We start from the raw sequence: 288358 nt of genomic DNA on the forward strand, positions 1-288358 counted from the left end.
GATTGGGAATATAACCTGTGGTGAGTAAAGCTCGCCACCGGACCTGAATCGTGACAAACGCAGCGAGCCCGCGAGTGGACCCGCTGCCTCACAGCTGGGATTCCGGCTGACGGGATGCCGCTGTCGGTATATTGACAGCCAGGCATCCTGTCTATGGGTCTCCCATATGTATTCCATTCTCAATTTACAAACAAATAAACAATAAACAATAACATTTTGTACGTACAGTACAGTATTGTTTTCTAAATCTTTAAGTTAAACTTGGTTCTATCAGAGTTTTCATGGATCCGACAACAATACCCAAATTAAATGTCAATCTGGTCCTTTCTAGTGATCCTTTGTGTGTTATACATGTCTGTATAACAGTATTCCTGCTCTGTTCATTCCACTGTCAGTCTAAAAATGTGCAGATGTCTGCTGTAAATGCAAGATGGAAACATTTAATTTCTGATACTAAACATCCTAGCGGTCATGTGCATCCTTTGTTATACTCAAAACTAATGCCATGTTGGACTATATTAAGAAAAACTTATTATGTATTTGTTGATTGAAAGGTAGAAGTGACAATTTTATAGTATTACATGTAGCAAACCCCTGTGACAGTAAGCGGAGTAATACATTGCTGTGTGTGTGTAATCTGTACGGAAGAAGGGCGGAGTAATACAGCAGTGGGTGATTTGTACTGTCAGTGAAAGAGGAGCAGGGTGACAAACGGAGTTGTGGTAATTACTGTCCCTGAAGAGGGAATAACCTATGAAAAGGGGGTATGAGCCCAGTTATGGGGAGGAGTAAGAGCCCCACACTATGACTATAGATGAGGATAGGCCTTATACACAAAAAGCCCCCAGTAGCTGGTAAAGAAATGTGTCTGCAGAGGCAATGAGGATATAACAAGTAAGAAGATGGAATCCCCATAAACTTCACACGTCAGATGCATCCGCACGCCACTCAAGCACACTTATCTTAGTAAATAAAGACACAACAACCGTAATTGGCGTGAAAGGGGTCAGCTTTTTATTTTGACTGAGAGGAAGGCCTATTAATACTAAAACTAAAAATGTAGACTTCCCTCTCTAACTAAGGTGGCGGGGAGAAGAACGGTTAAACATGATAAACAACTTAATAAGGGTGATCCACATTATATGACAAAATAGAGCAATAAACATATGTGTGTGAGGGGGCCTTCTGCCCCAGATGTTCCGGGATCGGCCTCCTGCCTCCATCCCGAGCAATAAAAACATATGTGTGAGGGGGCCTTCTGCCCCAGATGTTCCGGGATCGGCCTCCTGCCTCCATCCCAGACATCGGAAATCCAAAATCCAAGGCCAGGGGTCGACCTTCTGCCACTACCCCTGCCCACCAACAGTTGTAGGGACGGAGGTACGCTCCGCCCCTATGGGGTAAAAAATTGGGCCTCCGGCCCCGATATCCACACATGTTTATGGTCTATCATATGGGCCCACCAGGTACGGTGGTGCCCATCAATTAATACTAAGACTATAAAATACCTAAAAGTTCACCCGAACTTACTAACAATAAACTCCTTCAGTTACGCTAAAATAACCGTTCAGAAACCGGCCACCAAAAGCCGACACAAGTAACTCCATTGGAGCAACCAAGAAACCAACTCCCCAGGGCGGGAGGGTGGGTCACGGAAAACCAGGAAGAGACAGGGTGTCTTAGGTCTGAAGACTATATGTAAGTCAGACCAACCCCTATACCGAATCCAGCCAATCACAATCCAGGCAGGTTTTCTTCAGTTCCTCCCATAAAAATGTAACCCCTTCCGTGCCAGAGTGATGCATTAAGAAGCGTGCCGCATGCACATCCGGCGAGTTTATGCTGTCTCGGCCACATTCATGACCTACGCAGTCTTAAACTTCACACGTCAGATGCATCCGCACGCCACTCAAGCACACTTATCTTAGTAAATAAAGACACAACAACCGTAATTGGCGTGAAAGGGGTCAGCTTTTTATTTTGACTGAGAGGAAGGCCTATTAATACTAAAACTAAAAATGTAGACTTCCCTCTCTAACTAAGGTGGCGGGGAGAAGAACGGTTAAACATGATAAACAACTTAATAAGGGTGATCCACATTATATGACAAAATAGAGCAATAAACATATGTGTGTGAGGGGGCCTTCTGCCCCAGATGTTCCGGGATCGGCCTCCTGCCTCCATCCCGAGCAATAAAAACATATGTGTGAGGGGGCCTTCTGCCCCAGATGTTCCGGGATCGGCCTCCTGCCTCCATCCCAGACATCGGAAATCCAAAATCCAAGGCCAGGGGTCGACCTTCTGCCACTACCCCTGCCCACCAACAGTTGTAGGGACGGAGGTACGCTCCGCCCCTATGGGGTAAAAAATTGGGCCTCCGGCCCCGATATCCACACATGTTTATGGTCTATCATATGGGCCCACCAGGTACGGTGGTGCCCATCAATTAATACTAAGACTATAAAATACCTAAAAGTTCACCCGAACTTACTAACAATAAACTCCTTCAGTTACGCTAAAATAACCGTTCAGAAACCGGCCAACTGCCAGGTTACCAACCTGCCACCGCCACCTGAACTAAACTCAAACTTGAAGAAAAACAGAACATGAAGCTAAAAAGACCTCAAAACCCGGCGTACCAGATCATTGCCATCCACGGCCGACAAGCCATACAAAGTGCGGATCTAGCCGCCTGCCTGCAAAAGAAGGGTGTGACTAGTAATAAACGAAACGTAGTATGGGGAAAATGGGTAACCTAACCTGCGTACCTATCAGAGGGGGGGGGGGGGGGGGAGGGTTGGGGGTCGCCCAATTTGACTTGAGGCAAAAACAAAACTTCGTCAGCCGGCAAAAGCCGCAATTAAAACCAACGATAAAACAAAAATTCCTCAAGGCCCCCGCAGTCGCAAAGCGCAACTGCGACGAGCAGCTAATCCTCAAATGGGCGCACTGGGAGGACAAGGCCTGATATAGCGCCTGACTGCACCAGACCTCCCCCTACCAGTGCCCGGACGTTGACTTCGGACCCACCCGCCACAGCAGCAGCTGAAACAGTGCCGATGCGGAAAGAGTGAGCCCCATGGTCGTCCGGAGGTAGACCCAGGTATAAAATACAACGCTCCAAAACCGACCGAAATTGAAATGCGGTCAACAGGGAACCGTCAAAAGGACGAGCCACCTGGAAGGCATGGGAGGCCGTACGGGCGAATAAGACCGGGCCGCGATAACTGGACAAATGCCCCGCACACGAGCCCGACCCATTCGAACCCACAGCCCCCCGCCGACTACGTCAGTCTTGGAGCACTGAATCCCACACCATAAACCGTCGGGGCGCATGACGACGCGGGCCGCCAGCATGGGCGAGGCAGAAGTCAGAGAAACGGACACCAGCTCACCCACCCTGAGCGCACCGTGAAAGGTCACCGGAAAGGCCGTCATGAAGAGGCGAACCTTGTACCCCCAAGGAGCAAAGACGCCGTAGGGATCCCAAAATTCGCCTCAGCAAAGACCCAGTGAGCGGTCGGCGAGTGTCCGGCCGGGGCGAGATCGCCCAAGCCCATTCCCTCAACACCCTCCGAAGGAAAAAGGACTTAGTAAAGTCCTCCTCCCCCCAAAAGCTGCAGAAAGAAAGGTATGCTCGCAAGAACCTTAACCCAACATACGCCTGTGAAATCCCGTTGGTGTACAAAAAAACTCCAGATGTGAGTTGACAGGAAGTCGTGAGAGGTCGTACCACAATGGCCTCTCACCAGAAGGTAGCGACTCGATCGCTCCCAGACGGCCCGATAAGCCGCGAAGGTTGCAGGGGCCAACAACCTGTGGGCTAAATCCTCCAATCCGGTCAGATAACCTGCCACACATAAGGCAGACATGAGTCCCCATGGATTAGAGCTGCAGGAGCCAAGCGCCTAAAATGCTGGCCGTCGCCTGAGAAAGGGCATCAGCAATTCCGTTATGCATTCCCGGGCCAGGCTTGGCTCGCAACATCATATTGGTCACCAAGCACAGCAAGACTATCTGTGCAAGGAGCCGCAGGACAGGCAAGGGCGTGACTTCTGTCGGGTTATAGCAAAAACCACGCCCAAGCCGTCGCACCACAAGATAACCTGTTAGTTACGCAGGGCATGCAACCAGAATGGGAAAAATACTAGCATGTTTGTCGTGAGGTGCTCGCTAAACCAGGCATGCGGCCAAGGAGACGCATACCAGCAGCCAGCAAATTAAGCCCCTAAAACCAAAGGCATCGGAGACGTACGTGAAAAGAATCCAGGGACGCGCTGGACACGACCGCCTCTTGGCAAATACGGACGCCTGTGAAACGAACTAGAAATTCGTCCAAAATAGGTAACTCCCGGCGGATGTCGAGTGATAATTTTAGAAAATGAGGCGGGCGTCTAAATCCCAACTGTCCCCTGTCCCAAATGTCTACAGAAAAACATAATCATGAGGATAACCTTTCCAGCAAAATTAAACAGGCCCAATAATGATGGAGCCTGGGGCAGAGTAAGGTTGCCCGCAGAGGGACAATGGAAGGATACCACCGGGGAGACGCAACACCTTGTTCACGGGGAGCCTACAGAGACCACTAACCGTATCAATCTGAATCCCGAGGTAAACCATGGAGGCTAAATGAGCCTCTGCCTTCCCTGGAGCAAACGTAACACCGAAGTGTGCGAAAGGGGGGGTGCAAATGCCGGCGCGGCGATCGGAGGCCGTTGGGCCGATAAAAAAGAAAATCGTCCCAGTAGTGAGAAATTTACCGCTCGCCCATCGCCAGCTCCAGACACCAGTGGAGGAAAGAACTGATTCTGTGGAAGTATGCGCCAGAAAGAGAACCATCCCCAGGGAGTCATAGAGCGATGTAGTAGCCATCGACCAGTTCGAAGCCCCTAAATCGAAGGGCGAAAGGGTGTAGCGGGAGGAGTCGAAACCCTGACTCAATGTCCAATTGACACATCATTGCCCCTGGACCAAACGACCGAATGGTGTCTATGGCCGAGTAAAAAGATAGGTAAATGACCCTACACGGATAATAAGGGATAGCATCAGGAACCGATGACCCGAGAGGACAGGAAAGATGTTGGATGAGCCAAAATTTTCGTGCGGTCTTCTTGGGCACAATGCCTACGGGGAGCAAGACCTGGTACGGGGGAGGTTCCTGGAAAGGGCCTATCATCCTGGCCAACGACACTTCAGCCTCAACCTTCCGCCGGAGCACGTCCGGAAACTCCCGAGTGTAAGAAACTCCCGAGCGGGTACTGTCGCAGCCAGGGCATGAGCGCCCGAAATCTGAGTGGGGTGGGGGCCGTGGCCAGCGCCTGGGGACAGGTCTGCGTGCCGGAATTACCCCCGTGCCCTGTACTGGGGCAGTCCTTGATCCCGTGGCCTCCGCCACAGCTGAATGCAGTAGTGGCAAAAAACGACCCCGCCGCCCCAAGTCGCATTGGGCAGTATTGAAAGCGAAGCATATGCCATGCCTCGCGCGCAGAAAGCCGGCAGAATGAGAGGCAGGTCGTTGAGGCCATCGTCTCGCTATACCGCCTACCTAAGCGCCGGCGGAACCCTGTGTCAGCTCCGCGCAGAATTCCACCTACTTACCGAAGGTAAAGATCCGCCGGCCATGCTGTTTGCGCTGGAAGTCCTAATTGGAAACGTCGCCAAGCCGACCCTGTGTACTGATGGTACAGAACGTGTATAAGGAACTGATAGCGCACGAAGGTATGTGTTAGTCCGGCACGTAGCTAAGTAACATGACGCGTCGCTAAACATGCATATAACCCAATTTGGGTAGGAGCGCGAAGCGCCCTTGCTACCCGGCCGTTTACGTAGCTGAAAGCAAGGCTTCATGAGCATCGCTAGTAAGAGCAAAATATTGACGTATTGGCCCTTACGGATCCGGTACCGGACCCGGGGCCCGAGCCCATGCTGTACTGCCGAGTTAGCGCTGTGAAAGTTGCCCGGCTCCACCTTGCGAGCTGAAGAGGTTGAACACCGGCGCTCGCGCCATTTGCTACACCTGACCGTGCAAACCGAGGACGTGTAGGCAAGGAAGGAGTCCGTGACCCGACGCTTGCGCCTAATGTGCATGCTGGCAAAACCTACGCACATTGTTACCTTCGCTAGAGGAGCAGGACTGAGTACTTGATCCCAAGCCGCTACGGGGGTAACCGCGCTCCCCTCGGACCCGGCAGGGTCCAATGGAGACTCGCCTGCACGAGGGGGAACTCCATCCGATCCAGCAGGCTCCAGACGACTTGTAGATGCACCGACCGACCCATTCCCGATCCGACGACCACTGCTGGGGAGACAAAAAGACATTGTGCCCCTGCTCCCCCACTGGTCCCACAGCCGCCGGGAGCGGTGCTGGCGGGGCGACCATCGCACCAGAAGACAGGAGCGGGGTAAGAGTACGCGCAATGCCATACACCAAAGAAGCAGTGGGCCGCCCCCCGTCCTCCGGTTACGGGGGATAACAATGGAGCCACCGCCGACACGATAGCGGCACAAATGGCGGACAATACGGTGGCGTCCACCAAGGGTGCGGGCGCCGCGGCAGGCGCTCTAAGATCAAACCCGACACGCGAGTCGAGCGCCCCACGAGAGGTTTGCAAACCTCACGTCGGGAGCAAGGACCCGTATGAGCCCGTCCTTGCAGGTATCACGGCACCTACGTCCTGCTGCGATAAAACCCCGGCCGAACCGCCTGTGCCGAGACCTCCTCCTATCCCGAGCATTGGCCTCAGGATGGGAAACCGGAGAGTCATAACTGCTAGAGAGAGTAAGCTTCTTTTTAGGGTTAATTTTGTAGGGAGCCAATTAATCTCCCATTATATTACCGGATTGTGGGAGGAAACTGGAGTACCCAGAGGAAACCCACGCAAGTATAGGGAGAATATACAAACTCCACACATTTAGAGCCATGGTGGTAACGAACCCATGACCTCACAGCTTTGAGGCAGTAATACTAACCATTACACCATCCGTTGTGCAGGACTGTCGGACTGAGGGCCATCCACTGCAGTGTCGTAAGGAGATGTCCAAAATGCAGGGAGGGGCCAGATTGCTCACAACTCGCCTGCGCACGCCGCCCCCGGAAGGGGCGAGTGACCGGCAGCTGAGACCGGCAGAAGAGACACACGAGCCAAACCGGAAAGGGGGTTGGCGCCGCGGGTCCCAAACCATGGCAGGAGATGCCAGGTGGCCCGTACCATGCGGGCGGACGCGGCACGCCCCCACCTGACGGGCCCTGCAATGTTGACCATCGGCAACAGCCCATACGCAGCCGCAGAGCGAGCGTGTCGCCTCACCCTGTCGCGGGAGGGCACTGACCGGGAGGGGAACGTAGTTAGCAGCACCAGAGGGAGTAGGCCTCATCTGGGCCCCCCTGGTGATTGAATGAGTGCCGGCACGCACGTGCTGGCCAGACCCCTCACGTCCGGCGGCCCAGGGGATTAGTGTGCTGAGCCATGCAAGAAAATGAGGGCGCCGAGCCACATGAAGGGAGCGCTGTCTCCCCCTCCCGCCGCGCGCGACTCACGCGGCCGCTAGCTCCACGTGTGGCGGGTTCAGGGATGGGATTATTGAGCCACATGACAATAAATAGAGGCTGCCCCCCTGGCAGGAGGGAGCCACATGGAGGGAGAGCTGTCCCCTCCCGTCCCCCACCCGCGCGGCCGCCAGCTCCACGGGCGTCGGGTTCAGGGACGGGAGTATTGACCCACGCTAAAAATTCAATGTTTGCCCCCCCCCCCCCCCCCTGACAGGAGGGAGCCGCCGAGCCGAATGGAGAGAGCACCCCCCCGCGCGACTTGCACGGCCGCCAGCTCCACGTGCGGCGGGTTCAGGGACGGGAGAACACCTTCCTGTAAGTCCGCCTCAGATGCTCCCAGACCCCCCGCCGCTCCGTCCGCCGCCGCGGCCAGCGACGAGGACAGAGACGGAGAGCGCGGATGCAGGTGAGCACGGGCGGGCGTCCGAGCCCGGCCGCGTGCGCACAGAGTCAGCTGCAGCGGGTCTACCCCGGGCCTCACGGACCACAGCAGAGTCCGTGAGCCGGGCGGAGGAAGGCCGTGCTGCTCAAAGGTCAAGCAGTGCACCTTTTCGGCCCTTGTAAAAAGGAGAGTGGGGAGGGGAAAAGCCCCCTGTAGCACAAGGCAGGAAAGGTAGAAGATATAGGAGAAAGCAGGGAGAGAATAGAAGGAGGTGTAGGGAAAGATCAGAGAGAGGATAGTTAGGAAATAAAAGCATAATAAAATAATGAAGGAATAATAAAGCAGCTGTACTTGACTAGAGAGAGGATAGTTAGGAAATAAAAGGATAATAAAGTAATGAAGGAATAATAAAGCAGCTGTACTTATCAGTCTCACGGAAAACCAGGAAGAGACAGGGTGTCTTAGGTCTGAAGACTATATGTAAGTCAGACCAACCCCTATACCGAATCCAGCCAATCACAATCCAGGCAGGTTTTCTTCAGTTCCTCCCATAAAAATGTAACCCCTTCCGTGCCAGAGTGATGCATTAAGAAGCGTGCCGCATGCACATCCGGCGAGTTTATGCTGTCTCGGCCACATTCATGACCTACGCAGTCTTACTAGAGAAAAAGGTGGGGTGATACCCTAAGTTAGGGAGGGTTGAGACAGCAGAGCAGCCCCAATGCCAGGGGCAAGTGCTGCAGAGCAGGGGCAAATGCAGGATTTACTAGGGGGGGGTTTCCATATTCACATTGCAAACACATACATTGCACACTCGTACACACACATACACATTGCACACGCATACATAGCACAGCTTACTTATACTTTCTAGCTGTCCCCATACTCACACATACTGTACATAGTACACCATACACACTGCACACACACATATACATAACACACTATACATACACATACATAGTACACCACACAGACATACATATCACAACATACACATTGCACACGTAGCACGCTACACACATATATAGCACACCATACACATTGCACACACATATACATAGCACACTATACACATACATAGTACACCACACACACATACAGCCCACCACACACATACATAGTACACCACACACAAACATAACACACCATACACACATACACATTGGACACACTCATATACACAGCACACCACACATTGCACACAGAGCACACTATACATACATTGCACACCACACACTCATACACATGCACACGCATATAAATAGCACAGCATACACACATATGCTCACCATGCACATTGCACACACACATAGTACACCACATGCATATTGCACACACACATAGTACACCACATGCACATTGCACACACACACATAGTACACCACATGCACATTGCACACACACACATAGTACACCACATGCACATTGCACACACACATAGTACACCACATGCACATTGCGCACACACACACACACAGTACACCACATGCACATTGCACACACACATAGTACACCACATGCACATTTCACACACACACATAGTACACCACATGCACATTGCACACACACATAGTATGCCACATACACATTGCACACACAAAATAAATCTAGTAGGCATCATTTATTTAAAATCACACCCCACCCGCGCACGCCGAGACACACAGACAGGCCCGTCTTAACAGCAGTGTAGGCCCCTGGGCACAGCAATGCAGTGGGCCCCCTACCCATCCTCCAGCAGTAGGGGTGGGGGGTGCTATCAGCGGCAGCTTTTATGTCCTGCGAGCGGTAGTGGGTGTTCTATTTTCCGCTCAGCATGTAGGACCTGGAGCAGTAATTTCTGCTAATTACTCCTTTACTACACAGATGGGGCTAAACTGTAGAAGGGGCATTGGGTTGAATGAAGAAGCCCTGGTACATGACTTCCAGGGTGGTAGGGGATGTTTAATTCGTAGGGGAGGGGAGGATAGTGGAGTGGGCTTAATATTCATCATTTTCCAGTGGGGGGTGGGCAGCTTACTAGACTGCAGATATCTCAAGTTCCTGAAAATATATTTCTTAGCTTTGAATGGGATACAAAACTAGAGAGTCCCACCTTTCAGGAGGTGCTAGGGACTTGGGGATCAGAGTTCAGGAGCCAGAGCAATTCACCAACGAAAATATAAAACTGCATACCAGCCGTTTGGAGCTGGAGCAGGGACCAGCTGCTGGAAGGCTGATATCTCTGGCTCTGGGCATAGTAGAGACAAGCTGCCAGTGTCCACCACAAGTGGAGAGTCACAGCTTTTGGAAAATACCATCAGAAAAACTCTAAGTCAAATAACACCCGAGATATCTGGCTGGGAAAAGCAATTAACAGGCTGCTTTCAAATCGGATATCTCTGGTTCCCCAGGGCCGATTTTCAAAAATCTGGTACCCCTGGAAAGAGGGGACCCTCAGCTATCAGCCTAGGGCCCTTATACTCCTGGGGCCCTTGGGCAAGAGCCCATTGAGCCCATACGAAAAGACGGCCCTGCACACAGACCTGTCTGGCTCCGGCTCCCGGAAACACCAGCGGCATCGACTCCCTGCTGCAGGTCTAGAGGGGCTGCACGCTGACACTGCAGCTCCCTCTACAGTCAGCCAGCCTCAGTCCCTGTCGATGCGGAGAGCAGGCAGCTGCCACGTTACTGACAAAGCTGTTTGCGCTCCGCACCATCTCTCCCCGCGCCCCAAAAGAATGTTATAAAGAAACAGGTGAGCTGCACGATGGATCGACAGGCAGGTGGGGTTTTCCAGGTACTCAGAAACCCCCCCTGCGTGCGCGTATTATATACTATATATTGCTGTTTTCATTGTCATAACCCAAGTACTGTACAGGAGTGAAGAAAAACTTTAGCTATTTTACTTTTATCATTTTGCAGCTGAGTAATGTGTTGGAGGCAGGGATGTATTAAGAAGGAAGGGAGCCCAATGCACTTATTGTTTGGGCCCTCTCCTCTCTAGCCAGCGATACAAGGGAATAGGGACTAGACTGTAGCCCTGTGCCAGAGTCTACTGCATATGTACGTGAGCAAAGCACCGGGAAATGGGTACCACACAATTTTCCCAATAATCTGTGCAGTGCTGCTGATGTGGTATTCTGGAGAGGTAAGTATTAAAGAACATGGGTGTGCAGTATGGGCCTCCCTGGACTCACCACACACTCTGCAACTATTATAGATACTCCACCATAGGCGTGCGCACCACTTTTTTTTTAGGGGGTGTGCCATCGGAGAGGCGTGGCTAGCACCACCTACTGGGAGTATCTAGCACCACCTATCAGGGCGTGTCTAACAATGCCTACTGGCATTCCTTTCTATTCCATATACACCTTACTTATATGGTGGTTTCTCACAACGGGAATATAACCAAAGTCATCATCATACAACCAAGGCTCAACCAGACTCATTTCACCTCCTTACCTCTGCGTCTCCCAGCCACAGGATCATCTCTTTCATGCATCTCTCTGTCACACCGTCATCTCCCCCTGCATCTCTCAGCCACACCATCATCTCCCCCCTGCATAGTCTCTCGACCACGCCATCATCTCCAGCTGCGTTTTCTCTCAGCCACACTACCATCTCCTCCCTGCAACGTGTCTCAACCATGTCATCAACTCCCCCCAGCATATCTCAGCCACACCATCATCTCCCCCCTGCATCGTCTCTTAGTTACGCCATCATCTCCTCCCTGCATCATCTCTCAGCCATCCCATCATCTTCTCCCTGCATAGTCTCTCAGCCAAGCCATCCTTTCCTCCCTGCATCGTCTCTCAGCCATGTCATCTCCCATCTGCATCTCTCGCAATACCCCTCACTTTGTCTCTCAGCATGCCCACCCCTTCACTCTGTGCCTCTCAGCCTCACTCTGTCTCTCAGACTCTCAACCCACCACAGTCTCTGTCTGCCCCCTTCCATTCACACTGTGTCTTTGAGCCCCCACCTCCCTTCATTCTCCACTCCCTACACTGAATTATTAATAATTTATTATTAGTTATAATCATCACTATATTATATTCCCCCTGCCCCCCGTGCATGCTGCAGCAGTTTACGGCTCCCTTACACTGACAGGAATGTTGTATTCAGCTCATCCACCTCCTACACATCGGGTCACATCGTGCAGTACATTTAGGCGGAGCTGGGAGTCGGTAGTTAAAAGGCGGTGGTGTGGCACCCGTGATTAACCTGGGTGGTTACCAGCTGGGCATTAATGCAGTTCTTACCGATTACCATAGTGGGGACAGTAATTGGCCACTCATCGATCACTGCAGCAGGCGTATGTGAGGGAGGGATGGACATTAGGGGGTGCCTGTGTAATCCAGGCACCCCTGTGCGCACGCCTATGTACTCCACTGGCTTGAGGACTCTAGGAAACATTTAGTAAAGAGAACTTATGTTGGAACAGAAATGGCCTGGGGCACAGCTTATTGTGTTTGTACTGCACAACTATGGAGACAAAAAAACTCTATGCTGTCAAGACTACATGAGAGGGGGCAACACGGTCACTAATTGCTCACACTAATAAGCTAGCCTGGGTAAAAGAATGCATCAGCCACAATTTGGCCCCCAGGGCAAACACTAAACCCCCCTCCCCACCATATAAAAATACCTACACATACTGTCATTCAGGCAGAGGCGTTCAAAGCCAATGCGATCCAATTACACTGGCCAGGTAAAAATTGCAGTCATAAACCCCTCAGTACACTGCGTTGTGCCCATTCATTGTTACTCCATCTCTGCAGTACAGCCAGAGGATGGCCTGCACCCGGGTGTTACCCGCTAAGGGGTGACACCAAAGTGCTGACTGCTCTTCTGGGACAAAAGCCGGGTGCTGCACAGTGACATTACGTGCAGCACCCATCTCCTGTCACTGTAGGAGCAGTCACCGCACTAACACTGATCCCCGGGGACAACCCGCATCTCCGGGACCCACAGAGTGATGAAACGCGGGTAAGTGCGCAAGGCTAGTCCCTTACCCGCAAAGCCAGCCCCTTGCCCACAAGGCCACACCCCTTTTTATCAGACGCATGGCTTTGCCATGCACACTGTGTCCCCCGCACTGGGTGTTATCACCATTAGTAATGCCTCTGAGTACAGCAATCCTGCCATCCAGTGATGCTGCCATGGCTACACGGTATGTTATGCCTCTTGTGTGGTCCATGTCGGGCCACTACTACAAAATTTTACAGGGCCCTGGTCTCAGATCATACTTGCCTACCTGACCCTCTCCATGAGGGAGAAAATGTTCTGTTCCTGGACTTTCCTGGTAATGTATGATTGCCATCACCTGTGGTGAAACACCTTTCTTATCAATTAACTAGCTCACCACAGGTGATGGCAATCACACATTACCAGGAAAGTCAAGGAACAGATCATTTTCTCCCTCATGGAGAGTGTCAGGTAGGCAAACATGTCTCAGATGCAAGGAAGGCTGCAAGTACATACAATCAGACCTTTGAGGAGGGATCCCTTCCCCCTCAACACACCCCCACATCAGACCGCACCTCCATTAGGGCTGCTTCCATAAATTTCCTGGGCTGGTTTTACATCCCAATCCGCCCATTCCTCCGTTTGATATGATTTTTATTTTTTATACAAAATATAGATACAACATTGGAGTTCGGAGTGCCGGTCACCTTTCTCTATGCAAAATATAGGCTACGTTTTAAAATATGTGGACATATTTTTTTAATTCACTATATCTATTCCTAGGCTGCAATGTTACTCCAGTTATTTTCCTATTATACATTTATTATATAGACATATGTATTGAACGTGGGGCCTAATTCAGATATGTAAATTATGTTTATGCACATCTAGATGTTTTTAGATCTACGCATAAGCACACTGCACATGTGCAGCTCTGTATATCCTGACACCAGTGGTTGCCTTGATGGACACAGCCTTCCTATCTTCAGCAGCATGATTTCACCAGACATTTTGAGTATACCGAGGGGCTACTCAGATGCCTGATGGTCATGCAGTTGATCTCGGATGCAGCAGCAGAACCCTGAAGGAGGCAATGGGCATCTTTTAACTGAAGACTCCTGCGGCTTTTTAAAATTTTCTTCATACAAAGATGCAGCACCAGTGCAATTAGCGTCCACCTCTGTATCAGCAACTTGGTGTACAGTACATGTAACAGTAATGGGGAGTCTAGACAAAGAGTGGGTACGGGTATGAAGAAGGTCTATTTTCCCTTTGTGGGCAAAGGGCGTAAGTTCTCTTCTGCCCTTATAGCGTGTATGTTTTCTCCAATCTCTGTTTGACCCTCTTGGGCTCGTTTCACTTGCCACGCTTGGGGCACAGTGTCTCGCTTCACTCGCCACAGGTTACTATTCCAAATAATTGGTGACATGGACCCAGTGCATTATGGGAAAGGTCCTCTTCACGAAAGGAATATAGGCCCTCATTCCGAGTTGTTCGCTCGGTATTTTTCATCGCATCGCAATGAAAATCCGCTTAGTACGCATGCGCAATGTTCGCACTGCGACTGCGCCCAGTAACTTTGCTATGTAGAAAGTAATTTTACTCACGGCTTTTTCATCGCTCCGGCGATCGTAATGTGATTGACAGGAAATGGGTGTTACTGGGCGGAAACACAGCGTTTCAGGGGCGTGTGGCTGAAAACGCTACCGTTTCCGGAAAAAACGCAGGAGTGGCCGGAGAAACGGTGGGAGTGCCTGGGCGAACGCTGGGTGTGTTTGTGACGTCAACCAGGAACGACAAGCACTGAACTGATCGCACAGGCAGAGTAAGTCTGAAGCTACTCTGAAACTGCTAAGTAGTTAGTAATCGCAATATTGCGAATACATCGGTCGCAATTTTAAGAAGCTAAGATTCACTCCCAGTAGGCGGCGGCTTAGCGTGTGTAACTCTGCTAAATTCGCCTTGCGACCGATCAACTCGGAATGAGGGCCATAGTCCCACCATGGAGAAGGCATGTGCTCTTGAGAAAAGTTAGAGAAAACTAATTTTGTATGCCAGGGAAGAATCTTGAACATAAAATAGGCTCCAGCTAAAGAGAGGTATTGTGTACTAGGAAAATGGCAAATACTTGGGAAAGAGAAAGGAAAATATTTAAATTATGGTTGGCGACAAAAAGAGGGGTGAGTGTAGAGAAAAGAGGAAAGACAGTGGAGGGAATTGTGAAGGTTATATTTTGTGAGCTGATTGATGCAGGGCTGCTGCTCTCAGACTGCCTGTCACACTGTAGGAATGTTTAATGTTCTCATTATTGGATAGGCTGTTGTGTATATTTTTCTGTCAGCACCCTGGGCCCATCTTAGCTGCCAAAGCACTTCAAAGGACTGCAGGCCATTTATCATGGCCGTGTGCTGGCTGAGCAGAGTGCTGGTGATTTGTTATGACTTGAGAGAGGCCTGACAGACAGGCCCCGCTGCAAAAAGGATCCCTCTCTGTGTCATACTGCGAGAACATCACTGTCCCTTGAAATGACCTGCCTCTGTCATAGGAAGGGACAGCAGCCACCTGACACTCTGCCCTTAGCTATGAGGCAGCAGTTTGGGCTCAATGTCCTCAGCTCTAACAAATAAAACACATTGCGCTGGGTGGTGATAATGAACATCCAGCACAGTGCTATGATACCTGTCGACATTAATAATAAACAGAGAACAGGGTATAACTGAGTTTCATCACGTAACAGTAGAAAGGATCTCTGCCAAGACTTTCATATGTCACATTTTGCACCGATTTCTTTGTATAGTCCAGAGTACAAAAATGTGACATTGAGAAACATTTAAACCTTAATGTCACATTGGGCTTGAGTCAATTCAGCACAAATTGAATAGCGCCGGGAATTAGCACCCAGAGCTCTTCAATTCAGCACTCTGTCACGTCAGAGAAGGCCGGTTCTCGCGGACCAAACATGGTGTTTTGTTGCGAGAACCGGCATTCTCTGTCTAAAGTGCCTGCCGCGATGCTGCTTCTGCCACGCTAAGGGCAGAAAACATCATCGCACCAGAACTTTTGTCGGATTTCTGCTCAGGATGTGGGAAGAAATCCTCTCGTCGGGTGTCACATTGTGCTGAATTGAATAGCACCGGGAGCTAATTCCCGGCGATATTCCATCTGCACTGTATTAAATTGAGTCCATTGATTGCATTATAATGTACATTGGATACACATACACATATATATTGGACCTGATTCAGAGGTGCACGCAGTTGCATGTACAGCTGTGATTTTGTTCACAGTGTACTTGTGAGAATATGCTGATGACTCAGCCACTGTCTTGTGCACAGAGATGCCCACTGCCGACATCTCACATCTGCTACTCACATACATAAGTGGAAACATCCGTAAGGCCATGGGACCTCTGAGCAACCCTATACTGTCTCCAACAGAGCAACTTTCCCAAGATGCCAGGTACTGACTAGTCAAAGCCCAGCAAACGATCCTGATTGCCTGCGTTTTCTAGCCACCCCTGGTTACCACCCCCAAATGCTGATTACCTGACACTCACTTTGCTACTAAATCCTTTGTGTGGGCACATTCGCGAATTATTCGCTGCACATGCACAGTGGCAAAAAATCACTCGTCGACATTATTATTATTATTATTATTATTATTATTTTATTTTTGTTATCCTTTATTTATATGGAGCCACAAGGGATCCTTTTATATCTTTTTATTGAAGTATCAATAAATTGTGCAAAATGACAATAAACAGGAGTGACAATAAGTGCTAGCATAAATCCAGCAATAAAATAAGATACTGTATATCAAAAGATACTGTATTATACAGGATGCAATAAGAAAAACAGAAAACCTGGCAATATCGTATGGGACCCCCCCTTACCCCCAATAGAAAGATGAAATGATGGTTCATAGACCAAACCGAAGGTCAGTGTCCAGGCTGATAGGAGAATCGTCCATGTTTAGTGAAGTCTCGTCCCATGCCATTTCTTTAATTAAATGTAAAGCTGGTGGTCACTAGGACCCACCACTGCTCACTCTAGGGGGTGATTAAATTGTTCTGGCCACCCACCATATCTAACAGCTACTTTGTCATTCCGTCAACACCCTTTGTGACTGTCCATCCCAATAGACTATAAACATTTGGCAGGATTGCTAAATCTCCACATTAGTCTTTACATGTAGAGTCAAAGCCACAAACTTACCCAGTACAATAACACTACATACCTCCATACTTGCCTACCTGACCCTCTCCATGAGGGAGAAAATGCTCTGTTCCTGGACTTTCCTGGTAATGTATGATTGCCATCACCTGTGGTGAACTAGTTAATTGATAAGAAAGGTGTTTCACCACAGGTGATGGCAATCATACATTACCAGGAAAGTCCAGGAACAGAGCATTTTCTCCCTCATGGAGAGGGTCAGGTAGGCAAGTATGCATACCTCCCAACATGACCCTCTCCAGGAGGGACACAATGCTCTGCTCCTGGGCTTCCCTCTTAATTTATGATTGCCATCACATGTGCTGAAACACCTTTCTTGTCCATTAACCTGGTCAAAACAGGTGCAGACAATCATACATTAAGAGAAAAGTCCAGAAGCAGAGCATCAACTCTCCCCAAATATCTATTTGATGTAAGGGCGGGATGTACTAACCTCCGCCACCGCGTTAAGTGCCGTTTTCTTTGCGATCTCACTCACCGCTCCGCTGCCTGCCGCTTCCCCTTAGCTCCCCCGTCTGCTTTCCATTTCCTCTGTGAGATCGCAGAGAAAACGGCACTTAACGCGGCATAGGTTAGTACATCCCGCCCATTATCTATAAAATACTTAGATGAATTTGGCTTTGCTCTCTTCAATAAAAGTTTCACTAAGGCTGAGGTAAAAAAGAAAATGTCCTGAAACTCTGTATAGGGTACCTTATTCAGCATCAGTTGCAGTTTTGCTACTGCTTGCGATCGCATGCTGGGGGCGGTCCAGCATGCAATTGCAATCGCAACGCTAAATTAGGGATGCCCCCTGCCTGCTCAGCCTGGCTGCGAAGGCAGAGGCAGGGCGGCCATGTTTTCCATCGCAATGGCCGCGTGCCAAAAATGGCCCCTGCCCACCACTGATTTTGCTGCACTGCCCCCGCAATGCCGTGTCGCCACACTCCGCCCGATGTGTGAACGCCTCTGCTTGTCAATCAGGCAGAGGCGTTCGCATTAGTGAGATGCGATTGCAGCGCGGCTCCTGCGTGTGCACACTGTGCAAAAAATTGTCACTATACAATCACATTGCTGATGCGATTCATACTGAATAAGGCCCAGAGGCAGCAATGAATAAATAATGCAATTATCTTTCACACAAGAAGCACTGATAGGCACATTCCTCCGGATTCCTCTCCATTGGCTTCAACTACCACATGCACGGTATGCGCACAGGATCCAACACCAGAAGTGAACCTTCTAGGTCATACCTCCCAACATGACCCTCTCCAGGAGGGACACAATGCTCTGCTTCTGGATTTTTCTCTTAATTTATGATTGCCATTACCTGTGCTGAACAGGTTAGTGGATAAGAAAGTTGTTTCAGCACAGGTGATGGCAATCATACATTAAGAGGGAAGTCCAGGAGCAGAGCATTCTGTCCCTCCTGGAGAGGGTCATGTTGGGAGGTATGTTCTAGGTATTCGCGGGAGAGGGCTTTCTCGCAAGCTCTCTCCTGGCACCTGCATTTTGATTAAATATATGCAATGTTTTTACTGGTGAAATTATCTAATCACAGTCGCATGTAAAGTGATTATTAGGGGTTTAAGGGATCTATTATATTATATTATTATATTATATTATTATATGCCTTGGATGGCGATAAAGTCACCGGAGATAAAGTCCCAGCCAATCGGCTCCTAACTGCCTGTCAGGGCAGGTGGTGTTTGTGGATCCGTTGGACTCAGTCCAACCGAAGGAGCAGATGCCCCTGAGTGCTGGAAGCAAGAAGGACGAAGGTAATTCCTTTTCATATATTTATTGAAGACAAAAGATATGAATGAGACTGCAGGGAGCTGGGGCTAATTAGTTCAGGATTGGGAAACTGCTGGGAATGAAGTCACTGAATGATATGAGGCCGAGGTTGTACAACTGTGAAGAATGGCCCTCATTCCGAGTCGTTCGCTCTGTATTTTTCATCGCATCGCAGTGAAATTCCGCTTAGTACGCATGCGCAATATTCGCACTGCGACTGCGCCAAGTAATTTTACAATGGAGATAGTATTTTTACTCACGGCTTTTTCATCGCTCCGGCGATCGTAGTGTGATTGACAGGAAATGGGTGTTACTGGGCGGAAACAGGCCGTTTTATGGGCGTGCGGGAAAAAACGCTACCGTTTCCGGAAAAAATGCAGGAGTGGCCGGGGAAACGGGGGAGTGTCTGGGCGAACGCTGGGTGTGTTTGTGACGTCAAACCAGGAACGACAAGCACTGAACTGATCGCAGATGCCGAGTAAGTCTGAAGCTACTCTGAAACTGCTAAGTAGTTTGTAATCGCAATATTGCGAATACATCGTTCGCAATTTTAAGATGCTAAGATACACTCCCAGTAGGCGGCGGCTTAGCGTGAGCAACTCTGCTAAAATCGCCTTGCGAGCGATCAACTCGGAATGAGGGCCAATGTACGTAAGTTGATATAAGGACAAGACTGAAGAACTGTGAAGTCGAGTTGTAAACTGATGCGGCGGCAAGGCTGAAGAACTGTGAAGACTGATTGCTGGATGGTATGAAGACGAGGATGAAGAACTGTGAAGACTGGATGCTGGATGGTATGAAGATGTGGATGAAGAACTGTTAAAACTGGATGCTGGCTGATATGAAGACTTGGACGAAGAACTGTGAAAACTGGAGTCGGTGAACCACCACGGGGTTCCTGCGGAATCCGAAGGCACCGGTGGGAGAGCAGGCGACTGTGACTGCACACTGGGGCGCTGGCGGGCGTTGTGCAGCGGGAGTAGGCAGAGGACTCGGAGAGCCTGACAGGACCAATTAACAGGAGATGCACAGAACAAGCTGCGGGAGCACAGAGCTAAGGCACAGAGTAACTACAACAAAGCACTAGCACAGAATGCAAAAATCCCAGCCTACTTATAGGCAGCAGGGAATCAGGATTGGCTGTCACTCACCCATCACTCATTGGTGCTGCACTTTGGTCTCCAACATGACCGCCCCCATACTGCAGACACTCAGGGAAGCTGCGGCCACTAGGTCCTCCCTCCCAGGAAGCCGTCACTCCCGCCGCCGACCGTGCCGTACTCCCCCGCAGCCCAGAGCGCCGCAGACAGCCGCACGAGCATGGATGGACCCCAGGACTCACCGCCACAGCGGTAAGCGCCGTCGCCTGACACTGCCATGTCACAGGCTGGGTTAGAAAAATGTCAGTTAGGAGCTGATTGTCTGGTACTTTATCTCCATCCACTTTATCTCCATCCAAGTCTTAAATAGACCCATCAGTGTTGCAGTTTTTCATATGATTGGGTAACTGTATTTCCCATTCACTAGTGTATGTCCTTAAAGGAACAACATTTAACCCCAATTTTCCAGCCAGAAACACCCATATGACATTGTTCTTAGTGTTTAGTATCTATCCGTTTAAGCTAAATGTCTATAACAGATTCTCAGTCCTATAAAACTTCATTTTCCAAACCATTGGAAACTCACTGCCGACTCCCTGATGCTCCTTAATGTAGGTGGGTACACATGTAAACAACATCACTCATTTTGCCCTTCCTTAGCGACGTTGTTTACCATATAGACTAGTGTGTAGTCGATATGGTAAATCGACTGTCGATATGGTAAATCGCTGCTGAACGGCGAGCAATGCGTGGCCGTGCATGCAGCTCAATTTGGACTGTTGTCCAAAAACTGCCTGCACGGCCTGGCTGAGGCGTGACGTCACTGAGCGATATTGTTTTCATAGCGTTCAGTGTGTACGCATTGCCGACGGATTCCCCGGCAGGGAAGGGAACACGCTAGGCAACGTCGCTCATAGAGCACATAGTCTAGTGTGTACCCACCTTTACTGTCATGCTTTAAAAATACTGTTTCACCTTTTAAGTTGAATTACTGAAATAAATTAACTTTTGCACAATATTCTAATTTTCTGCGTTTCACCTATAAGTCACCCTTAAGTTCAATTGTGTGGTCAGGGACAAGATTTACTTCTGCTTGTCTACATATTTTATGACTAACCAGCACTGGTTTTGCCTATTACTTTGACCATAAATAATTTGAATTGGTTCTGGACCACCAATCCAATGCACCCCTGCAAGTGTCCCGAGTCACCCCAGGATGCCTATGGAACATAGTTTAAGAACCACTGGGTTAAAGCAATATGTATTTGCACTGCTGATAGCCACATATAGTAGTTTGAGAAGTAAACAATGCTTACTGAGGAAGTGTTTTTCAACCAGGTAACAATTTATTTATAAAAATGCATTTTAAAATACAGTGAAATAAAAAGAAAACATATACAGCCGTATCACACTAACACAATTATCAGACAATTAAAAAGATTCCACTTGACCCATAGTTATCAAAATATATTAGTTCTCAATGCATAACATTTTGCTCATAAATGAGATCTGGACATATTAAGCTGGTCCAAAGGTTACTAACGTGTTATCAATGTCTCCCGTCTATTAGATCAGTCCAGAGATTAGGACATTTGTTAGTATCTTCAAATTGATATCAGTATGGATTTAGATTATTTTTGGGGACATTATTGGGGAAATGTAACCATTCAGAAGAGTGACATATGCAGAAGGTGACCAATAATAATATATTCACACGTTACTGTTGCCACTTAGGTGTTAGAGGGCTTGATTCAAAGATTTACATAAATTTGATATGTATGTAAATTTCATATGTTTGAAGATCTGCTTATGCACAGAAGCTGCTGTTCACATGTGCAGATATGTTTCTGCAACGTCACAGTGCCCCAATAGTTGCAGCTTGATTGACATGCTGCTGTCATTGGGGGCAGCAATGAGGAGCGCCCCAGAAAATGGGGGCCCCCATTTTCTTGGGATGCCGTAGCCAGTGGCTGCTGGCACCACAGTGTGATTTTTAATTTAATTTCTTTAAATTTGTTTAAGTTGTCTTTGTTCTACTGCAAGAAACCCTTGTAAAATAGTTGTCTTTCAATTAGGTGGAGGTATAAACAGTACCCAGGCATTATTAAACTATAGTTTAAATCTAATATACACCATTGGTTGAAATTTGATATACACATCCCTTACATCTCAACATGACCCACTCCAGGAGGGACAATATGCTCTCTATCTGGACTGCCCTCTTAATTTATGATTGCCGTCATCTGTGTTGAAATACCTTTCTTCTCAATGAAAAAGCTCAACGAATCATATATTAAGAGGAAAGTCCAGATAGAGAGCATTTTATCCCTTCTGTAATGGGTCACGATAGGAGGTATGCGCAATCTAATATATCCCCCCCCTTCCACCATGGGCCCCAATCTTAAGAGCCCCCCCCCCCCTTCCCCAAGGCTTAATCCGGCCCTGGGATTTCCATAGGGTGGATGCACCCCAAAAATATTTCAGTAAACAGTGAATGGGAGCATGTAAGGAGTGTGAGTGAGAGACGCAGATCTTGTGCAGATTGGAGAGAGCGAGCTGGGAGATATTTTGAGATAAGTGAAGATATTTATGTTGGTGTAATTTGGTTAATAGCATTATGTGCAAAACTCAAGAGAGTTTTATGCATAGCTCGCGCAAGTCCCTCATCGTGTCAGCGGAGAACTCGCAATCCCTCATATAACTGTCTGGCGTGTGTTACGGTGATGTTTAGTTATGAGGCCATACCAGATGCAACTGGTACAGGCTCTTTGTGCAGGTGACAAAGGAAGGCGTGTAAAATTTAGTGATGCATTATTGCAGAACATGGGCAGCTTCTCACTGTGTTTGAGAACTGTAGAGCATGAGCGTGATTCCCTGAGAGTGAAAGGTTTGCGACCCTTTCCTTTCTGAGTGAAACACAGTTACAGGTCAAGCCTATCTCATAATGCTGCAGAACTGGCTCTTTCCACAATACAAATTCCATTTACATTTTTCAACAAGATGAAGCACTGCCACATTGGAGCCTGCATTTCAACATTTTCTAAATGACACACTACCTCAACGTTGGATAGGCCACACGGGACCCCAAAATTTGTCGCTACACTCTTTCCCACAAGATTCTCAGACATTACACCCTGCAACTTTTTCTTGTGGGGTTATGTCAAAGGCCGTGTTATTGTTCCACCATTAGCAGTCGACTAATCTGAATGACCTCAAAAACAAAATCATGGCAGTGGTGCCTTCAGTGGAAGAAGACACTCTGAGAGGCGTTTGGGATGAATTCAACTATTGTCTCAATGTTTTCCGTATAGCAGGTGGAGGGCACATGGAACTTTTATAAAATGGTTAGTAAAATCTGATAACTTATTAAACCGTTTGTAACATTTTGTGTAATTGTAACATGTTGCCATTGTGAAATACAGTATATTGCTTTGAAATTGGGTCCATCTGTTTGAAAGTAAACACCTTGTACTGTTATACAATGTAGTGACAGACACACCATGCAGAGCAGCAGCAGATGATTGTCTTGTGAGAAAGATCAGTAGCACAGTACCCACCGGGTAGGGGAGCGGGGTCTTCCCTCCTCAGCTGGTGCCATCTTCCCAGTAATATTCGGCAAGATGGTGCATATATATTCGAGAACTCAAACACAGTTTCATTTTGCAGCGCCATCTTCCCAAAGATGTCACTGGGAAGATTGTGCTGCTGCCTGCAGAGGAGGAACCTGCTTCCTGGAGCAAGGTGTGTATACAAAGGTGTGGAGGGGGGTCGAGAGGGGGTGGCAGACCTGGCCCCTGCCAGTCCCACCAACAAGCCCAGATGATAAGTACCTCCCTCCCTCCTCTCATCACCAGTGTGTAGGGGTAAAGCTCTGTTTCAGGGAAAATCAGTAAGGAAACTATTGCAATAATCAATGTGAGTTTATGATGAGTGCATGAATTAGAGTAGTTGCAGTGTCTTCTGTAAAATGAATGAGAGGAATAAATGACATTAGAAATATTCTGTTTTGGAAAGATTACCTTATATAACCAAGAGCTAGAGAGGTGGGCTAACACCAGAATGGATTAAGAAATTTTAGGAAATATGCAGTATATCCTCCCAAAACACCAGTTTTTGTGAGATAACAGTATATTTACAGTATCCCCTGAATGTATATAGAGAGGAAACCTATATGCTGTGAACCCCCTTTTTTCAATTACAATAGCAGCCTCTTTAGGTTTGAGCTTGACCCCAGTAGCGATTGCCATCTTTAGTTGTCTTTACCCGTTTTAGCCTCTGGGCTACTTACCGCAAAAGATATCAGGAGAGGGGTCCACATGCATGGTCTGCTGACTGCGCAAGTGCAGCAAAACAGCAAACGGTCATGAAAGTAATGTAATCCTTTCGTAGCCCCTGTCCCTGGATATGTTTCATGATACATACCGGCGATCTTTAATTTCTTATTTCTGCAAATTAGCAGCAATAAGAGATTCTAATTATCAGGTCTAAAATACAATAATAGTTATGCCCCAAAGAGAGTAGATCACGCAGGCTCTCCCACTAACCAGTGTATGTGCTGAGTAGACTGTGCCAGAGTCTACTGTGGATGTGCTGATTTCTGGGAACATGGCAACCAAATTATGATGTTTTGCTGCACAATAGCCACCAGAGGTTGGAGGTCTGTTGTACATTGGCCACAATAAACTAGCCACAAGAGATCAAAGGTTTTCTGTACACTAGCCACCAGAGTTTGGAGGCCTACTATACAATAGCTTCCACAGATTTGAGGTCACCGAACTGGGCCTTGTCATGTACACTTGTTACCAGAATATAATCTGCTTTATGTACTACGCACCACAGAAGACTGAATTATAGTCACCAGAATAAGGGTGGGACTGGTCAGGACAGGCGGGGAATCTCTTTATCAGGTTACAAGGGCGCTAAGACTTCTGGAGATGATCATGTATACTTGCCAATTTAGGTTTTCATATAAAAGTTCCTGAGAAACAATATTTACCCACACACACACTAATCCAGTTGCTACTTGGCAAGGAAGGACATGGAATGGGGATCGGAATGTGTAACCAGCGGACTGGATGCTGGCGGTCACAATGGCGATGCTGGCATACCGATGGTCACAATCCCGACAGGGGCGAGGTAAATATTCTGACTTCACCCCATAGCCCCCTAATCCTCCCTTACCACAGCCTAACCCTAACCTCCCCCCTTAGTGCCTAACCCTAACCTACTCCCTTAGTGCCTTAACTTAACCCCCCTTCCTAGCCTAACTCTAACCCTCCCCCTTAGTTCCTAACCTATACGGTGCCCCCTCCCCCCATGGGATTCCGGTGGTGGTATTCCGACTGCCAGGATACGGATAGTCGGTCTCTTGAACATATACCCATGGAAGGGCAGTAATTAGCATGGCAGTAATAGCAAGTGTGAATATATTGGGGGTAATTCAGGACTGATTGCTGTTGTGCAAATTCACAAGGCGGCCAATTATCAAACGACTGCGCATGCGTACGGATAATAATGTGCATGCGCAAGGCCAAACTGCGAAATAAATCAGCATCTTTTTTGATCGCTAGGCGAACGCAGGTTGATTGACAGGAAGCGGACGTTTGGGGGGTGGTAACTGGCTGTTTTCTGGGAGTGTCAGGGAAAAGCGCAAGCGTTTAGGGAGGGTGTGTGACGTCAGCTCCGACCTGATCAGCCTGTCCGAAAAAGGGGCGTGGCCTATGGAAAAGGGGCGTGGCTTCGCGGGAGGACTCGCGTTCGCGAGTCACGCCCCCCGATTTCGTCACTGAGGGGGCATGCCCAGCGCTCCGTGAGCCGCTGGCATGCCTCCTCTCCCCCTGTCTGCACTGAATAGACGCTGTGCGCATGCGCACAGCGTCTATTCACCGCTGCTCTGCTAAGCAGGGCAGCGAGAGACAGAGCCTCCCAACTGTCCCCCCCACCGCGGGACACTGCGACCCGCGGGTGGGACAGCGGGACAGTCCCCAAAAAACGGGACTGTCCCGCGAAAATCGGGACAGTTGGGAGGTATGCATATACTACACACATGCCTATCACCTCTGCATATACACACACAGTATACACACACACACACACACACAACACTGCTGCATAAACACACACATGTACACACTACACACACATACAGTACACACACCACCACATCGACACACATACAAAACACACTACACCCAGTACATATACAGTACACACACCACACATACAGTACAGTATAAACACTAATCCATACTACTCATCTAGAAGCCAATTTACAGAATAAGCCTTCATGCAGCAGCAGCAGCTCCTCGTGCAGTTTTTGGGGGTGGAGCTTGTGACTGTGAGTGACAGGCTCAGGACCCCAGAGGAGAGACTTGAGAGGAGGGGCAGCCACCACACTGCCTGCAGGCCAGGGCTCACTGACTGATCTCAGGTGAGCGTGTTGGAGCCGGAGGAGGCAGGGCATGGGAGAGAGGAGGCCGTTGGCAGTCTGTGACAGGAAAACGTTTTGTTTTTTTCCTGTCCAGACTGTCAGTTTGCTGTGGGCCTATTTTCAATGAAGGGCCTCGAGCTGCAGCTCCATCCGCCCCATTGTTAATCCAGCCCTGCATTTATTCGGTGAAGTAGGTACATATCTGGAAATTACATCTCGGCTGGCATTTTAAACAAGCGTTCTAGGCTTTTACAGTCACATTCTGTATGACATCAAATCAGATCGGAATTGGGATGCAAGTGAAGGTTTGGAGGTCAGTATTTGGCCCTCTGGATGTCTGTTTCCCATCACTGCACTAGGGTCACCAAAAATGCACTTAAATGAAATAGTCATGTTTAATAGTATACTACAGGTTTAGTAACATGGGGGTAGACGTACTATAATGGTACATATCATGCAGCTGTGGCTCTTGCTGCTTCTACTCATTATCGAGGCAAAGCAGGAAGGTACTATACATCGACGAGATGTAATGGGGCCTACACACGGTGCGATTCTCGCATGCAATTTGCACTTTTAAGTTCAAATTGCATCGTGTCTAGTTTAAATCGAACTGTGTTTAGTTTGCCTTGCGATGCGATGCGATGCGCGCTCCCGCCAAGTCCATATCGCAAGGGAAACTAGTATGTGCAGGCAGGTATTTTTAAATTAGAACACATCCCATATAGTTCAAATCGCATGCTGTGGAAGCATTCACATGCGATTTTAACTAAAGTACAGCATCCAAGTCACTCCACCGCCACTCCCCAAAACACAATGAGCTGAGTCTCCCTCCAGCGCCAAACAGCACTACAAGGAGGGCCAGCACGGGACTCAGACCGCCTATTCGGTGAGTTGCAGCTGCCAGTGGATGGAGTCGCCGTGCGTGTGCTGCCGGTGGGGGGGCACAGAGGAGCAAACACTGGGCCCCAGATGAATGCAGCGGTTATAGGTGTATCCAACTATTATATACTATTACTATATATCAGTATTACTATTGAGATTAAGACTAATGCGAATCCATCTATAACCGCTGTTTGTGTATCTGCTGATGACTTTTGCAGTGAGCGGTAGCGGACCTACCTTTGCTGCAGTTGTCACAGCATCAATCATTTAGCAATCATTTAGATCCTGTCACATGTGCTTTAAATTCACATACACCGCTGTGCTGTCATTGGGCTCTGCTGTCCCGGTGGGGCGGCATGGAGCACAAGCCTGCAGGTAGAGTCCCTCCGTCCAAGCCAGTAGCCACCACAAGAATATATGTTTTAAAACCAAATAAAAAAGTGTGTGTTTAACATATAAAATGCGATATCTTGTTTTATATGAAAAACAAGAGATCACATACATACATATATATATATATTTATATATATATATATATATAGATATGGATATATATATATATATATATTTCTCTAACGTCCTAAGTGGATGCTGGGGACTCCGTAAGGACCATGGGGAATAGCGGCTCCGCAGGAGACTGGGCACATCTAAAGAAAGCTTTAGGACTATCTGGTGTACACTGGCTCCTCCCCCTATGACCCTCCTCCAAGCCTCAGTTAGATCTCTGTGCCAGAACGAGAAGGGTGCACACTAGGGGCTCTCCTGAGCTTCTTAGTGAAAGTTTTAGTTTAGGTTTTTTATTTTCAGTGAGACCTGCTGGCAACAGGCTCACTGCATCGAGGGACTAAGGGGAGAAGAAGCGAACTCACCTGCGTGCAGAGTGGATTGGGCTTCTTAGGCTACTGGACATTAGCTCCAGAGGGACGATCACAGGCCCAGCCTGGATGGGTCCCAGAGCCGCGCCGCCGGCCCCCTTACAGAGCCAGAAGGCAGAAGAGGTCCGGAAAATCGGCGGCAGAAGACGTCCTGTCTTCAACAAGGTAGCGCACAGCACTGCAGCTGTGCGCCATTGCTCTCAGCACACTTCACACTCCGGTCACTGAGGGTGCAGGGCGCTGGGGGGGAGCGCCCTGAGACACAATAATAAACACCTTGGATGGCAAAAAAATGCATCACATATAGCTCCTGGGCTATATGGATGCATTTAACCCCTGCCAAAATACATAGAAAAACGGGAGATAAGGCCGCCGATAAGGGGGCGGAGCCTATCTCCTCAGCACACTGGCGCCATTTTCCCTCACAGCTCCGTTGGAGGGAAGCTCCCTGTCTCTCCCCTGCAGTCACTACACTACAGAAAGGGTTATAAAAGAGAGGGGGGGCACTAATTACGCGCAGTATTAAATATACAGCAGCTATAAGGGGAAAAACACTTATATAAGGTTATCCCTGTATATATATATAGCGCTCTGGTGTGTGCTGGCAAACTCTCCCTCTGTCTCCCCAAAGGGCTAGTGGGGCCCTGTCCTCTATCAGAGCATTCCCTGTGTGTGTGCTGTATGTCGGTACATTTGTGTCGACATGTATGAGGAGAAAAATGATGTGGAGACGGAGCAGATTGCCTGTAATAGTGATGTCACCCCCTAGGGGGTCGACACCTGAGTGGATGAACTGTTGGAAGGAATTACATGACAGTGTCAGCTCTGTATAAAAGACAGTGGTTGACATGAGACAGCCGGCTACTCAGCTTGTGCCTGTCCAGACGTCTCATAGGCCGTCAGGGGCTCTAAAGCGCCCGTTACCTCAGATGGCAGATATAGACGCCGACACGGATACTGACTCCAGTGTCGACGGTGAAGAGACAAATGTGACTTCCAGTAGGGCCTCACGTTACATGATTGAGGCAATGAAAAATGTTTTTACACATTTCTGATAATACGAGTACCACCAAAAAGGGGTATTATGTTCGGTGAGGAAAAACTACCTGTAGTTTTCCTGAATCTGAGAAATTAAATGAGGTGTGTGATGATGCGTGGTTTTCCCCCGATAACAACTGATAATTTCTAAAATGTTATTGGCATTATATCCTTTCCCGCCAGAGGTTAGGGTGCGTTGGGAAACACCCCCTAGGGTGTATAAAGCGCTCACACGCTTGTAAGGGCTCTACCCTCTCCTGAGATGGCCGCCCTTAAGGATCCTGCTGATAGAAAGCAGAAGGGTATCCTAAAATGTATTTACACACATACTGGTGTTATACTGCGACCAGCAATCGCCTCAGCCTGGATGTGCAGTGCTGGGTTGGCGTGGTCGGATTCCCTGACTGAAAATATTGATACCCTAGATAGGGACAGTATATTTTTGCCTATAGAGCATTTAAAAGATGCATTTCTATATATGCGTGATGCACAGCGGAATATTTGCCGACTGGCATGAAGTCTAAGTGCGTTGTCCATTTCTACCAGTAGAGGGTTATGGACACGTCAGTGGTCAGGTGATGCGTATTCCAAACGGCATTTGGAAGTATTGCCTTATTAAAGGGAGGAGTTATTTGGGGTCGGTCTTTCAGACCTGGTGGCCACGGCTCAGCTGGGAAATCCACGTTTGTACCCCAGGTCGCCTCTCAACATGAGAAGACGCCGTATTATCAGGCGCAGTCTTTTCGTGGACAAGCGGGCAAAAGATTCCTCATTTCTGCCCCGTGCAGAAGGAGAGGAAAAAGGCTGCAGATATCAGCCAGTTCCCAGGAACAGAAACCCTCTCCCGCCTCTGCCAAGCCCTCAGTATGACGCTGGGGCTTTACAAGCAGAATCAGGCACGGTGGGGGGCCCGTCTCAAAGAATTTCAGCGCGCAGTGGGCTCACTCGCAAGTAGACCCCTGGATCCTTCAGGTGATATCACAGGGGTACAAATTAGAATTCGAGACGTCTCCCCCTCGCCGTTTCCTAAAGTCGGCTTTACCGATGTCTCCTTCTGACAAGGAGACTGTTTTGGAAGCCATTCACAAGCTGTATTCCCAGCAGGTGATAACAAGGTACCCCTCCTGCAACAGGGAACGGGGTATTATTCCACACCGTGGTGGTACCGAAGCCGGACGGCTCGGTGAGACCGATTCTAAATCTAAAATCTTTGAACACTTACATACAGAGGTTCAAATTCAAGATTGAGTCACTCAGAGCAGTGATTGCGAACCTGGAAGAAGGGGACTACATGATGTCTCGGGACATCAAGGATGCTTACCTTCATGTCAAAATTTACCCTTCTCATCAAGGGTACCTCAGGTTTATGGTACAGAACTGTCACTATCAGTTCAGACGCTGCCGTATGGATGGTCCACGGCACCCCGGGTCTTTACCAAGGTAATGGCCGAAATGATGATATTCCTTCGAGGGAAGGGAATTTTAGTTATCCTTTACTTGGACGATTCCCTGATAAGGGTAAGATCCAGGGAACAGTTGGAGGTCGGTGTAGCACTATTTCAGGTAGTGTTGCGGTAGCACGATTGGATTCTCAATATTCCAAAATCGCAGCTGGTTCCGACGACTTGTCTTCTGTTCCTAGGGATGATCCTGGACACAGTCCAGAAAAAGGTTTTTCTCCCGGAGAAGAAAGCCAGGGAGTTATCCGAGCTAGTCAGGAACCTCCTAAAACCAAGCCAAGTCTCAGTGCATCAATGCACAAGGGTTCTGGGTAAAATTGTGGCTTCCTACGAAGCATTCCCATTCGGCAGATTCCACGCAAGAACTTTCCAGTGGGACCTGCTGGACAAATGGTCCGGGTCGCATCTTCAGATGCATCAGCGGATAACCCTGTCACAAAGGACAAGGGTGTCCCTCCTGTGGTGGTTGCAGAGTGCTCATCTTCTAGAGGGCCGCAGATTCGGCATTCAGGACTGGGTCCTGGTGACCACGGATGCCAGCCTGCAAGGCTGGGGAGCAGTCACACAGGGAAGGTATATCCAGGGCTTATGGTCAAGTCTGGAGACATCACTTCACATAAATATCCTGAAGCTAAGGGCCATTTACAATGCTCTAAGCTTAGCAAGACCTCTGCTTCAAGGTCAGCCGGTGTTGATCCAGTCGGACAACATCACGGCAGTCACCCACGTAAACAGACAGGGTGGCACAAGAAGCAGGAGGGCAATGGCAGAAGCTGCAAGGATTCTTCGCTGGGCGGAAAATCATGTGATAGCACTGTCAGCAGTATTCATTCCGGGAGTGGACAACTGGGAAGCAGACTTCCTCAGCACGACTTCCTCCCGTGAGAGTGGGGACTTCACCCAGAAGTCTTCCACATGATTATACACCGTTGGGAAAAACTCGACAGGTATTGCGCCAGGTCAAGGGACCCTCAGGCAATAGCTGTAGACGTTCTGGTAACACCGTGGGTGTACCAGTCAGTGTATGTGTTCCCTCCTCTGCCTCTCATACCCAAGGTACTGAGATTGATAAGATGGAGAGGAGTAAGCACTATATTCGTGGCTCCGGATTGGCCAAGAAGGACTTGGTAACCGGAACTTCAAGAGATGCTCACGGAGGATCCGTGGCCTCTACCTCTAAGAAGGGACCTGCTCCAGCAAGGACCCTGTCTGTTCCAAGACTTACCGCGGCTGCGTTTGACGGCATGGCGGTTGAACGCCGGATCCTGAAGGAAAAAAGGCATTCCGGATGAAGTCATCCCTATCCTGATCAAAGCCAGGAAGGATGTAACCGCAAAACATTATCACCGCATTTGGCGAAAATATGTTGCGTGGTGCGAGGCCAGTAAGGCCCGACGGAGGAAATTCAACTGGGTCGATTCCTACATTTCCTGCAAACAGGAGTGTCTATGGGCCTGAAATTGGGGTCCATTAAGGTTCAAATTTCGGCTCTGTCAATTTTCTTCCAAAAAGAACTAGCTTCAGTCCCTGAAGTTCAGACGTTTGTAAAAGGGGTACTGCATATACAGCCTCCTTTTGTGCCTCCAGTGGCACTTTGGGATCTCAATGTAGTTTTTGGGTTCCAAAAGTCACATTGGTTGAACCACTTAAATCTGTGGAGTTAAAATATCTCACATGGAAAGTGGTCATGCTGTTGGCCCTGGCCTGGGCCAGGCGCGTGTCAGAATTGGCGGCTTTATCCTGTAAAAGCCCTTATCTGATTTTCCATTCGGACAGGGCGGAATTGAGGACTCGTCCTCAGTTTCTCCCTAAGGTGGTTTCAGCGTTTCACCTGAACCAACCTATTGTGGTGCCTGCGGCTACTAGGGACTTGGAGGACTCCAAGTTGCTAGACGTTGTCAGGGCCCTGAAAATATATGTTTCCAGGACGGCTGGAGTCAGGAAAACTGACTCGCTGTTTATCCTGTATGCACCCAACAAGCTGGGTGCTCCTGCTTCTAAGCAGACTATTGCTCGTTGGATTTGTAGTACAATTCAGCTTGCACATTCTGTGGCAGGCCTGCCACAGCCAAAAATCTGTAAATGCCCACTCCACAAGGAAGGGGGCTCATCTTGGGCGGCTGCCCGAGGGGTCTCGGCTTTAAAACTTTGCCGAGCAGCTACTTGGTCAGGAGCAAATACGTTTGTAAAATTCTACAAAATTGATACCCTGGCTGAGGAGGACCTGGAGTTCTCTCATTTGGTGCTGCAGAGTCATCCGCACTCTCCCGCCCGTTTGGGAGCTTTGGTATAATCCCCATGGTCCTTACGGAGTCCCCAGCATCCACTTAGGACGTTAGAGAAAATAAGAATTTACTTACCGATAATTCTATTTCTCGTAGTCCGTAGTGGATGCTGGGCGCCCATCCCAAGTGCGGATTGTCTGCAATACTGGTACATAGTTATTGTTACCAAAAAATCGGGTTATTGCTGTAGTGAGCCATCTTTTCTAGAGGCTCCTCTGTTATCATGCTGTTAACTGGGTTCTGATCACAAGTTGTACAGTGTGATTGGTGTGGCTGGTATGAGTCTTACCCGGGATTCAAAATCCTTCCTTATTGTGTACGCTCGTCCGGGCACAGTATCCTAACTGAGGCTTGGAGGAGGGTCATAGGGGGAGGAGCCAGTGCACACCAGATAGTCCTAAAGCTTTCTTTAGATGTGCCCAGTCTCCTGCGGAGCCGCTATTCCCCATGGTCCTTACGGAGTCCCCAGCATCCACTACGGACTACGAGAAATAGAATTATCGGTAAGTAAATTCTTATTATATATATATATGCGATCTCTTGCTTTATATATATATATATATATATATATATAGATATGGAAGATCCCGGCACTCCTCTTGTGACCTGTTTGTAGTGCTGCGGTGCCCTCCCAGAGGCAGAGTCCTCAATGAATATGATAGAGAATAAGGGTGGCACTCAAGCAGGCTTAAGGCCCTGAGGACGGGGCTAGTCCCCGAAACATGTCGGATCAATAAAACTGATTTTCTACACATGCAACAGCCTGCTTGAGTGCCACCCTTATTCTCTATTATATATATATATATATATATATATATATGCGATCTCTTGCTTTATATATATATATATATATATATGTGGTCTCTTGCTTTATATATATACAGTATATATAATTATATATATATATATATATATATACACCACAATCGGCGGCACTACAGTAATAAGAAGCAGGAAACACAGGTATATTCAACATTTCAGTGGTTGAATCCATAATCATCTGTTATAAAAACTGACACTCCCCATTAAAGCCCTTCACCTCCCCACGTGTACCGGTGGTGGGTAGCTGAAGGGATTTAATGGTGAATGTCAGTTGTATTTTTTAATCCATATGATGATAGATTAAACCATCAATACGAATATACCTGTGTTTCATGCTTCTTATTACTGGAGTGTCGCCGATTGTGTTTTTTGCATGTGGGGGGACCCACATACAAAAAACACAATCGGCGACACTCCAGTAATATATATATATGGAGCGTGCTCCGTCACCTTAATTTGCTTGTCCCAAAGCCCCAAGATAAATCCCCACTGTAGTAATTTTCTTTTTCCATATGGAGACCGACCACAAATGCTGTCAGTAGTATATGAGGGTCATTGATGCTGTCTTTAGTATCTTGGGGTTACCATTGCTGTCTGTGGTATATGGGGGTCACCAATGCTGTTTGTAGTATATGGGGTCACCAGTGTTGTAATGGGGGCACCACCATCTATATTGCCTCCAGGCACCTGGTATGAACTTATGCTCCTGAGTGGCTGCGTCCTGCGCTGTTTTTCATAGGAGGAGTACATAGGCGCTCAGGATCAGGGGCGCTGCTACTCCCAGGCTGCCTAGATAATGAAGCGATAAAAGGCTTTTGGTGTTGCCTCCACCTCTCTACTGCTATAGCTGCTTGTCATATGTGATGTGTGTGTGTGTGTGTGTGTGTGTGTGTGTGTGTGTGTGTGTGTGTGTGTGTGTGTGTGTGTGTGTGTGTGTGTGTGTATATATATAATTATATATATATATATTTTTTTATATTTTTTTTAAGGTCTAAAAATAAAAATGTATCACTATTTTTGTTTATCAAAAAAGTAGACCCCCACAAACATTGTAAACCAGCCCACTATTTCATTTACATATTGCAGTGTAGTGAAAATCTGGTGTAGTTCAAATAGCACCGTGTGTAGAGTCCAACTTGCATACTACTAAATACAAATCGCATAGCACACATTGTAAAGGTCAAATCTCACCTAGCACAAATAGCACCGTGTGTGGGCATCTTAAGAACATCTTGTTTGCTGGAGTGGGGGAGTGAAAACTCCCCCCTCTGGCGGTCCCCAGTGGAGAGCATAGCGCATCAGCTTAGTGCTGATGCCCTGTGTCTGCCCCCAGCCAGCTCCAGTGTGCATGCATGAGATCTTGCTACTGTCGTGTGATCTCACATGCAGCCCGGACCCGCCAGCCACTGCAGCCAGGGACAGCGCTGTCTCTGGCTATCGTGTATGGGCAACAACACCTGCAGCTGACGAAATCGATAGCTACAGGTGTCGGAACCATCAGTGCAACTGACCGTTCATACATTGCCCCAGCACATCGCAGTGCCGATATAGACAGGAGCATCCCTGTCATTCAGCACCATTCGCCGCTGTCATACATGGGGGAGAGGTGGTATCACCCCACATCATTCAGTGTCTACCTAATAATGTATCTTTATGCTTCCACCCTAGTCTCCTACACCTCCTCCTCTGTCCCCTCCATCCCTCTGTTTCCTTCCCCCTCCTTTCCTGTTACCCCACTTTCATTTACCTCTGCCCCATGGTCCTGCTACCCAACAACTCAGCCCTGCTCCCTTTCTCCATTCCCTGTCACCTCCCCATACCCCCATCCACATCACAACGACCTCCCTCCCTGCCCACCTCCTGCAGTTTCCCCTCCCAGCTCTGGCACCCGCACCATCACTACTCTCTCATCATCCTTGCCCTCAAAGTTAATCTCACCTCATCGCTACAGCAAGCCTGATAATCTCATTCACATCTCTCCCACAAACTCATACCCCCTATCCTGTGCCCTCTGGAATGCCAGATCTGTTTGTAACAAACTGGTCCCCACTCATGACCTTTTCATTTCCAACTCCCTACACCTACGAGCCATTACTGAAACTTGGATTACGCCCTCTGACACTACTTCTCCTGCTGCTCCCTCTGCTGGGGGCCTCACATTCACACACACACCCCGACCTGGGGGTCGCCATGGGGGTGGTGTTGGGGTCCTTTTACCTTCTAGTTACTCCTACCAACTCATACCACCAGAACCATTCCTTACATTCTCTACATTTAGGTCCATGCCATACGCCTCTTCCAACCAGTCCATCTTAGAGTAGCTGTCATTTACCGCCCCCCTGGCACTGCTTCCAAATTCATAGACAACTTTGCTTCCTGGCTTCCTCACTTCCTCTCTTCTGACATTCCCTCCATTATCCTAGGCGATTTCAACATCCCTATTGACATCCCCACACAATCCCCTGCCTCTAAACTCCTTAACCTCACCTCTTCACTTGGTCTCTCCCAGTGGACCTCCTCACCCTCCCATGTGAATGGGAGCTCACTGGATCTGGTCTTCACTCACCGCTGTGATATTTCTGATTTTTCCAACTCCCCATTTCCCCTCTCTGACCACCACCTGCTCTCCTTTAACCTATCTCTCTCGACTTCCCCATCTCTACCTCCTAAGGCTACCATCACTAAGCGTAACATTGAAGCTATTGACACCACATTCCTTTCCTCCCTGTTTGATTCACTTCTCTCTCCTATTCTCTCTCTCTCATGCCCTGAACAAGCCAATTCCACTGTCAAAGTCGAAAAATATTGTAATGCATACATCATGTACTAAGCACTCACACATGCCCGCCGTGCGTGCACTTATCCCGCCGTGCGTGCGCATATCCGCAATTTGCGTATGATCGCTCACGCGATCCTGCGCGTGGTATGGGTATTTACGGCGGAGTTTGTGAGCGCATAGAGGGTTATCAGAACATTACATATTTAACCCAAATAGTGCACTTTGTACACATAGCTCCCCTACACCACATCAGCAAGTACCAACAGTTTAAATGATTCCAGGACTAAGGGATTCATCTTTGCATGATAGGAAGGGACAGACACAGGTTATAGGGTGATGTCTAGTATCCAGCTGTAGGGTATTTTAAGGGTAACATTCCGGTGTTGGTTAGAGAAAGATTGCATGTTCCTGCGTATAGTTATGTGCAGAAGTAGAATATAGATATAAACTGTATTTACTGTATATTATGTATGCGGCGGGAATCCAGAGGATACCACCCACAAGAGCAGTTGAGAAAGACATCGCCCACCTTTTCAAATCAACCTATGACCTCTCCTGTAATGTAAAGATGCATCTCTGTGTCCAATAGACAAAGGGATTACAGTGACCATTGTATTGTATATGGAAGTAGTGTATAAAAAGCCTGTTGCTGCCTGGCTGGTCAGAAGACTCTGAACGCTATCTACCTGATGAGCGGAGGACTGGTCCAGGTTGCCCAAGCGAACATTCTCACGTATGTACATTGACTGTAGCCATTATTCTGTTGTAGATTTATCTTGTTAGTCTTGTAGTGTATAACTTGTACTGTTATCCCCTTTCAAATAATCCACTGTGGTGTTAGAACCCAGCGGTTAACTACATTCCGGTGTTGTGTCCTCATTTCCCTGCTAGGGTTTAAAGTGTTTAACTGTATAAGGTTTAAGAGTGTATTGATAAGGTGTGTATGCATAGCGGGTACTTTATGCCGTCAGCGCTGCGTAAGGTTTAAAGTGTAACATCATTACAGTGCTTTGCGGCACATGGTTTAAAGTGTAAGAATAACATTGCATTACATTACGAATAAGGTTTAAAGTTTATTAAAAGTGTGTGCGCGTGCTGTGCGTACTCTGTACACCCAGCGCGGCGTGTGTACGCCAAGTACGTACAACGTACGGGACTCTGTTCGCAAATAGCGTACGAAGTGCGTAGCGTGTGTATTGAGTATAGCGGCCGTAGCGGCTCCATGGTAAGAGTGTGTTTAAAGGTATAGCTTTATGGTGTAAGATAATATCGACATTATCACCACATACAATGCATCCCTTACTTCTGCTCTTGACTCTGTTGCTCCACCAACCACTATTCACCCTCGCAAATTAACACCTCAACCCTGGCACACCAAATGCACCAGATATCTGCAAAAATGCTCACGTACTGCTGAGCGACACTGGAGGAAATCACGCTCTAAGGCAGACTTCCTCCATTTCAAACTTATGCTCTCATCCTTCAGTGCTGCCCTTTCTCTTGCTAAACAGTCATACTTCAAGAACCTCATCTCCTCCCAGTCTTCCAACCCCCGGCGCCTCTTTGCCACTCTCAACTCACTCCTCTGCCCACCTCCACCTCGTCTCCCTTCCTCACTCTTTGCTCTTGACTTTGCCACTTACTTCACATCCAAAATTGACTCCATACGTCAGGACATCACATCACACCAGACCATCAGTAACCAGCTTTCTCCCATCCCTTACCAACCCTCCCCATCCCTCGCACCTACTCTGACATCTTTCTCCCATGCATCTGGAGAGGAAGTCATGGCCCTCATTCGTTCCTGTCCCCTCACCACCTCCCCACTTGACCCTATCCCCTCCCGCCTCCTCCGTTACCTCTCTCCTTCTGCTTGTTTCCATCTTTTCCACCTTCTCAATCTGTCCCTCTCATCAGGCACTGTCCCCTCTGCCTTCAAGCATGCACTCATCTCTCCTATTCTTAAAAAACATACACTTGATCCAAACACTCTCTCCAACTACCGACCCATCTCTCTCCTCCCTTTTGCCTCCAAACTCCTTGAGCGTATTGTCTACAACCGCCTTACTTCCTTTCTTTCCTCACACTCACTGCTTGACCCATTCCAGTCTGGCTTCCGTCCTCTCCGCTCCACTGAAACTGCCCTTACAAAAGTATGCAATGACCTCCATGCTGCTAAATCTAAGGGACACTACTCTCTACTTATTCTACTTGATCTCTCTGCTGCTTTTGACACTGTGGACCATCCTCTCCTACTGCAAATTCTTCACTCTATTGGTCTGCGTGACACTGCCCTCTCTTGGCTGTCTTCCTACCTCTCTGACCGTTCATTCTCTGTCTCTTCTCATGACTCCACCTCCCCCTCACTTCCACTAACTGTAGGGGTACCCCAAGGTTCTGTCCTTGGTCCTCTTCTCTTCTCTTCTCTCTCTATACGTCCTCACTAGGTAAACTCATTAGTTCTTTTGGTTTCCAATATCATCTCTATGCTGATGACACCCAAATCTATCTTTCCTCTCCAGACCTCTCCCCTGCTCTCCTCACTCGTATCTCCAACTGTCTCTCTGCTACCTCTTCCTGGATGTCCCAGCGCTTTCTTAAACTTAACATGTCTAAGACCGAGCTGATCATCTTTCCTCCTTCCCGCATAACCTCACCTCCTACAATCTCATTATCTGTTGATGGCACTACTATCTCCTCTAGCCCCCAAGTGCGCTGTCTTGGAGTAATCCTTGACTCCTCCCTCTCCTTCAAACCACACATTCAGCACCTCTCACAAACCTGCCATTTTCATCTAAAAAATATTTCCAGGATCAGACCCTTTCTGACCCAGGATGCTACTAAGACTCTTATCCACTCACTGGTCATCTCCAGACTGGACTACTGTAATCTGCTCCTGACTGGCATTCCTGACAAATACCTCTCTCCACTCCAATCTATCATCAATGCTGCTGCCCGGCTCATCTTCCTCACCAAACGCACTACGTCCACCTCTCCTCTCTTACTAGACCTTCACTGGCTCCCCTTCCCTTTCAGAATCCATTTCAAGCTTCTCACACTCGCTTACAAAGCCCTCACCCACTCCTCTCCCATCTACATCTCTGACCTTATCTCCCTTTACACTCCCACCCGTCCTCTTCGTTCTGCTAATGCACGCCGACTCTCCTGCCGCCGGATTACTTCCTCCCATTCCTATCTCCAAGATTTTTCACGTGCTGCACCACTTCTTTGGAATTCCCTACCTCTCCCCCTCAGACTCTCCACCTCTCTACAAAACTTCAAACGATCTCTCAAGACCCACTTCTTCACCAAACCCAGCCAAATCTCATCCTAACCCTCTGTTCTACGCTCTCTATGTACCCCATCTGTGTCACCCCTGTCTGTCTACCCCTCCCCTTTAGAATGTAAGCTCTCACGAGCAGGGCCCTCTTCCCTCATGTGCTTATCCTTTCTTACTTTAATAATCTTCAACTGCACCACATCCAGCAGTCTTCTGCCACCTGATACTTATTCCAGTGTCATCTGCTGATGTAACTATGTTTATTTACCCTGTACTTGTCCTATACTGTCATCAACTGTAAGTTGCTGTTTTCCTGTTTGATTATTTGTTTATGTATTCTGTAATTGGGCGCTGCGGAACCCTTGTGGCGCCATATAAATAAAGGATAATAATAATAATAATAATAATAATAATAATATGCGCTTATGCCACTTTTCCCCTATATCAAAGCTTCTTATATCTACCCCATGGTGAACTTCACACATACAACCAATAAATTAACATAGTAACATAGTATCTAAGGTTGAAAAAAGACAATTGTCCATCGGGTTCAACCTATTTGTGGTCTCCTATGCACGATTATTTTGTATAAAATTTGACTGAAGTTGCTGACTGCCGTTCCGATTAACCCCTCTTTTTTATAATAACCATAGTGCGTGACTATGCCTCGTAACCCTGGATATCCTTATCCATTAGGAATTTATCTAACCCATTCTTAAAGGTGTTGACTGAGTTGACCATTACAACTCCCTCAGGCAGGGAATTCCAAACACGTATCGTCCTTACCGTAAAAAAGCCTTTACGCCGTATTGTGTGGAATCTCCTCTCCTCTAACCTGAGCGAGTGTCCACGAGTTCTCTGTGTTGATCTAACCAAAAACAGGTCCTGCGCAAGATCTGTATATTGTCCCCTTATATATTTGTAAATGTTGATCATGTCCCCTCTTAATCTCCTCTTTTCCAGTGTTAACATGCCTAGTCTTGCAAGCCTTTCCTCGTATTCCAGCGTCTCCATACCCTTAATTAGTTTGGTCGCCCGCCGTTGAACCTTTTTTAGCTCCAGGATATCCTTTTTGTAGTAAGGTGCCCAGAATTGTACACAGTATTCAAGGTGTGGCCTCACAAGTGATTTATATAACGGGAGTATAATACTCTCGTCCCTAGCATCAATTCCCCGTTTTATGCATGCTAATATCTTATTAGCCTTCTTTGCTGCAGTCCTACTTTGGGTACTACTGCTTAGTTTGCTATCTATGAGGACACCTAAGTCCTTTTCCAGTACAGAATCCCCTAATTTTACCCCATTTAGTAGGTAGGTGTTATTTTTGTTCTTGTTACCACAGTGCATTACCTTACACTTGTCTGTATTGAAGCGCATTCTCCATTTCGCTGCCCAAGCTTCTAATTTAACTAAGTCATTCTGAAGCGACTCAGCATCCCCCTCCGCATTTATAACTTTACACAATTTGGTATCATCTGCAAAAATTTACACCATGCTCTCTAGACCTTCTGTTAGGTCGTTAATGAAAATATTGAACAATAGCGGTCCTAATACTGAGCCTTGCGGCACACCACTTAGCACTTCAGTCCAAGTTGAAAAAGATCCATTAACCACAACGCGCTGCTCCCTATTATCTAACCAGTTTTTGACCCAAGTGCATATTGTGCTTCCTAGCCCTGATTCTTGTAGCTTGTAGATAAGTCTCATGTGTGGTACAGTATCGAACGCTTTGGCAAAATCTAAAAAGATTACATCCATCTCTTTACCCTGATCTAGGTTGGCGCTTACTGTTTCATAAAAGCCAAGTAAGTTGGTTTGACAGGATCTGTCCTTCATAAACCCATGTTGATTCCTTTTAATGACCTTATGGACTTCAAGGAACTTCTGAATACTATCTCTTAGAATACCTTCCAATACTTTCCCCACTATAGATGTAAGACTAACTGGTCTATAATTACCTGGTTCAGCTTTACTTCCCTTTTTGAATATAGGCACTACCTCCGCTATACGCCAGTCTTTGGGAACCATACCTGATATTACTGAATCCTTAAAGATCAAAAATAGCGGTTTTGCAAGTTCAGAATGAAGCTCCATTAGAACCCTTGGGTGAATACCATCGGGACCTGGTGACTTATTAATCTTTAAATGTTTTAATCGGTCACAGACTACTTCCTAGCTTAAATAAGTACCTATCAGTGGGATATTCTCATTATTGAGATTATATGTTAGTCCCTGAATTGGGTCCTCTCTAGTAAATACTGTTGAAAAAAACTAATTTAGTGTGTCCGCTATGTCATTATCATTTTTGCTTAAGACTCCCAACTTGTCTTTTAAAGGGCCTATACTCTCCTTCTTTAATCTCTTGCTATTAATGTATTTAAAGAATTTTTTGGGATTCGCTTTGCTTTCCTTTGCTACTAGTTTTTCAGTTTCTACTTTAGCCGCTCTTATTTCCTTTTTGCTAATTTTGTTACATTCCTTATAGAGCTGAAATGACTCTGCTTCCCCGTCAGATTTGTATTTTTTAAATGCTCGCCTTTTCTTGCCCATAAGTTCCTAAATCTTTTTGTTAAGCCACATCGGTTTATGATTTTTATTCCTTTTTTTGCTGCTCGTAGGAATAAATTTGAGTGTATTTTTAGCTAGCAGGAATTTTAGTACCTCCCATTTCTCCGTAGTATTTTTTCTTAAAAAAAACTTTCCCATTCAATATCCCTGAAAAATACCCTCATCTTTTCAAAATTTGCTTTGCTAAAGTTTAGAGTCCTAGTTGAGCCAGTATAGGGCTGTTTATGGAAACTGATATTGAATGTGACCATATTGTGGTCGCTGTTTCCTATGGGTTCCCCTACTATAATACCTGATACCAAATCCCCATTGTTTGTTAATACAAGGTCTAAGATTGCATTGTACCTAGTTGGTTCCTCAATTAGTTGAACTAAGTAGTTATCATTAAGTGTGTTTAAAAACATATTGCCCCTAGCAGTATCACATGAATCGTTTTTCCAGTTTATCTCTGGATAGTTAAAATCTCCCATCACTACTTTGTCTCCTACTCCTGCTGCTCTTTCAATTTGCTTTAGTAACAATTCCTCATCAGATGCATTGATACCAGGCGGCCTATAGCATACACCCAATACTAACTTTTTTATTCCTTTTTCCCCGCATGCAATTTCTACCCATAATGTCTCGACAGTGTCTACAGTCCCCTCCTGAATATCTTCCCATATATCAGGTTTTAAAAACGGCTTTACGTAAAGACACACCCCTCCACCCTTTTATTTAGTCTGTCTCTCCTAAACAGTGTATAGCCCTCTAGATTGACTGTCCAATCATGAGATTCGTCCCACCAAGTTTCAGTAATGCCTATAATATTATACTGTTTGCTTGCTGCAAGTATTTCTAGTTCACCCTTTTTACCAGTAATGCTTCTGGCGTTTACATACATACAACTAAGATAAGTATTTTCCCTTGCGTTAGGGACATCTTTCACCTTATAGCAATGATGACCTGTAATCGTCATTGGTTAGTGCTTTGGTAAAATCTCTTTTAGTACCTATGTTAGTAACCTTACCGCCTGCTCTTACCCTCCCCCCAACTTGTCCCCCATTTCGTTTACTACCGCCATCCCCACTATTCTCACTGCATGACCCGTAGTTTCTAGCTAAACCCTCCCCCCAGGCTTCTAGTTTAAAATAAACATAAATGTGTATATATTTAATATATATCATATATTATAAAAGGCTAATGCTGCTCCTCACCTCTATGGGAAGAATTCAAGCAATTCAATTGTTGCACCGTTCGGGCGCACACAGCTACTGATGCTGGCATTATTTTATGTTGTTCCATCATTTTGACATGCTGGTAACACACGTGTGTGTGTGTGTGTGTGTGTGTGTGTGTGTGTGTGTGTGTGTGTGTGTGTGTGTGTGTGTGTGTGTGTGTGTGTGTGTGTGTGTGTGTAGTGTCACGGGGCTTGGATTTTGAATATCCGGAGTTGTGGCTTGGGTTTCGGTGTCGGTAGCTTTCCACAGGATAAACCGGGCAGGCTGGATAAAAGTCTTTTTCATAGGACTTCTGAGAGGATTATGCTGGAGCTGAAAACTGAGGATTCAGTCAGTGAAGTGAAGAAGGATGGAGTTCTAGGAACTTGCAGAGAAACTGGAACAGAATGCTGTAGATTCAAGGCTGTGGAGCACAGATTGACACACACACACACACACACACACACACACACACACACACACATCTGTGTGAGAGACGTTGCACTGGCGATTTCTTACCCAGAAATCCCCAGATTTATACCTGCAGACTGTTTCCCATTGGTTTTACAAACCTTGCAGGTGACTGAGTGTTTTAGATTAGCTGATCCTTCCAAGGTGGCGACGCCCATCCTACACCTCTGCAGCTGGAAGCTGCACAAACGTTTGCTGCTGCCTCTGAGACCTCTCCTCCCAGATATGCCTGCAAGTCGAGCCCCTCGCCAGCAGCCCCGCACCCCCACTCGCCAGAGCGTCCGGACAGGTAAGTACCGCTGGTCCCGGAACCCGATCCGCCGGACCGTGACATATAGAGAGAGAGAGAAAAAGAGAGAGTGAGAGAGCGAGCGTCATCCCGGCCACCAGTATGCCATCAGCAGGGCGAGCGTTATTAAGCCCCTAGCGGGCACGGAGGCTCACTGCGCTCGCCACAGGTTATATCCTCCCTCTATGGGTGACGTGGACGGGAGGCAGTTATGTGACCAGTGGTCAGGAGACGCCGGAGTCCCGCAACCTTACAGTCCCAACAGTCGGCATGCCACCAAGCCCACAGCGAGCCCAAAGGGGCTTTATTCCACTCACAGCCCCCACACATACCCACCCACCCAACACCCCCCTTCCCCCCGCGGGGCATCTGCAAGCTGGGATTTTGACATCGATGACAGAGGGAGAATCATCTGTCTCGCCGGAAATTCCAGCGTCGGCATTGTGATCGCCTGGAACCCGCGCGGCGATTTCTTAACCGCTTCCCATATATACTTATAATATAATATATATACAGTACGTCTACATTCAGTTATTTATTAAGCAAGTATCATTAAGGGTGATGCCTTTAACTGTTCTGAATCTAAAATGCAGCATTGTTATCAGTACTGTTCAAGATCCAGTTCTTTTCTCTTGTCATCCCCAAAAGATAAACGACTGAATTTCTACAGGCAATAAGGAATCATAGCATTTTACTGGCTGCATCTCCTTTCTTGTTGACAAGGTGTAGAGTAAGGATCCGCCCTGTGTCCATCTCAGGTCCAGCACTCTGGTACAATGTATCCTAGCCTGGGAGAGACTGGCACTTTCCTTTCTCCTTAGGAGAGAGAGCAATATCTGCTGGCTTTGTTTCCTCTCCCAGGGCACTGACATGATTAATCGTCAGCTTGTGATCTAATTTTGGAACATGAAAACCAGCACATTTGTCTTGAAGATGAACGATGTGTCTTACTCTGCAGATGGAAATTTCGAGCAATGAAAAAGATTAAAGTGAAATTCCACTCCTTAGACCTAATCATGAGTTGTAGATTATTCTGTCGTTCTAACCAGATGGCAACCCTGATTCTACATCCCCATTCTTATATTAATGAATACTAGACTGTTATATTTGACTTAGGTAAGTGAAATGTCTATCAGCTGTTAATGGAGTGCCAGACACTATAACACATGTTGTGCTTCTATGAGGTCTTGCTGCATTTTTCATGTTCTAGACTAATGGGGAACATTGTAATGCCCCACAGCTTTCTATCATTGTCACTGTTTGATAAATATTTTCATGTGTAAAGGGGAAAAAAGCTAGAGTTAAAAAAAAAAACTTGTGTGTCCAGAGTTAATTTCCTCACGTTGATCGTAACCATAAGTCTCAGAGTGAATGAGTCCCCCTGAAGCAATCCGTACTAGGACTCAAGAACAGGCTGATTAACTTGCCAGTCAGAGAGGTCTGCACATGGCCATCCCTTCACAAAACCTAATTATAGGCCAGGAGATGATGTATGGTTAAGGTTATTTAAGGCTCATCTTCTGGTATAAGGCTCTGGTGAACGCACAATGTGAAAACATGCAAGATCTGCTCCACAAACATGCATCAGACCCATGGTTGCCAACATTTCTGGGGACACTTTGTTGCTAATTAAGTTCATCTAAGAACCTCATCTGTGGTACTATGTAGTCAAATATTGGTGCACTACAATTCCCATAATGACATGGTTATTGAATCTGATGCTTCTTTCCCCATTTTAAATGTTCCAGTTTAATAGCTACCAACGTGGAAAACACAGACAATGGGGTATATTTACTAAGGTCCCGATTTTGACCGAGATGCCGTTTTTTCTTCAAAGTGTCATCTCGGTAATTTACTAAACTCAAATCACGGCAGTGATGAGGGCATTCGTAATTTTTTGGAAGTCCAAGAAAAAAATTACGAATGAATACACCATCGGTCAAAACGCGGCTGTTTAACTATGAATCTCGGTAATTTACTAAGAAGTGCAAAGCAAAAAAAAAAAAAAAAACTGCCGTGAAAAATTACAACTCGTAAAAAAGTGCTAAAAAAAACAGACCTGCTTTTTTTCCCCGTGATTGGATAGGCATGCACGGATCCATGAGATCCGTGCATGTATATCAGTGGGAAGGGGTGGGAAAGTGGTTATTTTCTGGAAAAAAAAATGCGTGGGGTCCCCCCTCCTAAGCATAACCAGCCTCGGGCTCTTTGTGCCGACCCTGGTTGCAGAAATATGGGGGGAAAAATGACAGGGGTTCCCCCATATTTAAGCAACCAGCATCGGGCTCTGCGCCTGGTCCTGGTTCCAAAAATACGGGGGACAAAAAGAGTAGGGGTCCCCCGTATTTCTAAAACCAGCACCGGGCTCCACTAGCTGGACAGATAATGCCACAGCCGGGGGTCACTTTTATATAGTGCCCTGCGGCCGTGGCATCAAAAATCCAACTAGTCACCCCTGGCCGGGGTACCCTGGGGGAGTGGGGACCGAAAGTGACCTCACCGCTGAGCAGAAAGTTCCCACCATTGGTTACAATGGAGCGCATAGGCGCTACATTGTAACACTGCCGTGTGCCGCCTGTCAGTCAGTACAGGAGCACACAGCCGATCAGGAGGGTGCTACAACGTGGCGCTCCCTGATTGGCTGAAGAAACCCACTTAGACAGAAGTCACAGTGGGTTTCTGGCAGTCGGGGAAAGGGGACCCATGTGGAAACATGGGTCCCCTTTCAGTGCGTGGCTCGGGTGTCCGTTTTTTAATTTTATTCAAGTACGTGGATTACAAATGGATGCTACGAGGAGCCTGGGACCCTGGAGCTGGTGAGTATAATTTATTCAACAGGTACCCCTTGGATTCTACTGGAGAAGAGGACCGACCTGCGTGGGGCCATAGGTAAGTATGTTTGTATGTTTGTGTGGATGTATGTAATAAATCTTTACTTTCAAGGTGTGTGTGTCTTGTCTTTTTTTGGGTATTTTTTTAGTAGTAGTACTACAGGTACCAGCGGGCCCGTTTTTCCGCCGCATGCTGGTACTTGTGGTTCTCCAAGTACCAGCATGCGGGGGAGGCTTGCTGGGCCTTGTAGTACTGCTACTAAAAACAATATCTTTTCATTTTCACAAAAGGCTATCAGTCCCCCATCCGCAGCCAATTGGATGGGGGGACAGCCTCGGGCTTCACCCCTGGCCCTTGGGTGGCTGGGGGGGGGGGACCTCTTGATTGAAGGGGTCCCCACTCCCCCAGGGTACCCCGGCCAGGGGTGACTAGTTGGATTTTTGATGCCACGGCCGCAGGGCACTATATAAAAGTGACCCCCGGCTGTGGCATTATCTGTCCAGTTAGTGGAGCCCGGTGCTGGTTTTAGAAATACGGGGGACCCCTACTCTTTTTGTCCCCCGTATTTTTGGAACCAGGACCAGGCGCAGAGCCCGATGCTGGTTGCTTAAATATGGGGGAACCCCTGTCATTTTTCCCCCCATATTTCTGCAACCAGGGTCGGCACAAAGAGCCCGAGGCTGGTTATGCTTAGGAGGGGGGACCCCACGCATTTTTTTTCTCCGTTTTACAGTGTTTATTTAAAAAAAAAAATGAACCCCAGCACGGATCACACAGATCCGGCCGAGATTCATTTTGAAAAAGTCGGCAGTGTTTTGCTAATCACTGCCGTAAAAAAGGTAAAAAAAACACGAATGACATCGACATCGGAACAAATGAAAAATCCGAATACGACAGCTTAGTAAATTAGTCGTAATAAATTCAAAAAGTTGCAGTTTTACACTTTCGATGTCATTCGTGATTGAACTTTGACCTTTTTCCGAAAATTACGAAGGTTAGTAAATATACCCCATTATGTGAGTATGGCATCCAATGCTTAGAGTAGGCGGATTTGTACAGTGCATCAAGTCAGTAGGAAGAAACCTGGAGGTGTGGGTGGCCCAGCAGTGAGGGTTACCAACTTGCCTCAAAATATTAGGACCCTTCTCCAGAAGGGATCCACTCTGCTTTTAAAAAAAGAGTCAGTCCATGAGCAGTTCGCTCACGCATGCTTAGTAGAGGCCCAGGAAGCTGCAATGTTATAGCTGGGCGCTTACCGGATTTGCTATGATCCCCACCAATGAGCTATACCGCCCTTGCTAGAGGCACATATTTAAAACCCAGCACTATCCTTGAAACTAAAGGTGCATACACAAGGTACGATGGTGCTTACGATTTTGACTGTATAGTCACAATCCTAAGAAAAGTTATCTAAAATCGCACTGTGGGTATAATTCAGACCTGATCGCTGCTGTGCGTTTTCACACAGCGGGCGATCAGGTCTGAACTGCGCTGGTGCCGCAGTGCACCGGCGCATGCCGGAGAGCCGATGGCCATCTCAGCTCAGCGATTGCCTCTGCCTGATTGACAGACAGAGGCGGTCGCTGGGCAAGAGGGGTCGGGCTGGCGGCGTTTGGCCACCGTTTTGGGGGCATGGTCTGGGCAGCCCAGGCGTGCCCGGACCGTTGGGGGGGGGGAGCGGGCGGCGGCTGCGTGACGTCCACACACAGCCGCTGTAACCCAGGAAGAGATGAGTAGCTCCCTGCCAGCGCGCAGGAGCTGCGCTGGTAGGGAGCTACTATTTAGGTACAAAAGCATCACCGCCATGCAATGCTTTTGTACCTGTGCAGGGGGAGGGGGGCAGACATGCGGGGCGGACTAGCCCTGTGCTGGGCGTCTCCCCGCATGTCTGTGAAACTGATCGTAGATCTACGATCAGGTCTAAATAAGGCCATGTGTGTTGTATACAGCTTGCGATACTGATGCGCGTTCCCGCAGGGTTAGTATCGCAAGAAAAAATAGACTCTGCAGGCAGGGCAATTTTGACTATATTATGTACAATTTAGTTTCTTGTATACTCAAAATTTTATATAGTCAAAATTGCACCATGTGTACAGTCAATATTTTCTGTGCTCCGGGGAGTTCATGGGAAATTGCAGAGTCAAAATCTGCATTTAGTCAAAATCTCATCGTGTGTATGCACCTTTAGAGACAGCAACTATGACTGATGTACACACATATATGCAGATAGCTGCTTTAATCAGTGCCATAACCACTTAATGAATCTTGACATGCTGACATTTTTCTTTTTTTTCTCATTTCTCTCTCAGTCTACAAAAAGACGTAATTCTGTAACTGAGGCAATGAACGTCTATTCATAGGGTTTGTGTGACTAATCAAATTATCACTATTCACAGAAGATTGGAAGGAGATGCCCCATCTCAACTGGTTTATTGCATTGAGAAAAACACTTCATTAATCTACTGTCTATCAGCTTGGAGCAAGGCGTGAATGAGTGTTGTGTGTACACTGAGCCAGTTCACAGGCCTAGCAAAACTCCCACACCCACGCTGAAAATTCCTTCACTGGAATACATGTGGTGGGTACAGCTGGCATCTTCTACATTTAACTGTTTGTGATCCTAAAAATATTACTTAATTACGTTTCTTCCTGTATGCTTTAGAAAAGTTGCAGCAAATAAACACACAACCTGAGATAGATATATATATATATATATATATATTATATACACACACACACACACACACACACACACACACACACACACACACACACACACACACACACACACACACACACAGTATCTCTCTCTCTCTTTATATATATTTATATATATATATATATATATATATATATAAAATGTGTGGTGTGTGTGTGTGTGTGTGTGTGTGTGTGTGTGTGTGTGTGTGTGTCATATTTATTGGGCAGCATGGTTGATGTATTCATTGCAATGCATTACTGCCTCACAGCACTGTGTTCGCACTGTTTTAGCAGGGGAAAAATAAGTGACATTACTGCCTCACAGCACTGAGGTTTTGAGTTCAATTCAACCAAGGCCCTCACTGTATGAAGCGTGTGTATGTTTTTCTTGTGTTCGCAGGGGTTTCCTCCGTGTTCTCCGGTTTCTTCTCCAATCCAAAAATACACTTGTAGGTTAACTGAATTCAGACAAAAACTAACCCTAGTATATGCGTGTACACACTAGGTAGGGCATATAGGCCCTCATTCCGAGTTGATCGCTCGCAAGGCGAATTTAGCAGAGTTGCTCACGCTAAGCCTACGCCTACTGGGAGTGTATCTTAGCTTCTTAAAATTGCGACCGATGTATTCGCAATATTGCGATTACAAACTACTTAGCAGTTTCAGAGTAGCTTCAGACTTACTCGGCATCTGCGATCAGTTCAGTGCTTGTCGTTCCTGGTTTGACGTCACAAACACACCCAGCGTTCGCCCAGACACTCCCCCGTTTCCCCGGCCACTCCTGCGTTTTTTCCGGAAACGGTAGCGTTTTTTCCCGCACGCCCATAAAACGGCCTGTTTCCGCCCAGTAACACCCATTTCCTGTCAATCACATTACGATCGCCGGAGCGATGAAAAAGCCGTGAGTAAAAATACTATCTCCATTGTAAAATTACTTGGCGCAGTCGCAGTGCGATTATTGCGCATGCGTACTAAGCGGAATTTCACTGCGATGCGATGAAAAATACCGAGCGAACGACTCGGAATGAGGGCCATAGATTGTAAGCTTCTCTGAGTAAGGTCTGCATTGCCAAATGTTCTCAGTAAAGAGTTGCTGAAAATGTGTGCGCTATATCAATAACTGTTAATAAATATACATAATATATACTAACAATAAATCACTAAACATAGTAAAACACTGAACAAATATTAGAACTACAATAAACTATACACAACATCAAATATAATATACTCAAATTCCTACAATCTGTACTTTGCCTTTACAATATTTACTTCACAATAGTCACGATTATCAAACACTTTAAAATTGAATTAAGTGGTATGTACTATATTTATGCTGGTTTTACCTATGATTTTTTAATTGTCCACACTTGTTAGTATGCGCAGATATATCAGCTGTTAGTAGTTTGTTAGCAACATGTATATAATAAGATTTTTTTTCAAGTGATTGTTCCCACTTATTTCAAAGAAGTATGTTAATACATTTCCTGAGCAGCAGCAAGAAATAATGCAGCATCAAACACTTCCACCGGTAATTGGATAAGCGCCTGTCCCCTTTCTGTTAGTAATATATGGCAAGCAGCTTAGTGCATAGACTAAGTTTAAAGACGATATTCTTTCAATCAGGCAGGTTAGTAGTGTTAGTAATAATGGCTTATTCCAGAAAGTCCAAGCCACACAGGACTTTTTACCTCCCTAGCGTCAATCCACTGATCTGCACAGCATGAGTTCCAAAGTGCCGTCCCTGTAGTCCGTTTTAACGCATTTGTCCACCTATATAGACAAATTGGTGGCTTCCTCAGAAGAAATGTTGCCAGGTGCAGCTTGCTGCTAAAGGGGCAGGACGCATTTTGTCCTATGAAAATCGGGAGGGCCCTGCTAAAACAGCCTAGCGTGAAGACTACATCATGTTGACATATTATCCGGATGGACAGGATGAATATTAATATGGTCACTGTTGACAAGCTATGCCACACCCTATGATGCTATGTTAAATTTATGAAACAATTCAAGATTGCTTTGCGCTGCATACAATAAATTTAAGGAATTTGGCATGGTCATCAAGAGCTTAACTCTAGATGAAGGCCCAGACTCCCAGGCCCAGTGGTCGAAGTGGGCTGGCACACTGCTTTAATCTTATGGCACCCATAGCCGGTATACAGTGGAGGTAGAGGTTGGACTGGTAAAACCAGACATAGGAGGAAGGGTGAGTGAGCAACAGACAAGACACAAACAGGAATATTGTACATACAATTACATTTTCCATACTGCCACTTCTATATCTTCTTGACTACAACCCATGCCCATATATTTTTTCACCTGGTTGGGGGGGGGGGGGGTCTCACTGATCGCCCCCCTGGATCTGCTCCCTGGCTGAGTTGGACAAATCTGCCCCCTTCTCAGTACCCGCAGCACTCAAGCTCGTCAGTACTCTCGACAGCCCTGCAATGTTTTAAACACATCATAGAATTCTGTATTATATAAAAAGAGTGTGTATGTGTTTGTGTGTGTTTGTATATATGTAGTGATGTCTTACATCTTTTAATTTTATTAAACCCCCTATCGGCTGAGGATTGCCCTATGTTTTTCAAATATAACACCAACAACGTAAATACTTTAAATATTAAATAAAGACACAGAGACATGAAATTGGCAGAAAATTGTCAGCTATTTATTTAAATGAGCTAATGTAATGTAAAGACTGCATAAATCTAAAAAAATCAAAGTATGGTGGCACGAAAGAACGGCTAAAACCAACCTAACCCCCGACCAAATCCTACAATATAACTGAAGCAAACCATCTAAAACCTTCTTCTTGACTACCCACCCGTAAAGGTGATGAGGCTGCCCCCCTAAAGGTGGTCTAGCAGATGTATACCAGTCAACGAAGGTGAGCGCACCTAAAAATCAACCACCAATCTAACTCCAATCAATTTCCTAACCCAACAACAGGTAACTTGCCGTTCTTTCCCACCAAGAAAAAGTTCAGCTGACTGAAAACCTTACCCCCAAAAAACAAAAACAAAACAATAGCCGACGAAAAACCACACAACAAACCACCGCCCATTAGGGAGGGAGGGTGGGAAAATTGAAACAAAAGAGGCTGACCCAGCCCCCTCACCAGACTAATCATACCACTAACCCACCCCTATCCTCTATTCCTATATGACCCTATAAATTCCACCCCTAAAGCCTCAAAACAGGCCTACCCCCAGCCTATGGGGTTTAACCCACTCCTTTCCTATATTGTCAATTCGTTTTCTTTACATTAATGCCATATGGTATTTAGGCTACTGTCCAATAGGCCTGTAAAAAGCTATTTAGCTGTCGTTTAATAAACAGCAGCCTTGCCACATTTTAGCTTCCTAAATAGGACTGTATTGAAGTGATATTTAATTCATAGATGTTCGCACCGTGCCCCCCTCGTCCCATCCAAAAAAGACTGTACTTGTCATTAGGCTGCAAGGCTGCTTAAATCACAATCTGAATCAATACCTCTTATTTCTATTGTGATACATCAATGCAGATTTGAACTTGTAAAAATAAGCACTGACAACAACTTTGTTCGGTTTGTATGTATATGTAACTGTATTATATATAAATAAATGTATAAATATTTATACATAGATACCCGCATAGTAAGTGTCCCAAATCACATATTATCAGGCTATGTATATGAAATCTTTCATAATAACGTTTCTTGGAGGTTTCACCACTGATAAATATGTGGTGACAGCAGTTAAAGTATTGCTTACAAACCCAGAACACTTGTTTAGTTTTGCGAGGCAGTGGCCTGAATCTGCCTGATACATCAGCGCTTGTCATAAAAATGCATGAGGATGTAAATGCCTTGACGTGCCATTCCATCTCTTGCGCGGTAAATCCAAAAACCCTCGCCATTGATACTTGGGAAATGGGAATACATTATACTGTGCTCTGTTTTGACAGTACAATGAAGACATGTATGCTGTATGGTTATTTTTGTTGCTTTTTGACACATTCACAGTCCAATGTTGAATGTTTGTACCTGAAATGTTTAGGATTTCTCAATGACCGCGCATGCAACATCTTCTGGACGACCGTGCAGCACGACCAACCAGATGTCGCGTGTGACCAGTGACGTGCGGTGGGGTGAGGCAGAGCCTTTCCTGTCATACTAACGTTTGTGCAAGAGATTTGACTGTATAAAGTATACGAAAAATACAAATAATTTGATTTAGCTGGACATACCTCCCAACTGTCCTTGAGATGGGACACAGTCATGAGTCAATGAGACAGTAAATTGAAGTTTTGATAACCCCCCCAGAATTGGGACAGTTGACAGAATGTCCCACTCTCTCCTACTTGTTACCAACAACTTTCACTTTCTGCTACTGCTTTGTACTGTATATAGCTCAGTTGCTGCTCATCTGGGTCTGGGCATATTGAGACCCTGTTTAGAGAAAGGGATGGGTACATGAAAAATGGAAATCCTAGCAATAAGTGAACATGATAAATCCCCCCTCCCCAACCAGTTACAAAATACTGAAGTATTCGAATTACCTTCGCAGTCCGTGTACTTGTAAATTTATTGAATCTGTTAGAAGATCTCACAGATGCAGTGCGTGCAGGAAGCCCTAAGAATATTCTGAAAGGAAATACGCCCCCACTCGGTTTTACCCATATTGTGTGGTACCAGCTGTGTGACCAATATTCATGTCATATAGGTACACAATACATAAAGACTTTCGTTATTGGTGCTATCAGTAATATACTGCAAAACTCTGTATATCTAGCAAATAAAAGCAGGGCCATTAAGAGCGTACATGGGCCTGTGTACTGGAGGTCGTGGACAGACAGGGTGGGTCTACATGGCCTAGCCCTCTAAAAGCTTTGAGAAATTAGTATGTGAGTGGTGTGGTGTCTGTGGCTGCCCAGAGGGACTTTTATGCCCCCTTATAAGCTGGCCAGAGCCTGCACATGGCTCTTCCAAAAAGCCTGGGCCGGATAATAAGTACACCCCCTGCCCCTCCGCCCCATGTATAAAAGCATGGGGATTTTGTTCACATTTTGATTAATAAAAAAAAATTAAGCTTGCAGACCATCATCGAGTGCCCCATTACCCTGCAAGTTCTTACACTAGCTTATATCCCTAACACACTGTTAAATTGAAGTTAAATGCACTCACCTCTCATATGCAGAGGATGTCATCTAGACAAGGTCTGGCTTGTGAACCACATTCATCGAGGCCTTATATAGCCTCAATTGAAAGCTGCCATGATAGCACTAGGCAAAATTTTGAAACAAATCAGAAAAGCAATATGCCCGTACCTGGTTTTACCCATATTGTACAGGAGAGGCTTGAACGTATGCCCTGCAGTCACTTTTTTCTGTTAAATTCAACAAATAAGTATTGTGCAATGAAATGGGATGAAACTGTAGTAAATAACTGTACTTTATAAGAAGTTTAAGACAGAAGGGTCTATTTACCATTGGTGGCTTAGTGGCTGCAGTAACTGTCATTACAGCCACTTTGCTGTGATACGTAATCTTGTACAGCTGCAATTTACCTTGCAAGAGCTCCTCTGAGTGCTCTGGTGAAAACTTTTTTCTTTGGTGGCGGATATCTCCCCATCACTGGTAGTTGTTAAAAGGTTAAAGTAATACATGCATATGCACCTGAACAAAATGTTAACCTCTTATTCAGGTCCGTAACTAGGGGTGTACGACCGGTGCTACCACACAGAGGGGGTAATTCCAAGTTGATCGCAGCAGGAAATTTTTTAGCAGTTGAGCAAAACCATGTGCACTGCAGGGGAGGCAGATATAACATGTGCAGAGAGAGTTAGATTTGGGTGGGGGGTGTTCAATCTGCAATCTAATTTGCAGTGTAAAAATAAAGCAGCCAGTATTACCCTGCACAGAAATAAAATAGCCTACCCAAATCTAATTCTTTCTGCACATGTTATATCTGCCTCCCCTGCAGTTCACATGGTTTTGCCCAATTGCTATCAAAAATCCTGCTGCGATCAACTTGGAATTACCCCCAGAGTGCAGTGTCTCTGTAAGTGGCATCATCTCCACCATACGGCCCTGCTTCTGGCTAGTAGTGCGCCTGGGATTCCACCTTGCAGCCAATATCACTGTTGCCGCATCGCCGGAGCATCCTATGTGCAATGTCATGACATTACATGATCAGTGTGTATAGCATACTTACCGACTTTATGGCTGCTCTATCCGGGAGAGAGCAGCCAAGTCGGCTCAGCAGGGAGTGGGGAAGGGTAGTGACGAGCAGAGGGGGCGTGGCAGAGGCAGAACGGGGCGGGGTGGATCACATCATTTAAGCTGATGGATCACGTCACTTAAGCCACGCCCCCCACTCAGCAAAGGGATGCAGTGCAGCAAGGCGCCAGGCGCGGAGAGGCTCTCTCCCTGCTTCTGCTTCCCCGCTGCTGTGCCTGGCCTCCCTGCTGCTGCCGGTTGCTGTGCCTGTCACTGTTTGACAGGCAGCGGTGCCGGCAGCATGAACTTCCCCTTACCCCCCTGACAGTGTCATCGTTTAGTCCAGTGTCTGTGTCCAGTCCAAAAAAGGGGCGGGGCTTACTGACACCAAGGGGCGGAGCTACACAGGACCATGGCCATGCTGCAGAGGAAGACAGAACAAAGTGAAACTGCTACAGAAAACAGATCCGGCCAGCCAGATGGTGAGTTGAGGTAGAGTGAGTGAGAAAATGTATGTGTGTGTGTGTGTGTGTGTGTGTGCGCGCGCATGTGTGTATCTATCTACAGAATGTTTGTATTTGTACTGTATGTGTGTAATGTATGTACAGTATGTGTGTGTATGTGGTGTATGTGTGACTGCAGCATAATCTGTGTAAGTGTCACTGTTACAGGAGGCGTTGCATCTTGTATAAGCGTCACATGTGCAATCATCACTGATACAGGGGGCGTTGCGTGTGTAAGCACCACTGCTGCATGGGGCGGTATGTGTGTAAGCGTCACTGGTACAGGGGGTGTTAACGTGTGTAAGCGGCACTGATACAGGGGGCGTTACGTGTGTAAGTGTCACTGATACAGGGGGCATTACGTGTGTAAGCGGCACTGATACAGGGGGCGTTACGTGTGTAAGTGTCACTGATACAGGGGGCATTACGTGTGTAAGCGGCACTGGTACAGGAGGCGTTGCGTGTGTAAACGTCACTGATGCAGGGGGCGTTGCGTGTGTAAGTGTCACTGGTACAGGGGGCATTACGTGTGTAAGCGGCACTGGTACAGGAGGCGTTGCGTGTGTAAACGTCACTGATGCAGGGGGCGTTGCGTGTGTAAGCGTCACTGATGCAGGGGGCGTTGCGTGTGTAAGTGTCACTGCTGCAGGGGGCGTTACGTGTGTAAGCGTCACTGTTGCAGGGGGTGTTATGTGTGTAAGCGTCACTGCGTTTTGTATAAGCGTCACTGGTGCAGGGGGCATTACATGTGTAAGCATCACTACTGTAGACGGAGTTACGTGTTTAAGTGACACTACTACAGGGGGCGTTGTGTATAAGTGGCACTACCACAGTGGGCGTTACGTGTGTAAGTGGCACTTCTACAGGGAGCATTATGTTTAAAAGCATTATGTGCGCTGTCCCTTTGTAAAGTATGGGAGGGCGCAAATTTATAGTTTGCAGGGGTGCGCCGAACACCCTAGCACCGACCCTGTTTCCTAGTTTATTTTTCTTTTTTTGGCTGAGAACTCTACTTACAAACTTGATGACTTCTTTGTATAGTTTTCTCAAAGTGCGCTGCAAATTTCACTGGCTAAAATCCATCTGACTTCCTGTGTGAGAAAATAAATGTATGGTTATATATTGTGGAATTTGCATTCCATTACCTTGGTTTGCATGTCATAAAACATTTATTAAACCCCTGGGCTACAGCCTTAATAATGACTGGGTGAAAGCACTAATGTGGACTTGGACTTGCAATGGAACAAAAGATTAATGTGCTTTGATGTAACCCTGCTAATATTGCTGCTTGCCAATTTGTCCCATCAAAAGACATTATAACACCACACACACAGTCCTCTGTGATGTTTGAAAAGCTGCAAAATGCAGCCTACAGCTTATGAACATAAAACTTGCTGGGTTAGTCTTCAACTACAGCCTTGTATTATCACGTATTCTCTGGTTCTATTAGCATAGAAACATTATTTGTGTTTTGTTGTTTACTAGGTTGCAAATTCTTCATGGTAGGTTATTAAATATTGGGGGTCATTCCGAGTTGTTCGCTCGTTGCCGATTTTCGCAACGGAGCGATTAAGGCAAAAATGCGCATGCGCATGGTTCGCAGTGCGCATGCAGTTAGTATTTTAACACAAAACTTTAGATTTACTCACGCCCGAACAAAGATTTTTCATCGTTGAAGTGATGGGAGTGTGATTGACAGGAAGTGGGTGTTTCTGGGCGGAAACTGGCCGTTTTCTGGGAATGTGCGGAAAAATGCAGGCATGCCAGCGAAAAACGCAGGAGTGTCTGGAGAAACGGGGGAGTGGCTGGCCAGACGCTGAGCGTGTATGTGACGTCAAACCAGGAACGAAATGGCCTGAGCTGATCGCTATTTGTGAGTAGGTCTGGAGCTACTCAGAAACTGCTAAGAAATGTCTTTTCGCTATTCTGCGAATCTTTCGTTCGCTATTCTGCTATGCTAAGATACACTTCCAGAGGGCGGCGGCTTAGCGTGTGCAATGCTGCTAAAAGCAGCTAGCGAGCGAACAACTCGGAATCACCCCCATTGTGCATGTTTAATTAATTATGAATGGGACAAAATGCTACTACCTTAAAATAAAATAAAGTAAAGAAAACAACGCATCCTTGACAGATTGGTTATCTCTTATACCCCTTTCAGACATATGACTCGGGAATTACCCTGCTCAAGTCCCGGGATTTTCTTTCCAGCAAAAACCCAGGATTTTCTTCAGACCCCCTTTCACACTACACCACAGACCTGGGAAATTCCTGGGTTGGCCCCTTTCAGACATAAACTGGATTTTCCAGTTTTGAAGGCAGTGTCATCATGTTAAGGTGACGGCTTGCAGGCACACAATAATGAGGTCATGCAAATGGAGGGCAGGCTATGAATGGACTGGGTGTGGTGCCCATAATGCATTGCTGGATTCATGGCTGACAAGCATTTGTGTAGCATGGAGAGTTTGATTGCTGTGGAGGAGTTAATTTAAATTCCATGTTAGGAATACAGTAATCCCAGATTATATACCAATAAATAGAACACCAGTTTTTCTTTTCCAAAACTGTTTATTTCTCTAACGTCCTAGTGGATGCTGGGGACTCCGTCAGGACCATGGGGATTAGCGGCTCCGCAGGAGACAGGGCACAAAAAGTAAGCTTTTAGGATCACATGGTGTGTACTGGCTCCTCCCCCTATGACCCTCCTCCAAGCCTCAGTTAGGTTTTTGTGCCCGTCCGAGCAGGGTGCAATCTAGGTGGCTCTCTTAAAGAGTTGCTTAGAAAAAGTTTTTAGGTTCTTTATTTTCAGTGAGTCCTGCTGGCAACAGGCTCACTGCTACGAGGGACTTAGGGGAGAGAAGTGAACTCACCTGCGTGCAGGATGGATTGGCTTCTTAGGCTACTGGACACCATTAGCTCCAGAGGGAGTCGGAACACAGGTCTCGCCCTGGGGTTCGTCCCGGAGCCGCGCCGCCGACCCCCCTTGCAGATGCTGAAGATTGAAGAGGTCCGGAACCAGGCGGCAGAAGACTTTCAGTCTTCATCAGGTAGCGCACAGAACTGCAGCTGTGCGCCATTGTTGTCAGCACACTTCACACAGCGGTCACGGAGGGTGCAGGGCGCGGGGGGGGGGGCGCCCTGGGCAGCAATGTATAATACCTGTATGGCGAAAAATACATCACATATAGCCCTTGAGGCTATATGGATGTATTTAACCCCTGCCAGATATCACAAACTCCGGAGAAGAAGCCCGCCGAAAAGGGGGCGGGGCCTATTCTCCTCAGCACACCGCCATTTTCCCTCACAGAAATGCTGGTGGGAAGGCTCCCATGCTCTCCCCTGCACTGCACTACAGAAACAGGGTTAAAACAGAGAGGGGGGGCACTGATTTGGCGATATGAATATATATTAAATGCTATAAGGGAGGAACACTTATATAAAGGTTGTCCCTGTATAATTATAGCGTTTTGGTGTGTGCTGGCAAACTCTCCCTCTGTCTCCCCAAAGGGCTAGTGGGTCCTGTCCTCTATCAGAGCATTACCTATGTGTGTGCTGTATGTCGGTACGTGTGTGTCGACATGTATGAGGAAAATGTTGGTGAGGAGGCGGAGCAAATTGCCTGTAATGGTGATGTCACTCTCTAGGGAGTCGACACCGGAATGGATGGCTTATTTATGGAATTACGTGATAATGTCAACACGCTGCAAGCCGGTTGACGACATGAGACGGCCGGCGATCAAATTAGTACCTGTCCAGGCGTCTCAAACACCGTCAGGGGCTGTAAAACGCCCATTTACCTCAGTCGGTCGACACAGACCCAGACACGGACACTGATTTCAGTGTCGACGGTGAAGAAACAAACGTATTTTCCTTTAGGGCCACACGTTAAGGGCAATGAAGGAGGTGTTACATATTTCTGATACTACAAGTACCACAAAAAAGGGTATTATGTGGGATGTGAAAAAACTACCTGTAGTTTTTCCTGAATCAGATAAATTAAATGAAGTGTGTGATGATGCGTGGGTTTCCCCCGATAGAAAATTATTGGCGGTATACCCTTTCCCGCCAGAAGTTAGGGCGCGTTGGGAAACACCCCTTAGGGTGGATAAGGCGCTCACATACTTATTAGAGATGAGCGCCTGAAATTTTTCGGGTTTTGTGTTTTGGTTTTGGGTTCGGTTCCGCGGCCGTGTTTTGGGTTCGAACGCGTTTTGGCAAAACCTCACCGAATTATTTTTGTCGGATTCGGGTGTGTTTTGGATTCGGGTGTTTTTTTCAAAAAACCCTAAAAAACAGCTTAAATCATAGAATTTGGGGGTAATTTTGATCCCAAAGTATTATTAACCTCAAAAAACATAATTTACACTCATTTTCAGCCTATTCTGAACACATCACACCTCACAATATTATTTTTAGTCCTAAAATTTGCACCGAGGTCGCTGTGTGAGTAAGATAAGCGACCCTAGTGGCCGACACAAACACCGGGCCCATCTAGGAGTGGCACTGCAGTGTCACGCAGGATGTCCCTTCCAAAAAACCCTCCCCAAACAGCACATGACGCAAAGAAAAAAAGAGGCGCAATGAGGTAGCTGTGTGAGTAAGATTAGCGACCCTAGTGGCCGACACAAACACCGGGCCCATCTAGGAGTGGCACTGCAGTGTCACGCAGGATGGCCCTTCCAAAAAACCCTCCCCAAACAGCACATGACGCAAAGAAAAAAAGAGGCGCAATGAGGTAGCTGACTGTGTGAGTAAGATTAGCGACCCTAGTGGCCGACACAAACACCGGGCACATCTAGGAGTGGCACTGCAGTGTCACGCAGGATGTCCCTTCCAAAAAACCCTCCCCAAACAGCACATGACGCAAAGAAAAAAAGAGGCGCAATGAGGTAGCTGTGTGAGTAAGATTAGCGACCCTAGTGGCCGACACAAACACCGGGCCCATCTAGGAGTGGCACTGCAGTGTCACGCAGGATGTCCCTTCCAAAAAACCCTCCCCAATCAGCACATGATGCAAAGAAAAAGAAAAGAAAAAAGAGGTGCAAGATGGAATTATCCTTGGGCCCTCCCACCCACCCTTATGTTGTATAAACAAAACAGGACATGCACACTTTAACCAACCCATCATTTCAGTGACAGGGTCTGCCACACGACTGTGACTGATATGACGGGTTGGTTTGGACCCCCCCCAAAAAAGAAGCAATTAATCTCTCCTTGCACAAACTGGCTCTACAGAGGCAAGATGTCCACCTCATCTTCACCCTCCGATATATCACCGTGTACATCCCCCTCCTCACAGATTATCAATTCGTCCCCACTGGAATCCACCATCTCAGCTCCCTGTGTACTTTGTGGAGGCAATTGCTGCTGGTCAATGTCTCCGCGGAGGAATTGATTATAATTCATTTTAATGAACATCATCTTCTCCACATTTTCTGGATGTAACCTCGTACGCCGATTGCTGACAAGGTGAGCGGCGGCACTAAACACTCTTTCGGAGTACACACTTGTGGGAGGGCAACTTAGGTAGAATAAAGCCAGTTTGTGCAAGGGCCTCCAAATTGCCTCTTTTTCCTGCCAGTATAAGTACGGACTGTGTGACGTGCCTACTTGGATGCGGTCACTCATATAATCCTCCACCATTCTATCAATGTTGAGAGAATCATATGCAGTGACAGTAGACGACATGTCCGTAATCGTTGTCAGGTCCTTCAGTCCGGACCAGATGTCAGCATCAGCAGTCGCTCCAGACTGCCCTGCATCACCGCCAGCGGGTGGGCTCGGAATTCTGAGCCTTTTCCTCGCACCCCCAGTTGCGGGAGAATGTGAAGGAGGAGATGTTGACAGGTCGCGTTCCGCTTGACTTGACAATTTTGTCACCAGCAGGTCTTTCAACCCCAGCAGACCTGTGTCTGCCGGAAAGAGAGATCCAAGGTAGGCTTTAAATCTAGGATCGAGCACGGTGGCCAAAATGTAGTGCTCTGATTTCAACAGATTGACCACCCGTGAATCCTTGTTAAGCGAATTAAGGGCTGCATCCACAAGTCCCACATGCCTAGCGGAATCGCTCCGTGTTAGCTCCTTCTTCAATGCCTCCAGCTTCTTCTGCAAAAGCCTGATGAGGGGAATGACCTGACTCAGGCTGGCAGTGTCTGAACTGACTTCACGTGTGGCAAGTTCAAAGGGCATCAGAACCTTGCACAACGTTGAAATCATTCTCCACTGCACTTGAGACAGGTGCATTCCATCTCCTATATCGTGCTCAATTGTATAGGCTTGAATGGCCTTTTGCTGCTCCTCCAACCTCTGAAGCATATAGAGGGTTGAATTCCACCTCGTTACCACTTCTTGCTTCAGATGATGGCAGGGCAGGTTCAGTAGTTTTTGGTGGTGCTCCAGTCTTCTGTACGTGGTGCCTGTACGCCGAAAGTGTCCCGCAATTTTTCTGGCCACCGACAGCATCTCTTGCACGCCCCTGTCGTTTTTTAAAAAATTCTGCACCACCAAATTCAAGGTATGTGCAAAACATGGGACGTGCTGGAATTTGCCCATATTTAATGCACACACAATATTGCTGGCGTTGTCCGATGCCACAAATCCACAGGAGAGTCCAATTGGGGTAAGCCATTCCGCGATGATCTTCCTCAGTTGCCGTAAGAGGTTTTCAGCTGTGTGCGTATTCTGGAAAGCGGTGATACAAAGCGTAGCCTGCCTAGGAAAGAGTTGGCGTTTGCGAGATGCTGCTACTGGTGCCGCCGCTGCTGTTCTTGCGGCGGGAGTCCATACATCTACCCAGTGGGCTGTCACAGTCATATAGTCCTGACCCTGCCCTGCTCCACTTGTCCACATGTCCGTGGTTAAGTGGACATTGGGTACAACTGCATTTTTTAGGACACTGGTGAGTCTTTTTCTGACGTCCGTGTACATTCTCGGTATCGCCTGCCTAGAGAAGTGGAACCTAGATGGTATTTGGTAACGGGGGCACACTGCCTCAATAAATTGTCTAGTTCCCTGTGAACTAACGGCGGATACCGGACGCACGTCTAACACCAACATAGTTGTCAAGGACTCAGTTATCCGCTTTGCAGTAGGATGACTGCTGTGATATTTCATCTTCCTCGCAAAGGACTGTTGAACAGTCAATTGCTTACTGGAAGTAGTACAAGTGGGCTTACGACTTCCCCTCTGGGATGACCATCGACTCCCAGCGGCAACAACAGCAGCGCCAGCAGCAGTAGGCGTTACACGCAAGGATGCATCGGAGGAATCCCAGGCAGGAAAGGACTCGTCAGACTTGCCAGTGACATGGCCTGCAGGACTATTGGCATTCCTGGGGAAGGAGGAAATTGACACTGAGGGAGTTGGTGGGGTGGTTTGCGTGAGCTTGGTTACAAGAGGAAGGGATTTACTGGTCAGTGGACTGCTTCCGCTGTCACCCAAAGTTTTTGAACTTGTCACTGACTTATTATGAATGCGCTGCAGGTGACGTATAAGGGAGGATGTTCCGAGGTGGTTAACGTCCTTACCCCTACTTATTACAGCTTGACAAAGGGAACACACGGCTTGACACCTGTTGTCCGCATTTCTGGTGAAATACCTCCACACCGAAGAGCTGATTTTTTTGGTATTTTCACCTGGCATGTCAACGGCCATATTCCTCCCATGGACAACAGGTGTCTCCCCGGGTGCCTGACTTAAACAAACCACCTCACCATCAGAATCCTCCTGGTCAATTTCCTCCCCAGCGCCAGCAACACCCATATCCTCCTCATCCTGGTGTACTTCAACACTGACATCTTCAATCTGACTATCAGGAACTGGACTGCGGGTGCTCCTTCCAGCACTTGCAGGGGGCATGCAAATAGTGGAAGGCGCATGCTCTTCACGTCCAGTGTTGGGAAGGTCAGGCATCGCAAACGACACAATTGGACTCTCCTTGTGGATTTGGGATTTCAAAGAACGCACAGTTCTTTGCGGTGCTTTTGCCAGCTTGAGTCTTTTCAGTTTTCTAGCGAGAGGCTGAGTGCTTCCATCCTCATGTGAAGCTGAACCACTAGCCATGAACATAGGCCAGGGCCTCAGCCGTTCCTTGCCACTCCGTGTGGTAAATGGCATATTGGCAAGTTTACGCTTCTCCTCCGACAATTTTATTTTAGGTTTTGGAGTCCTTTTTTTTCTGATATTTGGTGTTTTGGATTTGACATGCTCTGTACTATGACATTGGGCATCGGCCTTGGCAGACGACGTTGCTGGCATTTCATCGTCTCGGCCATGACTAGTGGCAGCAGCTTCAGCACGAGGTGGAAGTGGATCTTGATCTTTCCCTAATTTTGGAACCTCAACTTTTTTGTTCTCCATATTTTATAGGCAGAACTAAAAGGCACCTCAGGTAAACAATGGAGATGGATGGATTGGATAGTTTACTAGTATACAATTATGGACGGACTGCCACGGTTAGGTGGTATAAAAAAACCACGGTTAGGTGGTATATATTATAATAATAATACAATTATGGATGGACGGACTGCCTGCCGACTGCCGACACAGAGGTAGCCACAGCCGTGAACTACCGCACTGTACACTGGTTGATAAAGAGATAGTAGTATACTCGTAACAACTAGTATGACACTATGACGACGGTATAAAGAATGGAAAAAAAACCACGGTTAGGTGGTATATATTATAATAATAATACAATTATGGATGGACGGACTGCCTGCCGACTGCCGACACAGAGGTAGCCACAGCCGTGAACTACCGCACTGTACACTGGTTGATAAAGAGATAGTAGTATACTCGTAACAACTAGTATGACACTATGACGACGGTATAAAGAATGGAAAAAAAACCACGGTTAGGTGGTATATATTATAATAATAATACAATTATGGATGGACGGACTGCCTGCCGACTGCCGACACAGAGGTAGCCACAGCCGTGAACTACCGCACTGTACACTGGTTGATAAAGAGATAGTAGTATACTCGTAACAACTAGTATGACACTATGACGACGGTATAAAGAATGGAAAAAAAACCACGGTTAGGTGGTATATATTATAATAATAATACAATTATGGATGGACGGACTGCCTGCCGACTGCCGACACAGAGGTAGCCACAGCCGTGAACTACCGCACTGTACACTGGTTGATAAAGAGATAGTAGTATACTCGTAACAACTAGTATGACACTATGACGACGGTATAAAGAATGAAAAAAAAACCACGGTTAGGTGGTATATATTATAATAATAATACAATTATGGATGGACGGACTGCCTGCCGACTGCCGACACAGAGGTAGCCACAGCCGTGAACTACCGCACTGTACACTGGTTGATAAAGAGATAGTAGTATACTCGTAACAACTAGTATGACACTATGACGACGGTATAAAGAATGGAAAAAAAACCACGGTTAGGTGGTATATATTATAATAATAATACAATTATGGATGGACGGACTGCCTGCCGACTGCCGACACAGAGGTAGCCACAGCCGTGAACTACCGCACTGTACACTGGTTGATAAAGAGATAGTAGTATACTCGTAACAACTAGTATGACACTATGACGACGGTATAAAGAATGGAAAAAAAACCACGGTTAGGTGGTATATATTATAATAATAATACAATTATGGATGGACGGACTGCCTGCCGACTGCCGACACAGAGGTAGCCACAGCCGTGAACTACCGCACTGTACACTGGTTGATAAAGAGATAGTAGTATACTCGTAACAACTAGTATGACACTATGACGACGGTATAAAGAATGGAAAAAAAACCACGGTTAGGTGGTATATATTATAATAATAATACAATTATGGATGGACGGACTGCCTGCCGACTGCCGACACAGAGGTAGCCACAGCCGTGAACTACCGCACTGTACACTGGTTGATAAAGAGATAGTAGTATACTCGTAACAACTAGTATGACACTATGACGACGGTATAAAGAATGGAAAAAAAACCACGGTTAGGTGGTATATATTATAATAATAATACAATTATGGATGGACGGACTGCCTGCCGACTGCCGACACAGAGGTAGCCACAGCCGTGAACTACCGCACTGTACACTGGTTGATAAAGAGATAGTAGTATACTCGTAACAACTAGTATGACACTATGACGACGGTATAAAGAATGGAAAAAAAACCACGGTTAGGTGGTATATATTATAATAATAATACAATTATGGATGGACGGACTGCCTGCCGACTGCCGACACAGAGGTAGCCACAGCCGTGAACTACCGCACTGTACACTGGTTGATAAAGAGATAGTAGTATACTCGTAACAACTAGTATGACACTATGACGACGGTATAAAGAATGGAAAAAAAACCACGGTTAGGTGGTATATATTATAATAATAATACAATTATGGATGGACGGACTGCCTGCCGACTGCCGACACAGAGGTAGCCACAGCCGTGAACTACCGCACTGTACACTGGTTGATAAAGAGATAGTAGTATACTCGTAACAACTAGTATGACACTATGACGACGGTATAAAGAATGAAAAAAAAACCACGGTTAGGTGGTATATATTATAATAATAATACAATTATGGATGGACGGACTGCCTGCCGACACAGAGGTAGCCACAGCCGTGAACTACCGCACTGTACACTGGTTGATAAAGAGATAGTAGTATACTCGTAACAACTAGTATGACACTATGACGACGGTATAAAGAATGGAAAAAAAACCACGGTTAGGTGGTATATATTATAATAATAATACAATTATGGATGGACGGACTGCCTGCCGACTGCCGACACAGAGGTAGCCACAGCCGTGAACTACCGCACTGTACACTGGTTGATAAAGAGATAGTAGTATACTCGTAACAACTAGTATGACACTATGACGACGGTATAAAGAATGGAAAAAAAACCACGGTTAGGTGGTATATATTATAATAATAATACAATTATGGATGGACGGACTGCCTGCCGACTGCCGACACAGAGGTAGCCACAGCCGTGAACTACCGCACTGTACACTGGTTGATAAAGAGATAGTAGTATACTCGTAACAACTAGTATGACACTATGACGACGGTATAAAGAATGGAAAAAAAACCACGGTTAGGTGGTATATATTATAATAATAATACAATTATGGATGGACGGACTGCCTGCCGACTGCCGACACAGAGGTAGCCACAGCCGTGAACTACCGCACTGTACACTGGTTGATAAAGAGATAGTAGTATACTCGTAACAACTAGTATGACACTATGACGGTATAAAGAAAGAAAAAAAAATACCACGGTTAGGTGGTATATATTGTAATACAATTATGGATGGACGGACTGCCTGCCGAGTTCCGACTGCCGACACAGAGGTAGCCACAGCCGTGAACTACCGCACTGTACTGTGTCTGCTGCTAATATAGACTGGTTGATAAAGAGATAGTATACAATACATACAACAATGAATATACTACTATACTGGTGGTCAGGCACTGGTCACCACTAGTCACACTGGCAGTGGCACTCCTGCAGCAAAAGTGTGCACTGTTTAATTTTAAATTAATATAATATTATGTACTCCTGGGGGCTCCTGCTATAACAACCTGCAGTGCTCCCCAGTCTCCCCCACAATTATTATAAGCTTTGCCTTTTATACATTGATGTGCAGCACACTGGGCTGAGCTGAGTGCACACAGACTGAGTCACACTGTGTGACTGGCTGCTGCTGTGTATCGTTTTTTTTCAGGCAGAGAACGGATATAGCAGAGAACGGATATATATTAAAATAAATAAAAGTTAACTAACAACAACTGCACTGGTCACTGTGGTAAACTCTGTCTGACTCTGCACAATCTCTCTCTCTCTTCTAATCTAATTTCTAATGGAGAGGACGCCAGCCACGTCCTCTCCCTATCAATCTCAATGCACGTGTGAAAATGGCGGCGACGCGCGGCTCCTTATATAGAATCCGAGTCTCGCGAGAATCCGACAGCGTCATGATGACGTTCGGGCGCGCTCGGGTTAACCGAGCAAGGCGGGAGGATCCGAGTCTGCTCGGACCCGTGAAAAAAACATGAAGTTCGTGCGGGTTCGGTTTCAGAGAAACCGAACCCGCTCATCTCTAATACTTATCAGAACAAGTGGCGGTACCATCTACAGATAGGGCCGTACTTAAGGAGCCAGCTGATAGGAGGCTGGAAAATATCCTAAAAAGTATACACACACATGCTGGTGTTATACTGCGACCAGCGATCGCCTCAGCCTGGATGTGCAGAGCTGAGGTGGCTTGGTCGGATTCCCTGACTAAAAATATTGATACCCTTGACAGGGACAGTATTTTATTGACTATAGAGCATTTAAAGGATGCATTTCTATATATGCGAGATGCGCAGAGAGATATTTGCACTCTGGCATCAAGAGTAAATGCGATGTCCATATCTGCAAGAAGATGTTTATGGACACGACAGTGGTCAGGTGATGCAGATTCCAAACGGCACAAAGATGTATTGCCGTATAAAGGGGAGGAGTTATTTGGGGTCGGTCCATGGGACCTGGTGGCCACGGCAACTGCTGGAAAATCCACCGTTTTTTACCCTAAGTCACATCTCTGCAGAAAAAGACACCGTCTTTTCAGCCTCAGTCCTTTCGTCCCTATAAGAGTCATATCTGCCCAGGGATAGAGGAAAGGGAAGAAGACTGCAGCAGGCAGCCCATTCCCAGGAACAGAAGCCCTCCACCGCTTCTACCAAGTTCTCAGCATGACGCTAGGACCGTACAGGACCCCTGGATCCTACAAGTAGTATCCAAGGGGTACAGATTGGAATATCGAGACGTTTCCCCCTCGCAGGTTCCTGTAGTCTGCTGTACCAATGTCTCCCTCCGACAGGGAGGCAGTATTGAAAACAATTCACAAGCTGTATTCCCAGCAGGTGATAATAAAATTACCCCTCCTACAACAGGGAAAGGGGTATTATTCCACACTATATTGTGGTACTGAAGCCAGAAGGCTAGGTGAGACCTATTCTAAATCTGAAATATTTGAACACTTACAAAGGTTCAAATCCAGATGGAGTCACTCAGAGCAGTGATAGCGAACCGGGAAGAAGGGGACTATATGGTGTCCCGGGACATCAGGGATGCTTACCTCCATGTCCCAAAATTTGCCTTTCTCACCAAGGGTATCTCAGGTTCGTGGTACAGAACTGTCACTATCAGTTTCAGACGATGCCGTTGGATTGTCCAAGGCACCCCGGGTCCTTACCAAGGTAATGACCGAAATGAGGATTCGTCTTCAAAGAAAATGGACGACCTCCTGATAAGAACAAGGTCCAGAGAACAGTTGGAGGTCGGAGTAGCACTATCTCAAGTAGTTCTACGACAACACGGGTGGATTCTAAATATTCCAAAACCGCAGTTGTTCCGACGACACGTCTGCTGGTCCTAGGGATGATTCTGGACACAGTCCAGAAAAAGGTGTTTCTCCCAGAGGAGAAAGCCAGGGAGTTATCCGAGCTAATCGGGATCCTCCTAAAACCAGGAAAAGTGTCAGTGCATCATTGCACAAGAGTCCTGGTAAAAATGGTGGCTTATTACGAAGCGATTCCATTCGGCAGATTTCACGCAAGAACTCTTCAGTGGGATCTGCTGGACAAATGGTCCGGATCGCATCTTCAGATGCATCAGCGGATAACCCTATATCCAAGGACAAGGGTGTCTCTCCTGTGGTGATTACAGAGTGCTCATCTTCTAGAGGGCCGTAGATTCGGCATTCAGGATTGGATGCTGGTGACCACGGAGGCCAGCCTGAGAGGCTGGGGAGCAGTCACACAGGGAAAAAATTTCCAGGGAGTGTGATCAAGTCTGGAGAATTCTCTCCACATAAATATACTGGAGCTAAGAGCAAATTTATAATGCTCTAAACTTAGCAAGACCTCTGCTTCAAGGTCAGCCGGTATTGATCCAGTGGGATAACATCACGGCAGTCGCCCACGTAAACAGAAAGGGCGGCACAAGAAGCAGGAGGGCAGTGGCAAAACTGCAAGGATTTTTCGCTAGGCGGAAAATCATGTGATAGCACTGTCAGCAGTGTTCATTCCGGGAGTGGACGACTGGGAAGCAGACTTCCTCAGCAGGCACGACCTCCACCCGGGAGAGTGGGAACTTCATAGGGAAGTTTTCCGCATGATTGTGAACCGTTGGGAAAGACCAAAGGTGGACATGATGGCGTCCCGCCCGAACAAAAAACGGGACAGGTATTGCGCCAGGTCACGAGACCTTCAGGCGATAGCTGTGGATGTCCTGGTAACACCGTGGGTGTAACAGTCGGTGTATGTGTTCCCTCCTCTGCTTCTCATAACCAAGGTATTGAGAATTATAAGACGTAGAGGAGTAAGAACTATACTCGTGGCTCCGGATTGGCCAAGAGGGACTTGGTACCCGGAACTTCAAGAGATGCTTATAGAGGACTAATGGCCTCAGGAGCTAAGAAGGGACTTGCTTCAGCAAGTACCATGTCTGTTCCAAGACTTACCGCGGCTGCGTTTGACGGCATGGCGGTTGAACGCCGGATTCTAAGGGAAAAGGCATTCCGGAAGAGGTCATACCTACCCTGGTCAAAGCCAGGAAGGAGGTGACCGCACAACGTTATCACCACATGTGGTGAAAATATGTTGCGTGGGTGAGGCCAGGAAGGCCCCACGAAGAAATTTCAACTAGGTCGATTTCTGCACTTCCTGAAAACAGGAGTGTCTATGAGCCTCAAATTGGGGTCCATTAAGGTTCAAGTTTCGGCCCTGTAGATTTTCTTCCAGAAAGAATTGGCTTCAGTTCCTGAAGTCCAGACATTTGTCAAGGGAGTATTGCATATACAGCCCCTTTTGTTCCTCCAGTGGCACCGTGGGATCTCAAAGTAGTGTTGGGATTCCTAAAATCATATTGGTTTGAACCGCTCAAATCTGTGGATTTGAAATATCTCACATGGAAAGTGACCATGCTGTTGGCCCTGGCCTCGGCCAGGCGATTGTCAGAATTGGCGGCTTTGTCTTACAAAAGCCCATATTTGATTTTCCATTCGGACGGGGTAGAACTGGGACTCGTCCCCAGTTTCTTCCTAAGGTGGTGTCAGCGTTTCACCTGAAACAACCTATTGTGGTGCCTGCGGCTACTAGGGACTTGGAGGACTCCAAGTTGCTAGACGTTGTCAGGGCCCTGAAAATATATATATATATATATATATATATATATATAATTCCAGGACGGCGGGAGTCAGAAAGTCTGACTTGCTGTTTATATTGTATGCACCCAAAAAGCTGGGTGCTCCTGCTTCTAAGCAGACTATTGCTCGTTGGATTTGTAGTACAATTCAACTTGCACATTCTGTGGCAGGCCTGCCACAGCCAAAATCTGTAAATGCCCATTCCACAAGGAAGGTGGGCTCATCTTGGGCGGCTGCCCGAGGGGTCTCGGCTTTACAACTTTGCCGAGCAGCTACGTGGTCAGGCGGGAACACGTTTGTAAAATTCTACAAATTTGATACCCTGGCTGAGGAGGACCTGGAGTTCTCTCATTCGGTGCTGCAGAGTCATCCGCACTCTCCCGCCCGTTTGGGAGCTTTGGTATAATCCCCATGGTCCTGACGGAGTCCCCAGCATCCACTAGGACGTAAGAGAAAATAAGATTTTACTTACCGATAAATCTATTTCTCATAGTCCGTAGTGGATGCTGGGCGCCCATCCCAAGTGCGGATTGTCTGCATTACTTGTACTTAATTATTGTTACAAAAATCGGGTTATTATTGTTGTGGGCCATCTTTTCAGAGGCTCCTTCGTTGTTATCATACTGTTAACTGGGTTCAAATCACAGGTTGTACGGTGTGATTGGTGTGGCTGGTATGAGTCTTACCCGGGATTCAAGATCCTTCCTTATTGTGTACGCTCGTCCGGGCACAGTACCTAACTGAGGCTTGGAGGAGGGTCATAGGGGGAGGAGCCAGTACACACCATGTGATCCTAAAAGCTTACTTTTTGTGCCCTGTCTCCTGCGGAGCCGCTAATCCCCATGGTCCTGACGGAGTCCCCAGCATCCACTACGGACTATGAGAAATAGATTTATCGGTAAGTAAAATCTTATTTTTAGAAAGAATAAAACTTTTTTTTCAAGTTGTAAAACGTGTGTGCACATCTTTTACATCTTTAATGAGATCCTCCCAATTATGAGGACATATATGGTATAGTACAAAAACTTTTTAGGAATGACAGGCGCATTACACCTACTTTAGCCGTAACATAAAAGTGCTGCGGTATTGCAGTACAAAAAAGTAGTTTTGCCGAAGGGCATGGTGTATCACAAGGGTCTTCAACCTTTGCCCTGCAGCTGTTATGGAACTTCAGTTCCCAGCATGCCCATCCACATTTTAGATTTTAGCCCATGCTAAACGGTGGCAGAAAATGCTGGGAAGTGTAGTTCCACAGCTGCAGGGCAAAGGTTGAAGACCCCTGTTCTACATAAATAAAAAAGTGCTGCGGTATTGCACTGCAAAATACAAACGAGATAATCATAAGACCAAGGTGTATGATGTACTCATAATTATGAGCGTATGCGCAATCCCTGAATTTTTGAAGACAAACATACGCCATTTTAAACATACGCATTTCACAAACAAAACATTAACCAAAAATAAAGTTATGGGCACAATAAACATAGAATAAACATTTACTGTATGTGCACAGTATACATTAGAGAATTTGGTACTGTGGTTTATTGCTGGGAGTAGATTCCTCTGGAGTTGTACTAGATAATGAATCTCCAAATTCTGGACCTCTCGGTCTATTCTTCAATGTATTCGAGGTCGAATTAAAGGATGTTGGAGACTGGGATTGCTGCGCAAACTGGGGAGTATCCCCAAAAGTGGTGGGAGACTGGGCTTGCTGCGTATACTGGGATGTTGCCCCAAAAGAGGTGGGAGACTGGGTTTGCTGCGTATACTGAGATGTAGCCCTAAAAGAGGTGGGAGACTGGGCTTGCTGCATATACTGGGATCTAATCCCAAAAGATGGGTGAGACTGGGCTTGCTGCATATACTGGGATATAGGCCCAAAAGATGGGGGAGACTGGGCTTGCTGCATATACTGGGATATAGGCCCAAAAGATGGGGGAGACTGGCCTTGCTGGGCATACCGTGTTTTTGGACCAAATGCGGTGTGAGAATGAGATTGTAGGTTAGAATGAGGGTTTGTAAATTGTGGTGTAGAGGTCATTTTGGAAACAAGCTGACCTAGGAATTCACGGTTCTCGCTGCTGATCTTATCCTGCATAGCTACCATTTGCGTTCTTGCATCCTCTTGACTCTCGCGTAGTTGCTCGCACAGGATATTTGTCATGGCTTTTGTAGCTACCTCTATTTTGGTCTTCTTTTTCCTACGAGGCGGGATTGTGTAAACTGTAAAACAAAACAGAATTTTTTTGGACCATCTCAAAGGTAACAATGGGATATGGCACAGAAGTGTAAGTTGGACAAATAGATTTATAAAAAATATGAATACATCTGTACTTGCGGTTACCATACGCTAGCACAATTTGAATGCAGCAACAGTTACAGTTTAATAATAACACCCTATTACATCACATAATATCATAGTCATTACTGTTAGTATACTACATAAAACTATTGTCATATACTATATGTTAAATATGTCTCTGACAATGATAATGCAGGAAACTTACTGTTTGAGCGTAGGGTAGGCTTGTCTCCCTGGGTCTGTGGTAGGGAATCGTCCCCCTTGCTCTGCGACGATGCTGTCACATCTGTGGCCTTGTTTAGATCGATGATGATGGTGACATCCGAATCAACGTCTGGATCATCATCATCAAATAGGTTCTGCGATGATGCCGGGCTCTGCTGGCTGCACTCTGGAGACGATGTAGCCGCAGCTGATGGTATAGCAGACAGCGTGCCAGCATCACTAGATGAGGATAGGGCAACGGGATTGCTAAGTGCTGTATGGCCAAACACGTTGCTGCACAGTTCATATAAGGGCCACTCCATCCTTCCCATACCACTGCGATTTCGATTGTGGCCATGGACCTTGGTATATTGTTTCTTAAGGGACCTTAGTTTGTTAAGAACTTGCTGTTGTGTCTTCACAATACCTCTGCTGTACAGGATCTTTGCAATGTTGCCATAGATCATGGCATCCTTAACAGTCCCTGTTATTTGTGATTTTATTTCCTCCTCACCCCTCACATGTAGTAGCTCCTGGACCTCCTCCTCCTTCCAGTGAGTCATTATGAACAAAATGGCAGTCTCTTCACTGGCACCCTCTGGCACACTTCTCTGTACACTTCTGCAGACTTCTCTGCACAGCTCTGTGTTACCCTGGCACCCTCTGGCACTGGCACACATACATGCACAGCTCTGTGTACCTTCTGCACTCCACAATTCACTGCAAAGGTCTCTGCTTCCTCCCATGCTGCTGTGGCGTCTGTTCCCCTCCGTCTGCCGCTGATGAGGTCATCAACAGGCATCAGGTGGCCCTTTCTGACCAATGAAAACATTTTTCATGTAGCCAGAAAGCAAATTCCCAGGTCCGACTTAGCCTGGGAAGCCAACCCGGGAAGAAAGACCCTGTAAAATCCCAGGTCAATTGCAGGTTTGGCGACCCGGACCACATTCCCGGGTCGATGCCTTTCAGACATACCAAATTCCCGGGTTGATGTGCGTTCATGTGCAAAATCCTGGGAATTTAGAGCATGTCTGAAAGGGGTATTAGTTAGACTTATTATTTGAATTTATGTACAGGTGTAAGTCAGGGACATGCAATGAGCTAAAAGGGATCAGGAGGCACTGGTTAGTACCAGAGACAGATTTCTGCACAATACAGTACATGAAACCAAGGGTTCATGTGGGCATTATAAAGCAGTATATACATGTAGGCATTATACACAGATGCAGCAGTATATACATGTAGGCATTATACACAAGTGCAGCAGTATATACATGTGGGCATTATACACAGATGCAGCAGTATATATACTGCTTGAAATTAGCTGCATTTTGATCAGAGATGTGCGGAACACATAGGCAGGGAAGGCAGTGCCTCAATTGCCATAGACTTCTTACTCCAGAGTTTTGACTATAAAAATGATTAGAATAATACAAAGAAGATATTTATAATATTTTATTTTTATTTTTTATATACTTTATAAAGTCAAAACTCTGGCTTATACTAGAGCAGGGGTGGGGAACCTCAGGCCCGAGGGCCGTATAAGGCCCGCAGAGCCACTTGATCCGGCCCGGCCAGGCTCACCTAGCCGGGCGCCCGCTGAGATTTTGTTACTAGTGGGCGCCTGGCTTCTTACCCTCAGTAGCAGCCGGAGGCAGGAGCTCACTCCTGAGCTCCAGCTTCCGGCTTTGGCAGTGTGCTGCTGAGCGGTGTTAGGGGAGAAATGTCATGACTTCTCTCCCATAGTTCTGAGGAGCAAGCGGCCAGGCGGAGGGCAACGGTCTGGAAGCAGGAGCGGGGCTGGTGAGTATTGTAGTTTTTTTTTCTTTTAATGTGTGTGTGTAAGCGTCGATACTAGGGGGCATATCTAATGGGGCATAACAACTAACTGGTGGTATATCTAATGGGGCATAACAAGTGACAGGACATATCTAATGGGGCATAACAAGTGACTGGGGGCATACTTACTGGGGGCATATCTACTGGGACATAACAACTGACTGGGGGTATATCTACTGGGGGCATAAGTACTGACTGGGGGCATATCTACTGGGGGCATATCTACCGGGGCAGGCTCATTTTTAAGTTGATCATTTTTGTATGGCCCCCGAAGGATTTTATAAATATCCAAATGGCCCTTTGTAGAAAAAAGATTCCCCACCCCTGTACTAGAGTATGACAGGAAAGGAAATTTGATTTGCATACAACCTGTTGTGCTGAATGTACGCATAACTTGAGTCCGTATATTAGATAACTGTATCTTATATTTGTGTCTACTGACGCTTTAAGAGACAGTCAGGACATTCATGTGTAAGATTATTAGAGGCGGAGACACTATTTAACCACATCCTTTACAGGTACGTCCGGTTTTCACTAATTCAGATGTGGTTGGAGGTGCTTTCACTGCTGCTTCCTTGGAAACTGCAGTGATAGTGCCGTATGGTAATGCAGCAGGAAGCACCTATTACAAGCAGGCGTCTCCTGCTGCAGGAGTGATCCAACCTGAATCCTGGAACGCAGTATCGGATCACTGGACTAATCATCTGCTTGATGCATAACCTCATGTTTTCGGTTACATGAGAATTTTTCCAAAATTCATATAAGTAAGGTAAAAATAGGATTTTAATACCTACCGGTAAATCCTTTTCTCCTAGTCCGTAGAGGATGCTGGGGTCCACTTCAGTACCATGAGGTGTAGACGGTTCCGCAGGAGCCATGGGCACTTTAAGACTTTTCAAGGGTGTGAACTAGCTCCTCCCTCTATGCCCCTCCTCCAGACCTCAGTTATAGGAACTGTGCCCAGGGAGACGGACATTTCGAGGAAAGTACTTACATTTATACTAATGGTGAGATTCAGTGCCGTAACTAGGTGTGTGCCGATGGTGCCTTGCCCACAGCGCAAATGCACTGAGGGCGCACCATCGTGCATCACACCCGCTGGCCCAGACAGCTGAAGGCGGCGCCGCCTGTGTCCCGCTGACGGCGCCGCCGCCTGCGTACTGCTTAAGTCACCGCCGCCCGCCCATGCTCCCCCCGGAAGCCGCCGCAACTTCCTCTGAAGCCCGCTCACCCGCTCGCCCACGCAACTTCCTCTGAAGCCGCCGCTGCCGCTCGCCCACCTGTGTCCCACTGAACCAGCTGCTGCTGCGGCTGAGCGGCATCTGTGTGACAGGGATGCTGATCTCTCTGGCCCAGCGCCAGCCCGGCCCCCCCTCTGCAATTTGGAACTTGGAAGAGCCTGTGCTGCCTGTCTGACCTGTCTGGTTAGTAAATGCAGGGGCAAATGCAGGATTTACTGTGCCATCTGTCCTCCAGTTATTCATCTGCACATTTATCATCTTTAAGTCCAACAAAAATAAGGAACGGACACTCACTACAGCAGCCTTTGTGGTGGTTCTGGTTGTTTTATATATTTTATTAGTGTAAATCAGTATGTCAAATGTATTGTCAGTCATTTTATTAAATTGAAATGTCTTTTCTCTAACGTCCTAAGTGGATGCTGGGGACTCCGTAAGGACCATGGGGAATAGAGGCTCCGCAGGAGACTGGGCACATCTAAAGAAAGCTTTAGGACTAACTGATGTGCACTGGCTCCTCCCCCTATGACCCTCCTCCAAGCCTCAGTTAGATTTCTGTGCCCGACGAGAAGGGTGCACACTAGGGGCTCTCCTGAGCTCTTAGTGAAAGTTTTAGTTTAGGTTTGTTATTTTCAGTGAAACCTGCTGGCAACAGGCTCACTGCATCGAGGGACTAAGGGGAGAAGAAGCGAACTCACCTGCGTGCAGAGTGGATTGGGCTTCTTGGCTACTGGACATTAGCTCCAGAGGGACGCTGGCCCCCTTACAGAGCCAGAAGAGCGAAGAGGTCCGGAAAAATTGGCGGCAGAAGACGTTCCTGTCTTCAATAAGGTAGCGCACAGCACTGCAGCTGTGCGCCATTGCTCTCAGCACACTTCATACTCCGGTCACTGAGGGTGCAGGGCGCTGGGGGGGGCGCCCTGAGACGCAATAAAACACGATAAAAATACCTTACATGGCAAAAAATGCATCACATATAGCTCCTGGGCTATATGGATGCATTTAACCCCTGCCAGAATATACAGAAAAACGGGTGATAAGGCCGCCGAAAAGGGGGCGGAGCCTATCTCCTCAGCACACTGGCGCCATTTTCCCTCACAGCTCAGTTGGAGGGAAGCTCCCTGGCTCTTCCCTGCACTACAGAAAGGGTTAAAAAAAGAGAGGGGGGCACTAATTAGGCGCAGTATTAAAACATACAGCAGCTATAAGGGGAAAAACACTTATATAAGGTTATCCCTGTATATATATATATATAGCGCTCTGGTGTGTGCTGGCATACTCTCCCTCTGTCTCCCCAAAGGGCTAGTGGGGTCCTGTCCTCTATCAGAGCATTCCCTGTGTGTGTGCTGTGTATCGGTACGTTTGTGTCGACATGTATGAGGAGAAAAATGATGTGGAGACGGAGCAGAGTGTCTGTAACAGTGATGTCACCACCTAGGGGGTCGACACCTGAGTGGATGTACTGTTGAAAATTACGTGACAGTGTCAGCTCTGTATAAAAAAAAACAGTGGTTGACATGAGACAGCCGGCTACTCAGCTTGTGCCTGTCCAGACGTCTCATAGGCCGTCAGGGGCTCTAAAGCGCCCGTTACCTCAGATGGCAGATACAGACGCCGACACGGATACTGACTCCTGTGTCGACGGTGAAGAGACAACCGTGATTTCCAGTAGGGCCACACGTTACATGATTGAGACAATGGAAAATGTTTTATACATTTCTGATAATACGAGTACCACCAAAAAGGGGTATTATGTTCGGTGAGGGAAAAACTACCTGTAGTTTTCCTGAATCTGAAAAATAAAATGAGGTGTGTGATGATACGTGGGTTTCCCCCCGATAACAATTGATAATTTCTTAAAAAGTATACCCTTTCCCGCCAGAGGTTAGGGTGCGTTGGGAAACACCCCCTAGGGGGGATAAGGCGCTCACACGCTTGTAAGAACAAGGGCTCTACCTTCTCATGAGATGGCCGCCCTTAAGGATCCTGCTGATAGAAAGCAGGAGGGTATCCAAAAATGTATTCACACACATACTGGTGTTATACTGCGACCAGCAATCGCCTCAGCCTGGAGGTGCAGTGCTGGGTTGGCATGGTCGGATTCCCTGACTGGAAATATTGATATCCTAGATAAGGATAGTATATTATTGCCTATAGAGCATTTAAAAGATGCATTTCTATATATGCATGATGCACAGCGGAATATTTGCCGACTGGCATCAAGTATAAGTGCGTTGTCCAATTCTACCAGTAAAATGATCAGGTGATGCGGATTCCAAACGGCATTTGGAAGTATTGCCTTTAAAAGGGGACATTTGGGGTCGGTCTTTTAGACCTGGTGGCCACGGCAACAACTGGGAAATCCACGTTTGTACCCCAGGTCGCCTCTCAAAATAAGACGCCGTATTATCAGGCGCAGTCCTTTGTTGGCAAGCGGACAAAAGGTTCCTCTTTTCTGCTCGTGACAGAGGGAGAGGAAAAAGGCTGAAGAGATTACCCAGTTCCCAGGAACAGAAATCCTTTCCCGCCTCTGCAAAAGCCCTCAGTATGACGCTAGGGCCTTACAAACTCAGGCACGGTGGGGGCCCGTTCTCAATGAATTTCAGTGCGCAGTGGGCTCACTCGCAAGTAGACCCCTGGATCCTTCAGGTAATATCTCAAGGGTACATATTGAAATTCGAGATGTCTCCCCCTCGCCGTTTCCAAAAGTCGGCTTTACCGACGTCTCCCTCTGACAGGGAGGCAGTTTTGGAAGCCATTCACCCAGCAGGTGATAATCAAGGTACCCGTCCTGCAACAGGGAACGGGGTATTATTCCACACTATTGTGGTACCGAAGCCAGACGGCCCGGTGAAACCGATTCTAAATCTAAAATCTTTGAACACTTACATACAGAGGTTCAAATTCAAGATTGAGTCACTCAGAGCAGTGATTGCGAACCTGGAAGAAGGGGACTACATGATGTCTTGGGACATCAAGGATGCTTACCTTCATGTCAAAGTTTACCCTTCTCACCAAGGGTACCTCAGGTTATGGTACAGAACTGTCACTATCAGTTCAGACGCTGCCGTAGGGATGGTCCACGGCACCCCGGGTCTTTACCAAGGTAATGGCCGAAATGATATCCCTTCGAAGGAAGGGAATTTTAGCTATCCCTTACTTGGACGATTCCCTGATAAGGGTAAGATCCAGGGAACAGTTGGAAGTCGGTGTAGCACTATCTCAGGTAGTGTTGCGGCAGCACGATTGGATTCTCAATATTCCAAAATCGCAGCTGGTTCCGACGACTTGTCTTCTGTTTCCTAGGGATGTTCCTGGACACAGTCCAGTAAAAAAAAAAGAAAAAAAAGGTGTTTCTCCCGGAAGAGAAAACCAGGGAGTTATCCGAGCTAGTCAGGAACCTCCTAAAACCGAACCAAGTCTCAGTGCATCAATGCACAAGGGTTCTGGGTAAAAATGGTGGCTTCCTACGAAGCAATCCCATTCGTTAGATTCCACGCAAGAACTTTCCAGTGGAACCTACTGGACAAATGGTCCGGGTCGCATTTTCAGATGCATCAGCGGATAACCCTGTCACCAAGGACAAGGGTATCCATCATGTGGTGGTTGCAGAGTGCTCATCTTCTAGAGGGCCGCAGATTCGGCATTCAGGACTGGGTCCTGGTGACCACGGATGCCAGCCTGCGAGGCTGGGGAGCAGTCACACAGGGAAGGAATATCCAGGGCTTAGGGTCAAGCCTGGATACATCACTTCACATAAATATCCTGAAGCTAAGGGCCATTTACAATGCTCTAAGCTTAGCAAGACCTCTGCTTCAAGGTCAGCCGGTGTTGATCCAGTCGGACAACATCATGGCAGTCACCCACGTAAACAGACAGGGTGGCACAAGAAGCAGGAGGGCAATGGCAGAAGCTGCAGGGATTCTTCGCTGGGCGGAAAATCATGTGATAGCACTGTCAACAGTATTCATTCCGGGAGTGGACAACTGGGAAGCAGACTTCCTCAGCACGACCTCCACCCGGGAGAGTGGGGACTTCACCCAGAAGTCGTCCACATGATTAAAAAACTCGACAGGTATTGCGCCAGGTCAAGAGACCCTCAGGCAATAGTTGTAGACGCTCTGGTAACACCGTGGGTGTACCAGTCAGTGTATGTGTTCCCTCCTCTGCCTCTCATACCCAAGGTACTGAGATTGATAAGATGGAGAGGAGAAAGCACTATATTCGTGGCTCCGGATTGGCCAAGAAGGACTTGGTAACCGGAACTTCAAGAGATGCTCACGGAGGATCCGTGGCCTCTACCTCTAAGAAGGGACCTGCTCCAGCAAGGACCCTGTCTGTTCCAAGACTTACCGCGGCTGCGTTTGACGGCATGGCGGTTGAACGCCGGATCCTGAAGGAAAAAAGGCTTTCCGGATGAAGTCATCCCTATCCTGATCAAAGCCAGGAAGGATGTAACCGCAAAAACATTATCACCGCAATTGGCGAAAATATGTTGCGTGGTGCGAGGCCAGTAAGGCCCGACGGAGGAAATTCAACTGGGTCGATTCCTACATTTCCTGCAAACAGGAGTGTCTATGGGCCTGAAATTGGGGTCCATTAAGGTTCAAATTTGCGGCCCTGTCAATTTTCTTCCAAAAAGAACTAGCTTCAGTCCATGAAGTTCAGACGTTTGTAAAAGGGGTACTGCATATACAGCCTCCTTTTGTGCCTCCAGTGGCACTTTGGGATCTCAAGGTAGTTTTGGGTTCCAAAAGTCACATTGGTTTGAACCACTTAAATCTGTGGAGTTAAAATATCTCACATGGAAAGTGGTCATGCTGTTGGCCCTGGCCTGGGCCAGGCGCGTGTCAGAATTGGCGGCTTTATCCTGAAAAAGCCCTTATCTGATTTTCCATTCGGACAGGGCGGAATTGAGGACTCGTCCTCAGTTTCTCCCCAAGGTGGTTTCAGCGTCTCACCTGAACCAACCTATTGGTGGTGCCTGCGACTACTAGGGACTTGGAGGCCTCCAAGTTGCTAGACGTTGTCAGTGCCCTGAAAATATATGTTTCCAGGACGGCTGGAGTCAGGAAATCTGACTCGCTGTTTATCCTGTGTGCACCCAACAAGCTGGGTGCTCCTGCTTCTAAGCAGACTATTGCTCGTTGGATTTGTAGTACAATTCAGCTTGCACATTCTGTGGCAGGCCTGCCACAACCAAAAATCTGTAAATGCCCACTCCACAAGGAAGGTGGGCTCATCTTGGGCGGCTGCCCGAGGGGTCTCGGCTTTACAACTTTGCCGAGCAGCTACTTGGTCAGGAGCAAATACGTTTGTAAAATTCTACAAAATTAATATCCTGGCTGAGGAGGACCTGGAGTTCTCTCATTTGGTGCTGCAGAGTCATCCGCACTCTCCCGCCCGTTTGGGAGCTTTGCTATAATCCCCATGGTCCTTACGGAGTCCCCAGCATCCACTTAGGACGTTAGAGAAAATAAGAATTTACTTACCGATAATTCTATTTCTCATAGTCCGTAGTGGATGCTGGGCGCCCATCCCAAGTGCGGATTGTCTGCAATACTTGTACATAGTTATTGTTACAAAAATCGGGTTATTATTGTTGTGAGCCATCTTTCAGAGGCTCCTCTGTTATCATACTGTTAACTGGGTTCAGATCACAGGTTATACGGTGTGATTGGTGTGGCTGGTATGAGTCTTACCCGGGATTCAAAATCCTTCCTTATTGTGTACGCTCGTCCGGGCACAGTATCCTAACTGAGGCTTGGAGGAGGGTCATAGGGGGAGGAGCCAGTGCACACCAGTTAGTCCTAAAGCTTTCTTTAGATGTGCCCAGTCTCCTGCGGAGCCGCTATTCCCCATGGTCCTTACGGAGTCCCCAGCATCCACTACGGACTATGAGAAATAGAATTATCGGTAAGTAAATTCTTATTTTTACCTTCAATCCATTCATCTCCGTAAGCTCTTTTAGTTATTTTCATATACATATCAATTGTATCAAATTCCCTATTGAAGCGCTGCTATCTTGTTTTTCCTTTGTTGTTCCCATTATTTACAGGACTGACTAATCCTGTTCCTATAGCAGCAGCTAAATTAGAACATCATCCCATTTTTGCGCCTGAATTTAACCTTGGTTAAAACTGTATGGCCTCGTAGGCCGTTGCCATTTTCCCCAACAACCGAAAGCATTGATGGATCGACACGCTTGTTGGTTTCAATATTTGTTTGACCATTTTCTGGATTTCCAGAGCCTTTTCCACTGGAAGAAATACTCTCCGTACTTCTGTGTCCAGAATCATCCCTAAAAAGGACAATCTTGTCGTCGGTTCCAACTGCGACTTTGAAAAATTCATGATCCAACCATGTTGTTGGAGTATTGACAGGGAGAGTGCGATGTTCTGCACCAACTGTTCCCTGGATCTCGCTTTTATCAGGAGATCGTCCAGATAAGGAATTATATTGACTCCTATTTGACGAAGGAGGACCATCATCTCCGCCATCACCTTGGTGAATACCCTCGGTGCCGTGGAGAGTCCGAACGGCAACGTCTGGAACTGGTAATGGCAATCCTGTACTGCGAATCTCAGATAAGCTTGGTGAGGAGGATAAATGGGAACATGCAAGTAAGCATCCTTTATGTCTATTGACACCATGAAGTCCCCCTCCTCCAGACTGGAAATCACTACCCTCAGGGATTCCATCTTGAACTTGAACCTTTTCAGGTAGAGATTCATATTTTTTAGGTTTAAAATCGGTCTGACCGAGCCGTCCGGCTTCGGAACTATGAAGAGGCTTGAATAAAAACCTTCTTGCTGTGACAATGGTACCAGGACAATGACCTGATCCTGACATAATTTTTGAATTGCCATTGTTACTGCCTCTCTTCCTGGAAGAGAAGCTGGCAAGGTCGATTTGAAAAATCGGCATGGGGGGACGTCTTGAAACTCTAGTTTGTACCCATGGGACACTATTTGTAAGACCCATGGGTCCAGGCCAGATTGAATCAAGATTTGTCTGAAAAGTTTCAGACATGCTCCCATCCGAGCGGACTCCCGCAATAGAGCCCCAACGTCATGCTGCAGATTTGGCAGGAGCAGGGGTTGACTTCTGCTCTTAGGATCCTGGAGATGCTGCAGACTTCTTTCCTTTTCCCCTTCCCCTACCTGCAAAGAAGGGGGAACCTTTGGCCTTTTTGTATTTGTTGGGCCGAAAGGACTGCATGTAAGAGTGATGTCTTTTTTGCTGGTGCAGGAGCAGAAGGCAAGAATGTCGACTTACCTGCGGAAGCCGCCGAGACTAACGCATCCAGCCCATCACCAAACAAGGCCTCACCTTTATACGGGAGAGCCTCCATATTTCTTTTGGAATTTGCATCAGCATTCCACTGGCGAATCCACAACGCCCTCCGAGCCGATACTGCCATGGTAGTGGTTCTTGATCCCAAGAGACCAATATATTTTATGGTTTCTAGTACGTACGCATCAGCGTCTTTGATATGACCTAACGTTAGGAGTATCTCGTCTCCATCTATTGTGTCAATGTCTAATGACAAGTTTTCTGACCACTTTTCAATAGCACTACTCACCCACGCACAGACAATGGTAGGCCTGAGTAGTGTCCCATTGGCCACATCAATAGATCATCTCATTCACTCGCGGTCTGTCGGCTCCTTAAGTGAAGCCATTCCAGGCGCAGGGAGAAACACCTTTTCTCTTTTATGACAGGGCCCTGTCTAAAATGCGGGGTGACTCCCACCTTTTGGAAAAAGGTAAGCTGCCTGAATTCCTTTTGGGAATCTGAAATTTCTTTTCAGGTTAAATCAGACTCCCTCCAAGAGACTGTTCAACTCCTGAGGTGGAGAGAAAATTACATTACTTCTTTACTAAAGTAAACCTTGTGGTAAAAGAGGGGGCTTCGTAACTTCTAACACCTCCTTTATAGCTAAAACATCTTTTGAATGTTATTTTGCTAACTTAGGACCTATTCCCCTGGAATCACTAGTGTCGACACAGGAATCAGAGTCCATGTCGGTATCAGTTTGTACTACTTGTGCAAATTTGTATGTGACCCAGAGGGGTCCCTCTGGATGAAAGGCAGAACTATTAAAAATCACATCTTCAATAGATTATATTCAGTTTTCTGTATGAGATTCAGTAGTGATTCACACTATCATGTAACCTTTCACCCAGTCAGGCTCTTGGTGTCATATTACACCTCTGTCTCTCAAACATGTCTCCCACAGAGGAAGAGTTCCCTGCCACAGACATGTCACACTCATGCACAACCACACCACAGACACTCCGGGACTTATAGGGGAGAGACCCACAGTAAAATCTGTCAGAGGGACACAGATAGGATTTGCCAGTTCACAACCCAGCGCCAGTAACACAATGTCTGTGAACACAAAATGCCCACTGACATGCAGCGCTTTTATAATGCTAATCACACAATTATATGGCACCAAATTCACTGTGGCCTCCCTTGTTTTGCATCCTGATACTTGTTCAGTAGTGGAGGAGGACCAGCATTGTCTCTGCAGCCTGAGGAGAGACAGAAAATGGCGCTGAGCAGTGTGCTTGCTGAGGAGGAAGCTCCACTCTTCAATGGTGTGTTTCTCCTCAGCTTTTATGAGGTAATTTTTTATACTGGCGGGGCAGTGGCGGAACTAGCAAGCGGTGGGCCCAGGTGCGACAAAATGCTGTGGGCCCCCCCATCCCATCCAAGTCCACCCCCTCACCCCTTGAGAGGATCTGGTGAGGAGGACCTGCTCAGGGCCAGAGAAATGGATACCTAGCAACAGTGCCGTAACTAGACATTTTAGCACTGTGTGCAAGAAACGGCATCGGAGCCCCACCCCTGCATGCAAAACAGTGGCAGTGCGCGCCGTAGGCGCGCGCAAAAATACCTAGTGGCGTGGCTTCGCGGGGAAGGGGTGTGGCCACAAAATAATACCAATTCCTAAAACGGTGCACAGTAGTCTCCATTCTTCAAATTACGCCGCACAGTAGTACCACTACACCAGGTAGAGACTCTTTTACACATTACAGCGAACAGATTCCTCTTTTTTAAAAATTACGGCAGACAGCGTCCCCTTTTTACACATAACGGCAGACAGCGTGCCCTTATTACACATAGCGGCAGACAGCGTGCACTTTTTACACATTACGGCAGACAGCGTACACTTTTTACACATAACGGCAGACAGCGTGCCCTTGTTAAACATAGCGGCAGACAGCGTACACTTTTTACACATAACGGTAGACAGCGTCCCACTTTTAACACATAACGGCAGACAGCGTCCCCCTTTTTACACATTACGGCAGACAGCGTCCCCTTTTTACACATTACGGCAGACAGCTTCCCCCTTTTTATACATTACGGCAGACAGCGTGCCCTTGTTACACATAGCGGCAGACAGCGTGCCCTTGTTACACATAGCGGCAGACAGCGTGCACTTTTTACACATTACGGCAGACAGTGTACACTTTTTACACATAACGGCAGACAACGTACACTTTTTACACATTACGGCAGACAGCGTGCCCTTGTTACACATTACGGCAGACAGCGTGCCCTTGTTACACATTACGGCAGACAGCGTGCCCTTGTTACACATTACGGCAGACAGCGTGCCCTTGTTACACATTACGGCAGACAGCGTGCCCTTGTTACACATTACGGCAGACAGCGTGCCCTTGTTACACATTACGGCAGACAGCGTGCCCTTGTTACACATTACGGCAGACAGCGTGCCCTTGTTACACATTACGGCAGGCAGATTCCCCCTTTTTACACGTTGCGGCAGGCAGTCCCCCGTTTTTACACATTGCGGCAGGCAGATTCCCCATTTTTACACATTACGGCAGGCAGATTCTCCCTTTTTACACATAGCGGCAGGCATATTCCCCAATTTTACACATTGCGGCAGGCAGATTCCCCATTTTTACACATTGCTGCAGGCAGTCCCCCATTTTTACACATAGCGGTAGGCAGTCCCCCATTTTTACACATAGCGGCAGGCAGTCCCAACAAATAAAGAAAGAGACAGAAAGAAATAAAGAAAGAAAGAGACAGAAAGAAAGAAATAAAGAGAAAGAAAGTAGAATCATACTTACCCTCTCCGCTGGCTCAGGCTCCTCATGCAGCTTGACGATTCCCGGGCAGTAGACGAGGTGGAGGAGGGAGCCGCAGCAGCGCTGTGTTATTGGTGGAGGCGCTGCTGCTGCCCCCCTGCTTCACTATAGGCTGTTCTCGGAAGACAGCCTATAGTGAAGCAGAGGGGCAGCAGCGCCTCCACCAGTAACAAAGCGCTGCTCCCTCCTTCACCTCCGTCCTCCTCCTTCCCCCGTCCGTGCCGCTGCTCTTCTCCTCTCTGGGCGGCTGTGCGCTGCGGGCAGCGGTTGCCCGCAGCGCACAGCGGCATGTAATGAGTCAGTTTGACTCATTACATGCTTGGGCCCCTGGACAGAGGCGGGCCCCAGTGCAACGCACTGCTTGCCCTGCCGGTAGTTCCGCCTCTGTGGCGGGGGTAGGACTGTGCCTCAGCAACCTATGCCCCTTATTTATGCCAGTTTCCATAGGTTTCATGCTGCCCAGGATGCCCCCCTCACGCCCTGCACCCTGCAGTGCCTGTGTATGTGTGGGCAACATGGCGCGCTGCGCTCCCGCCAGCCGCGCGGTTTCTTTAGCCGTCACTTTCTTGATTGAAGATCTGTCTTCTTACACTCACCTGTCTTCTGGCTCTGTGAGGGGGTGACGGCGTGCTGTAGAAGTGAGCATCTAGGCACGGCTAGCGTTCAGTTCCCTTCAGGAGCTAATGGTGTCCTGTCAGCCAGAAGCAGAGCCATGAAACTCTTTAGGATGTTGGTTCCTACGTCTGCCCCCTCAGTCCCACGAAGCAGGGAGACTTTTTCCAGCAGTTCTCCCTGAAAATAAAAAACCTAACATAAGTCTTTTCAGAGAAACTCAGTAGATTTCCTCTGGAGTGCATCCAGTCTGCCTGGGCACATTTCTAAAACTGAGGTCTGGAGGAGGGGCATAGAGGGAGGAGCCAGTTCACACCCTTGAAAAGTCTTAAAGTGCCCATGGCTCCTGCGGAACCGTCTATACCCCATGGTACTGAAGTGGACCCCAGCATCCTTTAGGACGTATGAGAAACATGTTTTGTGTGACTGGAAACAGCACTGCGTGAGGGAGGGCATTGGAGAGGAGTGCACACTACTATCCTGCCTTCTGTTTCCTGTAGTGAAACTGGCCAGGATTTACCAAGATGACCACCGTGCATGCGTGACCCTGTGTTGAGTGTCGCAGTGCTCCATGGAGTACTTACTACCACTGATCTCACCACTGTTAGACAGTTGGACCACTTTTGTATATATATTGCCACTTTTACTGCTGATCTTCAATAAACCTGCAAGCCTCCTTAAAGATCGCTGTGTGGCCTAAATTCCATTTCAAAATTCCTCTGGTGCCTTTTGTTAATCTCCTAGGTTCTACCCTAACAGAACACTTCAACATTTCAGAGTATCACTGATGTCATATAGGGTATAAAGCTCACTTCCATGGTTCAGATAATCTACAGTCAATGCGATCTAGCATCGCCTTCCACCAAGTTAAGCAATTTGTATGAAATTATAAACTGCAGAGCCTGGCTGTTTATTAGAAACTATAGGAATCAGGGGCTGCTCAAGCCCCAGAGTCTTGAAGGACGCACACTGCGCCCTTAGCTGAATGTCTGCTGCTCTGTCTGGCGGTGGACAGCTCAGCTGCTGTGTCGGTGATGTCACTGTCAGAACTTCACCCAACGCCATCTCTTCAACTCCTGTGTAGCTCTGGAGCATGTGTTTGAGGTTATGAGGCAGCATGTGTGAGAGACTATTGGGCAGTGAGTGAATGTGTGTGTGGGGGGATGTGCCAAAGTAAATTCTTGCCCTGGATTTCACTTGATCTAGAACTAGCCAATCGATGTACACTATTAAAAAAAATCCAATTGAATTCCATAAGACAATTGCTGTGTACCAAATGAATTAGTGTACTAGCACATGCTTCCATATACATTTCATGGTTGTTTGGGATTTTTTTGTTATTGTGGTTGTAGTGTAAAAATGTCAACATATTACACATCTATTTACACTAGGAAGGTCAAATTATAGATTACATATAATTACATATTGAATCAGAAGGTAGACGATGTTAACAGTGCCCAAATCTAAAAGATGTGTTGAACAATTGAGATATAATTGAGATATAAGCAGGGCAGACGCCCATGTGGAACATTGAAGTTATTAAGATTTAGTTGAGTAGAAACATAAATTGACAGATTGTGCGAATGGACAAAAGGCTTCTTTGAAAAGCTGAATGAATATGCAATGAAAGTTTAAAGACTTCTGAAATTGAGATGTAACTGATAGGGGGGCTTTACATAAATGTGGATCTGCAATAAAGTCTTAATAGTGAGTTAAGAATAAAAAAAAATATTTATGGTACAGAAATGTAATCAGAACATTAGTTTTGTTGGGATTCGTTGGTTACTTTCAGCACTTTAAAGTGTACTTTACTGAAACAAAAGGAGATTTATCGTAAACTTACCATAGTTAAATTCTTTCTGCGAGGTACACTAGATTCCACAGGGAATAACATCGGGGGTGTAGAGTTGGATCTTGATCCGAGGCACCAATAGGCTAAAGCTTTGACTGTTCCCAGGATGCATTGCACCGCCTCCTCTATAACCTCGCCTCCAGGCACTGGAGCTCAGTTTCGTTAACCAGTCCAATGCAGTAGCAGGTAAAGAGACTGTAGATGTTAGTCACATAGAACCACATTCTTACGACAGGAGAAGGGACTAGCAGCTAATGCCATACAAACCCAAAGAAGCTAAGTACATCAGGGTGGTCAAACCTGTGGAATCCAGTGTACCTCGCAAAAAAAGATTTAACTATGGTAAGTCTACCATAAATCTCCTTTTCTGCAGTGGGGTACACTGGTATTCCACAGGAAATAACATCGGGGATGTCCTAAAGCAGTTCCTCATGGGAGGGGATGCACTGTAGTGGGTACAAGAACCCGGCGTCCAAAGGAAGCATCCTGGGAGGCGGAAGTATCAAAGGCATAGAACCTGATGGACGTATTCACAGAGGACCATGTAGCCGCCTTGCACAATTGTTCTGTGGATGCGCCTCGGCGGGCTGCCCAAGAAGGTCCAACAGACCGGGTAGAATGGGCTTTGATAGCAGCAGGAGCTCGAAGACCAGCCTGTGCATTAGCTTGTGCAATCACCATTCTAATCCATCTGGCGAAGGTTTGCTTATTCGCAGGCCAGCCACGTTTGTGAAAACCAAAAAGTACAAAAAGGGTATCTAACCTCCTCAGGGAGGCAGTCCTCTCTACATAAATACGGAAAGCCCGTATCACATCCAAAGACCGCTCTTTGGAGGACAAACCAGAAGAGATAAAAGCCGGGAACCACAATCTCATGGTTAAAATTAAAAGATGATACCACCTTAGGTAGATAACCAGGGCAAGTTCGAAGAACTGCCCGGTCACGATGAAAAATCAGAACGGGTGGATGACAGAACAAAGCGCCTAAGTCCGACACCCTCCTAGCAGAGGCAATAGCCATTAAAAACACAAACTTAAGTGTAAGACATTTAAGATCCACAGACTCAAGAGGTTCAAATGGAGACTCTTGTAGGGCATTTAAGACAACAGACAGATCCTATGGAGGGACATAGGGAGGTTGAATCCATAAAACGCCCTGAGTGAAAGTATGAATGTCAGGAATAGACGCAATTTTCCTCTGAAACCACACCAACAAGGCAGAACCTTAAGGGAGGCCAGACGAAGGCCTAAATCTAGGCCTTGTTGCAGAAATGCCAAAAGCCTAGAAGTTCTGAACGTATAGGCATTATAATTCTTAGCAGCATACCATGGGAAGTAAGAGTTCCAGACCCTGTAATAAATCCGTGCAGAAGCCAGTTTGCGGGCCTTCAACATAATTTGAATAACCGCCTCTGAGAATCTCTTGGCCCTCAGGAGTGAAACTTCAAGAGCCACGCCGTCAAAGCCAGTCTGGCTAGGTCCGCATAGACACAAGGGCCATGAACGAGGAGGTCTGGGCATTGAGGAAGTAGAAAAGGACGCTCTATCGAGAGACCCTGCAGGTCTGAGAACCAATGCCGTCTGTGCCATGCTGGAGCGACTAGGAGTAGTATTCTTCTTTCTTGCTTGAACTTCCGTAGAACCCTGGGCAGGAGTGACACTAGAGGGAACACGTATGGTAGCCGATAGTTCCATGGAATTGTTGCCAGCACGTCCACGAATGCTGCTTGAGGAGGATCTCTTGATCCGAAGACCGAAACCTTGTGATTGTGTCGAGACGCCATCATGTCTACATCTGGTAGACCCCACTTGTCCACTGGGAGTTGAAAGACTTCCGGATGAAGACTCCACTCTCTGGCGTGAACGTCCTGACGACTGAGAAAATCTGCTTCCCAGTTGAGGACTCCTGGGATGAACACTGCCGCTATTGCTGGCAGATGGCGTTCCGCCCAACGCAGGATTTTCGAAGCCAGCATTGCCATGCGGCTTCAAGTGCCACCTTGATGATTTATGTATGTCACTGTGGTGGCGTTGTCTGATTGTACTTGAACAGGCCTGTTCTAGAGGCAGGGCCAGTGTCAACGCATTGAACACTGCCCGCAATTCCAGAATGTTTATCGAGAGGAGAGACTCCTCCCTGGTCCACCGACCCTGCAGAGAGTGTTGCTCCAACACTACTCCCCAACCCCGCAGACTGGCATCCTTTGTCAGGAGGACCCAGTTGGAGATCTATAAGGGATGGCCCCTGCTCAACTGTTGGTCCTGTAGCTACCAGCTTAGTGACAGACGAACCAAGGAGTCAAGGAGATCATTTGAGACCTGATACGATGAGGCAGGCGGTCCCACTTTGAAAGGATTAACCTCTACAGAGGGCGGGAATGAAATTGAGCATACTCTTCCATGTCAAAAGCCGACACCATGAGGCCTAGTACTTGCATCGCCGAGTGTATCGACACTCTTGGGTGAGAGAGGAAATATCTGTCCTAAAGTTTCAGGACTTTCTCTGGAGACAGAAACAATCGTTACCTGTGTGTGAGCAGTAGTGCCCCCAGGTGCACCATGCTCCGAGCAGGGACCAGCGAGGACTTTTTCCAGTTGATGAGCCACCCGTGGGCTGGTAGGAATTGGACTGTCAGTTCCAGATGACTGAGGAGAACCTCTTGGGAGTTCGCCGGGATCAGCAAGTCGTCCAGATACGGCGGGATCCTGATTCCCTGACGGCGGAGAAGAGCCGTCATTACGGCCATGACCTTGGTGAAGATCCGAGGGGCCGTGGCCAATCCAAAAGGCAGTGCCTGGAATTGATAATGTAGGTTGCCAATAGCAAACCGCAGATATTGCTGATGAGACATGGCAATAGGTATGTGCAGGTAAGCATCCTGTATGTCCAAGGAAACCATATAATCTTCGGGTTCCATGGCCAGCACTATAGAGAGCAGAGTTTCCATACAGAATTTGGATACTCTCACAAACGTGTTCAATGATTTGAGGTTGAGTATAGGCCGGAAGGACCCATTTAGCTTCGGAACTAGAAACAGGGTCGAATAGTATCCCCTGCCTCTCTGAGAAAGGGGTACCGGCACTACCACTCCTGTATCCAGGAGGGATTGTACAACCAAGTGTAGAGCTTGCGCTCTTAACGGATCCGCAGGGATAACCGTTGTGCAAAACTGATGAGGGGGATGTCTCTTGAAAGAGATTGCATACCCGTTAAAAGACAACTTCCCGCACCCAGACATCCAAAGTGGTCTTTAACCAGGCCTGGACAAACTGCAGAAGTTGGCATCCCACCCTGGGGTTCCCCAGGGGGAGGCCCACCCCATCATACAGCAGGCTTGTCTTGTTTGGAAGCAGGCTGACGGGCGGCCCAGGATTGTTTAGATTTAGGCTTAGTGGTTTTGGAAGCATGAGCCTGTCGCTGATACGCTTGACCCTTTGCTTTCCCTGGAGGTCGAAAGGAATGAAGGGTGGTACTCTTAGCCTTCGGAACAGAAGGATTAGTATTTGGGAGACACGCAGTATTGGCAGTAGCCAAGTCAGTTACATTCTTGTTCAGATCCTCCCCAAATAGGATGTCTCCTTTAAAAAGGAGCACCTCCAAGGTCTTTTTGGAGTCCAGGTCCACCTTCCAGGACCTCAACCACATAATTCGACGAGCCAGAATAGACGTAGTTTGTCTGCCATTACACCTGCATCAGAGGCCGCCTCCTGAATATAGTGGGAGGCTGTGGTAATATAAGACAGATATTGTCTGGCAGTGTCACAAAAATCCTGAGGCAGGTCATCCTCAATTGCCTAAACTCATGCTTCAATTCCTTTTGCAGCCCAGGAGGCTGCCATAGTGGGTCTATGTACCGCACCAGTAAGAGAGTAAATAGACTTCAGGCATCCCTTCACACGCTTATCCGTCGGTTCCTTCAGTGAGGTGACAGTGGTGACAGGCAGAGTAGATGACACCACAAAATGGGCGACATGAGAGTCCACCGGTGGTGGAGTTTCCCACTTGTTACTCAACTCCGCAGGGATAGGATAATGAGCTAGCATCTTTTTAGACAGGGAAAAAAAATTTCCTGGAGACGACCAGGATTTCTGACGTATGTCAATTAAATGGTCAGAATGTGGTAAGACTATGATGGTGTAGGAGCTTCCGCAGTATAGCAAATATATATTGATTCACGCTTTTTCGCATTTATTAAGATATTTACTGTTAATCACAAAATGTGTTCATGTATCCTTGAATATATTGCACAGATATTCAGAAAACTATATACTCTGAATATCTTGTTTAAAGCATGACTTGTACAAGGACAAGGCAACATCAGATGTATCCAAGGCGGACAAAGCAACATCAGATGTATACAAGGCGGACAAAGCAACACCAGATATATCCAAGGCTAATTGGGAAGAATGTTGAAGAAATGTTTTGAGTTTATGTCCGAAAGACTGATAATTAACAAAACAATAACCATTTTCAAGGCTGTTCTAGTTGCCATTTGGAACATTGTATGACAATTGATGTATTTCAGGTTCTGAGACATACATGGTGTATTCTGATTGGCTAAATGTATTGGCAAGCATGATTTTTTCTTAAGCTATAAAAATAAACCTGTGGACGGCCCCTAGCAGGTCATTTATGATTTGCTTAGGTTACACATGATCATGTGTCATCTTTTCATTCACTGACCTCCAACCGGTTGCTAAAGGAACAGAATTCTGACTGATGACTGCAGAGAGTTTATAGACCAGACCAGAAGAGGTTAAATTACCCTAACATTTTGGGAGCATCGTCCGGGATATTCCAGCATCTCCACTGGCAACAAATCCTCTGATCTTTCAGGAACCGCTGATTAAAAAAAAACGGTAAGTGAGATTTAATGTGTAGATTTCTACCTGCTCACTTGACTCAGCGTTTCTTGAATGAATCTGGGGAAGTCCAGTGGGGAAGATCAGAGAATATCTTAAAGAGCCCAGTGTCAGTCAGAAGAAAAAAAATTTAAGGTACCATACATGTATGTTATATTGTTGAATTGTGAGTAAATATCTTCAGCTAATTTGTCACAAGTGTACAGGGAGAATTAATCAAATATCCGGGAAACTTTTAAATTTAAAAAAAAAAGGTGGCGTATGGCCAAGGGGTATTCTAATGCTGATAAACAGTTTGAATTGATAAATGACCAAAGAGGTGTATGCAAATCTTGTACCTGTGTTGTTGTGTTAAGAAAATACAAAGGGTCGGTGTTGTTTTTGGATCCTTGCACTGTTGTATGTACTCTGCCAATATACTTTTTAAAAGGTGGGGGGGAGTCAGGTGTCTGCTAAACAGTGAAACCAGTGCCAGTAACTAGATTCTCCTGCACACATTGTACTGTATATATTGTATGTCCCTATGCAAGACAGTTAAGGGGTAGGATTGGGTCAGTAACAAAGAACAGCTACTGTCTGAAAGGAAACAAGGGATAAACTTAAATGGTAAACCCAATAGAAAGGAGACTCAGGTATGATTGCCTGAGGTGCACAGGACACATAACTTTCCATACACAAGGTGAACGAATTCCAAGAATAGTGGGGAGTTTACCAAGAACACAAGGAACAACAGGGGTACTGGGACAAGCAGGAGTCTTTATAAGCAGGGGGATAGACCCTTGGAGTGACTTAACAATAATATTAGGGACGCATCTCAGTGATCCAGAAGAAATAATCTATTATGCAGGTCTCACTTGGGGAGCAGTACAAATAGATTTTCCACCAATACAGGGAGGAAGGAGCAATACTACAACCCCAGTCATTTGTCCACAGACGGATTTAAGGAGCTCTTTAGGTACAAGGATAGAAGAGATTCTTCAGAGTCAGCGTCTCACAAGGAGATTTTAATTCCCTCATAAGGGGTTACTAAAATACCACATCAGGAGGGGTTCTGCGCACACACACCCAGGCATGGGAGCGCAGTCTGTAAAGATGTCAGGGCCCGACAAATCCGTGGATATTGTTAGTAACAGGGAGGGGAGACCCTCATAAGGGGTTACTCTAATACCACATCAGGAGGGGTTCTGCGCACACACACCCAGGAATGAGAGCGCAGTCTGTAAAGATGTCAGGGCCCGACAAACCCGTGGATATTGTTAGTAACAGGGAGGGGAGGAAAGCTCTGAAAGGAATCAAAAGAGCAGGTTTTCCGTCAGAAGGGACACTAGACTTAGAGAAATGGGAAAAATTTGCCTCCTGTAACAAGAGTTGGATAATTAAGCATAATTGTAGAGATCAAGTATCCATCTGGATCACTGTAGCACAAGAATTAGAAGCAGAAAATAGAAGAGATGAGGAAAATGATTTCCCCATTGTACCAGAGTACCCAATAGCACCACAACCAGCGTTAAACTCACTGCCTGTGATTCCAGCAACAGCACCTCCACACCATACCCCACCCCTATACTCAGACATGCATGCACACCCAGGTACCCCTAGTATGAACAGAATTGGATCATCTGCAAGCTCACTAACAGTGAAATTGAAAAGAGAAGAACCAGGAAAAGAGTGGCGAATAATCAGCCCTATCTTGAAAGGATCTGTGGTTGAAAACCCGAATGATTTCCTTGAGCTATGTGTACAGAGTATGCCCCAGTGTCCTGATACTTTATCACAAGAAACCCCAACAAGATCAAACCAAGGAAACTGGCCACCTAAAGCTCCCCTCATGTTTAAACGAGTGGTGGACACCTGGAATCAAGCTATGAATCCAGTAAACAATAGTCCACAATCAGGAACTATAGGCGAAAGGGTGCAAATCAGGCGAAGAGGAGAAGCAAGGGATCAAGACACAGCCTCTACAGCTTTTCATGCCCAGGTACATAATGTACAGAATAAAGTGACATATTTTCCAGAAAGATTGTGTCCGGTATGTCAGTTTTGCGTTCCAAAAGGATATGAACATTGCCCAAATTGTGGAAACTGGATTTCATCACATGAACCGCCATGCCAAGATAACTATGCAACTAGAAATGCTGAAAGACGGTCATCATTGCCTATTTCTCTGTATCCAGTGCAAGTGCAGAGAATACGCAACACAAATGATGCAACCAGGGTGGATGAACCATACATCGTACAGAGCCAACACCACAAGCCATGGTATGGCAACGACCTCGCAAATATAGTTGCAGAGTCCCCAGATCCTAGAAAAAACCCAACAGCATTTTATGCCTATATGGAAAGAATTCAAGCCATATGGACACCAGCATGGGTCGACTATCACCAGTTGTGTGAGGCTATACTAGGACCAGGAACAGCTCAAGCAGTGAGCACCATGGCAGTAGCAATTGCAGCAAACGATTGCCCAGCCATAGAGGCCGCCCCGGCAGAGGAAAATGGAACAACGTTCGAAAGTGGAAAGATGTACATGACAAGACTTAAGAGATGGTGTCATGCACAGACACTCAGGGCACCAGCAGCCCCAGACTTGAAACAGGAGAAGACTGAGTCCATCAGAACTTACTAAGATAAAGTCACTATACGACACACTGATGAAGGATATGCAACAAATAACCCTCAACACAAAAGACTGTTAAAAACTAAATTCCTAAATGGGTTGTCAGAAGCCTATAGAACTCAGTTGTTCCAGGTTAGGCCAGAAACATCTTATATGGAACTTGAAGCAATAGTTCAGGTGCTAGAAGGAATGGAGGAAAGGGAGAATGAAAAAATAAGAAAAGCCAAAGAAAAGAATGCCATACCGAAGGTAACAGTTCACGTTGTCCAGGAACAAAGCAAGTGGAAAATCAGAAGCCCAACACAAGGGGCCTCAGGAAGGAACTCAAAAGAAGGAACCAAGCAAGATGACAGAAAGTGTTATTTCTGCAAGCAAGAAGGACATTTCAAGAAGAATTGCAGAAAATACAAGGAATGGTGTGAAAACCAGCAAGAAAAACCTAAAGCATGAAGAAGTGGCTTCCCGAGGTACCTCCCTGCCAAAACACCATCTGAACAAGAAAATGATCAAGTGACCCTTGTACTGCCAACAGGTCACCAATATCAATGCATTATAGAATCGGGAGCAAGCCGAACAATTTTACAGCAGCAGGAGGTACCAAGTGAATTAATGACCACTGAGACACTTCTAGCAACTGGTTTAGAAGGAACTACGGTGAAATTAAAGGAAAGTAAACCTATGGTATTAACCATTGAAGACTTGAAACTCCCATTCCGGTCCAATTCCTCACCTCTAGTACTTGTCCAGTAAACTTATTAGGAGCAGATGTTCTAAAGTTGATTCAAGCCTGCATACAGTACACACCAAAAGGAATTAAATGTTCCAGTAAATTACCAGAAAAGGTTCATCAACAGATGGAAGCAGCCATACAGATATATCATATAAGACAAGATTCCAACCCAGCACCAAAACAAGATTTGGCTAATGTACCTGACTGGTTAAAGGCAGTACCAGAAAAACTCTGGTCCAAAGAAAAGAATGATGTTGGACACATGCGGGTTCAGCCAGTACAGCTACAGTGGAAGCACAATCAAAAGCCATAACACCGCACTTTACAGACACCCAGTTAGTTCAAAATGTCGATGATCTGCTTATTGCTGCAGAGACAGAAGAGAAGTGCAAAAAGCAAACAGTATCACTACTCATCTTTTTGGCAGAAGAAGATTGCAGAGTGTAAAAACAAACAACAAAAAAAACTACAGCTAGTACAAAAAAAGGTTATCTTTTTAGGACACTGCATATCCCAAGGAACAAGGCATCTTACTGATGAAAGAACAAAAGCAATAACTCAAGCAAAAACCCCAAGAACATTAAAAGAAATCAGAGCTTTCCTGGGCCTTATTGGTTATTGCAGAGAATGGATACCCTCAGCTTCATTACTGATGCAACCTCTATATGAATTAATAAAAAAGGAGGCGTCAGCAGAAAACAGGGACACCATTGAAGAAGCAGTAAGAAAACTAAAGCAAGCCATAATAACAGCCCCAGCATTGGGATTGCCTGAACTACAGAAGTCAAATGAATGATGCTTCTTCTGCCAATATGAAGTACAAGCTTCTTCAGGTACTCCCCAGTGAACATAATGTCTCCAGAGGAAACAGCAGAAGGTATGATTACAGTCACCTTGCCCACTGGAGAAATACGTTTGTGCCTAATGAATACTGGAGCCAGCACACGCAGAAGACAGCAGAGGGAGATACCACAAGAACTGATGATATCAGAAATTCTTAAAAGGACAGGAGATGCAAGAACTACAGTCACCAATACCAGCCCAGTTCTTGACCTCGGAGTACATGTCCAGTGACTTTGCTGGAGCACAATGTCCTAAAGCTTATCCAAGGAGAATACAGTACACACCAGCAGAAGTTTAACTTTCCAGCAACTTATCAAAGGAAAGAACAAAAAGCCATTTAGAAGCAAGTTAAAACAGAAGTTCAGTATTGACTCATTCCCGCAGTACCAGTTGTAGAAGAAAGTTAGCAATACTACTGGACCAGGATAGCCCTGTGGATGGGCTATATCACCAAGTGATTTATCCACAAAACACACAGCTAAATACAGGATGTGAATGAACTGCTGATTGCCACCACTACTAAAAGAAGTACCAAGAAGGGGCAGTGTCCTTAGTGAAGTTTCTGGAAGAACAAGACTGCAGAGCCTCAGAAGGAGAAATTGCAGCTAGCCAAACAAGAGGTAATCTTCCTAGGGCACTCAAGTTACCCGACATCTAACAAAAGTGAGAAGGAAAAGATTCATACTGCAAGCTAAGATGCCAACTAGTGTCAAGCAAGTCAGATGATCATTCCTGGGCCTAGTAAGACACTATAGAACACGGATACCTCTAGCACCAGTCTAGCACCAGTCTACATGCAAGTATTGTATGACAACACTGAAAGGGAGGAGAGTCCGCATCCTACATACAGCAACAGATGAATGAAGCTATTGAACAATTGGAAACAGCAGTTGCCTCATCTCAAGCCCTAGAACTACCTGACTATTAAAGAAGGAGGCCATACATAGAAGTCCTTATGCAAAATCATGGACTGAGGTGAAGACCAGTGGCCTACAACTCAAGCAAGCTTGACAGCAGTACTCAAGGAGCACCTACCGGCATCAAAGCAGTGATAGCAGCAACAGTCCTAGAAGAGTACAAGAGCACAGGTTGTTATTATCCACAACAGTTACAACATAATCATGGTGATTTAACAGGTTATGTACAGGAGGTCTGTAAAACATTGACTAACCTCCATTGCCGAGTGTTTTCTTCCATTCCAGACCCAGAAAAATCAGCTACGCATAAACTAAACCCAGGAGATTGGGTCTATTTAAAGAGACATGTGAGAAAGACCTTTGAACCAAGATATGATGGTCCATATCAAGTGCTGCTAACCATGCCTTCCTCAAATTAAGGTGAAAGGTCGTGATACCTGATTACACGCCTCCCACTCGAAGAAGTTGACAGTGACTCTCCAGCCAGAAGAATGAAGTTGCTTATCCTTTGGTTGTTGTTAGGGGTAATCCCCAAGGTTTGGGCTATAAGTCCAGGGGACTGGTTTACTGAAAGGGGGTAGTTCAGGCCTAGTGTAGGAAGAATAGGGAGAAAAAGTGTAATCAAAAAGAGGGGAAATGATGGTGTAGGAGCTTCCGCAGTATAGCAAATATATATTGATTCATGCTTTTTCGCATTTATTAAGATATTTACTGTTAATCACAAAATGTGTTCATGTATCCTTAAATATATTGCACAGATATTCAGAAAACTATATACTCTGAATATCTTGTTTAAAGCATGACTTGTACAAGGACAAGGCAACATCAGATGTATCCAAGGCGGACAAAGCAACATCAGATGTATCCAAGGCGGACAAAGCAACACCAGATATATCCAAGGCTAATTGGGAAGAATGTTGAAGAAATGTTTTGAGTTTATGTCCGAAAGACTGATAATTAACAAAACAATAACCATTTTCAAGGCTGTTCTAGTTGCCATTTGGAACATTGTATGACAATTGATGTATTTCAGGTTCTGAGACATACATGGTGTATTCTGATTGGCTAAATGTATTGGCAAGCATGATTTTTTCTTAAGCTATAAAAATAAACCTGTGGACGGCCCCTAGCAGGTCATTTATGATTTGCTTAGGTTACACATGATCATGTGTCATCTTTTCATTCACTGACCTCCAACCGGTTGCTAAAGGAACAGAATTCTGACTGATGACTGCAGAGAGTTTATAGACCAGACCAGAAGAGGTTAAATTACCCTAACATTTTGGGAGCATCGTCCGGGATATTCCAGCATCTCCACTGGCAACAAATCCTCTGATCTTTCAGGAACCGCTGATTAAAAAAAAACGGTAAGTGAGATTTAATGTGTAGATTTCTACCTGCTCACTTGACTCAGCGTTTCTTGAATGAATCTGGGGAAGTCCAGTGGGGAAGATCAGAGAATATCTTAAAGAGCCCAGTGTCAGTCAGAAGAAAAAAAATTTAAGGTACCATACATGTATGTTATATTGTTGAATTGTGAGTAAATATCTTCAGCTAATTTGTCACAAGTGTACAGGGAGAATTAATCAAATATCCGGGAAACTTTTAAATTTAAAAAAAAAAGGTGGCGTATGGCCAAGGGGTATTCTAATGCTGATAAACAGTTTGAATTGATAAATGACCAAAGAGGTGTATGCAAATCTTGTACCTGTGTTGTTGTGTTAAGAAAATACAAAGGGTCGGTGTTGTTTTTGGATCCTTGCACTGTTGTATGTACTCTGCCAATATACTTTTTAAAAGGTGGGGGGGAGTCAGGTGTCTGCTAAACAGTGAAACCAGTGCCAGTAACTAGATTCTCCTGCACACATTGTACTGTATATATTGTATGTCCCTATGCAAGACAGTTAAGGGGTAGGATTGGGTCAGTAACAAAGAACAGCTACTGTCTGAAAGGAAACAAGGGATAAACTTAAATGGTAAACCCAATAGAAAGGAGACTCAGGTATGATTGCCTGAGGTGCACAGGACACATAACTTTCCATACACAAGGTGAACGAATTCCAAGAATAGTGGGGAGTTTACCAAGAACACAAGGAACAACAGGGGTACTGGGACAAGCAGGAGTCTTTATAAGCAGGGGGATAGACCCTTGGAGTGACTTAACAATAATATTAGGGACGCATCTCAGTGATCCAGAAGAAATAATCTATTATGCAGGTCTCACTTGGGGAGCAGTACAAATAGATTTTCCACCAATACAGGGAGGAAGGAGCAATACTACAACCCCAGTCATTTGTCCACAGACGGATTTAAGGAGCTCTTTAGGTACAAGGATAGAAGAGATTCTTCAGAGTCAGCGTCTCACAAGGAGATTTTAATTCCCTCATAAGGGGTTACTAAAATACCACATCAGGAGGGGTTCTGCGCACACACACCCAGGCATGGGAGCGCAGTCTGTAAAGATGTCAGGGCCCGACAAATCCGTGGATATTGTTAGTAACAGGGAGGGGAGACCCTCATAAGGGGTTACTCTAATACCACATCAGGAGGGGTTCTGCGCACACACACCCAGGAATGAGAGCGCAGTCTGTAAAGATGTCAGGGCCCGACAAACCCGTGGATATTGTTAGTAACAGGGAGGGGAGGAAAGCTCTGAAAGGAATCAAAAGAGCAGGTTTTCCGTCAGAAGGGACACTAGACTTAGAGAAATGGGAAAAATTTGCCTCCTGTAACAAGAGTTGGATAATTAAGCATAATTGTAGAGATCAAGTATCCATCTGGATCACTGTAGCACAAGAATTAGAAGCAGAAAATAGAAGAGATGAGGAAAATGATTTCCCCATTGTACCAGAGTACCCAATAGCACCACAACCAGCGTTAAACTCACTGCCTGTGATTCCAGCAACAGCACCTCCACACCATACCCCACCCCTATACTCAGACATGCATGCACACCCAGGTACCCCTAGTATGAACAGAATTGGATCATCTGCAAGCTCACTAACAGTGAAATTGAAAAGAGAAGAACCAGGAAAAGAGTGGCGAATAATCAGCCCTATCTTGAAAGGATCTGTGGTTGAAAACCCGAATGATTTCCTTGAGCTATGTGTACAGAGTATGCCCCAGTGTCCTGATACTTTATCACAAGAAACCCCAACAAGATCAAACCAAGGAAACTGGTCACCTAAAGCTCCCCTCATGTTTAAACGAGTGGTGGACACCTGGAATCAAGCTATGAATCCAGTAAACAATAGTCCACAATCAGGAACTATAGGCGAAAGGGTGCAAATCAGGCGAAGAGGAGAAGCAAGGGATCAAGACACAGCCTCTACAGCTTTTCATGCCCAGGTACATAATGTACAGAATAAAGTGACATATTTTCCAGAAAGATTGTGTCCGGTATGTCAGTTTTGCGTTCCAAAAGGATATGAACATTGCCCAAATTGTGGAAACTGGATTTCATCACATGAACCGCCATGCCAAGATAACTATGCAACTAGAAATGCTGAAAGACGGTCATCATTGCCTATTTCTCTGTATCCAGTGCAAGTGCAGAGAATACGCAACACAAATGATGCAACCAGGGTGGATGAACCATACATCGTACAGAGCCAACACCACAAGCCATGGTATGGCAACGACCTCGCAAATATAGTTGCAGAGTCCCCAGATCCTAGAAAAAACCCAACAGCATTTTATGCCTATATGGAAAGAATTCAAGCCATATGGACACCAGCATGGGTCGACTATCACCAGTTGTGTGAGGCTATACTAGGACCAGGAACAGCTCAAGCAGTGAGCACCATGGCAGTAGCAATTGCAGCAAACGATTGCCCAGCCATAGAGGCCGCCCCGGCAGAGGAAAATGGAACAACGTTCGAAAGTGGAAAGATGTACATGACAAGACTTAAGAGATGGTGTCATGCACAGACACTCAGGGCACCAGCAGCCCCAGACTTGAAACAGGAGAAGACTGAGTCCATCAGAACTTACTAAGATAAAGTCACTATACGACACACTGATGAAGGATATGCAACAAATAACCCTCAACACAAAAGACTGTTAAAAACTAAATTCCTAAATGGGTTGTCAGAAGCCTATAGAACTCAGTTGTTCCAGGTTAGGCCAGAAACATCTTATATGGAACTTGAAGCAATAGTTCAGGTGCTAGAAGGAATGGAGGAAAGGGAGAATGAAAAAATAAGAAAAGCCAAAGAAAAGAATGCCATACCGAAGGTAACAGTTCACGTTGTCCAGGAACAAAGCAAGTGGAAAATCAGAAGCCCAACACAAGGGGCCTCAGGAAGGAACTCAAAAGAAGGAACCAAGCAAGATGACAGAAAGTGTTATTTCTGCAAGCAAGAAGGACATTTCAAGAAGAATTGCAGAAAATACAAGGAATGGTGTGAAAACCAGCAAGAAAAACCTAAAGCATGAAGAAGTGGCTTCCCGAGGTACCTCCCTGCCAAAACACCATCTGAACAAGAAAATGATCAAGTGACCCTTGTACTGCCAACAGGTCACCAATATCAATGCATTATAGAATCGGGAGCAAGCCGAACAATTTTACAGCAGCAGGAGGTACCAAGTGAATTAATGACCACTGAGACACTTCTAGCAACTGGTTTAGAAGGAACTACGGTGAAATTAAAGGAAAGTAAACCTATGGTATTAACCATTGAAGACTTGAAACTCCCATTCCGGTCCAATTCCTCACCTCTAGTACTTGTCCAGTAAACTTATTAGGAGCAGATGTTCTAAAGTTGATTCAAGCCTGCATACAGTACACACCAAAAGGAATTAAATGTTCCAGTAAATTACCAGAAAAGGTTCATCAACAGATGGAAGCAGCCATACAGATATATCATATAAGACAAGATTCCAACCCAGCACCAAAACAAGATTTGGCTAATGTACCTGACTGGTTAAAGGCAGTACCAGAAAAACTCTGGTCCAAAGAAAAGAATGATGTTGGACACATGCGGGTTCAGCCAGTACAGCTACAGTGGAAGCACAATCAAAAGCCATAACACCGCACTTTACAGACACCCAGTTAGTTCAAAATGTCGATGATCTGCTTATTGCTGCAGAGACAGAAGAGAAGTGCAAAAAGCAAACAGTATCACTACTCATCTTTTTGGCAGAAGAAGATTGCAGAGTGTAAAAACAAACAACAAAAAAAACTACAGCTAGTACAAAAAAAGGTTATCTTTTTAGGACACTGCATATCCCAAGGAACAAGGCATCTTACTGATGAAAGAACAAAAGCAATAACTCAAGCAAAAACCCCAAGAACATTAAAAGAAATCAGAGCTTTCCTGGGCCTTATTGGTTATTGCAGAGAATGGATACCCTCAGCTTCATTACTGATGCAACCTCTATATGAATTAATAAAAAAGGAGGCGTCAGCAGAAAACAGGGACACCATTGAAGAAGCAGTAAGAAAACTAAAGCAAGCCATAATAACAGCCCCAGCATTGGGATTGCCTGAACTACAGAAGTCAAATGAATGATGCTTCTTCTGCCAATATGAAGTACAAGCTTCTTCAGGTACTCCCCAGTGAACATAATGTCTCCAGAGGAAACAGCAGAAGGTATGATTACAGTCACCTTGCCCACTGGAGAAATACGTTTGTGCCTAATGAATACTGGAGCCAGCACACGCAGAAGACAGCAGAGGGAGATACCACAAGAACTGATGATATCAGAAATTCTTAAAAGGACAGGAGATGCAAGAACTACAGTCACCAATACCAGCCCAGTTCTTGACCTCGGAGTACATGTCCAGTGACTTTGCTGGAGCACAATGTCCTAAAGCTTATCCAAGGAGAATACAGTACACACCAGCAGAAGTTTAACTTTCCAGCAACTTATCAAAGGAAAGAACAAAAAGCCATTTAGAAGCAAGTTAAAACAGAAGTTCAGTATTGACTCATTCCCGCAGTACCAGTTGTAGAAGAAAGTTAGCAATACTACTGGACCAGGATAGCCCTGTGGATGGGCTATATCACCAAGTGATTTATCCACAAAACACACAGCTAAATACAGGATGTGAATGAACTGCTGATTGCCACCACTACTAAAAGAAGTACCAAGAAGGGGCAGTGTCCTTAGTGAAGTTTCTGGAAGAACAAGACTGCAGAGCCTCAGAAGGAGAAATTGCAGCTAGCCAAACAAGAGGTAATCTTCCTAGGGCACTCAAGTTACCCGACATCTAACAAAAGTGAGAAGGAAAAGATTCATACTGCAAGCTAAGATGCCAACTAGTGTCAAGCAAGTCAGATGATCATTCCTGGGCCTAGTAAGACACTATAGAACACGGATACCTCTAGCACCAGTCTAGCACCAGTCTACATGCAAGTATTGTATGACAACACTGAAAGGGAGGAGAGTCCGCATCCTACATACAGCAACAGATGAATGAAGCTATTGAACAATTGGAAACAGCAGTTGCCTCATCTCAAGCCCTAGAACTACCTGACTATTAAAGAAGGAGGCCATACATAGAAGTCCTTATGCAAAATCATGGACTGAGGTGAAGACCAGTGGCCTACAACTCAAGCAAGCTTGACAGCAGTACTCAAGGAGCACCTACCGGCATCAAAGCAGTGATAGCAGCAACAGTCCTAGAAGAGTACAAGAGCACAGGTTGTTATTATCCACAACAGTTACAACATAATCATGGTGATTTAACAGGTTATGTACAGGAGGTCTGTAAAACATTGACTAACCTCCATTGCCGAGTGTTTTCTTCCATTCCAGACCCAGAAAAATCAGCTACGCATAAACTAAACCCAGGAGATTGGGTCTATTTAAAGAGACATGTGAGAAAGACCTTTGAACCAAGATATGATGGTCCATATCAAGTGCTGCTAACCATGCCTTCCTCAAATTAAGGTGAAAGGTCGTGATACCTGATTACACGCCTCCCACTCGAAGAAGTTGACAGTGACTCTCCAGCCAGAAGAATGAAGTTGCTTATCCTTTGGTTGTTGTTAGGGGTAATCCCCAAGGTTTGGGCTATAAGTCCAGGGGACTGGTTTACTGAAAGGGGGTAGTTCAGGCCTAGTGTAGGAAGAATAGGGAGAAAAAGTGTAATCAAAAAGAGGGGAAATGATGGTGTAGGAGCTTCCGCAGTATAGCAAATATATATTGATTCATGCTTTTTCGCATTTATTAAGATATTTACTGTTAATCACAAAATGTGTTCATGTATCCTTAAATATATTGCACAGATATTCAGAAAACTATATACTCTGAATATCTTGTTTAAAGCATGACTTGTACAAGGACAAGGCAACATCAGATGTATCCAAGGCGGACAAAGCAACATCAGATGTATCCAAGGCGGACAAAGCAACACCAGATATATCCAAGGCTAATTGGGAAGAATGTTGAAGAAATGTTTTGAGTTTATGTCCGAAAGACTGATAATTAACAAAACAATAACCATTTTCAAGGCTGTTCTAGTTGCCATTTGGAACATTGTATGACAATTGATGTATTTCAGGTTCTGAGACATACATGGTGTATTCTGATTGGCTAAATGTATTGGCAAGCATGATTTTTTCTTAAGCTATAAAAATAAACCTGTGGACGGCCCCTAGCAGGTCATTTATGATTTGCTTAGGTTACACATGATCATGTGTCATCTTTTCATTCACTGACCTCCAACCGGTTGCTAAAGGAACAGAATTCTGACTGATGACTGCAGAGAGTTTATAGACCAGACCAGAAGAGGTTAAATTACCCTAACATTTTGGGAGCATCGTCCGGGATATTCCAGCATCTCCACTGGCAACAAATCCTCTGATCTTTCAGGAACCGCTGATTAAAAAAAAACGGTAAGTGAGATTTAATGTGTAGATTTCTACCTGCTCACTTGACTCAGCGTTTCTTGAATGAATCTGGGGAAGTCCAGTGGGGAAGATCAGAGAATATCTTAAAGAGCCCAGTGTCAGTCAGAAGAAAAAAAATTTAAGGTACCATACATGTATGTTATATTGTTGAATTGTGAGTAAATATCTTCAGCTAATTTGTCACAAGTGTACAGGGAGAATTAATCAAATATCCGGGAAACTTTTAAATTTAAAAAAAAAAGGTGGCGTATGGCCAAGGGGTATTCTAATGCTGATAAACAGTTTGAATTGATAAATGACCAAAGAGGTGTATGCAAATCTTGTACCTGTGTTGTTGTGTTAAGAAAATACAAAGGGTCGGTGTTGTTTTTGGATCCTTGCACTGTTGTATGTACTCTGCCAATATACTTTTTAAAAGGTGGGGGGGAGTCAGGTGTCTGCTAAACAGTGAAACCAGTGCCAGTAACTAGATTCTCCTGCACACATTGTACTGTATATATTGTATGTCCCTATGCAAGACAGTTAAGGGGTAGGATTGGGTCAGTAACAAAGAACAGCTACTGTCTGAAAGGAAACAAGGGATAAACTTAAATGGTAAACCCAATAGAAAGGAGACTCAGGTATGATTGCCTGAGGTGCACAGGACACATAACTTTCCATACACAAGGTGAACGAATTCCAAGAATAGTGGGGAGTTTACCAAGAACACAAGGAACAACAGGGGTACTGGGACAAGCAGGAGTCTTTATAAGCAGGGGGATAGACCCTTGGAGTGACTTAACAATAATATTAGGGACGCATCTCAGTGATCCAGAAGAAATAATCTATTATGCAGGTCTCACTTGGGGAGCAGTACAAATAGATTTTCCACCAATACAGAGAGGAAGGAGCAATACTACAACCCCAGTCATTTGTCCACAGACGGATTTAAGGAGCTCTTTAGGTACAAGGATAGAAGAGATTCTTCAGAGTCAGCGTCTCACAAGGAGATTTTAATTCCCTCATAAGGGGTTACTAAAATACCACATCAGGAGGGGTTCTGCGCACACACACCCAGGCATGGGAGCGCAGTCTGTAAAGATGTCAGGGCCCGACAAATCCGTGGATATTGTTAGTAACAGGGAGGGGAGACCCTCATAAGGGGTTACTCTAATACCACATCAGGAGGGGTTCTGCGCACACACACCCAGGAATGAGAGCGCAGTCTGTAAAGATGTCAGGGCCCGACAAACCCGTGGATATTGTTAGTAACAGGGAGGGGAGGAAAGCTCTGAAAGGAATCAAAAGAGCAGGTTTTCCGTCAGAAGGGACACTAGACTTAGAGAAATGGGAAAAATTTGCCTCCTGTAACAAGAGTTGGATAATTAAGCATAATTGTAGAGATCAAGTATCCATCTGGATCACTGTAGCACAAGAATTAGAAGCAGAAAATAGAAGAGATGAGGAAAATGATTTCCCCATTGTACCAGAGTACCCAATAGCACCACAACCAGCGTTAAACTCACTGCCTGTGATTCCAGCAACAGCACCTCCACACCATACCCCACCCCTATACTCAGACATGCATGCACACCCAGGTACCCCTAGTATGAACAGAATTGGATCATCTGCAAGCTCACTAACAGTGAAATTGAAAAGAGAAGAACCAGGAAAAGAGTGGCGAATAATCAGCCCTATCTTGAAAGGATCTGTGGTTGAAAACCCGAATGATTTCCTTGAGCTATGTGTACAGAGTATGCCCCAGTGTCCTGATACTTTATCACAAGAAACCCCAACAAGATCAAACCAAGGAAACTGGCCACCTAAAGCTCCCCTCATGTTTAAACGAGTGGTGGACACCTGGAATCAAGCTATGAATCCAGTAAACAATAGTCCACAATCAGGAACTATAGGCGAAAGGGTGCAAATCAGGCGAAGAGGAGAAGCAAGGGATCAAGACACAGCCTCTACAGCTTTTCATGCCCAGGTACATAATGTACAGAATAAAGTGACATATTTTCCAGAAAGATTGTGTCCGGTATGTCAGTTTTGCGTTCCAAAAGGATATGAACATTGCCCAAATTGTGGAAACTGGATTTCATCACATGAACCGCCATGCCAAGATAACTATGCAACTAGAAATGCTGAAAGACGGTCATCATTGCCTATTTCTCTGTATCCAGTGCAAGTGCAGAGAATACGCAACACAAATGATGCAACCAGGGTGGATGAACCATACATCGTACAGAGCCAACACCACAAGCCATGGTATGGCAACGACCTCGCAAATATAGTTGCAGAGTCCCCAGATCCTAGAAAAAACCCAACAGCATTTTATGCCTATATGGAAAGAATTCAAGCCATATGGACACCAGCATGGGTCGACTATCACCAGTTGTGTGAGGCTATACTAGGACCAGGAACAGCTCAAGCAGTGAGCACCATGGCAGTAGCAATTGCAGCAAACGATTGCCCAGCCATAGAGGCCGCCCCGGCAGAGGAAAATGGAACAACGTTCGAAAGTGGAAAGATGTACATGACAAGACTTAAGAGATGGTGTCATGCACAGACACTCAGGGCACCAGCAGCCCCAGACTTGAAACAGGAGAAGACTGAGTCCATCAGAACTTACTAAGATAAAGTCACTATACGACACACTGATGAAGGATATGCAACAAATAACCCTCAACACAAAAGACTGTTAAAAACTAAATTCCTAAATGGGTTGTCAGAAGCCTATAGAACTCAGTTGTTCCAGGTTAGGCCAGAAACATCTTATATGGAACTTGAAGCAATAGTTCAGGTGCTAGAAGGAATGGAGGAAAGGGAGAATGAAAAAATAAGAAAAGCCAAAGAAAAGAATGCCATACCGAAGGTAACAGTTCACGTTGTCCAGGAACAAAGCAAGTGGAAAATCAGAAGCCCAACACAAGGGGCCTCAGGAAGGAACTCAAAAGAAGGAACCAAGCAAGATGACAGAAAGTGTTATTTCTGCAAGCAAGAAGGACATTTCAAGAAGAATTGCAGAAAATACAAGGAATGGTGTGAAAACCAGCAAGAAAAACCTAAAGCATGAAGAAGTGGCTTCCCGAGGTACCTCCCTGCCAAAACACCATCTGAACAAGAAAATGATCAAGTGACCCTTGTACTGCCAACAGGTCACCAATATCAATGCATTATAGAATCGGGAGCAAGCCGAACAATTTTACAGCAGCAGGAGGTACCAAGTGAATTAATGACCACTGAGACACTTCTAGCAACTGGTTTAGAAGGAACTACGGTGAAATTAAAGGAAAGTAAACCTATGGTATTAACCATTGAAGACTTGAAACTCCCATTCCGGTCCAATTCCTCACCTCTAGTACTTGTCCAGTAAACTTATTAGGAGCAGATGTTCTAAAGTTGATTCAAGCCTGCATACAGTACACACCAAAAGGAATTAAATGTTCCAGTAAATTACCAGAAAAGGTTCATCAACAGATGGAAGCAGCCATACAGATATATCATATAAGACAAGATTCCAACCCAGCACCAAAACAAGATTTGGCTAATGTACCTGACTGGTTAAAGGCAGTACCAGAAAAACTCTGGTCCAAAGAAAAGAATGATGTTGGACACATGCGGGTTCAGCCAGTACAGCTACAGTGGAAGCACAATCAAAAGCCATAACACCGCACTTTACAGACACCCAGTTAGTTCAAAATGTCGATGATCTGCTTATTGCTGCAGAGACAGAAGAGAAGTGCAAAAAGCAAACAGTATCACTACTCATCTTTTTGGCAGAAGAAGATTGCAGAGTGTAAAAACAAACAACAAAAAAAACTACAGCTAGTACAAAAAAAGGTTATCTTTTTAGGACACTGCATATCCCAAGGAACAAGGCATCTTACTGATGAAAGAACAAAAGCAATAACTCAAGCAAAAACCCCAAGAACATTAAAAGAAATCAGAGCTTTCCTGGGCCTTATTGGTTATTGCAGAGAATGGATACCCTCAGCTTCATTACTGATGCAACCTCTATATGAATTAATAAAAAAGGAGGCGTCAGCAGAAAACAGGGACACCATTGAAGAAGCAGTAAGAAAACTAAAGCAAGCCATAATAACAGCCCCAGCATTGGGATTGCCTGAACTACAGAAGTCAAATGAATGATGCTTCTTCTGCCAATATGAAGTACAAGCTTCTTCAGGTACTCCCCAGTGAACATAATGTCTCCAGAGGAAACAGCAGAAGGTATGATTACAGTCACCTTGCCCACTGGAGAAATACGTTTGTGCCTAATGAATACTGGAGCCAGCACACGCAGAAGACAGCAGAGGGAGATACCACAAGAACTGATGATATCAGAAATTCTTAAAAGGACAGGAGATGCAAGAACTACAGTCACCAATACCAGCCCAGTTCTTGACCTCGGAGTACATGTCCAGTGACTTTGCTGGAGCACAATGTCCTAAAGCTTATCCAAGGAGAATACAGTACACACCAGCAGAAGTTTAACTTTCCAGCAACTTATCAAAGGAAAGAACAAAAAGCCATTTAGAAGCAAGTTAAAACAGAAGTTCAGTATTGACTCATTCCCGCAGTACCAGTTGTAGAAGAAAGTTAGCAATACTACTGGACCAGGATAGCCCTGTGGATGGGCTATATCACCAAGTGATTTATCCACAAAACACACAGCTAAATACAGGATGTGAATGAACTGCTGATTGCCACCACTACTAAAAGAAGTACCAAGAAGGGGCAGTGTCCTTAGTGAAGTTTCTGGAAGAACAAGACTGCAGAGCCTCAGAAGGAGAAATTGCAGCTAGCCAAACAAGAGGTAATCTTCCTAGGGCACTCAAGTTACCCGACATCTAACAAAAGTGAGAAGGAAAAGATTCATACTGCAAGCTAAGATGCCAACTAGTGTCAAGCAAGTCAGATGATCATTCCTGGGCCTAGTAAGACACTATAGAACACGGATACCTCTAGCACCAGTCTAGCACCAGTCTACATGCAAGTATTGTATGACAACACTGAAAGGGAGGAGAGTCCGCATCCTACATACAGCAACAGATGAATGAAGCTATTGAACAATTGGAAACAGCAGTTGCCTCATCTCAAGCCCTAGAACTACCTGACTATTAAAGAAGGAGGCCATACATAGAAGTCCTTATGCAAAATCATGGACTGAGGTGAAGACCAGTGGCCTACAACTCAAGCAAGCTTGACAGCAGTACTCAAGGAGCACCTACCGGCATCAAAGCAGTGATAGCAGCAACAGTCCTAGAAGAGTACAAGAGCACAGGTTGTTATTATCCACAACAGTTACAACATAATCATGGTGATTTAACAGGTTATGTACAGGAGGTCTGTAAAACATTGACTAACCTCCATTGCCGAGTGTTTTCTTCCATTCCAGACCCAGAAAAATCAGCTACGCATAAACTAAACCCAGGAGATTGGGTCTATTTAAAGAGACATGTGAGAAAGACCTTTGAACCAAGATATGATGGTCCATATCAAGTGCTGCTAACCATGCCTTCCTCAAATTAAGGTGAAAGGTCGTGATACCTGATTACACGCCTCCCACTCGAAGAAGTTGACAGTGACTCTCCAGCCAGAAGAATGAAGTTGCTTATCCTTTGGTTGTTGTTAGGGGTAATCCCCAAGGTTTGGGCTATAAGTCCAGGGGACTGGTTTACTGAAAGGGGGTAGTTCAGGCCTAGTGTAGGAAGAATAGGGAGAAAAAGTGTAATCAAAAAGAGGGGAAATGATGGTGTAGGAGCTTCCGCAGTATAGCAAATATATATTGATTCATGCTTTTTCGTATTTATTAAGATATTTACTGTTAATCACAAAATGTGTTCATGTATCCTTAAATATATTGCACAGATATTCAGAAAACTATATACTCTGAATATCTTGTTTAAAGCATGACTTGTACAAGGACAAGGCAACATCAGATGTATCCAAGGCGGACAAAGCAACATCAGATGTATCCAAGGCGGACAAAGCAACACCAGATATATCCAAGGCTAATTGGGAAGAATGTTGAAGAAATGTTTTGAGTTTATGTCCGAAAGACTGATAATTAACAAAACAATAACCATTTTCAAGGCTGTTCTAGTTGCCATTTGGAACATTGTATGACAATTGATGTATTTCAGGTTCTGAGACATACATGGTGTATTCTGATTGGCTAAATGTATTGGCAAGCTTGATTTTTTCTTAAGCTATAAAAATAAACCTGTGGACGGCCCCTAGCAGGTCATTTATGATTTGCTTAGGTTACACATGATCCTGTGTCATCTTTTCATTCACTGACCTCCAACCGGTTGCTAAAGGAACAGAATTCTGACTGATGACTGCAGAGAGTTTATAGACCAGACCAGAAGAGGTTAAATTACCCTAACAACTACTTTAGCAACTTTCTGACCTTTGAATTTATCAGGTTTCTTAGATGCAGTAGTAGGCTCAATGTCATCACCTATTTGAAGAATTAGCTTAACAGCCTCCCCTAGGTCAGGAACATCAACATGGGTTGTAGATTCCTCATCAGAAGCAACTGTATCAGTGTCTGACGGATCAGTATATTCCCCATCGTCATCGGAAAAATTATCCGAAATATTAGTGGATTGTGAGGAAGAAATGGCCTGTTTAGATGACCCCTTGGCCCCAGAGGAGCGTGGGGTAGACTTTACTAACCAAAGATTGATTTAATTGTTGTAATTGTGTAGATAGAGTGTCCGCCCAGGGCGGATTAACTACAGGGACAATATGTGGCACAGGAGGTCCCACAGGGGGCGTAAGACATGTCACAAGTGTAGTCAGCATACTTGAGAACGCTGCCCAAGGTGGGTCCTGATTGGCCACAGGTGCTGCAGGTTGTATGGCCCTCAGCACCTGAACCAGCAGCTAAAACTTCTCCCTCAGGTAAATCAGTACTGCAGGATGCAGAAGCGTCCATGGATTTCCCGCCCTGTGTGGCAGACATTATAAGTAATGTAGCCTTAGGGCTTAACAGTACAATATAGCCAGACAAACACAATACCTGCAAATAACCTCCTATGTTATGTGACCGTAAACACAGGACACAAAGAGTATTTAAGCGATCACACACACAGGTACTTAGATGAACACTTTCGGTGTTTATTTAGCACAGCAGGTCACCACATAGCAAGTTGATTCCATACAGTCGGTGTTTTGTTCATATGTATGTAAATCCAGTCATAAGGACACAGAGACATGTGAGTTCACTGCTGTGCTGTTTATTCCATCACCAACTCCAGGCACACTGCACAATGGACTACCCACTCCTAGTATCCCCCTGGTCCCAGGGACCATCACTGAAGATTCAGGCTTACACATATTACTAAGGGAGTGTCTACAAATATTAAGCATTCTAATACACTAATATCACATCCTCTTTTCTTTAAAGATAAGCCCTGTACGTTTCAATGCAACAATTAACAATGTCATATTAAGAACATCATCTAACAAGTTTCAATGAGTCTCTCAGGTCTCCGTATTTCCCTTTTGGGTCTTTCATACACAGTCTGTGTTTCATCTATCATGTTGGACCTTTCTAGAATCGTGGTTTGTTCACCATTATGAGGATCATCATACATGTCAGATGAAGGGTATTCTTCAGTCATGTTGTCTTCATTATGGTTAGGTTGAGATCTTAAATCCACCCGATTTCTTCTTACTTCCGTTCCACGCTCTGTACGTATAGTATAAGATCTTGGTGCTACTTGTGCTTGCACAATACCTTTCTGCACCCAAATACCTTTCTCGTGATCTCTGAGACGGACTTGGTCACCTGATTTTAGATCAGATAAGCTTTTTGTTCGCCTGTCATGGAACAGTTTCTGTTTCGCCTGTTGACGTTCCTTACTCAGTTTGACCAACGCTGAGTTATGTGTATTAAGCAGTTCATCATGTATCGGGAGAAAGCATTCAGCATTTGTGCAGGAGAAAGTCCATTCTGTAAAGGTGTACTGCGGTAGATTAAAAGACTTTTGTAGAAATCTTCTTTACCTTCTTGAGCTTTTTTCATGAGACTCTTTACAGTTTTTACTTAACTTTCCACCAACCCATTTGAGCGTGGATAGTGGGGACTTGACGTAGTATGGACAAATTCCCACTCATCAGCAAATTGTCTAAATTCAGCACTGTGAAACTGAGGACCATTATCAGTGAACACTTCCATAGGAACACCATGCCTTGCAAAGATTGACTTCATGCAATTGATTACGGCTTTACTAGTAGTTGTATGTAGTGTCTTCACCTCAGGGTAGTTAGAGTAATAATCAGTCACAACAATGTACGTTTTCCCATTATAATCAATCAAATCTGCGCCAACTTTCTGTTACGGTCTCTCTGGCACTGCGTAAGGACTCAGTGGCTAGACTTGTTGTTTCGGTCTATACGTAAGACATAATTCACATGTAGCTGTAGTCTGTGCTATGTCTTGGTTCATTCTTGGCCAATACATAACTTCACGCGCTCTCCGCTTACATTTTTCTTCTCCTAAGTGGCCTTCATGTATCTTGCACAGCATAGTTTTTCTTAGTCGTGCAGGTATGACAAACATATTGCCTTTGTAAATAATACCATCGACAACTGTAAGGTCACTGCTGTACATCCAATAATCATGGATAGACAGTGGGCAAGCATGTTTTACTGCTGGCCAACCTTTCAGAATTATATCTTTCAACACTTTCATTCTGTCATCTGTCTCAGTTTCTTTCCTAATCTGTTCTTGTCTTGCAAGAGACACTGGTAGAGAAGCTACGATCAAATTAACATAGGCTTCTATCTCTTCATCCATCAGACTTTTGGAACCTTCACTTTTGTCCACAGCACGAGAAAGTGTATCAGCAATGTACATGCGCCGGGACAGTACAGCAAGTGTACATCATAGTTATGTAGTCTGATAAGCATTCGTTGAATTCTCATGGGACAGTCATGTAATGATTTAGTCATGATAGCTACCAATGGCTTGTGGTCAGTTTCCACTGTAAATGTTTGACCATACACAAACTGATGAAATCACTCACATGCATATGTGATCGCTAGAAGTTCTTTTTCTATCTGAGCATACTTTGTTTCAGCACTTGTCAGTGCTCTTGATGCATAGATTACTGGTTGCCATGTATCCTCATGTTCTTGTAACAGCACTGAGCCTAGGCCAAATTGCGAAGCATCTGCTGAAATTCTTATTTTTTTCGCAGGATCAAAGAATTTTAGCACTGGTTGCTCTGTAATGATCTGTTTCAAGTTTTGCCAACTTTCTTCTTGTTCATGTGACCACATCCACTCGTTATCTTTGTCCAACAACCATCTAAGAGAGGCTGTTCGTTCAGAGAGTTGAGTAATAAACTAAGTAATCATTCCTAGGAATCTTCTGACGTCGTCTTTGTTGTTAGGACGTTCCATGTTCACTATGGCTGATATTTTCCTTGGGTCTGGTTTTACACCTTGATCCGAGACCACGTCGCCCATAAAGGTAAGTGTATTCACGCCAAATTCACATTTGTCCTTGGTTAGCTTTAGATTCCCTTTCTTGACAAGTTCCATTACTTGTCTCAATCTAGAATCATGTTCTTCCTTTGTAGATCCCCAGACAATGTCATCCATCATTGTTTCAACACCTGGAATATGTTAAAAAATCATGTGTATCTTTTTGTGATATACTTCTGGAGCAGACAATATTCCATATGGTAATCGAAGAAATCTGTATCTACCTTCTGGTGTATTAAATGTACAAAGCTTTGAGCTGGCCTCATCTAGCTTCATTTGCCAGAATCCTGATGATGCGTCCAATTTACTGAACCATTTTGCTCCCGCAAATTGCGACATGATTTCATCTCTGGTTGGTAGTTTGAAATGTTCTCGTTTAATAGCTTTGTTTAAATCTCTGGAGTCTACACATATTCTGAGTTGTCCATTTTTCTTTTCAACAATTACTAAGGAGCTTACCCATTCAGTAGGCTCATCAACTTGTATTACACCCAAGGCTTCCATGCGATTTAACTCTTGTTTCAGTTTTTCTCTCAGCGCAAACGGCACTTTTCTACAGGGGTGTATCACTGAAGAAACTTGCGTGTCTATATTTATTTTATGCTCTCCAGGCAAACAACCTAGACCTTCAAACAAGTCTCTGTATTCTGTAAACATCGATTTGCAGTCATCTTCTACTTGTGATGTCACCATAAAAACTTTCTTTAGCAAGCTTAGTTTCTCACAGGAACTTAATCCAAGAATCGGTTGCACATTTTTATCCACAATCAGTAGAGATGTTTTAAACTGTTGTCCCTTATATTTCAGTGTCACTAAGCATGTACTTTTCACAGGAATTTCCTCCCCAGTGTACCCTGTAACTTTCACTTTGGCTGGATGAATTTTAGGTTTTACTCTAAAAGTCTTATAGTCTTGAAACAATATTAAATTCACCTGCGCGCCAGTATCAAGCTTAAAGGGAATGACAATCTAGTTCACAGTTAAAGGGACAATCCATTCTTTCTTATCTGCACTGCAAAGTTCAATGCAATCCACAAAGAATTCCTCTGTTTATCTAACAGCATGCACTTTGATTGTTTCACCTTTCATTTAACAGCATTTGGCAAAGTGATTAAGTCTACCACATTTCATGCAGGTTTTACCATAAGCAGGGCACATTTTAGGATTGTGAGCATTTCCACATCTACTACACATTTCCTTGTTAGACTGCTTCATTCTTGAGAATGGAGGTTTGCTTGGCTCTGTTTTCTGCACCACATGTACGTGCTGTACATCAGCTTCCTTGTGTAACTTTTTGGCTTGAAATCTAGTTATTTCTGCAGATCTGCACATAGTCACTGCCTTTTCTAGTGTTAGGTCTTGCTCTCTCAGCAGTCTCGAGTCCATTATCAGGTATTCCACAGACAATACGATCTCTAATCAGTGAATCCTTTAAATCACCAAACTCACAGGTTTTACTGAGTGATTGCAGCTCTGTAACATACTGATCAAATCCATCTACAGACTTCTGATCACATGTGAAAAACTTATATCTTTCATATGTCACGTTTTTCCTTGGCACAAAGTAATCTTCAAACTTTTGCATTATAGAAGATAGCACCATATTCTGCCCCTCAGCAAACTGAAAACTATTATAAATGTCCAGCACATCCTCTCCTATCACATGGAGGAAAATGGATGCCTTAGTTTTGTCAGCCTCTGTATGAGCTCCACATGCAGCAAGATATATATTAAACCTTTGCTTAAATCTTTTCCAGTTTTCAGACAAGTTACCAGACATCAGCATGCCGTTGGAGGAGCTAGTTTATCCATGGTTACTCACTGTTTGAAGAGAGGAGCACATGGCAGGCTTTGCAGACACTGAGTATCACAGCCTGACAGACTTCTGCAAGATTCTTTCACACTCTGAGAGCACTAGCAGTCCAAGTTAAACTTCTTCTGACACCATGTTTTGTTCATATGTTTGTAAATCCAGTCATAATGACACAGAGACATGTGAGTTCACTGCTCTGCTGTTTATTCCATCACCAACTCCAGGCACACTGCACAATGTACTACCCACTTCCCAGCATCCCCCTGGTCCCAGGGACCATCACTGAAGATTCAGGCTTACACATATTACTAAGGGAGTGTCTACAAATATTAAGCATTCTAATACACTAACATCACAGTCAGTATTACAGCATACCTCCCAACATGACCCTCTCCATGAGGGACAAAAGGATCTGCTTCTGGACTTTTCTCTTAATTTATGATTGCTGGCACCTGTTTTGAATAGGTTCATGGATAAGAAAGGTGTTTCAGCACAGGTGATGGCAATCATACATTCAGGGGAAAGTCCAGGAGCAGAGCATTCTGTCCCTCCTGGAGAGGGTCATGTTGGGAGGTATGTTACAGGCAGTAGCATACATGTACTCACAGCATAGCAGACTCTTTATAGGATCCAGTGGTCCCTAGTCTAACCCACACAACCCAGCCTACCACTCGGGTAGCTACGGTATTCCACCATCAAGAGCAAGGTGACTCTGCCCTAGAAACCCTTATTGGAGGAAATCCCAGGTGCTACTGATCACACAGCTGGGAGTCTGCTACTGCTTCCAAAACCTGGTCTGGATCCTCCACATTACTTTCACATGGAAAAATGCTGTCTCTGCCACACTACAGGCACACTCAGTCACATGTACAATGCAGAAGTTATTACATATAAACAATGAGACTGCACTGGACTAGTAAAACTACATATAAATATGTATGAGTATAGATATAACAATGCACCGTAACTACTGGATGTATATCACAGAATACCTGAACTAAATATTCAGATAGCAGTACACTTGTTCTTAACTAATACTGTCTAAAATGACATGTAGAATACTTAAGTGCCTGTAAATGCACAGCGCTGATGAGACAGGCGGCTTTAGAGAGGAGACAGAGCCTAGCAGTCCCGGAGATCAGCCCAGCTAGTAATGAAGATGGCACCAAAATCTCCGTCAGGCAGTGAGGGAGAGTGAAATGCAGCTCCAGGGCGGGAACACCAGCAGTAGATGGCGCCTGGAGCTGGGGGAGGGGCTACAGGTCAGCGCCTTAACCCCTATGCTGGTCCTCACCACTGGGTACTGTGAAGCCTATATCAAACGGATTACAGTAAATCCGACTTGTGCTCCCTTGCCCTGGTGGATATAGTGGGGTCCCTGTGCAGTACAGTGTCCACGCCAGCGGCGCGGTCCATCTCCTGGGACCGCGACCAGACCGCGATAAACTGGCGGGTCCCACCTGGGGGACCTTCTTTCCTCCTCCCTGATGTGCAGCCACACGATGCTGGAGAGCATCAGCGGTGGTGTGCCTGATGACCGGTGCGTCTCCGCTGCAAGTACCCAGGAACCCGGCCGCGGGAGTATGAAGCGCTGCTGGGGAGGTGAGGGAGCCGCAGCACAGAATGTCAGACTGACATAAATAGTGCTGTGGTCCTTGAAGTCTGTCACGAACCGGTCTCTCACCTTTGCGGGTTCTGGGGTTCATCCGTTGCCAGTGCGGTTGCTCGCGGTGCTGTGCGCCCGTGTGGGGACACGGCGTGATCAATGGCACAGGTAATGCAGAGTCTGGGAACTGTGAGTGCGGGGACCAAATGGCCTAAGGCACTGCGGTGTGTCTGCTGTATAGGAGGTGGCCATGTTGGAGACCAAATAGCTAATACTGAGCACTTGTGAAAACACCTGTGGGCAGGTGTAAGCCAATCCCGTGCTTGTGCTGCCTTTAAGTAGGCTGGGATTATGTCACTCTGGGCCAGTGCTTTGTTGTATCAAAGCTGTGCTCTAGCTCTGAACTCTCTCCGTGCATTCCTGTGTGATTCCCGTGGTCCAGATATCGCCTCCGTTCCCAGAGGTCCGTTTTGCAGCCTTCACTGCCAAAGATCTACCGGCTCTCCATTGTGCTATCAGTCAATTGCACACCTATTGGAAATACTTGGATTCCCAGTGTCCTGCATGAGGTTACCCTGTCTGTCTGCCTATCATACAAAGTCTGGAGGATTCCAATTCCCTCAGCTGTTCGTTTGTTCAACTCTGCATTTAACCCATTCATCACCTTGCCATCTACTACAGTTTCACAGTGATCTCCGGAACCCGCAAGTAACCCAATTCAGTACTTTTTCTATGTTGTCATTACAAGGATAATTCTTCACAGTCTCTCAGTTAACTCTTAAAACTCCATTGCAAATTCTTACAGTTAATTCTCCATGTCTGCATTAACCAGTTAAACACAATCTGCAGTTCAGCATCAAAGCCTGTTTATATTTGGACAATTCAACATTTATTCTTCAGCTTGTTTTTGCATATGTTTCCATGAACATTTCTTTTATTTATTTCTGAGTTTTCTCTTGCATATTATTTCTGTCATTCCTGCAATACTTCAGTATAATGATGATTAACAACTAGTCATTTAACTCCTTACCGAATTGTTACTTTAATAAATATATGAAACGGAACTTCCTTCGTCCTCCCTGTTTTCTTCATACCCCAGCACCTACACCTGAGGTTGGTTCCAGGTTAACGGATTCACAAAAACACCCGGACCTGACAGTAAGCACTGGCCACATGGATCCGTCAAGTGACCAATTCGCAGGAGGCGGTGCTACGTCAAATATCCTTTCCCGTCTGGAAAACCAGGAGTCTATACAGACACAAATAGTGCAGTTTATGCAAACTATGGCAGACCGTTTAGAGACTCTTCATACAGCAATTAAAACGTCTCAAGTCCAGATTCCAACTCCGGTTGTCCCAGTTACCACTACAGCTTCTCCTGTGATGCTGCCTACGTCCCGCTTGCAGTTACCCTCTCCGAGTAAGTTTGACGGAACTCCAAAACTTTGCAGGGGATTCCTGAATCAATGCGAGATCCAGTTCGAACTGATGTCCGCCAGTTTCCCATCAGCTCGTTCTAAGGTCGCATATATTATTGCCCTCCTCTCCGGTCAGGCTCTGGAGTGGGCATCACCATTATGGGAGAGAGGTGATCCTATCCTCTCTAATTACAAAGAGTTTGTATCTTCTTTCCGGAGAATCTTTGACGAACCCGGCAGGACCACCTCAGCATCTTTGGAGATTCTCCGTCTACGTCAAGGTTTACGTCCTGTCAATCAATACATTGTTCAGTTTCGCACGTTGTCTTCAGAGTTAAACTGGAATGAGGAGGCCCTGATCGCCGCGTTTTGGAATGGACTTTCTGAGAGAATCAAGGACGATTTAACTATCCGGGATGTGCCAACTAAACTGGATGAATTGATTTCTCTCTGTAACAAACTTGACCTACGCTACAGGGAGCGATGTTTAGAGAAATCCAGGGCAGAGCGATCCAGTCCACGTTATCATCCTAGGCCTCGACAAGATTCTTCATCACAGTCTCCGGTAACGACAGACGAACCTATGCAGATTGGGCGCTCTCGCCTCACAGAAGAGGAACGACTTCGTCGTCGACAGGGTAACCTCTGCATGTACTGTGGGTCCTCTGAACACTTAGTTAAATTCTGCAAACTCCGACCGGGAAACTCTCGCTCCTAGCTTATTCAAGAGAGGTTAAGCTAGGAGTTACTCTAGAATCACGTTCTGGGGAAGAGCCGACTTTGTCTATTCAATTAGAAATTCCAAGTTCTACAGTGAAAGTTTCAGCTCTCCTAGATTCTGGGGCAGCCGAGAACTTCATCTCCTCAGCCTTTGTCATGCGGTCTAAAGTTCAAACCATGCCTCTGGAAGCAGCAGTTGCCGTTACAGCAGTGGATGGAAGTCGAATTCCAGATGGTATAATTACTCATCGAACCGTATGTCTCAAGATGAAAGTTGGTGTGCTCCATTCCGAATACCTCTCCTTCTACGTGATTCCCAAAGCCTCTCAAGATGTGATACTTGGTTTACCTTGGCTGCAGAAACATAACCCTCAACTTAATTGGCAAACCATGGAAGTCCTTTCATGGGGTAAATCTTGTACCAAGGACTGTTTAGCCTCAATTGTACCTCTCCGGTCAATCAGCCTTCCCGACCTACCTCCGGTGTATCAATCCTTTGCGGATGTTTTCAGTAAACAAGCAGCAGACTCTCTACCTCCTCATCGCGAATGGGACTGCCCAATTGTCCTGGTTCCGGGTAAAACACCTCCTAGGGGACGAATTTATCCGCTATCCATCCCAGAGACGCAAGCTATGTCTGATTATATACAAGAAAATCTAACCAAAGGATTTATCAGACCATCTTCTTCACCTGCAGGAGCCGGATTCTTTTTCGTTAAGAAGAAGGACGGTGGGTTACGACTTACGACCATGCATAGATTACCGTGGACTCAATGAGATCACTGTGAAAAACAAGTATCCATTACCCTTAATTCCAGAATTATTTGACCGGGTAAAAGGAGCTACTGTGTTTACAAAACTGGATCTCCGAGGGGCCTACAATTTAATCCGCATCCGAGAAGGGGACGAGTGGAAAACTGCTTTTAATACCCGGGATGGGCATTACGAATACCTTGTAATGCCTTTCGGTCTTTGTAATGCACCTGCAGTTTTTCAAAGCTATGTGAATGAACTTTTTCGTGATCTTCTCTACAAGTGTCTAGTAGTGTACCTGGATGATATCCTAATATTCTCTAGGGATATAAAGTCTCACCGTCACCAAGTTAAAGAGGTACTGACACGTCTGAGGAAAAATCAACTTTATTGTAAGTTAGAGAAGTGCACTTTTGAAGTATCTTCCATACCGTTCCTTGGTTACATCATTTCTGGATCAGAGCTATGTATGGATCCCGGTAAGGTACAAGCTATCCGAGATTGGTCCACTCCTACAACTCTCAAGGGGATTCAGCGATTTCTCGGCTTTGCTAATTTCTATAGGAGATTCATTAAGAATTATTCTACGTTAGCTGCTCCCATCACAGCCCTAACTCGTAAGGGAGCAAATCCTACGAACTGGTCTTCAGAAGCAATCAAAGCCTTCTCTGATTTAAAGCAAGCCTTTGTGTCAGCCCCCATTCTTCGACAGCCTGATCTGAATCGTCCCTTTCTACTAGAGGTGGATGCATCTACAGAAGCAGTAGGAGCTGTGTTGTCACAAGTCTTTGAAGATAAAAAGGTCCATCCCTGCGGATATTTCTCCCGTAAGTTCCTCCCGGCAGAACGTAATTATGCAATCGGTGAGCAAGAGTTACTTGCCATCAAGTTGGCATTTGAGGAGTGGAGATACCTTCTAGAAGGAGCTCAACATCGCATTACAGTTTATACTGATCATAAGAATCTTCTGTATCTGCAGTCAGCTCAGTGTTTGAATCCACGACAAGCTCGATGGGCGCTTTTCTTCTCACGATTTGATTTCAAACTCACCTATCGTCCAGGGTCTCAGAACAAAAAGGCAGATGCCCTTTCCCGGTCCTTTGCTTCTTCTGAATTAAATGATGCTACCACGAATCAAGCCATTGTGAATCCTAGGTCCTTTTTAATGACTCGAACCTCTCCAGTTCCTCCGCCTGGCAAGACCTTTGTCGCCACAAGTCTTCGAAAACGGCTGCTTACCTGGGCTCACTCCTCTTCCTTCATGGGTCATCCTGGGGTTCTAAAGACTCTCAAGTTTATTCAACAGTCTTATTGGTGGCCACGTCTCAAAGCCGATGTCCAAGAGTTTATAGCAGCATGTCCTAAATGTGCCCAACATAAGAGTCCAAGAAGTTCTCCACCAGGTTTGTTACATCCACTATCCATACCCAAACAACCATGGACTCATATCTCAATGGATTTCGTGACCGATCTACCTCCATCAAAAGGGCGAAATACCATTTGGGTGATAGTGGATCGATTTTCGAAAATGGCACATTTCATTCCATTAACTGGGTTACCATCAGCCCCTTTACTAGCCAGATTGTTCATCTCTGAAATCTTCAAGTTGCATGGCCTTCCTCGAGAAATTGTTTCTGATCGGGGAACACAGTTTGTGGCCAAGTTTTGGAGGTCGCTTTGTTCATCTTTAAATGTCAAGTTGAACTTTTCTTCTGCATATCATCCTCAGACAGATGGACAAACTGAGAGAGTCAACCAAGACCTTGAAACATTTCTCCGGCTATATATATCGTCCTCACAGGATGACTGGGTTGACTACCTTCCATTGGCAGAATTTGCTCATAATAATCTCTTCCATTCATCTTCAGAATCTACGCCCTTTTATATTAACTTCGGCTTTCATCCTCGTGTGCCAGAGTTTCATCCATTGCCAGCCCTAGAGGTCCCAGCGGCAGATCAAGAGCTTCAACGTCTATCTAGCATCTGGAGTTGTGTACGTAAGTCCTTGGTCAAAACTTCCGCTCGTTATAAATCTTTTGCAGATAGAAAACGTAAAGCTGTACCGAATTACAAAGTGGGAGACCAAGTTTGGATTTCTACGCGCAATCTCAAGTTCAAAGTTCCTTCTAAGAAATTTGCTCCCAGGTTTATTGGTCCATTTCCCATTGTAAAGGTACTCAACCCTGTGTCATACAAAGTCAAGCTGCCACCGTCTTTGAGAATTCCTAACGCCTTTCATACATCTTTACTGAAGCCTTTGATTCTCAATAAGTTCCGTACTACCCAGTCCAAATCTCCTAAAGTTCACTCTTTGCAGAATGAGGAATTTGAAGTTAAAGAGATTGTGGACTCACGTTCCCGATATGGACGTTTACAGTTTCTGGTCGACTGGAAGGGTTACGGCCCGGAGGAGAGATCCTGGGTTTTCTCTGAAGATGTTCATGCTCCAAGACTGGTACAGAAATACTTCTCCAAAAATCCTGACAAGGTTCAAAGGTGTTCGGAGACCACCCGTAGAAGAGGGGGTACTGTCACGAACCGGTCTCTCACCTTTGCGGGTTCTGGGGTTCATCCGTTGCCAGTGCGGTTGCTCGCGGTGCTGTGCGCCCGTGTGGGGACACGGCGTGATCAATGGCACAGGTAATGCAGAGTCTGGGAACTGTGAGTGCGGGGACCAAATGGCCTAAGGCACTGCGGTGTGTCTGCTGTATAGGAGGTGGCCATGTTGGAGACCAAATAGCTAATACTGAGCACTTGTGAAAACACCTGTGGGCAGGTGTAAGCCAATCCCGTGCTTGTGCTGCCTTTAAGTAGGCTGGGATTATGTCACTCTGGGCCAGTGCTTTGTTGTATCAAAGCTGTGCTCTAGCTCTGAACTCTCTCCGTGCATTCCTGTGTGATTCCCGTGGTCCAGATATCGCCTCCGTTCCCAGAGGTCCGTTTTGCAGCCTTCACTGCCAAAGATCTACCGGCTCTCCATTGTGCTATCAGTCAATTGCACACCTATTGGAAATACTTGGATTCCCAGTGTCCTGCATGAGGTTACCCTGTCTGTCTGCCTATCATACAAAGTCTGGAGGATTCCAATTCCCTCAGCTGTTCGTTTGTTCAACTCTGCATTTAACCCATTCATCACCTTGCCATCTACTACAGTTTCACAGTGATCTCCGGAACCCGCAAGTAACCCAATTCAGTACTTTTTCTATGTTGTCATTACAAGGATAATTCTTCACAGTCTCTCAGTTAACTCTTAAAACTCCATTGCAAATTCTTACAGTTAATTCTCCATGTCTGCATTAACCAGTTAAACACAATCTGCAGTTCAGCATCAAAGCCTGTTTATATTTGGACAATTCAACATTTATTCTTCAGCTTGTTTTTGCATATGTTTCCATGAACATTTCTTTTATTTATTTCTGAGTTTTCTCTTGCATATTATTTCTGTCATTCCTGCAATACTTCAGTATAATGATGATTAACAACTAGTCATTTAACTCCTTACCGAATTGTTACTTTAATAAATATATGAAACGGAACTTCCTTCGTCCTCCCTGTTTTCTTCATACCCCAGCACCTACACCTGAGGTTGGTTCCAGGTTAACGGATTCACAAAAACACCCGGACCTGACAAAGTCTTCTTAAAAAGCTCTTTTCAGGGCTGCCTAGCGCAGCCCCACCTGTTAGTGACCTGCACTGCAGGCACCAACTTACAAACTGAGCTCCAGTGCCTGGAGGCAGGGATATAGAGGAGGCGGTGCAGTGCATCCTGGGGACAGTCAAAGCTTTAGCCTGTTGGTGCCTCGGATCAAGATCCAACGCTACACCCCCCGATGTTATTCCCTGTGGAATACCAGTGTACTCCACTGCAGAAATAAGGAATGACAGCTTTAATCAGTAGATGTGGAATGATGCGATATGTATTTGAATAAGATGGCAGCCTTCTTGATTGATGTAAATAGAAGGCTTTTTACAAATAGTTTACTAGTGAAGGTGGGAAATGATAGCAGCAATATTCAACTATTATTTTGAATGTTCTATTATGAAAAGTTAGGGAAATCTGGTGGGCGGGCTTCAAGTTTAAAAATATATTTCACATTATGACACAGTGCCTCCAGTTCAAATTGGGCTAGACAGTGCCCTCAGTTCATATTATACCACAATGTCCCCACATTATGCCTCACAATGCCCTCAGTCCAATTTATGAAACACAGTGTTCTCACAACAGATTATGCTACACAATGCCCTATAGCTGTGGTTTCCAAACTTTATTAAATCACGGCACCCTAGAGTATCAGTATATTGTTTTCACGGCACCCATGTGATAAAAGTTTTTTTTTATTGATACATTTTGAAAACAATATTCAGTTAAGTAAACTGTACTTACCTATCATCCTGAGGGTCTGTTATGTGGTGGTGTGTACAGTTGTGCTTCTGATTGTCCACATGTTTTATGATTGGCAGCCACTAGCACTGGTTTTGCCTGTCACTTCGACTATAAATAATTTGATTCGGTCCTGGAACACCAATCCAAGGCACCCCTGCAAGAGCCTCATGGCACTACAGGGTGCCTAGGCATACAATTTTGGAACCACTGCCATAAAGGTTGCAGAAAGACATCAACAGAGACAATACACATGTTTATATGCATCAGACTCCTCATGCCTCTTATACACCAACAGACTTCTATATGTGTACCTTATATGCCATCAGAACCTCCAAGATGCCCCTTATGTGCCATTGGCACCCTTCAGATGCCCCTTATATGCCATTAGGCTCCACTTGCCCCTTATTTACCATCAGTCTCCTCCTTATGCCCCTTGTGCCATCAGAACCCTCCAGATGCCCTTTATGCTATCAGAGTTCTTGAGATGCTATTAGACTCTTTCACACACCCCTGTGTTCCATTACAGTCTGCTGCATGTCCGGTATATTCTGCCCATATATATTTGCCACTGAAGCCCTGAGCTGGCTTTCCTCACATGGTTACTCACTGGAAAGGATTTTGCCCATTTGTCTGCTTTCCAGACCCAGTACCACTGTGAGTGACCTCTACATGTTGTGCAGAGGTCCATGATGAGTCCGGCCACAAATCCTCCTTTTAGTTACCAGTGTAATGGCACAGCAATATAAGCACTGCCTAAAATATGGCAGAACCTAATAGGCCACTTTGCAGCTTCTCACAGGCCACATTGGCCAACAAGCCGCCATTTAAATAGGCCTGCTTTATATGTTGTACAAGTGGAAAGAGCGGGACTAGAAGAAGGTGAGAGTAAAATGATTTTAAATGCCTTTGGATGTAACTTGAATGGTGTTGCCAGCACCTTGGTGCTGTTGACTGTTAGATATCTCTGGTAGAGAATAATTATTCAGAACAGGTTTTCCCAAACTCCGCCTCTACAGCCCAGGTTTTAAGAATATCCATGCTTGAGTCCAGATAATTACATCAAATTGACTGAGGTACTTATTAAGTCATCTGTGCGTCCTTAAAACCTTGACTGTAAGACAGAGTTTGAGAAACTCTGATTTAGAAAAACCCATTATGGAAAATCTGTGCTATGTATATAAATATGGACAATTAAATGATTTGTGCCAAGTAGCAGACCCAACAAGATAAAATATTCCTATCAAGATGCTATATACCAGATATGATAAAGGTAGTTAGCACTCATCTCCCCTTATTCTGACTTACTTGTCAGTTGTAATCTTTTCGGCTTTAATTTGTAGTATAGAGAGGCAAATGGGCTCTCCAACCCAACCAGTAGCAGAGATAATTAAAGGAAACCATTATCTATATTTTTATTTTACAGGAAACAAGTCTCCAACAGCATTCAAGCACTCGAATGCAGGAAAAACATTTATGGTACGTTTCTTTAAAACATTACATTCACATTTAAGAATAACTATTCAGTAAAGCCAAAGTTCTTGCTACAACTACACTAGATACATACAATTAAAATGATAACATTTCAGTGAATTAATGTTCTAAATGTAAATATAACTTTTCACAAGGCCAGTGTTTATTGTTGGTGCACATACTGTATGTTGGGAACTTTGGTGTTTGGGTGTGAATTAAGTGGAGGAGGTTTCTTTAATTGATTTCCAATTGAAGTCTGGTTTCCTTTGCCACTGTCTAATTATTGAACTCTGACTAAAAGGATCTTCTATACACATATGATCCAGTGGTCAGGGTTAATCTAAATTTAAACTGAGTCACTTTAGTACAGAAGTGGTGGTCATTTTCTCACCCCTATCTGTTGCTCCTGACTCCTGATCTGCTACCCAATAACTTGCTGGTGCAGTGTAGTGGGAGCGGCTAACAGTAGGCTAAGTTGGTTACTTGGGATCAGTACTGAAAACCGGCGGCCGCTTCCTGGTTACTTGTATTGGCTGTTTAACACTGTCCCACTTTATGCCAGTTGCAAATCCAGTGGGCACTAAAAATTCCCATCAGAGTCCCAAAGAAACAAGAGTCCATTATCATTATCAAGACATATATTAAAATAGACCATAATATGATGAGTCAGGTGCAGAATGACCTGTGATGTGGCTGACAAGATACCATGAGATGTTCCCCAGTAATATGTCCCTTTGTCCTGTAAGACACGTGTCTCCATGGCATCATTGGTATCACACCAACCACTGAAAATGTCACATATCAGCAAGCCGCAAAATAATAACAACATGCATTTTTCCAGGTTATAGAGCGATCTACCACTTTATTTAAACCTTTGTTAGCAAAGTGAAATGGTTGCCATCCGTGTTTTGGAATGTTAGCCTGAGAAAATATATCTTCATCTTCGTACACCTTTCAGGATGTATTTCTGCAAAACAGCTGGGAGTAGAAGGGGTGCCACGATTAGAGAGAGTACAAAATGCTTCATGCAAGATGAAATCATTAATTAATTGCATCTCTTAACGAGTTTGAAGCATACAGCCCAAGTTTATCTGCGCCTATTAATTTGATATTTCAGGAGGCTGTCACTTGAAATTAATTGCAACTAATTAAAAATGTTAAGACAATAGTACGAAAGTGCCTGGGAGACATTGAGACTCCGATGCCCTAGAACACTGCTTTATTATGCCTTTCATTCATGAGCAGAGGATACAACATGACCGGCCTTGACTGAAAACGCTACTTTAAAGCGTTTGTGCCACTTATATCTAAAATAGTGAAATATATATATTCAGAGTCAGCCATATGATAGTAAAACAACGTTGCGGCACTCAGGGTTAAGAAGAATTGATCAGACAATGGGGGTCATTCCGAGTTGTTCGCTCGTTACTTTTTTCTCGCAACGGAGCGATTAGTCGCTAATGCGCATGCGCAATGTCCGCAGTGCGACTGCGCCAAGTAAATTTGCTATGCAGTTAGGTTTTTACTCACGGCATTACGAGGTTTTTTCTTCGTTCTGGTGATCGTAATGTGATTGACAGGAAGTGGGTGTTTCTGGGCGGAAACTGGCCGTTTTATGGGTGTGTGCGAAAAAACGCTACCGTTTCTGGGAAAAACGCGGGAGTGGCTGGAGAAACGGAGGAGTGTCTGGGCGAACGCTGGGTGTGTTTGTGACGTCAAACCAGGAACGACAAGCACTGAACTGATCGCAGATGCCGAGTAAGTCTGGAGCTACTCAGAAACTGCTAAGAAGTGTCTATTCGCAATTCTGCTAATCTTTCGTTCGCAATTTTGATAAGCTAAGATTCACTCCCAGTAGGCGGCGGCTTAGCGTGTGCAAAGCTGCTAAAAGCAGCTTGCGAGCGAACAACTCGGAATGACCCCCAATGACCTAGCAACATTTCAATGTCTTCCACACAGTATACGTCTTACAAATAATGGTGTCATCATAACTAGTAAAAACATTAGATATTTGGTTATACATATGCTTTTACATGCATTGTATTTTAAAGTAACATACAGAAAAATAAAGTTTCTTGACAATACTGTTCCTTTAACATCTGCAAGATGATTTGCTTAACAGCTTTGTTTCTATTGATTTTTCCATTAATTTTATAAAACCAGACATATGGGTCATTGTGTTCTATTTCTGCCTCTTGATATTTGTTCTTATCAGTAGCTTATCAAAAGACATATTAGTTTCATTTTATATTCGGAAATATGCTTAGGACTTTAGGACACCATGTGTAGTGTACTCTGGGCAGATGTACATCACTACAACTTAATGGGAAGCGATCATAATAAATTATTTAAATAGTTACACCAAATATAAAATCCAGTCTAAAGAATGAAAGTTGTATTACCATGTATTACTTACAATGACCGCAAAAATTAAAAAAATGTGGACAAATTGTAAAGCATGATACCAGTGGTGTTACTGTGTGTGTAATATATAGCCTACAGTATATTTATACAGCAGCAACATAATTTATGTTACAGTGATGCACTTGGGTATCTTTTATTCTGCCACAGTAGTCTTTGCCCCCAATGGAGCTTAAAGCCTAATTTCCCTACTCCCCGATGTGTATCTATAAGGGATGCCACCAGGGCCGGTGCTAGGGTGTTCGGCGCCGTCCTGCAAACTATAAATTTGCGCCCTCCCATGCTTTACAAAGCAGTGACACGTATACACATAATGCTCCCTGTAGTAGTGCCGCTTACACACGTAAGGCCCCCTGTACCAGTGACACTTACACATGTAACGCCCCCTGTACCAGTGACGCTTACACACGTCACGCCCCATGCACCAGTGACGCTTACACACAGGAGGCAGGACGCTTACAAACAGAAGGGCCCCCTGTACCAGTGACGCTTACACACGTAACGTCCCCTGTACCAGTGACGTTTACACATGTAACGTCCCCTGTACCAGTGACGCTTACACACGTAACGCCCCCTGTATCAGTGATGCTTACACACGTAACGCCCACTTTACCAATGACGTAACGCCTACACACGTAACGCCAGGTGAAGCACTGAAGCCTTTCTCTGCTCCAGAATATGGTGGTGCTTCAAATGGGGAGGGAGTCATGGTTGGGGGCCTTAGCTTCCAACTGCTGTATCTAGAACAGCACAACTCCTCGCCTTGGGACCTGGCTGCTTGTAAACTGGTGGTGCTTGAACGCTTGGAACCTCCTCCCCTTCCCCCAGGTGCCGCCAGCGGGCCCGGGAGAGCGGGTAGAAGACAGGAGGGAGAGCCGCAGCTAGGCTGCCTCCAGTGTGGCTGCAGGAGGCGGGGTAACACTGCGGCAGTTCCCTCATCATTTTGCGTTCGAGGCTGCCATGTACCCTGCATATGCGTCGGGTTGGCCCTGCACTACCTCCATCACCACTGCTGTTTTTTTTTAAAAAGGCAGAAACAACAGGGGAACACAGTCTTGCGTGCCCTCTCCCATCCTTGGATCCACTAGTGCACACATACATAGATTGTATAGGGGAACACTGACACACACACACACACACAGACCAGGAGCACACTGAAACACTGACAAATTGTATATAGGCACACTGACACACACTATATAGGTCCCAGGGGCACACTTACAAACACTGTTTGTAGGCACACTAACACACACACACGTTGTAGAGCTGGCAGCCATGCAGAGGCTCCAGCTCCCCCTCCTCACCTGATACTGCACGCCTCTGATTGTCTCCTTCCCCCTTTTCCCTGGCATTGCGGGAGGCTTAGGAGCCAGGAGGATACACAGCTGCGCTATCCAAGTGCAACCTGAGCGGCCGCTGCGCCGGCAGTATAGACAGTGAGTGACGGTCTCTCACTGTCTGAGATGCGTCTGGCGCTCTATGCGGCCCTGACCGCACGGCAGCATGTGGGAGCCGGAAAGGTAGGCAGCGGAGCAGCGGCAGCGCCCTTTCCGGATGCGGCGCCCCGGGCAAGAATCCTGCTTGCCCGCGGCAAGTGCCGCTGTCTGCAGGCGCAGCAGCAGGGGGACATCAGCTCAGTACAGGAATGCAGAGCAGGGAGAGCGCCTCTCCATTCCTGGCGCTTCCCTGCACTGCATCCCTTTGCTGAGTGGCTTGCGCCAGCTCTGGATGCCACACACCATGCACCATAGAACAAGGTCCAATTGGGCTGAGCCTGGCACTTTTTTTCCCATTTATCTCTTAAAAATGGCACCATGGGCTGGATGTAATGGCTCGGGAGACGGCTGGAGCTCCGAAACGACGGGTGAATTCGTACTTTTTTTTAAAACAGCAAACGTTTACAAACCAGATTTTGCTTCTCTGTATATTGGGGGTCCCCTAGCGCTATGTCTAGGTGCAGGGTGTGACATATATAGTGGTAGATGCTCAATTAGCTTAGTGATATCACTCGGATGCTTGCAAAGGAGGGGTATTTCTAAGGAAGAAAAAAAGCATTTTGTTTTCCCCAGCACCCTGAATGAAACCAGTTACCAGATTTAAATCCTACCCAATATTAGAATTCAGAGATCTTGGTTACATATATTTGCGCAAATGTATGAATAAGCCCCCAAGCCGCATCAAGGCCTCTCTGTATATTTGGGGTTCCTAGCACTATATCTAGGTGCAGGGTGCGGTACCCCAAAAATCAACATAAGCCAGAAAGCCCAGGGCAGCATACCAGTGAAAAAAACTATAGTGTTAATAAATTAGTGTTAGGAAGCCGAAGCTATATTCAGAAAGTGATATTAAAATAATAAGATGTAATTAAAATAAAGAAATAGTGTTAGTGATGAAATTAGTAAGTGAAAAGTGTTAATAGAATGTAAGGGTATGCCACACTAGAGCCATCCAGCTCAGCCAGTCCAGAGGCACCACACCCCACACCTCCATTACCCCAATCTGGGTCTATGATTAACCAGCAAAGAGCCACATGATAATGGCTCCTTACTTAATATATCTAAGCTAAGAGCTACCTACCTTGGAGCAAACCCATAGTGTTCCATATGGCATATCAGGACCTGCATCTCCTTCTAATGCAGGATCCTATCTGAGTGGACTGAAATAAAATACCAGCCGATCAGCTCCTCATTGCCATGGTACAGGCTGTGTTTGCAAAAAATTACAGTTAGGAGCTTGTTGACTGGTACTATATCGCCATCCAATGCTTAGTACATAGACCCTTTCAAAATGTCTACTAACCTCTTATACTAAGATAAGCATAAAATCCTGTCCCATTGTTCATATCTACTTCTGATTGACTGCCTCGGTGTAGTATACCTCCTCTCCCAGATAGGGCAACCTGCTCAAGCATTCACTGGGATGTATAGTATTTCAAGTTCTATTTTGAATTTATGGCACAGGTTGAAACTCGTTTTTACTATACCTTAAGAGCACATGTTGCTGTACTCTCTTGTACTATATGAACTATTAGTGTCACATACTGGTATGTAACAGTCCTTGAAAAGACTATTTATGAGCCATAAAGACCATTATGCAAGCAAGGTTTTTGTAATACCTAAAAGTGAAATAAGAGTAGACCCCATGGTGCCCGAAGCAACATATTGGTTTAGGCCCCTTGACACCAAAGTGGGTTATCTGGGCCTAGGTTGCATAAAGGATGATCGGACTATGTTGTTGATGCTGATTTTCTGCTGTAATCATGTTACCAGCAGATAAAGGGGGAGATGTACTAAGATTTGAAAAGAGTGGAGAAGTGAGCCAGTGGAGAAGTTACCCTTGGCAACCAATCAGCATTAAAGTAACATTTAAAATTTGCATACTATTAATTTATACAGAGCAGCTGATTAGTTGCCATGGGCAACTTCTTCACTGGCTCAGTTCTCCACTTGTTTTTACTGCTTAGTACATCTCCCCCTAAATCTAAACTGTAACCTGATCCTTAGCTGTTTTGGGTTGAACCCAGCAACATATGCTACCCTGCTATGTAACATAAGCAGTTAGAAAGAACCAGCCACAGTTACCAGTAATGAGGTGCTCCTTCAGATATATTTAACACCCACAAGTAAGAGGATTTAGGTGCCAGTGAATCAGAGCAAAACTGTGCCCTGGCCCACCACCGCCCCCCACCCCCAACACGAACATTTGACACCATGATGTCATAAAGAGGGGACAGGGCCACCAGGACCAAGGAGAAGCTGAGTGCCTGGAGAATCCTAAGGATGTCCCGGGTTGCTTCCTTTACTGCATGCCAAATACAGATGCAATGGGACAGCAACAGCGTATCCCTCTAGGCCAGGCATTCCCAACCATGGTCCTCAAGGCACAGTAACAGTGCAGGTTTTAGTGATATCCAGGCTTCAGCACACGTGACTTAATTAGTAGCTCAGTTATTTTGATTTAACCATCTGTGCTGCAGCCTGGATATCACTAAAACCTGCACTGTTGGTGTGCCTTGAGGACCGTGGTTGGGAATGCCTGCCCTAGGCCCTGCATTCTGGGTGGCGGCACCTCTTCCCCACTCCTAGTTACAGCCCTGTGGTGAATCATCCTGGTGACAGTAGCTGTACTAACCAATAACTGATGTGCAGTAGGCACGCAGATTCGAGCAGTGTCTGGCGGCCAAGTAACACTATTAGGAGTGGTCAGTAACAGGAGGCTAATGACAGTAAAAGAAAACCCCATGGCAAAGCGGTAAACTTCAGATAAAATGACAAGAGAAAAGACTTTTGCTTCTGAGCAAATCCTGCTTTACGAGCTATTCTAGAACTAGAAGGGTTAATTACAAAATGTCTTCAGTGCTCTGCAATCTGGGATGAGGACAGTCATAGACATTTCTCTTAATTCTCCTGCACTTAGATCATCTGTTGTCCATCTCATTACACAGAAGGTAAATATCCATCTTAAGTAAACATGATATTAATGAGTGCGCAGGAAAATGCTTCAGCCATTAATGAATGAAGCCATTAGAGGACAGGATTTTTGTTCTGTTGGCAGACTTGTTTGCTGTGAGTAGATAAAACACATGCTAAATAAATCACTGTCATAGATCTCTTCTAGTAACACCGTGTTTTGCAGCAACCTGGCTATTTAGTCAGTTATTGAGCACTGACGTGAGAGAGAGACACTAGTGAGTTCTAACAAGTGCTAAAAACATTTATCCAAAGAACCATGACATTCTCTATTTCAGTACAGTATATAGTAGGTGCCTCATTCACAGTTGCGCAGACGTTAATTTTTGTGTTGTGAATATACTCCTTTCCATATCTAAGCTTTCTTAGCTCTGGTGCAGGCATGTGGCACTACCCCAGGGCGCATCCCCAGAGATGCCTCTTATGGTGCACTTCTCCTTAGTGCACTGGCGAGCCGGTGTGGAGAACACTAAGATGATGCCCATCAGCAGCAGCACTGTCTAGCCACTACTTCTTGAATGCTGGTTGAACCCTGTAGCTAACTTATCATTATCAAGACATGGACGTATGCTGGAATTACATATTTGTTATTTCCTCTTGGACTGCAGAAACAGACTTCCCATGGATAAAGACGTAAGTAGGTAGTGGGAAGGTGTTTGTATTTCAATACATGTTTTATAGAAAATGCAATTTCTGCTGCGGGGTACACTGGGCTCCACAAGTCTGGACAATGGGGTGTAGAGTAGGATCTTGATCCGAGGCACTAACAGGCTCAAAGCTTTGACTGTTCCCAGAATGCACAGCGCCGCCTCCTCTATAACCCCGCCTCCCAGCACAGGAGCACAGTTTGTCAGTTGGTGCTGCAGTAAGCAGGCACTTAACAGAGGGGCTGCTCCAGGCAGCCCTAAGGAAAGCTTTTTATGAGGTAAAAAGTGAAGACTTCAAGGGCAGCAGCAGGGGTAAATGTCTTCTGACATTCTCTGCTGCAGCTCCAGCTCTCCCCAGCGGCGCTGTACACTCCCGAGCCCTGGTTGCCGGGTACCTACAGCGGAGGCTCCGGTTTACTACACGTTAGGCACACACAGCTGGGGCTCTCCAGGATCGCGTGGCCGCGTTTCGGGAGGTGGTAAGTGGGTCCCGCTCGTGGGACCCGGTCTTTATCGCGATCCGGCGCGGTCAGTAGGAGGCGGGCCGTGCGCGCTGGCGGTGGACACTGTGGATACAGGCGATCCCACTAGATCACCAGGGCATGGGCGCAGGTCAGGTTTTCTCTTAAAACCGATTTTAATATCGCCCACAGTACCCGGTGGTTTTGCCAGCAAGGGGGATAAGGCTTATACCTGAAGCCCCTCCCCCAGCCCCAGGGCGCCATTTCCAGCAAGTGTTCCCGCCCTGGAGCTGCATCTCTGTCTTTCCTCACTCCCTGTCAGTGTCTGCGGCGCCATTACTCCTCAGCTCACTGTTCCTGGGACTGCTTGGGCAAATCCTCCTATGTAAAGCCGCCTGGTTGTCAGCGCTGTGCCTTTACATGACACTTAAGTATTCTACCTGCCTTTTTAGTCAGTGTTAGTAAGAAAGAGTGCATTTAGTCAGGGGTTTATAGTACAATTACTCTGTGATATACATCCAGTTCTTACTGTGTAGTGTTATATCTATTGACTATATAGCTGTGTAAGCTAGTCCAGTGCAGTATTATTGTCTGTAATAACCTCTGCATTGTACAAACTGTCACTATTTGTGTGTGCATTGATAGCTGAGTGGTGTCCATCTCGTGTCTTTCACTCAACTTGCTATCCCTATATTCTATAACCTGAGGGGGCTTGGTGCGTCAGGTGTTATTTAATATAGGATTTTCACAAAGATATACTGTATTACATATTTCTCTGACGTCCTAGTGGATGCTGGGACTCCGTAAGGACCATGGGGATATAGCGGCTCCGCAGGAGACAGGGCACAATAATAAAAGCTTTAGGATCAGGTGGTGTGCACTGGCTCCTCCCCCTATGACCCTCCTCCAAGCCTCAGTTAGATTTTTGTGCCCGACGAGAAGGGTGCAATCTAGGTGGCTCTCCTGAGCTGCTTAGAATAAAAGTTTAAGTTAGGTTTTTTATTTTCAGTGAGTCCTGCTGGCAACAGGCTCACTGCTACGAGGGACTTAGGGGAGAGAAGTAAACTCACCTGCGTGCAGGATGGATTTGCTTCTTAGGCTACTGGACACCATTAGCTCCAGAGGGATCGAACACAGGCCCAGCCATGGAGTCCGGTCCCGGAGCCGTGCCGCCGACCCCCCTTGCAGATGCCGAAGTTGAAGAGGTCCAGAGGTCCAGAAACAGGCGGCAGAAGACTTTCAGTCTTCATAAGGTAGCGCACAGCACTGCAGCTGTGCGCCATTGTTGTCAGCACACTTCACCAACAGTCACCAACTGTCACTGAGGGTGCAGGGCGCTGGGGGGGGCGCCCTGGGCAGCAATGTATAATACCTTTTTATGGCTAAAATACATCACATATAGCCCTTGAGGCTATATGGATGTATTTAACCCCTGCCAGATCTCACAAACTCCGAGAGAAGAGCCCGCCGAAAAAGGGGCGGGGCCTATTCTCCTCAGCACACGGCGCCATTTTCCTGCTCAGCTCTGCTGTGAGGAAGGCTCCCAGGCTCTCCCCTGCACTGCACTACAGAAACAGGGTTAAAACAGAGAGGGGGGGCACTTATTTGGCGATATGATTACATATATAAAAATGCTATAAGGGAAAACACTTGTATAAGGGGTTGTCCCTGTATAATTATAGCGTTTTTGGTGTGTGCTGGCAAACTCTCCCTCTGTCTCCCCAAAGGGCTAGTGGGGTCCTGTCCTCTATCAGAGCATTCCCTGTGTGGGTGATGTGTGTCGGTACGTGTGTGTCGACATGTAGGAGGACGATGTTGGTGAGGAGGCGGAGCAAATTGCCTGTATTGGTGATGTCACTCTCTAGGGAGTCGACACTGGAATGGATGGCTTATTTAGGAATTACGTGATAATGTCAACACGCTGCAAGGTCGGTTGACGACATGAGACGGCCGGCAAACAAATTAGTACCTGTCCAGGCGTCTCAGACACCGTCAGGGGCTTGTAAAAACGCCCATTTACCTCAGTCGGTCGACACAGACACAGACACGGACACTGACTCCAGTGTCGACGGTGAAGAAACAAACGTATTTTCCTTTAGGGCCACACGTTTCATGTTAAGGGCAATGAAGGAGGTGTTACATATTTCTGATACTACAAGTACCACAAATAAGGGTATTATGTAGGGTGTGAATAAACTACTTGTAGTTTTTCCTGAATCAGATAAATTAAATGAAGTGTGTGATGATACGTGGGTTTCCTCCGATAGAAAATTATTGGCGGTATACCCTTTCCCGCCAGAAGTTAGGGCGAGTTGGGAAACACACCTTAGGGTGGATAAGGCGCTCACACGCTTATAAAAACAAGGGGCGTTACCGTCTCCAGATACGGCAGCCCTCAAGGAGCCAGCTGATAGGAAGCTGAAAAATATCCTAAAAGTATATACACACATACTGGTGTTATACTACGACCAGCAATCGCCTCAGCCTGGATGTGCAGCGCTGAGGGGGCTTGGTCGGATTTCCTGACTGAAAATATTGATACCCTTGACAGGGACAAGATTTTATTGACTATAGATGCATTTCTATATATGCGAGATGCGCAGAGGGATATTTGCATTCTGGCATCAAGAGTAAATGTGATGTCCATATCTGCCAGACGAAGACACGACAGTGGTCAGGTGATGCAGATTCCAGACGGCACATGGAAGTATTGCCGTATAAAGGGGCGGTCCATCGGACCTGGTGGCCATGGCAACAGCTGAAAAATCCACCTTTTGTTACCCCAAGTCACATCTCAGCAGAAAAGGACACAGTCTTTTCAGTCTCAGTCCTTTCGTCCCCATAAGGGCAGGCGGGCAAAAGGGCCAGTCATATCTGCCCAGGGGTAGAGGAAAGGGAAGAAGACTGCAGCAGGCAGCCCATTCCCAGGAACAGAAGCCCTCCACAGCTTCTGCCAAGTCCGCAGCATGACGCTGGGGCCGTACAAGCGGACTCAAGTGCGGTAGGGGGTCATCTCAAGAGTTTCAGCACGCAGGGGGCTCACTCACAAGTGGACTCCTGGATCCTACACGTAGTATCCCAGGTGTACATTGGAAATTCGAGACGTCTCCCCCTCACAAGTTCCTGAAGTCTGCTTTACCAACGTCTCCCTCCGACAGGGAGGCAGTATTGGGAACAATTCACAGGCTGTATTCCCAGCAGGTGATAATCAAAGTACCCCTTCTACAACAAGGGAAGGGGTATTATTCCACACTATATTGTGGTACTGAAGCCAGACGGCTCGGTGAGATCTGAAATATTTGAACACTTACATACAAGCGTTCAAATCAAGATGGAGTCACTCAGAGTAGTGATAGCGAACCAGGAAGAAGGGGACGATATGGTGTCACTGGATATCAGGGACGCTTACCTACATGTCCAAATTTGCCTTCTCACCAAGGGTACCTCAGGTTCGTGGTACAGAACTGTCACTATCAGTTCAGACGCTGCCGTTTGGATTGTCCACGGCACCCCGGGTCTTTACCAAGGTAATGGCCGAAATGATGATTCTTCTTAAAAGAAATATGGACGCTTTCCTGATAAGGGCAAGGTCCAGAGAACAGTTGGAGGTCAGAGTAGCACTATCTTAAGTAGTTCTACGACAGCACGAGTGGATTCTAAATATTCCAAAATCACAGTTTTTTCCGACGACACGTCTACTGTTCCTAGGGATGATTCTGGACACAGTCCAGAAAAGGATGTTTTCTCCCGGAGAAGAAAGCCAGGGAGTTATCCGAGCTAGTCAGGAACCTCCTAAAACCAGGAAAAGTATCAGTGCATCATTGCACAAGGATCCTGTGAAAAATGGTGGTTTCTTACAAAGCGATCCCATTCGGTAGATTTCATGCAAGAACCTTTCCGTGGGATCTGCTGGAAAAATGGTCCGGATCGCATCTTCAGATGCATCAGCGGATAACCCTGTCTCCAAGGACAAGGGTGTTTCTTCTGCGGTGGCTGCAGAGTGCTCATCTATGAAAGGGCCGCAGATTCGGCATTCAGGACTGGGTCCTGGTGACCACGGATGCCAGCCTGAGTGGCTGGGGAGCAGTCACACAAGGAAAAAATTTCCAGAGAGTGTGATCAAGTCTGGAGACTTCTCTCCACATAAATATACTGGAGCTAAGGGCAATTTACAATGCTCTAAGCTTAGCAAGACCTCTGCTTCAAGGTCAGCCGGTATTGATCCAGTGGGACAACATCACGGCAGTCGCCCACGTAAACAGACAGGGCGGCACAAGAAGCAGGAGGGAAATGGCAGAAACTACAAGGATTCTTCGCTGGGCGAAAAATCATGTGATAACACTCTCAGCAGTGTTCATTCCGGGAGTGGAAAACTGGGAAGCAGACTTCCTCAGCAGGCATGACCTCCACCCGGGAGAGTGGGGACTTCATCGGGAAGTCTTCCACATGATTGTAAACCGTTGGGAAAAACCAAAGGTGGACATGATGGCGTCCCGCCTGAACAAAAAACTAGACAGATATTGCGCCAGGTCAAGGGACCCTCAGGCAATAGCGGTGGACGCTCTGGTAACACTGTGGGTGTACCAGTCAGAGTATGTGTTCCCTCCTATGCCTCTCATACCAAAAGTACTGAGAATCATAAGAGGGAGATGAGTAAGAACGATACTCGTGGTTCCGGATTGGCCAAGAAGGACTTGGTACCCGAAACTTCAAGAGATGTTCACGGAAGACCCGTGGCCTCTACCTTTAAGAAAGGACCTGCTCCAGCAGGGGCCTTGTCTGTTCCAAGACTTACCGCGGCCGCGTTTGACGGCATGACGGTTGAACGCCGGATCCTGAAAGGGCATTCCAGATGAAGTCATCCCTACCCTGGTCGAAGACAGGAAGGATGTAACCGCAAAACATTTTCACCGCATTTGGTGAAGATATGTTGCGTGGTGTGAGGCCAAGAAGGCCCCTACAGAGGAATTCCAACTGGGTCGTTTCCTACATTTCCTGAAAACAGGACTGTCTATGGGCCTAAAATTAGGGTCCATTAAGGTTCAAATTTCGGCCCTGTCGAATTTCTTCCAGAAAGAACTGGCTTTAGTGCCTGACGTTCAGATGTTTGTAAAAGGGGTACTGCATATACAGCCTCCCATATACAGCCTCCTTTTGTGCCCCAGTGGCACCTTGGGATCTCAATGTTGTTTTGAGTTTCCTAAAGTCACATTGGTTTGAACCACTCACCACTGTGGACTTAAAATATCTCACATGGAAGGTGACGATGCTATTAGCCCTGGCTTCAGCCAGGCGTGTGTCAGAATTGGCGGCTTTATCATATATAAAGCCCTTACTTAATTTTTCATTCTGACAGGGCAGAATTGAGGACTCGTCCTCAATTTCTCCTTAAGGTGTTTTCTGTTTTTCACATGAACCAACCTATTGTGGTACCTGCGGGTACTAGGGACTTGGAGGACTCCAAGTTACTTGACGTTGTCAGGGCCCTGAAAAATATGTTTCCAGGACGGCTGGAGTCAGAAAATCTGACTCGCTGTTTAGCCTGTATGCACCCAACAAGATGGGTGCTCCTGCTTCTAAGCAGACGATTGCTCGCTGGATTTGTAATACAATTCAGTTTACACATTCTGTGGCAGGCCTGCCACAGCCAAAATCTGTAAAAGCCCATTCCAAAAGGAAGGGGCTCATCTTGGGCGACTGCCCGAGGGGTCTCGGCTTTACAACTTTGCCGAGCAGTTACTTGGTCAGGGGCAAACACGTTTGCTAAATTCTACAAATTTGATACCCTGGCTGAGGAGGACATGGAGTTCTCTCATTCGGTGCTGCAGGGTCATCCGCACTCTCCCGCCCGTTTGGGAGCTTTGGTATAATCCCCATGGTCCTTACGGAGTCCCAGCATCCACTAGGACGTCAGAGAAAATAAGATTTTACTTACCGATAAATCTATTTCTCGTAGTCCGTAGTGGATGCTGGGCGCCCATCCCAAGTGCGGATTGTCTGCAATACTTGTACATAGTTATTGTTACAAAAATCGGGTTATTCTTGTTGTGAGCCGTCTTTTCAGAGGCTCCTTCGTTGTTATCATACTGTTAACTGGGTTCAGATCACAGGTTGTACGGTGTGATTGGTGTGGCTGGTATGAGTCTTACCCGGGATTCAATATCCTTCCTTATTATGCACGCTCGTCCGGGCACAGTATCCTAACTGAGGCTTGGAGGAGGGTCATAGGGGGAGGAGCCAGTGCACACCACCTGATCCTAAAGCTTTTATTATTGTGCCCTGTCTCCTGCGGAGCCGCTATATCCCCATGGTCCTTACGGAGTCCCAGCATCCACTACGGACTACGAGAAATAGATTTATCGGTAAGTAAAATCTTATTTTTTCTCTGTGATTTAGTCACCATATTTCTCCTTTATCTCTGCTGGTGCTGACTACACTGCGCAGGGGTTTGGGTTTAGGGATATAGTGCTGCTAATAATTGTACTGTGTTACCTCATACTGCAAGTTATATCATGTTTGCTTCTGAGGGTAACGGTTCTGGGGCGGAACACACTGCTGGTGTTGCTGAAGCCACAGGCACATATGGGGGGAATATAGCAGCTGTGGGCTCTGGTTCGGGGGGTCCTTGCCCCCCAGTGGGACTGTGGCAACGGAGGCACATACTGACCCTCCGTGGGCCGCTTTTTCCACGCTTCTGCATACGCTAGTTCATAAACTAACACCCCCTATGGGACCCCAATGCCAGTACAACCGTATGTGGTCCCTGCAGCTAACCCTCCGTGGGCAGACGATTTATCTGCACAATTAAAGAAGTTGAACCAGTCCCTGACTACTAAAAAGTCTGACCAACGCTCGCCTAAGTCCAAGAGGTCCTCTAAGCGAGCGCTCGTCTCCTCACAATCCACTGCTGTCACTGACACCTCGTTTAATGAAGACAGCACATACACTAACCCCACAGGTTCTGACTCAGATATGGCTGATGGGGAGGGTATTTCACATGTGGATGTTCCTGATCTTTTGGAGGCTATTAAGTTAATTCTGCAGATTACGGATGATCCAGAGCCATCCGTTCCTCTTAAGAAACCAGATAGGTTCAAGCGTCAGAAGGTGATTAAACAAGTTTTACCTCACTCTGACCACCTAGTGGATATACGTCAGGAACCCTGGCAAAGCCCGGGTACGAAGTTTGTGCCTCAAAAGAAGATGCTGGCTCTCTATCCCCTCGCGCCAGAGCTGTCTAAGAATTGGGAAACGCCTCCTCCAGTAGACTCACATGTGGCTAGGATGGTGGTTTCCTCAGCTCTACCTGTCACTACCGTCACGTCTCTAAAAGAGCCTACGGATAAACGTGTCGAGGGTTGTCTAAAAGCGATTTACACCCTCACGGGTGCTGCACAAAGGCCCACTATTGCAGCTACATGGGCGGCAGAGGCTATTGAAGCATGGGCCTTGGAGTTAGAGGCTGAAATCTCCTCTGACCATGCTAGACAATGCTTGTCATATATTGTCACAGCTTCTCGATATATTAAAGAGGCTGCTTCTGATGCCGGTATCCTAGCAGCCAAGGCCTCTACTACGTCAGTCCTGGCTCGCGGGATATTGTGGCTGAGATCCTGGTCTGTGGATCTGGACTCTAGAAAAACACTGGAGGTACTCCCTTTCAAGGGGGATATTCTGTCTGGGGAGGACTTAAATAAGATAGTGGCTGACTTGGCTACTGCCAAAACTGCCTGTCTGCCTAATACAGCTCCTTCTGTGTCGAAGGCCAAAGGCACGTCCTTTCGCCCCTTTCGTCCTTCAGGTAAAGCAAAAGGTCAGGCGTACCATAAGCAGGCCCGCACTTCCAAACCTGGTAAGCCGAAGCCCAAAAGAGCCTGGGCTGCCCGTCAGCCAGCAGCCAAGACCGATAAACCTGCCGCATGACTGGGCGGGCCTCTCCCTGGGGGATCCCAGGGTGGGGGGCCGGCTTCTAGGGTATACCCAGGAATGGTTGAAGACCACTTCAGATGCCTGGGTACGGGAAGTCGTCACTCAAGGTTACGCCATAGCCTTCAAAAACCGACCCCCTCATCGATTTTGCCAGACAGACGTCCCGTCGGACCAGACAAAGGCAAACACTCTGCATTCGGTGGTACAGACCCTCCTGGATACAGGAGTCATAGTGCAGGTGCCTCTTGCTCAAAGGGGCCGAGGGTACTATTCTCTGCTGTTTCTAGTTCCGAAACCGAATGGGTCCTCCCGGCCCATTCTCAACCTCAAGGCACTGAACAAATTTGTGAAGGTTTCCAAGTTCTGGCCTTGGAACCTGGGGACTACATGGTCTCCCTGGACATACAGGATGCTTACCTGCATATTCCTATAGCAGTGTCACATCAACAATACCTGAGGTTCGCTATTGGCAACCTCCATTACCAGTTTTGGGCGTTACCTTTTGGTTTAACAATGGCTCCGCGAGTCTTCACCAAAGTTATGGCGGTGATGACGGTGGTACTCCGCCGTCAAGGGGTCAGGATACTGCCGTATCTGGACGACTTGTTAATCCTGGCAAATTCCCCAGATCTTCTCCTGCGTCATCTGGATATGACGGTCCGGTTTCTACAAGCCCACGGGTGGCTCATCAACTGGAAGAAATCCTCCCTGGTCCCTGCTCAGAGCATGGTGCATCTGGGAGCGCTGTTGGACACTCACAACCAGAGGTTGTTCTTGTCTCAGGAGAAAGTCCTGAAACTTCAGGACAGGATTCGTTGCTTCCTTTCTCGTCCGCAAGTGTCGATACATTCGGCAATGCAGGTGCTGGGCCTCATGGTATCAGCATTCGACATGGTGGAGTATGCTCAATTCCATTCTCGCCCCCTCCAGAAGCTGATTATAGCCAAGTGGGACGGCCTGCCTCACCGGATCAGGTCTTACATGATCTCTTTGACTCCGGAGGTCCGTCTGTCGCTGTTCTGGTGGCTCCTGGACCGACAATTGTGCAGAGGCCGTCCCTTCTGGCTATCCAACTGGGTCCTGTTGACGACAGATGCCAGTCTAAGAAGTTGGGGCGCGGTGCTGGAGTAGCACTCCTTGCAGGGTCGGTGGACCAAGGAGGAATCTCTCCTCTCGATCAACATTCTGGAATTGCGGGCGGTCTTCAATGCGTTGAACCTAGCCCAGCATTTGATTCAGAACCGTCCTGTTCAAGTACAGTCGGACAACGCCACCACAGTGGCTTACATAAATCATCAAGGCGGCACTCGAAGCCGTTTGGCAATGAAGGAAGCCTCACGGATTCTACGTTGGGCAGAACGCCATCTTCCGGCAATATCGGCAATATTCATTCCGGGAGTCCTGAATTGGGAAGCGGACTTTCTCAGTCGTCAGGACGTGCATGCTGGCGAGTGGGGCCTCCATTCAGAAGTGTTTCAACTCCTCGTGGAAAGGTAGGGTCTTCCAGATGTGGATCTGATGGCGTCTCGACACAATCACAAGATTCCGGTCTTCGGAGCAAGGACAAGGGATCCTCAAGCAGCATTCGTGGGTGCGCTGGCAGCGCCGTGGAGGTTTCGGCTGCCGTACGTGTTCCCTCCGGTGTCACTCCTGCCCAGGGTAATTTGGAAGTTCAAGCAAGAAAAAGGAAATCTGCTTCTGATAGCTCCAGCGTGGCCCAGACGGCACTGGTTCTCAGACCTGCAAGGCCTATCGTCAGAGCGTCCACTTCTACTTCCACAACGCCCAGACCTCCTCGTTCAGGGCCCCTGTGTCTACCAGGACCTAGCCCGGCTGTCTTTGACGGCGTGGCTCTTGAAGCTTCCGTCTTAAGAGCTAAGGTTTTTTTCTGAAGAGATCATTAAAACTATGTTGCGGGCCTGGAAACCGGCCTCTGCTCGGATTTACCATCGGGTCTGGCATTCCTACTTTGTTTGGTGCGCTTCTAACCATTATGACGCTTCCAAGTTTAGTACAGCCAAACTTTTGGCTTTTCTACAGCAGGGCCTAGATTTAGGCCTGCATCTGGCCTCCCTCAAGGTTCATATTTCTGCCTTGTCGGTGTGGTTTCAGAGAAAAATTGCGACTTTACCTGATGTTCATACTTTCACTCAGGGTGTGTTGCGTATCCAACCTCCCTATGTCCCGCCTGTGGCTCCTTGGGACTTGTCGGTGGTTTTAGAGGCATTGTAGGAGCCTCCATTTGAACCTTTTGGTTCAAGCTGACCTTAAGTGGCTTTCCCTTAAGGTGGTGTTCTTGCTGGCTATTGCCTCTGTTAGAAGAGTGTCGGATTTGGGTGCCTTGTCTTGTAGTTCCCAATATCTGATTTTTCACCTTGACCGGGCGGTTCTTAGGACTCGTCCCGGATATTTACCTAAGGTGGTTTCTTCGTTCCACCTTAATCAGGAGATTGTGGTTCCAGCTTTTGTCTCTCCTGATTTGTCTCCCAAAGAGCGGTCTTTGGATGTGGTACGGGCTCTCCGTATCTATGTGAAGAGAACTGCTTCTATTCGAAAGTCTGATTCTCTCTTTGTTTTGTTTGGATTTCACAAACGTGGCTGGCCTGCTCACAAGCAGACCCTGGCCAGGTGGATTAGAATGGTGATTGCGCATGCTTATGTGAAGGCTGGTCTGTCAGCTCCTGTTCACATTACGGCCCATTCTACTCGGTCTGTTGGACCTTCTTGGGCGGCCCAACGTGGTGCGACCCTTGACCAATTGTGCAAGGCGGCTACGTGGTCCTCCGGGAACACGTTCATAAGGTTCTATGCCTTCGATACTGCCGCTTCCCAGGATGCTTCCTTTGGATGCCGGGTTCTTGTGCCCGCTAGGGTGCGTCCCCTCCTATAAGGAACTGCTTTAGGACATCCCCATTGTCCAGACTTGTGGAGCCCAGTGTACCCCGCAGCAGAAAACGAGTTTTATGGTAAGAACTTACCCTTGTTAAAACTCTTTCTGTGAGGTACACTGGGCTCCACAAGGCGCCCACCCTGACGCACTTAGCTTCTTTGGGCTGATATGGCATTAGCCGCTGACACTTCTCTTGTCGTGAGAGTGTGGTGTATGTGGCTACTAACCGTTGTCGTCTCTTTTCCTGCTACTGCATTGGGCTGGTTAACTAAACTGAGCTCCTGTGCTGGGAGGCGGGGTTATAGAGAGGCGGCACTGTGCATTCTGGGAACAGTCAAAGCTTTGAGCCTGTTGGTGCCTCGGATCAAGATCCTACTCTACACCCCATTGTCCAGACTTGTGGAGCCCAGTGTACCTCGCAGAAAGAGTTTTAACAAGGGTAAGTTCTTACCATAAAACTCGTTTTTAGCATTCATTATAAAAAGCCAAGATACGGTGATTGTGTATGTGATATTTTATCACGTGTTATATTTTGTACAAATATGGTAATATACCTCCCATAGATACCGAATGTTGGCTGGACAGTCCCAATTTAAGGACTGTCCCAATTTGCAGAGGAGGGAGGGTTAAGAGGTAGCCAAATACTGCAGACGGGAGCTTTAAACGCAAATGGCTATATACTGTAATGGTATTTTATTGCTTAAAACACTTACTGGATGGCATGGCCTGGCCATAATCACTTTAACACTTCATACTGCAGTCACACCCTCCATTGTGACCAAGGTCGGCAACAGAAATCTTGGGGCCCCGTACAGTGATATCTCCCTCTCTTCTTCCTCCCACACACCCCACAGTGACGCCATGCTGCATTCCCAACTCCCTCACCCCATTCCAAAGCCTGTATCCCCTCACCAATCCACTCTTACCCCGGGTAGAGACTCACCTGCACTGCAGTCCCCAGTACCCAAACCCATACATCACACAGCAGGAACCATGGGGTCCTCCTACCCCATCAGAAGAGGCCGGAACAGGGCACGGAAATTCTAGCCAACTGCTGCCATGTCCCGTAACTGCCTGCAACAGAGCCGAAACCCGGAAGAGCAGGTGCGCGCTGCAGATGCCGCACAGTCACTGTGTGTGAGAGGCTCCTGTCACTCTGAGGCTTTGCACACACCACCTACAGCTCGCTGCCCTATTTGTACAAGATGGCTCACATTCTTGCCGGGCACTAAGCGGCATATCTTTGGGGCCCCTCTGATCCTTGGGACCCGGTATAGTTGTTCCCTTTGACCCCCCCTGTCGCAGGCCCTGATTGTGACTCCAAACTTCCACACATTTGGGAGGTATAGTAATGCATAAGTATTCATATTTATGCAACTAGTGATGTAATACTGGAGTTCCTGATTTGGTCTTACATGAAGAACATGTGCAGGCAACATAAACAATAACATTTTTGGGACAAAACACAGGAAACGCTAAATGATGCCCTATATCACAAAAAGTTATTGTTCTTTACAATAACCATATAGGGCTAATTCTTAGTCGGATGCATCCGGGAAAATGTATTTGTCTTTTGGCAGTCACCTGTCTGCAACTTTCTGCTGTGGGGTACACTGGTATTCCACAGGGAATAACATTGGGGTGTAGAGTAGGATCTTGATCCAAGCCACCAACAGGCTAAAAGCTTTGACTGTTCCCAAGATGCTCAGCGCCGCCTCCTCTAACCCCGCCTCCGTGCACAGGAGCTCAGTTTGTAAGCTGGTGTCTGCAGTACAGGCAGCTAACAGGCAGGGCTGCTCCAGCAGCCCTAAGAAGAGCTATTTTAAAGAAGATAGAAGACTTCAAGGGCATTCTGATATCTCCTGCTGCAGCTCTATCACCTCCCCCAGCGGCGCTGTATACTCCCGCATCCCTGGTTGCCGGGTACTTACAGCGGAGGCTCCGGTTCTTCACCCAGGGAACACACACTAAACGAAGGATTGCGTGGCTGCACTCAGGCAGGAGGTAAGAGGGTCCCCCAGGCGGGACCCGCTGGAAATCATGATCCGCCGTGGCCATTAGGAGGTGGGCTGCGCGCGCTGGCGTGGACACTGTGGCAGTACAGTGACCCCACTAGACCACCAGGGCAAGGGCACAGGTTGGATTAGGCTATAATCCATTTTAATAAGGCCCGCAGCACCCGATGGTGAAGTCCAGCAAGGGGATAAGGCTCTGGCCTGTAGCCCCTAGGCGCCATTTAGAGTAAATGTTCCCGCCCTGGAGCTGCATCTCTCTGTCTCCCTCACTCCCTGACAGCGTTTGGGCGCCATTATTCACAGGTGCACTGATTCTGGGACTGCTGGGTGATGCCTCCTCTGTAAAGCTGCCTGCATCATCAGCGCTGTGCATTTACAGGACACTTAAGTATTCTACATGTCGTTTAGACAGTGTTAGTTAAGAACAAGTGCATACTTCAGGGTTATTTAGTACAAGTACCCTGTGATATTCATCCAGTTTTTACTGTGCAATGATATATCTGTTTATATACTGTACATAGCTTTACTCAGTAATAGTATTGCTAGTCCAGTGCAGTTTTATTGTTTGTCATAATTCCTGCATTGTACATGTGACTGTGTGTGTGTGCATATAGCTGCTGGGTGATTTCTACTCCGTGTATCTCACTCCTATTGCTATCCCTATATTCTGTAACCTGAGGACGCTCCGTGCGTCAGGGTTATTAGATAATAAAGGTATTTCACAGCATATACGTATTTTGTATTTTCCTCTGTGTTTTTCAGTCACATTTTAACTCAGAAATCCTCTGTTTGTGCTGTCACACTGCACGGGGGCGGTGTTTGTGTTAGGTATTATATCTGCTGATTTCGTACTGTGTCACCCATGGTTTACGCTTTCATATCATGTCAGCTACAGGGGGCGATGGGTCTGGGGCTGATTCCGCAGTGCGCGGTTATGATGTCCCAGATGCATTTGAGGATAACATGGCTGTGGAGGGTTCAGGTTCTGGGGGTTCTGTACCCCCCTGTCAGTTTGTAACAACCGGGGCACATCAGGGCCCGTCTTGGTCTGCCTTTTCTAATTTACAGACTACACTGGTAACTAGACTTGCGCCCCCTATGAGACTTACTCTGCCTTATCAGCCTTATATGGTCCTTGCGGTTAATCCACCATGGACTGTCCACTCAGTTACAGCACTTGAATAACTCTTTGGATAAATGTTATTCCTGACCCTCGCCCGCCTAAGACTAAACCTAAGAAGTTCTCTAAGCAGGCTGTTAATTGCTCTCAATCCATGCATGTTCCGGATACCTCTTTCGATGAAGATGGCGTGTATACTGAACACCCCAGACTCTGATCATGACGTTTGTGATGGGGAATCTGTTTCACAGGTGGATGTTCCTGATCTATTAGAGGCTATCAGGCTCATTCTTCAGATTGATGATGATCCTAAGCCTGCTACTACCTCTAAGAAACCGGACAGGTTTAAACGTTAGAAGGTTACTATATTGGTTTTACCTCATTCTGACCACTTAGTTGACATACGTCAGGAATCCTGGGAAAACCCAGGAAAGAAATTCACCCCGCACAAAAAGATGCTAGCCCGCTATCCCCTTGCGGCAGAATTGAGTAAAAATTGGGAAACGCCACTCCCGGTGGATTCGCAAATTGCTTGGCTGGTGGTGTCATCTGCTCTGCCTGTCACTACCATCACTTCTCTCAAGGAGCCGACAGATAAGCATGTGGAGGGCTGCTTAAAAGTTATCTATACCCTTGCAGGGGCTGCACATAGGCCCACCATTGCAGCTACTTGGGCCGCAGAAGCTATTGAGGCGTGGGCTCAGGAAATAGAGGCTGAATTTCTGTCCAATTTTTCTGAACATGCCAGACAATGTCTCTCTTATATTGTCACGGCATCTCATTTCATTAAAGAAGCAGCTTCAGATGCATGTGTTCTGGCGGCCAAGGCTGCTACGACATCCATTTTGGCTCACCGTATTCTCTGGTTGCGGTCCTGGTCGGTGGACTTGGACTCTACGAAAACCCTGGAGGTGCTCCTGTTTGAAGGAAACATCCTCTTTGGTGAAGATCTCAACAAGATTGTGCTGACTTGGCGTCTGCTAAGACTGCATGTCTACCTAGTACTGCTCCTTCGGCCCCAAAGGCTAAGAGTACTTCCTTTCATTCCTTTTCGCCCTCCAGGTAAAGCAAAGGGTCAGGCATACCCGAAACAATCTTGCACTTACAAAACCACCAAGCCCAAGCCTAAACGTACGTGGGCTGCCCGTCAACCGGCTTCCAAATCTGATAAGCCTGCGGCATGACGGGGCGAGCCTCCCCCTAAGGGATCCCAGGGTGGGAGGCTGACTTCTACAGTTCACCCAGGTATGGTTGAAGACCACTTCAGATGCTTGGGTATGGGTACGGGTAGTCACCACTCAGGGATACGCTATATCCTTCAAGACAAGTCCCCCTCTTCGCTGTTGCCTGACGGACATCTCTTCAGATCAGGTGAAGGCAACAACTCTCCGTTTAGTGGTACAATCTCTCCTGGACACCGAAGTGGTAGTGCCAGTGCCTCTGGCTCAGAGGGTCAGGGGGTACTATTCAACGCTGTTCCTAGTCCCCAAACCGAATGGTTCCTCCATTCTCAACCTCAAATCTTTGAACAAGTTTGTGAGGGTCTCCAAGTTTCGTATGGAGACCCTTCGATCTATTGTCCTGGCTTTGGAACCAGGGGACTATATGGAAATCCCTGGATATACAAGATGCTTACCTGCATATCCCTATTGCCATGTCACATCAGCAATACCTGCGGTTTGCTATTGGCAATCTCCATTACGAATTCCGGGCCTTAGCGTTTGGTCTGACCATGGCTCCGTGAATTTTCACCAAGGTCATGGCAGTTATGACGGCTTCACTCCGCCGTCGGGGCATCAGGATCCTGCCGTATCTGGATGACCTGCTGATCCTGGCCAATTCCCCAGAAGTTCTCCTCCGTCATTTGGATCTGACGGTCCAGTTTCTGCAAGCCCACGGCATGGTGCATCTGGGAGCGTTGTTGGACACACACAACCAGAGGTTGTTTTTGTCACAGGAGAAAGTCCTGAAGCTTCAGGACAAGATACGTTGCTTCCTCTCTTATCCGCGTGTGTTGATACACTCGGCGATGCAAGTACTAGGCCTCATGGTGTTGGATTTCGACATGGTGGAGTATGCTCAATTTCATTCCCGCCCTCTGCAGAAACTGATCTTGTCAAGTGGGACCGCCTGCCTCACCGGATCAGGTCTCAAATGATCTCCTTGTCTCCGGAGGTCCGTCTGTCACTGACCTGGTGGCTGCAGGACCAACGATTGAGCAGGGGTCGTCCCTTCTGGATCTCCAACTGGGTCCTTCTGACGACGGATGCCAGTCTGAGGGGTTGGGGTGCGGTGTTGGAGAAACACTCTCTTCAGGGCCGGTGGACCAGGGAGGAGTCTTTCCTCCCGATATACATTCTGGAATTGCGGGCAGTGTTCAATGCTCTGAAACTGGCCCAGCATCTGGTACTGAACAGGCCTGTTCAAGTACAGTCAGACAACGCCACCACGGTGGTGTACCTAAATCCTCAAGGCGGCACTCGAAGCCGCATGGCAATGATGGAAGTGTCAAAGATTCTTCAATGGGCGGAACGCCATCTGCCAGCCATATCGGCAGTGTTCATTCCGGGGGTCCTCAATTGGGAAGCGGACTTCCTCAGTCATCAGGACGTACACGCCGGAGATTGGAGCCTTCATCCAGAAATATTTCAACTCCTAGTGGACAAGTGGGGCCTACCAGATGTAGACCTGATGGCGTCTCGACACAATCACAAGGTTCCGGTCTTCGGAGCAAGAACAAGGGATCCTCAAGCAGCGTTTGTGGATGCACTAGCAATTCCATGGAACTTTCGGCTGCCCTACGTGTTCCCTCCAGTGTCACTCCTGAGTAGTGAGGAAGTTCAAGCAAGAAGGAGGAATCCTTCTTCTAATAGCTCCAGCGTGGCCCAGACGGCATTGGTTCTCAGACCTACAGGGTCTCTCGCTAGAGCATCCTCTTCTACTTCCGTAACGACCAGACCTCCTCGTTCAGGGCCCTTGTGTTTACCAGGATTTGGCCCGACAGGCTTTGATGGCGTGGCTCTTGAAGCTTCCGTACTGAGGGCCAAAGGATTTTCTGAGGTGATCATTCACACTATGTTGAAATCCCGAAAGCTGGCTTCTGCTCGGATTTACCATAGGGTCTGGAATGCTTACTTTACTTGGTGCGCATCTAACAATCATGATGTTTACAAGTTTAGTACGGCCAAACTTTTGGCCTTCCTACAACAGGGCCTGGACTTGGGCCTTCGGCTGGCCTCCCTCAAGGTTCATATTTCTGCCTTGTTGGTATGGTTTCAGAGGAAAATTGCGACTCTGCCTGATGTTCATACATTCACTCAGGGTGTGTTGCGTATCCAACCTCCCTATATCCCACCTGTGGCTCCTTGGGATTTTTTGGTGGTTCTGGAGGCTTTGCAAGAGTCTCCGTTTGAACCTCTTGAATCTGTGGACCTTAAGTGGCTTTCCCTCAAGGTCTTGTTTCTGCTGGCTATTGCCTCTGCTAGACGGGTATCAGATTTGGGTGCCTTGTCTTGTAGGTCCCCCTATCTGATTTTTCACCGTGACTGGGCGGTTCTTAGAACGCGCCTTGGTTATCTACCTAAGGTAATGTCTTCTTTCCACCTTAACCAAGAGACTGTGGTTCCAGCCTTTGTCTCTCCGGATTAATCCTCCAAAGAGCGGTCTTTGGTTGTGGTACGGGCTCTCCGTATCTATGTGAAGAGGACAGCTTCCGTTAGGAAGTCTGATTCTCTCTTTGTACTGTTTGGTTTTCACAAACGTGGCTGACCTGCTAACAAGCAGACCTTGGCCAGATGGATTAGAATGGTGATTGCACATGCTTATGTACAGGCTGGCCTTCCAGCTCCTGCTACCATCAAAGCCCATTCTACTCGGTCTGTTGGACCTTCTTGGGCGACCCGCCGTGGTGCCACCCTTGAACAATTGTGCAAGGCGGCTACGTGGTCCTCAGTGAACACGTTCATAAGGTTCTATGCCTTTGATACTTCCACCTCCCAGGATGCTTCCTTTGGACGCTGGGTTCTTGTGCCCGCTACAGTGCATCCCCTCCCATAAGGAACTGCTTTAGGACATCCCCGATGTTATTCCCTGTGGAATACCAGTGTACCCCGCTGCAGAAAATGAGATTTATGGTAAGAACTTACCCTTGTTAAATCTCTTTCTGCAAGGTATACTGGATTCCACAGCAGTGACGCGCAGTGGGGTGAGGCAAGTGAGGCAGAGCCTTTCCTGTCATACTATCGTTTGTACCAGAGTTTTGTTTGTATAATATATATGAAAAAAACAAAGAATATGTTTGAAATATCTTCTTTGCATTATTCTAATAATTTTTATAGCTAAAACTCTGGAGTAAAAAGTCTACGGCAGGTGAGGCAGTGCTGACCTTTTCTGCACTTCTCAGATCAAAACTCATCAAATATCCAGGAGTTTTTATACTGCTGCACCTGTGTATAATGCCCAGATGTACCCTTTGGCTCATGTATTGTGTTTAAATCTGGCTCTGGTGCTAGCCAGTGCCTCCTGAGTCATTTAGCTCACCGCACGTCCCTGTTCCACAGGGCGTCCACCCTGACGCACTTAGCTTCTTTGGGTTGGTATTAGAGATGAGCGGGTTCGGTTCCTCGGAATCCGAACCCCCCCGAACTTCAGCCTTTTTACACGGGTCCGAGGCAGACTCGGATCTTCCCGCCTTGCTCGGCTAACCCGAGCGCGCCCGAACGTCATCATCCCGCTGTCGGATTCTCGCGAGGCTCGTATTCTATCGCGAGACTCGGATTCTATATAAGGAGCCGCGCGTCGCCGCCATTTTCACACGTGCATTGAGATTGATAGGGAGAGGACGTGGCTGGCGTCCTCTCCGTTAGAATAGATAGAGACACTTGAGTTGATTACTTAGTAATTTTGGGGAGCATTAGGAGTACTCAGAGTGCAGAGTTTTGCTGATAGTTACTAGTGACTGACCACCACCAGTTTTATTTATTATTTAATATAATCCGTTCTCTGCCTGAAAAAAAACGATACACAGTCACATACCATATCTGTGCTCAGCCTCAGTGTGCTGCATGATAATATCATCTATATGTATATCTGACTGTGCTGAGTGCTCACTGCTCACACAGCTGAATTGTGGGGGAGACTGGGGTGCAGTTATAGCAGGAGTACAGTGCACACTTTTGCTGCCAGTGTGACTGACCAGTGACCACCAGTATATTGTCTGCCTGAAAAAGTTAAACACTCCTGTGGTGTTTTTTTTTTTATTCTATAAACGCATTCTGCTGACAGTGTCCAGCAGGTCCGTCATTCATTATATTATATAAATATTTACCTGCAGTAGTGTTATATTTTTTTTGTTCATCTCTATCATCTTTATCATCTCTATATTAGCAGACGCAGTACGGTAGTCCACGGCTGTGGCTACCTCTGTGTCGTCAGTGCTCGTCCATAATTGTATACCTACCTGTGGTGGGGGTTTTTTTTCTATCTTCTTCATACTAGTAGTTTAGGAGTCTGCTGACAGTGTCCAGCAGGTCCGTCATTATATTATATATACCTGCAGTAGAGATATATATATATATTTTATATCATTATCATCTCTATACTAGCAGACGCAGTACGGTAGTCCACGGCTGTAGCTACCTCTGTGTCGTCAGTGCTCGTCCATAATTGTATACCTACCTGTGGTGGGGGGTTTTTTTCTATCTTCTTCATACTAGTAGTTTAGGAGTCTGCTGACAGTGTCCAGCAGGTCCGTCATTATATTATATATACCTGCAGTAGTGATATATATATATTTTTTATATCATTATCATCTCTATACTAGCAGACGCAGTACGGTAGTCCACGGCTGTAGCTACCTCTGTGTCGTCAGTGCTCGTCCATAATTGTATACCTACCTGTGGTGGGGTTTTTTTTTCTATCTTCTTCATACTAGTAGTTTAGGAGTCTGCTGACAGTGTCCAGCAGGTCCGTCATTATATTATATATACCTGCAGTAGTGATATATATATATATTTTTATATCATTATCGTCTCTATACTAGCAGACGCAGTACGGTAGTCCACGGCTGTAGCTACCTCTGTGTCGTCAGTGCTCGTCCATAATTGTATACCTACCTGTGGTGGGGGGTTTTTGTCTATCTTCTTCATACTAGTAGTTTAGGAGTCTGCTGACAGTGTCCAGCAGGTCCGTCATTATATTATATATACCTGCAGTAGTGATATATATATATATTTTATATCATTATCATCTCTATACTAGCAGACGCAGTACGGTAGTCCACGGCTGTAGCTACCTCTGTGTCGTCAGTCACTCGTCATCCATAAGTATACTAGTATCCATCCATCTCCATTGTTTACCTGAGGTGCCTTTTAGTTGTGCCTATTAAAATATGGAGAACAAAAATGTTGAGGTTCCAAAAATAGGGAAAGATGAAGATCCACTTCCACCTCGTGCTGAAGCTGCTGCCACTAGTCATGGCCGAGACGATGAAATTCCATCAACGTCGTCTGCCAAGGCCGATGCCCAATGTCATAGTACAGAGCATGTAAAATCCAAAACACAAAATATCAGTAAAAAAAGGACTCAAAAATCTAGAATAAAATCGTCGGAGGAGAAGCGTAAACTTGCCAATATGCCATTTACCACACAGAGTGGCAAGGAACGGCTGAGGCCCTTGCCTATGTTCATGGCTAGTGGTTCAGCTTCACATGAGGATGGAAGCACTCAGCCTCTCGCTAGAAAAATGAAAAGACTTAGGGGTATATGCAATTCACGGCGAATCGCGGCAAATTATCGCCGTTTTTTAATTCGACACAATTCGACAGGTGAATTCCGGCAGGTGGCTGCCGGAATTCACCATATTCAATGAAAAACGGATTCGACATTCCCGCGGGCGAAAAACGGCCGATTTGCCGGATTTTGCCGCGATTTAAAAAAACGGGAAAAAATGGCGTGGGGTCCCCCCTCCAAAGCATAACCAGCCTCGGGCTCTTCGAGCTGGTCCTGGTTCTAAAAATGCGGGGGGGAAATTGACAGGGGATCCCCCGTATTTTTAAAACCAGCACCGGGCTCTGCGCCTGGTGCTGGTGCAAAAAATACGTGGGACAAAACGAGTAGGGGTCCCCCGTATTTTTCACACCAGCATCGGGCTCCACTAGCTGGACAGATAATGCCACAGCCGGGGGTCACTTTTATACAGTGCCCTGCGGCCGTGGCATTAAATATCCAACTAGTCACCCCTGGCCGGGGTACCCTGGGGAAGTGGGGACCCCTTCAATCAAGGGGTGTCCCCCCCCCAGCCACCCAAGGGCCAGGGGTGAAGCCCGAGGCTGTCCCCCCCATCCAATGGGCTGCGGATGGGAATCTGATAGCCTGGAGTAAAATGTCTAAATATTGTTTTTTCCAGTAGTACTACAAGTCCCAGCAAGCCTCCCCCGCAAGCTGGTACTTGGAGAACCACAAGTACCAGCATGCGGGAGAAAAACGGGCCCGCTGGTACCTGTAGTACTACTGGGGGAAAAATACCCAAATAAAAACAGGACACACACACCGTGAAAGTAAAACTTTATTTCATACGTCGACACACACATACTTACCTATGTTCACACGCCGACATCGGTCCTCTTCTCCATGTAGAATCCACGGATACCTGAAAAGAAAAGATCAATATACTCACCTCAACCAGGGTCCAGAGATAAATCCACGTACTTGTAAAAAAACAACAAACCGGACACCCGACCAAACGGACTGAAAGGGGTCCCATGCTTACACATGGGACCCCTTACCCCGAATGCTGAGAGTCCTCTCCGTGACAGCTGTCACAGAAAGGTCCCTTCAGCCAATCAGGAAGCGCTACTACGTGGCGCTCACCTGATTGGCTGTGCGCTGTCTGTGCTGTGACAGCGCATCGCACAGCTTTCTCCATTACTTACAATGGTGGGAACTTTGCCGTCTGCGGGGAAAGGGGTCTCATATGTCAATATGGGACCCCTTTCAGTCTGCAGGATCGGGTCTTTGCGTTTTTTTATTTTGCCAAGTACCTGGATTTATCTCTGGACCCTGGCTGAGGTGAGTATATTGATCTTTTCTTTTCAGGTATCCGTGGATTCTACATGGAGAAGAGGACCGATGTCGGCGTGTGAACATAGGTAAGTATGTGTGTGTCGACGTATGAAATAAAGTTTTACTTTCACGGTGTGTGTGTCCTGTTTTTATTTGGGTATTTTTTTCCCAGTAGTACTACAGATACCAGCGGGCCCGTTTTTCTCCCGCATGCTGGTACTTGTGGTTCTCCAAGTACCAGCTTGCGGGGGAGGCTTGCTGGGACTTGTAGTACTACTGAAAAAAAACAATATTCAGACATTTTACTCCAGGCTATCAGCCTCCCATCCGCAGCCCATTGGATGGGGGGGACAGCCTTGGGCTTCACCCCTGGCCCTTGGGTGGCTGGGGGGGGGGACCCCTTGATTGAAGGGGTCCCCACTTCCCCAGGGTACCCCGGCCAGCGGTGACTAGTTGGATATTTAATGCCACGGCCGCAGGGCACTGTATAAAAGTGACCCCCGGCTGTGGCATTATCTGTCCAGCTAGTGGAGCCCGATGCTGGTGTGAAAAATACGGGGGACCCCTACTCGTTTTGTCCCCCGTATTTTTTGCACCAGCACCAGGCGCAGAGCCCGGTGCTGGTTTTAAAAATACGGGGGATCCCCTGTCAATTTTTTCCCCGCATTTTTAGAACCAGGACCAGCTCGAAGAGCCCGAGGCTGGTTATGCTTTGGAGGGGGGACCCCACGCCATTTTTTTCAGGGATTTTACCATCCATCTATAAAAAAAAATAAAAAAATATTATTTTAAAAAATATATAAATATTACTTGTGCCTCCAAAAAAGACAAACCAAGTACCTAATCCCTTCTAATATAAATAGATCTGATATTACCAAGAAGAAAAAAAAAGAAAAAACATGTTTTACATTTTTTTTATTGGTTTCACCCTCCAAAGTGTGGCGGATTGGGCCAGGTGTTTGTGTCGGCCACTTGGGTCGCTTAGCTTAGCCATCCAGCAACCTCGGTGCAAATTTTAGGACTAAAAATAATATTGTGAGGTGTGAGGTGTTCAGAATAGACTGAAAATGAGTGGAAAATATGGTTATTGAGGTTAATAATACTTTGGGATCAAAATGACCCCCAAATTCTATGATTTAAGCTGTTTTTTAGGGTTTTTTGAAAAAAAACACCCGAATCCAAAACACACCCGAATCCGACAAAAAAAATTCGGTGAGGTTTTGCCAAAACGCGTTCGAACCCAAAACACGGCCGCGGAACCGAACCGAACCCAAAACCAAAACACAAAACCCGAAAAATTTCCGGTGCTCATCTCAGGTTGGTATGGGATACCTTCTCCTGTCCTGAGAATGTGGTGTATGTGGCTACTAACTATTGTTGTCTCTTTTACCTGCTACTGCATTGGACTGGTTAACAAAACTGAGCTTCTGTGCACGGAGGCGGGGTTATAGAGGAGGTGGCGCTGAGCATCTTGGGAACAGTCAAAGCTTTTAGCCTGTTGGTGCCTCGGATCAAGATCCTACTCTACACCCCGATGTTATTCCCTATGGAATCCAGTGTACCTTGCAGAAAGAGATTTAATAAGGGTAAGTTCTTACCATAAATCTCCTTTTATGCAAATGCCTCTACAAAGCCCTTCCCTGGTGTACATTTGTGCTTCCAAATGTGCAAGGACTGAAACAGTAATTTTCAGTGTCCGAAATCAGCAGTGTATGCAAATCAGAATCAGACCTATATTTTCTGATGCAGAGCTGTCCGCAGTTGGACCCCAAATCGCAGGCACAAATTGCGATCACTAAAAAATATGCAACTGCATCCATATACAAAGTGCAAGTATCTTAGGGCGCATGCCAGTTAGCAAGAGCAGCATATGAATATGGTTTCTGCCAGACAGGTCCTGCATATGCCCCCGTTTTGAAGTGATTCTTTTGTGTTCAGAAAATGCATTCACAATTATGCATCATAATTAAACATTATCTGTAATGCATCAGAAACAGCTTCCCTTGCTTTACCACATATAGGGTCTGATTCATGTTTGTAAGGAACTGCACAGTCACAATGAAGCGGCTGTGCAGTCCTGTGTCATTCAAATTCTAATGCTGCAGGAGGCGTCTGTAGGAGAGGAATGCCCCCTGTTTGCATTAGAGAGGATATGAGTGCTGTATCTGAGGACGCAGTATCGGATCACCATCGCGACCATTGGTCACCATTCCTGATGTTTTTAGGCACCGGCCAGCCTGCACATGCTGTAGCTTGCTTAGGTTGTCTGTTGGATCCAGACACACAGGTCCAGGAAGTTTGCGTTCAATGACACAGGCACTGGATCTGCCATGCCTTGAAAATGGGGGCTTGATGCTGCGGCTGAGAGGGGGCTGTGAGTGACATTGCAAAACCCATCTGTCCGTTCTGCACATGCACAAAATGGGTCTTTCGCTTTTGCAGACCTCCAAACATCGTATTTGTACGCATAATCATTGGGTTTGCATACAAATATGAATTAGGCTTATAGCATCAGCAGACCATTTGCAAACAGTCAACCAGAAGCGGTTCAATTGTGCTGACAACATCATGATCATCATCATCTGCTATTTGCAACTGCAATGGGCCTACGTAATTCTGTAAGGATTGCAGATTCTGCTTTGTAGCCCAGCATGCGACCAACCGCCCACCCACTGCGATCATGATCTAATTGCGGTCGCAAAGCAATTAGAGCATGGTTACAGAAACTAGCAAGGCCTCCTGTGGTTCAGCCTGGCTGCGGCAACAGGAGTCCTGCAGCCATTTTTTGGATCGGAGCGGCTGCGTTTGACGACATAGCCGCCCCAAAAATGCCACCGTCGCACTCCCGTTTCCCCGAAGCCGCCCTAAAAATGCACGGACGCTGCCCTCACTTGCCCCGTGAACGCCTTTGCCTGTCAATCAATCAGAGGCGTTCGCAGTTAATGCAGGCCAATCACAGTTAATGCGATCCAATTGCAGTTAATGCGGGCCGGTCGTTGCTCAACAGTCCAGGTGATATTTTATTGATAAATTATTGTAATACAGTAGGTGGCTTTCTAATGCTTACGGTAATAAATAAGCTTGTAAATGTTTGGGTATATACACTATTTTTGTCACATATTGCTATTAATTTGCATCTATCTTCATTCCACTGCTAGTTTTCTTTAGTGGAACTATACAAATATAGGGCCAAAGTTTGAAATTGTGTAACTTTCTTAATGGATGGAGTGAAATACTGAATACTGCCCAAATCTGTGACCAGAGAACGTATTTTTGCACATAAACAACATCTTATTTATATACCCCTTTCTCTCCGAGGCAAGGACCTGGGATAAACAAGGGTTGTGTGTTGGTGTGAATGGGCCAACACATGCTATCTAACCCTGGTAATGCCTTGGGATTTTACCTGAGTTGCCTACAGTATGAAAGGGTGGACCCAGGTTACTCTACAAAGGTTACAACCAAGGAACCTTATTGGTTGATCAGAGGCACCAAAGAAGTAGCAACATGATGACCCTGTTAAGCAGGGCAGATATGGGTCTAGTTTGAAAAACAAAGACCTGGCACAAAAGTGCGGTGTGAATAGTTGCAGCGTGGGTTGAGCTGTATTCTATTTACTTTGTTAGTCCTGGGGTTTGTGTGAGAAAAGGGTAGACGATTGATCAGTAATCTACCACCTGAAGTCTTCTGTACAGTAAAAGGAGAACCCAGATCTTTTTAAAACGAATGCAGAAATCAGTGGTCATCCTAGAGAATGTCAGTCAACAAAACACCCTGTCAGAAACTCTTCAATATGTTTTAAATCCAGTGTGGTTTTTGAACTTGAGACCAAATGGTTACTGTTACTCCTGCTAATGCACATTTTGAAATATGCAAATTAATTTGAATAAAAAGAGAGAGTGAAGGAGGGGATGAGCTTAGAAAGAACTGCTTATTCTGAGCAACATCCATTGTGGGAACAGGGCTCAGTATTTATCTGTCAGGGAAGATGCTTTAGTGTTGATGCATACAACGTGTGACCATTAATGATGCTGATGTTATATCCTCAGATTAGCATGATTTAAGTCCAATGTGTAATGATGTCGTTGGTTTGATGCAGTGCCTCTGTTTACGAGCTGATTAAATTGGAAGACTTAGCTTGTTTCATGCTCTGTGCTTTACAACTTCATTACTGCAATCACAGAAGCTGTGAATATGCCCCCATACATCATGTCACAATATATCACTCCTTAAGATTGAAGCAGTGGGAGCTGTTTATCAGGCGCACACAAAGAAGCTATTGGCAAAAAGTCACACAAAACGCCTTGGAATTTTTCTTCTAGTTTGGCTAAAGATACATTTTTTTTTATTTTATGCTACTTGTACTTGTGCATCTGAAAGTTTGCAGGCATTAAATTAAAGTTCCAGGAATAAAGCAACCCAAGAAAATTACTGATTTGTTTTATTTTTTTACAGTGATTATTTTCTCTCCTCTGTTCTATGTTAGAGGGTGTTTGACTGTATAACATAAGGAACATAGATACTGCATGATACTGCATTTTAAGCACTAATGTTCTAATGGAAAACTTAGTCAAAATGTGTGTGTATATATATATATATATATACTTCTTTTTTTTTTCAATCTTAGTTATAAAGCTCCATACATATGGGTTATTGACAGGGGATCCGGCCTCTAGGTCAACAAGACTTAGGTCGACAGTGTCTAGGTCGACCACTATTGGTCGACAGTAAGTAGGTCGACATGGTTTCTAGGTCGACAGGGACTCTAGGTCGATATGTACTAGGTCGACATTAACAAAGGTTGACATGAGTTTTTCACATTTTTTTTTCTTAATTTTTTTAACTTTTTCATACTTTACGATCCACGTGGACTACAATTGGGAGCGGTAACCTGTGCCGAGCGCAGCGGGGCACCTTGCTCAAAGTAAGGCGAGCAGACACGGTGCACTAATTGGGGTTCCCCATCACTCTGCTAGGAAAACGACACCAATTTTTTTTTTAAAAACTAATGTCGACCTTTTTTCATGTTGACCTAGAGTCCCTGTCGACTTAGAAACCATGTCAACCTACTTACTGTCGACCAATAGTGGTCAACTTAGACACTGTCGACCTAAGTCTGTTCTAGCTAACATACCACACCCGATTGAAAGACAGGAATCAGACAGGAATTTTTCTGTTTTGTTTTACTGTTACCAAAATGTTTTTGTTTTGTTTTGATTCATTACTGTACCATTACAATACCTGACTAATGGTGTCACTAATTCTTTATATCAGGAGTGAGCAAAACATTAGAGGACATGCACTGGAATACTGCTTACACCTTTCCTTTAACTAAAATGTGGCGGTGCTTTCAAAACCCTCTCATTGCCAGATCCTCAACTGGTGGATAACAATTCATCAATGTCACCCTCTGTGCCCTGTCTGTCTTACCTGTTTTGTGTGCTGTCATACAATAAGTTAAATCATCAGTAGGCAGAAATGTATATTTCTTGTGATTACATTTTAGATAGCAATAGAGGTGACAAATCACACACACATGAATGTTTGGGGGGGACATAAAGAAATAGGCAACAAATACATTCATACTCTCACCAATGTAGAGTCATCAGTCTCCCTCACAAAGGGTGTTTTTGGAGCTCCTCCTTTCAGTAGTGTCACTGTCAGGGTTAATTTCTATCGCTTCTCGCTGTTGCAGAAAACACAACCAGCTTCCCTGCATCTTCTAATTGAGATTAAAGAAGCACTCGGCTAATTAGCTCTAAGAAATTACCTTATAATTTAAACAGTTAGGTAAATGTTTTTCTTGCAAGGGTGATCAGTAGAAATGTGTACGAGAGAAACAGGCTCTGAAGCTGCCATGAAAGAAAAAAATCAATCTATCAATTTTTCTTTTACTTTTTACGGTGAAAAGGCTGTTGTAAAAGAAACTAGACAGTGTTATATTAGCCACTCGTAACGCTCATTCAGGCGAGCGTATTCAGAGGATTTGTCAGACAGAACGCAACCTGAGCAAACTGCTCTGAAAATCACATAGGGCTCTTGACAATTGATCCAGAAGCGTGCATGGTATTGCTGTTCAGAGAAACCTCAGAGGAAACCACAGGTCACAAGAAAACCATTGCGGATTTTACTTACACAAAGATTCTGCATTAGGGGTTAGAGCTGTATCATCCATTAGGCAATCTTGCCTTCTGTCTAGGGCCCAGCGGTCTCTGAGGGGCCTGGATTACCCTAATCTGTTTTATGTTGGAAATTGGACCAAAGTAGGGGGGAGATGGAGATCCAAACCAGTATCTTGCCCAGAGCCCCATGTGTTCTTAAGCTGGGTACATATTGCAAAAATTGGCAGATCCAGCGATGGGTTGATACGATGTATCGATATATTGTGAAAGTGTGCACAGTACACGATACACTGTAACACAACATGATATATCGTTACATAATTAATATAACCAAACCGCGTCGTATGCCGCAGAACATCGCATGGGACATTGCAAACACACAATTCGTCAAAAGATTAATTGTTTGTTCACACTACACGATGGTCCTGTAGAGTGGTCACAGGTTCAATGACTGCACAAGAAATCGTGTAGTGTGTACCCACCTTTGATCAGATTCTATTTGGGGATTGGCAACAGATTCCACTATTGCTCATCTGTAAGCATTATTGCTCATCTAGAATCTCTTGCGTAATTTCCAGTTCGCTGGTTACCCTCAACTGAATGCGCACTAAAGGTTGTTGCATACAGACTTCTTTCTACAAAGCTTCACAAAGTGCAAGTTGCGCTTTATGTAGGAAATTGGAATCATTTATTTAAATGCCATATAGGGGGTGAAATTTCAACCAGAGTGTCCATAAAGAGGAGACCGCTTAGCAAAAAGTAAAAAAATGAAAAAAATTGCTTTAATAATACCGATGGTAGAAACATTGACGGCCATCCGTAGCCACCCTTACAGGCAAGTACATGTTTGTAAATAAGGAAGCTTGTGAAGCACCGCCATATAAAACATGTTAGCCCCATCTATTTTTTTTTTCTATTTTACAAGTTGCACAGCACATAAAGAGATATGGACAAGCCGCTCCTAGGAACAGCAGTTTAGTAGCAGTGGTTAGCATTGCTGCCTCACAGCACTGGGGTCATGGATTTGATTCTTACCAGAGCCCTATCTGTACACATATTATATGTTCAGAATCAGAATCAGTCATACAGATAGGTATACCGTAGGGACACAAGTGAGTTACATGTACGTCTAGTCAGTCAATGATCAGGAGTTCAGCTGGCGGACCACTTGGAGAAAGAAACTTTTGAGGCTTCTGGTGGACCCGGTGGGGACGGCCCTGTAATGCCTGCCTGAAGGAAGCAAGTTAAACATGCTGTTCACCATAGAATTTATAGAAAGAACAAAGACACTTGGTCTCAGTTACTAACATCGCAATCCCTCTTTCGCAGTCTCCGTCCTCCTCGACAGATTTTCAGTAAATAATCATGTCAGATAGCTATTCACTGCCAAGATCCTCACCAAGATTGCCTCTTATCAAAGTCACTGTCCCAGCATGAGATCTATGATACATAGCTACAAAAAATCATTCCTTTTTAATGCGATATGCAACATAATGAATTATAATTAGCAGGGCCTCATCACATTTTTTTAATGAATAAACCCTTTACACCCTGTCTCAGTGTGGTCATGTTACAGTGTGGTCATGAAACTTTTTTTTCCAACCCTATCCCTTGCTCTAATTTAACACCTAAAAGTAATCCAAACCAGAGGTGGTTTAAGAAAGGAGGGGGCCCATGTGCAGCCTAGGTGCGGGTCCCCTCCCCTCGCTTGCGCAATTGCAGGGTAGACACTAGCATTGTGCCAGAGTCTATTGCACATGTGCAGGTCTCTGGGAACATGGCACCCACGCAACGTTCTTGGTGATTTCCCTACTGCACAAACAAGTATATTTGGCACATACACATATATTTGAGAAAATGGTGTCTGAGACATTTTTCTGTTCATTTCTTCAGCACTGGCGCTAATGTGCAGTGTATGCGCCACACACAGTACACCCATTATAGATACAGTATACCCATTATAGATTCACCCATGATCCAAACCCAAATTAAAGCCCAGTTTGCAGGCCTAAATCATTGGCCATAACATAATCATTCATACTGTACTTAATACATTTGAAAAATGCACATCTCAGGTTAGCGTTACGTAAACTGACCAGTCATACTGCTGTCCACGAACGTCTAAAGAGGTACTGTGCATGCATGGTTTTCCATCTTGTGCATGTGCAGTACCAGATTCAAGTAAAATGATGAATTCATTATTGTATGGGCATATCAAGTCCCCAATAGGGCTGATGGCTCATGACCACATAACCAAGCAATGCATTAAATCACTGAGTAGTGCTGTTAAGCAACTATTCGTTTTTGAATGACACACTGGCTAGAATAGTCTTTAATTCTGTAGCTGGCTAAGTGCTTTTATTAAAGAAAGTTTACAAAATGAATCTACAATTCTACTTTGACTTTATTTCTAATGTAACCCCACAAATTCATGTGTTGGTAAGGTAGGTCATCTCACATGTCTTTTTTGTAGACAGCTGCCCAATAATCAGATCTGGTATTGACATACAATGAGAAATCTCCAAATTCTAACATCTCATTATACCCTCAGAGTCTATACTAGCAGAGATCTAGAGAATCCAGTATATTTGTGTCATATGCCTATAGTGTAAAAACCTAGTACCCTTTAGTTTGGGATAAAACTGCAGATGAGTGCCAAGGTGGGGGCACAATAATGTTAAGCACCCTGGCCCCATTAATCTGTAGCCAATTTCTCATTTTGACCAGGTTCCATTATTGAATTCATAACAGCTGTGGAAATTCCTCAGGATCACATAGAGCCAACTTCTTGTTTTTGTTTGAATTCCAAATGAAGCCATGCCATCCACTTCTCTCCTAGCACTCATGCCCATTAAGGTTTACTTGGGGATCCAAAAAATCATCATGAATTGCCATTGGAACCTTAAATATTTCCAAATATCGAACAGCGCCTGGATACAGTCAGCATTACTCAGTTTTGGTCCTTTACCAATTTTTCTGTGCTTTAAAACACATTATGAGTGTTACAGCAACTCCTGCAGTGTGAACAAATGTATACATTAGCCCTGTGTAAATATTCATGGCGCAGTTCTCACATTCATTTTTTTAAGCAGTGTGTCAATGCTTGGTTCTGTGTATTTATCACATTTCTTTTTCCCTGTAAATCGCAAATACAATTAAAAATATATTCAGTTTTGCTTCCTATAAAACTTAATGACATTTGCATGCTGCTATGTTAAATAAAGTAATAGAAATAAGCACATTCCAGGGAATTCCGATAGATTGTAAACATGTGAACAGGGCTCCCTTACCTCTGTCTTACTGTTATCAGCCAGTCTTCTTTTCTTATTGCGTTTGTTCCCAGTTGTACAATGCTGCAGAGTATTCTGGAGGTATATAAATGTTAATAATAATAAATGTAAGTTATGTCACAAATAATGAATATACAGCTGAACTATTAATATATATCAAGGAGTTAATATGTCTATAACCACCCTGGCCACTAGGTGGCATGAAAGGGCTATTCAGAAGCACTGCAGCTGCTTCTGTGCTATCTACATTTAGATTTCACTGAACTCTTTGAGATAATGAAAAATCTCGAGGCCTAACTAACATTTCTGTTCCTTGGTACATAAGAGAGTGTTTGCTTTTCTTCCCAAGGAAATCTCCTCAAGCCTGATTTCATAGTCTTCAAAATGTTGCCTTTACATTTTTGAAAAGCAGAATCCAGTGCGGGGGTAGTTCTGAAGCAGAGACCTATTTTAAAGACACAGAAACAATGCTGCAGGTAATTGCTGACTTCAGTGGAAGCCCTGGAAAAGTACATATCAGACACTTATAATTCCCATTTTAAAATGTTTGAAAAATAGTTATGCTGCCCCTTGGGGAATAAATGAGAGAATCAATATCAGTAGTTGTAATGCCTTTGGCTTTTGGAAATAAAATGGGCAAGAGTATACAAGTGTTATTTTATATGGTTACAACCCTTGTTCTTCATATTTTATTTATTTTTACATTGTGCATTTTTGCAAGTTCAGTGAGGTTACCTTTGTTTGCAGATGGGCAATTACATGAAAATATAGAGCCTAAAATATGAAAGTTAACAAAGGTACAATACTTTGGCATTATTAATCACTTGACGTGCACTATTTTGCTAATAGAGAAAAATAATTTTTAGTTGTAATCTAGTACTTCATGTTAGGGCTCTTTGAATGATCAACGTGCACTGGATGAAAGCAATATTATAGGTAGGTGGTCATTTATTTGCATATAAAGCAATGAATATATGTATTTGGATAAATTATCACATAATGTGGGATATTCAATTGTTTGAAAAGTCAGTTGGGTGTCTGTTTTTTCCTATCTAATAGACAGGGAAAAACAGACACCCAACCGACTTTTCAAACATTTGAATTCCCCCCAATATCTCAATATCAAGGTTAATATAATGTAAATATTCAACTTAACAGCTATCAATAATTATCGCTCTATGGGGGTAATTCCAAGTTGATCGCAGCAGGATTTTTGATAGCAATTGGGCAAAACCATGTGCACTGCAGGGGAGGCAGATATAACATGTGCAGAAAGAGTTAGATTTGGGTGGGTTATTTTATTTCTGTGCAGGGTAAATACTGGCTGCTTTATTTTTACACTGCAAATTAGATTGCAGATTGAACACACCGCACCCAAATCTAACTCTCTCTGCACATGTTATATCTGCCTCCCCTGCAGTGCACATGGTTTTGCCCAATTGCTAACAAAAATCCTGCTGCGATCAACTTGGAATTACCCCCCATGATAGGGGTAAATTAAAATGTATAACAGTAAAGGTGATTCCGTTACCGAAAAAGGTAAAAAAAAGTGTATTTATTCAGATTTTAAATATTATCTCAAAATTCAGTTTAATATTAGTTTCTAAATACAAGCTCATTTTTAAAAGGAGATGATCCTAAAAAAAATTTCCTGGCTGTAATTTGAATTAATGGAATCACAATATTTTGGTAATGGAATGACATTACAGATATGTGCTCATACAACATCTTTTCTCTTACGTCCTAGAGGATACTGGAGTCCATTTAGTACCATGGGGTATAGACGGGTCCACTATAAGAATTTGATAGTGTGGGCTGGCTCCTCCCTTTATGCCCCTCCTACCAGACTCAGTTTAGAAAATGTGCCCGGAGGAGCCGGTCACGCTGAAGGAAGCTCCTGAAGAGTTTTCTGCATTTATTTTATATGTTTGTTATTTTCAGGCAGGGCTGGATGGCACCAGCCTGCCTGCTTCGTGGGACTTAGGGGGGGAACGGCCCAACCTCTTGAAGGGTTAATGGTCCAGTTCCCCGCTGACAGGACACTGAGCTCCTGAGGGTACTATTCGCAAGACCCACCACGGCTAGGGTACATTCCTGCAGCACGCCGCCACCCCTAACAGAGCCAGAAGAATTAAGAGTGGTGAGTACTGAGCCGGTGTCCCGGCTAGTGGTGCGCTGGCCATTATGGCGACATGGAGGTACGGAGATGCACGGCTTCTAAGCGGGCAAAATGCGTCTCCGGACACAGTGCACAACTGCGTCCCAGTACACTGTACACAGTACCCATACTGGCACAACAGCCTTAAAACGGTAGTATAAAAAAAGCGGAAAGACCGCGTACCATTGAAGGGGCGGGGCTTCACTATGAGAGGATCCAGCAGCTCACCAGCGCCAGTTTCCCTCTGCAGTGGACACAGACGCTGGCAGGACAGGGACACGCAGGTCCTCCAGTGTGACTCCAGATTACCACAGTGGTACCAGGGGGTCATAGCAGGGGGAGAGTGATTATTAGTGTACTAAGTCCCATAGCAGGGTACTTGGTCTCCGACCCGGCTAAGCTTGGCATCAGCGATAAGGGCTGGCTCAAAACATCTCTGTGTCTCCCTGAAGGGCTCTTTGTGGGTTAATTGTGCTTAACCTTTCCTCTATGTGTGTGTGCTGTCACATTACATTATGTCAAGCACAGAGGATGTGTCTTGTACCGCATAGTGTTCCTCTTCACCAGGGGGCTCACTACTGGGTACTCAGGGTTCACAGATTAGCGGGGCTGAACCGGAATGGGTTAATTCTCTTAAGGAATGATCTCAACTCTTTCTACAAAATTGTCCCACAATGAGAAAGAGACGCAATACTTAAAACAGACTGTGGATGAGTTTATGAACAGAGACTCAGTCCCCAAGACAGCGTCTCAATCCCCTCCATTTGTCCGCAAAAGCGATCTCTGGCCCATATCCTGCAGTCTGACTCTGATGCTAACAGGTCAGACATGGAGGAGGGGGAGGTGGACTCAGAGGAGGGGGGGATGCAGCTCTGTCACAGGGAATAGAGGCTCTTATAGAGGCTATCAGAGATGTTCTGCATATTCCTGATAAGGTGTCAGATGAGTGTGAGGAATCTTATTTTAATGTAAAAAAGAAGTCCTGATAAAAAGTTTCAGATCGCTAAAAGGTTGCTCTCTTTTTTTTCCTTTTCCCCCGGGAAGATAGGAAAAAATGGGAAAATCCACCGATAGTGGACACATCAGTCTCTGTCTAGGCTGTCACGAAAAATTGTATTGCCTGTTCCTGGTGCAGCCTCCCTGAAAGAAACAGCTGATCGTAAAATTGAGACTACACTCAAATCATTGTACACAGCTGCCGGGGTGGCCCAAAGACCCACTATTGCATGTGCGTGGATCACTAAAGCCATTGCAAAATGGTCAGGTAACCTAATTGAGGGGTTAGATTTCTTATCTAGGGGGGGGTGATGTCTTACTCCTGCAGCATATACAGGACTCTGCGAACTTTATGGTGGAAGCCATAAAGGAAATAGGCGTGCTTAACGCATGCACCAACACTATGGCAGTGTCAGAGGCTTGTGGCTACGCCAGTGGAGTGCTGACGCGGATTCCAGGAAAGACGTGGAAAGCCTACCATTCACAGGAGAGGCCTTGTTCAGAGATGAATTAGACAAATGGATCTCCACAGCTACTATGGGTAAGTCTACGTATCACCTTCCGCAGCCCCCCCAACTAAGAAGACTTATTCAGCTTCTAAGTTACAGTCCTTTCGGACGGCCAAGTTCAAGGGCAAATCCAGAGGTGCTTTTACGTCCTCCAGCGGCGCAAGGGGTAAACCATGCAAACCAGCAACAGCAGGTGCTCAGGAACAGAGCTCAGACTCTGCTTCCTCAAACACTTCAGCATGACGGTGGACCGCAATGCCTGGTAGGCTGTCAGGTGGGAGCTCGCCTGCAATTATTCAGTCAAATCTGGTCAATTTCGTGCCAGGATCCCTGGGTCATAAATCTTGTTTCCCAGGGATACAGACTGGAGTTCCAAGAGCTCCCACCTCACAGATTCTTCAAACCAGGCTTGCCAGTTTCACAAGAGGCAGTATAACTTTACAACATGCCATCCAAAAACTGTTACAGACTCACGTCGTTGTTCCAGTTCCACCTCATCAGCTAGACAAGGGGTACTATTCCAACTTGTTTGTAGCACCGAAACCGGACGGTTCGGTAAGACCAATTTTGGATCTCAAGTCATTGAACCCGTACTTACGAGTGTTCAAATTCAAGAAAGAGTCTCTGAGAGCGGTGATCTCAGGTCCGGAGGAGGGGGAATTCCTACTGTCTCTGGATATCAAGGATGCGTACCTTCACATTCCAATCTGGCCGCCTCATCAGGCTTACCTACAGTTTGCACTGCAGGACTGTCACTACCAGTTTCAGACCCTGCCATTTGGCCTCTCCACGGCACCGAGGGTGCTCACCAAGGTGATGGCAGGGATGATGTTTCTACTCCGCAAATAGGGAGTGAACATAATTCCATACCTGGATGATCTCCTGATAAAAGCACCATCCAGGGAAAGGTTGCTGGACAGCATTGCTCTCTCAACCAAACTTCTCCAGGATCACGGGTGGATTCTGAACATTCCGAAATCTCACCTAGAGCCAACACGGAGGCTCCCATTCCTGGGAATGATACTGGATATGGAGTCTCAGAAGGTGTTCTTTCCATTGGAAAAGGCATTAGTAATCCAGTCGATGGTTCGGGATGTCCTGAAGCAAACCCGGATATCAGTGCATCTATGCATTCGCCTTCTTTGGAAAATGGTGGCCTCTTACGAGGCTCTTCAATACGGAAGGTATCACGCAAGACCCTTCCAGCTCGATCTGTTGGACAAATGGTCCGGATCGCATCTTCACCAGAGGATCCGTCTGTCGCCAAAAGCCAGGATCTCCCTTCTGTGGTGGCTGCAGACTTCTCACCTCATTGAGGGTCGGAGGTTCGGAATTCAGAACTGGATTCTGCTAACCACAGACGCAAGCCTCAGAGGTTGGGGAGCAGTCACTCAGGGGGTGCAGTTTCAAGGAAGATGGTCTAGTCAGTAAGTCATCCTTCCAATCAACATTCTGGAACTCAGGGCCATATACAATGCCCTTCTGCAGGCCTCACATCTTCTTCAAGATCGGGCCATTCAGGTCCAGTCGGACAATGTGATGGCAGTAACGTACAAAAGCCGACAGGTCGGAACGAAAAGCAGAGCAGCAATGTCAGAGGTGTCAAGAATTCTCCTCTGGGCAGAAAGAAACACTGTTACGTTGTCAGCAGTCTTCATTCTGGGAGTAGACAACTGGGAAGCGGACTTCCTCAGCAGACAAGACCTGCACCCGGGGGAGTGGGGACTTCACCCGGAAGTGTTCAGGTGCTTGACAAGTCGATGGGGATATCCACAGATCGATATAATGGCCTCTTGTCTCAACAAGAAGCTCAAGCGGTATTGTTCCAGGTTGAGAGACTCACAGGCGGTGGCGGTAGAGGCCCTGATAACTCCATGGGTCTATCAGATGGTGTATGTGTTTCCTCCACTTCCTCTGATCCCAAGAATTCTAAAGAAAATAAAAAGGGAAAAGGTTCAAGTAATTGCTTCGGACTCGCCAAGAAGCGCCTGGTACACGGACCTTCTGGAGATGCTCCTCGAAGATCTATGGCCTCTTCTTCTTCACGAGGATCTTCTGCAACAGGGCCCGTTCGTCTATCAGAACTTACTGCAGCTACGTTTGACGACATAGAAGTTGAACGGCTGATTTTAGCCAGGAGAGGGATCCCTAACAAGGTCTACGATCCAAGCCAGGATCCAAGCCAGGAAGGGGGTAACGTCTAAGCATTACCATCGTATTTGGAAGAAATACGTCTCTTGGTGTGAGAGCAGAAAATTTTCTGCAGTGGAATTCCATATAGGACGTTTCCTGCTTTTTCTACAAGCAGGAGTGAATGTGGGCCTACGTCTGGGCTCCATAAAAGTCCAGATTTTGGCCTTGTCCATTTTCTTTCATAAACAATTGGCTTCTCTCCCTGAGGTCCAGACGTTCTTGAAAGGTGTTCTGCACATCCAACCTCCCTTTGTGCCTCCCACGGCACCTTGGGATCTCGATGTGGTGCTGCATTTCCTCCAATTGGACTGGTTTGAGCCGTTATAGGAGGGGGACATAAAATATCTTACGTGGAAGACCGTCACACTGTTGGCCATGGCTTCAGCAAGACATGTGTCGGAGACGGGGGCTTTGTCTCATAAGAGTCCCTATTTAATTTTCCATGAGGACAGAGCTGAACTCAGAACTCGTCAGCAATTTCTTCCTAAGGTGGTGTCTGCGTTTCACATCAACCAACCTATTTTGGTTCCGGTTGTCGCCGACACCTCTGCTACTTCAAAGTCTTTGGATGTCGTGAGGGCTTTGAAGGTGTATGTGAAAAGAACAGCTCATCACAGAAAGACGGACTAGCTGTTTGTTTTTTATGATCCCAATAAGATTGGGTGTCCTGCTTCAAAGCAGACAATTGCACGCTGGATCAGACTTACTATCCAGCATGCTTATTCCATGGCAAGTTTGCCATGTCCAAAATCTGTATAGGCCCACTCTACTAAGTCGGTGGGTTCTTCCTGGGCGGCTGCCTGGGGTGTCTCGGCTTTACAGCTCTGCCGAGCAGCTACTTGGTCAGGTTCGAACACGTTTGCTAAGTTCTACAAGTTCGATACTTTGACCTCTGAGGACCTTCAATTTGGTCAATCAGTTCTGCAGGAACCTCGGCACTCTCCCACCTGGTTTGGGAGCTTTAGTAAATCCCCATGGTACTAAATGGATCCCAGTATCCTCTAGGACGTAAGAGAAAATAGGATTTTAATTACCTACCGGTAAATCCTTTTCTCGTAGTCCGTAGAGGATACTGGGTGCCCGCCCGGTGCTTCGTTCTTCCTGCACTGTTACTTGGGTAAGGAATGTTGGTTCAGCCGTTGCTGTTCCTGTTTCAAGTTTGGTTAGCTTGACTTTCCTCTTGTTGTGTGTGCTGGTTCGGAATCTCACCACTATCCTTCTTTCGAAGTATGTTAAATAAAAAGTTTAAGCCTTTCTTTACACCCTCGGCGCAATACACAAAAATACGTCCCTTCTTATCTTTTTTGGATGTCAAAACTTCCTCCTCGTCCTTCTTCTAGTGAGACGACTCAGATCCGTATATTCCGACACAATATGAAAGACAAAAACAACCACCAATGTGCAGTATCTTCTTATCTATAAATAGTCTCTGTATATAGTGTCTCTATAGTGAGGTACAAACTTCTGCGTACCAAAAAAATCCTCTTCAACAAATATCGATATATGATTTAAAGGTGTCTTTTATCTTCTTTTTCTTTTAAATTCGTGTTAATTTGGCCATGTGATGTGATAACTTGAAAAATATTTAAGTGAAGGATAGTCCAATCTCGAACGTACCCCAAAACTCACACATTAAGTGCAGACCATAAGCACATCTAGGTATCTTTGGGGTATATTGCGTACCCGAACTCACAGTGTATAACGTGGAATCAATTGTATAAAGGTATCTTTCGACGGTGGTGATTCGGTATTCCTTTTCCCTCTTAGAAATCTCATGTGTTCAGTGTAGATATAGAAAAAAAAGGGAAATGCAGTTTTCGTGCAGAATGTTTTGATAAGTGAAAAAAGTGATAAGTGTTCAAAAAGTAAGTCCTTCACCACTTTCCTTTATGTGAAAGATTCACCACATAATGGGAAGGAGAGAGAAATAGATTTGACAACCCATGAAGGGAGTCCACTGGAATGCGTACCCCAACACTCACACAGACAATGCTGGTTCTAAACGTATCTAGGTATCTTTAGATCAATTCATATAGCGTACCCGGACTCACAATGTGGAACGTGTGGTAATTCCTGTAAAGGTATCTTTAAGAGCCCAGTGATTCTCTTCCAATGTATCTTCAACCATTAATGGAGTCACTCGAGCAAAGAAAATGAGACAGGAAGGAAAAAAATGTGTAGTATGTTCTAACGGAATGGATTTAATAGTATCGCTTAAACTGAAGCGTACCCCACTCACACTTAGTAGGAGTATTATATACACATCAAGGTATCTTTAGGCACTTCTTATATCGACTGGGTGCATTCAAACCAATAATAAGTGCCCAAAAGAGAAGCTGGTCATGGGGAAGTGCGTACCAACACTCACAGGAACAGTAAAAGAATCAAGCATATCAAGGTTTCTTTAACATATGTAGTTTCCTCAAATATTTCGTACCCCAACTCACACTCTGTGATGTGGTGCTGCTCCTATCAAGGTATCTTTTTCAGATGATCAGTGAAATGCCCCCTTCTCCAGTGATTTTCTTCTAACACAACATATGTCCACCGTTTGTTCCATAAAAACCAACGATTTATTTAAACAGAACGATTAAAAGGTCCACATTCAGAAAAAGACAAAATGTCCCAATAAAAACAAAAACAAGAAAGATAAAAAATAATTTTCCAGCTAAAATAGCTAATGGCTGCTCACACTCCTGAGGCAGTATCAACGCGTTTCGGTCATGTGACCTTTATCAAGATAGTGTGGAGTGTGCAGGAGCCCAATATTTAAACTAAGAGTAGCCAATAAAATCACTACAGGAAGTGACGTCATGTAATTGGTGCAATTACATCTAAAAATACATATTTTTGCGTAAATAAATCCTAATAAACCATAAATTCTGTTAACTTAGATATAAATAGTGTCCACCTTTTCATAAAACGTCCTTGAACAACATTAGACTGTTTAAAATTCATAGTAACCTTCTAATTATATCTTCCGGAAGTGCCCGGCCGCCATGCATACTGGGAAATGTAGTCCGTTTTTTTTATGTCCAAATCCGTGGGACAAAACTCTGTAGCTGAAGGTGATATTGTGCCATTTCTTACAACTAGCCTCCGGAACTAATGAAGAGTATATTACTCTGTGTTTTCCATAGTTTAACCCTTTTGCTGTCGATCGTTGATTCCATAACCGGAAGTGACGTCGCGCTACTACAGATGCTCCACTTCCGATGCTCATGGGAAGGATAGTTCTCTGATGTTCATTGCAGTTCCACAGCCCGGAAATGATGCCTTACGTCAACGGAAGTGACGATCTCCGTTTCAGATATGGGAAATGTAGTCCATAGGTTTGCGGAGCACGTGGTTCAAAGATCACATGTAAAAAGTGATCCAATCGGAACATACAGCTGTATGACTCCATCACATACAGATATACATGTGTCACATATTAATCAGCACAGTCTGTGGGGGCAGGGTTAGGGTTAGGCTGCTGGAAGAGGGGGACAGGCTTAGGCTGTGAGGAGGGGGGTTAGGGTTAGGCACCCCCGGGGAGGGTTAGGATATGGCTTTGGGGGGTAGGGTTAGGGTTAGGCTGCAGTAAGGCAGGGGTAAGGGGGTGAGGGGGTAGCTTTCTACCCGACCCCTGTCAGGACTCTAAACAGCGTGATGCCTCGGTCAGTATTCTAACATCCGGCATCCCAGCGCCGGCATTTCAGCCCCAACCCCCTTTAATTCACAAATATGCCAAGTATTGAGCCATGTTGATATGTTCCAAATTGTGTCATTTTGTCCTTAAATATTTTGTAAAACATTTATTTCCTACTAAGTAGTAGTAGTTGCATTAGAAGCAATTAGTATACCTTACCATGCTCATTACTTAGTGATTCCATTACTGTATTAAAAATGTGCCCATGTTACACAAATTGCCATACTTTCACCAAAGATAGTTGTATCCTCAGGCTGTACACATCTTACAATACAATTGTGAAAGTCTAGAGATGAGGGTCTATGTATTAGGCCTTGGAGAGTGATAACGTGACTGTAGGTAAAGTATCAGCCAACTGGCTCCTAACAGCCAACTGGCTCCTAACTGTCATGTTACAGGCTGTGTTTGAATAATAACAGGAGCTGATTGGTTGGAACTTATCTCTGTCTACTTTATCTCTCTTCAAGGCTTAGTACATATACCCCTTAATTCTGGAAGCTTAATTTATCAATTTTGTTTACACACAAATGGGCAGATTTAGCAGTGAGTGATATTCTTGTTATTCATTACGAATGATAAATGGTGCTTCAGCCAATCAGCTCCTAATTGTCATTTTTCAAACACATGACAGGTAGCTGATTGTCAGGAGCACCATTTATCATTCCTAACAAATGATGACAAGACTATCACTCGTTAAATCTGCCCTAAAGCAGGTCCGCAACTAGGGAGGGGCTAAGGTGGCATGTGCCCCGGGCGCAGGTTTACAGTAGAGAGGGAGCGAGTGAGGGGCCTCCTATTATCAGTGGAGAGGATTACCTCTCTCCTCCACTGTCCGAGACGCTCAGGAGGAGCCCACAGGGGGCTGCCAGTATGAAGCCTGGTGTTCAGCCAAAGTGTGGCATGAGTGCCCCTTCCCCTTCACCCTTGGCACAGGCATCTGCAGCATACTACGCCAAATTAGTGCCTTGCCCCGGGGGTGTCGAAAATCCTAGTTTTGGCCCTGCTTATAGTAATATGTCTCATGAATGGTGACTCCGTTACTGACTATGAAGGTACCGTTTGCTGATTTATCAAGGATAACTTAGGGTGTGTACACACGGTGAGATAAATCTGTGAGATTTTGACTATATAGTCAAAATCTTATGAAAAGTTAGTGCATATCTCATGGTGCTAGGCAGCTTGCGATACAGATTCAGTCCCGATGCGCACTCCCGTGGGGTCGGTATCGTAAGGCTAGATAGACTGTGCAGGCAAGTCAATCTTGACTATCTAGTGTACTATCTAGTATAAAGTATAGTCAAAATTGTACTTAGTCAAAATCGTACATAGACAAAATCTGAAGCACAGATAGTCATAATCTGTCCTATCTGTGCTATCTGGGCTCTGGGGGAGTTCAAGGGAAATCGCATAGTCAAAATCGAACATAGCAGGGATCTCACCGTGTGTACACACCAGATAGCACTTAAGCTATTTTGATAGTATTTTATATGGGGTTTACTGTGGGCTGTGGGGTTATGATGATTTGTGATTTGTTTACATTAGTAGTTGCCATTGTATGTATAATGAATAGAGTTTATCACTGTAAATGGGTGATTCCATTATGGGTGGAAATGCCCCAAATTCGTCCCCCTCATAACCGTCACTTTGGTCAGGGAGAGAGAAGAGGCTGCTGCTGCGTGCTGGGCTGGTGAGAGAGGCTGCTACAGAAGTCAGTCCTCTATCTCCCTGCGTCCTCAGTCCTCTCTGTCCCCCACTCTCCACCCCTCCTAAATCCACCCCTGGTTGGCCACCAATTGGCACTTATGGGCGCGCTCATAGTGAATTTTTAACATTCTAGTAAGAAGGGGGCCTAGCCAAACCCTGCAGAGCTATTGGTGACCCTGGGAATTGCCCAGATTTAGCTCTTGCTGTGATGAATGTGATTGCTCCATTGTAATTTTACAGCTGTAATGCGACATAGTATAGCAGGCTCAGAGTTGTACCTGGCTTGGATGCCTGAATTTGTTAAAGCTGTGTATGCCAAAGTAACCTTAATGTGTACATTAATACTTAGCTCCATTGTATATTTAACCCCATTGTATGGTGAAGCATGATCATGTTCAAGGGTCTAGAGATCATCTACCACCAGAAACAAGTGTCTCTCATTAACTCCTGCTCAACTCACAGAGGAGTTAAATGAAGTGATTAATGAGTTTGGACACATACTGTTGTCCCTGGCATGCACAGTGGTGTGAAATGACACAACCATCTCTTTCACAGTGAAGATTCTGACAGAGTGTTGACAGTGACATCTTCACTGAGTCCTGTACGATATGCAGGCAGGCAGCACCTCTGTGAGGCATTCACACCGTGCGCCTCTATTTGAGCAGCGAAGGAAATGTGTGTGATTGTATCTGTCTATGTGCTTGTTGCTGCTAATTCTGAGGAAATTGCTAAGACTGTACACAGGAGCACTCTCTACCAAGCTGTGTTTGTGCTATGGGTTATAGCGTATGTGTAATGGCTAATCCTGAACTACTATGTGTGACTGCCACTGACCCAAAGGGCATTTCTTCAGCAGTTTAGTTAATTAGTCCATAAAATAAAGATGTGTTTTAATGCATTTTCTTGTTTGTTTGCAAATGTATCTGATGTTGAGGGACTCAGAGCAGTGTATGAATGCCAGTAAAGCAAGAGCCCTATTAAACGTCCAGGCTAGGCTGCAGACATATGAGTGCCATGTAAAGGGGCTCTGTAGTGCATATGTACAGTATCTGTGATCTGAGAATGTAATGTAATGGTGGCAACTGCAGGCTAAATGACATTTAGTTAACAAAGCATTATAGTGTACATTTGCTTATAAACAATACATACTTTTTTGATACCTTTTAGTAAAGAATAACATTTTTTGTATGACAGTTGGAGTTTGTTGCTGGTATCTTATTGTACATTTACAGAGCAAGCAATATGACAGCTCATATCCTTGTATATAATGTATATATATATATATATATATATATATATTTATAACAATTCTTAAAGTCATACCCCATAGACAGGACAAGGAAGGTTATAAGTACATTTTAGTTGGACACTTCCCCCCTGAGAATAGGCCCAATGGGTTCGCCGATTGAATTTATGGCATTAGCCATTAGAGTACTGTAGCTGACATTCTCGGGGAACATAACATCTGCTGCAATGTAAGCCAACAACATACAAAAGAAACCAAAATGGGAGCCATGCCAATGAATATTAATATTAATACTCACCATGCCATGAACATGTGTGTAAAAAAAGAAAGGGTTGAGATAAAACAAAGAGACAGATTAGATGGCCCAAGTGGTTCTTATCTGCCAGCAAATTCTGTTCTATGTTTCTATCTAATGTTCACCATGCCATGAGATTGTATGTTCATATTCACCGGGGAAAGTATTTCTACTGTCATTAACTGCAGAAAGGTGGAACAACAACAGAGTATATCCTTATGTAGATGCTAAAGTCATAATCAGCCTTTTGTTTTCATTTAGAAAAGTTCTAATACTCACCTAATTTTGATACAAGACAAATTGTAGCTTCCAATATATGGATAAGGGGTATATACTTATTTTATACATTTTTGAAATTATTTCACTGATTTACTCCCGCTTTTGGGGCTATTTATTATAATATACTATTAGACCGAAGAAAAAGTCCTGGTCCCTGTACTGTGTGCCCACGAAGTTCGAACCACCACAAACAGGGCCAAATTAACAATGGAGCAAATGGAGCGCCAGGTCTCCACATAAAAATAGGCCCATCATCTTGGCTGCATGATGACCAGCTGCCTATCTGGCACAGTCACATTAAATCATGAGTATTAAACTTGTATTTCTAGTTTTCTCACACAAAATAATGCAATCTTTCTATTTTTTATGTAGTGAGATAGTGGAGATGATAGTATAGAGGGTACAGATGCCCACACTGCACTGGTCACAGTTCCACTCCTTCTCAGTACAGGCCCTTGACAATTTACAGTCCCAGCCCATGTGATCCTTAATCTGGCCCTGTCCACAAAAAAAGCACTGGTCACAGTGAATATGTCAAGATTACATGACATTTTAAGAACTTTTAAATATGTTTAAGAAGAATGCTCTGCAAACTTGCCTGTGTCCGCTTCTCAGTCACCTACAGTATGTGAACAAAACCTTAGCCCTGACGCATGCTCCAGCAAGCTTTATCCACAGCATCTGTCCATTCTGTGCATGTAGAGACATCCTTGCTACCTGTAACAGCTGATTGACATCTCATACATCTCTGTACATGCATCTTTACCCATTAATGCTGTACAATCAGCTAATCAAACACCATTCTCCCCCTGTCGGCTGGCACCAAGCTCTATTTGGTGTGTCAAATGTTATAGTTGTCTGCTTGATGTTGATGTATGATAATTTATTTAAGCTTCACATACTAATTAGTTGAAGACTCAGATGTAGCTGAAATTCCCACATCAGGTTGCATGTGAGTGTTTCTTTCAGGTGTGGTCAGACAGTGCTGCCATATATAATGGATTTTATTTTGCTCATTTTTCTTCTTAATGCCTTTTGGGGGTTTTCTGCATTTTTTATTATTTTTTGTTAACTTCTCTTTCTTATTAAATTGTTATTGTGATCTGCTTCTGCTCCAGAGAGGCTCCATAGATTAACAAATACACTTTTCAGAATTCCAGGCTGTATGGACGTATAGGACCTCGGATGATAGAAGAAACAGAGGAGCAAATGAAACCCACCCAATTTATAGAATCGGATTGGATTTTTTTACAATAAATAAAAAAAGCAATAAATAAGTGGAAAGCCCTTTAAGGACTGACATAAGATCCTAAGTGCAGTGTTCATAACCAAACCTCATTTGAATCACAGAAGCCTTTGGTCCTAAATTCTTATTTGTGAAGTGCAAACAGAAGGATAAAAAGCACTTTGAATCTTTAAATTGATGTATCTACAATGACCCTGGGAATGCAATATGTCTGATAATCTGCTGCTGCATACCCATTGCTGATTGCCTGTCTTTAAAGCATCATTTCATAAATGTTCCTTTGTGCACATGAATTATCACAACATCATGTTACACATATACTTGTGCAGTGTTTTAAGATCACTTGGTGGACGCACATGGGGACATGCATGATGACACCTTAATTCACTTTAGCTGCCACCCGTATTGCTATTTCAATCAAGATCACTTCACTACAAAATTATAGCACTGTTACTAATATAGCTCAGTTCCATATTTGATTCAGAATGCTTTATGCCCTACCCAACCTTTTACCTGTATGTGACTATGTCACTGTCTCACAATTGTACTATTTCTAATCCTATATTAGGCCTGATCCATTTGATTATATGTCACAAACCACAGTCACTATTCCCGATGAGTATTCCTACTCCTGGTGACTATACCATCCCCTCCATAATATAAGGGGCAACTTTCCATGTAGCCAAATAAAAAAGATTATGCTACAGTGTAACCCTGTGGACTGCAATGTCCTCTGCCTGTCATTGCATGTGCAGTACTTGTACTACTAGCTGCAGCACATTGCCAGATTATTATATGTTGTCTGAAATCAAGGCACAGTGAATTGAATAATAAAACAATTGGAAAAAAAGACTCCTAGTCATTCCCCCCTTAAGACAAACTGCTGAGCTGTTTCTTTTGTATTTATGTCACTTTGATAGCATTGCTTTTAGATACAACAAAAAATTGTGCACCTTTCTTCCTTACAATACAAGTGTGCCCGAATGAAGAAATACATTGTACTAAAGCGATGATGTCACATTGCCAGCTTCAAAAATGATTAAATAACCCTCCATATATATATAAATATGTTGCTGAATTTATGACACACTTTTCTGGCATATCATAATTCTGATGGATTTGCAACAAAACACAAGGCCTTGTTCATAAGAAGACAATCTTCTCCCTATAGCATCACCACAGCCTGCAGAGCTCGCACGTCCCCCTCATTCACATTTGTCTTGTTTATCCCAACTCCCGATGATAGGACAAATTATTAAACTTCACTGCCTAGGTCACAAAAGGAGGAATTAAAAAATTGCACCAGATATAATATTTCAGATTTGTTTTTAGTATTTCTTCTGATGTGAAGAATGATTCTTGTAAAACAAAAGATTTAACTGTAGATAAAGTAACAATTTCAGGAGCCTGAATTTGTCTCCCAGAAACCCTGATAAGATCACCCATATGAAGACACATTCAAGACAATTGTTTTCTTTGCTTGCAATTTATATGGGTGTTCATGGAGTTTGGAATTACATGCCAGATAAGACTGTCTTTTCTGGAAACACACACATCATCTCCTTTTATCTGTCTAAATATATTTATCTGAAGACACTTTCCTTGTTACAGATCAGAGATTGTTTCCAACTCTAGAAAAATGAATCGTAGTGGAATTACAACCAAGCTCGGTAGAAAAAAATGTGACCTATCAATATCAGTACAAAAATAAACAAATACATTTACTGTCACCTTTGAAAGGTTATTAAACTTTTATTAATGTGCAAGTTCTCAAAATAGAATTTGTTTTCATAACCCTTTGTGCTTCTGGGCTGGGTAGTAAGTTGTGGATTACATGTTATTTACTGTTTGAGTGATTACTAATTACATTAGTGACTGAGCTGTATCAATATGTCAGCAATAGGACAACACAACTGTGTCAGAGAGGCACAAATTTCCAACTTACAGTATATGCATGGACTACTTTGCTAACATTGCCGAAATTGCAGTGAACATAAGCAAGCAGTCATTTGCTTTTGCCACTTCATTACAAGTTATTCAATAAAGCAAGTTTATTATTGGTTACTGACATTTAGTGCAAATTTTGCACCTAAATGCAAAGTTAGTAAATGTATTAGTATCTGAGATTAGTGGTGACGTCTAGTGGTCGAAATAGGAAACGTCTGGATGTAGTTTATGCGAGAAGACTAATATTAACCTAATGTAACTCCCCGGCAAAAAAAAAAATAAATAAATAAATAAAAGAGAAATAAGAATAAAAAGTGATACCTGATCAAATAGCTCTTTCGTTATTATTCACATTGTGAGGTCTTGAGTTATCCTGCTTCGTGATTCATTACAAATAGCTTTGTTTTCACTGTCAGATGAGATGCAGTTTGGAACATGACAGCAATGGTATTGTAGGATTTTTTTTATATATTATTCTAATCTAGACAAACCTATAGATCTTGAAAAACACAATTGCTGAAGTGAAAATTAAATCAAATCACTTGATGAGAAGGAAAATGGGACGTGCATGTAATTGCACTCCATTTAAAACTCTTTCAAGTATTTTCACTTGCAGGTTCCTGTAGGCGTCCATTCACATTGCTTTGTTATTATTAATATGCGGTTTTGACACTGAAGATTTGTGACAGAATTGTCAGCTATGTCATCTCTTGATTGAAAAAAAAAGACATTTTAAAAGACTCAAACAGGATTCGATTTATATCTGACAGTGAGGGGAGAAAAGAAAATTATGTAAAATATTTGCTGTACTTTAAAATCTGTCGTAGATCTAATGCAAGTGCTGTTTTGTGATAGTTTATCAAATCTTAGCAATGCAGATTAATTCATTTATGTCATTTCGATTTGAATGTTATCATTGTTTTAATAATAGCATATGCATCATTAACAGTTATCTTTGAATTACATTTATTTTTTTACCCAACGCAATGCGTAATTTGTGCCTGAAAATAAATAGTTCTATTTATATTAGAATTGTTCATTATTTATTTACCCCTTCAAACAAAATGATATATTACTGTACAAATAATATAGTGTTTAACACCACCCGTCTACATTCTGGATGTAATATTGTTGCACTTGGTTTGCAACATAATATAAAGTTACATTTCTTTTGTAACTAGTTCTTAATATTGTGATCGTGTACATGAATACACTGATAACCTTAGGTGTGCCTACGTGGTGACACATGGAGCAAATGTAAAGATGACACAGTAGTGTATAACCACTTTATGCGTGGATGGAGGTTAGTGGGACCGTAGTGTGGAATTGTCACACGTGTGTGTGTGTGTGTGTGTGTGTGTGTGTGTGTGTGTGTGTGTGTGTGTGTGTGTGTGTGTGTGTGTGTGTATATATATATATATATATATATATATATATAACCCTGGAAAGGATGCTTCATTAATCTCATATACTGGCTCCTAAGTGTTTGCCCAACAAGAAAAGCATCAAGTGGGCAGAGTGCAGGCTAAATTAAAGTGACGTGCCATTATTTGTTAATTTGTTTACTTAACTTAATAAACTGTTTTCTTGAAAAGATGTGATAATTTGCTTGATAAATTACCATTTCACTCTTGCACATATTGTGACTGTGGAAATAAAGTGTAATAACGTTCTAAATCTAACCTATTAGGAAAACCGTTTTAATGCACCTAAATACTTCTTTCCGCTTGCTTTATCCAATATGAGTCCGTTTTCATTGTCTGCACCTCACCCGCATATTGGTTATGTAGCAGACAAGTCCATCTTCTGTATTGCCTGAATCGGGCTGTACTTGTCTTTCTATCTGGCCCCGGCTGAATGTAATCAGGTGTCTGATTTGCGTACGGAGGATTATCGCAGATGAGTTTGTGACTTGGGTCAGATTCATTCAGAGGCGTCAGATCGTGCCCGGAGATACTGTAGGATATCAGGGTGAGAAGCCCCCGGCCCTCCTACACCCTTAGAACAATATTAGGAGAAAAAAAGACATCCCCACAACTCTTTTCTAATACACCCGGACAGAGAGGTGCATTATGACAATGATAGCTTTTTATACCTTATTTATTATTATTTTTTTATTAGATCCTTGGCTGCTTTATAAATAAATTCAGGCATTTGTTAAGGATAATAAAAGGTGGAGGTTTAATAAGATCACCAGTATTTGGAAAATGTATGCCAAAGGATATAACCTACGGCTTCCGTTCCACTTTCGGGGATGAACAGATAATTAGCGTCAGCGACCCTTCTAGCAATCGTAAATGGGGCTGCAACGTGTCACCGGGCAACTTATATGTTTGCACAATGTATGTGGGGTAGTTTGTAACAGAAATTAACGAATTAATTTGCCGTCCCTATGTGAATTGCTTTAGAACAGGTAACTAAGACTTTAGATTGTAATATATACATTCTATTTGATTACAATTTTAGAATTCTGTGGCATTTCTTTCAGTCCTGAATTCACTTCAAGGACAGATTGATCTATCAGTGTAGTTTATTAATGTCACCTACTTCCATTTAGGTTTGTTATTAAAATGTAGTGTTCATACATACTGTTAAAGTTTGTGATCCAGAAAATCGCGGCTCAATGTTTTTTCTTATGATACTATAGCCTCAATCATATTGCGTTGTCTAGTTTTTTGGTGAATGAAATAGAACATGAAAAATAACTGACTTTACCCTCAATTTACTTATTATCAATGACCAAGAATTACCTATACTTGACACACAAACGCACTCAATTTGAAACCACTTTAAATATAATAAAAATGACAGATCATTTTAAGACCACTATAATTAGTGATTCAATTTTGTTTGCGTTTTGTCCCTAGAACTACAAAGTAAAGCAGTTTACCATTTTCTACATAATTGTAAATTATGAAATAGTGGAAACTTCATATATATGAGTTTTGCTTCTTTTTAAACGTATTAAAATTGATTTGCAGTCGAGAAGACAAATTAAATCTCATATAAAACAAAAAGTAAACCATATATATATATATAAAGCAAATATAATGTTTCTTTTTTAATATTTTAAAGCAATACACTGTGAGTTTGGTACAAGATGCAAAATTACTGATCAAGCTTGCACAGGCTTGAATTTGATGGGTGAATATGAAAAAAGTGTGTTCAGACCAGAACAAAATAAGGCAAATTAGGGTTGTTTTTTTGTTTTTGTTTTTTTTTTGCAATAAAATCATTTTGTTTCTTCCAGAATACATACAAAAAAATACCAATTTTCTCTTTTTTACTGTTTACACCTTAAAAATAACTGCAATTTGAAGTTATGACAAACTGCTGGTTGTTTTAGTAACAAACATGCATTGTATGTAAGATTTTGGAGGGGCTTGTACCCAATGAGACGTTAAATAAGATACAATACAATAAAAGCAGTCATTATTAATATTTTTTCTTTTTAAGTAACATTAAGAGAAAATGCGTTATTCAGTCCCTGGTATTTAAAACACTACATTGGGAATTGTCACTTTACCTATCCAGAAATGCACTTTATGAGCCGTCCTGCTTTGAGCTAACATAAATAAATAAGTGTCCATGGATCCAGTCCTCAGATGAACACCAAAATCTATTTTTTTTTTTCGTTAGAAAATAATAATAATAATAATAATAATAAAATAAAAAAATTACACAATTATGTCTTTTATCTCCAAGTGCTGGAGACCCCTAGTGGAAGTCATTGGTATCCTAGAGCAGACGCTGTGGTAAGTCTTTGCCCATAGAGTGCATATGGTGAGTAGTAGTGTCCTGTGGCTGCAGGTACTGGCACTGGGGCACCACCTGTAGGGAGGGGACTCTTGGAATATGGATGGTATCGACTGCTACTGAGTCCCAATGGGTGGTGGTGAGGGCTACGCAGAGTGAGGGGACTGTGTGAGGCCCCTGAGGGTGGCATGTGCATGTGGCAAGCCATGGCAGCGGCTGCCAGGGATGAAGAGCTTGGGTATCCGGGCAACAATTTGTCCGCTGCCCCTGAAAAGGCAGTATGTGTCCGCAGATGGCCCAGCAGTTCCTCGGAGGAGGAGAAGCGCTTATCACAGGGACCCGTCGCTGAAACCCAGTTACAAACATGGGGTAAAGGATCGTTGGGGAGCATGAAGCCATAGGGATAGAGAGGGTGCCCGGAGAGAGAAGGTGGTGAGACTCCGTGCAGCGTGTGGCTGGGGTACACCAGTGGGTATCCTGATTTGAGGTCATGTGCGCAAGCTGCGCTGGCACCCAGCTGGGAGGCGCAGTGGTAGCTGAGGCAGTAAGGGTCCCGACAAAAGCTTGCAGTCATAACAGACGGAGGGGAGGCCCCGGTCAGGGGACTGGAGCCAGATTTGCTGGAGCAGCCTAAGGAGCCCAGCTGGGCGCCCATTAAAGAGTTACCCTTGGTGTGGTCCAGAGAGACTCCGTGAGTTAGGAACTGCGGATGATACCCGGCATAGGCTCCAGCCAGACTGCCCGGATAGGACATGCCAGCCGGGGGCAGAGGAAAAACCGTGTGGCCCGGCTTATAGGGAGACACTGGGGCCACTAGCCCGGAGCCCAGCACAGAGCCGGAGGAGCTGGAGGAGGAGGAGGCTGAGGTTGGGGAAGGGGCAGCAGAGAGACTCTTGCACCCGGTAGGACCCTCTGAATGAGCCTGGGGGAGGTCCACGCTCAGCCTCCCGTGCGATCCGCCCTCGGACTGAGAGCTTTTGGAGCATTGCTCAATTTCCTTCTTGTCTGCGCTATCCCCGGAGGGTTTTGAGTCTGAGGAAGGCGTAGGGGTGCGGGGGGAGCCAGGGCTGCCTGTCCTGGGGGTGAAGGGGGGACATGCGGCGCTCGGCACCCGGAATCCGGACTTATCCCCCGAGGAAGACTCCTTCTTGTCCGGCTGCTTGGAGTACGGCTTGAAGCTGGACTTGTCCTCGGCGCCGATGTCGCTGAGCTTGAGTGGGCCGGATTTGGAGTCCTTGTCCGCCCCGGTGGAGGAGCCGGTCACTGAGGACAGCTTGGACGGTGTGGGGTCCGGTTTCCCGATCTGAGAGCAGGTCTGGGCCAGGAGGGCAAGGGGGCTCTTCTTAGCATCCAGCTGGGGGAAGGGGACACAGAGATATATTACTTGTTTGTCATGTTATAATTCTCTCCCCAAATAATGCACAGTGCCCTCATCATCACAGTTTACATGAGGAACACACACACACACACATACATACATACATACATACATACATACATACAGATTGTTTGCATTACTGAACTACAATGTAAATGCTGCTATAACCCCCTCGTAAGAAAAATATCCCTGGACACATACTGATGGTACAGTGATTTAACACTAATGTATTGGAATCATTGTAGCGAATGGGTACTGTGTGTGTGTGTGTGTGTGTGTGTGTGTGTGTGTGTGTGTGTGTGTGTGTGTGTGTGTGTGTGTGTGTGTGTGTGTGTGTGTGTGTGTGTGTGTGTGTGTGTGGTCATTAGGTTATTAACAGATCATTCACAGAATTATTTTTTTAATAAAAAAAAATGTAGGTACTAATGTCAGAGTTTGGGGACACTTGTTTAAGAAGTACCTCCCCCAAAATATGTATTACTAATTCCAATGTTTCGTGGAATCGAACCAATTTTACAATGTGCACAATAAATAAATTATTATTATTATTATTATTATTATTTTATTATTATTAAACTTATACATGCATCCAATGTGTTTCCTATGTATATGTATTAATAATACAAGAGTAAATCTGAGTTCGAAATGAAGAAAATATTGTAGTCACCTGCTCAGGCTTTGTACATATTTCAGCAAATAAGTAACCCCTATATTTTTGCCGTTAATTCATGACTGTATATGAGTGGATAAAGCAGAAGGGTCACTAGAGGGTGATGTCGGTCCTAACCATACCCACCCAAATAGGAATAAAGAATGACTGTAATTCAGTACGGCCTTTCATGAATTCCTTTACAGGTGCGGCATCATATAATGCTCCATACATGTTGTCTATTCACGTCGTACCAGGGAACAGGAGTTCTACTTTCTCTTTACAATTTTCCGCGCGCATAAGATAGATAGATAGATAGATAGATAGATAGATAGATAGATAGATAGATAGATAGATAGATAGATAGACACACGTATACACATATACTTGTAGTCATACGCATATATTTATGCGGTTGTCTGTGTTTTTGTGTATATATTGTAATACACATACATATATACTTGTACACACACTTTTATCCAGACTGTGCGAGGTGCTCTACCAGGTGTGGTGTCATTAATGAGCCCTCTGTATTTATGAAGATTAGATAAATGCTGGCTATACACAAGATGGAGCGATGGGAGAGGAAGGAGTGAGGGCAGGAGCGGAGGAACCGTATATACAGGAATAGGGAATGTAAAGAATAGGGAATGGATACGTGCACCAGTAACACAGAAGCACTGCGATCCCCGCTTACCTCTATGGGGCTGACAGGGGTGGAGGGCAGGGGCTGCAGGTACTCCGGGTGCAGGATGTGTCCGCTGCGGGCTGTCAGCATCTTTAGCACTTTGATGGGCAGCCTGCCGGCCTGGCGCAGGGGGTCACTGGGGGGCACAGGATGGACGAACGCTCTGCTGGCCGGGGCTCCTCCGATCCTGCTCTCCCAGCTCTCTCCGCTCTCACGGGGTGACGGACTCAGACGACTTCCAGCAGCCAGAGGAGAACTGATCATGTCCCCAGGACAGGCATTGGTGTGGGTGGGGTGCAGGGGGGAGGGGGAGTGACCCCGGGTGTCTGAGTCTCGGTAATGTGTCCGGAATGGAAGGAAGGGCTGATCCTGCAGGTAACTTATCCCGTCCTGATCGCACGACCTTCAGGCAGAGAGATCGCTCAGCGGTCAGCACAACTGGCAGACGTGTGAGTCTGTATCCAGCAGACGCACTGTGGCCAGAGATGCGCTGTGTGGGAGGATCTGCGGCTGGTAACAATGTAGTGATCCCGCCTGATAACAACGCAAGTGATGCACAGACAAGGGATACGATGTATCACTGTCCAAAGACGCTGCGATGTGCAATCCGCTCCTGAATCCTAGATAAGAGTCCGCAAGCCAGATCCTTCCCGTCCAGCGCGGTCCCAGCGCCCACTCTCGCTGCTGCAGAGCGCACAGTGTGAGCAGCAGCACAGCCAGTCGGAGTTCTGCCAGAGAAACTCACTTCAAAAGCCTGTGACTGAGAGCCGAGATTAAAGCCTTTGCCGCCTTCCAATCAAATGGGACCCCGAGGTGATTGGAGGGTCAAGGGGATGTGACGTCCCCTTTCTCTGCGCTGCTAATGCTTCTCTCTTTCTTCCATGCCCCCTCCTCCCTACTCCCTCCTCCGGGTGGTTTCGCCTCTTTGCTCAAAGAACTGGGTTTACTTCACATTTTATGGTTCATGTTCCCAACTGCTCTTATTTTCTTGCAATACATTATCCTCACCCTGCAGTACACTGGAAAAGAAGTACATGAGGTTGCAGATTATAGTGCAATTGCTTCATTATGGCATCCATCACCCTGGGATAACCTACTCACTTTACAGAGTGGATTCGCAGTAATCCCACCTTGTAAAAATACATACCTCATCCCAGAAGCAAAAACTAAAGAGCAATACTAATTGTTGCAATGGAATTCAAATAAATTAACACACAAATACACGCATACAGGTAGTTAAATAAAGCAAAACAGAGTCTGCATGCCTTTATGTTATACTGTCGTTTATTATCTACTTTTAAACCATTTAATTGGGACCATGACTAAAATACTAGCTTGACTTTGGTGTAATAGTTGTTGTTTAGATCTACTGGCTCTGTAACTAAAATTAACATTTCAGAAGTTGTGGCCTAATGTATGAATACATACACGAACCAGGTTAATGTAGTGGCTGATGCCAAATGTAGGTTAAGGTTGAGTATCCGTTATCCAAAATGTTTGGGACCAGAATTATTTTGATATCGGATTAGTAATGAGATATCATGGCGATAGCACCTAAGTCTAAGCACAGAATGCATTTATGTTCCATATACACGTTATACACACAGCCTGAAGGTCATTTTAGCCAATATTTTTAATATCGTTGTGCATTAAACAAAGTGTGTGTACATTCACACAAATAATTTATGTTTCATATACACACAGCCTGAAGGTCATTTAATATAATATTTTTAATAACTTTGTGTATTAAACAAAGTTTGTGTACATTGAGCCATCAGAAAACAAAGGTGTCACAATCTCACTCTCACTCAAAAAATTCTGTATTTCAGAATATTTGAATATGGAATACTCAACCTGTAATGTATGTACAACTACTAGTACATGAATATATAATGCTATATAGTGCTGTATTTTTAAACTGGAAAACTCAGGGCACAAAAGCCTGTGTTGCTGCTAACATGGTAACTGCATTATGAGTTATAGGGGTACATTTACTAAGCAGTGATAAGAACGGAGAAGTGAGCCAGTGGAGAAATTTCCCCATCAACCAATCAGCAGCCCTGTATCATTTTATAGTATGCAAATGATAGATGTTACTTCAGTGCTGATTGGTTGCCATGGGCAACTTCTCCACTAGCTCACTTCTCCGCTCTTATCACTGATTAGTAAATGTACCCCATAATGTGTTGTTTAAATGACATAAGGGCTGCACACAGAATGATTAGAGGATCCAGCCCAATACAGTGTTGAGGATCAACTCAAATACAAAGTTATTCCTATTATTTTGTATTATTATTATTATTATTATTATTAATGCTGACAGCATTAACAGTGATTTATATAGCACACACATATTCTGAAATGCTTTATAGATAATATTTGGCCATTTACATTAGTCCCTGACCCACTGAAGCTTACAGTCTATACAGTAACGGATCTTGCCACAGGCAAGCAGGACTTTTGCCCGGGGCGCCGCCTTCCGGAGGGCACCAGCGCCATCCGGAGGGCGCCGCACCATGGCAAGATCCACTGCTGCTGTGCCCCCCACTGCCGCTGCTCGCTGTCCTGCTGCCCGCTGTGAAGGGAAACTAGACGCTACGCGTCTAGTTTCCCTTCGTCGTCTGACCGTTGTGAAGGGAAACTAGACGCTACTCGTCTAGTTTCCCTTCGTGGAGAGGACCTTCACTGTAATGATGTGCGGTGCGTTGACGTCATCGCGCACCGCACAGCAAAGGTCCTCTCCACGAAGGGAACTAGGCGCTTAGCGTCTAGTTTTCCTTCGTGGAGAGGACCTTTGCTGTGTGGTGCGCGATGACGTCATCGCGCACCGCACATCCTACTACAGTACAGGGGGGCGTAACTGACCACGCCCCCTGTATGAAGCCATGCCCCCTAATGCCGCCCAGGCGCAAGAAGCCCCGGAACCGGCCCTGAGTCTATATTTCCTACCACATGCACATGCAGACACTAGGACTAATATATTTTATTTTTTTGTCAGTAGCCAATAAACCTACCAGTTTATTTTGCAAATATAGGAGGAAACCAATTACAGGGACAATATACAAACTCCAAACAGTAAGGGACACAGTCAGGGGCGGATTGGGAACAAAAAGCGGCCCTGGAAAAATTTGTACTAGTGGCCCCACATGGGCAGCACCAGAGGTGTAGGGTCTAGCCATGGGCCATGGCAGCAGCACCCTACCCCCAAGACTTTCCAGATAGTGGGGATGTCCAGCATCAAGGGGAAGTTAAAAGGAAATAAAATTAAATGTTATGAGCACATTATATGATACACCTTTAGAATTTAGGAAACTATATCATTCTTTAGAAATATATATTTTCTTGCTTATTACACCAACCGTATCCCAATCACTATTCACTCAATCTTATATGTCAGCCAAGCAGGCAGACAGAGCATACACTAGATCATCTGCAATCACAGGCTAAGTGGCAAAGTCATTTTCATATATGCAAATATTTTGGCATCTTATTCATTATGTCTATAAATAGGACCACATGTCCTCAAACAAAACAGGCCCCGCGGGTGCGCCGGCCCACCTGGAATCTTCCCTGTAGACCCTATGGCCAATCCGCCTCTGGACACAGTGGTGGGAATTGAACCCAAGACCTCAGTGCTGTGAGGCATTAATGCTAACCATTACATTATCCATGCATTAATATGCATTTGTGAAGGGCAACATTGAAATTTAATGAAGAAATTACAAGTTCTAAAAAGTATTAGTGAACATACATTCTGCAAATTACTGCACAGATAGACTTCAGTCCTTACCTACTATTTATTACCAGTTATTTATATAGTGCACACATATTCCGCAGCGCTTTACAGAGAATATTTGCCCATTCACCTCAGTCCCTGCCCCAGTGGAGCTTACACTCTATATTCCCTATCACATATACTCGCAGACATTCATGCTATGGTTAATTTTGTTGGGAGCCAATTAGCCTAACAGTATATTTTTGGATTGTGGGAGGAAACCAGAGCCCCTGGAGGAAACCCACGCAAGCACAGAGAGAATATACAAACTCCACACAGTTAGGGCCATGGTGGGAATCAAACCCATGACCTCAGTGCTGTGAGGCAGTAACGCTAACCATTACACCATCCGTACTGCCCAATAGGTACATACCTACTAGTAGTGGTGTCTATTACTGCACTGCACTATAAGACCTGGGTACCCGTGTTCACGTTTCTTATGTATAAAAGAATGAACACCACTTGTAACTAATATACCTGTTATAATAAGGATCATTCATTCCTATGACCAGTCAAGTAATCCACAACATGAAAACTGGTAATACAGTAAAATACTGAAAACTGCTACCTGTTCCCTCAGCTTCTATGTAACCCCCATTAATCTGGGGATGGTCAGTGCAGGAAACCAATTGTAATAATCTACATTTTCTAAGCAGTCTACAACCAGTTAGCTGCATATTGTAGATCTACACTGTGAGGCTTATGGGCCCTACACAGTGGCAGATAATACTGAAAGCTATGAACGATCTCGTTCATTAATGAACGAGATACCGTTCATACCTCTCAGTGTGAAGGCACCAGCGATGAACGATGCGCGACCCTGCGCTCGTTCATCACTGGTGCCCCGTCGCTTGTGCATGCAGGCCAATATGGACGAGATCGTCCATACTTGTCTGCACTGCTATGGAGGCGGGTGACGGGGGGAGTGAAGAAACTTCACTCCCCCCGCCGCCGGGTCGCCCGTCTGCTGTATCTGCCGTCGGGCAGCTCGGCGGCGGAGCTATCAGTGTGTAGGGCCCTTTTGACACCTATTTCTTAAATAATATTTACAGCAAATATCTCCGATATCTAGTGTGGTGCCTTCATTTCCAACAGAAGAAACTGCATTCCATGGGGGCGGGTTCACTACGGCTGGCCGGCGGTCGGGCTCCCGGCGCCCAGCATACCGTCGCCAGGAGCCCGACCGCCGGCTGACCGACAGTGTGGCGAGCGCAAATGAGCCCCTTGCGGGCTCGCTGCGCTCGCCACGCTACGCGCGCCACACTATTTTATTCTCCCTCTATGGGGGTCGTGGACCCCCACGAGGGAAAATAAGTGTCGGTATGCCGGCGGTCGGGCTCCCGGCGCCGGTATACTGAGCGCCGGGAGCCCGACCGCCGGTATACAGAAGACCACCCCATGGGGGCTGCAATCTCTGTTGCATTTACCAAGCTCAAGAATTCTTCACATTAGTTGATGCATGCATGCATTGCTGGGTGAAGTGTAATGTGATCATGACATGTATGATCATGAATACAGTTTACTGATCATTAGGATGAGATCCTTTGAAAGCCCCTGGTCCCTTGACTCAGTAATAATCAGTGAATAATGCTGCCCATGGGCTGCAGCACACACCATCACTTTGCATGGAGGCAGGTGGTTAGCACATAAACATACATGCAATTTTATATGTAATATATGTGCTGGCTGCCTGTCACCGGGGATCAGCTGTGTGATTCACAGCCGCCTAAGCACAATCCAGCATGCAGCATCCAGCTTCTATTCTCCTAAGCCTGCCCTCAGACTCCTGTGAAACTAGCCAGTGGGAAACTGGGGGTGGGCTTAGGAGAAAAGAAGCCGAATGCTGCTTCCCGGGTGCTTCGTCAGCTGTGAATCACACAGCACTGTTGATCCCTGGGGACAGGCAGCTTTCTTTACTTAATTATCAATTCTGAAAAGCTGGTCTTTTTGTGGAGGCCTTTCTCCTGCTTGTCACATTCACCCCCGCAGCGGCTTCAGTCCCACTGGGATCCATTGCCCCCTCGCCTGCCCTGCATCCTCTGCCCCCTGTGCCAGCACCTGAAGCAGAGGACACAGCTGACCACCCCGGGCACTGATCAGACATTTGCAGCTCCCCAGGAACTCTCCACACTTCCTACACAGTTGCGCCAGCATCGCTCTGCAGGACTCCCTGACAACCCAGGCACCTCCATCCCCCGGCAAACAGCTCTCTCCCAGCCTGTTCCCGCCATATGCTCCGCCTACCTGGGCACACAACCAACAGCCGGGCTCTGTATGACTACTTGGGGATCCTCTCCACAGTGTCTCCTACAGCCCCGTATGCCCCACCACATCCCCACCCCTGATGTCTCCGCCAACATCTCCATCCCCCGGTGTGTGCTGTCATTCCCTGGGGCTGAATACTGTGGCAGGCTGAAGCCCGTCACAATGACACTGTAACCCACCCCATACCACTAAACATACTCACCAAACCCTGGGATCAGTGGTCGGAGCTCCTGGAGTGCTGCCATTCATCGGGGTTTCCCGCTGCTGTGATCTACGGTGCTGTAAAGCAGTGGTTCTCAACCTCGGTCCTCAAGTACCCGCAACAGTTCATGTTTTCTCACAGAATTGCAGGTTATATAATTTGCTCCACGTGTGGGTCTTTTATAATGTGTCAGTGAGTAATGAATACACCTGTTCAACTGCCAGCTGACCTGGAAAACATGAACTGTTGGGGGGTACTTGAGGACTGAGGCACAGCACTTTGCAGCATCACTTTACTGCACCAGAGGTCACAGGAGCAGCAGGGAACCCTGATGACCCAGCAGCCCGCACTGGACCACCGATCACCGGTCCCTGGGTAGGTATGTTTTGTTTTGTGTTTTTAACTTTCTTTAATTAAAAAAAAAAACACAGTGATCAGCTTGTGTGTCCATCGGACAGACAGCTGATCACACTGTCTGCTCCCCACACAGCTTTCTCTCCGTAGGGGCCTAAATCAGACATGATCGCTAGGCGGCATTTTCGTACAGCGGGTAATCAGCTCTGAACTGCGCATGCGTATGCACCACAATGTGCAGGCATGTCGCATTGGTACAAAGCTCATCGCCTCTCAGTGTTTGGTTTGTGTGTAGAATCCATTCGCAAGGGCGTTCGCAAGGAGATTGACAGGAAGAAGGCGTTTGTGGGTGGCAACTGACCGTTTTCTGGGAGTGGTTGGAAAAACGCAGGCGTGTCCAAGCGTTTGCAGGGCGGGTATCTGACGTCAATTCCGGTCCTGAACAGGCTGAAGTGTTCGCAGCGGCTGAGTAAGTTCTGGGCTACTCAGAGACTGCACAAAATCTGTTTGTACAGCTCTGCTACACATGCGTTCACACACTTGCACAGCTAAAATACACTCCCCTATGGGCAGCGACTATGCGAACGCAGGACTGCAAAAAAAAACCTAGAGAGCGAACAGGTCTGAATTAGTACCTGGGGGCGCAGAAAGCTCTGCAGAAGTACAGAATTCTCAGTGAGCCCTGGCGTAATTATCTGGCGTAATTATCACGGAAAACTGTTCCAAAAGCCCTTTAATACATTCAAGTGATACTAAAATAATGTGAAAATGGTGTGAAAACACACTTTTCCACATTATTTTAGTAAAAAAAAAAGTTTAATAAATCTGCCCCATTTATTGGGAGTGTGGAAACGATTGCAGCAGGACTGTAACCAGTGGATATCAGTGATATCGCCTACATTACAAGCTACATGACTTATTCTGATACCTAATTTCTACATTAACTAGTAAAATGGGGGGTAAACAAATACATAAATAAAGACTGATGAATAGACCCCTCATTGAGATATAGAGCTCCACAGTCAGGTCGGGTATGGTGATCAGAGGACCGTCTGACTTGCTGAGCACATCTGCACTTGTATAGTCCACAGGAGACAATCAATGACCTTAAAATCGTGTCTGGTCTTTTTGGCTTAGCTAGTAAACAATAAGAGCAATCCGTTACATACCTGTATTTCTAATGGCTATTTTTTAATAAACGTGTGTGCATACCTATTTAAAAATATCAATTTTAAACTAAAATGTAATCTGAGTAGTTAATATATATCATGTTGTTGCCACGTATGTTAGATTACAGGTGTGCAGAGATATAAATTAGTTCTGTGGGATGCTTTTGCCTGCAAAACTAAAAATTCTACCCTACCGCGTTGTTTTTCCCAACATCCACCTTCCGTGAACCACAGTCTAGGTTGGTCTGGCCAATCAGGCGTCTGATGACACAACTAGACCAATGCTGAGGCTGGGGAATGTGAGAGTCACATGTTTCCAATAGAGAGAGACCCTGCGCCCTCCCTCCTCACCTCCCAGCACTGCTGCACTCCCCATCTCTCCTCCCCTCCATCACTTGTCAATGTGACTCCGCCGCCATCAGTCAGTTATTTGTCAGCCTCTGTCACTCCGCTGCTGATTTATGTCAGCTTTTGTTGCTGATTACAAGGCTGGTGTGACTTGAAGGGAAGAAGAGAGAGAGGGAGTGGGGGGCGACTATGTGCGTTTGAAAAGAGTCATTCACTTTAAGGAAATAGATCGTCCACAATCTAAACTCAATTTATATGCAGTCCAGGGAGAGGCTCACACTGATCATCATGGCACCTGTAGGTGGACACCAATATGTTTCTTAAGGGTCAACTGGCGCCTAAAGAGTTAAGGCGGTTCACGACAAGGTCATACAAATACTGTCGTGTTGAGCGGTGCTGAGTATGATGGGCTCTGGGCACCTTCTGGATGTTGTGTCACCATAGGTGCTTGCTTGTAGTGATGTCTGTTTTGCACATTGCATCATGGTCAGGTAATATGTAATCATAGTGGGATAGTGACACCCCACTGTGGCCCAGTGACACGTTCATGACAATTGCACAATTGCTTATCTGTAGGTCAGATGCGTGATCGCCTGCTGTAGCAACATACTGACATACAGTATAGCCCCTTCTTCTACATGGTAATATATAGCGTATATACCTGGAAGGTATATAGACCACAGGCAAGAGTAAACGTGGCAGCTCATTAGGTGGGTCGGTTCATTCATACATAGCTGTATCTCTCCGGCCACTGCCAGCTCTCAGTGATTTTTATTTGGGGGGAAGGGAGGTGGGGGGCATTCTGGGAATCCCTGGAATGTCAATAAAACTGACACTTACCACAAATTATTACTCAGGATCAAAGGAAGCGCTCCTACCATTCATTACAGCGCTTATGTATTATTCCCCCACGGTAACCACATTGCTGCTCAGCTCATCATGGCTCGTGGAAAAGCAAAAGACTCTCCGAGCACCCACCTGCCTTCCAGCTGCGCCTCACTGTTACTTACATGTCATGGGGAATTACCTACCTGGTGTACATTTGTAGGGTTACTGACATAGTATAATATTGTAGGCCTCGCAGTATTAGTATTACATTCCTAGACTCACGAATCATATATATATATATATATATATATATATAATGAATTCTTACAGCAGGCTGCACGTTTACAGTATTTTACAGTTTTTACAGTGTGAATGCAGTGTATATAGTGCGCGCCGGCTGGGTAGGGGGTAGGATTCGCCTAATATATTGTGTGTGTGTGTGTGTGTGTGTGTGTGTGTGTGTGTGTGTGTGTGTGTGTGTGTGTGTGTGTGTGTGTGTGTGTGTTTCAAAATCTACAGTATGTGATTGTGCGTGTACGTGTGTGTGTGTCTATATATATATATACAGTATGTGATTGTGCGTGTGTATGTGTGTGTATAACTGTGTATATATATAAATGTGTGTGTATATGTGTGTGTGTGTGCGCATATATATATATATATTATGAGTGTGTGTGTATGTATATATATATATATATACAGTATGTGATTGTGCGTGTGTGTATATATAAATCTACATTATCTGATTATATAATATGTATATGTGTGTGTATATATGTATATTTATATGTGTGTGTGTGTGTGTGTGTGTGTGTGTGTGTGTGTGTGTGTGTGTGTGTGTGTGTGTGTGTGTATTTATTTATCTATTTATTTATTTGTGTGTGTGCGTATATAATTCTACAGTATGTGGTCGCGTGTGTGTGTGTGTGTGTGTGTGTGTGTGTGTGTGTGTGTGTGTGTGTGTGTGTATATATATACACGGACACTGTCTAATCCTGTGTAACATTTATTGTATAAATATAGGTGTTTAGATGATATTCTGCTAGATGTAGCCATGTATTACTGCTCGCTTACCAATACCGCTCCTCTGTCTATTCTCCGTGTTGATCTTGTTGTACACCTGTCCCTCCGGGGTGACACCGTGGCACACACACTGGGTACAGGCAGCACAGGTGACTGAAATCTAATCCTGGTATGAGGGGTGAGGGACAGCACGAGTGCTCCGGGCCACACACAGGCCCTGCCCTGACTACACAGAGCATGGACACTCTCATTTGTCTCTTACCATGCTGAGCAACCACAGGATGATGTTTCTGATGCACCATAATGAACTTAATGCTTCCATATTTTGCCACAACCAATTTTTAATTGTGTACACTCTGTTATACCTAGTAAAATTTCATCTTGTATTAAAATGTATTATATATTTATTCGCATCACTATAGTGTTGTTTTTTTTTATATCATTTCCAAAAATAAGTTCTCTGTATATAGTGTATTGGAATATATTTTGGCTCACCCCGTAGGAGGGAGGATGAAAGCAGATAACACAAAGCAGAAGGATGGAAGTGGAGGCTGACAGCCTGGATTTTCCCCTCACGCTCAGATAGTGCCTGTTACACCACTCTCCCCGCATCTCTCCCTTTTGTTGTCAAGTCACATTGATAAATGAAGTGCAGTAAAAGTCTGCAAAAAAAGAGCTGAACCCTTAATTTGTGTTCATTTGCATTAAAGTGCTTGGAACAGCTGTTTTCCTTACAGGACCGAAGAGACTGCTATCTGTTTCCTTGGTGTGTTTGCCCTGCCTCCCGGGGTGAAATATTTAAGATTAATTACCTTAAGGTGGTGTGAGATGTGAGAATTGCTTTTTTTTTTTCTAAATGGGAGGGGGGTGAGAAAGAGAGAACCCGATCTCTGTAATTCCGAGGTGAGACAGGACATGTGTATTACATGTATTTTATTGCTACATAAAGGGTTTATTAATTCAGGAAAATGTGCAATGTTTAAATCACCGTCCAAGACCTTAGAAGATGTATGGGGAGACAGTGGTGTTATATAATAATTCTATGTATGACTGCAGTGCGTGATAGGAGAATAAATACAAACTTTCATCAGTGTAATAAATGTAATTATTTGTATCTAAGTGGTATTGCGTAGACTGCTGGCCGTTTCTAGACATACTTGAAGCCTCTTTGATAAGTGATCACACAGATTGATTTGTAAACTAGACACAAACAATAAGTCATAAGCTGGCTCCATACCCCAATACTATATACCAGGTGTTGCAGATAGCCCACAGCACCTCTATTTTATCATTTCTCCGGACTAACACGGGGCTTGTTTGATCTTGGCTGGTACCTTTCTTAGGGTAACATTGTAATGTAACATTTCAGAGAGAAATACACTACAAAAAGCTGCAAGTGAAGGCAAAATTAATTAGAGAGCTTCCTGGCCTCTTTACCTACCAGCTATTGCAAGGCATGTCAAGTCGATTTTATTTGCACACAATGGGAATGATTTATTTTCTCTTAGAAAGGAGTGGGCTGGCAGAAATGTGAGGATGAAGGGAAAAAAAAGTTGGAAAATGCCTTGAACTATTCACAGTAGAGATGGCTAATCAGTATTGAGACTCAGGGCACTGGGCAGCTGTTTCAATGCGGGTTCTCCTTTCATCTGGAGCTGTATGGAAGCGCTCAATTAAAAGCCTATCAGTTTGTAAGTAAATCAACGCCTATCAAAGTTGTCACATCAAACAAAACGATTATTATTGCAGCCCGCCTACCCTATTAATCTCCTACTTGGATAATCCTCCTGACAGGTCAGGCTGGTGAGAGTGAAACCCTGGACAGGATCTCCCCCAATCTAGGCAAGGGAAGAGCTACCCTGCAGCAGAGGGTGGGAGGGACACCTCTGGGTGTGGGCTTTAATATATATATATATATATATATATATATATATATATATATATATATATACAGGAATCCCTGTAGAATATGTTTGTTTGATGGGTGGACTATTCTGATTCTTATTAGGCAATTAACACACATCTGATCCCTTCCGTCTTGGTTGAGAGGAACATTATTATTGCTAGTGCGCGTGTAGATTGTAAGATCTTGGGGCCAGAGACTTCATCCTGTTTTCATCCTCTATTTTCATATATGACAGTGTAATTATCTCTTAATTTTTTATTATAAATCACATATGGGCTATCAGTGAGCACATTACATAGTGTCGTGGATGTATGTGTATGTATATATATATATATATATATATATATATTGGCTGATTCTTCTATATGGGTTAAACGCGGGAGTATAGAGGATGGGAAGAACGCTAGCAGCTAAGCAATGTACTGTACAGTGATGCGGGTTTAAATTACTCACCTTAATGTTTACAGTGTATATTCCATGTATACCTTAATGATCATACCTATACAGTATGGTGTTTATGACATTTCAGTGTAAGTATCTAAAAATAGCCAGGTGTGTATGCATTGGGTTGATCATATATTTTGAATGTATATGTTTGCATTCTGCAAACCATGATACATGTGTAGAGCATACGAGTCTTGCAATGCTCGCAGTTATTTATACTATTAATACAACCTAGAATTATAGATTATTCTCTATTGATCTTTATCCAGGGTTAACAACAAATGCTTCGATCAAAACAGCTCAGTATAATGCCAACCTTAATACCCAGTAAAAAGCACCCCTGGTACCATTATAAAACAGCACATGGCAAAACGCAGTAAAATAGCACCTCCTGCACGTTGGATCTTATAATTAATCCCACTTCTAATACATTAAGCTATTTTCTCCCTCACAGCCCCCCTCTCCCTGTCGCCCTATCCTTTTATCACATCTGGCCTTCTAGAATGTATTTTTCCTTCTGCTGAAGTGTAATTTGTACTAATCGATTTTGCAGTAGAATAGAAGTTTTTAGATAAACTGGAAACAGTGATTTTTTAAGACAGTGTCACAATGCTTCCACTTTCACACCTCTCAGAGAGAAAAACCCTCTTTGTTTATTCATTACCTATTGAATTCCTGACACTTTCACTTGTAACAGAAGTGACAGGACGGCTTCAATGACACTGCTTTATGGTTATCATTTAGCATTTTATTTCCAACCTGAAAAAAACGGCTTTTCTGTTCTCAGACAGCTTGATTGAAAAGCACAGATTTCAAAGCATAACTTGTTTTTTTTTCTATTTACTATAGAACCCTTTAGGCTGACTTGGAAATAATACCAGGCAAGCACATATTTAGTTACAGCAATCCTTCAAAAGTTCACAAAGTCAAATAAATAAAGAGACAATCTGGACTTTCTGGTCTTTGCTTGAATTCACAGTTCTGGCTGGATTTATTGATAAACTGTAAAACTGTTCTATACGTCTTGTTTTGTCACCGCAGTGTCACAAAAATATTTCTGTAAGTGTGTGTGTGTGTGTGTGTGTGTGTGTGTGTGTGTGTGTGTGTGTGTGTGTGTGTGTGTGTGTGTGTGTGTGTGTTATCTATCTATCTACCTATCACCTATCATGGCGCAGCTGATAAATCTAAATTAAACATGCTATTATTACTATTATGTGCTTACACAGAATATATGCACGTTTAAGGCAAAGGTGTGAAAATTTATGTGTATGCATAATTCATATCCAATAACTTCAGTACGAATACTGAAATAAAGAACCAAGCACTTAATTTACATTGTATATCTTTGAAATGCTAATGCATACATTTCTGTTAATAATAATTTGTAATAATAATCATAATTCTGCATCACACTTTTTTTTTTAGTGTTAAGCATGGATGTCTAAATACATACGTGTACACGTGTCCACCCGCCCACACATATATGTAATTAATGCCATTTTGCATACATGCATCTCTCCCTCCTGAGGATCATTACTGGAGGCACGATAATTTATCTCCACACTCATCAGCAGCCCTCCTCAGCAATATATCATGGAAGTGAGATGCAGTAAAAGTGCAGAATGATCTATAATGATGTAATATATACATTAAAAGGGTGTATGGGTGATCAGAGTTTTGCTAAAAATGTAAAAGGCTCTCTTGATTGATAACAGGGTAGCTGTTTTTCCGCAGAGCCTGTCAGCTCTTGACACAATGCCTGAGTTATTAGGGCAGAGAAGGGCAGCCATAAATTTCCAGCGTCAGGCAGAAAGTCTCTTTATTGTCTGCATGATGGATTGGTCTCTGTACTAGACTCCAAATACTTCGTATCACCCTTAAATGGGAACACATTTTTCGTGGCCATAATTCATGTTTTTTAAATAGAAAGTTTGAAATGCCTGCCTATATTTCACCACCCTGACATATTTATGAATCACTCCCTGCATGCAAATATAATTATTTAAAACACTGAGGTGACATATGGGTTAGAAATGTTCCAACTGCTGTTAGTGGAGTGTTTTTTAATTCCCTAAACTGAGCATTGATCTGAGAGCTGTTCACTGCCTCCTGCTTAATGCTTACAGAGGGGTTTTTCCAGAGTCTTAAAGAAAGACGATTTAACTACTTTATTACCATGCATAATCAGGAAAGCAGTATAAATATGAGACTTTCCTTCTCTACCAGAAAACTTTGCTCTAGGCTGTTGTGCATAGCATGAAAATAGTAATACAATACTGTACTAGGTGTGTTAGTACACAAAGGACATTATATCCATTATCCACATAGCTTTGTATTTAGGATGTAGTGTGTACACAGTATCTATTACATGATGCATACACTTTGTATTAGCAGATGACCACACATTTTCTGTTGTTGCACATAACTATATGTGGAACAAAGAGCTAACTTTAACAGGTGATTTAGATAAATAAAAATATGATCTAGTGCTTTTTGCAATATTGTTCTCCTGCTAATTTTACTATGTTCATTTTTATTTTATATTATTTGTTTCAAAGTAAATGATTACAGCATTGCAGAGTTAGATACTGTAGGGATTACTGGTGGTCATATATATCTGTTTCTACGTATCTGAATCAGTGTTAGAAATTGGTAATATATGGGGTTATTCAGGTTTGTTAGCAAACCCAAAAAAAAAACACACTAAAAGAAGCACACTACTTGCTAAAACCATGTTGCACTGCAGGTGGGGCAGATGTAACATGTGCAGAGAGAGTTAGATTTGGGTGGGTTATATTGTTTCTGTGCAGAGTAAATACTGGCTGCTTTATTTTTACACTGCAATTTAGATTTCAGTTTGAACACACCCCACCCAAATCTAACTCTCTCTGCACATGTTACATCTGCCCCACCTGCAGTGGACATGGTAATGCCCATTAGTGTGCTTTTTTTGTTTGCTAACAAACCTGAATAAGGCCCTAAGGAGCTAATTCAGACCTGATCATTAGGGTGTGTTTTTTTAATCCCTGTGATCAGGTAGTCACCGCCTTCGGGGGGAGGGGGAATTCGCTGTGCAGGGGTGCAATCGCATGTGTAGGAGAGTTGCACAAACAGCAGTTTGTGCAGTCTCTGCACAGCCCAGTACTCTGCACAGCCCAGTACTTACTCAGCCGATGTGATGATCGGGCCCGGAGCTGACATCACAAATCCGCCCACAAAACGCCGGGTCCCTCCTGCATTTTTCTGGACACTCCCGAGAAACGGTCAGTTGTCACCCACAAACTCCCTCTTTCTGTCAATCTTCTTGTGATCGCCGGTGCGATCGGATTATTCGCACCATCCCGTCGCTGCCCGGCACTCCCTGTCACTACGGACCATTGCACCCAGAGGCGGATTGGCCATAGGGTCTACAGGGAAGATTCCCGGTGGGCCGACGCACCCGTGGGGCCCGTTTTGTTTGAGGACATGTGGTCCTTTTTATAGACATAATGAATAAGATGCAAAATAATTTGCATATATGAAAATGACTTTGCCACTTGCCTGTGATTGCAGATGATCTAGTGCAGGCATTCCCAACCACGGTCCTCAAGGCACACTAACAGTCCTGGTCTTAGTGATATCCAGCCTTCAGCACAGGTGACTTAATTAGTAGCTCAGTTATTTTGATTTAACCATCTGTGCTGCAGCCTGGATATCACTAAAACCTGCACTGTTGGTGTGCCTTGAGGACCGTGGTTGGGAATGCCTGATCTAGTGTATGCTCTGTCTGCCTGCTTGGCTGACATATAGGATTGAGTGAATAGTGATTAGGATACGGTTGGTGTAATAAGCAAGAAAATATATCTTTCTAAAGAATTATATAGTTTCCTAAATTCTGAAGGTGTATCATATAATGTGCTCATAATATGTAATTTTATTTCTTTTTAACTTCCCCCTTGATGCTGGATATGCCCACTATCTGGAAAGTCTTGGGGGGAGGGTGCTGCTGTCATGGGCCATGGCTAGACCTTACACCTCTGGTGCTGCCCATGTGGGGCCACTAGTACACATTTTTCCAGGGCCGCTTTTTGTTCCCAATACGCCCCTGATTGCGCCTGCGCATTGCGATGCATACATATGCGCAGTTCAGACCTGATCGCCCGCTGTGCGAAAACGCACAGTAGCGATCAGGTCTGAATTAGCCCCTTAGTCATGATTTAGGATGTGATTGAATCGCAGTAGCTAGGGCATGTTCAAGGTGATCTTCATTAAGAGAACTACTGTAAAGATATGTTAGTGGATAACTTATAGGAACCTGCACTGAAACTCAGCAACATATGTGGTGAAAACCTGTAAGAGTGTAAACATGTGAGCAGGGCCCTCTTACATTTCCATCTATTACCTGTTCTATTTTACTGTGGTTTTGTTACCAGTTATAAAGTGTAACGTAATGCCCTGCTGCTATATTGTATAAGTGGGCATGCAATAATAACCCTTTAATTCTGGACACCTATTATTTACATAGGTTCTGTGGCTGAATAAAACTAGGTAAATCATAAATATATGTTGATAAATTAACAATATAGTTTTGTTTCTTTACTTTCAGAAAATGATCAGTTCAACATAAATGGGCCTATTCATTAACATTGGGCGATAGGGCTGGTTTCCTAACAATGCTTTTTACATGCACAGAGAACCAACTACCTCCAAAAATGAGTCTGACAGTGCTCAATTGTCTCAGTTATAGCCGGTAGTGGTACACTTAAGTTACAGTTCAGCTGGGCCAGGCGCATGCACAGTGAAACTTAGCCGTTACATGGGTTTTTGGTTCTACTTGTTCATTACAAAAAGCAATAAACATAAGATGTTTAAAAAGAAAGTAAAAATTAAGATAATTTACATAATAATGCTTTATTTATGTAATTAAGCATTTTATTGTAACTGAGTTTTATATTTCACCATCCTGAGATGGCAATAAAGGCAGAAGGATTACATAAGGGCAGCCTTGTTATACAGGCTTCTTCATTTATTCTTGGGGAAGCTTTACTGCAAAATGGGGCAAATATTTTAACTAGCAAATATACACGAGTCACATTATTATGACACCTCCTACATTTGATGTTGGCAGCGCGTAGCCCATGAAGTACGTCACATGTTATGCACTGGCTTGGTAGGTATACGTATATATATGGGGCAGTATTTCTGAAACAGCGCAGCTTGTGAACTGTTCACGTGCTGCTGTGGTGAAGGTGTATCGTGACTGGACAAATGGTACCATTACAAATAACCGACGTGGGAACTGCGGAGCACCACATGCCATTGATGTGAACGTCGGCTATGACGGTGTGTGAGGGCCGACCAACACGCTAAGGTGGAGCAGCTCACAGTCAAAATGTTACTGTGCCAACCTCCCAGCACCTCTACTGAGTCACTCCCAGCCCGTCTAGCTGCTGCCTGTGCTGCACACGGCCGTTATTCTGGCTGTTAGCTGGTGGTCATAATAATATAACACAATTGTGTATATATATTAACTATTTTACAGAGATATATTATTCAGTCATTCACATGAGTTCCTGCCCCATTGGAGCTTACGATCTATATTCCCTATCACATGTACACACATACACAATATTGTTAATTTGTGTTGAAAACCAATGAAATTACCAGTATAGTTTTGGATTGTAGTAGGAAAAGGGAGCATCTGGAGGGAGGAAACCCACACAAGTACGGGGAGAATATACACACTCCACACAGGGCTATGGACCTGATTCAGCAAGGATTGCAAATTCTGCTAAAAAGGAGGTAGCCCCTCGTCACGCCCACCGTTTGTGCCGCCACGGCCCTGTTTTGACACCACGCCCCATGCAACGCTCCGTCTGCGCCTTGGAAATGGAGCGTTGCTGCCCCCCCCACCACCACCACGCGAATGCCTTTGCCTGATTGACAGGCAGAGGCGATTGCATTTTCTGCGGGGCCCCGAAGAAAATGCCGGCACATGAGCAGGACGAGCCCTGCGCATACACCCGCATCCTTTTAGCATTTTTTGCAGTTGGATCACGTATTGCGATCCAACCAGAATGGGGCTATAAGACCGCAGTGCTGTGAGGCAGTAATGTTAACCAGTGATAAAATGGGGTTCCTGGTATCTTCAAAAATAGCAGCTGCAATCAACAACAAACATAGGGCCTAATTCAGACCTGAATTGAATAAGAAAGAGGTTGCGCTATAGAGCCAATTAATTGTTCCACACCATTCTCAATTGTAAATATTTATTTAAAACATATAACCATATAAAAACATATATATATATTTTATTTTTGTGATATTAAGATCTGGTGTGGTCACAACACCCTCAACTACATAACAATTATAAAAGATGGTTCTCATTCATAAAAATAAGTGTGATGAATAGTAAATGTCCAGACTGGCAAAAAATTATGCCACAAGTTCAGTCCGTAATAGGATCCTCCGTATTAATTTGCACCCAATAATAGAGTCCAGAGGACACTGATATTTTTGTCCAAAGACTGTGCACCACAAATGTATAGAGTCACAGGTACCTTTGCTCACTCACCACTTTTCTAAGCCAAATTGCTGAGATTAGGTGGAAGGAGACATATTATTTTGTTACTTGTGATGTCCAGGCTCTTTACTCCAACATTCCCCATGATAAAGGGGTACAAACAGTGGAGAGAAGCCTGGAGAATGTTGGTACTTTACCAGAAAACCTGCGCAGTTTTATTATTGATTCGATCACTTTTATTTTATCACACAATTATTTTTTGTTTAATCACGATTATTATTTACAGACACTTGGGACGGCCATGGGGACGAGGTTTGTGCCCAGTTTCGCCAACATATATGGGCTCGTTCGAGGATGAGCACATATGGGGGCGGAACTTGGGCGCAAACCTTGTCTACTATGGCCGTTATATAGATGATTTGTTTTTTATTTTTGATGGTGTAGGGGATGATTCTTTCCTTTCTCACTTCACTACACATATGAATAATAATTCATTTAATTTTTTTTTTCTTGTAATATGGAAAAGAGATCTGTTTCCTTCCTAGATATTTCCCTCTCAATTGAGGAAAATGAGATTGTTACACAAACATATAGGAAAGAGGTGGATAACTTTAGTTTTCTACATTTTAATAGTTCTCATTACAGACCATGGGTCGAGAATATTCCCAGAGGACAATTGAGACGTATCCGAAGAAATTGTACTCACTTAGAAACCTTTGAGAAACAGGCAGAAGAGCTAATAACAGCCTTTAAAAATAAGGGTTATCCTAGTGATATACTTACCTCTGCCTATATTGAAACTAAGAACTTGGAAAGGGAAGATCTTCTTGTATATAAAGAGAAGAAACCCAATGATATACAGAAAGACACATTGTTATTCGTGTCTAAATTTAACCAGTCTTCAAAACAAATTAAAAATATTATTAAAAGTAATTTCCCAATACTACAGACAGATCCCCTTCTGAATAGTTGTCTACCCAGGAATCCAAAGGTGGTCTTTAAGAAATCAGAAAACTTGAAACATTGGCTTACGCCAAGTTTTTTTGATGATAGAAGGTCTAAGAATGACCCATCAATTGGACCATCTGTAGCTGAACCCTCCTCCAATTGGTTACCATCTAAAGTCAAGGGATGTTTCAAATGTGGCTCAAGATCATGCATTACCTGTTCATTTATAAATAATAAAACAAAATTCTTTAGTTCATGTAACACAGAGGAACAGTTTGAGATCAAAACACATATAAATTGTAACACTACATTTGTTATCTATATCTTACAATGTAGTTGTGACCTTGTTTATGTCGGTAGAACTACAAGGTGTTTAAAGGCACGGTTTTTGGAACACAGGAGAAACATCCTAAGAGGAAGATGTGTGAATGGAATCTCCAAACATTTTGTGGAACAACATGAAGGGAATCCAAAAAGCCTAGTTTTAACAGGGATAGAATGGGTTAAACCAACCGAGAGGGGGGGGGGACAGATATAGAAAACTATGCACACGTGAAAATTATTGGATTCATACACTAGGGACCCTTGTACCAGAAGGACTCAATGAGTATATTGAAATAGACCCATAACCTTATAAGAACACTGGGGAGGACACTACAGAATTGTTTCTAACGTTCTTAGAATTTGTCCTAACCCTGCATAATTTTCTGGTTTATTATGTTAATTGATTTGAAATTATTCTCTATCCTCTTAATTTCTTGCCTCTTGTGTGTTCATGTGAAGTAATCCATCTAAAGTGAGCTTATTATTACCTTGTTCGATTAGTAGATAGGATACCATCTGAGTAATATTGGATAATTCCTTATTTGGTTGTTCTGATATATATTAAAAAAAAAAATTTTTTTTTTTAGTCCCAAAGTAGGGATGGTTGGATAGTGATATTAATCACAACTTAAAACAGGCTATATTAAATTTATTGTGAGTACCTAAATATTCTTAGGGCTAGATACAATCAATTTTTTCGGGTATTTTGTCCTTAATAATAAAAAATAAATATGAAGATTATCTTTGTGTTTTATGTTTATATTTCAGAGATTGGATTTATTAGGAAAATAAATACATACATAATTTGTTTGTGGTTCATATATTTTAAGTTATTATAGTACCAACTAGGACCGCTTAATATGTTTTTGTGTGCCTGTTCTTGGGCACTCGTGTGTGTACGTATATGTATGCAGACTATATAATTGTATACATGTGGGTATATGCATATGTGTGCATGAATAAATGTATTTTTATATATATATTTATTTTGATCCATCGCACCAGGTATATTTTAGTTTTAACACGTGAACTCAGCCTTTTTCTAAAGTTAACATTCCAATACAGATGTATTTCTGACAAAATATAGGTATGTAAATATCCTTATTGATTAATTTTGTTAAATGTTGCTCTTGTGATCAGGTATAATCTACTGTGCAATGTGTTAGATAGAAAGAGCCTGTTCGTGAATATCTGCAGTGGCTGATAGATAATTAGGAGAACCTTCCCTGAATTGAAACAGGTGTGCTATCTTCACAAGAAGAAAATCAGCATATAAAAGGACCCTCTGTGAACAATTGGGAGTACCGCCTATGGAAGAAGTAACTGGATGTTACGAAACGCGTCTAGGTCTCCCTGATTAAGTGATTGCTGAATAGTTCAGACCTTCGCCCGGCATCTCCAGAACACTCGGCACCTGTTACCAGCAAACCGTGGAAGTTACCATCACTCAGTGCCGGAGAGAACAGTGTTTCCTGGAAGCCGGAGCGGCTGTGCGGCTGACCGCTCGAGCGGGCTTTAGCAACAGTGTTAGCCCGCTCGTTGGAACTGTCGGGCTGCCCGTACGGAAACCTTCCATCAGTGTGATTCATCCTGCCATACGGACAGAAGCCGCCAACTCATTTGCACCACACCGCTACAATCCACAGGTAACAGTTGTTTATTACACCGTGCAATCCCGGGGACGCTCGGGCTACACTTAAAGCTCCTCAAACTGGCAAACAGGTCCCGTAATATAAGCACAAGGGACAGAGTGAGCAAAGGTACCTGTGACTCTATACATTTGTGGTGCACAGTCTTTGGACAAAAATATCAGTGTCCTCTGGACTCTATTATTGGGTGCAAATTAATACGGAGGATCCTATTACGGACTGAACTTGTGGCATAATTTTTTTGCCAGTCTGGACATTTACTATTCAGCACACTTATTTTTATGAATGAGAACCATCTTTTTATAATTGTTATGTAGTTGAGGGTGTTGTGACCACACCAGATCTTAATATCACAAAAATAAAATATATATATATGTTTTTATATGGTTATATGTTTTAAATAAATATTTACAATTGAGAATGGTGTGGAACAATTAATTGGCTCTATAGCGCAACCTCTTTCTTATTCAATTGTATATGCTATATTGAAGCCATTAGAGACAGGCTTCTGAGGTCTGACGAAATAGAACCATTTATTTATGATCACAAGGTGACAGATTCCATGCAATATCAATCATTTAATATTGATTGCGCCATCAGGTATTTATTCTTTTTAGGCTAATTCAGACCTGATCGCACCTCTGCAAATTTGCAGAGTTTTGCGATCGGATAGTTACCGCCCAGACAGAGCGAAATACCACCCCATGCAAGTCTGTGTACACCATGCAAAAAGCTTTGCAAATGCCGGGCAGCTACAAAGCCAGTCGCAACTCACTCACCATCGTCTGCGCGTAGCCCAAGACTTTCAATCCCGTTTCTTTGGGACTGTCTCACCCACAGGCCGCAGTGTCCCCTGGGGGGGGGGGGGGCAGTTGGGAGGCTCCTGTCAATGCTGCTCTGCTTAGCATCAGAGAATAGAGACTGCGGCGTGCGCACAGTGTCTATTCAGAGGACACAGAGGGAGAGAGGGCATGCCAGTAGCTCACAGGGGCGGACGTGCACAGGTGACCCTCTTCATGGATTTCTAATGTTGGGAGGTTTGCTACAGTGTTAAAAGAAACATGCTGATCAGGCCGGAGCTGACGTCACACGCCCTCCCCGATAATGCTTGGGAACGCCTGCGTTTTTCCTGACACTCCCGGAAAACGGGCAGTTATAATCCCCATACGCCTGCTTCCTGTCAATCAGCCTGCATTCGCATATCATAAACAAAAAACACAGGATTTTGTCACAGTTTGGCCTCGTGCCTGCGCATTAGGATCTGTACACAAGCGTAGTCGTTCGATAATGGACCACTGAGTGATATCACACAACAGCGATCAGGTCTGAATTAGGCCCATAGTGTAGTAAATTTACATTTCATAAATCAGTATCATCCAAATCCAGAAAATGATGTTGTCCACACCACAGTCTGCACTCATGAGAGTGGGCGCTCCTGTCTTGGACACTTGGGAGTCAATTCAATTAGTAGCACAGAGATGAATTGCCATTTCAACAGTGTGGAAACTCTGGAAAGGATTCCTCTTCTCATCCCCCTCGTGGCCAGATCTCACACCAGACTTTCTATTTTTGTATGCAACCTTACTCGCATAGACTCACGTGGGCGAGCTAACTGAATCTACCCCATGGACTTGGTGCTCCCACGCTCTTGGGGTTATGATACGGATATGGTGTTGTGATACTATTATACTATATATAAAATACTAGGTTGTACACAAGCGTTTATTGTAAGTTTAGTGGATATTAATAATTGTAAAAAATAAATAAATAAATAACTAATGCCAATGGTGTAAATACATTTATGAACTTATTTTGGTATGTTGGCAGCCATCTTGTAAAGTATACCTGTTTAGTGCAGTGGAATCTAGCAAACATAGGGCGATACACATAGTGCATGAAAACAAAGTAACAAAGAAAGTTAAGAAAAAAAAGCAGTGCATCTAATTCTGTTTACCAATCAGTATAAAGCAGTGACTTCTTTGAAAGGTTCTTGATCCGCAATTTTCAATCTTTATAAACTAGGAATGGTCACACCACTATTTGCCCTTTTACTCTTAGAACACGGGCAGATTTATAAAACAGGTTCTCGTAAATTATTGCATTTACAGGAAATTCAAGGACACCTTTTTCTACCTGTTCTACCTTTCACTACTAATTTTCATAGACTGTCATTCAATAGTTGTCTTTGGGCCTAATTCAGATCTGATCGTAGCAGCAAATTTGTTAGCTAATTGAAAAAACCATGGGGGTAATTCCGAGTTGATCGCAGCAGCAAGTTTGTTAGCAGTTGGGCAAAACCATGTGAACTGCAGATGGGGCAGATATAACATGTGTAGAGAGTTAGATTTGGGTGGGTTATTTTGTTTCTGTGCAGGGTAAATACTGGCTGCTTTATTTCTACACTGCAATTTAGATTTCAGTCTGAACACACCCCACCCAAATCTAACTCTCTCTGCACATGTTATGTCTCCCCCCCCCCCCCCGCAGTGCACATGGTTTTGCCCAACTGCTAACAATTTTGCTGCTGCGATCAACTCGGAATTAGGCCCTATGTGAACTGCAGCCCCCCCCCCCTGCAGTTCACATAGGGCCTAATTCCGAGTTGATCGCAGATACAACATGTGCCAACACAGTTCAATTTTGGCGGGGTGTGTTCAAAATGAAATCTATATTGCAGTGTAAAAATAAAGCAGTCAGTATTTACCCTGCACAGAAACCAAATAATCCACCCAAATCTAACTCTCTCTGCACATGTTATATCTGCCCCCCCCCCCCCTGCAGTGCACATGGTTTTGCCCATTAGCTAACAAATTTGCTACTGCGATCAGATCTGAATTAGGCCCTTTGTCTTGTAAACTGTAGTACAGTAATGGCTACAACCAGTTGTGGCTGCTACTCGTGGGATGCAGCACTGACTACACATTGCATGGAGGGGGGGGGGGGACCACTTGGTTTACACATATAAACATACATGTAATGTCTGTAATATATGTGCTTGCTGGCTTGCCTTTGGTATCAGTAGCACTGTGTTTCACTGAGCCACTGCAGAACCCGGGACACAGCACTCAGCTTGTCTTTCCTCTATAAGCACATCCCCAGACTCTTGTGAGACTAGCCAATGGGAGTCTGGGGGCGGGCTCAGGGCCGTCTTTCCGTATGGGCTCAATGGGCTCTTGCCCAAGGGCCCCAGGAGTATAAGGGCCCTAGGCTGATAGCTGAGGGTCCCCTTTTTCCAGGGGTACCAGATTTTTTAAAATAGGCCATGGGGAACCGGAGATATCCGACCTCAAAGTAGTGGTCCCCATCCAAGCCTGTTAATTGCTGTTCCCAGCCAGATATCTCGGGTTCTGTCTGACTTAGAGTTTTTCTGAGGGTATAATCCAAAAGCTGCGACTCTCTCCTTTTGGTGGACACTGGCAGCTTGTCTCTACTATGCCCAGAACCAGAAATATCAGCCTTCAAGCAGCTGGTCCCTGCTTCAGCTCCACACGCCTAATATGCAGTTTTAGGTTTTCATTGGTGAATTGCTCTGGCACCTGAACTCTGAGCCCTAATTCCCCAGTACCTTGTGAAAAGTGGGACTCTCTAGTTTTTTATCACGTTCAAAGCTAAGAAATATATTTTCAGGAACTTGAGATATCTGCAGTCAAGCAAGCTGCCCTCCCACCAGAAAATTATAAATATTAAGCCCACTCCACTATCCACCCCTCCCCTACGTATTAAACACCCCCTACCACCCTAAAAGTCATGTACCGGGGCTTCTTCATTCAGCCCAATGTCCCCTTCTACAGTTTAGCCCCATCTGTGCAGTAAAGGAGTAATTAGCAGAAATTACTGCTCCAGGTCCTACATGCTTAGCGGAAGATAGAACACCCCCTACCACCCGCGGGACTTCAAAGCTGCCACTGATAGCACCCCCCACCCCTACCACTGGAGGATGGGTAGGGGGCCCAGTGCATTGCTGTGCCCAGGGGCCTACACTGCTGTTAAGACAACCCTGGGCGGGCTCAGGAATGCCTAAAAAGCTGCTATAATAATAATAATAATAATAATATCTACCCCATCTGTGTCACCCCTGTCTGCCTGTCTGCCCCTCCCCTTTAGAATGTAAGCTCTCACGAGCAGGGCGCTCTTCCCTCATATGCTTATTCTTCTGTCACTTAAACCATCTTCGACGGCACCAAATCCCACAGTTTTCTGCCACCCTGATACTTATGTCAGTGTTATCTGCTGATGTAGCTATGTTTATTTACCCTGTCCTTGTCCTATATTGTCATCAACTGTAAGTCACTATTTTCCTGTTTTGATTATTTTGTGTATGTAATTGTGTGTTGTGGATCCTTGTGGTGCCATATAAATAAAGGATAATAATAATAATAATAATAATAATAATATAAATATTATTATTATTATTATTATTATAATACAACACTTGAACGTGAATAAAGCAGTATGTAATAAGACGAAGAAACACAGATATTACATTTTAAAAATAATACTTTCTGAAGCTAAAACTAAAAAGGGTGTTGAACTATTTAGCTGCCACAGATGGTCAAATTTGAAATGATCACTTTTGTCAATTCAACCGACTGGACTAACCACTGCATAGTGTGTGCTCTCATCAGAGACTATCACAATTCAAATTAATTGGATTTAATCTATCAATTTACAAAATCAAATTTCAGGTCCTGTTAGATCTTTGCAAAATCAGATCATCTGTACATGTTCAAATTGCTCACAGATCTGATCAGTTTGAAACGATCCACTCTAATTGGATTGTAACGCATGTAACCAGCTTTATTGACTAATGAATACAACTCCTATTTTATTTGAATACAGTGCCAATGACAAATTAGATAAAATAGAATATAAAAGGGTAAAATAATAGGTTTATAGATTTATAGAATAAGTGGCAATCAATAATCTGTTAATTGTACAGTGCTATGTGCTTAGACTATGTTAATTAATGATGATGGGATGGCTTTAATAAAAATGTAAATATTGACCCATACTACTTGATATCTCATGAGTAAAAACACCTTAAAATAGCCCTTGAATTAATACTGTCATAAAATATTCATAAATTATGAAAATAATGTATACAGTATATTCATTATTACCGGTACTTTAATATATCATAAATTGTGAAAGAAAACTAAATTTGCACTGCGACCTCTTTTTCACTTACAATTTGACCCTTTGTCTCTATAGTAAGTATACACAGATATTATAAATCATACTCACATAATTAATAGACTATATTAGTTCACACACAGGTGAAAGCTAGATTCTATAGGTTTTGCTTTCTCAGCTGCAAGCTTAGTAGTAAAATTCTCAGAATGGTTCCTTCCTCCACTATGATACACCCCAAGGTAGCTACAGATGATTGATAAGGCAACATATTTCACACAAAGAAGCGGCCTCTTCAAAGAATTGAATCCAATATGGAAAGCTGAAGGCTATCCTATAATTTTTTGATGCTCCGTTTCTAACAAATAGTGCACATTGAAATATGTCCGTTAATGCAACACTGTAATATATTCTTAATATGCAGTAACCACGTCAAAAATCAGCTTTTAATTTTCTAGTATAAATTCCAAAGCAAACAAGTGTTATCATAGGTTGAGAAAATACTACAACTAAATACAATTCTAGTAAACAAGCCCATATGTTGTCAGAGGGTCCCTCAGAGCACTAAAGCATTTTAGGTCTATCTTTATGAGCAATAAAATACTATTTCATATTAATATATATCAAGAGTGCATCTATCTGAGCAGATTAATACAGTACATCTTATACCCCACTTTTGCAACCTGCACGCCCAGATATTGGCCACCACCGGAAAATAAAAAAACATTACTGATTCATGCTCCTTACATTATTTGTCATTTTTCCTCCTTATAGTAATGCCCCTTACACATTATGCCACGCACTGTAATGCCCTTACACATTATACCTGGGTTTCATGCTCATTGCCAGGGGTTTCATGTTCTTTGCCAGAGGATTCATGAACGTTGCCAGGGGTTTCATACTCATTGTCAGGGGTTTCACAGCAGAAGATGCAGCTTTCTGCATCTCCTGTTGATGGCGCCAGCGTTCCCGGCACTTCCCTGACAGACGATAGAGGTCAAGAAGGACGTCTAGCATCTGTCTCCTCCTAGGTGAAGGCCATTTTTGGAGGGAAATTTTCAGCAAATTACATGCCGACGGCTAGACTGCATGTAATCTGCCTAACACTGGTGGGAGCATCAGTGCCCCCATGCTACCAAGGGGATCTGCGGGGGCTCTTGGTACGCCACTAAGGACAATGTTGTAAAGGTGTTGAATATTTATCCTTGTCTATAATATAGTTGGCATATAATACTCTTTATATGAAACTATACTCATTAACAAAGATGTTGTGACCTGTTAACGTAACACCAAACAATATATTTTACCTTCAAGTGACATATATAAAAATGTACATATAGGAAATTAGTTGTTATTTAAAGGGGAAACAAATAATAATTCCATTAGAAATCGAAGCCCATCCTAAAACTTATCTTGGGTCTGACTTTCACAAGTTTCAGTGGGTCCTCTGTGGTGTTGTGCACATGGTACTACTCTGCTGGCCCCTAATCCTGGGGCGTAGCCAGTACTTTGTGGGTCCCATAGCAACAATTTGGGGAGACACCTCTCCGCAGCAGTCATTTTCTGAACCATAATAGTGCTGCGGTTAATGTTATGCCACATAATAGTGCCCTAGATCAGGTTATGTCACATTGTAGGGCTGCCAGTACACGTTATGCACCACGGTACCCCTAATTCACATTATAGCATACATTGTCCCCAGTTCATATTATGCCACATTACAGTGCCCCCAGTTCACATTATGCCACAATATAGTGCATCCACTTCATATTATGCCACATTACAGTGCTCCAGTTCATATTTTGTAACATTATAATTAGAGATGAGCGCCTGAAATTTTTCGGGTTTTGTGTTTTGGTTTTGGGTTCGGTTCCGCGGCCGTGTTTTGGGTTCGAACGCGTTTTGGCAAAACCTCACCGAATTTTTTTTGTCGGATTCGGGTGTGTTTTGGATTCGGGTGTTTTTTTCAAAAAACACTAAAAAACAGCTTAAATCATAGAATTTGGGGGTCATTTTGATCCCAAAGTATTATTAACCTCAAAAACCATAATTTACACTCATTTTCAGTCTATTCTGAATACCTCACACCTCACAATATTATTTTTAGTCCTAAAATTTGCACCGAGGTCGCTGTGTGAGTAAGATAAGCGACCCTAGTGGCCGACACAAACACCGGGCCCATCTAGGAGTGGCACTGCAGTGTCACGCAGGATGTCCCTTCCAAAAAACCCTCCCCAAACAGCACATGACGCAAAGAAAAAAAGAGGCGCAATGAGGTAGCTGTGTGAGTAAGATTAGCGACCCTAGTGGCCGACACAAACACCGGGCCCATCTAGGAGTGGCACTGCAGTGTCACGCAGGATGGCCCTTCCAAAAAACCCTCCCCAAACAGCACATGACGCAAAGAAAAAAAGAGGCGCAATGAGGTAGCTGTGTGAGTAAGATTAGCGACCCTAGTGGCCGACACAAACACCGGGCCCATCTAGGAGTGGCACTGCAGTGTCACGCAGGATGTCCCTTCCAAAAAACCCTCCCCAAACAGCACACGACGCAAAGAAAAAAAGAGGCGCAATGAGGTAGCTGTGCGAGTAAGATTAGCGACCCTAGTGGCCGACACAAACACCGGGCCCATCTAGGAGTGGCACTGCAGTGTCACGCAGGATGTCCCTTCCAAAAAACCCTCCCCAAACAGCACATGACGCAAAGAAAAAAAGAGGCGCAATGAGGTAGCTGACTGTGTGAGTAAGATTAGCGACCCTAGTGGCCGACACAAACACCGGGCCCATCTAGGAGTGGCACTGCAGTGTCACGCAGGATGTCCCTTCCAAAAAACCCTCCCCAATCAGCACATGATGCAAAGAAAAAGAAAAGAAAAAAGAGGTGCAAGATGGAATTGTCCTTGGGCCCTCCCACCCACCCTTATGTTGTATAAACAAAACAGGACATGCACACTTTAACCAACCCATCATTTCAGTGACAGGGTCTGCCACACGACTGTGACTGATATGACGGGTTGGTTTGGACCCCCCCCAAAAAAGAAGCAATTAATCTCTCCTTGCACAAACTGGCTCTACAGAGGCAAGATGTCCACCTCATCTTCACCCTCCGATATATCACCGTGTACATCCCCCTCCTCACAGATTATCAATTCGTCCCCACTGGAATCCACCATCTCAGCTCCCTGTGTACTTTGTGGAGGCAATTGCTGCTGGTCAATGTCTCCGCGGAGGAATTGATTATAATTCATTTTAATGAACATCATCTTCTCCACATTTTCTGGATGTAACCTCGTACGCCGATTGCTGACAAGGTGAGCGGCGGCACTAAACACTCTTTCGGAGTACACACTTGTGGGAGGGCAACTTAGGTAGAATAAAGCCAGTTTGTGCAAGGGCCTCCAAATTGCCTCTTTTTCCTGCCAGTATAAGTACGGACTGTGTGACGTGCCTACTTGGATGCGGTCACTCATATAATCCTCCACCATTCTATCAATGTTGAGAGAATCATATGCAGTGACAGTAGACGACATGTCCGTAATCGTTGTCAGGTCCTTCAGTCCGGACCAGATGTCAGCATCAGCAGTCGCTCCAGACTGCCCTGCATCACCGCCAGCGGGTGGGCTCGGAATTCTGAGCCTTTTCCTCGCACCCCCAGTTGCGGGAGAATGTGAAGGAGGAGATGTTGACAGGTCGCGTTCCGCTTGACTTGACAATTTTGTCACCAGCAGGTCTTTCAACCCCAGCAGACTTGTGTCTGCCGGAAAGAGAGATCCAAGGTAGGCTTTAAATCTAGGATCGAGCACGGTGGCCAAAATGTAGTGCTCTGATTTCAACAGATTGACCACCCGTGAATCCTTGTTAAGCGAATTAAGGGCTGCATCCACAAGTCCCACATGCCTAGCGGAATCGCTCCCTTTTAGCTCCTTCTTCAATGCCTCCAGCTTCTTCTGCAAAAGCCTGATGAGGGGAATGACCTGACTCAGGCTGGCAGTGTCTGAACTGACTTCACGTGTGGCAAGTTCAAAGGGCATCAGAACCTTGCACAACGTTGAAATCATTCTCCACTGCACTTGAGACAGGTGCATTCCACCTCCTATATCGTGCTCAATTGTATAGGCTTGAATGGCCTTTTGCTGCTCCTCCAACCTCTGAAGCATATAGAGGGTTGAATTCCACCTCGTTACCACTTCTTGCTTCAGATGATGGCAGGGCAGGTTCAGTAGTTTTTGGTGGTGCTCCAGTCTTCTGTACGTGGTGCCTGTACGCCGAAAGTGTCCCGCAATTCTTCTGGCCACCGACAGCATCTCTTGCACGCCCCTGTCGTTTTTTAAAAAATTCTGCACCACCAAATTCAAGGTATGTGCAAAACATGGGACGTGCTGGAATTTGCCCATATTTAATGCACACACAATATTGCTGGCGTTGTCCGATGCCACAAATCCACAGGAGAGTCCAATTGGGGTAAGCCATTCCGCGATGATCTTCCTCAGTTGCCGTAAGAGGTTTTCAGCTGTGTGCGTATTCTGGAAAGCGGTGATACAAAGCGTAGCCTGCCTAGGAAAGAGTTGGCGTTTGCGAGATGCTGCTACTGGTGCCGCCGCTGCTGTTCTTGCGGCGGGAGTCCATACATCTACCCAGTGGGCTGTCACAGTCATATAGTCCTGACCCTGCCCTGCTCCACTTGTCCACATGTCCGTGGTTAAGTGGACATTGGGTACAACTGCATTTTTTAGGACACTGGTGAGTCTTTTTCTGACGTCCGTGTACATTCTCGGTATCGCCTGCCTAGAGAAGTGGAACCTAGATGGTATTTGGTAACGGGGGCACACTGCCTCAATAAATTGTCTAGTTCCCTGTGAACTAACGGCGGATACCGGACGCACGTCTAACACCAACATAGTTGTCAAGGCCTCAGTTATCCGCTTTGCAGTAGGATGACTGCTGTGATATTTCATCTTCCTCGCAAAGGACTGTTGAACAGTCAATTGCTTACTGGAAGTAGTACAAGTGGGCTTACGACTTCCCCTCTGGGATGACCATCGACTCCCAGCGGCAACAACAGCAGCGCCAGCAGCAGTAGGCGTTACACGCAAGGATGCATCGGAGGAATCCCAGGCAGGAGAGGACTCGTCAGAATTGCCAGTGACATGGCCTGCAGGACTATTGGCATTCCTGGGGAAGGAGGAAATTGACACTGAGGGAGTTGGTGGGGTGGTTTGCGTGAGCTTGGTTACAAGAGGAAGGGATTTACTGGTCAGTGGACTGCTTCCGCTGTCACCCAAAGTTTTTGAACTTGTCACTGACTTATTATGAATGCGCTGCAGGTGACGTATAAGGGAGGATGTTCCGAGGTGGTTAACGTCCTTACCCCTACTTATTACAGCTTGACAAAGGGAACACACGGCTTGACACCTGTTGTCCGCATTTCTGGTGAAATACCTCCACACCGAAGAGCTGATTTTTTTGGTATTTTCACCTGGCATGTCAACGGCCATATTCCTCCCACGGACAACAGGTGTCTCCCCGGGTGCCTGACTTAAACAAACCACCTCACCATCAGAATCCTCCTGGTCAATTTCCTCCCCAGCGCCAGCAACACCCATATCCTCCTCATCCTGGTGTACTTCAACACTGACATCTTCAATCTGACTATCAGGAACTGGACTGCGGGTGCTCCTTCCAGCACTTGCAGGGGGCGTGCAAATGGTGGAAGGCGCATGCTCTTCACGTCCAGTGTTGGGAAGGTCAGGCATCGCAACCGACACAATTGGACTCTCCTTGTGGATTTGGGATTTCGAAGAATGCACAGTTCTTTGCTGTGCTGCTTTTGCCAGCTTGAGTCTTTTCATTTTTCTAGCGAGAGGCTGAGTGCTTCCATCCTCATGTGAAGCTGAACCACTAGCCATGAACATAGGCCAGGGCCTCAGCCGTTCCTTGCCACTCCGTGTGGTAAATGGCATATTGGCAAGTTTACGCTTCTCCTCCGACAATTTTATTTTAGGTTTTGGAGTCCTTTTTTTTCTGATATTTGGTGTTTTGGATTTGACATGCTCTGTACTATGACATTGGGCATCGGCCTTGGCAGACGACGTTGCTGGCATTTCATCGTCTCGGCCATGACTAGTGGCAGCAGCTTCAGCACGAGGTGGAAGTGGATCTTGATCTTTCCCTAATTTTGGAACCTCAACATTTTTGTTCTCCATATTTTAATAGGCACAACTAAAAGGCACCTCAGGTAAACAATGGAGATGGATACTAGTATACAATTATGGACTGCCTGCCGACTGCAGACACAGAGGTAGCCACAGCCGTGAACTACCGTACTGTACTGTGTCTGCAGCTAATATAGACTGGTTGATAAAGAGAAGATGTCTATGTAACTATGTATGTATAAAGAAGACTGAAAAAAATCCACGGTTAGGTGGTATACAATTATGGACGGACTGCCTGCCGAGTGCAGACACAGAGGTAGCCACAGCCGTGAACTACCGTACTGTACTGTGTCTGCAGCTAATATAGACTGGTTGATAAAGAGAAGATGTCTATGTAACTATGTATGTATAAAGAAGAATGAAAAAAAACCACGGTTAGGTGGTATACAATTATGGACGGACTGCCTGCCGAGTGCAGACACAGAGGTAGCCACAGCCGTGAACTACCGTACTGTACTGTGTCTGCAGCTAATATAGACTGGTTGATAAAGAGAAGATGTCTATGTAACTATGTATGTATAAAGAAGAATGAAAAAAATCCACGGTTAGGTGGTATTACAATTATGGACGGACTGCCTGCCGAGTGCAGAGACACAGAGGTAGCCACAGCCGTGAACTACCGTACTGTGTCTGCTGCGACTGGATGATAAATGATATAAAAAATATATATATATCACTACTGCAGCCGGACAGGTATATATTATATATTATATAATGACGGACCTGCTGGACACTGTCTGTCAGCAGAATGAGTTTTATTTTTATAGAATAAAAAAAAAAAACACAAGTGAAGTCACACGACGAGTGTTTAACTTTTTCAGGCAATCACAATATAAGTATACTACTAACTATACTGGTGGTCAGTGTGGTCAGGTCACTGGTCAGTCACACTGGCAGTGGCACTCCTGCAGCAAAAGTGTGCACTGTTTAATTTTAATATAATATGTACTCCTGGCTCCTGCTATAACCTATAACTGGCACTGCAGTAGTGCTCCCCAGTCTCCCCCACAATTATGAGCTGTGTGAGCTGAGCAGTCAGACAGATATATAATATATATAGATGATGCAGCACACTGGCCTGAGCCTGAGCAGTGCACACAGATATGGTATGTGACTGACTGAGTCACTGTGTGTATCGCTTTTTTCAGGCAGAGAACGGATATATTAAATAAACTGCACTGTGTGTCTGGTGGTCACTCACTATATAATATATTATGTACTCCTGGCTCCTGCTATAACCTATAACTGGCACTGCAGTAGTGCTCCCCAGTCTCCCCCACAATTATAAGCTGTGTGAGCTGAGCAGTCAGACAGATATATATAATATTATATATAGATAATAGATGATGCAGCACACTGGCCTGAGCCTGAGCAGTGCACACAGATATGGTATGTGACTGACTGAGTCACTGTGTGTATCGCTTTTTTCAGGCAGAGAACGGATATATTAAATAAACTGCACTGTGTGTCTGGTGGTCACTCACTATATAATATATTATGTACTCCTGGCTCCTGCTATAACCTATAACTGGCACTGCAGTAGTGCTCCCCAGTCTCCCCCACAATTATAAGCTGTGTGAGCTGAGCAGTCAGACAGATATATATAATATTATATATAGATAATAGATGATGCAGCACACTGGCCTGAGCCTGAGCAGTGCACACAGATATGGTATGTGACTGACTGAGTCACTGTGTGTATCGCTTTTTTCAGGCAGAGAACGGATATATTAAATAAACTGCACTGTGTGTCTGGTGGTCACTCACTATATAATATATTATGTACTCCTGGCTCCTGCTATAACCTATAACTGGCACTGCAGTAGTGCTCCCCAGTCTCCCCCACAATTATAAGCTGTGTGAGCTGAGCAGTCAGACAGATATATATAATATTATATATAGATAATAGATGATGCAGCACACTGGCCTGAGCCTGAGCAGTGCACACAGATATGGTATGTGACTGAGTCACTGTGTGCTGTGTATCGCTTTTTTCAGGCAGAGAACGGATTATAAAGTAAACTGCACTGTCCTCACTAGTAAACTCTCTCCACTCAGTCTCTACACTTCTACAGTAACAGTACTCCTCCTAGTCAGCTCCAGTAAATCTCTCTCAGTCTCTTATAATCTAAATGGAGAGGACGCCAGCCACGTCCTCTCCCTATCAATCTCAATGCACGTGTGAAAATGGCGGCGACGCGCGGCTCCTTATATAGAATCCGAGTCTCGCGATAGAATCCGAGCCTCGCGAGAATCCGACAGCGTCATGATGATGTTCGGGCGCGCTCGGGTTAACCGAGCAAGGCGGGAAGATCCGAGTCGCTCGGACCCGTGAAAAAAAACATGAAGTTCTGGCGGGTTCGGATTCAGAGAAACCGAACCCGCTCATCTCTAATTATAATGCCCTCTAGTTCATTTTATACCACATTACAATGAGCAGGTCCAGGGACGTAACTACATTAGATATATTGTAGGCACCAAGACAGAAGTTTGTATAGATACCTATGTTTCTACTAATGGTGAAAAATGTATAGAGCACATGTAACTTTGACATGGAAGGTGGGCCCCTCTCAACTCTGGGCCCCATAGCAGCTGCACTGCCTGCACCTAGGGTAGCTACAGTACACCCTTACTCTGATCACTCTGGCCAGGGCTGTATTAACAATGGGGCAGATGGAGCTGCAATAAGCCCATAGGATCCCTTGCAGTGCAGTCAGTGTTGACTTAAAAAAAAATCCTGCCCCCACCAACAATTCAGTTCACTCATCCCCTGTCTGCCCATTCACCCCCACCCTGAACTGGACAGCCAAAGTCTCTATTACCCCACGGTCTGCCTGAATGAGGCTCCACTCCCAGGCCTGCCCTTAGCTCTGCCCCTGGACATGCCATTAGCTCCACGCACATACCCACCCTTAGCTCCGCCCCTATCATTCAAAGCTCCACCCTCTGTCCATCTGAAAATATTGTTTACCATTCCTGCCACTTACCACGGCAATCAGATGTGGGATGAAACAGGGGAAGGGCCTGGGGGATGAGACTGCTGCCTATGTGACAGTAAGTGGTATCTGTGTCAGTAAGTTTATCTGTGTGTGTGTGTGTGTGTGTGTGTGTGTGTGTGTGTGTGTGTGTGTGTGTGTGGTGTGTGTGTGTGTGTCAGGAAATAGTGTCTGTCACTAAGTAGTGCAGAGGAGTAGTAGTGTAGGCTACTGACACCACATACTTACAGAAACTACTTACTGACACACTGCTTACTGAGTAGGTTTATCTGTGTTGCGTGTGTATGACTAAGTAGTGCCTGTAAGTAAGTGTATGTCAGTAAGGGATGTCTGAGTGAGTAAGTGATATCTGTGTCAGTAAGTGGTATTTGTGTCAGTAAGTGTGTTTGTGTCAGTAAGTAGAGTCTGTGTTGTGTGGGTCAGTAAGGGGTATCTGTGTCAGTAAGTTGTATCTGTGTCAGTAAGTGGTGTCTGTATCAGTGTGTTTGTGTCAGTAAGTGGAATCTGTCAGTAAGGGGTGTCTGTGTCAATAAGTGGTACAGTAGCTGTCAGTTAGGGGTGTTTATGTCAGTAAGTGGTGTTTATCAGTAACATATTTTCGCGTAGGTAAGTGTGTCTGTGTCAGTATGTTTGTCTGTGTCAGTATGTGTGTCTTTATCACTGTGTCATGGAGGACATACTTTCTGGATGAGCCCACATTCTGCCCATATTGCTTTTTTGTGAAAAACCTTGAAAGTAGGGAATTTATGCTACATTAGATTGTTTTGTCACTCAAGTGTGTTTTAAACTTTGCACTTTATTTCATGCATGCCATATTTTCTCTTTGAAGCTGTATTCCCCTTTTTATTTATTTCCTTTTCATGAGAAACTTTACCACATTGCTTGTTCTCCATCTTGAATGCAATTTTTATGGGGGAAACTACTAAGCGCCCTGTGGTCATGAATTATTATTTTTTTTTATTATATCCTCTGCCCTGTGTCACACCCCATGGCTGTGATGTCCTCTGTATTTTATATTTTATGGTGGTCATTGGAGTTATCTATATAATATGGTATTCATTGCAATGTTCTTCGTAGTATGTGGAGGTCACTTGGATGCTCGATGTATTATATTTTGGTCACTGTAACTCTCTCTTCTTTACGTGGCAGTCACTGTGATGCTCTTTGTATTATATGGTGCTCACTGCAATGCTCACTGTATCATATAGTGTTCACTGCAATGCTCACTGTATCATATGGTGGTCACGGCAATGCTCTCTGTAACATATATAGCGGTCACGCTCTCTGTACTATATGGCGGTCACTGTGATGCGCGCTATCATATGGTGGTCACTGATGCTCTGTATTACAGTATATGATAGTCACAAACTTTTTATGGTTGTTGCTCCACTATTAAGTGGTTGAAGGTACGCACTTGCTATGACCTCCATGGATATAGCCACACCACATATGCAGACCACAACTACACTACATTAGTCACACCTCCTGCCGAAAAACACAGTAGACCCTTTAGAAATGTGAGCTCCAGGCCCATGTGGCCCTTAATCTGGAAATGACTCTGGCTGTCAGTGAGGTGTTAGTGGACCACATGTTGCCTGACTAAAAAAAAAAAAGCTGGGTTGGCAAGGAGAGTGCAGAAGCCATCTTGGGATCCATCATGGAGGGTATGGGTTGTCCCCAGAGTGTAACACAAACTCCATCATGATGACCCTCATGTACAGCGGAGATCATTTTGGTGGCTAGAACACAAAATGGATTCATCAGTTTGGTGACTTATTGAAAACAGATCCATTCTAATGTCTAGTATAGTAGATGCATGCAAATTCTGGTGACCAATCTACAGTCTCATTGTGACGGCAATTATGCCATCCTACTGTACAGTGTCAGACTGATGCTTGTAGGGCCCACAGGAGGGGGGGGTCAGTGGTAGGGGCTCATGCTTAAGAGGTGTGGTCTGCCACCAGAGGGGTGAGGCCAGTAACCACACGGGTGTAGTATGTTATGCTGGCGGTCGGGCTCCCAGTGGCCAGCATACCGGCGCCGGAATCCCGACTGCCGGCATACCAACAGCTGGGCGAGCGCAAATGAGCCCCTTGCGGGCTCTCTGCGCTCGCCACGCTGTGGGCATGGTGTCGCGCTACACGCGCCATGCTATCTATTCTCTCTCCAAGGGGGTCGTGGACCCCCAAGAGGGAGAAAATCTGTCGGTATGCTGGTCGTCGGAAGCCCGGCCGCCGGCAAACTGAAGACCACCCAACCACACATGCATTGCTAACCATTGGGCAAATCTTGGTGTAGTTTCTATAGAAGCAAACCAAGAACCCATGTATATCAGTTATCTTGCTTCATTTGGCCCCTAGAAGAAGGGATTAGGCCCTCAGGCAATGGGGCCCACCAGGGATTTCCCCTGTGTGTTTGTCCAATCCTGCTAGTGTAGAAAACTAAGCACATTTTGGAGATTAGTATGTAAAAAAGATACAATTACCATTGTTATACTAACACATTTTTGGGAATGTGACCAGTATGCAAATCAACCCAATTCTAATAACCAGCACGACAGAATTGTCTGATGTCTAATGTATAGAGAAATGCATAGTCTGATGGCTAGCTAATGTCGTGATAAGTATACAAATCCAATGTTATTTTAGTAACTCGAATATAAAGCAGACACATTCCTTTGATCAATAAATAACCAAATCAATTTCTGATGACTTGGATGCCAAACAGTATTGGTTGCTAGTATAACAAATACTTATTATGGTGGCAGTTGTATAAAGAAGTATCCATACTGGCAATTACTATACTATATAGTACCCATTCTAGCGACAAGTATACAAAGCAGACTCTAACCTGGTCAACAGTATAAAAAAAACAGAATTAATTGAGATGACCTGTGTATTAAGGAGACTCATTTCCACTGTCCAATGTAAATAAACAACTAAACAAACTCTATTCTGATGAACAGTATACAAGGCATAGCCAATTCATGTGATCGGTTCAAACATATTAGCATTTGTTTTTCTCAGAACACAATTTAGGGCGGTATGCAATTAGCTGCAATAGTGCCACGGTATTGAAAACCGTTTTTTTTATTTTTTTTTCATCCCTATCCAATTACCTTCTGCGAAAATCACTTATTGGGGATTTCGCTTTGCCTGCTTCAATTCCCTATAAGTGCCGGCATCGGGGGATAAGCACCAGTTATCAGGACTAATAGGATAGCCCCGGCAAACCAATTAAATTAAATTACCATGTTATTTTATATCGGCCTTAAGACCCTATTCAGTGCGATCGCATACTGATGATTTTTGGTCCCGTGCACAGGTGCAGCACTCGTGATGCGAATGCCTCTGCCTGATTGACAGGTAGAGGCGTTGGCGGGGCAGCAACGCATTGTTGCGGGGCCGGGACGGCCAGAACGTGGGCGGGTCTGAGCCGTTTTCAGGGCAGCTGCGTGACGTCATGCACGGTCATTGCAATGGGAAACATGGCCGCTCTATGTCTGCCTTCGCAGCAGTGAGCCATCCTTAATTCAGCTATGCAATCACAATTATGTTGATCGCATTGCTGGCGGCCATTTGCATGCTGGGCAGCCTTGCCCTGCACTGGGCAGCCCCCAGCATGCGAGTGATAGCAGTTTCAGTTTTGTTATTTTAACAAAACTGCAACTGAAGCTGAATAAGGCCCTAAGGGAGAGATGTACTAAGCCTTGAAAGTACCAACCAACCAGCTCCTAACATTTTTCAAACCTAGCCTGTAACATGGCACTTAGGAGCTGATTGGTTGGTACTTTATCAATGTGAAATCTATCACTTTTCAAGGTTTAGTACATCTGTCCCATATTCTCCAATGTAATGGCCAGCATCAAATGATATTCCGGTCATCAGAGAATAAAGCAGACTAGACCACAAAGAAGACCCCATTCTGTGGTGATCAGGGGCGCCAGAATGTTTGTGGTTGGGGGGGGGCATTAAAAAAAATAAATTTTGGCTCTCCCCCGAATATCCCACCCTGCCCACCCCCCACCCTCTCCTAGTTGGCTTTTCACTGATGCATTACTGGGAGGAGGCGTGGCCATGACAGAGCACACTTTTTAAAGTTGGAATCTCCGCAGGGATCCCGTTGTAAGCGCTTCCCCAGCGCCTGCGCCTCTGACATGTTTGTGGTGGCATGCTGCCCAATTGCCCCCCCCCTTCCCGTTTCTGATGCCACAGCTGGTGATCTATATGCAATAGAGATGGTATTTTTATGAGCAGTACATAAAGCAGGCTTTACTCACAAATACACAATGTAGTTCTTCATGCTGACAGCTAGTATACCCACATCAGACCCCATTATGATGACTAATATGCAAAGCAGACTCTATTGAGGTAACTAAAATAAATATGTGAAGTATTCCTGACTTATAAACCTACAATCTAATTTTAATGCAGCAGCTAGACTGATTTTCCTTGCTAAATGCTCTACTGTTGCTATTTCGCTCTGTCAGTCCTTACATTGGTTTACCGAATCTAATATAGGCCGTAAACAAGACTGCAACAACATACATCTCTTCCCTTGTTTCAGAAATTCTCCCAACTCGACGCCTCCGGTGTGTTCTAGTTGTTAGCAATATTTTTTATTCTTTTGCCAAAGCACTGGCATACTGTAACTACAGTGCCTGCCCATGACAGGCCCTGGTCTTAGAGGGGCCTTGCAACACCTGTGCTCTGGAAGCCCCCTTTCTGCTTTTCTGAGCTTGTGCAGAAGCCCTGTTTGAGCTCTCAGTGCCTCTGCAATGGAGCTAACATCCCAAACAGGGAGGGATGTATGGTAGAAAGAAGGGCAACTAAAATGGTGCATGGCCTACATCACAAAACATACCCAGAAAGACTAAATAATCTCAATATGTATAGTTTGGAGCAGAGATGGGAAAGGGGGGACATGATAGAAACTTTCAAATATATCAAGGGTTTTAACAATGTACAGGAGGGAGACATTCTTCAAATGAAGAGAAGCAATAGGACATGAGGACATGCACTGAGACTGGAGGGGGGCAGGTTCAGGGGAAATTTGAGAAAAAATTACTTCACAGAAAGGGTAGTGTACCTGTGGAATTGCCTCCCATCAGAGGTGGTAGAGGCTAAGACAGTAGAGCAATTTACACATGCATGGGATAGACGTAAGGATATCCTTACAAAGAAATAAGGATCAAATTAGGTTTGAGGTACAAATATGGTAAAAAAAGGTGCAGACTAGATGGGTCAAGTGGTTCTTATCTGCCATCAAATTCTATGTTTCTATGAAGAGCAGAGTGTGTTCCTATGAAGTGGTAAGTGTATACAACTTGCAAAGCCTTCACCCAAAACCAATTTTGCTATAGGCCTTGTGACTGCTTGTATGCACCTAAAATTCAGGTTACCTAATAGTTTCATGCCACACCCTTTGTTTATTTAATCTTTTCCATTCTCTCATAAAATACTGATCAATTTTAGTTTTATTTATATCTTAAATTAATTACAAGAGTGAGGTGATATTGGGACTGCCTATATTACGTGTGTCACTTTTGTTGGTTGCAAGACCTTTATTATATGCCAGGGTATGTCTAGAAATGCATTTTCCATAGAAGTGTGTTAAGAGGGCAGCGTGCTCTGATCTGCCTATCCATCTAGTGGCTGGTCTGAAAATTTTAGATGAAGGTGTGCTAATGTCACACTAAGACTTCCGACCCAAATACGCTACTGCGCATGAGCGACCTCAGGGGCAGAGTGGCTATAGGGCTCACCAGGAAGATCACTAGTAGGCCGACGTATCTGTGGGGCCTGTTTTGTGTGTCGTAATGTGCCCCCCCTCCCCTCCCCCCCACCCCCACGTGACAGGCAGCTCATAACATTCATTCTGTTATTCCATCTCTGCAGTACAGCAACTTTGTCATCCAGTGTAGCTGCTAGGACTACACGTTATGTTATATCTCTTGTGCTGTCCATGTCGGGCCACATCTGCTAAACTTTACAGGGCTACTTATCGTTCCCAATCCGCCCCTGGTCTCAGGCACAACTGCAGCTACAAATGCAAGGTTGGCCGTAATTGCGTACAATCAGGCACTATGAGGAGGGATACTGCCCCCCTCAACAGACCCCACCTGCTCAACAGACCGCAGCCCCATTAGGGCTGCTTCCATACTTATCCCGGGCTATTCTTCCATCCCAATCCTCCCCTGAGCGGTCTATCCTCATGTCTTCTACAGATGTGCCCCTGACCATCACTCTACAATGGAGACTGTATGACACAGTGGAGGCACCATAAATACCGATGTGTTACCACCGCTCACTGCTAAAGGGCCACCGCCAACATTGAATGTATATACAGGTGTGTGCTACTCTAAAGTGCACACCAGTTGCATTAACTCTATAAGCTCCTGGCTGGATCTGTTTGTACCTGTTGTATGTGCATACCTGCATTAACTCAGTGTTACACTGCATCCTGGTACCTGCCAGTTAATAAACTAATAAAGCTGGGTAAGTTATCTGCTGTGTGGACATTATGCAACAGTGGAGCTCCTTATACGGGATGTAGTTATGAGTCAGGAGACCGCCGGTCACAAATCTCCCCTTACATGCTGCACCCTCACAATCCCGACGGTCAGCATGTCGACCAACATGGACTATATTCCCACTCGTGGGTGTCCACGACACCCATAGAGTATGAATAGAATCCGTGGACAGGTCGCCACCGAGCCCACAGGGGGTTTGTTGCACTCATTCCCCCCGCCAGCATTCCGCTGCCGGGATCCCGCCAGAGGTATGCTGACCATAAAGCCCCTTATACACGTTACACCACAGTAGAGGCGCTATGAAAGTAGCTGTATTTAACTATTTACTTGTTTAATTAAAATAAATTAAAACACTATTTATGCCTTACTGACCTCACAACCTCCTAATCCCTTAATAAAAATAATACCCCAAACGTGACACCTCACAGACCTGATAAACCTCCCCAATCACTCATTAAATATAATGTCCCAAAATTTACCCCCCCCTGATAATCTCACAATGCCTCAATGAAAATAATGCACCAAAACTGCCCCCCCCCCCCCACGTAATATTCCCCCCAATGCCCTAATGAAAATAATGTCCCAGAATTGCCTGAGGGGCAGAGAGAGCTGTGCTGCAGCAGCCTGAGGGAAAGAGTAAGCTGCACCGCCGCAGCCTGAGGGGCAGAGAGAGGGAGATGCTGCAGCTGCCTGAGAGGCAGAGTGAGGTGTTGCAGCATCAATGTTGAGAGAGGTGCTGCAGCAGCCGGGGCAGAGAGAGGTGCTGCAGCAGCTGGGACAGAAAGAGGTGCTGCAGAGGGAGGTGCTGCAGCATCTGAAGTTGAGACATGTGCTGCAGTTTCCAGGAAAGAAAGAGATGTTGCAATATCTGGGGCAGAGATTATGCAACAACTGATCAGGCAAAGATCCAGCATGTTGTGGCTGTCAGTATCTCCTGCTGTCGCCTCTGGCCTGCCCTCTTCCCTACATAGTCTCAGAGTCTGAGTCAGTTGCGTCCTCTCTGCTCCACCTCCTCCTGCTCTGCGGCTGCCTGTAAATCTGCTTGCGGCAGGGGCGGATTGGGAACAAAAAGCGACCCTGGAAAAATTTGTACTAGTGGCCCCGCATGGGCAGCACCAGAGGTGTAAAGTCTACCATGGGCCATGGCAGCAGTACCCTCCCCCCAAGACTTTCCAGATAGTGGGGATGTCCAGCATCAAGGGTGAAGTTAAAAGGAAATAAAATTAAATGTTATGAGCACATTATATGATACACCTTTAGAATTTAGGAAACTATATAATTCTTTAGAAAGATATATTTTCTTGCTTATTACACCAACCGTATCCCAATCAATATTCACTCAATCTTATATGCCAGCCAAGCAGGCATACAGAGCATACACTAGATCATCTGCAATCACAGGCTAGTTGGCAAAGTAATTTTCATATATGCAAATTATTTTGCATCTAATTCAATATGTCTATAAATAGGACCACATGTCCTCAAACAAAACAGGCCCCACACTTGCGTCGGCCCACCGGGAATCTTCCCTGTAAGCCCTATGGCCAATCCGCCTCTGGCTTGCGGTATAGCTGGTGAAGGGAGGGGGCGGCGGCACACCCTCTAACTTTGCCAGCACATGGAGCTCGCTCTCCACTGGAGCGACCCTCGCTACACCCCTGAGAATACCATGTCAGGAAGTATTCACCAACAGCAAAAAACATAAAAGTCTCCAGGTGACACAACCATAACATACATAGATTATGCAAATAAATTCAAACATACAAAAGAAAGAAAAGTAAAAAGTTTTGTCTCTTATCCTCCCACCCCATACACACACACCCCTAAGAGGAATCCCCCTGATAATGTCGATTTTATATTAAAACAGAAAGCTATACCTTTAAACACACTTTTACCATGGAGCCGCTGCGGCCGCTAGACTTAATATGCACTCTACGTACCTTTTACACTATTTGCGTACAGAGTCCCGTACATTGTACGGACTTAGCGTACAAACGCCGCGCTGGGGGTACAAAGTACACTCAGTGCGCACACACCCAGAGATACACTTTAAACCTTCGCAGTAATGCAATGCAATGATATTACACTTTAAACCTTATGCAGCAATGCAATGCCATGATATTACACTTTAAACCTAATGCAGCAATGCAGTGTGATGCTATTACACTTTGAAACCTTATGCAGCGCTGACGGTACAAAGTACCCGCAGCGCGTGCACACCCAAATTGATACGTTTTTAAACCTTATACAGCTAAGCAATACAATAATGAAACACACTTTAAACCTTAGAAGGGAAAAGAGGACACAACACCGATTTGTAGTTAATCACTGGGTTCCGACACCACAGAGTAATATTTCTGAAAGGGGGTTAACAATACAAATTATGCACTACAATACAACAGAGTAAATGGCTACAGTCAATGTACATACGTGAGAATATTCGCGTGCGCTTCCTGGTCCAGTCCTCCGTAATCAAATAGATAACGTTGTGAGTCTTGTGTGACCAAGCCTGCTGCAGGCTCTCTTTATTCAGTTCATCCAAAACATAACACAATGGATACTGTAATCTCTTTGTCCATTGGACACAGGGATGGTCATTTACAGTACAGGAGAGGTCATAGGTCTGTTTGAATAGGTGGGCGATGTCTATTTTCACTGCTCTTGTAGGTGGTCTCCTCTGGATTCCCGCCGCATACATAATGTACAGTAAATACAGTTTATATCTATATTCTGCTTCTGCACATAACTATCCTCAGGAACATGCGATCTTCCGCAAACCAACACCAGAATGTTTCCCTTAAAATACCCTACAGCTGGATACCAAACACCAACTTGTAACCTTGTTCTGTCCCCTCCTATCCTGTAAAGGTGAATCCCTTTGTTCTGTTACCATTTAAACAGCTATAATTTTCTGATGTGGTGCAAGGAGACTATGGGGTATATTTACTAAAATTCGTATTTGTACCGATTTGGAGTAAGATTCATCACGAATGACATCGAATGTGTAAATGTGCAACTTTTTGAATTGGTTACGCCTCATTTACTAAGCTGTCGTATTTTTATTATTCGTGTTTTCTGATGTCAATGTAATTCGTGGTTTTGTAAGGTAGAATGCGGCCGATTTAGTGGTTTTGCGGCCGTGTTATGAGGTTTTCTTACGACTGCGTCACATTTCGGTTACGGCAGTGTTTGTCCGTTCACGGACGCGTTTTTTTCCAAAGTTTCGTTTTTGTCACTCGTCCGTGATTGGTTTGATTCGTGATGGAGGAGTGTCTGTGCACATTACTATAAAAATGCCCCAAACCGTCCGAACCTTGTGGGTTTAGCTAGTGGAGAGGTGAGAGGAAGGTGTGTTAGGAGTTGGTGAGTAGTTTGGAGTTTTTGGTGGTTTTGAGGAGGTTCTTTGTGATTGTTGAGTGCTGTACTGTGTGTGTAAGTAGTCTTGTCATACTTGTTGTGTAGTTATTTAAAAGTCTGTCTACTTTTTTGTCATTGTTTTTTTATTTCACGTCTATTGTCATTGTTTGTGAGTGAGTGAGTAAGTGAGTGTGTGTGTGTGTGTGTGTGTGTGTGTGTGTGTGTGTGTGTGTGTGTGTGTGTGTGTGTGTGTGTGTGTGTGTTGGTGTGTGGTGTGTAGTGGTAGTGGAGGAGTGTGTTTACGGTTTTTTTCCTCAGTGTTATTTGTTGTTTGTCCTGATTATGACCCAGTCAGAGGTGAGTGTGGTGGAGGAGGTGAGTGAGAGGGAGGAGGTGAGTGAGGTGGAGGAGGTGAGTGAGGTGGAGGAGGTGAGTGAGAGGGAGGAGGTTAGTGAGGTGGAGGAGGTTAGTGAGGATGAGGGGCAGGTTGTTGCTGCGGCCTCCAGTGATAGTGATGGTGTTGTGGCTCCGCAGCCACGCACCACTACAAAGACTGGCCGCAATGTCAAATTTAGCTACGCTGAAAATATGGCTTTGGTGCGGGAGCTGATGAGGCATCATCGGCAGTTGTTTGGCCATGATGCTGCAAAGGTGTCGTCACGCAGGAAGAGTGTTCTGTGGGGGAAGGTCATTGCGGCTGTGAATAGTGAGGGTGTGGTGAGGCGGACCGAGGACACGTGTCGTAAGCGTTTCTACGACATAAAGCGCCGTGTCAAGGCAAAGATGGCCAAGGAGGCTAAATCGGCCCGCCAAACCGGGGGTGGACACCCCTTCCGTGCATCTTACTGTGATTGGGAGGAGCCTGTGCGTGCACTCATTCCGCCAGAAGTGGTTGGTGCCACTCATGTCCGAGATTCGGATCGGCCAAGGCAGGATGGTGAGTTATTTGTGTTATTTTTTTAACAATTTAAACATGTGTGCTTTGTCCTTAGTTGTCTGAAATGTCTTCTAGCTAATTGTGGTTGTCAGTTTGTTCATTCTTCTAATGTGTAGTGCAGGCCTGGCCAACCTGTGGCTCTCCAGCTGTTGTAAAACTACAAGTCCCATCATGCCTTGCCACAGTTTTGCTATTAGGGAATGCTAAAACTGTGGCATGGCATGCTGGGATGTTAGTTTCACTACATCTGGAGAGCCACAGGTTGGCCAGGCCTGATGTACTGTTATTCTCAATTATGTTTTTTTTATAATAATTTAATTTTATTTTTTCTGGTTGCCTTGGAGTTTTTCTGGTGTTTTATGTTAAAAGTAAATGTTTGTTGGTGTATTTTAAAGAAGTTTTATTTTTTTATTTTTTTACAAAGGTTTTTTGTAAATACATTTCATAGCATTTATGTTTATTGTGTGTTGTTCTGGGTTGCCCTTTGTGTGCTTGATGTGTTTTTTAATGCATATTTGGTTGTGATGTTTCCAATTTTTTGCAGAAATTTTTGTCTACTGTTTTATTATTAGTATCAAAAATTGGGACCTTAGCGTGCAATATTGTGGTTGTGTCAAGCTACGACGTTTTGGTTTTAAGTAGTATAATTGTTTGCATTATGCGCCTTTGTGTATGGTTTTTTTGGTATAATTTTTGCTAATATAAAGAATACACACCCAATGAAGTCAGGCAGAAAAACATAAGCATCGTTTAGTTTAATTCTCATCAGGTACCACATATGTTTACATCACAATAAGGAATTTGCATAAACATATCACCAAAATAGTATGTTCATAAGGACATTCTTCATATTTCTCCAGTATGCCAGAGAAGCAGCACAGCCAGGCCACAGCCAACACTGCCAAGAGATGCAGATGGTGGCAATGCCGGTAAGATTTAACTGTAAACACATATTCTGCAAACACAAAGAAACACAAAATGTTAATGATTATCTTATCACATAGGTTCTTCTTCGGCAAATCCACCTACACTAAGGCGCCCATCACAGGGCTCAGTTACTGTGGCAACGAGGCCACCCAAGAGACGCCGTCTTGAGGCTCCAGCTCGAGCACCAGCATCACTACCCCAACGGCGCATCTCCGCAGTGTCGGCCGTGCCACCACTAGCTCTTTTGGCCAGCCCCCAAAGTGAGGATTCACAATCCCCTCAGTTGTCTGGTGAGTAAACATAACAATTACGTGTAAATAAGTAAACAAACAGTGGTGTAGATTTATTAACCTGGAGAAGGCATAAGGAAGTGAAAAAACACTGATATGTGCAAGGTGATAAAGGCAGCAGTACAAAATAAACACAACTGTTAATGTACATATTGGATCTGTTTGCCTTGTGCCTTTATCACCTTGCACATATCACTGGATTTTCACTAACTTATGCCTTCTCAAGGTTTATACATCTGCCCCACTGTTAGTACATAGAAAATAAAAATACACTAATGACCAGTCATCCTTGCAATAATCAACAACAACAAGCAGATGGTGTTAAGGTATTTTTAGATGGATAATTGTCAGATGTGATGTTGGCCATATCAACACATTTTTGTCACATAATTTTTGGAGTAAAAAATCAACATAAATGTTAAGTCTCATCCAATTGTTTTGCATGGCCAACAACACCACTTCTAAACATAGGGCACCTTAATACTTTTTCATCCATTGCTAATGTGTACATTTTAGGCCACTATATTTGTTTACGTTTTTGCAAAACCACTGACTGCCATGAACAATGTATGAGTGTATTGTTCAACACATTTATTGTATTGTGTGTGTTGTTCCAAAGGAAGCTTCATACCCAATATGTAAATGTAGTACTTTGTATTTGTTAGAGTTCTTCGTGTTTAAACAGTAATTATGGCTCTGAATCCTACTATTCCCAAAAATTTAAAACAACTGAGTAGTGAACGTTAGAAGCCACATATTTATAAAAAAAGGTGAGCAACATAGTTAAGTTTATGCCACAATCTATTTAGCAATTACAACATTCATATTAAGAAGTAATGCATGTTGACGTAAAGCTATAGTAAGACCAATGCTACATATTTACTAAATAGTGGCTGTCTTCAACCCCATACAGACCCAGCCATCATCATCGAGGATGACCAGCAGGAACGTGACCAGGAGACCTTCACACTCCACCTGCAGCCCATCGATCCAACTCAGCCAACCACGCCGCAGGACATACCCCAACCACCCCAAACATCCCACAGCCCCCAATTGACCACAACACAAGTTGACACACAAATGGGCCCTGAGTTTTGGAGCCGTTGGGCGTCACAACAGGTGCAACACTAAGCGTGCCTCACCACCCACAGCCAATACCTGTCAAGTCTGCCCCATCATTTGCCTAGACTGAGTCGCAACTCATGCAGACTTATAGTGCAGGTGGGCAGAATCGCTAACTCCATGGAGCAGATGAGGGCAGACAACAGCCAAATGCAAACAAACCTACAACGCATCTTGGATGATCAGCAGCGGCAGCAACAATCACTTATACAGATCATACAACACAATCAAATGATCAACGACAACCTATCACGCATGATAGCTAACAATACTGCCGCTAATACTCAGCTCACAGCAACCTTGAACATTCTAAGTCAAAGCCTTAGTGTGTTGGCATCACACCATGCCACATCTAGTTCTGGGACAACGACACCAAGCCACACCCCAGTTCATTCCCCAGTCCGACGCTCAAGTCGAACCCGCACCAACGAGCCAGCACAATCCTCGGCACCCAGCACACAAAAAAACCAGAAATAATAATGGTTGGTCAGAATATGTTGACCATTACAATGTTTTTTCTTTTTGATTTGTCACAAAAATTTGTGTGTTAAAATTAATAAATTGTGAACACGCAATATGTGTATTGTTTAATTAGCTCCACAAACCACATGCACATTAGTGTCTTGGGCCAGATGTGGATTGTTAGAAATATATTGCCTGCCCCTAGGTATCCTCAGCTCAACATGTGTCTAATCTATGTCACCCAGTACACTGTCCATGGCCGCAAGATCAGATAAAGCTACCCTGACTGCATACCACTGCGACTCCTGGGTACAGAAGCAGAGAGAGGCATCTATGTAGCCATCCAAGACATCCAAAACCTGAGTGGCCATTCAAAAATTAAAGGTGAGTGTCATGACCTGTAATCAATACAATACTGTTTTCTATTACATTACAGAAGCACCACTTAGACATAGACGTGTATGTATGTTTTAACTCACCTGAATTAAATATTTTTAAAAGGTGGCCTGTGAGATACTAATTACATCGCCAGTCACAGGCTGGAAGCTGCCAGTAGCCATAAAGTGCAACACAGGCAGGAGTTTGTGCAGGCCTGAGACAGAGCGAGAGCGTACTGTCTCAGGGTCTAGGTTCAGTTTGACAAAGTCATACAGAGGGAAAATATTATTTACATTTAGTCTGAGCATCTGTATAACATGGTCATCAGCAATTTTGTTATCGTTTAAACGCCCACTAAAAAAACAAGCCATGACCAGCCTACGCGGAACATGTACAACCTGCTTACCCTGTTGATTTTCCTGGCCTCGGTTTATTGTAGCCTCATGGAGCAGTGTCAGGTATCCCCCAGCAAACAAGACAGCAGTACTACACACAGTAGCAGCCATTTCAGATTGAGAGTGGTGAAAAATGTGTTGGGGCCCCTTTTAAAGGTCCAAAAAGTCAGGTGTGACTAATGTAGAATTGACAACACATGTAAACACGCTTCTCAAAAGCAGGTCTAGTTTTTTTTAGGCTTTTTGTACGATTAGTAATTTTTGGCGTCCGCAATTCCATTTTCACGGTAGAGATTTCAAATACGAATGCTTAGTAAATGACCGAGTTCTATATCTAAACAGCCGCGTTTGACCGATGATGTATTCATTTGTATTTTTACTACACAGCCGTAATAAAAATACGAATGCCCTCATCACTGCCGAGATTTGTGCTTAGTAAATTCCCGAGATGACACTTTGAAGAAAAAACACCAAATTGGTCAAAATCGGGAGCTTAGTAAATATACCCCTATGTGTACATTGTGCACTATTTGGATTAAATATGTAATGTTTTGATAGCTCTCCATGCGTTCACAAACTCCTGCCGTAAATACCCATACGCAAATTGCGGATATGTGCACGCACGGCGGAACAAGCGCACGCGCAGCGGGCATGTGTGTGTAGTTTGTACGTGATGTGTGTTCTGCAATATTTTTCGACTTTGACAGTCCACCCTCTGGCAGTCAACAATAACTGCCACTATCTAATTACTAATCAGAAAAATATCAATACAATATTTACAGAAGATGATGATCGGGGGAGAGTGGTAGGTAGGAAAGGTATGACCTAGTGGGACAGTAAAAAGTATGTATGCATGAATCCATGTCTGAGGGGCATGTATCATCGTGCCGTAGATGTTCTAAATAAGCTTCGAGGCATTGCGAAGTATACATTAAATCCTTTTTATCCCGTATTAAGGGTCTGTAAGTGGGCCAACAAACACTACCAAGCTTTTTTCGGCTTCTTGTTCCAACAAATGGGGTGCACATTTAGTTGATGATACATGGGGGGAACATATGTGAGTGCTAGTATATGTGGATATCACCTGTCGACTATGTGTGTCATTAACTGAAGGTTGTAGAGATGAAGATAAGACACATATCTAAAATACATTCACATAACATTTACATAAACATTCTTGGGTAGAGCTGATGTCTTTTCTGGATGGGTGTATCTGGGCAGAGGGGGAGACAAAGGAAAAACGGGTAAAAGAAACAGGCCATGGAATTCATTTGCAATTCTTATCATAACACTGTCTCTATGGATGGGTCGTAAATTAAATCTGCTGCTGTAACAGCGCCCCCGCTCCTTAGACTCATCAATTTTGTGCCGTGCTTGCGCCGCGTTAGAATTCGAACACACCTAAATATCAAGCCAATAATTATGACAACTCCCAGGATACAAAGGAGAAACTTCCCTACACTCATAATAACATTTTGAGCCCACTCTCCTAAGCCTGAGAACCAATTTCGTGGGTTCAACCATGAGACCCAGCCGGTCAGCTCATTACCCACAGCGGTCAGGGTAAGGTTGTGTCTCCTCTGGAACTCCCACTTCAACTGCAATATATCATCCATCTTTTGATTGATAATCTCTGTGGGGTCGTCAGTGCTGTTTGTAATATACATGCAGCACTTCACACCATATTGAGTTGCCAAAGTGACACAGTACCCACCCGTCACGGCTGTGATATAATAAAGGACCATCATGTGCTGGATCAGTTCCGTCTTGTAAGCTTGTAACTCCCTTCCTGCATACCTGAAGGTGTCGTCATACATCTCAGTGATATTATCTATCAAGTTCGCTAGCGCATGGATATACCTATAATTTATAATTCCTCTGGCAGTACGGGTGATGTCTAATGCGAGAAGGAATTGAATCCCGGTGGATTCGTGGATCAAATCAGAGGCTACGTGCTCTGTCCTCTCTATGAGGTGTCTCTTGACGATGTGTTCATAGTGAGTATGAGTATAAGGAGCCTGAGCACTGCGGTGAACCTCTTTCATCTTGTCATGGGTTATGGTCATGACCTCTGGCAGCACTCTTCCAATATAACACAATCCTTCTGAGCTCGGGGCAAGCCACTTGTACGCCTTCCTCCCACATATGAAATAGGCATCATCAGGGAGAACATAGGGGACAAAATATGACATCACCATATTGCAAACTTTCCAAGTGAAAAACCCAATCTCTAGTTCTCCCATCTGCTCTGTACAAGTATCGGGCTGGATGATATGAGCACCGTACCCTGGTGATACTTTTCCAACCCACATGGTCTTGCTTCCTCGAGTATACCTATACCGGAAATACCTTCCACTATTGGCTATTTGGCGTACAAGTTCAGAGTCTATGGGTATCCTATCAGCTCTGTGTGAAAAGGTCATTGTCTGGTTATTCCACGTCACCTCCCAATTTCCCGGTTTTCGGTAATTGGAAATGTTGAAACACACTAAGGATTTATCTACATGATAATGGTGGAGCTTCAAGCTAGGGGGCCTAGAAATATTAAATTTCTTGTTCACCGGTCTCCCACCCCGTAATTCGAGTACCTCATCTATTGCTAAAGGGTATGGTATTAATCCTGACTTGCTCTGACCTTGAGGTACTTGTGAGCACACCCAGCATTCTGTCTGGTTTAAGACCTTACCCACTAGTGAGTGGTAATCACTCAATGGATGACGGTCCATGTTGATATTAAGGCTGGACTGACATCTTTGGATGCACCCATCCTCGACTATGTTCTCACAATTCCTACAAATGCAATTTTCCTCAGACAATAACCCTTCACAGTGCCTCCGAGCTCCTTGACTACCAGAGCGCTTTCTGATACTCGCCTTTGTTCGAGTGATGTGTTGCTCTTGTGATTCTACAAATCCATCCTCGCCATCAGAACCCATTCCAGATCCCTTCTCGACCTCTCTGGGACCCTCACCGAAACAGACTGTCCTGGTCAACAACAGGATTAACAGAAAAACCTGGAACACAGTCTCTTGGGGTAAGTCCATCTTGTTAAGGGAAGAGAAGGGAAACGAGAAGGGGGAGAAAGAGAAGGAGAGAAGGAGGGTAGTGGGAGATGGAGAAAATAATTTAGAAAAAAAAATTTGGTGCGACAACCGCCTCTGGTCTTGTTGTTCTCTGTGCTCAGGTGCCGTCTCAACAGTCCTGCCTCTCAACCTTCCCGGAACAGACACTCCAGTGATACGATGTTCTCTACACTCTGCTCTTTGTCACGGGTTCTCTCCGGGTCAGCGACCTTTCTGTAGGGTACATAAATCTTGCATTTCAATGTGTTTAACTGTTGTGTATTATCAGTTGTGTGAAGTAAACCATCTGTGGAAAGTGAAAAGAGAGGGGAAATAATAAAAAGAAAATTTGTCAGATTTGCGTTCACCATCAGGCTGTCACACCATCATGTATATCGGTATCTTTGCACAGTCTCCCTTCACCAGTATTCCCATTCTCCACCCTTTGTGCATGTCCAGGCACACTGATACTGGTGTCCCTATGCTGGTGAGATATACTGGGTTTAGGCAGAACTCTGAAAAGACCGAGTAGGCATGTGACGTTTGAACTGTAATCCTGTCGGTGAACGTAAGAGGATGAAGAGGGAGCTTTTGAAAACCAATCACATAGAGTTTAGTAACAGGTAAGCTTGTAAAGGCAAAGAAGATTTTACAAAGTTTGACATCTGGATTGGGCACTAATCGGTCTGTTCCCCTTAAAAAAATTCTATGTGTGTTATATCTCTACTGGGACTATCCCAGCCATCAATCCAGTGTCTTGTCCATTCTAAGTTCATAGGGAACCTGGTATCCTTGAGATAATTTCCTCTACCTGTGATGGACATGCATCTAAAACAGTGAAATGCAACATTAGTCTTCGTGGGTATCTAACATATTTTGTGCTTCCTGGGTGGGAGCACTCTATATGTTTACCATCTCTAACAAAACTCCTGTTAAGTTACTTAGAGGTCACTTCTGCTAGAGAGAGAAGCAGAAGTTTAGAGGCCTCCTCCTAACCCCAGTAAGTTCTGTCAAAAGGGTAAAGTTGCATTTATTCTGTTCTTCCCATTAACCGAATCTGTGTTTTATATATGTGGCTCGTGATTCCTTAATATATGTCCCTTGATCCCGTCTATGTGTTTAATAACGACGCTTGTTTACTCTGTCTAGGGGTCTATATTGGCTATGTGCTGTACTACTCTTACAATCTCTAGCAAAATGTCCTTTATTTTTACAAATGTAACATATTCTCAGTCTTTTGTCACTACTAGGGTTTTGGGGTTTGGGCTGATGACACTTTGGTGTAAGAGCCTGCATACTTTCAATCCTCAGCCTCTCCTCTTGCAGTTTCCTACGCCTAGCAATATTCCTATGGTGTTCTATTGCACACTCTCTAAGGCAAGCTACTGTGACCCCTCTCCAACCAGGCAAAGAGGTTTGTACTCTGTCCCTCACTGTCTTATCGAGTCCGTCCATCAGCACAGAGACAGCCACCTCTCTGTAATTTTCATCGTTCCCTGCATCTGATACCCCTATGTATCTATCCATTATTTGCAGGGCCCGATGGAAATATTCAGATGCCATTTCATTTTCCCTCTGCTTTATGGAGAAAATTCTTCTCCACTTAACAGTTGTGGGGAAATACAACTCTAGTTGCCTGTTAATTTGCTCTAAGTTCTCCTGATTGAGTTTGTCAGTCATACGACTATCCGACTCTAATCTACAATCAGTGATGAATTTTTGGGTGTAAATATTAGGGGGTAGGCACGCTTTCAAAAATGTCCGCCAATGTCGGTTTGTCGGTTCATACGCATTACCCAGATCTCTTATAAACTTTTGACATCTGGCTAAATGCTTCAGAGGGTCGGGGAATTCTGAAATGATTGACCGCAGCTCATCTCTGGGCCACGAGCAATATATTGCATTATTCCTGGTGAGGATTACTCCCTGACTATCGGTTCCCCCGTTGGGAGTTACTATTTCCAAGACAGGGTGTAATTCTACCATTCCGTTCCTAATCTTTTTACAGTGAGGTGTTGTTGTCTCTGTGCAATGAACTGTCTCACACTTACCGGTAGCTGTGACCTCACCCGTTCTTTCATTGGGGAATATTGTTACTGCACTACCTGGTTGGACAGGCTCCACCTGAGTTTCCTGCAAGGTGACTGCTTGGAGGAGAGCTGGAATTTGGCTGAATCCTTCATCTTCCTGTGACCTAAAAACCTTGGAGAGACTTCAAAACAGGATACATTTTGCAAAAGTTAGGGTTAAAACATTGCTCTTTCATATTACTATCATTTACGGATGTATCATTGACTGTAGCCTTCTGTTCCCCTTCGACCTGTGTCGACAATGGTGTGTTTGTGTTCTCATTCCCGCTAGGTTTCGAACCTGCTGCGTATGTTAATTTCCCTTGCATATCCCCTTCTTGTTGCCATAAGTTTAAACAATCTGTATGTCTGACCCTTTGTTTTCGGGATTATATCAGACATATCCTAATCCTTAAATTCTGCAATACCTCTGGTTAAAAACTGCCTACCTTAGGGAATGGTTCCCTATCTTCCGCAGTCATACGTTCCCATTCATTGCAAAAAACTTCTGTGTGTGGTCCATGCTTCTCGCACGTAATGAACCTCGCCGACCCCCTGGGCCGCGGAATGTCAACCTGAACCCTGGTTGAACGTCCCTTACTTGAGCAACTGGCCCCCATAATTTGCAGGTATTGCCCTTTCGGCTAATCCCACAAAAAAAAAAAAAAACTCAATATAAGGCAACGGTGAAAGTTCTCCGAGTGCTTTCACCCACTCACGCTCACGTTGGCCAGTACTACCATACACTGTTGATAGCGCAAGCAATGTACCCAACCTAGGGCCCTATGTAACCTCTATTTACTGGAAGTTTCTAGGAATAACTTACCCTTTCCAGTAAATATAGGTTGTTGGAGATTTCCTGAGAGACCAGCGAAAAACTCCCTAAACCTTTATTATACACAAATCACGCTTGCGTATGCTATATACAGCGCTAATGATCCCGCGATTTTACGCAAAGCTCGTAAAAAGAGTATCACGTTGCGCTAAATATTGCACCAACGAACGCGCGGTCCAATCGCACAGCGTATAGGTACTTGTTACTTATCCGCCGTATGACCAATGGAATAGATTTTCAGGCTGCGAAACCTCAGCCGGAGCGTATAAAAAAAAACTATATGGGTAAACCTCGCTGACCCCCTGGGCTGCGGTACTCTAAACCTCGCTGACCTCCTGGTCTGCGGTATTCTGCTACCTTGCTCCTTTGTACTTCAATCTATATTAACATGAGTCAGCTGCCTCACGCCACCAAGTCTCCACTCACTCAGTGTACCACTCGACGGGATCCCGAATTCCTGGGGTCCACTACGTTCAATGTTACGTTCGCTCACTCAAATACACTTTGGTTTTTCTGTACAGAAAATTATCTTTCATTCAGATAAGCAGCTTTACTCCCAGAGGCAATACAGTAAATAAGAGTTTTATACTAAACTTTGTTTTTATACTAAATTTCTTTAGAAACCGGGTAGTTTGGTGCTATTGTAGCGTGGCTACTGTCCCACCTTTAAACTAAACGAACTATTGTGTAATTTGTACTTAGCAACCGTATTCTTACGCAATTTGCGTAAACACGCGACCGTGCTTACGCCGCGTGTGCAGTTCCGTACTTTGTCCGAGACACGTCTACAAAACCGTACGTCCGCAATAGCACAAATCATACAATTTCTATAAATGTGAGCAATATTAACTATAATTGCTAACTTAACACAACACACATTCTTCCTGTATAAACCCTCTTTCTACTGGGCCAGAACTGCGTTTTGTGATTTTACTCTTACTTCCTTAAATACTTATTTTAGTTTTAACTATATAGTAACAAAAATATCTCCGGTTTCACACAGATCTATAATGACTCTGGCAATAATCAATAATTTAAATGATATGATTCAGATTGGATAGCTATCTTGCAGAACATACACTGATATAAATATACACATAATTATAATATTATATATATGTATCATTCACTGGTCTCCTATGAAACTCATTTACCCATTTAGTCCTTCTAATTTGCATATCAATGCTGTGAGCTTTTGACTGCCTGTTCAAGAGGGTTGTTCACTGCTAAGAAAAAGCAGTTACACAGGTTAATTTGCATATCAATGGCTATCTTATAGTAAGCAGAGTTAGCTAAATCTTAGAGGTAAAAGAAAAGAAAAAAAACTTTGTTTTTTTTTTATCTGTGTGTACTTCTTACATCAAGTATTCATCTTACTATTAACTTTTCACTAGGCCCAGCTGAAACTATTTGTAATTGACTATGGCATGGGTTAAATAAATGCATTGGTAACTCATAAATCGTGTTTCATGTGACCATGGAAAGCTGATTTTTCTGAGCAGACTGAAAATCAGCCATTTAGAAAAATGACCTTCCCAAAATGGCCGCTGCTCCTCCCCCTTCCACATCCATGAGGGTTACACAAAATGGTGGACAGGCCATGTGGTTAGTCCAAAATGGAGGACAGACCATGCGGCTTCCTTTGTCACAAAGAAATCACACACCATGCAAGCACCTGAAGTTATTTTAGGCCTGAGTTAAAAATAAAAACTATATCAAAGCTATGCCGCAACTTTTAAATATACTTTTAAACCTACTTAACAGATAAACAATCCAATCTGAATCAAACACACTATGACTTATTTGAACCTTGTTTTGCAACAATAAAAATAAATTTTAGCACCTTAAATATTATGAGAAATGCATTGTCCCTTGAAATTTTCATATCAGCGTCTTACTAATAACACAACACAATACACGTGGATGTGATTCGTCAGCATTTTGCGATGCGTCCATCATTAGCCGGTCGATCACAGCCGCGTTTGTAATGTACAGTGCATCATTAATAACGTGACCACCCGTGAGAGCCCCCAATTGATAATGTCGATTTTATATTGAAACAGAAAGCTATACCTTTAAACACACTTTTACCATGGAGCCGCTGCGGCCGCTAGACTTAATATGCACTCTACGTACCTTTTACGCTATTTGCGTACAGAGTCCCGTACATTGTACGGACTTAGCGTACAAACGCCGCACTGGGGGTACAAAGTACACACAGTGCGCACACACCCAGAGATACACTTTAAACCTTCGCAGTAATGCAATGCAATGATATTACACTTTAAACCTTATGCAGCAATGCAATGCAATGATATTACACTTTAAACCTTATGCAGCAATGCAATGCCATGATATTACACTTTAAACCTTATGCAGCAATGCAGTGTGATGCTATTACACTTTTAAACCTTATGCAGCGCTGACGGTACAAAGTACCCGCAGCTCGTACACACCCAATTGATACGTTTTTAAACCTTATACAGCTAAGCAATACAATAATGAAATACACTTTAAACCTTAGCAGGGAAAAGAGGACACAACACCGATTTGTAGTTAATCACTGGGTTCCGACACCACAGAGTAATATTTCTGAAAGGGGGTTAACAATACAAATTATGCACTACAATACAACAGAGTAAATGGCTACAGTCAATGTACATACGTGAGAATATTCGCGTGCGCTTCCTGGTCCAGTCCTCCGTAATCAAATAGATAACGTTGTGAGTCTTGTGTGACCAAGCCTGCTGCAGGCTCTCTTTATTCACTTCATCCAAAACATAACACAATGGATACTGTAATCTCTTTGTCCATTGGACACAGGGATGGTCATTTACAGTACAGGAGAGGTCATAGGTCTGTTTGAATAGGTGGGCGATGTCTATTTTCACTGCTCTTGTAGGTGGTCTCCTCTGGATTCCCGCCGCATACATAATGTACAGTAAATACAGTTTATATCTATATTCTGCTTCTGCACATAACTATCCTCAGGAACATGCGATCTTCCGCAAACCAACACCAGAATGTTTCCCTTAAAATACCCTACAGCTGGATACCAAACACCACCTTGTAACCTTGTTCTGTCCCCTCCTATCCTGTAAAGGTGAATCCCTTTGTTCTGTTACCATTTAAACAGCTATCATTTTCTGATGTGGTGCAAGGAGACTATGTGTACATTGTGCACTATTTGGATTAAATATGTAATGTTTAGATAGCTCTCCATGCGTTCACAAACTCCGCCGTAAATACCCATAACACGCGCAGGAACGTGGGAGCGACCATAAGCAAATTGTGGATATGTGCACGCACGGCGGAACAAGCGCACGCGCAGCGGGCATGTGTGTGTAGTTTGTACGTGATGTGTGTTCTGCAATATTTTTCGACTTTGGCACCCCCAAAACTTGCAGTAAAAGTGACATCTCCAGTCCAAGATGAAATAGGAGGCTACCTTGGGAGTCAAGTACCAATAGTATAACCTTTTATCAAATTGGTCTTTAGTTTTGGTTGATAGGAGACCAGCCACCACATACAGCAGATCATTTGCAGAGGAGATGGGTGCAGCAGTGATTGGATGCACTTGCTGACACTCTGCTGGCCTGTCACCTCTCTTCCGGCTGGACTGCCTGCTAGTGACTGGTGGCTCGAGACTAGAGCAGGCTGTCCTAGTGCTGGGACAGCATGCAAGGAGAGAGCAGCGTGTCCCTGAGCCTAGGACTGACGGCTCTAGAAGGCGGAACATCGAGGGTGAGTGGCGGCTGTGAGAGGTGGACTCAGGAGGTACTCCTCTGTATCACAGCTCCACCCCAGGTACACCTCTCACAGCTGCACAGCTCCATGCTCTCCGTCACTGATAGACACCAAGAGGGGCAGACGCTGCCTGAGATTGTCCCGGTTCGAATTTTCTCTCAGTGCCCTCTAAATCCTGCGCTCGGGTCACATGCCCCTCTAACTCCCCCCCTAGTTGCCGCCATGCCAGCGGGTTGATCCCTGTGAGGACAGGGTGCTCATCTGGAAGATGACTATTGTATATAGAGATCGCATTTCTAGGCAGAGGTGGTCACTGTAACAAGGTGTCTAGGAAATTCTGCCAATCTACATCTGGGAAGTCGCGGACAGTGGTACTGATATAGTGTTGGGCTTGGAGGTACGCCATAGGGTAAGCCTCTTAAACTCCATATTTGACCACAGCCTTTTGGAATCTGAGAGACTTTCTATGATCTATTATTATGCAATATTTTATTGATAAGACGCCACAAGTTCCATAGTTCTGTACATAGACAATCAACATGTACATTAGAATACAGTTACCAATATGGTCAGATACAGACAAAAAAACAAATTGGCCTAGATACATACTGTAATTACAACCTGCAAAATGCAGAATTACTTAATAAGACTTACAGAAAGGACAACTTAAATTCTAAAATGACAATGGGGGACACAGAGTGGGCATAGGGAGCAGAGCAGTTGGGTGCAACATTTGGAGAATAAGAAGGAGTTGTTATAAGCTTCAGTGAAAAGGTTAGTTTTTAGCGCATGTTTAAAGACTAAGGTGTATATTTACTAAAGTGCGAGTTTTTAGAAGTGGAGATGTTGCCCATAGCAACCAACCAGATTCTAGCTTATATTCTAGAAGGTGCTAGATAAATTCTAAGTAGAATATGATTGGTTGCTATAAGAAACATCTCATTTCCAAAAACCTTTTAGTAAATATAGCCCTAGGAGGCAGGGCTAAAGTGATTGGGGGATGGCATTCCAGAGCATTGGGGCAGTGCCAGAAATGTCCTGAAGTCGGGAGCAGTGGCCCTGGGGGGGGGGGGGGGGGGGTGTAGCGGGTACAAATTGCCCTGGTGCAGGCTTGTAGGAGGGACTGTGTGCTGTACTGCGGTGGGTCCAGGAGGGCTGCTTCGTATGCCTGCCTGCATGTGGGGTTTAGCAATCACCAGGGCCAGACTGCCGATCTGCAGGTGTGCTGGTCCGGTCACAGAGAAGCCGGCATAGGCCACGCGCAGCACAGCTCCTGGCTCTCTGTTTGTGCCCTCCGCCGCCTGACGCCGTGTCCGCACGCCCACCGCCCCCCCACTCGTGCTGATCAATAATAAAGGGAGCGTGACACAAGTCCACACTCCCATGACTCACGGCACGCCCCCATGCGCCATATCCATGCGCTCCCGTGCCGGGTGCGCCCGTACACGAGGATGCCAGGGCCGAATTCTGGCCCCAGTCTCTCTCTTGCATTCGGACTAATCGTGCCCTCCCCCCAAATCTGTTCCTGTCATGGTGCTGTAAACAGTGTTTTTTCAGGTTTATTTTTAAAGGGGCATGGCTACACCTCCGTGAATCGCAACCGATTGTGAAGTTCATTGCATTTGATACTGATTTATTTTATGCTGGGATAGAAGTACCAACAAATGTTTAGACAAGTATGGGGACTATGTGGAAAATAATCTGTACCAAGGTCATACTATTGATTGTACGTATATGTACGAGTTGAATACATTCAGTAAAGGAAAGTCTTGTTACCTTATTTATTGAACCACCCTAGTAAGAATAGGAAACACTGATGGAGCTATTCTAACATCACTACAAGATGGAGTGGGATGCGGAAAACAATCAATAACACTACAAAATATAACTTCCTTTATTGGTAGGTTTTGTAAGATGGTTGTTAGGTATCATCATTCTCAGTACATAAAATAAACAGACTCAATCAGGTGAACTGATAGTCAAAAACAAAACCATAGGAAACGATATTCAATAGTAAAGCTTTAAAGTGCACTGATAATAAAATCATACTTGCAGACTGTAAGGGAACGATCACCTCCCTGATGTCTTCTCCATGGACCATCATGGATCAATCATGAAAATACATATATAGGGCCTGATTCTGAGTCGTGCGCAGGAGCAAATTTAGCAGTCTCTATTGACAGTCACCCATCTGCAACTGTATTCAAATGTATACAGATTTCTTCCCTTATGTACATCCATGCTGCCAAATGTACAAGACTGATATAAGTGCATAAGCATGTATGTCCAAGCGTTGCCATCAAGTTTTACGTTGCATATAACTCTTTCTCAAGGCGGTATGGACACATGCTTTTTGGGAGTACTTTTTGCATAGCACATAGGGTTTACATTTGCCTTGAAGCAAATTATTGATTATATAGATTATACGCTACTCTACTCTACCTTTTAGAATGTAAGCTCTCACGAGCAGGGCCTTCAACCCCTCATGTACTTATCCTTCTTTTACTTAAACCATCTTTGACGGCACCAAATCCTGCTATTTTCTGCCACCCTGATACTTGTGTCAGTGTCGTTTGCTGATGTAGCTATGTTTATTTACCCTGTCCTTGTCCTATATTGTCTTCAACTATAAGTCACTATTTTCCTGTTTTGATTATTCGTTTATGTACTCTGTAATTTGGTGCTGCGGATCCTATGTATATCCCTTGTGCCATATAAATACAGGATAATAATAATAATCTTTGTTTCTCACAAGACTGTATCAGCCTCTTTAGACAAGGAGATTTGAGACTGGGAGCATTTACCAGTGAACTTGAACATGCAAGAATGAGACACGCCATTGGATTTCATCCCTCTCACTCCTATTTGATCAACAAGTTACACCATCTTGTAGCAAGTAATTCTAAGTACAAGAATTTCCAATACCATATCAAGGGTGTGCTGCAGCCAACGTCTGTGTCTGTGTATGCAGTTCAACTGACCCCACCGGCTTAGTTTTGAGTTTGACAGTCATCCTAAGCAACCACAGGTTTGCTCAGAAGTTCAATGGTCCAGCCAATGTTCATACAATGTTGCCAATGGTGTGTCTTAGTGCACAAGCAGTGGATTATTGATGCAGCCAGTGGGTGTTTCTGTACACATTCCCGCAGCTGTGGCATTACCATTTTTTTTGCAGTACTGCTGCATGTGAATGCTTGTTCACAAATGCAACTGCATCCGCCTAAGAAGCAGACCATGTACTCTGTGTCACCATTTTCAGTTAGTTGCTGTTAAGTGAAGCTAGCCTAACAATGCTAGCAGAGAGTAACGTGCACCCAAGTCCAGGCTCCTGGTAGCTGTGACCGAGTCTGGCAGCACTAACTGATACTGGCCCATGGTGACCTCTACCAAACCTCAACTGTTGCACAAACGTCACCTTGTCTTCCCAGGATGTAGGCTGAGAGCCTCTTGGGCAGTCTGTTTAGTAGGGCTCAGAGTAAATGCTCTTTTGCCAATTTAAATTTACCCTAGTACCCTAGTAAGGGGAGAGGACAAACAAATAATGAGTGTGATGCCGACAACAAAATCCAAATACATCAGTCACACAAAATACATATTTAGTCACACTGCTGTCAGGCTATAATTTACAAGAAAGTAATAATAATTACTATAAAAGCTCTTTTTAATCTATAGGGAAAAAAAGAAATAAAACACATGCACATATATACCCAGCCTGCAGAGATATGAACATTATCTGGAATTAACATAAACCAGCAGCTCAGTTTGAATGCATTAAAAGCTTTAATGCAATTGATACCTTCAGTAGTCTTAATTAATATTGGTGGATCAAGAATGGCATAAGTTTTGACAATGTTTTAATGCCTTGAACAAGCTGTATGACAGATATGAACTACTTAGCCCGCCCAGCCTATCCAATCTTCTTCCCTTACTTTTTCTGATTTTTAATTTTGATTTCATCTGTTATGCTTTGTCAGATTTTTTTTGTTTCAGTTCCCATGCAGCTCAAAATAAACATTTCCATTACTATGTTCTACTTTATTACTTTATTATTTACAGTTCCTTGTCTCAGTGATACAAAAAAAACACACAAACACACTCTGGGGCTGTTGAACAGTGTACAGTATGCTGTTTGCAGGGCTTATCTTGCATGTTTTGCATTGTGCATGATCTGGTATCAAGTCACTAGCGCACGCAGGGGGGGTTTTCTGAGTACCCAGAAACCCCTCTGACAGGCCGATCTTCTTTTAAACTGCTGCTCGTGGGCCCGCAATCGAAGACCCGCCCCTTGCAACATAAACCGGTACTATCATGTCTGTTGTGAGGGGAAGGGGCTAATATGACACAATTCTATGTGAATCGCATCATTTAGGCCTCGCCCCCTCACATAGACCCACGAATCGCAGCGTCATGGGTGGGCGAAGCCTAATACTGCAGAGTTCCCAGACCGCTCTCATGATCACCTGTGCTGTTGCAGAGCAAAAGTAAGCACTGTATAACTAAACATCCAGGGTGGAGGCACTTACTGGACGTGTTAATGTATAACAAATGCTACTTGTGCCATGGTTTTACTCCAGTTCCTTTATGTATAGAATTTTCCTCAGGGTTATATATATATATATATATATATATATATATATTAGAGATGAGCGGGTTCGGTTTTACTCGGATTTACTCGGATCTACCCGACTCTCCTTATTGGCTATTGGAAGTCACGTGTTTTGGATAGCCGATAAGAAAAATCCAGAAAATAAGAAATGGCGATAATTCTGGCGTAAAGAACCGAGTAAATCCGAACCCGCTCATCTCTAATATACATATATATATATATATATATAAAGGAATTAAAATGATGGAGTAAAAGCATGGTGTACGTAGCATTTTGTATACATTAATATTAATCATTATTTTTAATTTTATTATTTCTGATGTGAAGGCACCTGGGCATCATTATACAGGTTGAGTATCCCATATCCAAATATTCCGAAATACGGATTTTTTTGAGTGAGAGTAAGATAGGGAAACCTTTGTTTTCTGATGGCTCAATGTACACAAACTTTGTTTAATATTCAAAGTTATTAAAAGTATTGTATTAATTTATCTCCAGGCTGTGTGTATAAGGTGTATATGAAACATAAATGAATTGTGTGAATGTACACACACTTGTTTAATGCACAAAGGTATTGAAAATATTGGCTAAAATGACACAATGGCTGTGTGTGTATATAAGTGTATATGAAACATAAATGCATTCTGTGCTCATACTTGGGTCCCATCACTAGGATAACTCATTATTGTATACAATTATTCCAAAATACGGAAAAATCCGATACCCAAAATACTTCTGGTCCCAAGCATTTTGGATAAGGGTTACTCAACCTGTACTGTTAAATGGAGTGCCGATCAATTAGCTTTTGTATATATGTGTGTGTGTGTGTGTGTGTGTGTGTGTGTGTGTGTGTGTGTGTGTGTGTGTGTGTGTGTGTGTGTGCGCCTTTGGATTGGAATTTTGTACCTTAATAAGGAGGGGGCGTAATACTGTATGGTAAAGTTATGGGGAGAGGCTGGCAATACCCCATTCTGCTCTTTTTCAGGTCTAGACGTCTGATGCTCCGTACATGTAAAGGACTCTTGGTAGTCACCTAGAAAGAGGCGATGCATTAATACCATATTATACTAAACCTACTGCTTCAAACACAAACTGTCCTTTTATTTTAGTTACCCTATGGGCACACATCCTGATATCATTAATTGAACACGAGAGACATGGATAAATGGAGAAGCTACTTCTCACAATAATAATAAGAGTTGAAGATTATTTATGAACATTTATTTATATAGCGCACACACATTCCACAGCGCTTTACAGAGTATAATTGGCCATTCACATCAGTGCCTGCCCCAGAGAAGCTTACAATCTATATTTCCTACCACATGTACATAAACATACACTCTAGGGTTAGTTTTTGTCAGGAGCCAATTAACCTACCAGTATACTTTTTGGAGTGTGTGAGGAAATTGGAGTACCCAGAGGAAACCCACGCAAACACAGGGAGAATATACATATTACATATTAAATTACATATTATAACTCCACACAGGGTCATGGTGGGAATCAAATTCAAGACCTCAGTGCTGTGAGGCAGTAATGCTAACCATTACACCATCTGTTCCATTCAAACAATAGTATTATTCTATGTTCTGGAAGCAAATGGAGATTAATCACACACCAAGAAATATTGGTGGTAATTCCGAGTTGATCGCAGCCAGCAACTTTTTGCTGCTGCTGCGATCAATAGTCCATGCCTATGGGGGAGTGTATTTTAGCCTAGCAGGGCTGCGATCGCTTGTGCAGCCCTGCTAAGCTGAAAAAAATTCAAGCAGAAGTAGACTAGGCCTATACCTACTTACCCTGTGCGATGGCTCCAGCGATGATGGGCCCGGCTTTGACGTCACACCTCCACCCTCTGTTGTCCTGGACACGCCTGCTTTTTACTCACCACTCCCCGAAAACGCTCTCCAACAGTCTGGATCCGCCCATCCACGCCTCCTTCCTGTCAATCTTCTTAGCGGTCGCCACTGCGACCGCTTCCGTCGGTAGCCGCAACGTAACCCAGCGATCCCTGTCGCCGGGCAACGTCGCGCATGAGCACAGCAGCCGCCGCGCATGCGCATTCCGCACCCGTTTGCGCCGCAGCGAAAAACCGCTGCGTGCGAACGGGTCGGAATGACCCACATTGACACTTGCTTGGGCACAGTGTAAAGTAAAGTTGGCAGAACAGCCCTTTGCACACTAAGCAGAAATATTTAATGCTATGGATAATAATGTAGGAGAGTGTAAGACTGTAATGTATTTAAAATGTAAACTTCAATGTGACAGGGACTGATTTGAATGATAAATATTCTCAGCACAGCGCTGCGGAATATGGTGGTGTTATGTAAAAATTACAATTATGATGATGTGCCCAGGCTTTTATGATTCAACCTTTTATTCAATCTCTCAAAGGCCCTACACACTAAGTGATTACACTAAATGATATGAACGCTATCGTTCATTAATGAACAAGATAGCGTTCATATCTTTCAGTATGTAGGCACCAACGATGAACGATGCGCGGCACCGTGCTCGTTCATCGCTGGTGCCGGCTCGTTTACACATGCAAGCCAATATGGACAATCTCGCCCATATTAGCATGCACTGCTATGGAGCCAGGTGACGGGCACTCCCCCCCTCACATGCGGCCAGGTTGCCCGACGGCTGTATTGACTGTTGGGCACCTCAGCGGCACATCACGATGTGTGTAGGGCCCATTAGTTTTTAGACCAATCTAATTTTAATAATCTCTGTGCTTTCTGTGTTTTTTTGTGTGTTTTTTTTAGCACTCTGTAGCTATGTGTTCCTCTGATTTTGAAATCATCTGACTATTGGAGTTACAATCACTATTTTATGTTCACTTGCTATATTTTGTGGTGAAAGGCCGAATCCTCACCATTGTTTGTAATATTAATATAAAATGTTAAAATTGCTAATTATAATGTCTTATTATTGCCTCTAATTTTCTTATGTAACTACACTTGCTATTCCTCAAGCGTTTGTTGGTAAATGGCAAACACTGGCAATAGTATTTAAACATTTCCCTTCAAACATTCATAGCTTTTGTAGCTTCCATAAAATATGTTTAACCGGAACACAGGTCAAATGTTACCATATTGCTTTCACTATTTCCTAAATTCCCCCAAACTTGCACATTAAACATATATTAGATAGTAGCAAGTTATTCTTCTTCTTCTTATTATTATTATTATTATTATTATTATTATTATTATAAAAAAAATATCAGTTTTTATGTGGAACATAACAAAATACTGTCAGCCCTATGCTGGATGTCCTTTTCTCTGGATTTACTTATAAGTATGGGTGCCGACAGTTCTGCCAGGCCCTGGTACAAGGAAGGAGCGTAGCCAATGGGTAGGGGTGGCCATAATCCCTCATTTAAAAAAAAATAAAGGGACGGGGGGCGCTGGTGTTCAGTCTGGCAGGCAGCGGGGTATAGGATGCGGGCAGTGTCGGATTGGAGCATGAAGGGCCCCAGTGGTAGGGGCCCATGATTAGAGGTGTGGCCAGCCACCACAGAGGTTTGGCTAACCATTATAGAGTACCTGGTCTGGACTCCTTGATAATTTATATAGTAATTAATGCTAGTGCATGCATGATAATGTGGCAGATTAATGACAGCAATGTACTGTAGAGAATACATCATAATCCTGTGCAGTATAAGGTAACATATGTATAATATATAATTCAAGTGCACAGTCTAGAACCTATTCCTTAGAGGAGGAGGGCCTCCAAGGCAGTGGGGCCTAACGGTGGTTTCCCCTGTATCCCTGTTGGCCAGTCCGTGCCTGGATGTGGGTGAGATTGTTCGCTCCCCAACACAGGGAGAGAGAAGATTGACTGCAACAGCCTTTCATGCTAGCTCAGTCGTCTGTCTCACTGCCTGGCTGTGTGCAACAGGGAGGGCGGGGGGGGGGGGGGGGGGCAGCAGACCCAGGTCCCATTCGGCTCTATAGCAGTGGGTCTCTACTTTAGTCCTCATGCACTGGTGAGTTCATCTATTATGCTGGATCAGTATTTTCTCCAGCAGGACTAAAAGTCACTTTTCAAGTATCAAAAACATAGAACAAAGGTTTAGTATTAAAGCACTAGTAAAACAAACTGAAAAACAATGAACATACTGTAGAGCCAAATTCGTGGTTGAACGCAAATGCAACTGCCATTGCCATTTTCTCTTACGTCCTAGAGGATACTGGGGATCCATTTAGTACCATAGGGTATAGATGGGTCCAATAGGAGCGTTGGGTTCTTCAAGAATTTGATAGTGTGCACTGGCTCCTCCCTGTATGCCCCTCCTACCAGACTCAGTATAGAAAATGTGCCCGGAGGAGCCGGTCATGTCGCATGGAAGCTCCTGAAGAGTTTTCTGCAATTATTTTATCTGTTTGTTATTTTCAGGCAAGACTGGAAGGCTTCGTGGGACTTAAGGGGGGACAGCCCAACCTCTTGAAGGGTTAATGGTCCCATTCCCGGCTGACAGGACACTAGATCCTGAGGGAACTATTTGCACGCCCCACCACAGCAAGCGTACATTCCCGCAGCATGCTGCCACCCCTAACAGAGCAAGAAGAAAGCAGTGTGGTGAGTACTAAGCCGGTGTCCTGGTTAGCGGGTCGCCGGCCATTATGGCGGCATGAGGGTACAGAGACGCATAGCTTCTACAGGGGAGGCGGAGTCTCAGGACTCAGTACACAGTGCAGACGCACCATTTCTGAGGGAGCAAACTGAGTCTAACTAGATTACGGGTGTACACAGTACCAAGAGTGGCATTAAAAATGAGCTCAGCCAGTATAAAAAAGCGGGAAGACCGCGCGCCATTGAATGGACTGGGCTTCACTATGAGCGGATCCAGCAGCTCACCAGCGCCATTTTCCCTCTGCAGGGGATAGAGACAATGACTGACAGGGATGCGCAGCTTCTCCGTAGAGACTACAGATTACCACAATGGTACCAGGGGGTCATAGCAGAGGGGGAGCGCTTACTAGTGTACTTAGTCTGCGACCCGGCTAAGCTTGGCATTAGCAGTAAGGGTGCTGTGTGCTGGCTCCAGGCTATCTCTGTGTCTCTCTTGAAGGGCTCTTTGTGGGTTAATTGTGCTATTAACCTGTTCCTGTGTGTGCTGTCACTGTCACAGTATGTCAGACGAAGAGTGTGTTTCATGTAAGGCACAGTGTACCTCTTCTCTAGGGAGTTCACTACAGTGTACTCAGTGCAGTACACCCTCCCAGGCTAGCAGGGCAGAACCAGCTTGGCTGGATTCCATTAGGAGAATGATCTCCAATATTTCCACTAAATTGTCCTGCAATGAGAAAGAGACGCAATACTTAAGACAATCGATGACTGAGTTTATGAACAGAGAATCAGTACCCAAACCAGCGTCTCAGTCCCCTGCCATTTGTCCGCAAAAATGTCCTTTGGCCCATATTCTGCCATCTGACTCTGATGATGAGAGGTCAGATATGGGGGAGGGGGAGGTGGATGCAGAGGTGAGGGAGGCTACTCTGTCACAGGGAAAATAGGATCTCATAGAAGCTATTAGAGAGGTTCTGCATATCCCTAGCAGAGGAGACTGAGGAATCTTATTTTAATGTAAAAAATAAATCCTCAGCCACTTTTCCTGTGTCAAAGGAACTAAATACCCTGTTTGAAGAACCGTGGGTTAATCCTGATAGAAAATTTTAAATCCCTAAAAGGTTATCATCTTTTCCCTTTCCTCCTGAGGATAGAAAAAAATGGGAAAATCCACTGATAGTGGATGCATCAGTATCCGGGCTGTCACAAAAAATTATATTGCCTGTCCCTGGTGCAGCCTCCCTAAAAGATACGACTGACCGTAGAGTTGAGAATACACTCAAATCTTTGTATACAGCTGCTGGGGTGGCACAGAGACCCACTATAGCATGTGGGTGGATTACTAAGGCCATAGCAAAATGGTTGGGTAACCTAATTGAGAGGTTAGGTACCTTGCCTAAGGGGAAAATTATTTTACTCCTGCAACATATACAGGACTCTGCAAATTTTATGGTGGAGGCCATAAAAGAAATAGGCTTGCTTAATGCACGCCCCACTGCTATGGCAGTGTCAGCACGCAGAGGCTTATGGCTACGCCAGTGGACTGCTGATGCAGATTCCAGGAAAGGCGTGGAAGGCCTACCCTTCACAGGAGAGGCCTTATTTGGAGATGAACTGGACAAATGGATCTCCAAAGCTACTGCAGATAAGTCCATGTATCTTCCTTCTGCAGCTCCCTCAGCCAGGAAGGCTTACTCAGGACCTAATCTACAGTCCTTTCAGACTGCCAAGTTCAAGGGCAAAACCAGAGGTTCTTCTACAGCCAACAGAGGCGCTAGAGGTAAACCACCAAAAACCAGCAACTGCAGGTTCACAGGAACAGAGTTCAAGTTCTGCTTCCTCAAAGCCTTCAGCATGACGGTGGACCATGATGCCTGGAAGACCGGCAGGTGGGAGCCCGACTAAAAATTTTCAGTCACATCTGGACAACATCGTACCAGGATCCCTGGGTCATAGATATTATTTCCCAGGGTTACAGACTGGAGTTTCAGGAGCTCCCACTTCTCAGATTATTCAATTCAGGCTTACCAGTTTCACAGGAAGCAAGTATAACCTTACAGGACGCCATTCAAAAACTCGTACAGACTCAGGTCATTGTTCCAGTTCCACCTCATCTGCAAAACAGGGGAAATTATTCCAACCTGTTTGTAGTACCGAAACCGGACGGTTCGGTAAGGCCGATTTTGAACCTCAAGTCATTGAACCCGTACTTACGAGTGTTCAAATTCAAGATGGAGTCTCTGAGAGCGGTGATCTCAGGTCTGGAGAAGGGGGAATTCCTAGTGTCTCTGGATATCAAGGATGCGTACCTTCACATTCCGATCTGGCCGCCTTATCAGGCTTATCAACAGTTTGCACTGCAGGGCTGCCACAACCAGTTCCAGGCCCTGCCATTTGGCACCGAGAGTGTTCACCACGGTGATGGTAGAGATGATGTTTTTCCTCCGCAAACAGAGTGAACATAATTCCATAACTGGACGATCTTCTGATAAAGACACCGTCCAGGGTGCGGTTGATGGACAGTATTTGCCTCTCAACCACGCTACTCCTGGATCATGGGTGGATGCTGAACTTAACAAAATCTCACCTGGAACCAATGCAGAGACTTTCCTTTCCGGGAATGATACTGGACACAGAATCTCAGAGAGTGCTCCTTCCTGTGAAGAAGGCTATGGAAATCAAGTCGATGGTTCGGCCTGTCTTGAAGCCAACCCAGATATCGGTGCATCTGTGCATTCGCCTTCTGGGGAAAATGGTGGCCTCTTATGAGGCGCTTCAGTACGGAAGGTTTCATGTGAGGACCTTCCAGTTAGATTGGACAAATGGTCCGGATCACATCTTCACATGCACCAGAGGATCCATCTGTCGTCAAGAGCCAGGGTCTCCCTTCTGTGGTGGCTACAGACTTCTCACCTCGTCAAGGGTCGGAGGTTCGGGATTCAGCATTGGATTCTGCTAACCACGGATGCAAGCCTCAGAGGTTGGGGAGAAGTCACCCAGGGGGTGCAGTTTCAAGGAAAATGGTCAAGTCAGGAAGTCGTCCTTCCAATGAACATCCTGGAACTCAGGGCTATCTACCCTTCAGCAGGCCTCATCACTACTTCGGAATCAGGCCATTCAAGTCCATTCAGACAATATAACGGTGGTAATGTACATAAACCGACAGGGCGGAACAAAAAGCAGAGGAGCAAAGTCAGGTGTCAAAAATTCTCTTCTGTGCGGAAAAACACGCCGTGGTGTTGTCGGCGGTCTTCATTCTGGAAGTAGACAACTGGGAAGCAGACTTCCTCAGCAGACACGACCTGCACTCGGGGGAATGGGCCCTACACCCAGAGGTGTTCAGGTGCTTGACACGTCAGTGGGGATATCCACAGATTGACATGATGGCCTCTCATCTGAACAAGAGACTCAAGCGGTATTGTTCCAGGTCGAGAGATCCACAAGCAGTGGCGGTAGACACTCTGACAACTCCGTGGGTCTACCAGATGGTGTACGTGTTTTCTCCACTTCCTCTGATCCCAAGAATTCTAAAAAGAAGGGAAAAGGTTCAAGCAATACTCATTGCTCCGGTCTTGCCAAGAAGGGCATGGTATGCAGACCTTCTGGAGATGTTACTCGAAAATCCGTGGCCTCTGCCCCTTCATGAGGATCTTCTGCAACAGGTAAGTCTATCAGGACTTACCATGGCTATGTTTAACGGCACGGAGGTTGAACGTCTGATCCTAGCCAGGAGAAGAATTCCAGACAAGGTCATCCCGACTATGATCCAAGCCAGGAAAGGGGTAACGTCTAAACATTACCACTGTATTTGGAGGAAGTATGTCTCTTGGTGTGAGACCAGACAATATTCCACGGTGGAATTTCATCTGGGACATCTCCTGCTTTTTCTGCAGTCGCGAGTGGATGTGGGCCTACGCCTAGGTTCCATTAAAGTCCAGATTTTGGCTTTGTCTATTTTCTTTCAGAAACAATTGGCTTCTCTCCCTGAGGTCCAGATGTTCTTGAAGGGTGTTCTGCACATCCAGCCTTCCTTTGTGCCTCCCACAGCACCTTGGGATCTCAATTTGGTGCTGCAGTTCCTCCAATCGGACTGGTTTGAACCATTACAGGAGGTTGACGTAAAGTACCTTACGTGGAAGACCGTCACACTGTTGGCCTTGACCTTAGCAAGACGTGTGTCGGAACTAGGGGCGTTGTCTCACAAGAGTCCCTACTTAATTTTCCATGAGGACAGAGCTGAAAACTCCGAACCCGTCAGCAATTTCTTCCTAAGGTGGTGTCCGCGTTTCACATCAACCAACCTATTGTGGTTCCGGCTGTGATGGACACCTCTGCTACTTCAAAGTCTTTGGATCTTGTGAGGGCTTTGAAGGTGTATGTGAAGAGAACAGCTCATCACAGAAAATCTGTCTCGCTGTTCATTCTCTAAGTTCCCAATAAAATTGGGTGTCCTGCTTCAAAGCAGTCTATTGCAAGCTGGATCAAGCTCATGATCCAGCATGCTTATTTCACGGCAGGACTGCCGGTTCCAAAATCTGTACAGGCCCACTTTAGTAGGTCGGTGGGTTCTTCTTGGGCGGCTGCCCGGGGTATCTCGACTTTACAGCTCTGTCGAGCAGCTACTTGGTCAGGTTCGAATTAGTTCGCAAAGTTTTACAAGTTCGATACTTTGGCCTCTGAGGACATTCAGTTTGGTCAATCAGTTCTGCAGGAACCTCAGCTCTCTCCCACCCGGTTTGGGAGCTTCGGTACTTCCCCATGGTACTAATTGGATCCCCAGTATCCTCTAGTCTAGGACGCAAGATAAAATAGGATTTTAATTACCTACCAGTAAATCCTTTTCTCGTAGTCCGTAGAGGATACTGGGCGCCCGCCCGGTGCTTCATTCTTCCTGCACTGTTACTTGGTTAAGTATTCTGGTTTGTTCAGCTGTTGCTGTTCATGTTTCAAGTTTAGTTAGCATGGCCTTCCTATTGTTCTGTGTGCTGGTTCGTATATCTCACCACTTTCCTTATCTTTACTTCTCTCAAAGTATGTCCGTCTCCTCGGGCACAGTTTCCTAGACTGAGTCTGGTAGAAGGGGCAAAGAGGGAGGAGCCAGCACACACTATCAAATTCTTAAAGTGCGGACTACGAGAAAAGGATTTACCGGTAGGTAATTAAAATCCTATTTTCTAGGCTATGGAAATGCTAATGTTAGCAAGGGAAGGTGCTACCCAGGAATGAAAAGAGACAAACCGGAGCCATCGCAGACTAATTTGCAGCTGCGTACATGTTTGCAGCCTACATGCAAATATGGGGAACATTGAGGCTAACAGTAGGTCTATGGCTACACAGACTGGACACAACAGTAGAGATGCAGGCGCAATGTTTTAGCTCGTAAGAGCTTTCAGGTGACAGCCGATATACGCCCTGAAAATGGCCATGGCATGCCTTTTCCAACCACTCCCCGTAAATACTCGGTTAACACCTCCAGACAGTCACTTCCTATTAATCACTTTTCCATTAAATCTTTATTGCGAACAAGATCGCAGTGGCACCTTCGTGAATGTGCATAGCGACCACAGCACATGCGCAGTGTTCCGATAATCGCTCTGTTGCGTGATAATCAGCCATTGCATACAAACATGATTTAGGCCCACAGTGTAATAATGAACTTAATGCATGGTTGGTACAGACATTTGGGGGTAAATTTACTAAAATTCGTATTTTTCCGAATGAGGTTAAAGTTCAAACACGAATGACATCGAAAGTGTAAAATTGCAGCTTTTTGAATTTATTACGACTAATTTACTAAGCTGTCGTATTCTGCATTTTCGTATTTTCCGATGTCGATGTCATTCGTATTTTTTGGCAGTGTTTTACGGGAGTGAATTGTAAAACACTGCCGACATTGACACAATGAATCTCGGCCGGATCTGTGAGGTTACTTTCGGTCAACCGCTGACCGCCAAGTTCCCACCATTGGTTGAAATGGAGCGCATAGGCGCTACATTGTATCACTGCTGTGTGCTGCCTGACATACACTACAGGAGCACACAGCCAATCAGGAGGGTGCCACAACGTTGCGCTCCCTGATTGGCTGAAGGAACCCCCTTAGACAGGAGTTAGGGGGGGGTCCTGGCAGTCGGGGAAAGGGGTCCCATGTGAAAACTTGGGGCCCCTTTCAGTGCGTGGTCGGGTGTCCGTTTTTTTATTTTGCAAAGTACGTGGATTATACAAAGAATAGAAGAGGACCGATCTACACTGGATTATGTGAGTATAATTTTTACCACAGGTACCCCATGGATTCTACATGGAGAAGAGGACCGACCCTCGTGTGAACATAGGTAAGTATGTATGTATGTAGGTGTGCATGTATGTAATAAACTTATACTTTCAAGGTGTGTGTGTCCTGTTTTTATTGGGGTATTTTTTTAGTAGTAGTACTACAGGTACCAGCGGGCCCAGATTTCCACCGCATGCTGGTACTTGTGGTTCTCCAAGTACCAGCTTGCGGGGGAGGCTTGCTAGGACTTGTAGTACTGCTACTAAAAACAATATTCACATTTTTACAAAAAGGCTATCAGCCCCCCATCCGCCGCCCTTGGATGGGGGGGGACAGCCTCGGGCTTCACCCCTGGCCCTTGGGTGGCTGGAGGGGGGGACCCCTTGATTTAAGGGGTTCCCACTCCTCCAGGGTACCCCGGCCAGGGGTGACTAGTTGGGTATGTAATGCCAGGGCCACAGGGACCAATATAAAAGTGTCCCCCGGCTGTGGCATTATGTACCTGGCTAGTGGAGCCCGGTGCTGGCTTCAAAATACGGAGGACCCCTACGCTTTTTATCCCCCGTATTTTTGGTACCAGGACCAGGCGCAGAGCCCGGTGCTGGTTTATGAAATATGGGGGAACCCCGGTCATTTTGTTCCACATATTCTGTGAACCAGGACCGGCTCAAAGAGCCCGAGGCTGGTTTTACTTAGGAGGTGGGACCCCACGCATTTTTTCCAAACAAATTTAACACTTTCCCACCCCTTCCCACTGATAAACATGCACGGATCTCATGGATCCGTGCATGCCTATCAGAACATGGTAAAAAAAAGCAGGTCTGTTTTATTTTAGCAATTTTTTACGATTTGTATTTTTTCACGGCAGTGTTTGGCTATTGCTGGCAGTGTTTGTGAATTACACTTTTTAGTAAATTACCGAGTTCTACCAAATAACAGGCGTATTTGTCCGATGGTGTATTCATTCGTAATTTTTTTCTTTGAGTTCCAAAAAAATACGAAGGCCCTCATCACTGCCGTGATTTGAGTTTAGTAAATTCCCGAGATGACACTTTGAAGAAACAACACCATCTCGGTCAAAATCGGGAGCTTAGTAAATTTCCACCTTGGAGTAATATGGAGTAATAAAATCTACAGGTTATATAACCCACCCATGAAAGGTACCAGACGAGGCAGACATTTTGGGCGCACTATACAGTTTACCCTGGGTGGAATAGGCAATGCCTAAAAGAGATGACCAGCGGCGGCTGCAGCGCTGGCCACACAGTGTGGGGTGTGCTTAGCACATATAAACATATATGTTATGCTGTATGTAATATATGTGCTGGGTGGCTATCTCAGGCATCAGCAGCATAGTGTGTATTAAACCGCCATGCATGCAGCACCCAGGACTCAGCAGCATTAGGCTTCACTCTCCTTCTAAAGCCGCCTCCAGATGCCCATTGTCTAGTTTCACAGGAGTCTTGGTATGGGCGTGAAGCCTAATGCTAAGTCCTGGGTGCCACATGGTGGCTTAATACACACAGCGCTGACAGTCCCCGGGATAACCAGCCAGCACATATCTTATATACAGCATAACATGTATGTTTATATATGTTAAGCTGCCCCCAAACCCCCCCCCCCATACACACACACACACACATACACTTTGTGCTGGCAGGGGGTCTGGGGCCATTTTTTTCTCGAAGCGGCTGTACGTGATGTCATGCAGCTGCCCCAAAAATGCTCGCGACATGCACCCATTTTGCTTGCCACACCCGCAAAACGCTGGATCGACGACCCCCCCCCCCCCCCTTCCCCAATGTCCACCGCTATCAATCACCTTGCGGCTGCATCCTTCCGGAATACGGCCGCATAGTAAAGGGTCACGCATGTGCACTGTGTACGGTGCGCCCACGCAGTCCCTCTGGATGCAGCTGCTGTGTAAAGACACGTGGCTGTGTCCGGGTCAGAATAGACCCCTATGAACAGGCAAATATAGATGTTCTTTTTTTCATATCTGAATTAATACATAAGGGCCGATTTATCACCATCTACATCTGAGGATGCGTATGCGATGTGATGAAATTGAACCAATTTGCAATGTGATTATTGATTACATAGCATAGATGTATCAATAATCGCATGCAGGGACAGAGCTTGCAAGAAAGCTCTGTCCCTACGATGCCACTCTGCAGCCAAAATCTGTTTGTTTGTTTTTCATGAAAAATACTCTGATTATGTGCTGCACATGCGCCGATGCCCAACATCGCCAATGCTACCACCGCTGCTGGCACCTCCTCCTCGTTGCGAAGACCCCCAATGCCACAACCCCCACTGCTCATACTCACCAGAGACAGGGATCGTGCGCCAAGAGGAAAGCTGGTTATCGGGGCTCCCTGCTGTTTTGTTCATATGTTTGTAAATCCAGTCATAAGGACACAGAGACATGTGAGTTCACTGCTGTGCTGTTTTTATTCCCTCGCCAACTCCAGACACACTGCACACTGGACCACCCACTTCCCAGCATCCCCCTGGTCCTAGGGACCATCACTGAAGATTCAGGCTTACACAGATTAGTAAGGGAGTGTCTACAAATATTAAGCATTCTAATACACTAACATCACATACTCTTTTCTTTAAAGATAAGCCCTATACGATTCAATGCAACAATTAACAACGTCATATTAAGAACATCATCTAACACGTTTCAATGAGTCTCTCAGGTCTGCGTATTTCCCTTTTGGGTCTTTCATACACAGTCTGTGTTCATCGACAATGTTGGATCTTTCTAGAATCGTGGTTGGTTCACCATTATCAGGATCATCCTACATGTCAGATGAAGGGTATTCTTCAGTCATGTTGTCTTCATTATGGTTAGGTTGAGATCTTAAATCCACCCGATTTCTTCTTACTTCCGTTCCACGCTCTGCACGTATAGTATAAGATCTTGGTGCTACTTGTGCTTGCACAATACCTTTCTGCACCCAAATACCTTTCTCGTGATCTCTGAGACGGACTTGGTCACCCGATTTTAGATCAGATAAGCTTTTTGTTTGTCTGTCATGGAACAGTTTCTGTTTCGCCTGTTGACGTTCCTTACTCAGTCTGACCAATGCTGAGTTATGTGTATTAAGCAGTTCATCATGTATCGGGAGATTTGCTCTAACCCTCCTTCCCATCAGCATTTGTGCAGGAGAAAGTCCATTCTGTAAAGGTGTACTGCGGTAGATTAAAAGACTTTTGTAGAAATCTTCTTTAACTTCTTGAGCTTTTTTCATGAGACTCTTTACAGTTTTTATATATATAAAAAGAGAGCGCATAAAGCTTTAAACAGTTTTATTATATTTTAAAAAAGATAACAACGTCTATTTTAGCATCAATATATGCATATTATTGCTAAAGTGCTATATAAACAATAACCGCTGTGATACTGCTACAGGTGAAATATCATTGCATACATACCAGTCCATATTAATATGTCTAGTAGCAGCTGCCACTCAGTATCCACTTTGATTCCAAGGTTACTTTTGTATACTTATGTGGCTACAATGTTCCACACCACAGGCCAACCACTTGCTTTTAATGATTGGTGATTTTGATTTAAATGGACATAGCAAATATTGCAGCAATATTATTTGATTTTAGTGAGCAAACTTCAGAGCCATACGGAGCAAGTCTTTCATATATGTATACTTGGGTTGGTATATACAGGGAATTTGTTCCCTTCCACTGACATATATGCTATGGTGTTTTTGGGCAGGAATGGGGCTGCTGTTAATTCGAAGACTATGCCTCACCTGGACGCGGCCCGGGTTGTATTGTCCTCGTTATTAGAATCCTGCCCACCTCCGTGGCATCCTCCTATTCAGTACTCTGCTGCTGCCGTCCATCCCCTGGCTGGGGCTTGTATGTGTGGACCAGACTGTAGCTCCCTGTTGCAGCGTCTCGTCGCTATGCTCTCCCCGTTACGGACGTCTGTCCTCTCCTTACCGGGGGTATATGCAGCTGCGGTGAGGAGGTAAGTTTGAGCTCGGTCCCCAGTAGCGGCAGCGTGCCGCTGGATTTTGTCCTGCTGGGGTCGTGCCACTTCTTCCCACCAACACGTGCGAGGACAAGATATATTAAATGTCACTCTTACTGCTGCACCGGGCCTGCCGTAATGGAATCCGTCTCACAGTCGGGAATTGTTTCAAAGCACAACAGCAAAGTGCTCTTAACGCGTTTCTCCGTTGCAGTATTCTAACGGTTTCCTCAGAAGTGATCTGTTCTTGTCTTGCAAGAGACACTGGTAGAGAAGCTACGATCAAATTAACATAGACTTCTATCTCTTCATCTATCAGACTTTTGGAACCTTCACTTTTGTCAAAAGCACGAGAAAGTGGATCAGCAATGTACATGTATTTGCCGGGACAGTACAGCAAGTGTACATCATATTTCTGTAGTCTGATAAGCATTCGTTGAATTCTCATGGGACAGTCATGTAATGATTTAGTCATGATAGCTACCAATAGCTTGTGGTCAGTTTCCACTGTAAATGCTTGACCATACACAAATTGATGAAATCGCTCACATGCATATGTGATCGCTAGAAGTTCTTTTTTTATCTGAGCATACCTCGTTTCAGCACTTGTCAGTGCTCTTGATGCATAGATTACTGGTTGCCATGTATCCTCATGTTCTTGTAACAGCACTGAGCCTAGGCCAAATTGCGAAGCATCTGCTGAAATTCTTATTCTTTTTGCAGGATCATAGAATTTTAGCACTGGTTGCTCTGTAATGATCTGTTTCAAGTTTTGCCAACTTTCTTCTTGTTCATGTGACCACATCCACTCGTTATCTTTGTCCAACAACCATCTAAGAGAGGCTGTTCGTTCGGAGAGTTGAGAAATAAACTTTCCTAAGTAATCATTCCTAGGAATCTTCTGACGTCGTCTTTGTTGTTAGGACGTTCCAGGGCCCTCATTCCGCGTTGTTTGCTCGTTCTTTTTCATCGCTTCGCAGCGATTTTCCGCAAACTGCGCATGCGCAATGTTCGCACTGCGGCTGCGCCAAGTAAATTTGCTAAGAAGTTTGGTATTTTACTTACGGCATTACGGGGTTTTTTTCTTCGTTCTGGTGATCGTTGTGTGATTGACAGGATGTGGGTGTTTCTGGGCGGAAACTGGCCGTTTTATGGGAGTGTGTGAAAAAACGCTGCCGTTTCTGGGAAAAACGGGGGAGTGTCTGGGTGAACGCTGGGTGTGTTTGTGACGTCAAACCAGGAACGAAACTGACTGAACTGATCGCAGTGGCAGAGTAAGTGTCGAGCTACTCAGAAACTGCTTAGAAATTTCTATTCGCAATTTTGAGAATCTTTCGTTCACAATTTTGCTAAGCTAAGATTCACTCCCCAGTAGGCGGCGGCTTAGCGTGTGCAATGCTGCTAAAAGCAGCTTGCGAGCGAACAACTCGGAATGAGGGCCCATGTTCACTATGGCTGATATTTTCTTTGGGTCTGGTTTTACACCTTGATCCGAGACCACGTCGCCTATAAAGGTAAGTGTATTCACGTCAAATTCACATTTGTCCTTGTTTAGCTTTAGATTCAATTTCTTGACAAGTTCCATTACTTGTCTCAATCTAGAATCATGTTCATCCTTTGTAGATCCCCAGACAATAATGTCATCCATCATTGGGGGTAATTCTGAGTTGATCGCAGCAGGAATTTTGTCAGCAGTTGGGCAAAACCATGTGCACTGCAGTGGAGGCATATATAACATGTGCAGAGAGAGTTAGATTTGGGTGGGTTATTTTGTTTCTGTGCAGGGTAAATACTGGCTGCTTTATTTTTACACTGCAATTTAGATTGCAGATTGAACACACCACACCCAAATCTAATTCTCTCTGCACATGTTATATCTGCCTCCCCTGCAGTGCACATGGTTTTGCCCAACTGCTAACAAAGTTCCTGCTGCGATCAACTTAGAATTACCCCCATTGTTTCAACACCTGGAATATGTTAAAAAATCATGTGTATCTTTTTGTGATATACTTCTGGAGCAGACAATATTCCATATGGTCGAAGAAATCTGTATCGATCTTCTGGTGTATTAAATGTACAAAGCTTTGAGCTGGCCTCATCTAGCTTCATTTGCCAGAATCCTGAAGATGCGTCCAATTTACTGAACCATTTTGCTCCTGCAAATTGCGACATGATTTCATCTCTGGTTGGTAGTTTGAAATGTTCTTGTTTAAATCTCTGGGGTCTAGACATATTCTGAGTTGTCCATTTTTCTTTTCAACAATTACTAAGGAGATTACCCATTCAGTAGGCTCATCAACTTTCTGTATCACACCCAAGGCTTCCATGCGATTTAACTCTTGTTTCAGTTTTTCTCTTAGCGCAAATGGCACTTTTCTACAGGGGTGTATCACTGAAGAAACTTGCGCGTCTATATTTATTTTATGCTCTCTAGGCAAACAACCTAGACCTTCAAACAAGTCTCTGTATTCTGTAAACATCGATTTGCAGTCATCTTCTACTTGTGATGTCACCATAAAAACTTTCTTTAGCAAGCTTAGTTTCTCACAGGAACTTAATCCTAGAATCGGTTGCACATTTTTATCCACAATCAGTAGAGATGTTTTAAACTGTTGTCCCTTATATTTCAGTGTCACTAAGCATGTACCTTTCACAGGAATTTCCTCCCCAGTGTACCCTGTAACTTTCACTTTTGCTGGATGAATTTTAGGTTTAACCCTAAAAGTCTTATAGTCTTGAAACGATATTAAATTCACCTGCGCGCCAGTATCAAGCTTAAAGGGAATGACAATCTCGTTCACAGTTAAAGGGACAATCCATTCTTTCTTATCTGCACTGCAAAGTTCAATGCAATCCACAAAGAATTCCTCTGTTTGTTTAACAGCATGCACTGTGGTTATTTCACTTTTCATTTTACAGCATTTGGCAAAGTGATTTAGTCTACCACATTTCATGCACGTTTTACCATAAGCAGGGCACATTTTAGGATTGTGAGCATTTCCACATCTACTACACATTTCCTTGTTAGACTGTGGCTTAGACTGCTTCATTCTTGAGAATGGAGGTTTGCTTGGTTCTGTTTTCTGCACTACCTGCACTACAGGTTTGCTTGGCTCTGTTTCCTGCACTACATCAGCTTCCTTGTGTAATGTTTTGGCTTGAAATCTAGTTATTTCTGCAGATCTGCACATAGTCACCTCCTTGTTGTTAGGCGCGGCGGTCCGTGGCGCCACTCTGACTGTTGCCGAGCCACGGTCACAGCCGCCGCACCTCCCTCTTCGCCCGCCCAGCGCCTAGCAACGCCAGGACGCCATGCGTGCTGTAGCCGCCGGGTCCCTGGCAACGCTAGGACACCAGGTGTCCACAGCCGCTGGTTCCGTGGCAACGGGGACGCCACTGGTGGACCACGTCCCCCGTTGCCAGATACTGATTGCACCTGATTAGTTGTTCGTGCAGCAGGGCATCTGCACGACAACTATCAATTAGGGTCTGGGGGCTGGTCTTGCTGGCTCTCCTGTTATTGGCCAGCAGAGCCTTTTTATTTGGAACCAGCACATTGCAGCCTCGCCGGTGATAGCTTCCTGTATGCTGTTCCTGCCCTGCAGAGTTCATTGTCCAGCGTGCTGTTATCTGGTCGATCCTGCTCCCTGTGGTCCTGAGTCCAGGAGTTCAGAAGCCGGTCATGGGAATCCTTCCAGTTCTCTAGTCGAGTGTACCTGTAACAGTCATCTCGGGGTTCTCGCTCCTTGGGGTTCTCTCCCGGTTTCGTGAGTAGCGGCTTCTGCCGCATCTTGCGGCCTAGGTTGCTGAGTCCTTGTGTTTATTTGTTACTGCTATTTTGCGGAGGTTTCCGCTCTCACTGTCCTCCCCAGTACACGACGGTGCCATGTAGGGTGTGAACAGTGGAACCTTTGTTGTTCTTTTTCTTTGGCGGTGTGCCGCACATATATTTAGTTTTAGGTTTCTTAATAGCCCCTAGCTCTCTGTTTGGTTTAGTTAGAGGTCCCCTTGTTATCATCCCGTCTCGGTTCACGCCTTGTCTCACATTAAGACCTGGGTGCATCGTAGTTGGGCAGACCTAATCCGCCCTTCAAACGCGGCTGCTGTAGGCCCAAGAAACCACAGTCTCGCAGGCGTGAACTGACCACGTGGGTGAAACAACGGAGGTAGGTTGCTAGGGGTTACCATCACACCTGGCCATTATTTCAGCGTCATGTTCTGGTGCTTTGGAGTTGCTACACTACATCTCTTTGTTCAGAGCCACAAGAACGTAACACTTGTCTAGTGTTAGGTCTTGCTCTCTCAGCAGTCTCTCTGAGTCCATTATCAGGTATTCCACAGACAATACGATCGCTAATCAGTGAATCCTTTAAATCACCAAACTCACAGGTTTTAATGAGTGATTGCAGCTCTGTAACATACTGATCAAATCCATCTCCAGACTTCTGATCACATGTGAAAAACTTATATCTTTCATGTCACATTTTTCCTTGGCAGAAAGTAATCTTCAAACTTTTGCATTATAGAAGATAGCACCATATTCTGCCCCTCATCAAACCGAAAACTATTATAAATGTCCAGCACATCCTCTCCTATCACATGGAGGAAAATGGATGCCTTAGTTTTGTCAGCCTCTGTATCAGCTCCACATGCAGCAAGATATATATTAAACCTTTGCTTAAATCTTTTCCAGTTTTCAGACAAGTTACCAGACATCAGCATGCCGGTTGGAGGAGCCAGTTTATCCATGGTTACTCACTGTTTGAAGAGAGGAGCACACGGCAGGCTTTGCAGACACTGAGTATCACAGCCTCACAGACTTCTGCAGGATTCTTTCACACTCTGAGAGCAGTCCAAGTTAAACTTCTGACACCATGTTTTGTTCATATGTTTGTAAATCCAGTCATAAGGACACAGGGGCAGATGTATTAACCTGGAGAAGGTATAAGGAAGTGATAAACCAGTGATATGTGCAAGGTGATAAAGGCAGTAGCCAATCAGATCCTAACTGTTAATTTACATATTGGAGCTGATTGGCTGGTGCCTTTATCACCTTGCACATATCACTGGTTTATCACTTCCTTATGCCTTCTCCAGGTTAATACATCTGGCCCACAGAGACATGTGAGTTCACTGCTGTGCTGTTTTTATTCCCTCACCAACTCCAGATACTCCAGACACACTGCACACTGGACCACCCACTTCCCAGCATCCCCCTGGTCCTAGGGACCATCACTGAAGATTCAGGCTTACACAGATTAGTAAGGGAGTGTCTACAAATATTAAGCATTCTAATACACTAACATCACTCCTGCTGCTGTGACTTCCAGTGCTGTGAGCTGCTGCTTTGCAGCATCACTTTACTGCACCGGACGTCACAGGAGCAGCAAGGAGCCCCGATGACTGGGTAGGTATTTTTTTTATTTTGTTTTACACAGTGATCAGCCTGTGTATCCATCAGACACACAGAGTTGATTATATTGTCGATTCCCCACGCTGCGGGCAGGGAAAGCTGTGCAGAATTACCAAATCTGTAGTGAGCCCTGTGATTATGCCAGTGCTCACTGTGGTATTTTTTCACATTTTTTCTTTAGTCAATTCATCCAGATCGCATTTCCCATTATAAGTATGGGAAATGCAATCTTAATTACTAAAAGAAGTGAATGAAAGGGTTTGGAGCAGTTTTTCATGAAAACTGCTCCAAAAGCCCTTTAATACATACACGTGATACTTAAAAACATGTGAAAAGGGTATGAAAGCACCCTTTCTCACATTATTTTAGTAAACAAATTGTTAATAAATATGCCTGATAGTCTTATCTGTCTTTAACATTTTCTATTGGGAATGTTGTCCGTTTCTTACAAAACCAAGCAATAGAAACTGCTAGTTTAACTCCAATGCCCAGCAAAGAGTAGAGATACAGAAGATGATTGCAACTTTAAATCACCCAGTGATTTGATATGATCGACCAAATGGTAGCACAGTGCACTACACCAAGCTTTTAAATGTAGCAGAAATAGCCCGAGCTTTCAACACTTCTTATAAATGGATTTCACTTTTTGGAAAGAGAAAATATTAAGCTTATAATATGACTATATTGATCACCCAGAAGTGTTCCAATAAGTGGGACCTTTTATAAAGAGACAGATTTCTTTCTCATGCTCCTTATTTACCATTATTTCCAATCCTTTGAGAGAACTGACACAGGTTCATGACTCAGAATAGCTGAGCTAGTGTTTGGAGGCAGCCACATTGTGTAAGGTTGCCAGCTCAGAGCTCACATGAGATAAATTGTTTCTCTCTGTTCCTTGTCATATCTACCTGTTTACAGCTTCCATTGACATTCCCTACACTTTCTTAACCTCACATGCTAAGCTTACTGTATGACCATATATTAAACTAAATTAAGATTGTTTACTTGTACGCAATACTTACTAAAGAAAATGACAAGACTGTGGGGTATGGGATATTGAGCTAACACTGTCCCCATTACATTATCTTTATTAAATGTGACAATAGCATTTTATTGCATTTTAAATAACTGTATTTCAATATAGTTTTAAAACCTACAAAAAATAACATTTTAGTATGCCTGTGGTCGGTATTGAAACATAGAGACATTTCTGGTGAAAAAAAATTCCTAAGACAAATAGTTAAATCCTGAGACTGTCTCTTGAAATGAGGGGCAGGTAGCAATGCAAAATGCATTTCACTGCAGATGTGAATATGGGAAAGCTGTGTACTCTGTCAGAAAAGTGTGAAGGTGTCCTATTAGAAAATTATGCGCAGCACAACATATATACTTTACAGACTATTATGTTCTTTATATATATATATATATATATATATATATTTTATGTGGTGGTTGACATATAACACATATCTCAATAATACCCCTTTCAGACTGACAAAAATTTCCCCGGGTTATTGCACATCAAACCGGGAGATTGCTCAGTGTGAAAGGGTACAGGAACAATATCCCGGGACGAGCGTCCCGGTATTTCATCCCAGGTCTCGACCAGGGTTGAATCCGGGATTGTCCCAGGATGCGGTGCGGTGTGAACAGGTATGCCGGCACCCGTTCTCTGCATAGGAGGAGACGGTGCTTGGAGATGATTATCCGGTAACGTCAGCGGTGACGTCACCAATTTAGAGGCACACGTATCCTTTTCTAGTGTAATTTCCAACCAATCCATTTGGAAAAAATTGTGACGTTTCCCCTTGAAAAGAGTCATGGGAGGTGAGGTGGGGAGAATCCAGGTTTTCAATATGGATTTACGAGCCGCAGCACCCCTTGACCCTCTGGCTATTTGGTATAATCCCAAAGATTGCCCACTCTGGGGTGAATGGCATAAAATTTACAAGATGGTCCATTTAATATTTCCTAACCTGCAACTAAAATGTCTTATTATGGGACATCCCCAAAAATTATGAAACAGGTTAGCTTCTGGTTTGCAGCATCCCCGACATTCATGTGAATCGGACATGTCAGCTAGATACTGTCTATAAGGGGAGTAATATGCTCTGTGGAATATATTAATAACATTTTCTTGATACTGTGCAAAAGGGAGCAGGTGGCACGACATTAACAAGCTTTTAAGTAAAAGGCGGCAGTCCAAATTAGAAAAGTCATCCATCCACTGAGATACTCCTGTTTGAGCAGTAGAATGTTCCATTAGCGTTCTCAATAAGAGATAATGCATAGAGATTGCCTTTTTGGTGGAAACCCCAACACATCATTTATAGGGTTCGACCAATCCACCACGGAGAAATGCGTAATAACTGAAATTGCATATTGCTGCATTTGGAAGTATGCCATTGGATATCTCCGGAGTATTGGGAAAAGTTGTTTAGCCTGAACAAATGTCCTAGGTTTCTTGGCCACATTAGCTACCACATCGCCAATATTTCTAAATCCTGCTTGCCAGAACGCAATGCAATGAAAGGAAAGGTAGCCTTCCCATGCTGGAACTCCGCATTGTGTGCATTCAAATTAGCGGTACGTCGCAGTTTATGCCAGAGTTTATAAACTGACCATAGTAAGGGGTTCTCCTGTAGCTCTTGATCTATCTCGGCCTCCATCTAATGGAGGAAAGTGATCAGATTACCATCCAATAGAAATTGACGTTCCAATAGCATGTTAGCGTATATTTCGCTAGAGGAAAGCCATTTTCTTATCTTATCAACTATGGCAGTGATTGCAGTGTGTATAAAAGATGGGGGAAAGTTGACATTTTAATTAAACTAGCCCTGCCAAGGTAGGATAGTGACAACTGTTGCCATCCTTCTAGTTCCGCTGAGATAGCTGAAATTGCTTCCCCAATATTCAGGTTGTATAGTTTAGCGAAACATTTCTAGAGTTTGATGCCAAGGTAAGTGATATAGGATTTTGCCCATGATAGTGGTATTTGTCTACCACACATTGGCGTGGTCACTCCTTGAACTAGGTACATGCCCACTGTTTTAGCCAAATTCACCACGAAACCTGATACTTTCCCAAACATTCATAATAATTCTAGAAACCTAGGTAGGGAGAATTTAGGATTAGATATGTATTGCAAAACATCATCTGCGAATGCGAACAGTCTAATTTCCACCTCCCCAACATTTATACCTTCGAATATAGTGGAATTATGGGAAATTCTATAGAGGGGTCAATGGACAGATTTAAGGGTAGTGGGGAGAGCGGACATCCTTGTCTTGTTCCCTGTTGCATTGTCAATGGATCCCCTTTTGTCCCGTTTACCAAAAGGTAAGTGGTTGGAGTTGTACAGAAATAACGTTGATGAAATGCTCATCAAATTCTCTGTTCTCAAGCACTTTAAATAGATGGGGCCAGGCAACAGTGCCAAAAGCCTTGTGAGTGTAAATACTAAGTTGCATTTGTTCAGTTCCCTTATATTTAACCGCCACTATTGTTGCAGCGGTAGCAGTGCGAATCGATCTGACAGAGTGACACCCTGCACGAAGCCTAACTGATGGGGTGTTAGTAAGTCTGGGAGAATTTTATGCAGCCTATTAGCCAATATCTTAGAAAGAATCTTAAAGTCCGTCTAATAACGTAATTGGCCTATATGAATCGACCAGTAAAAGGGTCTTTACCTGGTTTCCGGATAAGCTCCCTTTCTCTTTTAAGATTGTTTTCATCATAGAAAGGAGATCTTGCTCATTCAGTGTTATAAATGCACATGTACATGGATTAACCAAGCTATTGTTGAAGTGAGTAGCTAATTAACCTCATTAAGATTGTGCTGCAAACTACAATCTCTGCAGGTGGCTGAGAAAACTGTTAAGGGGGTACTCATGGAGCTGTAATCTAAGCAATCTGACTAGATTGCTTAGATTTTAAGCATGATCTTTCCGTGTTTACCCCCTACAGCGGTAGCGATGCGCAGCCCTGCGCCTCACTATCGCTCGTGCTAGTCTAGTAGGTGGCTCATTTCACCCGCTGGGTGAAATGAGCGGCCTCCCCATCCCCCCTCCCTGCACACTCAGCACACATCGCGCTGTGCTGAGAGGGAGGGGGGGGGAGATGTGTGCTGAGCGGTTCACTCAGCACACATCTCTCCCCACATCTGCCCGTGAATACAGGCCTTTAGATAGGAAACTTAAAAGATTAGATTAGTTAATGGTAACAAAGTAAAATAGTGTACATACTAAACAAATTAAGTGAATAAAGCGTAAGTGTCAAAATACACAAGAAAACATAAGAACAAGAAACACATCTATAAAAAAAAATACAAAGTGGCACAATGAATAAATCATAATTTTACTCCGGTCATGTCAAAGTTCTTAATAATGGGTGTGGTTCGTTTTATCGACAGTATCTAGGTCGACAATGTTTAGGTCGACCACTATAGGTCGACAGTCACTAGGTCGACATGGATGGAAGGTCGACAGGGTTTCTAGGTCGACATGTGCTAGGTCGACAGGTCTAAAGGTCGACATGAGGATTTTTTTTTTTGTGTCGTTTTCTTCGTAAAGTGACCGGGATCCCAAATTAGTGCACCGCATCCCCTCGCATGGCTCGCTTCGCTCGCCATGCTTCGGGCATGGTGCCTTCGCTCCGCTACCGCTTCGCTCGGCACACTTTACCGTTCCAATCGTAGTCCACGTGGATCGTTAAGTATGAAAAAATCCAAAATAAAAGTAAAAATGTGAAAAACTCATGTCGACCTTTAGACCTGTCGACCGAGCACATGTCGACCTAGAAACCCTGTCGACCTTCCATCCATGTCGACCTAATGACTGTCGACCTATAGTGGTCGACCTAAACATTGTCGACCTAGACACTGTCGATCTTCAGACCGGATCCCCTTAATAATACCTCATGTTTCTCAGTGAGATAAAAGAAACACCCAATATTGAATTACATGAAACAATATTGCACCGTCACAGAAAAATATAGTGGCTGCATACTAGATAATAATTATTATTATTTTTTTCAATAATGATTTTTTATTAATTTCCAAATATAGAAAAGAAAAACCAGACAGAGAAATGTACACGAACATAGGCCATATAATGAGTACATCTTTGAGCCAATACTGTAGGTCCAATCATATATAACAACGCTGAGTCTAAAAGCTCAGTACACTAACCGTGTACACATATTCTCTTAACTATCAATCATATATATAACCTTAAGAGTAGCAGAGTAGAAAGTGCAGTAGAGAGGGGAAGATATAACAAGACAGCGACACATGAGGGTAAAAAATAAATAAAAATAAAAATAAAAAAAATTAAAGACAAAGGGGGGAGAATATGCGTGTCAGGGGAGCACCTCACTCAAATATTGTAACATAGAGATAAATAGCTAGTTAGTTAGAGGGGGCATCCGCACTAATGGGTAGTATCAGGTTGTGGAGAATGCAGAATTGCCGTGTCAATGGGATCACTAAAAATTACGGAGTGACCCTGTCTAACCCGGAATTCACTCCATTTAAACCATCTCATGTAGATAGAAGAAGGGGATGAAGAATACACACATCCCGCTGTTTCGATAATAATTATTTTAGGTCATTATCCGAATTTATGACATCCTTCGATAATCAGGATATACTCTATGGCAGTAGAGTGGATTTACCAGCAACTTTCAAGGCAAAATTAATATACACATAAAATTGTGTTGAAAAAATAAAATACATTCCTTCATAAATAATGCTAGCATTTGCCCGCATCTTCGCTCACATGGATGTCTGTTATTGCTCACCTGATCTAATTTTACAAAGACAGCAGTGCCATCTAATAATATAATTTATATTTAAAATTGTAAACACTGATCACAAAATTTATTTGTAAACATTATTTGCAGTTTTTCCTTTAGGGACGAACACAAAAAAGATGCTTGGAGCTACTAACTTGTGAGCAAGTCATGTAAAGCTGCCCATGCGAGAAGCAGCTGGCCCAGAGATCTACACATGCAGTCCTGAGCGTTTGCACCTGTGACTTGTTGATTGTCAAAGCGAAGCAGACGCTTACAGGAAACTGCAGGCACTTGAATTGAAAAGGAAAATTGTTAAGGGTAAAAGGAACACACAGTAGAAAGAACACAGTGTCACCTGCACCAGATCCTGTTACAATCTCTTCCTCAATTAGGTTCCTCTGCAGAGCAGTCACTTTAAGTGGGGTTCCATTGCATAACTTGGGCGGAGACAAGGGGTGTGGTATGGAAGGTCGACAGTGTATAGATCGACCACTATTGGTCGACAGTAACTAGGTCGACTGGGTCTCTAGGTCGACAGGGTCTCTAGGTCGACATGGTCTGGGTGAACAGGTCAAAAGGTCGAGTTTTCTCTAACGTCCTAGTGGATGCTGGGGACTCCGTAAGGACCATGGGGAATAGACGGGCTCCGCAGGAGACTGGGCACTCTAAAGAAAGATTCAGTACTATCTGGTGTGCACTGGCTCCTCCCTCTATGCCCCTCCTCCAGACCTCAGTTAGAATCTGTGCCCGGCCAGAGCTGGGTGCTCCTAGTGGGCTCTCCTGAGCTTGCTAGAAAAGAAAGTGTTTTGTCAGGTTTTTTATTTTCAGAGAGCTTCTGCTGGCAACAGACTCTCTGCTACGTGGGACTGAGGGGAGAGAAGTAAACCTACTCACTGCAGCTAAGTTGCGCTTCTTAGGCTACTGGACACCATTAGCTCCAGAGGGATCGAACACAGGTACCTAACCTTGATCGTCCGTTCCCGTAGCCGCGCCGCCGTCCCCCTCGCAGAGCCAGAAGTACCGAAGCAGCAGAAGCAAGAAGACATCGAAATCGGCGGCAGAAGACTCCTGTCTTCACTTAAGGTAGTGCACAGCACTGCAGCTGTGCGCCATTGCTCCCGCAGCACACCCACACACTCCGGTCACTGTAGGGTGCAGGGCGCAGGGGGGGCGCCCTGGGCAGCAATTAAGATACCTGATGGCAAAAGTATACATATATACAGTCAGGCACTGTATATATGTGCGAGCCCCCGCCATTTTTACACATGAGAAGCGGGACAGAAGCCCGCCGCTGAGGGGGCGGGGCCTTCTTCCTCAGCACACCAGCACCATTTTCTCTTCACAGCTCCGCTGGAAGGACGCTCCCCAAGCTCTCCCCTGCAGTATACAGGTGCAATAGAGGGTAAAAAAGAGAGGGGGGGCACATAAATTTAGGCGCAGAGATATATATATATATATATATATATATATATATATAAAAACAGCAGCTACTGGGTAAAAACTAAGGTACAGTGTAATCCCTGGGTTATATAGCGCTGGGGTGTGTGCTGGCATACTCTCTCTCTGTCTCCCCAAAAGCCTTTGTGGGGTCCTGTCCTCAGTCAGAGCGTTCCCTGTATGTGTGCGGTGTGTCGGTACGCCTGTGTCGACATGTTTGATGAGGAAGAATACGTGGAGGCAGAACAAGTGCAAATAGATGTGGTGTCGCCCCCGACGGGGCCGACACCTGATTGGATGGATATGTGGAAGGTGTTAAATGATAATGTAAGCTCCTTACATAACAGATTGGATAAAGCTGTAGCCTTGGGACAGTTGGGGTCTCAACCCATGCCTGCTCCCACAGCGCAGAGGCCGCCAGGGTCTCAAAAGCGCCCAATATCCCAGTTAGTTGACGCAGACGTCGACACGGAATCTGATTCCAGTGTCGATGACGATGATGCAAAGTTGCAGCCTAAAATGACTAAAGCCATCCGCTACATGATTGTGGCAATGAAGGATGTGTTACACATTTCTGAGGAAAATCCTGTCCCTGACAAGAGGATTTATATGTATGGGGAGAAAAAGCAAGAAGTGGCTTTTCCCCCGTCACATGAATTGAATGAATTATGTGAAAAAGCGTGGGATTCCCCTGATAGGAAGGTAGTAATTTCCAAGAGATTGCTGATGGCGTATCCTTTCCCGCCAACGGACAGGTTACGCTGGGAATCCTCCCCCAGGGTAGACAAGGCGTTGACACGCTTATCTAAGAAGGTGGCCCTGCCGTCTCAGGATACGGCCGCCCTAAAGGATCCTGCGGATAGAAAGCAGGAAGCTATCCTGAAGTCTGTTTACACACATTCTGGTACGCTGCTGAGGCCAGCAATTGCTTCGGCCTGGATGTGTAGTGCGGTAGCAGCATGGACGGATACTCTGTCTGAGGAGTTAGATACCCTGGACAGGGACTCTGTTCTAATGACCCTGGCACATATCGAGGACGCGGTCCTATATATGCGGGATGCCCAGAGGGACATTTGCCTGCTGGGTTCTAGAGTAAACGCAATGTCCATTTCTGCCAGAAGGGTCTTATGGACTCGGCAATGGACAGGGGATACCGACTCTAAAAAACACATTGAGGTTTTACCTTATAAGGGTGAGGAATTGTTTGGGGACGGTCTCTCAGACCTAGTTTCCACAGCTACGGCTGGGAAGTCAAATTTCTTGCCTTATGTCCCGCCACAGCCTAAGAAAGCACCGTATTACCAAATGCAGTCCTTTCGTTCGCAAAAGAGCAAGAAAGTCAGAGGTGCATCCTTTCTTGCCAGAGGCATGGGTAGAGGAAAGAGGCTGCACCACGCAGCTAGTTCCCAGGAACATAAGTCCTCCCTGGCTTCCACTAAATCCACCGCATGACGCTGGGGCTCCACAGGCGGAGCCAGGAGCCGTGGGGGCGCGTCTCCGACATTTCAGCCACCAGTGGGTTCGCTCACGGGTGGATCCTTGGGCTATACAAGTTGTGTCTCAGGGATACAAACTGGAATTCGAGGTGACGCCCCTTCACCGTTACCTAAAATCGGCCTTGCCAGCTTACCCCATGGAAAGGGAGGTAGTGCTGGCAGCAATTCACAAGTTATACCTCCAGCAGGTGGTTGTAAAGGTTCCTCTCCTTCAACAGGGAAGGGGTTACTATTCCACTATGTTTGTAGTACCGAAACCGGACGGTTCGGTCAGACCCATCTTGAATTTAAAATCCCTGAACATTTATCTGAAGAAATTCAAGTTCAAAATGGAATCGCTCAGAGCGGTCATTGCAAGCCTGGAAGAGGGGGATTTTATGGTGTCTCTGGACATCAAGGATGCTTACTTGCATGTCCCCATTTATCCACCTCATCAGCAGTACCTCAGATTTGTGGTACAGGACTGTCATTACCAATTACAGACGTTGCCGTTTGGGCTCTCCACGGCACCGAGAATATTTACCAAGGTAATGGCGGAAATGATGGTGCTCCTGAGAAAGCAAGGAGTCACAATTATCCCATACTTGGACGATCTCCTCATAAAGGCGAGGTCCAGAGAGCAGTTGCTGATCAGCGTAGCACACTCTCAGGAAGTGTTGCAACAGCACGGCTGGATTCTGAATATCCCAAAATCGCAGCTGATTCCTACGACGCGTCTGACCTTTCTGGGCATGATTCTGGACACAGACCAGAAGAAGGTGTTTCTCCCGGCGGAGAAGGCTCAGGAGCTCGTGACTCTAGTCAGAGACCTCTTAAAACCGAAACAGGTGTCGGTGCATCACTGCACGCGAGTCCTGGGAAAGATGGTGGCATCATATGAAGCCATTCCCTTCGGCAGGTTCCATGCGAGGATCTTTCAGTGGGATCTGTTGGACAAGTGGTCCGGATCGCATCTTCAGATGCATCGGCTGATCACCCTGTCCCCCAGGGCCAGGGTGTCTCTTCTGTGGTGGCTGCAGAGTGCTCACCTTCTCGAGGGCCGCAGGTTCGGCATACAGGACTGGGTCCTGGTGACCACGGATGCGAGCCTCCGAGGATGGGGGGCAGTCACTCAGGGAAGAAACTTCCAAGGGTTGTGGTCAAGTCAGGAGGCTTGTCTGCACATAAATATCCTGGAACTAAGGGCCATATACAACGCCCTGAGTCAACCGGAGCCTCTGCTTCGCAACCAACCGGTGCTGATTCAGTCAGACAACATCACCGCAGTGGCTCATGTAAACCGCCAGGGCGGCACAAGAAGCAGAGTGGCGATGGCGGAAGCCACCAGGATTCTTCGTTGGGTGGAGAATCACGTGCAAGCACTGTCAGCAGTGTTCATTCCGGGAGTGGACAACTGGGAAGCAGACTTCCTCAGCAGGCACGACCTCCACCCGGGAGAGTGGGGACTTCATCAAGAAGTCTTCACGCAGATTGCAAGTCGGTGGGAACTGCCACAGGTGGACATGATGGCGTCCCGCCTCAACAAAAAGCTAAAAAAGGATTGCGCCAGGTCAAGGGACCCTCAGGCGATAGCTGTGGACGCACTGGTAACACCGTGGGTGTTCCAGTCGGTCTATGTGTTTCCTCCTCTTCCTCTCATACCCAAGGTACTGAGAATCGTAAGGAAAACAAGAGTGAAAACAATACTCATTGTTCCGGACTGGCCAAGAAGGACTTGGTACCCGGAACTGCAAGAAATGCTCACAGAGGGACCATGGCCTCTGCCTCTCAGACAGGACCTGTTGCAACAGGGGCCCTGTCTGTTCCAAGACTTACCGCGGCTGCGTTTGACGGCATGGCGGTTGAACGCCGAATCCTAGCAGAAAAGGGCATTCCGGATGAAGTTATTCCTACGCTGATAAAGGCTAGGAAGGACGTGACAGCAAAGCATTATCACCGTATATGGCGAAAATATGTTGCTTGGTGTGAGGCCAGGAAGGCCCCTACAGAGGAATTCCAGCTGGGTCGATTCCTGCACTTCCTACAGTCAGGTGTGACTATGGGCCTAAAATTGGGGTCCATAAAGGTCCAGATTTCGGCCCTCTCCATCTTCTTTCAAAAAGAACTGGCTTCACTGCCTGAGGTTCAGACGTTTGTTAAGGGAGTGCTGCATATTCAGCCCCCTTTTGTGCCACCAGTGGCACCTTGGGATCTTAACGTGGTGTTGGATTTCCTGAAATCCCACTGGTTTGAGCCACTTAAGACCGTGGAACTAAAGTATCTCACGTGGAAAGTGGTCATGCTGTTGGCTTTAGCTTCAGCTAGGCGTGTGTCAGAATTGGCGGCTTTGTCATGTAAAAGCCCCTATCTGGTTTTCCATATGGACAGGGCAGAATTGCGGACTCGTCCGCAGTTTCTGCCAAAGGTGGTGTCATCTTTTCATTTGAACCAACCTATTGTGGTGCCTGCGGCTACTCGTGACTTGGAGGACTCCAAGTTGCTGGACGTAGTCCGGGCTTTGAAGATTTATGTAACCAGAACGGCTGGAGTCAGGAAGACTGACTCGCTGTTTATCCTGCATGCATCCAACAAGCTGGGTGCTCCTGCTTCAAAGCAAACTATTGCTCGCTGGATCTGTAACACGATTCAGCAGGCTCATTCTGCGGCGGGATTGCCGCAGCCGAAATCAGTGAAAGCCCATTCCACAAGGAAAGTGGGCTCTTCTTGGGCGGCTGCCCGAGGGGTCTCGGCATTACAGCTTTGCCGAGCTGCTACTTGGTCGGGTTCAAACACTTTTGCAAAATTCTACAGGTTTGATACCCTGGCTGAGGAGGACCTTGTGTTTGCCCATTCGGTGCGGCAGAGTCATCCGCACTCTCCCGCCCGTTTGGGAGCTTTGGTATAATCCCCATGGTCCTTACGGAGTCCCCAGCATCCACTAGGACGTTAGAGAAAATAAGAATTTACTCACCGGTAAT

At 45.0% G+C, this 288358-nt stretch overlaps 1 protein-coding gene and 1 long non-coding RNA gene across 2 annotated transcripts; one reads left to right on the forward strand and one right to left on the reverse strand.

The window, feature by feature from the left end:
* The first annotated feature begins 26360 nt into the window (after positions 1-26360).
* LOC135055069 (uncharacterized) lies at positions 26361-186146 on the forward strand. Its single transcript, XR_010243637.1, has 4 exons — positions 26361-26732; positions 53937-54027; positions 129414-129466; positions 183109-186146. It is a non-coding gene; the product is annotated as an uncharacterized LOC135055069 (long non-coding RNA).
* A 2432-nt stretch (positions 186147-188578) lies between these two features.
* Positions 188579-192408, reverse strand: ZNF503 (zinc finger protein 503). The gene is made up of 2 exons (XM_063958684.1): positions 191630-192408; positions 188579-190259 (listed from the first exon to the last, which is right to left on the reverse strand). The coding sequence occupies exons 1-2, from the start codon at positions 191882-191884 to the stop codon at positions 188877-188879; spliced, it is 1638 nt and encodes a 545-aa protein (XP_063814754.1). The 5' UTR covers positions 191885-192408; the 3' UTR covers positions 188579-188876.
* Positions 192409-288358: the final 95950 nt, after the last annotated feature.

The sequence above is a fragment of the Pseudophryne corroboree genome, chromosome 3 (assembly GCF_028390025.1).
Source record: "Pseudophryne corroboree isolate aPseCor3 chromosome 3, aPseCor3.hap2, whole genome shotgun sequence".
NCBI classification, from domain to species: Eukaryota; Metazoa; Chordata; class Amphibia; order Anura; family Myobatrachidae; genus Pseudophryne; species Pseudophryne corroboree.

Coding starts and splice junctions, on each gene's coding strand:
- ZNF503 (XM_063958684.1), bottom strand. CDS start 191,884: ATGATCAGTTCTCCTCTGGCTGCTGGAAGTCGTCTGAGTCCGTCACCC. Junction 190,260..191,629: donor CCCCTGTCAGCCCCATAGAG/GTAAGCGGGGAT, acceptor CCCTTCCCCCAG/CTGGATGCTAAGAAGAGCCC.